The sequence below is a fragment of the Leptidea sinapis genome, chromosome 33 (assembly GCF_905404315.1).
Source record: "Leptidea sinapis chromosome 33, ilLepSina1.1, whole genome shotgun sequence".
NCBI classification, from domain to species: domain Eukaryota; kingdom Metazoa; phylum Arthropoda; class Insecta; order Lepidoptera; family Pieridae; genus Leptidea; species Leptidea sinapis.
The window spans coordinates 7,545,783-7,781,543 of NC_066297.1; the positions used below are offsets into that span (position 1 = coordinate 7,545,783).

Below are 235,761 nucleotides of genomic sequence, written 5' to 3' on the forward strand. Positions count from 1 at the left end.
CGTAAGTAAAGTCTGTGCTAAGTCTAAGTACACTATATAGATCTCAGTATAAGTGTAAGTATAAGTGTAAGTGTTTGTCCAAAGTACTTGTGATATTATTGTAAGTGGCACAGTGTATAGATGTTCTTCTGAATATAATTGTTAATAACAATGTCGGTTTTTCATTTATTTCGAAGTTTTTATTTCTGTTAATAATATTTTTAATTAGCAGAGTACAACACACTATGCAATAGCTGTACTAAGGTGTGGAATCATCAAGCCCCTATTTTACCAATGACACTTCAAACTAAGTTTAATATTGACACACTTATAATATTGACACACTTTTCACACAAATTGTCTTGCCCCAAGTTAAGCATATATAGCCTGTGTTATGGGTTACAAGACAATGATATATTTAATACAATATAGTTACTTAAACATACATAAGTTCATATAAACATACATAAATACATTTAAACATCCATGACTCGGAAACAAACATTGATTCACACGAACAGGGATTCGAAACGATTCTCTTGCTTAGTAGGTAAGATCGCTAACCAATTCGGCTATACAGGTCATCTATAAAGTTTAATAGAACTTAGTTTTGCTTTAAACTAGTTCAAATGCCCAGTCATGATCTCAAACGATTTCACCAATACATTTTAATCGCAACAAGTGTCGATCCTATCCAAGTTTTCCTCTAGATTAGTTATCTTTAAATTTTTAATTATTATTTTTAGTGAATTTGATTGTATACTAACTAAAAATTTGTCTGAATATGTGTAAATATACAAAATTTTTCAATGCAGCGACGAACGAAAGTACTTTACAATTTGATTACAGACAGTGTTCCGATACTTTGTCATGGATTTCGTAATCAGAACCTAACCAAACTCTCACCAAATTATCTTTGAAGTATATGCTTTCCAATAAAAAAAGAATAACCGATATCGGTTGGCGCGATATTAAGTTATTCGTAAATTTATCATCCACTTTGCTATACGTATATATAGAAAATTTAAGACTTTTATGTTTTTCTCATGTATGCCACTGTCAGATCTGGACCAAATTACAATAGAACCACATGGGGTGCACCAGCTTTTAAATAAAAAAATAAATATCGAATTCGGTTCACCCAGTCGAAACTTTTGAGGTAACAAACATAAAAAAAAACATACCGACGAATTGAGAACCTCCACCTTTTTTGAAGTCGATTAAAAAGCGTTAACTATGCTTTATTAGACAATGTTTGAAGGTGTTCACTCAACCAAATGTCAACATTTTGCAAAATATGCGTCTCCCAAGATGGGACAACTATTGACGTTCCAGCTTGTTACGAGAATACGCATCGTGAAACTTCCCTAAATTGGAACGTAACTTCATCACAATCGGAATTGAACAGTTAATAGCCATGAGCATGTCAGTGACGCGAACCTATTAGATTTTTCCCTATCAAAAAGAGCCCAGCACGGCTAAAGAAGTTTTCACTTTAACAAAATAACTAATTGATAAATAATTCTGTTGACACAAGTAAATTCCAGATATATCCAGTGCCATAGGTCAGTGTCCTGTTTACATAATAAGTCGACGATCATTCAATTGTTCCTTCCTGTCGTTATATAGTTCACATCAGGCAGGAGGTGTCGTGACGAAGGAATTACGTAGAAACGGTCAAGTATTAATGTTGTAACCGACAATATTTTTTTATGAAAATAAGGGACGAGACGAGCAGAACGTTCAGCTGACGGTAATTGATACGCCTTGCCCATAACAATACAGTGGCACTCAGGATTCTTGAAAAACCTTAAAACTCTGAGCGGCACTACAATTGCGCTCGTCAATGTGACACATAAGATGTTAAGTCTCATTTGCCCAGTAATTTCACTAGCTACGGCGCCCTTCAGACCGAAACACAGTAACGTTTACACATTACTGCTTCACAGTAGAAATAGGCGCATCTGTGGTACTCACTATCTAGCTGGCATCTTGTGCAAAGGAGCCTCCCACCGGTAATAATCTTCAGATAATTTGTCAAACATACTAAATCTAATTAAATTATTATTATTATTTATTTAACAACTGTAAGTTGTCCATATATATAAGAATTAATATTTTATAAAGCACAAAGCGTTTTACAAGTTCTTACAAAAAAACCTACATTTACTTAATATAAATTAAAAGTTTTTATTTACTTGCCTTGTGTGGTATTTATTGTCTTTGACAGATCAATGTCGTATTCATTATAAAGTTTGCATGCTCCAAAAAGAAAACTGTTCTGTCTATAATTACATTTTGCTGCTTGTATTTAGATTATGTTGCCTCGCCTTTAAGAGCTCACAGTGTTTAGTAAACCAAGTTGCCCCAGCAGCTCTGCACAGCTCACTCTTGATACATTTATGACATAAGTAATGATTGCTTTTCTTTATATTTTTACATTACATTAAATTAAAACTATCAATACGGGGAAGTTTACTAAGAATTAGTAACTTGGACATGAGAAGGAGCCGTGCCTGAGCCACCAGGTTTATTCCATCAGGGCGCTTGCCATCGCGGCGGGTAAGAGGTACCAATAATTGGATATTGGTACGGGTTAAACCAGCTGTATTACGTCGTGTCGTCGTACACCAGAGTCGTTCTGATGGAATGACTCTGGTGGCTTGGGCACTGAAGGGTGCTAGTTTGGGACGCGACTTGCGTCGGCACTCTGGCTCCTTCTCATGTCCAAGTTACGTCAGTTGGTGCTGGGGCTGCTGCTTTGACTGCCGAAGACAGCAAGCGTCGCAAATATGTTGGTGTCGAGACACTTAGCCTTTACAACTTACTGCAAACCCAAGTTCTGGCAGGTATTTCGGATCATCAGAACAACCTAGCTATCCAACGCGGAAATGCTGCCAGTATTCTTGGTACGCTTCCCCGTAATGATAGTTTTAATTTTAAAATTAAATTAAATTAAAATATAGTTAATTTAATTTTTTTTTTTTTTATTTTTTTTTTTTCTAGAGTAATCGTTATATTCGATTGCCATATTGCAACTCTATTGCGTGTCTGTGGATGGATTAGAATAATATTAAAATCGCGATACAAAAATAAGTGTTGATCGTTAAATTAAAAAAAATATGTATAAAAAAAAAATTAGGGTTGGGACTACCCTTATGATTTAGGGGATGAAAAATAGATTTCGTTTGATCCTCAGACCTACCCAATATGCACACAAAATTTCATGAGATTCGGTCAAGCCGTTTCGGAGGAGTTTAACTAAAAACACCGCGACACGAGAATTTCATACATTATATATTGTATTAGTGTTTTACATTTAATTATCAAATAAGTGAATCTGTGTGTTTTTTGAAGTAAAAGTTCTTTTCACACGCTTGACTTAGGAAATAAGCTGGTGAATTCGCGACGAGAGCGTTACGCGAACGGTGATATCTTGATTTGGGGAGTAAGTTGGTGAATACGTAATCAGATCGTTATGCGAACGAAAAAAAAAGAAGAACAAAAGGGAAATAATGACTAAGTTTTCCCTTTTTTTATTACGGAGTGAACAAAAGTATACATTCCACAAACACATGCGCAAGCCACTCAATCAATTTTGAAACATTTTTTCTGACATGCCCAGATGACGTCTGCTGTTTGATCTCCAACAAATTTAAAACAAACTAATTTGAATAGTTTATCTCTGAGAACCAAGGTTTGTCTTATCTATGTATAGTTTTATCTCGTTTACCAAAACATTGTCACAAATGATAATGCTATCAGAACTTCCGAAACTTCAGAAACTTAGGGGCGATGGGATAGTGTAACTGGTCCCTTACCCGTAGAATATCGGGAACTTTTAGGTACGTGCTATTACTAACACTCTGCTCTGCGTTCGTCATTCTGTCTGTTATCGGACTGTAATTCATAAGCCACTTTCTACCCGAATACATTATCTTCACAGACGTCTACTTTAAACCACTGGACTGGTGGCTGTCAAAGTGCTTTTGTGCCTGTTTGATAGTCGCCATTTTGGCGCTTTTGGCCAAGTAGCGAGACTCTGCGGTACTAAAACTATTTAAGACAACCTCAGCAAACATCGATAGATGGTGGGAAACTATTAACAATAAAAATGTGTACTTTATTGCGAATTGATTTTTGAAGTATAAATAACACGGAAAACGAACGAAATCAATTCAAAATGCAAAAATACTTCAGAGTGGAATACGTTCCTTTGCAGCCATTTGTATTATACGTCAAAATTAGTTCTCTGGACACGCGCGAGTGGCGCTTCAAATAGGCACAAAAAATTTGCTGTTAAACATATGGAACAGCCTGTCCAGTGGAATACCACTGAATAAATATATTCATTTCAGTTATCAAAATAGTCAGCCAAGTTTATACATAGGTACTATGTGCGAAAAAGTTTATATATACTTAGTTAAATTATTCCGACCATATTGAGGTACTTATTTGATTGAAATTACGCAGAATCTTTTACAGTACACATAGTGTACCGATAAGTAAATTATTCCAATCAAAAATAAAAAACAACGAACTCTTTAAGTATTGCCCAATTGAATGTACTTATTGAAGACAAGTTAACACGTAAATGTACAAAAGGCCGCATTGACCATATTAATTATTACGAATGCAAAATTGTAGATAACTTATTAAGATAACTATTAGATAACTTATTAAGTATTTTTAAGGTTTTTTTTTTATGAAAATAAGGGACGAGACAAGCAGTACGTTCAGCTGATGGTAACTGATGACAATGTAGTGCTGCGCAGGATTCTTGAAAAATCCAAACATTTAGAGCGGCAATACAATAATTACGCTCGTCACCTTGAGGCATATAATGTTAAGTCTCGTTTGCCCAGTAATTTCACTTTTGAGGTTTATACTGTCCTTAATAAAAAAAAATGATGGCGCTGTCTTACTTTATTTCTTTTTGCGCAGATATTATCCTTTTTAAAATATCCATTGGAATATCAGATCATATTACATCGTAGGGATCTTCTTTCTTATCCTCGCGCACACAGCCGGTCTGAGGTTCAAGTCTCCTTAAGAGACGCCCCGCGACTGCGATTCACCTCCTCCATTATAAAACCAGACACTGATGAAGATGTTTTATTTATAAATCAATCATAAGCCACCTCACATCCAAAATATTGACTACCACTGTAAACATTAAAACAAATAACTCGGTCAATTATGTTCTTTTTTTTTAATTTTTTTCATGTCAAATTAAACGGTACTATCATCGGTAGCATTATGCATAAACTTAGACAAATTCTTCAAGGCTTTTTATTTTTAGTTAATTTTAATAGTTAAGTACTCGTATCACCGCCCCACGGCACACACGGAATCACAGGTCAGCAGTAGCTGTACGCACTCAAAGAAGTAAAATTGAATAACCCATGTTGTACCGTCTTGGAAACACTGTGGGTGGAAGATTATTCCATAGATTGCTGGACATTGAACTTTGGAGGACTGCGAATCGACATCAACAGGATGATTTCTTTATCACTGAACGTTATTTCCTTCCATCTCTCGACTGTTTACGCGAATTATAAAATATAAAAGGTTCAATGGCCACAAAATACCCAGCCGCATTGCAAGTGTTAACACGCAACAGTGGCACAACACACATTCATGTCTTGATAACCTATTAGCCCTGATAACACAGATTTGACCCCAGTGGCCAGTTCGTGTCGAGCAACCGTCGCGATCGGTCGTGTGTCCACGATGGATCACGGTATCGTAGATAGAACAACGTCGGAAACGCTGATGTTGCCAAAAGACGAAAAAGTCGTCGTCATCTCCCCGAATAATGGGAGGATTTTGATTCGCGAGGACACTGTCATGACAAATCTTCAGGGATGCCAGTTTACGTGTTCTGGGATCAAACACCAGTTTTCTGTGCTGTGCTGGGGGCAACAAACGGATAAAAAATATTATATATGTAAGTATTGATATATTTCCTGAAACATTTTATTAAGAGTGGTAGATAAGGGATAACAAATTAATTTTGAAAACTTTCACATCATTACATTGTATACATCATGGCAAATACTGTTGATATTGATTCTATTTTTGTGCTGCAGAAAAGAGGTGTTCCAAATAATAATAGTATAGTACGAGACCAAGAGTGTTACTTAAATTTAACAATTTTTAAATTATTGCATGATATCAATAAAAATTAAGGAAACTTAAACTTAAATACTTGAATCAAAAAAATAATCTAGATAAAATTCATATATCATAATATGACAGTAATGGGACAACTCTGGTGGCTTGGGCACATGGAAGTGCGCTGGTGTGGGACGCGACTTGCGTCGACACTCTCCTTCTCATGTCCAAGTTACGTCAGTTGGTGCTGGGGCTGCTGCTTTGATTGCCGAAGACAGCAAGCGTCGCAAATATGTCGATCTCAGTGAGTCATACATCTTTGTGCCGCTTGGTGTCGAGACGCTTGGCATAAGAGGCATAAAAAGGCATTTATTTTTTCAAAATTGATTCCTTTAGAATTCTTTTTGATGTCTTTTCTAATAACTACTAGATACTACAACCGCTTCGGAAACAAATGGCGCTCCAGGGGGAGAAAAGGCGGCGCAAGAAACTCTCCCAGCATTCTTTTTTTGCGCTCTTTTCAATAAAAATTTACAATATTGTACAGTGATTTCTATCGCTATAAAATAATCACAATATAGTCCCAGGCTGTCCGATTATTTAGATATTCAGCAGTGGAGTAATAGGATTTACGACAGAGCCATTTTTTTTGTAAAACATTTAAATTTATTTATAGATAATGTCTGAACAGTGGCTGGGACTTTATTATAGAAGTGTATACATTTACCCGTTCTTAGCTGACCTCTACTCGGCGAAAGGAATATTCCTACCAAATTTCAAGTCTCTACGGCTTATGGTTCCAGAGACATCGTGATGAGTGACTATATATGTGGAAATCTCTTATATATAATATATAGATTATATGTCTTTAGTTGTCAACTCAACCAAACAGGCAAAATTTTGCAGATTACTAGGCATCTCCAAACAATTTACATTCGATCTTGTTACTAGAACACGCATCACACGATTTCCCTAAATCGGAACGTAACTTCATGACAATCGGATCTGAACTGTCAATTGGTGTTTACAAGAATAAGAAATTTTAGTTTTTAATAAACATGCATATGTTATAAAAATACTAGCTGACCCGACAGGCGCTGTTCTGTTCATAGAAAAAAAATGATTTAAGTAAGTATATGGGAATAATATATATATTTTCTTTTTTATTTATTTTTTTATACAAAGGTAAATTTCGCCACTATACACAAGACTGTAATAGCTCAGATGAGACATCCTCGGGTGATCCGGAAAGTAGAAGACCCCGGTTCGAATCCAGTTGTCCTATTAGTTATTTTTGACCGACTTCAAAAAAGGAGGAGGTTCTCAATTCGTCAGTATGTTTTTTTTGTCCAACTTTTGTACATTCTTCAAAATCTGAACAAGCCTCGGTCGTCCGGATATTTCTAAAATATAATGTTGTACAATTTTGTAAGGTATTAAAATGGATTTAGTATGTTACCCTAAAGAAATTCATAATTCCACCATACATTATTTTGTTGTATCTCAAAGGGCTTCGACAGCGTTTTTACTTAAAAGCTCCCAGATGGGTAATCTTTTTCCGATAACTCCAACAAATATCGTTAATACAGACGTAAATATATACAGAAACTTAACTATATACTAAAACCTTCCTCGAGAACCACGCTATCTATTGGTGAAAACAGCATGAAAATCATTGCAGTAGTTTTTAAGTTTATCGCGAACAGACAGACCGATTAAATTTCTCAAATAAGACCTAAAAGTGGTAATGTATGGAGCGCTGATAGCACTGAGCGGGGGTTAGACGCGGGCGGGGAGTTATTTTGGACACAATGCGCTGCGTACAAATGATATTAAACACTTATTATGTATTGTGTTGTATTCTGAGGTCTAAAGTTATAAAGTGGTCACTTTAACTGACATATAGTCAAAGTCAAAGTCAAATAAACTTTATTCAATTACGCTTAAACTAAGCGCTTTTGAATCGTCACTACAAATATTTATTTTAAATTACTGAATTTATCATAAATTCGTAAAAATGTCATAAAAGGCATTTATTTTCTCAAAATTGATTCCTTTAGAATTATTTTTGGTGTCATTTCTAATAACTACTAGATACTACTACCGCTTCGGAAACAAATGGCGCTCCGAGAGAGAAGAAGCGGCGCAAGAAACTCTCCCAGCATTCTTTTTTTGCGCTCTTTTCAATAAAAATATTGTAGAGTTATTTCTATCGCTATAAAATAATCACAATCTAGTCCCAGGCTGTCCGATCTTTTAGATATTCAGCAGTGGAGTAATAGGATTTACGACAGAGCAATTTTTTTTATAAAACATTTTAGTTTATTGTGAGAAGAACATCAACTGCCACTCTTTTAAATCAAATAGAGTATTTTACAATGACTGTAACAAATTAATTTGTAAGGTGCTGCATCCAATATATGAGTCGCGTTTAAATAATACAAATTATTTCATAAAAAGTAATAAAAAAGTTACTGCATAAATATAAATTATCGTATATTGGATGCATCAACCTTTAGAGCTTGAACTCATTGTATGTGTAAGGATGCTTCGTGAACATGATGGTCGTGATTACTGTCATAATTATTAGTAATGGCATTCCTTAAATACTATACTAGGAATATACATCTTAATATATATAAATTACGTGACACGTTGTTTGTCCGCGATGGACTCCTAAACTAATGAACGGATTTAAATGAGGATTATTTCATGGAGTGCAGTTTGGTCCAACTTGAGAGATAGGATAGTTTTTATTTCGATTTGGGACCCATGGTTATTATTATTTTCAATATTTGTTTTGTATTGACATATTTACTATCAGAGAATTTAGTGACGCACGGTTTGACAGTTCCGCTGTAAAACAATTTCATTGTAACAACAGGGAGCATTTTTACGAAATAATTCTTGATGTTTTGAAATATTATTGACAATCTATATATATAAAAGAGAATGTATGTTTATATGTTCCCTAATAACTCCTAAACTATTCAACCGATCTCAATGAAATCTTTTGTAATAGATTCGTTGAAGCTCAAGGAAGGCTTACATTTATAATTTATATGGCAAAACAACGTTTGCCAGGTCAGCTAGTACATATATATACTATAGTAAAGTTAACGAAAAAAACAATATAATAACAAAAAATTCGTTTAAAAAAACCCACTTCAAAAACTGAAAAGTATAAATGAACTTAATAAAAATTTAATTTAATACACATCTTACACACCTTAACCTTTAATATTAATAAAATACTATTATTTATATATATATGCTACCTATTGATAGGTTTTAAGTCGGTGCCAAGCCAAATGTAGTAGAATCGAACTAAAAAAGAATTTGGTAGGCGCCCAGTGCCCTGGTCTTGAATGATAGGGATCTTAGCGTCCAATTAAAAAGTAGACTGTAATTAATAAGTTTAATTCGTGAAGTTCAATTGACAAAGGTAATATTACGTTAATACGACAGTCCGTTCGTATCAAAAGTGACGGTCGCGAGGCTCTCTGTAGGTCTACTCGCAAAATCGACAACGATATATTCGGAACGATACGATAATAACACGAATATATCGCACCTACCCTACTCTAACAAATGTTCGTATTCCATATCGTTTATCGTAACAACATCGTAACCATAGACTAATATTTTGATTTTTTACGATGTTAAAGTGAATGAAATATGCGCAAACTATGTATAATCTGTGCTATGTCGCTGCTAAGTGTCAAAAGTCAAAATATCGCTTAGGCGCTTAGAACCATGCCAGACTCTGCTCCACCAATTTGTATCATTTACACAAAATGTAAATATTCAAAAATTTTGTAATGAATATAATATGACCATTTAAAATTGAAAAAATATTACAAAACTTGTGGATAATAAAATAAAAAAAAAAGCAACTCAACCCTTCTCGTCGACTTCCTATTTCTCAGGCGGCCATTTGCATTACTTTCTACGTATAAACGATCAACAATATGACTTAAATTACTTGGTAGTAAATAAATCCTGTTGAATAGTAAATCACATATAATTATATTAATTTTATTTATTAAGTATGTATATCGTATAGCAAATGTATCTATTTTTTTTTATGGAATAGGAGGACAAACGAGCGTACGGGTCACCTGGTGTTAAGTGATCACCGCCGCCCACATTCTCTTGCAACACCAGAGGAATCACAAGAGCGTTGCCGGCCTTTAAGGAAGGTGTACGCGCTTTTTTTGAAGGTACCCATGTCGTATTGTCCCGGAAACACCGCACAAGGAAGCTCATTCCATAGCTTTGTAGTACGAGGGAGAAACCATATTAAAATAGTAGAAAAAGAGAAGAAAATTGAGATTTAATTAGAGTTTTAAAAGATTTTTTTTATTTTATTGAAAAGAACATATTTTGAGTAAGTTTTTTTTTTATTTTTATACCTGCTTAATATAACCAGATCTACCAAAAAATTTTTTTAAAATAACAACCGACTTCAAAAACACTATTCCAAAACAACATATATAATATGCCACATGCCACAGATCGCACCCAAAAGTCGTTAAGGAGGTTGATCATCATAATTGCCTACGACAATTACTTGACCATAACGACGTTACTCAAACATCCGGATAGTATCAAAAAGATTCGGCCGAGTATCGTTAATTTGCTCCAAAGGATTGCAGAGTTCCGATACTTTGTCATGGATCCCATAATCAGAGCCTAACAAAACTCTCACCGAACTATCTCTGCAGAATATCTTTTCAAATAAAAAAAAAACATCGAAATCGGCTGGCGCGATATTGAGCTATTCGTAAATTTGTCGCGCACATATTTATTGCAAATTTTAGACTTTTATGGTTTTCTCATGGATGCCATTATCAGATCTGGACCAAATTGGACCACACGGGAAGCACCAGCTTTCAAATAAAAAAAGAATTATCAAAAATAGGTTCACGCATTCGAATGTTCTGAGGTAACAAACATAAAAAAAATACTGACGAGTTGAGATCCTCCTCCATTTTTAAAGTCGGTTAAAACGCAAACAAATCATATTACAATATGGCTGCAATTTAAATGGATGATAAAAACATCGCGTGTAAAATGCTACCTACTGCTAAATTACATACGAGTTCCACGAATAAAAGTTAATAGAAGCCTTCTTGGACGTAATTATAAGGCATATATAAAATGATATGCGAATATCTGTTGGTTAAAAATCATGTATGTGTAAGACATTCAAAGTCAAAGTCAAATAAACTTTATTGAATTAAGCGCTTTTGAATTGTAACTATAAATTATTTCTTTTAAATTAGGTACTAAATTTACCACAATATGTTCGGAAAAAGAATAGGTTCGTGAGTACATAGAAGAAATTCAACGGCCACTATTTTCAATCAAATAGAGTATTTTATGTACAAAACAAATTTGTTTATATATATGAATATAACATATGAATCGTGTAAAAAATATTTTTTTAAAAAATAACCAAGAATGAACTATATAAATATAAATTATCGTATATTGGATGCATCATAACACAGGCTATATATGCGTAACTTGGGGCAAGATAATTTGTGTAAAAAGTGTGTCAATATTATTATTATTATCAACCTTTAGAGCTTCAATTGATTATTTGTGTAAGGGTTTTTCGTTAACATGATGGTCGTGATTAGTGTCATAATTAGTAATCGCATCCAACAAATACATTAAAAACATTATTCTATAGAGCTCTCACAATACATATATATACATGTCTTGATGTATTATTCATTATACAAAGTGTAACATATTCGATAAAATTATTTGAAGAACTTTAGGCCCATATCACTTCTGAGCCATGTAATATAGCTGTTTTCTAGGGTAATCACTAATCATCTCGTTCACAGGCTTGACGACTTCCAGCCTCCCGAACAAGCTTAATTCCGAAAAGGCTTTAGCACCATAAACCACTTACCTACGTACGCTGGGGCAGGTTATACAGAAGACAGAGGAGTACAACCAGCCACTATGCTTGGCGTTCGTGAACTATGCGAAAGCCTTTGATTCGATCGAGACCTGGGCGGTGCTACAGACTCTCCAGAGGTGCCACATTGATTACCGATACATCGAAGCCAAGTGTTTGTATGGAAACGCCACCATGTCGGTCCGTCTCCAGGATCAGATCTCGAAGCTTAAACGACTGCAGCGGAGAGTCAGACAAGGCGATGTCATATCGCAAAAGCTGTTCACCGCTGCGTTCGGAGATGTCTTTAAGCTTCTGCACTGCAACGGACTGGGCATCAATATCAACGGCGAATATATCACTCACCTTCGATTCGCAGACGATATCGTAATCATGGCTGAGACCATGGAAGACTTAAGCCATATGCTCGATGGCCTCAATACATCTTACCAAGAAGTAGGTCTCAAAATGAAAATGGACAAAACGAAGATCATGTCAAATGTCCATGTTGCACCTACTCCCGTAACAATTGGGAACTGTACTCTCGAAATTGTTGACGAGTATGTCTACCTTGGACAAACATTCCAGTTAGGCAGGTCCAATTTCGCGGAAGAGGTCACTCGTCGAATCCAACTCGGATGGGAATCGGGAAGCTCCGTAAAATCTTCTCGCTCCAGTGTTTGAAGACGAAGGTTTTCAACCAATGTGTGTTGCCAGTGATGACTTACGGTACGCAGACGTGGTCGCTAACTATGTGCCCTATGAGAAAGCTCATGGTTGCTCAAATTGCAATGGAAGAGGGCTTTGTCCAGCAGTGGACGTCTTCCCGCTGATGATGATAATGATGTTGGTGATTACTAATTTCGAACCTATATTTTTTTACTTAGAATACTTACCTATATTTTCGCAATACAAATAAATCAGTAAATGACATTACATAATATGGCATTTCATACAATGAGCGGGATTTAATTTATATGGCAAAGGCCGGCACAGAACTGTTTTAAGAGATTATGTCTTTTACCTGTTCTGTGTTTGCCGGATCAGCACTTGTACATTATAGCCTGAAATTTTTTAGAGTTCCCGAGGGTTGCAATAGAACCAAAATCCTCGCGTACAAAACCTTAAATACTTACATTAAAAATATTCGCTAGAAACTCGTGCGCAAATAAATTATGTTTGATTGGTCAGGCAAACACGTCTTCGTTATCGTATCAATAGATTTTGTCCAATATTTACTCCTTGCCTCCTAGCCAAACATATTCAAGGACAATATAATAATGAGTTGTAGACTACATAAGTAATATCAATACATAATTCATAATCTGGTGTACTTAAAGACTCAGACAATATATTAGTGTATAAACGAACATCTCTAATGGAGATACAGCATGATAGAGAAGAAATGCGAATCTATTATCTCTAATCTCTTGTCTCTAATCTCTATCCCGCGTCCCCACCGAAAACGGGCACGAAAGTAAATCAAATGTTGTGCTAGCTCCATGTATGCCAGTTACAGGCATGCCACTTAGCGTATACACTAGCTATAATATGCAAGAAGCTGGTATGCAAATGTCCAAGCTACGGGCATGTGTGTCCCCAGCTTTATATCAGTTAGGAGCATCTTAACCGGCGGTTCTTTTTTTTTATGGAATGGGAGGACAAACGAGCGTACGGGTCACCTGTTGTTAAGTGATCACCGTCGCCCACATTCTCTTGCAACACCAGAGGAATCACAGGAGCGTTGCCGGCCTTTAAGGAAGGTGTACGCCCTTTTTTTGAAGGTACCCATGTCGTATCGTCCCGGAAACACCGCACAAGGAAGCTCATTCCACAGCTTTGTAGTACGAGGAAGAAAGCTCCTTGAAAACCGCACTGTGGAGGACCGCCACACATCCAGTCTTTTAATCAGTAATATGGTTCCAAGTTAATAGTGGTGGGTAATGACACTGTATCTTCACTTGTAGGTATATTAACTGTTTAAATACTGTGCGGCTGTCAAAGTGGTTTTGTGCCTGTTTGATATTCGCCATTTTGGCGCTGTTGGCCATGTAGTGAGAGTCTGCGGTACTAAAACTAGTGATGACAACCTCAGCAAACATCGATAGATGGTGGGAAACTATTTACAAAAAAAAAATGTGTACTTTACTAATTTGATTCTTGAAGTAAAAAATATTCTTACCCCCTTATTCATAATGGTCCGCTAACTTTAAACAGCCACTTAGGAGTGTTTTTTCTCATTCTTAGTTTTTTATCCCCAGTTATATAAAAAACGTGTGATATAAACTTGGTATACAGTTGTACCTTCGAATAAACCAAGAATATGCAAAATTTTGACTATATCATAAATATTTGTGTAACCACTTTGAATATTGTTACTACACTAGTGTGTACAAAGGTACTCTATCGTTACAACGGAGACTATACACTCCATAATAGTGTATACTCTCCATAATAGTTACTAAGATAATAAGAAATATTAACCGCCTTACAAATAAACTTGGTAGAATATAAAGTTACAAAATGTTTACAAATAGACATGTTGATTGAGATTGGTTTATTCGTACTTATAACGTTTCCCGCGTTTATTTGAACGGCAGCTTGACATTCGGAAAACTGCAGAACTGTCATTATATTGACAGTGTTGTCAGCGATATAGTCAACATATTGCATATGCTTGGTTTATTCTAAGGAACTTATACAAAGTTTATTTCTAAGACTGTTAGAAACCACCTAAAGACTGTTTTAGATGTCGGTGTACTTAAAAATTTCACCCTCATAATTTTTCTCATACCCGCCAAAAGAAATTTAGCCTCAAAAATGTAAAAGAAAAATTTAATAATTATAAACAACTAGCTGACCCGGCAAACGTTGTTTTGCCATATAAAGTATAATTCACGCGATAGTTTTATAAGTAATAAAATATTGCCTATATTATAGCCTGTACATCATTTTGTTCTATTATCAATAGTTTTTGCAGCGCATGCAAAAATAGGTTTTCGATTTTACACCTTTTGTTACAAAATAGCAATTTTATTACGGATCCCTAATTTTGAATGAAAACATAGCCTATAGCCTTCCTCGATAAATGGACTACCCAACACTGAAAGAATCATTCAAATCAGAACAGTAGTACCAGAGATTAGCGCGTTCAAACAAACAAACAAATAAACAAACAAACAAACACTGCAGCTTTATATATTAGTATAGATATGTAATGTTTTTAAAGTGATAACCCTCACTTCTAGGATTAATACACAAATAAAATTTGAAAAACAAAATTTAATGAACGATTTGTTGAACTTCATCTATCTAAGCCACAACCTGAGAGTTGAACAAAGCAAACAGAATTTTATAACGAGGCGGTACTCGGACGGTTAGCTCAGTTGGTTAGAGCACCGGTACGGACGCCGGAGGTCGTGGGTTCGAATCCCGCATCGTTCATAAAATTTTGTTTTTCAAATTTTATTTCTGTAAAATAATTATGACCCTCCTCATGTTCTGAACACGGTTAAAACATTAATCAGCCTAGCGAAACTCTCTAAGAAAAAAGCGATTCACTCTATTGTGTGAAACGTGCAGTCATAGCAAATCCAATAATCTTATAAACAAAGGAGATAGCCGAAATCCACTACGTTTTAAACAACTGTTCGCTTTCAAACTTAGCCGTATATCGTGGTCAGTCGCGATACTGTAATTACTACTATTTCAAACTTATGTCAAATAACTTCACGTTTCATCTATAATATATAAAACTCTCATGTCGCGGTGTTTGTAGTTAAACTCCTTCGGCTTGGCCGATTCTCATGAAATTTTGAGTGCATATTGGGTAGGTCTGAGAATCGGACAACATCTATTTTTCATCCCCCTAAATGTTAAGGGTGGTCCACACGATTTTTTTTTTAATTTAGTTGACATTTTTTTTTTAAATTTGTTTGACTCTGAGTCAACATTAAAAAATACATACAACTTCAAATTTTCACCCATCTACGATCAACAGTTACTTTTGTATCGCGATTTAATATCGGCAATACAACGTTTGCTGGGTCAGCTAGTATTAAACTAAATTTCAATTTTTACTCAGGCATTCCCGCCTCTTATTACGTATAACTCACTTCCTCTTTGCATTAATGATCAGTGTAAGAGTGTGATAATTATAAATATGAAAATATGTTTGGAATCCAATGTACCTACTCTCAAAAATTCAGAGAAGGTTTTTGCGGCATCTAGTGCACACACTGGTCAATGCTATGACTCCTCTGATTTTATTATTCTTTGCAAAAGGCACCATCAGCTTCCACTAGAAAAATCGCTGATTTAATAATCCCCATGAAGATTGCCTCTGGTTAACTCAGAACCCCGTCTAGGCCGCTTAGGTTCAACCAACGTTTATATCTTCCAACTATCGACAAAATACAAAGCGACATTGGCGAACAAGTAATAATTTTAATAATTTATCTAGGGGTAATTCTATCTTTTTCAGACTAACTTTATGTCAGCTAGGAGCTTGTTCAGCCGACTTTTCTTTAATCAATGTTAAAAGTGGTAATGTAATGACACTGAAACTTTTCTTGTGTATGAATTGTTTCAATTCTGTAATTATTTTAAATTGTGCATTGTATTTTAGTTTTATAGTATAGTGTTTACTATAAAATAATTTACTATAAATATAGTATAGTATTGTCACTACGGGTAATGATTTCGCTAACAGCTGTTGGTCTTCCTAATAAATAAATAAAAAATATACTTCTAAACAGTATTATAATATTTGTGTTTTTCTTTTACTCTATGGCACAAAAACTGTGGCATAGACAAGATGTCGGCCATAGAGCATGCCGCTTATCTGCGATCAAGGGTCATTTACGAGCAGGAAACAAGACTAAATAAAGATAAACGTTCATTTAATAGTGCATTATAAGTTTTACAAGAAATCGGAAATAAGATTTATAATTGTGATTTCCACTAATAATAATATATCGAGACCTGTATTGTGTTGTCAAGTTTGATTTAAGCAATTTTTTATGTTTTAATGTGATAACCCTCACTTCTGGGATTAATTAAACAAATAAAACTGAAAACAAAATTTTATTAAAGATGCGGGACTGGAACGCGTGACTTCTCGCGTACCGTGCGAGCGCTCTTTACAACTGAGCCAACCGTTCGAGTGTCGTATCGTCATAAAATGTTGTATGCTTTGTTCAACTCTCAGGTTGTGGCTTCATCTCCAGGATCTACTTTACAGTTGATAACATGCTCAAGCCCAATATTTGCTTATAAGGAAATTGACATGAAATGTCGCTCCTGCAAATCTAAACAATTTGTTATGTTTTAAAGTGATAACCCTCGCTTCTGAGATTAATTACACATATACAACCGAAAACAAAATTTTATGAACGATGCGGGACTCGAACCTCCGTAGATGTAGATGAAGCCACTAACGATAACGTCACTTGAACGGTTGGCACAGTTAGAAAAAGCGCTCGAACGAAACGCGAGTTTGAATTGTCAATGTGTGCGTTAGTACTGTTAGCTTGTTGGTTAGCTATTTTAATGTTCAAAATACGTAATACGTAATAGTTTACGACTTGACAATCAAATCAAAATCTTGCAACGCAGAGCTGCTCGAATTGTCCAGGCTAGCGACATTCTCTTAAAAAAAGCGATTCACAAACATGCAGTCATTGACAGACTGACAGCTATAGTCTTATGAAAAAAAGGATACAGCTGAAATCCCTACTTTATAAGTAACTGTTCGCTTTCAAACTTAGCCGGATTATACTTCGTCGCCAATTGCGATACTGTCATTACCACTATTTCAAACTTATATCAAATGACTGCATGATTCATAGTAAATTAAATTTCAGTTCTTACTGTGGCAGTCCTGCCTCAAATTACGTAGTATTTACATCCTTTTTGGAATTGTCAGCGATCTGTGAACGACTAGACTTAGATCACATGACTTTGGGTAGAGATGTCGCTTCATAATTCCTGCCCAAAATTTCACATTCGGACGACACGACATAAATAAAGGCATCATCTCCACCAACTCAATGTGTGGCGTTCATCAACAGAGCGGTTTTCATGGAACTTTCTTCCACAAACAAAAGGTCTTTGGAAATGAGTTGATGAGCCCAATAATAGTGAACCATATCTATGATTAGAGACAACGTAACCATGATATGCTAAAAGAGCTACCTCCAGATGCAGTTTGGTGTAATCTTGAAGGAACGTAACGAAATTTTGTAAGTTTATTGCAATTATTTTCTAAATGGTACATGTGTAATACGTTATTAATTATTATCATCATACCGCCACGTGTCACAGCGCAAGTTACCTGACGTGTTAAAGTTATTATTACGACAGCGTGTGATTACGGCCTATTTACTTGTGTCCAATTTAAAGTTTTATTCTAATTATTAACTACATAATAATTCGTTTAGTGTATTGAGGCTTAAAATCAGTGTCTGTAAATATGGAGTGCAGTGGTGGTTGTGGACATCCTTTGACAGAAAAATTGCTTATGAAGTGCTATTACTGTAAATTAGGCTATCACTCTGAGTGTCTGAATATTAACCCACAACAATACAAGACACTTAGTAAGGACTATCTGGCCTCCTGGAAATGTCCCTCCTGCTGCAATGTAACTCGGCGACGTAAAGGAAACCGTGAAAACACTCCGGTACGTAATTCATTAATTCCGTCCGCTGAGGAAACGAACACGTCACCTAAACTCTCCGAACACCAGGCGACACATCTAGAATTTGAATTGCGTAGCTTTACAAATGATCTACAGAATATGCTACAAACATGGCGTAAAGAAATCGACGACAGCCTAAATAGAATTAGTGGCGATATCAAAAGTGCTTTATCTGAAGTACAGCTTGAAATGCAATCACTGCGGACTGAGCAAGCTAACTTGAAAAGTGGATTGGCCAGTGTAACCAAGGATATCACCGAACTGCAATCATCGGCCCAATTTCAATCAGAGGAGCACGCTCACATTGAAAAAAAGATACGTGAACTTGAGGAATTTGAGAAGGGTGTGCTTGGAACAGCTAATCTCGTTTCTACCCTGGAACATAAAATCGACTCCCTGGAGCAGCAGGCGAGGCAGTGCAATATTGAGATATGTAACGTACCTGACAAACGGAATGAAAATCTACTTTCAATACTAGATGCCATAGGCTTGGCTATTAACTACACAATCTCGAACAAAGATGTAATTTCGATTCATCGAGTCCCACATGCAAATCAACAAAACAATCGCCAGCCTAAAAACATAATTGTCAAATTCACCACTAGGATTCTGCGTGACAACATTCTAAGTGCTTTCCGTAAGGCTCGTGGAGTACGGAATGAACAGATAGGTATTCAAGGTCAGTCGCATATTATCTATATGAATGAGCATCTTACTCTTAAGAATAAACGACTTTTTCGCGAGTGCCGTGAGGAGGCGAAGAGGCTCAAATATAAATACGTGTGGGTCAAAAATGCAACTATCCTCGTCCGAGAAAATGACACATCCCCATCATTTGCTTTCCAATCCACTGGAGATTTTACTAAATTCAAAAATCGAGGCGCTGACAGAATGGAAAACTAGTCGATATCAAAAAAATTCAGATACATTTTTTGTGCACTCTGTCTCGCTCATCATGCGATCACAGGCCTTAATTACTACATAATAAGGATTACCTATTATTGGTCTTGTATGCATTATAAACGTAAATACCTATTTTATATACCTACTATACTATATTATATACCTGACTTGCTGCAGTTATTACCGATTGTCACCAGTAAATATATTTATTACCCTATGTTTCTATTTTACTGCTGGTATTGCGTTTTTTGTATAATAATGTTACTAAAAACATGTTTATTTTCTTATTTTTTGGCTAATATAATGTATTCTCGTGTCATTCTTCGTAAATTAAACCATATTACTTGTACATGTTACATTTATCTCACTGTGTTTCTGTTTTTTATTGCCTTTTTTGTACTAAAAACATGTTTATTTTCTTATTTTTCGGCTAATATAATGTATTCTCATCTCATTCTCTGTAAAATAAACCATATTACTTGTACATGTTACATTTATCTCACTGTGTTTATATTTTACTGCTGGTATTGCGTTTTTTGTATGATAATGTTAGTAAAAACATGTTTATTTTCTTATTTTTCAGCTTACAATATAATGTATTCTCATGTCACTTTCCGGAATATAAACCATATTATTTTTAGTTACAATTATGTTACTTATAAAAGATTAACTATTAATCAACAATTACGTCATTGTAGTTCTCATGAAATCATAATTAATATGCGTGTCACTCTGTTTCTAAAAATAATAAAATTACCTAGTATGATAATGCGATTTAAAACTCTAATTATTTTTAATTTATTAGTATACAGTAGATAATTTTTATGGACAAAGTTCTTTCAGTGTATTATCAGAACTGTCGTGGATTACGGACTAAGCTCCATACGCTTTATATGAATATACTTATGCATGACTACGATCTAATACTCCTGACTGAAACATGGTTAACTGATGAGATATTTGACAATGAACTCATTGACTCGAGATATAACGTATACCGGTGTGATAGGAACCGAACCGCGACCGGGCGGCGTGATGGCGGTGGAGTTATGATTGCGGTGCGTCGCTCGCTGGCTGCCACGCTTCTTACGCTGCCAATGTCACAGCCAGCCACTATGCTTGCCATGCCACCAATTATTGATTACGTACTAGCTGAGTTACGCACTACAGCTGGCCGTCACATATTTGGTGTAACATATATTCCACCAAATCAGACCCATGATATATACCTATCTTATTTTAATTACCTACAAGAAATCTTGTTACTTAGCGATAATATATACCTTGTTGGCGACTATAACATACCGACAATAAATTGGTTGCGACACGGTGCGCATATGGAACCACAATTAAGTAATAGTTATTGTTTAACGAGTCAATATTTTTGTCAATTTATGTATACCTTGAATCTATCACAATATAATTGTTTTGAAAATTATAATAATCATATTTTAGATCTATTCCTATCCAGTAACAATGATTGTATTTTATTAAATGCACTTACTGCCTTGGTGCCACCTGATGGTCATTATCGACCTTTCTATGCACTATTGCCCTTTGCTAATAGACCACATATCCCTTTAACTACACAGACACACTACTGTTTTAAACAAGCTGAGTATTCAGTTATTAATGAAGAGATACTTAACACCAACTGGGAAAGATATTTTCAAGGCAAATCTGCTGATCAAGCTGTCGGTTTAGTCTATGAAATAATCCATGGATTCATACGTAAGTATATCCCATCTAAAACTATAAAGGCAAAGAGCTTCCCAGTTTGGTTTAATTCATCCTTAATACATATATTTAAAGATAAAAAAAGGGCAGACGTCGTTTTAAAAAGGAATCGAAACGTCGTTACAGTGAATATATGAACATAGTAGAAGATAGTATTAAAGTCAATGCACAATATTTTTGGACATACTTCTCTAATATAAAAAACAATTCCCGCATTCCTTATAATGTATTTTACAAAAATAATAACTCCGATCGATGCATGTAATTTGTTTTCGGACTTTTTTTACTCGGTTTTACCAATGACTTTGACATAGATCATATTGAATGCACTGGTAAGGATGAAATAGTGTGTGACATTATCAGTCAAACTGTTATCTCGACTGAAAATGTAATTAAGGCTCTAAACAAGTTGGATGTAATGAAGGGTTCTGGTTTGGATGATATACCTCCAATATTTTTCAAAGCCACTTCTACTACCATTTACAAACCACTGCATATTTTATTCAGTCTTAAACAAGGCATATTTCCAGAGAAATGGAAAATGGCTTGCATAGTGCCTGTACATAAAGGAGGATCCAAAAAGAACGTAGAAAATTACCGACCAATCTCTATCTTGCCTGTACTTTCCAAGCTCTGAGCGGCTTGTACACGATTCCATTTATCCACTGATACATAGGATTATAATTCCACAACAACATGGATTCGTGCAGAAACGCTCAACAGTAACTAATCTTCTTGTTTTTGCTTCACACTTATTTGAAGATTTAGATAACAATAGACAAACAGACTGCATTTATACAGACTTTCAGAAAGCTTTTGATAGGGTAGACCATAGACGCTTATTAGAAAAATTATCATATAACGGCATACGTGGTGATCTTTGGCGATGGTTTAAATCATACATCTCAAATCGTACTCAAAGAGTTATCATCAGTGGCCATGAATTGAAAATGGTAATGATTACTTCTGGAGTTCCACATGGGTCAATTCTTGGACCTCTTTTATTTATTATATTCATCAATGATATTCATACATGCTTTCAACATAGTAATTTTCTACTATATGCAGATGATCTTAAAATATTTAAAACAATTGAATTACAAGATAATCATTACCATCTTCAGGATGATTTAAATAGATTTACTAAATATTCTACAGAAAATAAACTTAATCTAAGCTTAAGTAAATGTAAGCATATCACTTTTACTAAAAAGAGATCCGCTAGCAACTGTACATATTCACTTTATGGAGAGAGTCTAGACAAGGTTACTAATATTAAAGATCTAGGAATAACATTGGATAGTAAGTTACATTTAGACACGCATACACAAAACATTGTAAATAAAGCTTTTAAAATGTATGGATTTATAATGCGGACCGGTATTAATTTCAATAGAGTTGCTACATATCTAAATTTGTATAAATCGCTGGTTCGCTCACAACTCGAATATGCTGTTTGTATCTGGAATCCCTATTATAATAAATATGTTAAGAGAATAGAAACTGTACAGAAAAATTTTTTACGGACAATGCACTATAAATGTACGGGAAGCTACCTTCCTTATGACCAGCTTCTTGAAAAATATAGTATACTTGACTTGCAGTCAAGGCGCAAACAACTTGAAGCTATGCTCTTATTTGATCTGAGTCATAATAAATACGACTGTATTCCTTTAACTCGTAAACTCTGTTACAAAATACCATTTAGAAGTCATGTACGCAATAATCAAACGCATAAACTTTTTGCTACTATAAAATGTCGTACAAATTCTGGCGAGCGCTCACCACTATGGAGAATGACACACTCATATAATGCGTGCTTTGGCAATATTGATATTTTTTCCACTCGTGTGGGCTCTTTAAAAAAGCTGGTCATGGATTATCTTAAGAAGAATATTACTATATTAGACTAAACCTGTAGAATAATAACAATAAAACTAAACGAATATATTTTTTATATCTACACTTATATTATATAGTTTTTGCAGCGCACGCAAAAATAGGTTTTCGATTTTACACCTTGTGTTACAAAATAGCAATTTTATTTCGGATCCCTAATTTTGAAAAAAAAAACATAGCCTATAGCCTTCCTCGATAAATGGACTACCTAACACTGAAAGAATCATTCAAATCGGACCAGTAGTACCAGAGATTAGCGCGTTCAAACAAACAAACAAACAAACACTGCAGCTTTATAATATTAAGTATAGATTCAAATATTTTTATTCAAAATTGGATTCAAAATCACTTATTGAACGTCAAAAACTACCACCCATTCAAAATAGACTACCTCACATCTGAGAAGAACGGGTGTAAGAAACTCAGAGGCCTTTTTTATAAAAATATGGATTACAATGTTATATCGTACAATAAACAATTATAATTAAAGAGCCTGAGACTGTTCTCTTCATTCCCAGTCAGTGGTATAATTAAGAAAATCAATTACGTTATAATAACCTTTCCCACATAAACGTTTTTTAACAATTATTTTAAATTTCGTAACACTTTTGTTTTGTAAATTTTCTGAGATCATATTGTAGAAGCATATACATCGCCCAATAGAAGACTAACTAACTCGACTTAACCGAGTAGTAGGCATTACAAGTTTAAGTTTGTTGCACGTGTTAACATTATGATTGTCACAGTTTCTAGCAAATTCCTCAATGTGCTTATGAACATATAGAACATTATCAAGATTAAATCGAGAAGCAACAGTCAAAATGTTCTCTTAATGATTATTTAGGACCTAGGTTAAAAATAGCGCAAATAGCTCTTTTCTGCAGCACATAGATGGTATTAATATCGGCCGCACTGCCCCATAGCACAATATAAGCAAATTATCACACAGTAGAGCCATGCCGAAGCGGTTTCAATTTTTGTGAAGGTCATATAGCCCTCCAGAGTTCAGCGTGATCTGACACTTGACGCGGTGTCCTATTTCATTGTGTCAGTATGGCGCGCGGTTTACTGTTTTTGGTTGTGTTTACGATAGCATTTCGTGTACAAATAACATAATAATAATAATAAAGCCTTTAGACTAATACACACAATATAATTCATTTTAATTAATTAACTTAACTTACATAGCTATATTATTAACTTAATTATTAATTATGTGCAGTAACTTTTAAACTCTTTCTGTTAACTGTTTGTCCTTCGACAAAGGCCTCCTCCAAGGTCTTCCATTCTTTCCGATTCATTGTCATTCTAGTCCATAGTGGCCCTCCTATCTGTATCTCCCATCGTATGAACTGTCTTCCTCCATTCCTCTTATCTCCTCTGTAGTACCATTTAGTTATTGCTCTAGTCCATTTTGGTGTTTCATCCCTCATAAAGTGGCCTACCCATCTCCATTACAATGTGCGCATTGTTTTTGGTTGTTTTACGATAGCATTTCGTGTACAAATAACATATCTATGTTATAATATTATTGGTCGACAAAAATGCTCTGATTTTAATAACAATTGTCGTGCGATGAGAAGGTTATCTGTTCAAGTATAAACAACCGACAACTTAAAGTAACAATTATTGATAAATATTGTTTATATTTATCATAATAATATACATGTATGTGTACCAGCTGACCCAGCAAACGTTGTATAGCCATAGTATAAAGTAATAAAAAAATTCAATAATTACAATTTTTGGGGTATATTTATCAATAAAGGATGACGACCGATTCTCAGACCTACCAGTAAATAAAAATACATAAAATACTAAATACATCGTACATAAAATTTATCGACCTACAATAACTATAATATTTGATTGCCATCTTGCAACTCTATTGCATATGTGGATGGAACAGATTAATATAAAAATTGCGATGCAAAAGTAGGTGTTGTACGTAGACGGGTGAAAATTTGAAGTTGTATGTATTTTTTAATGCTGAATCTGAATGAAGAGTTTAGCAGTAAAAAAACTGCCTTACTTACTAGGCAGAGTTTTCGTTCAGTTGTATTTCGACCGCGCTTAAAATGCAACGCCACGCAACGACAAAGTGTTCAGTGAAAAACCATCAAAATAACAGGACATCCAAACTTAAAAAGGATGGAGTGTCGTTTAAAATTAAAAGTGCCCCTTAAAATTAACGAATTTATGTAACTTGTTCTTGCCTGGTGTTCGCGTCAGTCTTGCGCGTGACGATTTTTGACGACCATTTATGTTTGTGTATTGTACGGTAATGGGAAGGTTCTAATAAAATAAAATATGGGCGTTGGCTCATTCCATTCGGAATGAAGTCAAGAAAAATGTTATCGGTACCCATAACATGTTTCTAATTTCTATGTTACCTTTATATCAAACTAGCCGTAGTTGCAATTATTCGCAAAGGGCATAAGCAACAAATTCACCATTTTAGATAATATTAGCAACAAAAAGTAACAAAACGACTTCAAACTATCTAATGCAAAACAATAGATATAATTTGCACTAAAAAGTAAAAAAAATGCGTATTTTAAACAATCCAATTTATCTAAATAATTAATCTAATTCTAGTAGTATTATTATTATAGTAGTGGTCCATAATTGTAATTGTTATTTTTGGAATGGGTATTCTCCCGCCACGGCCCCACCCTCGCTTCTCACCCCGTGACGCGCGTGCGACTTAAGCACATCTCACCTACAACTATATACATATACAAACCTACCTTGGCTGACACCGACTCCTAACTCCTTAGTTTATTTCAGATTCACACAAAATCAAAATATAAAAAAAACTTCGTGGTTGGTTTCTTCTTTTTAATAGACATTATTTTGACAGTTGGGAAAGAGAACTTACGAGTTCAGAAAAGGTAAAGAAAAAGCTCGAGTATGTAATATGCCCACATCCCGAACGCTATACGTCCCTGCAATACGCCAAATTTGAGCAACTGTATTAAAAAGATGTTTTATTATGACTTTATCACGTAAAATTATCATCCGTAAACCGATTGTACTGACAACCAATTCTTTATTATTATAGTAATAATTACTTACGTTTATAATATTATGTTTGTTTGTTTCAGTGCTAGTGTTACTGTCAGCCACGTTTGTGTTAAGTCTCATCGGAACAGTATTCTTCTGTTTTACGAATTCACTTAACGATGCGATACTATCGGTAAGTTTAAGGAATAATAAACTAGGATGCCGCAGTCGCTCGTCGTATCGCTTCGCTGCGGGGTATATTTGAGCGAAGCGAGGTAAACTAAGTCTGTAATAAAACAATAAAAAGAATCTTTTGGAATATGGCGCCATTTTTAAACTGTAATTTAGAATAATTTGTAAATCATGTTTATTTTTAATTATAATAATTGAATCAAGTCGAAATTCAAAATTCTGTCTCGATAATAACCTAGCAAATTTTGAAAGCTTTCTATGCGTTTAAAAATTTTTAATATCGGTCCAGAAATGGGCGAGAAACAATTTAACACAGAAATCAATTGGAGTCACCCGGTGGGGGCTCCGCTCAGCCTCGCTTCGCTTCGCTCAATAAAATACACCGTCTCAGATAGTGCATAGATCTGACAACTGCAAAAACTATGCGTTTTGAAGGAATCTATAAAAAATCTTTTTTTAGCATGTTTTACATTTGTGTTTTGTTTGGCTATTGAATTTTTAAAGATATATTTCCTTTGCTGCGTTAGGGAAAAGTTATTAGAGTGAGTTTTTACGATGCGCGTTAACACCGTAACCCAAATTCGACACCTTGCGTTAGCTGGTCACATAGACCAAGAAGAATATCATCGAATTTGATTGTTGTCACATTTTTTAAATTTGGACTGACTCATAGAGAACAGAGCATTGACACCGCGGAGGGTCGGCGGTCTCTTTCTTTTGTCGTTAAAATCGACTTTGAGGCAAAGAGTACCCACAAAATCGACCTTCCCCATTACCGTATGGGCCAGGGAGCTATTTTTCATGAGAAGTGGTGGCAATAACTGTCAGCTACTAAGAGCAGTTTTGGAAAACATGCGAGTTTCCGGATCTTTTCTGCAAGCTTCTCAGCTTTCTCAGAGTACGAGCGGTAATAATGACTTACCTAAGTCATACACTTATTTATCGTCCTCTTCTCCTATTTCATAAAAAAATATTAAATTTTTCACTCACTTGCCAACAGAACATGGTGATCAGAAACAACTCTCTGGCATTCTCTATGTGGCGTCGTCCAACCGTGAAACCCCTGATGAAGGTTCACCTCTTCAACTATACCAACTGGGACAGAGTAAAACGTGGATTGGACAAGAAACTTAAAGTTGAAGACGTTGGACCTTTTACGTATTCGTAAGTATAAGAAATTCGATCTTATTCGATTTTAAAGCAACCTGAAAAAAGTCGTTCTAATTTTTCACGAGTAATTACAATTTTATCAGTGATTGATCTGTTATCAATAGTTTTCACACAAAAACAATGTATTAAATAAAAGTTAATTATTTGTAATTCAAGATTTATGTTTTTTTTTTATTCTTTCAACCGACGAAAATTGTATGGCAAGTAGCTAAGCAATACGACCTGGACTAACAATGCCTTGAAATTTTTGGATCATTGTTGGAAACTTATAGAAGTATTCGTTTCAAGATCCACATAGTTAATATCTTAAGTATAGTTAAATCAAAATGTAGTCGGACATATGTTGTATAAAATACTGTTTTTTTAAATATATTAGTATCAGGTGATTATATGATAAAAAACGTCAGACACTCCCATTTACAATTACTATTATACTGGGCTACTACGACCTCGGCATTGTGTAGCCCAAAATATAGCCGATTATTGCTGCCCCTTACGCCCAACAGCTTTAGGTTATGATGAGGTTCGTTTTAGTACCAGTATTACATTGAAATGAAATTATTTTATGCAAGAAACATTGTACTTAAGATGTTAACAAAATATTATTTATAATATGTTTCGTTAATTAACATGCAAAATATATTGTCGAGTTGTCTTAGATGATCGTTATTGACCCATTAAGAATACCTACTTCCCTTTTTTGTAAAATTTAGCTAATTAAGTACATTGAATTATGCTCAAAGTACCAACACACTACTGGCATACTGATTATAAACAAGATGCGATTAGACAATACAAATCCAAATAATTCCAACTTTATACGATAATCATCCAGAAATACGCGCTGAGGACAATTTTTTGACAAATTCATAAACAAAATTACTTGTTCGCGCTAATAAGGTGCTTATAACCACTCACCACGTTTACTCGCATGGCCTATCGTTGGGCTCGTTTTTTTGGAAGGCAATTTTACTAAGGAAATGTATGCGCCCAATCAATTCTTTAAAAAGTAATGTGTGTATGGCAACATTGTATAATAAACAATGCATAATTAATTCATTATTTTGTCATAGGTTATCACTCCAATCCAATAACCTTGGCGTATTAATCTTGAGGTGACACTAGCTAGAGTTTTACTTTAAATCTGTAATAATAGACCCCGTGTTTTTATTGAACTGATATTTAATGGTTGCTTTGCGAGATAACTAACACTGTTGTCATTATTATTTTATCTTAACATATTCTAATCAAAAGACTCTAAAAATATATTGATAAATAATATATAAAACATTACAATCAAGTTTTTATAATCCATAATAATCTTCCATCTCTTTCCCTCGCCTTGCTACAGATACTTTACCTTTAGCCCGATTTGAAGACACACTGGACATGCTGGGAGACTTAAAGTGGTTTCAACGGTCGATTTGAACAATGTCTATTGGCAAGTAGAAGTTCAGCCACAGGATAGAGAAAAAAACTGCATTTAGAACTGGGACTGGAAATGGTCTGTAGCAGCTATACATTATGCTATTAGCTCTGTAGAACACACCAGCAACCTTCCACTCATGTAACGAGAAATATTGGGTCTGTGAGGAGACGCCTGCTCATTGTATTTAGATGACGTGATAATCATTGGTTGCAACATCATGGAACCTTGAATACAAAGAATTACGGCGAATGCTAACCAAAGATCTTCCTCCCTCCGAAGGAAAGCTCTCGCCTTGCTACAGAAACTTTTTCGCTTTTGGTACATAACTTTATATTACCGTCTGACGCGAGAGATAAGGTGGGTGGACCATCGTGCCTGTTTATTACCATGTAAGCATTTATTCCTTCTACTCACACTCACGTCGACAGAATAATAATAATTATGTATTATTTTTTATTATAAAAACATTACAATTCTTCTTCCATACAATAGGATTATTTTTCTTCCCCTTCATTTACATAAATAATAAAAGTCTTTCTTGTCCGTGCGGCCTTCGCTGATTTCTCAATAAGCTGCTTCCACGTGATTCTGTTCTCGGCTTGTCGCTGGCGATTCAGAATATTGAGTCCCACCATGGTCTCTTTTTGGACGGACCAGTGAATAGGTGATCAACCCCATGGTGTTTTCCCCTTCTCTTTCTTAATGTAATCTTAAAACATCTTTCTAAGTATAAAAACTTTCTCCACATTACCTGGTTGCTTCCGGGTAATGTGAGTTTAGGATTCAATGGTTACATATGGTAGGAGGATAGTCAGTCCTTCAGTTGATCGGGAAAAGATTTCTTGTTTTTTTGCAGTCCACGGTATGCGCAACTTTCTCTTCCAACACCATATTTTGAAAGCCTCTGTTTTCTTTCGATCAGATGCACGAACTGACCATGATTCGGAACCAAAATATTGAAAATAATATAGATCATACGAGTCTGGTAAAATCATTTAAGTATACAAATCAAGGCCCTCAAATATATCTGTGCGATAATTCTGTTCCAAATATATCCGTGTTGGACGTGGTACTGTCATTGGCGACCTCTCGAATACAAACTCACAGCCACCAGGACAAACGTATTGACCGTATGTATGATTTTAAAAATATACATACGGTCTAAATAACTAGCCTTCACAGCGATGCGGTTTCCATTCATCGGCCAAAGGAACCAGGGTTACTTGCAAACCCAGGTAACTCTTCCATTACATACGATTGTTGACGTTCCTTGATGGTTGAAGAACGAAACTAATTCAAATAACTTGAAAAAATAAAAAGAAAACAGAGACAGACACAGAAGGAGAGAAATTTCATGGCGAAATATCTTAGAAATAAAAACTGACAGATTTGATAATTTCTGCAGTTTTTCTTAAGTCTGATTGAATTGCTGCATTCAGTTTATTTTTTATTTATAATATTTTGCGCACACGCCCAGATTGCAGAGCTTACTAAAGTGTCATTGTTGGGGCTGTAATCCAACAGTATGCCACAGACCGCTCTTTCAGTGACGTCACAGTGTCGTCAGACATCCAGATACTAAAAATAATCACCAATAATTAGAAATACCGTTTGCAATTAGTCGTCCATAACTGTTAAAAGGCATAAAAGGCATTTATTTTCTCAAAATTGATTCCTTTAGAATTCTTTTTGATGTCATTTGTTATACTACTAGATACTACTACCGCTTCGGAAACAAATGGCGCTCTGAGAGAGAAGAAGCGGCGCAAGAAACTCTCCCAGCATTTTTTTTTGCGCTCTTTTCAATAAAAATATACAATATTGTACAGTCATTTCTATCGCTATAAAATAATCACAATCTAGTCCCAGGCTGTCCGGTCATTTAGATAGTCAGCAGTGGAGTAATAGGATTTACGACAGAGCCATTTTTTTATAAAAGATTTAAATTTATTTATAGATAATGCCTGAACAGTGGCTGGGACTTAATTGTAGAAGTGTATACATTTACCCTCAAAGCTATTATGTATCTTATGAAGCCTACTAGAATTAGTTACAAGCAATCCCTTATTTCTAGTGTTATAATAATGAAAATCACTATTAAGAGCAAAAAGGTGACGATTTTTGTGAACATATATTAAATTTTCATAAATGTACTGACAATGAACAGTCATAATATTTATTTCTTTAAATTTTTCTTTGAGAGACTGTCTATAACCAAGCTGATATATAGCACGAACAGCTCTCTTTTGCAGTGCAAACACTATATCAATGTCAGCAGCATGACCCCACAGTAATATACCGTACGTCATGATGCTGTGAAAATAACTAAAGTACACTAATCTAGCGGTCGCAACATTCGTGTACTCTCTAATCTTTCTAACTGCATATGCTGCAGAGCTGAGTCTATCTGCTAGATGGGTAATATGTGGACCCCACTGAAGCTTTTTATCTAACGTGATACCCAAGAAGACCGTAGTGTCCACAAGTTCCAATCTCTGGTCATTTATAAGTACGTTGGTTTGTACCTCCGCTGTGTTTGGTGTAATGAACCGTAAACACTTTGTTTTTTTACTGTTTAAGTGCAGATTATTCGTCTCAATCCAAAGCATTACCTTTGAGAGTGCATTGCTTACCTCGTCATCAATATCCGCACGTCACTTCACGTTACGTTGTTGACGTTGATTTAAACTGTTTACTTCACAAACCACCTCAGTGCTAAAACTAAATTTCAAACACTAACATAAGTTAAAATTACGTTTATCTTGTTTAAGTAAATACCTAGAAATACATTAAAGTATTCAATTAGTTTTTGTTTTTAAAGATTATAATTTTAACCAACTTCCAAAAAATTTCTCAATTTGTCGGTATGTTTTTTTTTATGTTTGTTACTTCAAAACTTTGGACTGGGTGAACCGATTTTGATAATTGTTTTTTTATTTGAAAGCTAGTGCTTCCCTGCTAGTAGTAATTTGGTCCAGATCTGACAATGGCAACCATTAGAAAACAAGAAAAACGTCTTTAATTTGCTATAAGTATGCGTGCGACAAATTTAAGAATATCTCAATATGATGATTAATGGAACTTCTTAACGACTTACAGTAAAGGTGCGATCTGTAGCAGAATTTCTGTCTGTAATAAAATTGCAATGCGCTTACGTTCATTGCTGCATTGCAAAATTTAGTAAATCTACACATATTTAGACATATTATTAGTTAGTGTAGTTCAGATTCACTAAAAATCTAAAAATAAATAAAATAACCAAACAACATTAATCAGTACGGGTTTCAAAGACAAAAATCAACGCTACACGCTTGTTTTGATTTAGTAAAAAATATTATGCTTGGTCGTAATGAAAATAAATATACTTCAGCTTTATTTTTTGAAATGTCAAAAGCCTTTGACTTCGTTTCTCATGAACAATCGTTGTCTAAGCTAGAATATAATGGAATCAGAGGTTCGGCACAGAGTTGGATAAGATCCTACTTATCTAACAGAGCTCAATGTGTTGAGGTAACTAAAGTTAATGAGAATCAAGCACCGGAAACAGAATCTAAATTTAATAAATTTGAAGTACCACAGGGCAGTGTGCTTGGCCCTCTTCTTTTTTTAATTTACATTAATGACTTACCAGAAGTAACATCCCACGAAGCGGTCCTATTTGCGGATGATATACCTGTTATTGTTACCACGGATAAACGAGATGGAATAAGTTTCCACGAACCAGAACTTAAAAACGCAATATTAAAAATAATATTATGGCTTAATCAAAATAATCTACAGATAAATTTTAATAAGACGACATATATACATTTCAATAAAAGAAATAATGTTATTGACAATTCCGATTGGATGAATATACATTTTGACCAAAATATGATAACGCATGTAGAAAGTACAAATTTTCTTGGTGTGACTATCGAAAGAGATCTAAGTTGGAAACATCAAGTAAGCAAAGTTTGTTGCAAAATAAACAGTTTCTCCTTTGCACTTTATAAGTTGACGAAAGTTAGTTCGAGACAAACGGCCTTAATTACTTACCATGCGTACGTTGAGTCCATACTTAGATATGGTCTCATACTGTGGGGCAACTCTTCAATAATAAACAAATCATTTATTGCACAGAAAAAGTGTGATCAGATCAATGTGGTATTAAGCCTGACGTTTCATGCAAGCCCTTTTTCAAGTCACTGAAATTATTGACACTGCCTGATCTATACATTTACGAGATGGCAAAATTTGTAAAGGAAAATCACAGTGTGCTATACTTACAGCAAATGCATATGACCCACAGTACTAGAATACTTAGGAAAGCTGATAGGTTAGTGACTAGAGTCGTTCCGCATAGCACTTTATTTCAGAAAAATTGCTTCTGGATGGGCATGAAAATTTTCAATAAGATCCCTGATTCATTTAAGTTGTTACCTTTTTCAAGATTTAAAGTATCCTTACACAGTTGGCTTCTTCAAAACACATTTTATTCCATGGAAGAGTTTTTTGACCACAAAGAGTAAAGGATTTTGACATTGCATTGTAAGTGGATTATTCTTATATTGACTTCAATATTGTTTTTGTATTGTGTAAAATTATAATTTTGTGTTATATAAAATAAATTAATTTATATTATAATAAAATTTTTGCCCAAGACCAAGTTTGCATGCTATTGGTAATGGCTAAATAGGAGATACTTTAAGCTATTGTAAGACCAAATTTGTACCACCCTATTTAATAGCAAATATATGAATATGAAAATGAACAAACGACTTCAAAACAATAGACATAATATGCACTAAAATGTATGAAAATAATTACGTATTTTTATATAATCTAATTAATGAATCTAATCCTAGTAACGATTATTGCTATTTTTGGAATCGGTGTCAGCAAGGTAGGTAGGTATTTGTAACTACATACATAGTTAGAGGTGAGATGTGCTTGAGTCGCACGCGCTACGCAAGGCGAGAGGCGAGATCGGAGGCCGCGGCGTACAATAATCGTTACTAGAATTAGATTGTATAAAAATACGCAATTATTTTCTTACTTTTTAGTTTTTAAGGAATTATTATTTTTCTATTTTAAATGTAGATAATATTAACATAGTAATTAATATTAATAATAAATAATAATTCTTGTAAATAGAAGAATATTCTATGAATGAGTTATCGATGTTACATTAACCCAAGACCTATGCTTATCTCCATTTATCATGCAATGGTCATTAAGGAAAATTGAGTTTAATGAAATGAAAACTACATAGGCGCACTCAGCATTTTCTTATTTGGATGTTCAAAGAAACTGAGTAGTTACGCTCGGCTAACACTAGTCAGTCAGATCCATCATCTAAACAATCAAATACCACCTAATGTAATGCAATGTTACGACCTATATAGCCCAGTCGTTAGTCACCTGCCTAGAGGTCCCGGGTTCGAATTCCGGTATGTACAAACATGTATGTGATGAATATAGATGTTTGTTTCCGAGTTAGAAAAATTTGTGTCAAAGTGTGTCAATATTATATTATTAATAGAAATCACCCCCCCCCCTTTTCTCCAAAGCTATGAAGTCGATCAGTTACTGCCAATTCTTGGGATCCCTGGAAAAGCACCAGCTGTTTAGCAATTGCTAGTACAGTTTCCGTCAGGGTTGCGGAGCTCAGTTGTTGATCTTTTTGTATATTTAACTCATAGAAGGACAGAAACACAGGAGTTGAGCAAGGAGGCGTTAGTAGTTACTTCAGACAAGCTTTACCAGTGGGAGGCTCCTTTGCACAGGATGCCGGCTAGATTATGGGTACCACAACTGCGCCTTTTTCTGTCGTGAAGCAGTAATGTGTAAACATTACTGTGTCTCGGTCTGAAGGACGCCGTAGCTAGTAAAATTACTAGGCAAATGAGACTTAACATCTTATGTCTCAAGGTGACGAGCGTAATTGTAGTGCCACTCAGAATTTTTTATATTACAAATACCGATTCTTCAGGAAATCTTTGCATCAAAGAGACGAATACAGAATTGGTAGTTATTTTGCCAAGTCCATTGCTATTAAAAATGTTACTTAAGAAATTACGATAAGTAATTAATTCCAGTAAATTTCACAAAATTACTTCGACACGACGTGTTTCGCCATTTGTTTCCGAAACGGTAGTAGTATCTAGTATATATTACAAATGATATCAGAAAGAATTCTAAAGGAAACATTTTTGACAAAATAAATCCTTTTTTTTTACGCCTCTACAAGAGGCTTCGATTGACTCTTCAAACGCTGGAACACGAGTTTTCGTTTTGAAGATTTCGAATTAACACTAGGAATAATTTTAAATAACAACAATAGACTCGATTGTGGAATACATAGGTACACCTTATTTAATTTAGAACCCTAAAATGAGCATTGAGTGCTTTTCTTATGGACTTCCTTACTTCCAAACATATTGTGTGACGCAAAGTTAGGCGAAGAGTAAGCAGAACACACGCAAACATGATGCTTTAAGACAAGTTTGTGGTGAAAGTATAGCATATCGAGCTATGAACACTATTTAATCCTGTTACACATATCCTTAAGTCTTATTTATAGGTTGCTAATGTTTGCTGTTGGTTATAGCTAACACTGCCGAGCCTTTTTGAACTACCACTTTTCTTTGAAGTTAAACAAGTTTTTTGGCATGGCGTGACGCATTTTCTTTCAAAAAAGTTATTCTTACAGCTTGTACTTTTTTGTGTAGGTTCAGATTAGTAGTGAATAACGAGGATTGTAAGCATTTAAACTGTTTTCCACGCAAGATTTTTGAAAATATTGGCTTTGTTACATAGATGTCGGGCCGGCAGCCGTGAACTCATATCGCTCAAGGTCGCTGGCATTTACTGTCGCCTTAACATGCAAACATTAAAGAAGCGTAAAATTTTTCACCTCTCTCTCTCGCCATTTGATTGGTAAAACAATGGTGCAGACATCACGGCTATTGTTGGTACCGACAGTGCTTAGGTTTCTAAAAGGTTGCTACAAGTCTCCTGACAGTTTTCCACATTAAAGCTGAACTATTCCGAAGCGGTGGCAAATGTTTAGATAAGTACCTATATAATTGTCATTCATAAGTGTCACAGAATTAAGTTGTATGAAATTAAGTATGAGTTTTCGTTCATAATTCTTAAATACATAAAACGCAATAGTGAACAGAATCATTTATACAATAACAAACTTGTAGGCACGGTTAAGATATGAATATATTATTATTAAAATTGTGAAATCAGTTATGGCTAAATTATATGCCGACATACCTGAGATTCCTGGACGCAATGGTCTGCCGCTGGGGGCCCCCGCTAGTCCTCTAGGAACTCCTGGTGCTAAAGTGCGTGCTACTACCTCTCGGCGTGTGTAGAAAAAAAGGGTTTTGCGTTGCGTTACACCGACAACTTCTTGCAATTTGATCGTTTATCTACACCCATGCTTTAAATCCTCTATTAAAGATTCTGAAACAGTTAGCTAATTGCCAACATTAAAACACCCAATGTTCTAATAACCATTACATCATCCAATCGAGTGTTTTAATGTTGTACTGAATTTCATAACAACACTCATATGTTTTTTTTTTCGATCCCTTCTTGCGCAAAGAGTTTCAACAGACAGCCAAATTCTTATTGCTCGATGCGTGGTATCTGTATGAATTTCAAAAAAAGAACATTTTCGTTTACGCGCGTTCCACACTACCAGAACGTCGCGCACCGTATAAAAAAGTAGGTTATTCGAATCCCCGCCATTTTTCTTCAATATTTTTATTGTTTTGTTTACAAAAATGAGCGATTCATTTTAAACGCTGAATATTCGAGTGAATATTAATTGCATGCACAATACAAAATATAAATTACAACTAAAATCAATAATTGTTTAATTAATACTTAGTTTATTTGTTATATACAAATCAGTAATGAATGATATTAGGTTACTACTAGGACCGGTGTTTTAATGTTAGCAGTAAGCTTACTGTTCCAGAATCTTTTTGAGGATTCATATTCTGGGTGTAGATAAAGTCTTGTATGTGTGTTAATAGTATCACATGAGTGTTTTAATACCCCTTATTACACAACAGTTGCATAAATAACTATTACCACTGATTTTTAGTAACAATTTACTATTATATAAAAATATGCGTAGTGGGTTTTTTTTTTTTTTTTATTGGCGTGAGATGTATATTGGTGACAATTTGGTTATATTATTATGCGGCGCAATAGACAACTGTCATTATGTTAACTTCACAAATGAAAATGCGTCTGTTGTCTATGGTATTTCTCTGTCTACAGGAAATAGTCGTCTATAAATTGGCCTCAACCAAACAACAATAAAAATAATAATAGCGGCGCGTCCAAAACTGTTAATAATTATGATGTGATCTCCAGGCAGCAGCTCGAACGAGTGAATATAAAGTTTGAGGAAGACCGACTGACTTATCAAGAGAGGAACCACTTCCGCTTCCTGCCCGAACAGAGCTCTGGAGCACACTTCGACCAAGTCTTCGTTCCCAACCTGCCATTATTGGTAAGTGACTGGATTATTACTTAATAGATACGTGACTGGATTTCGAAAGAAGGGGGAAATGGATGATATATTTGAGCAAATAATGGCGACCGAAGATCAAATTTTTTTTGTGACAATAAAAGACGAGACGAGCAGGACGTTCAGCTGATGGTAATTGATACTCCCTGCCCATCACAATGCAGTGCCGCTCAGGATTCTTGAAAAACCCCAAAAATTCTGAGCGGCACTACAATTGCGCTCGTCACCTTGAGACATATAATATGTTAAGTCTCATTTGTCCAATTTCACTAGCTACGGCGCCCTTCAGACCGCAACACAATAATGCTAACACATTAGTGCTTCACGGCAGAAAAGGGAGCCGTTGTGGTACTTATAATCTAGCCGGCATCATGTGCAAAGGAGCCTCCCACTATTATATACATTATGATCAATTTAAAATACTTACTACCTACACTTAAATTACTTTCGAGACGTCTTTGCATTTGTAGGTATTTACAGGATTCTAAGCTTGTTTTTTTATAAAAAGAGTTTCGTTACTGAACAAGAAAACAGATTGACAATCAAAAGTTAATGGTGAATGCAAAAATTTTTTATTTATATAAAACAAGTACAATAAATGATAAATTGTAAGTGTTGGCATAATTAAAGGTTAAACACATTTCAAAAACATTGGCGTTCTTCTACAGTGCGGTTTTCAACGAGCTTTCCTTTCGTTTACAACCATGCTGTGGAATGATACGACATGGGTAACTTCAAAAAAGCGCCTATACCTTTCTAAAACGTCGGCGAAGCTCTTGTAATTCATGTTGTGTAACAAGAGAACATGGGCGGTGGTGATCATTTAACACCAGGCGATCTCGTTTGTCCCCTCTTGCATAAAACAAAACAAAAAATTAACCACAATTTGAGTAGTTTTTGTTTGGATCAATAGCTTTCTGAGCATAATATCATACCACCACATACAGTAATAGATAATTATTAACATGCATAGAGTTATCTAATGTTTGCGAAATGATAAAAGTGTAATTATTATCGTCAATTTCGACCCCATTTTCATTGAAAGATAACTGGAATATACATCGTTACAATATATTTTGTCAGAGTAAGGTACCCATACTTATTGCTTAATCGTTCCTTTATTAGCTTAAGTAAAGAGAACTCTGGAACCGATACGACTTAGCGTCAGCGCAGACCGAACTGCAAAATGCTCGCGCATGGTCGACCAAAATTTTTACTGCTCGACCATGCAGGCGTTATGCTCGACAATGCGCGAGCCATCTCTGTTAAATATGGTCTGGGTTGCCCGGCGGCGGGTGTGCTTGATCAGTTTGATGCCAAACGTTGATGAAGGCAGACGTATTCAATATGGTTGAGTGGGACTTAGTAATCATCGCCCTTAACAACACTGACTGACTGACGCTCGTGCTCGCGCATGTAGAATGCATACTCGAACACGCAGTCAGCTTCCTTGAGTATGGTCGAGCATCAAATTTGGGCGTGTATTCAATTTTGCGAAGTATGATAATAATCATAAGATATTTTTTTCAATAATCTCAGTAAATGCTCTGCTCTGCTCTGCTCTTGGTGTGCGCTGACCCTTAGGGACTTTGGAGCATTCTCCTAACCTAAAGGCAGGCAACCCACCTCTTAGCCCATGGTGTAAAGTTACTTATTTAAGTTTATATAGGATACTTTATAAGATGAATGGCAAAGTATACTGGCTACCCGTAGAATCGAGCAGTTCTATTATATATTATTTGCATTCAGTATTTTTGATGACAATAAGGGACGAGACGAGCAGGACGCTGAGGTGATGGTCATACGCCCTACCTATTTAAATGCAGTGCCGCTCAGGGTTTCTGAAAAACCAAAAATTCTGAGTGATACTACAATTGCGCTCGTCACCATGAGATATAAGATGTTAAGTTTCATTTTCCCAGTAATTTTGCTAGCTAAGACGTCCTTCTGACCGAAACACAATAATGCTTACACATTACTGCTTACCCATAATCTACCCGGCATCCTGTGCAACCTGAGTCTCCCACTGGTGCCCTAAGTCGCCTCTTACGACACCATGGGTCATGGGATTTCACTATTCTTGGTGGATTGGACGTGGGAAGCACAGGGCAGATTGCAGGGCAATACTATCAAAATAAGATAATAATCAAAAGTTGAAGATCCCCTTAAAATCAAGCAGATTTACTTAGCATTCATGTGCATACATTCAGTATAGTGTATAATACAGGCCACCGCCAATTAAGTATTTTAAATATTAATGATCCTTTTTTATGTAGAAGGGTAGGACATCCAACGTAAGGATCACCTGGTGTTAAGTGATCAACGCCACATTTCCTTGCATCACTAGAGGAATTACAGTCCACATCGTCATCACCAGAGTCCCAGAAACACCGCAGAAGGGAGCTCATGCGACAGGTTTGGTGTATGTGAGAGTACCTTGAAAACCGCACTGTGGAGGATGCCGCACGCCACAGATCCAGATAGTGGGGATGATATCCAAATTTGTGGAGTGTCGTGCGAAGATGGAATTCGATAGCAGAAAGCAGGTGAAACAGCTCTTCGGAACTCTCCCCGTGATAAATGCCATAGAAGACACAATGAAGCAACGCGGACGTCTCTACGCAACGCCAGGTGTTCGAGCCTTTTCAATTCCAGCAGCTCTGCGTTGCACGCGGTCAAATGGTTCAAGCTGATACTTTAAAGAGCTCTAATTATAACATGAGTAACAATAGTATTAATGGTGGGTATTTTGCAGGGTGTGGTCTCAAAGGCAATCAATATGCCTTACTTCGCGCAAGTGACCTTGATAACAACGCTGAACTCGTGGGCGAACCATCACGAAGCCTTTCTGAAGCTGCCAGTTCAAAGGTACCTACATCTACACATTACATCAAATGAAAACTACAAAAGCTAGTGAACGTAACTACAAATACATAACATTATCAAGTATATATTGAGAAGTAACAGTTAATATGTTTATTTTTTAAGTTTGCTCTCAATTATTATTTAGGAACTAGGTTATAAATAGCGCGATAGGCCCTCTTCTGCAGCTCAAAGATGGGATTAACATCGGCAGCACTGCCCCATAGCAATATACAATAGGACATAATACTATGAAAATAACTAAAGTAGATTAGTCGCGCCGAAATTTGTCTAATCTTTTTAACTGCTTACTTCACTGACCTCTACTATATACCACTGGACTGGCGGCTGTTAAAGTGCTTTTGTGCCTGTTTGATATTCGCCATTTTGGCGCTGTTGGTAATGTAGCGAGAGTCTGCGGTACTAAAACTAGTGATGACAACCTTAACAATCATCGATAGATGGTGGGAAACTATTTACAACAAAAAATTGTGTACTTTATTACGTGGATTTGAAGTACCTATAAATAACACGGAAAACAAACGAAATTTATTCAAAATGCAAAAATACTTCAGAGTATTGTACGTTCTTTTGCAGCCATTTGTTTTATACGTCAAAATTAGTTCTATAGCTGCTCGCGGCTGGCGCTCCAAATAGGCACAAAAAATTTGCTGTCAAACATATGGAACAGCCTGTCCAGTGGTAATTATAGAGGTCAGTGGCTTACTTGCATTATGTACATAATATAAGAATTTGTAAAGTGTCAGAATTTGTAATTTGTTGGTTTATTTCGTGCCAATAAAGAAACGATTCTAAAATGGGGGCGAAACAGGTGTGACTGACAGCAAAACAAGGATGGTAGATAGATGGTATCACATGTGCGAGTGAGAGCGAATCATTTGTGGTCGCCATTTTGGAATCGTTTATTTATGAGCACGATTTATATTTGTTTGTATTAAATAGATTCCTATGGGGCTATGACGACGGAATCATCGACCTAGCAAAGCCAATACTAAGTTTGAAAGGACAATTAAACTTTGATAAGTTTGGGTTGCTTGTTACTGTAAGTATTCTATTTACCTTTTTACTATATAACCAACAATACTTGTTTATTTATATATTAATTTAATTAAGGTACAAAAACGATTACAAAGTAAACATATGAAATATATAATTTATAAATAAAGATCTTATCACTGTAAAATTGTAAATCTGACTATTCACATTCACATTGAAAATATGTAAGTACAACTAATATTTAAATTCTATGTTACAGTACTTCTTAATTGTTATTTTAAAATTCTACAAACTTTGACTAAATATGTCGATTTAACAATTTTTATTACTACTTAACTCGTTATATAATTGGCACATAAGATGAAGTTGATTATTACATGCAACATTGTTGTAACAGTGCGGTATTGCAAAAATTGTAGGCATGCGAGTGGCTAGCTTGCGAGTTATAAAGTGAACATCTGTTAATAAATCATTTCTGAAAGTCCCATGCACAATCCTGTGTAGGATAGCCGTGTCAGCAATTTCTCGCCTGCATTGACGCCACGGTTGTAAATATACAGGATGTAACATTGTCTTCCGAATACGTAAGGGTTCCATAGAGCTATAGCCCAATCATAGCTATTGGCATTATACCGAGATTGATATTCTGTAGTTGCCGAAAAATTATAAATATTTCATAAGTAACCATCTTATTAAACACTCACACTGCACTTATTGCTATACAATTTTTTTTTTCGTGCAAATATAAACCTAACTGTTTTTATGATTTTATATGTATTTAGATAATTAATACGTGTAGATAGATTCTCTTGCTGTTAGACAACCGATAAAAACAGGCCAGGAATATTAGTTTGGTGTGCGTGTCAAGCTACGTCTTACACTCGCGATTTGTATGAGACTGTGTTAGTGTGAGTGAATTGCTCAAATTGAGGTTAGTTCTTAAGTCTATTTTTTTCGATGTTTTCACAGCTGTCTATCTAGACGTATAAATGATCTAATTTTTTATAAGTATTATCAGCAAAGTGGGTCTTGAATCAATTTTGTCGATGGTACATAACTAGGTAACACTGAAAATGTTCAGAAAATGAAAAACGGCTTAATGTAGAAAGTTGCCAATACATTTGTTTTTCGAAGTAGTCTCTGTTCTTCTCTATACATCGTCGCATTCGATGGAACCACTGAGAAAAGCAGTGGGCCCTTTCTTCCTTAGGGGTCTCTTCTATGGCATTTTCGTACGCTTTCACGGCATCTTCAGGGCTCGTAAAGCATATAGCCTCGAATTGTATCATTAGTTCATGGGAATAAATAAAAGTCGCAGGGTACCAGGTCTGTATGGCGGATAACTCATTATCTCGACACCTGCCATAGTCAAATGTTTAACAGTCCGTTTTGCGGAGTGCGCTAAAGCATTGTCGTAGTGAAGGAGGATCTTGCTTCAAGGGCGCTGCTGTCGAATTTTTTCCAAGACAACAGGCAATCAGCGATTGACATACCAGTCTGCAGAAACTGTCCTTCCATCTTCTAGCATAAATGTCGTGAAATGACCTTTCCGACCAAAGTATGAGGCAATCATCTTTTTTCCTTGACTTCTTCCTTTCTTTACCTTAATTGGCCGATCCTCGAAAGGAAACACCCACTGAGCTGATTTCTTTTGGTTTAGGGTTCGTAGCAATATATCCAGCTTTCATCACCTGTTACGATGTCAAATACAGCATTTGAGTCACCGCCGTTGTACTTACCTAACATTTGGCGACACCAGTCCATCCGAAGGTGTTTCTGGTCATCGGTTAAAGTATGGGGAATCCATCTGGTACAAAGCTTCCTGACGCCTAAATGTTCGTGTAATATTTTTTGAACTTGACTCATACCAATGCCTAGGCTTGCCCGTATCTGCTGATAGGTCACTCTCTTATCTACCTCTATCATGCGTCGCACAGCACTGATGTTATCTTCAGTAGTCGCTGTTAAAGGACGTGCCTCACGCGGATCATCATTGAGATTGCTACGTCCACGCTTAAACTCGTTAAATCAATTGTAAATAGTGGCACGAGATGGGGCTTCATTAAGAAATGTTCATCGCAGCCTATAATAACTTAAGCCCACATCGAAAGTCAATGCTTCTCAATTTGCTTCGAAATATGCTGTATATGATCTTCGGATATTACCCATATTTATATCCTTCCTTATTTGTGTATGGGATGGTAGAGCTTGAGAGGCTTTCGTTCAGGAGAAAGATGCTGTTAGTGGTGCATTATCTCTCCATAATACGAAATAAATTAGAGTGTCCGCAAATCCTTGCTCAAGTTGGTTTATTGGTACCAAATCGTATTTCCCGTGATACGGGGGGGGCGATGGCTCCACGTCTACTGGAGCGGCCCGTCACGCGCACCCGACATGCGGAGAACGCTCCTACTTTTCGAGCATTACGTCTGATCGGCGACTTGCTCACTCAGTGTGACATTTATTTATTTGCGGACAAATTTGAAACGATTGTTAATGACATGCATATTATCTTAGAAAGTACTTGAATTATATATTAATAACTTTTTTATTTAATTTAATTATTGACATAAAACTTTGGACTAATTTTATTTGATTATTTGGCGCTATGGACATTATTTGATTTTATATAACTTGACATTTTTTGTAATAATTTATCATTATTTATTTTATCTTTAATTAAAAATCTAATTTAATTATATTAATTGTATTTTGGGACTAGCTTGTAAACGCTTTGGGTAAATCTTTAAGTTTACAGTTTTCTTTAAACGAGCGTACGGGTCACTTGTTGTTAAGTGATCACCGCCGCCCACAATCTCTTGCAATACCAGAGGAACTGGCCAGTTAGAAACATTGCAAATGAAAACTTTTTTGAATTTCAATTTTAGAACTCTTTGGTAACCTAATGTAGTATTAGTAATAATGCATTCATTTGTCATTTGTTTTTGTGAATTGGCGGCAAATCTAAAACTCTTGTTACACGTGAAAATGAACTAAACGCGAGAAAATTTTCGGTCAATGATTTTTTTTTTTAATTTATTTATTATATAAAATGTAAATTAATAATTTGTAAATTCCACCTTCGCACGACACGCCACAATTTAGGATATCATCCTCACCATCTGGATGTGTGGCGGTCCTCCACAGTGCGGTTTACAAGGAGCTTTCTTCCACGTACTACGAAGCTGTGGAATGAACTTCCTTGTGCGGTGTTTCCGGGACGATACGACATGGGTACTTTCAAAAAAAGCGCGTACACCTTCCTTAAAGGCCGGCAACGCTTCTGTGATTCCTCTGGTATTGCAAGAGATTGTGGGCGGCGGTGATCACTTAACAACAAGTGACCCGTACGCTCGTTTAAAGAAAACTGTAAACTTAAAGATTTACCCAAAGCGTTTACAAGCTAGTCCCAAAATACAATTAATATAATTAAATTAGATTTTTAATTAAAGATAAAATAAATAATGATAAATTATTACAAAAAATGTCAAGTTATATAAAATCAAATAATGTCCATAGCGCCAAATAATCAAATAAAATTAGTCCAAAGTTTTATGTCAATAATTAAATTAAATAAAAAAGTTATTAATATATAATTCAAGTACTTTCTAAGATAATATGCATGTCATTAACAATCGTTTCAAATTTGTCCGCAAATAAATAAATGTCACACTGAGTGAGCAAGTCGCCGATCAGACGTAATGCTCGAAAAGTAGGAGCGTTCTCCGCATGTCGGGTGCGCGTGACGGGCCGCTCCAGTAGACGTGGAGCCATCGCCCCCCCCGTATCACGGGAAATACGATTTGGTACCAATAAACCAACTTGAGCAAGGATTTGCGGACACTCTAATTTATTTCGTATTATGGAGAGATAATGCACCACTAACAGCATCTTTCTCCTGAACGAAAGCCTCTCAAGCTCTACCATCCCATACACAAATAAGGAAGGATATAAATATGGGTAATATCCGAAGATCATATACAGCATATTTCGAAGCAAATTGAGAAGCATTGACTTTCGATGTGGGCTTAAGTTATTATAGGCTGCGATGAACATTTCTTAATGAAGCCCCATCTCGTGCCACTATTTACAATTGATTTAACGAGTTTAAGCGTGGACGTAGCAATCTCAATGATGATCCGCGTGAGGCACGTCCTTTAACAGCGACTACTGAAGATAACATCAGTGCTGTGCGACGCATGATAGAGGTAGATAAGAGAGTGACCTATCAGCAGATACGGGCAAGCCTAGGCATTGGTATGAGTCAAGTTCAAAAAATATTACACGAACATTTAGGCGTCAGGAAGCTTTGTACCAGATGGATTCCCCATACTTTAACCGATGACCAGAAACACCTTCGGATGGACTGGTGTCGCCAAATGTTAGGTAAGTACAACGGCGGTGACTCAAATGCTGTATTTGACATCGTAACAGGTGATGAAAGCTGGATATATTGCTACGAACCCTAAACCAAAAGAAATCAGCTCAGTGGGTGTTTCCTTTCGAGGATCGGCCAATTAAGGTAAAGAAAGGAAGAAGTCAAGGAAAAAAGATGATTGCCTCATACTTTGGTCGGAAAGGTCATTTCACGACATTTATGCTAGAAGATGGAAGGACAGTTTCTGCAGACTGGTATGTCAATCGCTGATTGCCTGTTGTCTTGGAAAAAATTCGACAGCAGCGCCCTTGAAGCAAGATCCTCCTTCACTACGACAATGCTTTAGCGCACTCCGCAAAACGGACTGTTAAACATTTGACTATGGCAGGTGTCGAGATAATGAGTTATCCGCCATACAGACCTGGTACCCTGCGACTTTTATTTATTCCCATGAACTAATGATACAATTCGAGGCTATATGCTTTACTTGGATTTGCCGCCAATTCACAAAAACAAATGACAAATGAATGCATTATTACTAATACTACATTAGGTTACCAAAGAGTTCTAAAATTGAAATTCAAAAAAGTTTTCATTTGCAATGTTTCTAACTGGCCAGTTCTAAACATTTTCAGTGTTACCCACGTAGAAAAATATTGGGTATAAATGAATTATTCTTGTTTCAGAAAAATGGCACGGTATCGGATAGACTGACCATAAACACGGGAGAACGCAATAAGAAGAGAATGAATATTCTGGAAAAGTTGAATGGCGACAGTTTCTTGCCGTACTGGGGAACCCCCGAATGTAACAGGTTATCTTTATTATTACTATCATCACTGACCTCTAACTTCTAACGGCCGTTCCCAATATAATATCTACAGATAGAGATAAATTACTACCTGCTACTGTCAATAATCTGAAACTGTCCCAATATACCCGATAAGTCATTCTTATCGCTTTATATTGGGACACGTGAATTGCAATTTCCATACAAACTTCTATCGCTGGTAAGCTATACGTCGTCCCGTTGACAGACAGCGTGTACGGATAAGGTGAGTTACCGTCGATAAGTTTATTGGGACAGAAAAGTCAACGATATTTGCGATTTTTATCTCAAGTAAGAGATAGACTGAATATTGGGAACGGCCGTTAGGCACCATATATTATCTCCGCTTTAGGTACATACGTGTGGTGGCCTTGCTTGTGTTTAATTATATTCTATACGGGATTTATTCAGATTTCTTAGGTTTCTTAGACTTATGTTACAAAATCCAAATGAACTCGTGTGAAAAGAACCACGTCCGAGTCCACTCGAATTACGTGTTTACACTATTCGTCCAAGTAGTCCGAGCGCAACCGAATCCGAGTGTAACCGATCGGTGCTCAATTTGATCTTAATATCAATGTACTCCTCAATCATAATATTATCTAAGTTCGCAGTTTATCTGCTGTCCTTACGACCTAGCATTACGTTATAGACATTGAGGCACTATGTACCTTTTGGAACGAAGTTCCTTACGGCAGGCTTGGAGGTGATAGGTATTTTCCTTCATGACTAAATTGAAAAAAATGTGGGACTAAAACCGTAAGAATGAAGCATGCTTGTAGATGATTTCATAAGTATATACTATGCACTGGCGAGGCGGAGTGGGATTAGAAAGAGAATGGATGAGAGAAAACAAAACATTACTTTTAGAAAAGTTTAAGTTACTGACACGAGAGTGGGTCAGGGATTGGAAATAATACTCCGCTTATAGGAACGAGTCTTTATTTGGGTAGTTGCTTTTTCTGAACTTGCACTTCGCCGGTCTGCCGCTGTTCCTCTTGAGGGTGGCGGTACCTTCAACGAGTCACACCGCACCAAACAATAAGTCTCTTCTATCTTTTTCTTCTTCTTCACCTGGATCACTTTCTACTTTTCACTACATCTTCTTTTCTTCTTCTTCTTCCTTAACACTTTCGAGTCAGAACTAGAACTGCCGTAGGCCACGCTTAGTACGGCTTATATACCCCCAGATCTGTTCTATTTTCAATATAATTCTCCCATTCCACCTTTAAATTTAAATTGTACTAGCAATTTCTTTTAGCCATTGTTATTCTGCTTACACATTTTCCATCCTCTTTACTCTGTTCGATTTGATGTTGAACTTACTAGAAATTTCCATTAACTTTACAAAACCCAAAAAACTCCAGTAGGTGTATCGAACCCGGGGCTGCAGCGTCTAAAGTAAACACTTTTCCGCTGTATTGCTGACGGAGCTGTTGAAATTAACAATGTCTTGAAGTTTGACAACTCTCGTCATTTACGTTGCTGCACGATATGAAGTTTGACAACTCTTGTCATATACGTCGAAGCGTTGCTACACGACATTACGTAACAATTCAAAAGAATCGACAACGAGATATGGTACCTACTATTGATGCTGTTTTTTCAAGACATAATAGAACCACAAAAATACGACAATAGAATTTAATGATGATAATCTATATATATAAAAATGAATTGCTGTTCGTTAGTCTCGCTAAAACACGGGAACGGCTGGACCGATTTGGCTAATTTTGGTCTTGAATTATTTGTGGAAGTCTAGAGAAGGTTTAAAAGTTAAGAAATATGAAAATACTTAGAATTAATTAAAAACAACAACTGCTGTGATACTGGAACGAGCTGCATTCCACTATGATCCGGCAATAGATTATTGTACCGAAAAATCGGTAACAATTGGGGAAATGACAATAATTTATAAATATTGCAAGGCGTTACAATACAGAGATGAATCTACTGTATATGTTGTGCTGGAGGCAAAGTAAAATTGCCACAATTGGTCCCAACAACAAGATCCTTTTACGCTCTTTAGTTTCTGAGATTGGAAATGATTCTAATTCTATTCTAATTTCAGTACATCAACAGGATGTCATATTTACGAAATAATTCTTGATGTTATGATATTGTTATTGACAAATTCATAAAAAAAAAAAAACATTATTTCATTTACTATAATTATACAGAACAACGTCTGTCGGGTCAGCTAGTTGATTAATAAAAATAACCTATATTAATAATTAACTTTTTTTTTTAATTATCTATGTAATTTTTTACTGTCGAAAAAAAAATAAGTGACATGTTAATTTATTTTTTTCGAATAATTTGAATTAGTTATTACTATTTTTTTTGTTTGATTTATTACATTATAATTTAATTGTTATATTCTAAAATACTAAATTTTCTAAGTACCATTATGTACTTAAATAAAACCCAATCAGCAAAATAAAAAAAAGTCAAGAAAATATGTGTGAAATTGTTTACTGTCAATTCGTAAGTAAGCAACGCGAGTTCATTGATACAGGTCAACTGCACTACAGTGATTTTTTTAAATTTAATTAAATCAATTCGTGCGAAATTATTCCCTAACTATTCTAAAATATTCAACAATGCAATAATATTTGTAAACAAAATTTTATGAACGCATTTTTTAAAAATTAAATTTTTTTTTTGTTTTCAAATTGTATTTGTGTATTAATCCCAGAAGTGAGGGCTATCACTTTAAAAACATAACAAATTGTTTAGATTAGCAAGAGCGACATCTCTAGTTAATTTGCTAATTTGCAAATATGGGGGTTGAGCAGGTTATCAACAGTTAAGTAGATCCTGTAGATGAAGCCACAACCTGAGAGTTGAACAAAGCATACAAGATTTTATGACGATACGCTCAGTTGGGAGAACACTGGCACAGTACGGTGCGGGATTCGAACCCACGACGAGTTCGAGTCCCGCGTCGTTCATAAAATTTTGTTTTCAAATTTTATTAGTGTATTAATTCCAAAAGTGAGAGTTATAACTTTAAAAACATAACAAATTATTCAAAAACGCACAACGTTAATGTTCAATTTTTCACTTTTGCTGGCACTCCGTGGAGTCCGGAGTGCAACCCGTATTTTTTCGGAATTACTTCGAAATTGCGAGTTCGACCAATTGAAACTTAAAGATTCTTTGTGAGGCTCTGCGTCTGCGTCAAATGCGTGAAAATCAGTTCATTAAAAAAAAAGCCCAAACAAATGTTCACGGACCTGAGGAATTGCTACTTGCACATACGGCTTCGCCTCACGGTACATCATCGTGACAGCCGGAAGATGTCAACTGCAGGACAAAGGCCTCCCCCAAATATCATCATGACGATCGGTCCTGCGCTACCTTCATCCAATCTATTCCGATCTTAACCAGCCTTATCGTTCTATCTTGAGGAGGGAAAACTAAATAACTTGTAAATTTTTGTTCACCCAAAAAGTCCTCAAAGCGATTCAAGAAGTTTTCTCTACAAAAATAAAAACAATTGAAAATATAAACATGATAATTCGTTTACATAAATAATAGTTCGACCACAATCCCGCAATATTAATTACCTTAAAGATCACCACATTATATACAATACAATTTTCTTAATCTTATGTTACAATTAGTGGCAGTTCTAAAGTATTGGACAATTATGGTGAACATACAAATTACAAAAAATACTCCCTAATTACTACTGATAAATAGATCTAATACTATCGCTACACTAAAAACAAAAAGTAAGTACAAATTATAAATTTAACTTAATAATTGAAAGAATGGAAACGAAAAAAAAAAGAAAAACTAGTTATTTGACTAATGCAGATTGAGTACAGCTAAGTGTTCAACAACATTTTTTTATATAACATATATACATACACTATATTTATAACACTAGAAATAAGGGATTGCTTGTAACTAATTGTAGTAGGCTTCATAAGATACATAATAGCTTTAAGGGTAACTGTATACACTTTTATAATAAAGTCCCAGCCACTGTTCAGGCATTATCTAGAAATAAATTTTAATTTTTTATAAAAAAATGGCTCTGTCGTAAATTATTATTACTAATATTATTACTATTACTATTATTAGTCTATTACTCCACTGCTGAATATCTAATTGATCGGACAGCCTGGGACTAGATTATGATTATTTTATAGCGATAGAAATGACTGTACAATATTGTGTATTTTTATTGAAACGAGCGCAAACAAAAAAATGCTGGGAGAGTTTCTTTTGCCGCCGATTTGTTTCCGAAGCGGTAGTAGTATCTAGTATATTAGAAATGACACCAAAAAGAACTCTAAAGGAATCAATTTTGAGAAAATAAATGCCTTTTAACACTTTCTTTGAATCTGACCAGCTCACTTTGCTGACACCAATTTGCTCATGGAAGTATTTGTTACAGTATAGAAGCATCAGACGGCACTATCTTCCCCCCTGCAATGCTGGACAGAAACACCACACTTCACATATTCTACGCTAATCTCTGCAGGCGACTTCCGTTCCAGTACAAAAAAGATGTCGAGGTAATAAGGCTTGTTTTTAACTGCTATGTTATGGATGATTAATCTAAAATGATTTATTGGAATATTCATATATTTTAATTCAATATAAGATTTAAAATTACTTATTGAACGTCAAAAACTACCACCCATGCAAAATAGTGCACGAGTATAAGACCTGAGAAGAACGGCGCAAGAAACTCAGCGGGCTTTTTTTTATAAAACTATCGATTACATTATAATGTCGTACAATAAAAATTTATAATTAAACAGCCTGAGGGTGTCCGATTCATTCCCAGTCTGTGGTATCAAGATGATGATAATTTAAGAAAATCATTTGTGTTATAATAACCTTTACCACACAAACGTTTTTTAACAATTCATTTAAATTTCGTAATATATTTGTATTGTACTATTTCTGGGATCATGTTTCAAAACCATAGGACCTACTAACTCGACTTAGGTAGGCATAACAAGTTTATGTTTGTAACTTGTTTCTAAAAATGTGCTTATGAACTTATAGAACATTATCAAGAATATATTGAGATTTTTTTATTTTTATTTTTATTTATAGCTTTATTTCCTTACATCTATACATTAAGATATTTACTTATAAATTGTATTTGTTAGTATGTGTTAGTATTTCACTATTTTAAATAAAAATACCAATTTTGTTAGTATAATTAGTTATTAATTTCGACATAAGGAACGCCTTTAGCGGTAAAAGCCTCCTCCATTGATTTCCAATTGTTCCTGTCTCTTGCAATTCTTGTCCACATCTTTCCTGCTGTTTCTACTATGTCATCGCTCCATCTCTTATTAGGCCTGCCTCGATTTCGTTTCCTATTTATAGGGTACCAATTCGTTACCATCTTTCGTCTTTTGTTCTTTGTATATGTCCAGCCCATTTCCATTTTAAACGTAGAACAGATAAGGCTACATCTTTTGATTTTGTTTTATTTCTTATTGTGATATTTTTAATTTTGTCTCTTATTCTTAGCCCCATATAACTTCTCTCAATTCCTCTCTGACAAACTTTAATTTTTTCTAAGTTTCTATAGGTTAGAGGCCATGTCTGACAAGCGTAAGTGAGGCATGGCATTAAACAGGTCTCCATAGCTTTTGTTTTAAGCTTCGTTGGCAAATTTGATTTGAAAATTTCCTTCATTGACCAGTATTTATTCCAAGTGCTTTTAGTTCTACGTTCTATTTCTTTCTCATTGCAGGATATGAAGGATATTACATGTCCTAGGTAAATGTAATCGTCAACATATTCAATAAATTTTGCATTAAGACTCATAGGTACCTGTTCTCTGTTAGTCATTATTTTTGTCTTGTCTTGATTTATTTCCCACTTTTTCTTACTTTCTTGGCAGAGTGAGTCTATCATTAATTGCATTTCTATTGCATCTTCTGAGAATAATACAATATCATCTGCAAACCTGAGGTGTGAGAGAACTTTGCCGTGAAGTTGGAGCCCTTTATCTTCCCAGTTTAGTGCTCTGAAGACTTCCTCTAAAACAGACGTAAAAAGGTTCGGTGATAGCGGGTCTCCTTGTTTTACTCCTCTTCCTATTTTGAATGATGGTCCTGGAGTATCTAATTTAATTTTCGAAGTACTTTTTTCATATATCTCTTTGACTATGTCAATGTAATTTGTATTTATGCCTTGCATATATTGAGATGCAACAGTCAAAATGTTTATTACTTTAATTTTTTCTCTTAATGATAGTGAATAGCCCTCTCCTGCAGCACAAAGATGGAATCAATATCGGCTGCACTGTCCCATAACAAAATAGCATAGGACATAATACTATGAAAATAATTAAAATAAACTAGACGTGCCGTATCGATGTCAGTTAATTGTCTAATCTTTTAACACCTCTCCGTTCAATAAAATATTCGCATACACATTTTCGATATTTGGCGGAGTAGATCTAGCATTGTTTACTTCGTCATATAAAACTTGGTTTCTTTTCACTTTTAATATGAGTGAAGTGTGAATGTATCATCCGCAAAGAATAGTACCTTGTGTTTTTTATTTACAAGGATATGTAGATTATTTATGTTAATAGGGAAGAGAAACGGTCTAATAATAGACCCTTGTGGTACCCCCTTACCGAGAGGAGTCCCGGGAGATCTACTGCCATTCACATCGACCTTCTGACTTCTATTGTTTAAATATGAGATCAGAAGATCGAGCGCAGATCCTTTTATACCATAGTGACATATCTTCCTGTCCAGCGTTGAATGTTGAACACAATCGAAAGCCTTACATAAATCACAGAAGATACCAAGTGCATTATGTGATTCCTCCCAGGCCTGAACATATACTTGATGAGTTCAACACCTGCATCCGTAGTCGAGCGTCCCTAAAGCCAATATGTTTTATGTGAAATAAATTATAAATATTAAAGAAAGTAAGCATTTGGCTTAAAAAATATTTTTCAAAAATTTTACTAAGGGTCGACAACACCGATACAGAATAATAATTATTCCCGATTTAAATATTGGTGTAATTTTACTATATTTCAGAAGATCAGGAAACGCACCGTGTTCAATACAAGTATTAAAAATTATTACTAGATAAGTTGACGTCAATTTATTATGAACTTATTATGAACTTAATATTTTTACAGATATGTCACCAGTTTTTATATTTGTAGAGATGTATTATAACTTGAATAATCATGGTCTACTTTACAGATGGGAGACGGTGTACAGCTTCTCAGGTATGGAATGCCTGAAGATGTGTTCGACGATCCAGCACGGAACCCGGCGAACCAGTGCTACTGTGAAATCGATTCTGGGACTTGCCCACCACGAGGGATCATCAACGTAACATCGTGTGCGATGGGTATGATATAAAATGACATCTTGTCTCTTTCTCGTTCTGTGGTTCTTTTACACGGCTTACAGTAGAGTTAACTGATAGATAACTTCACGTAATAAAACAGCGTTCGAGATGTTCTGTTCTGATCGGCGTAGTTCGGATATTATGGTCAAGAGTTTACACGTATTTATTTCAACAAATGAATTAAATTTAAAAGAGATATAATATTTTTTTACCATTTGGAGTGACAATTACAAAAAACATTGCAACAACACTTAGTGAATCTCATGCAGCTATATCAGTTCGTAAAGGGGCACCGTCATAGGTATTTGTATTAAATTGTTCAGTAAAACACAGACAATAAGACAGTATACTAGGACTCACTGAGCACAAAGTCAAGAAATATATCAATGTTCTTATGACAAAGAAGGTTTACTATAGTTTACCATATTATATAGAGAGTATGATGCATGGATCTTGTCTAGCTCTGCACAGGCCCCCTAAAAAAGTATACATTATATGAAGTAGGCTAACTGCTGAGTTGTTATATGATTTAAGAGATGGGCAGGGAGCTATTTCTCTACAAATATTAAAATATACAGCCATGTAAGCTTGAATAGTCCAACACACTGATAAATCATGGCAACACCCATCATAACCATATACATCGATTCACCGAAAGTATCCAAATAGACAGCGTCATCAAAGTATTCAAATATATCGGGGACACCGTGAACTTCATAAACATAGCTACAATTAAAGCACCAAATATAACACCCAAAGTGTTCAAAAATATGGATACATTTGTAGAAAATGAACTCACAGTTTAAAAAAATTGGATTCAAATTTCTATTAACTACTAACTTCACTTTGTAGCTAAAGAAAAACGGTCTTACAAATAAACATGGTACAAAGCCTGAGAATACACCAAGAATTATGCGGACGTATAACGTTTCCCGCGATTATTTGCAAGGCTGCCCGACATTCGGATAACTTCAGAATGATCATTGTGTTATGTGTTCTCAGCGATATAGTCAAAATTTGCTTAAATATTCTTAAATCTTAAATATTCTTGGCTTATTCTCAGGTATGGCTTTATACCAAGTTTACGTAAGCCGTACTAATTTTAACTGTTCTTAAGGAGCACCAGCGTTGGCATCGTTCCCGCACTTTCACAATGGAGACCCAAAACTACGAGAACCCTTCATTGGTTTGGACCCCAGGCCAGACCTTCACGAGTCCTACCTGGACATCCATCCAACTTTGGGAATCTCCTTAAATGGTAAATCGAGGTATGTATACGTATGAACCTCGATGAAATATGCTCTAGATATTTTATTTATTCAGAGCTTTATTACCTTACGTCTATACATTTAGGTATTATATCTTATCATCATCATCACATCAGCCGAATGACGCCTAGAGCTGGATAAAGGACTCCCCCCCAAAGATCGCCATGACGATCGGTCCTGCGCTGCCCTCATTCAATCTATTCTGGCGATCTTGACCAGATCGTCGATACATCTTGTGCGGGGCCTACCGACACTACATCTCCAGTACCTAGTCACCATTCGATGACTTTACTGCCCCACCGGCCATCTGTCCGTCGAGCTATGTGCCCTGCCCGCTGCCACTTCAGTTTCGCAACCATCTGAACTATGTCGGTAACTTTGGTTCTCTTACGCATTACTCCTCATTTTTGATTCAATCTCGCAGGTAAACTCCGAGCAGAACCCACTTCATTGCCCGCTGAGCAACAATGAGCTTCTTACTTACTTATTTACTTATAAATTGTAATTATTAGTATGTGTTTATGTTTGACTGTTTTACGTATAAGTTGTTTAGTCATTATTTTCGATATAAGGACGGTCTTTAGCAGTAAGAGCCTCCTCCATTAATGTCTACTCGTTCCTATTGCAATTATTCTTCTTCATATCTTTCCTGCTGTTTCTACTATGTCATCGCTCTATCTTTTACTAGACCTGCCTCGATTTCGTTTCCTATTTATAGGGTACTAGTTCATAACCACTTTAGACCATCTTTCCTCTTTTGTTCTTTATATATTATGTCCAGCCTATTTCCATTTTAAACGTAGAACAGAGTAGGCTACATCATTTGCTTCGGTTTTCTTTCTTAGTGTATTGTTACTAAATTTGTCTCTTAGTCTTCGCCCCATAACTTCTTTCCATACCTCTCTGTCAAAGTTAAATTTTTTCTGCTTTAGATTTTTCTCTAAGAATGTAACCTTAAAAACAGCGAGAGAAAGAAAAAGAGTCGATGGTTCAATAATAGAACAACTAATTCGGTTCGTAAATGCGGCAGGGTTTGACTACGAGCTATTTATTTATTTATTCTAAAAGATACATCAACAGTACACACATATAACAATTACATATAACACTATCTAGAAAATTACATTACTGATACCAATAATAGATGTACACAACATTCACAGTTGCTGCTGTGACTATTATTAATTATTACATACTTATTATTACTAACTATTAACTAATTTCCAATATAATATATTGGTGTAAGCTATAAGTATGAGTGGCGAACACAATAAAAAGGTGTGATAGTATACAATTTTCAAATATTATCTTCATTATTTGAGAATGTCTTACACTAAATCGTTAATATAATATTATATTTATTTTTATTTCAGCTTACAACTGAACATTCAGGTACGAAAGAACAGTATTTTCAACGCGCTCGATTTCCTGGACAATGGACTCATCCTGCCCGTCGCTTGGATTGAAATGGTGAGCTTCTCATATTTCTGGGTCGACCGGGAACCCAAAAACAAATCTTATTTTATTAAAAGGCATAAAAGGCATTTATTTTCTCAAAATTGATTCCTTTAGAATTATTTTTAATTTCATTTAATAACTACTAGATACCTACTACTACCGCTTCGGAAACACTAGCTCTCTGAGAGAGAAGAGACGGCGCAAGAAACTCTCCCAGCATTCTTTTTTTGCGCTCTTTTCAATAAAAATATACAATATTGTACAGTCATTTCTATCGCTATACAATAATCACTTAGATATTCAGCAGTGGAGTAATAGGATTTACGACAGAGCCATTTTTTTATAAAACATTTCAATTTATTTATAGATAATGCCTGAACAGTGGCTGGGACTTTATTATAGAAGTTTATACATTTACCCTCAAAGGTATTATGTATCTTATGAAGCCTACTAGAATTAGTTACAAGTAATCCCTTATTTCTAGTGTTATAATAATGAAAATCACATATATTTTAACGGTAGTCGTAATAGAGCCTGTAAAAATTTTGACAACTTAAGAATTGCTGTTAGAAAAAATAATAATAATCATATCGGCCGCAAATAAGAATAGATTAGAAGCCTAGTTTGTAAATCCAACAACAATAAACATACGGTTTTGGAGGATTCAATATTCACGAACTAAACCAATATTTTTGTATTTTTTATATAAATACTCGTTATATTATAATATAAACGATATGTTATGTTTTTAAAGTGATAACCCTCACTTCTAGGATTAAAACACAAGTAAAATTTGAAAAACAAAATTTTATGAACGATGCGGGAAGCCACAACCTGAGAGTTGAACAAATCAAACAGAATTTTATAACGAGGCGGTACTTGAACGGTTAGCTCAGTTGGTTAGAGCACCCGCACGGAACGCCGGAGATCGTGGGTTCGAATCCCGCATCGCTCATAAAATTTTGTTTTTCAAATTTTTTTTGTATATTGTAATATACCTGTTACACATTAATTTATTATTTCCTTTTTTTGATATATAAAATTAAATGCAATTTCGTTCTTTCATAAATATTGTTGGCGGCACATTTAAATTTTTTTGTTCAAGTAATGCTACATGATCTAGAAAATTATATTTCCTATCCGTAAATTTTATTCCAAAATAATTATTCAATATGAAACTAGCTCGACGAAATAAAGTAAAATAGAGTTTAATCACAAGATTGTCACAAAAAATAATTCCATATTCCAATCATTGGGGTTGAGTTCAGGATATCCTGTTTATACCTGCTAAGTAGATCCTGTAGATGGAGCAACCGAATGGTCACTCGAATGGTTGGCTCAGTTGGTAAGGTTGGACGGAACCCGAGAGGTCGCGGGTTCGAGTCCCGCATCATTCTGAAATTTTAGCTAGGAATTTTATTTATATAATATATCCCAGAAATGAGCGATGTCACTTTAAAAATAGTAAATTGTTTTTTTTTTTTTTAATTTTTCCCAAATAATGTTCTTTAAAGAACTACATTTTTGTTTAATGTCAGAATCCTATAAAATTATTATTTTTGTTACAGACCGTAGACGAGCTTCCAGAAAGTCTGAGGTCTCTCGTGTACCACGGCACTTTTTCAACGGCAGCAGCTCAACTAGGACTAACGGTTCTCTGTGTACTCTCTCTGTTTGTCTCTGGAATTTGTCTATTTATTATGCTTATGACAAGGAGAAAGAAGCCGTGCGCAACTGTGATCATTCCTGTTGATTTAGAAATGAAATCTAAAAATTTATCATGATAAATTAATAAATGGAGGCGCATTAATGGTGTTACAAGCTAGGTATTGTAGGAGTCCATGGAGAAAATTATCTATGATCGCTTCGATTATCATTTTTTCTCACACACGTCCTATTATATTTAGCTATACTCTTTTTAAATGGAAGAGAAAGTATACTCCATTATCTGCTGCAACAGCAGAGGAATCTGGGGAGCAATTTCAAGCTTCCAGTTAGGTTGCAACAAAATCAGTACTAAATAGTGACACCAAAGAGACTGTCGGTGGCATAAAGCCTAGAAGCGTTTGCCTGTCATCTGAGAGACGCCGCGTACCAGTATGATTTGATTTTCGAATTCTTGTTCGTTTTTTGTTTTGCGCTCTTACTGTAAAGGAAAACATTGTAAGGAGGCCTTATACACACACCTGGTTTTCCTTTTTTTTTTGCATGCACAAGCATGAATTTTACCTATAAATGGCACTGGACTTAAGATAGTTTGAACCCAACGCGTTTTCACGCAAAATAGGCGTTAGTTTTTTTTATTACAATAAGGACGAGACGAGGAGGACGTTCAGCTGATGGTCATTCACGCCCTGTCCATAGCAATGCAGTGCCGCTCATAATTCTTGAAAATCCCAAACATTCTGAGCGGTACTACAATTCCGCTCATCACCTTGAGGCATAAGTCATGTTGTCTCATTTGCCCAGTAATTTCACTAGCTTCGGCGCCCTTCATTAAATGCGCTGTTGTAGCACCCATAGGGCAAAGAAAGACACTTAGCTGCCTCTTAAGACACCCTGGGACCTGGAACTTCCCTATTCTTTTTATGCCCCGGGGAAGCACAGCACTCATAAAAGTTGCAAAAAATGCTCCCGTGACTACCTAATCAAATCAAAAATCACTTTATTCATGCAGGTCACGGAAATGACACTTATAAATGACAAAAAAATATTTTTCTTATTGAATCTACCGCTACTTCGTAAAAGGTTGTGCCAATGAGAAGAAGTGGCAAGAAACTCATTGCCACTCTTTTATATCAAGATTTACATTTCATCGATTTATAATTCATTTCAATTACAATATAATATGTAAAATGATGCAACAAACATACTCAAACGTCAAATAGTCAATGTCTTACACGAGTAAGTCAAAAAAATAAATGTAAATGAATACAAAAGTTATTGAGTACAGTAGCTGCATCATCCACATACACCGTAAATAAATAAAGGTATTCTGTGAGCATTTTATAAGCGATTATAAATAATAAATTTATGTATATATATATAACTTTTAAGAATCTGAAACCGAGTCTCCTTACTTACAATTTGACAACTCTGCTTAAACTTGTAATTAATATTATAAATTAATATTATATTTTTACTAACAGTAATCAAAAGCTCAATCCTTTAGTGTAATCAAATCAAAATCACCTTATTCGTGCAGGTCAAAGAAATGACTTTTCTTTTTATATTCCCACAGCTTTAATAAGAAGAAGTGGCAAGAAACTCATTGTGACAATCAATATATGTAAAGTGATGCAGCAATAATACTTAAACTACAAATACTCAAAAAAAAAGTAAATTAATAGTACGTAAAAACAAGAGTTATTGAGTACAGTCATGGCGGACTACTACTGTATCAACAATAATAGTAGGCCATGGTACAGTAGATGCATCAATCCACACACACCGTAAATAAATAAAGGTATTTAGCGACAATTTTATTAGCAATTATAAAATTTTTTTTTTTTTTTATTTTAAACCATGAAGCAAGAGTTTCCGGCTACAGGATCACCCTGCCACCGCAAGTAGCGCCCGTTCACGAGCATGACGCATGGGCCAGCCAACGCCTCCCTCGACCATATTTTAGGGAAGGGAACGACCCGTCCCACGTCGCCGCCACAAGCAGTGACATTTAAGCGAGCATGATGAAAACTGTCAGAAAAACTCCACTAATGATAACAAATCTGTAGGTCAGTGGACTCACTTGCTTACTGTTGCTGCTTTAGTTACAAGTACAAGTCGCTATCTTAAACTATTTTCTCCATTGACTAATCTAATATCAGGGATCATCTACGGGTCCCAAATGGCAACCATTTCTAGCATCAAACTTTATAACCATTACATTTGAAAGGCTGAAAAAATATTTACTGTGTGTTTGTAATGACCGCAAGTTGATAGACAGGCTGCCTGTTTATTTTTATAATATGTAGTAATAACTGTTGTTCCACGTTTTAATTCCCATATCCTCCCGTACACTGTCTGCTGTCACCCATAGCTGTCACGCATCTAAAAATTCGTTCCGTTTATACTAAATAAGTTTAACATGTCTCCATTTCTCATAAACTATTCATCGATTTCCACTTATTTCAAATTAGTTTTGGATACTGTCATAATTTTGTATACTTTCTAATGTAAACGTTTGTTTAAAAAAATCAGCAAAGTTCTGTGTATAGTGAAACCCGCACTTGCCTTTTCTACTGGCCTGTCTCAGCATAATCGCAGCTGTCAAATGAGTATAAATAAGACTGAAAGATTGGGCTAAGCTTGAACACAGCTGAGTTTTACGTAAGTAAAGTCTGAGTATGCTCTGTAGATCTCAGCTTAGTGACATTAGATCGAGACAGATTAAAGATTAGCTTTTGCAAACTGCGCGAAGACTGCCTACCGACGCTATGCAGACTAAAGCCGGGTTCACCTATAACGAACTAAGGCGATACGAAGTTGACGTGCGACAGAGAAATAATTTCTATGGCTTCCTTTCTCTGCCGTCTTCGTCCCTGATCCAACATCCTTCAACATCATTAACAAGAATGTTTAAGCAATACCAGCCTCAGTTTGACTCATTTCACCAAGACAAACTAAACCCAGATAAAGCCTAAACGCGTTTAAATGATGACTGAAGAATTTTGGTCGTTCAACATATTTGATCGCGTTCAAATGCTGCCTGTCACTGTCGTTATCGTAATGGAGACATTGACATTTTACATTTTTTATTTTGGTCAGATTTGTCGATGACAGACATTTGATACATTCTATTGTTTATGACTTGTAAACTCAGATTACGTCAACACGCACATAAGTTATTGGTAACATCGCTTTGTGTTTAATCGAGATAAATACTGGCATTTGAACTCGTTTACGTAAAACTGGGTTTTGAAGTGTCATTGGTGAAAACGGGGTTTAACTGTTTACGGGGCTTAAGTGAGTAGGCACATAGTGTACATACATGGACAGAAGAAACCGTGCTTAAGAAAAGGTCTCGGCAATGCCATGAAGTGAAAAAATTTTCAATATTATTATTCTAACTACTTTATTGTATGTATATTATATGTTATATCGATATAAGAGTCTCAGTTTGTACATCCTAGACGTATCACCTGAATGGCTCTTATCTAAAGTTAAATTTGGCTGTCTTTTCCATTTTTTTTAAATTCGATAAAGGGCGTGTGTGCATAATTCTTAACCATGAAAGATCATTTTATGTTACAATTAAGTAGGTACTCATAAGTTTAAAAGATATTTAGATATTAATTTTGTTTTATATTAATGATAGGCTTGTAAATAATAAAAAGAATTTGTTACTTTTCCAATGCATTGTTTGATTTTACTCTCCATCCAATTGTAATGTGAATACAAGAAAGTAGGAGACATTAATTCATTTATTGCTCCAACAGGGTGAGCACCAATTGGTACAATTCCTTAATAGCTAACACAGATTTATCTATCTTCTAATATTTAAAATTCTCGTGTCATGGTGTTAAATATTGAACTCCTCCGAAACGGCTTGACCGATTCTCATGAAATTTTGAGTGCATATTGGGTAGGTCTGAGAATCGGACAACATCTATTTTTCATCCCCCTAAATATTAAGGGTGGTCCACACTAATTTTTATTTTTATTTTTTTTAAATTTGTTTGATTATGAGTCAGCATTAAAAAATACATACAACTTAAAATTTTCACCCATCTACGATCAACAGTTACTTTTGTGTCGCGATTTTAATATCGGAAATACAACGTTTGCTGGGTCAGATAGTATAAGTGACACCCCAATTATAGGTGCAAATCGAGATCAAGTAACAAAACAGACACAAACAGAGCATTACAAAACGTTTTAGCAAATAATATTGAAAGAGACATGAGAAAAATTGAAGGACATCAACAACAAATTTCTTCGACAATCTATATTATATATAAAAATGAATTGCTGTTCGTTAGTCTCGCTAAAACACGAGAACCGCTGGACTGATTTGGCTAATTTTGGTCTTGAATTATTTGTGGAAGTCCAGAGAAGGTTTAAAAGGTGAATAAATATGAAAATGTTCGGAATAAAAAAAAAACAATAATTTTGTTTTTCCTTTGTTGTGTCCCCGCGTCGCGTCGTTCAGAAATCAAATTGAAAGAATAGTTTAAAATGAATAACTAATTAGAATCTTTGTATCTGTCTAACTTTCTCAGGAGCTAATTTTAGCTACCTATAGCTGTTGATAGATTAACTATATTTGATGATTGCTGGGTCTGCTAGTAAGCAATATTAATGTAAGAAAAATATATGTAATTTTTTTTTAATTACTTAAAACTAAGAAATCAATGATATTCGACCCAGGATAAAAAGAGCATAGTAAAAATAAGAAGTGATAAGATGAGTTCGTGTGGTTATTAGTTGTCTCTTTCTATAGGTCGAATTTGACCGCTTACTCATCTTCTGTTTTTTAATATAATTTAATTTTTATTTTAAAACAAGAAAATTTACATACTTTTTTTTACACAATTTTCTGCATTCGGCACAAGTAATATTGGGAACTTAGATAAAGGACTGGTCTCTTCTGCGCTCCAACTGATACCGCAGGCGTAGTCGTAAAGTGCGGCAACTAATATTACGCCCAAGTGGGCGTACTCGAGCCAGTCTCGCAAAATGTGTGACGTTGACGTGCCACATGTTCTGTTAAACGTTGCTAATAATTGACAGAAATTCCGGGTTGCGTTAATTTAAAATAACACAAAGCGTATGTTACAAAATTTGAAAGATGCCATTGAGTGTCAAGATGCCACGCACACACGCATCTAATAGTTATCATAATAGAAAAGCTATTTTTCTTACGCAGTTCGGTATCTAGTTGGAGCGCAGCGGAGACCAATCCCTATATAGGAGATGGTTGTAATAATGAAAGGTTTAAAATGAAATCTTTCTATGTGCCGCCTTTAAGATCTGGGAGATCTAAGAGAGGTGCTAAGGTGCTGTTACGCATTTTAACTAAGTTGAAATTTTCATTCCAAAATGTAAAAAATGCCTTTATTCGCATAGAAAATAAACATTAGCGACTTCTGCCATATAGTTTTAGCGTTATATAAAAAGGATCACGGGTGGGTCGTTCGCCCTCTTACAAAGGAATTCGGGATTTCCGTTGGCGGGGCCGTGGGGTCACACCACGTCTCACCCCACGCGATTGTGAGGTCAATAAGTGAGGATAATTTGTTACCTACACTCGTTCCGCAAAAATGCCTAATATCGAAGATTGTGAGTTTACACAAGAGCAATTAGAGCAGTTAGGAAATATCGAAAAAGATCTTCTAATCCGAAGTTTGAAATTATATTCAGATGAAGACATTCAGCCAACGAAAAGATGATACCACCGAATCATATTGTCAGAAAGTGACGATGAAACGTGGCTGATTGGTAAATTACATTATTTTTAAAACGCCTTTATTATAGTATTTTATGCAAAAGTTGTACTGGATCTGTCAAAAAACGCGGATGTCGTGAAAGAGTTTTTTGACTTAACAAATATATTATGTACTATACAACGGGTCGCATACATTTGTATTAAACAAACAAATACCACTAGTTTTCGAGTTGCCATTAATGGGAGAGAAATCTACTACACACATAGGTAGGTACCTGTCTCTGGTGAGTGGTTTTATTTCTACTTCAAGGAATGGCAAAGAGATAACACCTATACAGCCCACGCGGGAATTATGTGGATAAAGCACCTCGCAGTATCTTGGAAAATTATATTAACAAGTTTTTTTTCTTTAGTTGACATTGAAATGTTTAGTCTAATGACTTAAACATGGTTATAATAAGTATGTTATATATTATGTATAGATGTACTATGTATTAACTAACATTTCCATGAACCTACCATACCTAAAATAGATTTAGTTGTCTGTGGCACCACAACAATAATGACGCTTTTTTGACGAAATTTGAGTACGGTAAACAACGATTTTTGGGTCATAGAGTATAGACTTTTTCAAAGACTCAATAAAGATGTATGTTCACTCATCGTGGCTGTTTAAATGACAAATAAAAGTAGAGTAGTAGAAAAAATACGTATTATTTGACCTTTATTTATTATTACTTTAACTTGTAACTAAAAGTATAATGAAAATCGTCTTGCAAATTATCTTTCTTCGAATAGTTGTATGCTTAGGTTGTATCTATATAAAACGAGTTCGATTAATGCAGATGATAATACAATAACAATTCTCTACCATCGAGCTGATTTTATGATTGAACCTTGACATGGATGGTAAAACTTTTCATTTGAATACACATTTAGTAAAGTAGTTATAATTGCCATGAGAACAGTCCTCAATTATTTTCACTTGTTTACTAAACTTTAACGTAAAGTCATCTGTTTATACAGAATTTTATAATGCGGTCGTAGTAAGATAAAGAAATGAGGTTTTATTGATATTTTAGTTTCATGGATGATGAGTAAAAAGATAAGAGACAAACATACATAGCTACTTTCTTATTTATTACATTAAGAAGTATTTATTTATGAGTACTATGTAGTGACATTTTATTTTCCAGGTAAAAGACCGCCACCGGGAACCTGGTCAAAGCCCACATGTAATACCTTTTACTGAACATCCTGGCTTGTCCACTAACCTTTGCTTAAGGTAGCGAAACGCATCTCCAGCCGATTTCTTCCAACTAATGGTTCCTGACAGTCTTTTTCAAGAAATTGCTGACTGCACTAACACATTTGCTACTAACAAAATTGCCAGGTCTGAAGAAACTTCGCCTTTTGCAAGACTTCGCAAGCGGTTTCCCATATATCTTGGGAAAATAAAAAAGTTTTTTGGCTTAATCCTGCTCATGGGCTTCATGAAGCTTCCTAGGTTGGAGGTTTATTGGTCCTCGAATAATATTGTAGGTCATCCTTTTCCAAGCACAATAATGCCACGGAATCGCTTCGAGTTAATATTGCAGATGCTTCATTTTTCGGAAAACAATGAGACAAACAAAGGTGACCACCTCCATCGTATTCGCTATCTTTTGCAAGAATTAAATAAACAATTCCAGATGCATTACACTCCCAGCGAAGACATATGTATCAACGAAAGCATTGTCCAATTTGGTGGCAGGATTCCATTTCGCCAATACAACAAACAAAAATGCCACAAGTTATGGCATCAAAGTATTTAAGTTATGCTGCGTTTCTGGGTATACTTATAAATTATATGTATATACAGATAAAAATGACGAGAACACAAATACAGTTGTATTATATATAATATTGTTATGGATTTGCTACGTGGTCTTTTAAATAAAGGTCACACCCTTTACACCGATAACTGCTATACGAGCATAGAATTAGCCAAGACTCTGCTTTGCTGGGGACAATTCAAAAGAACAGTAAGCACCTGCCCAAAAAAGTCGTAAGTACTAAGCTAAGGAAAGGAGAATTTATTGCAAGAGAAAATCGAGATGGTATCACTGCTATGAAATGGAGAGACAAAAGAGAAGTGTTGGTTTTGTCAACCAAACAAGCAGATGGATTTGTGAAAATAAAAATTCGTCAGGGTAATGTGGTCATGAAGCCACAGATCATAATCGAGTACAACAAAGTGCAATCTACTTATCAGATCAGATGACAGCATACTCGTCCCCACTGAGCAAATTTTAAGATGGTACAGGAAGCTGGCTATTGATATAATACTTAATATTGCTATGGTAAATGCTCTGACTTTATTCAAGTCTGTGAATGAAAACAATATACAAATGGTAGATTTCCGAAGGGGTGTATTGATGAAACTTTGCGAAGCCCCACAGACTGATGCGCCTGTAGAAAGACCGAAAAGAGTGAAACACACGCTGGTAAAAAGCAGGGTTTGGCCAGATAAGTCAGAAGAACATGTCGTCAAAACGTACCAGTCATCGGCAGCAAACAGGCTAAGAGAAAAACAAAAAAATATCCACTTATTGTGAGAGCTGCCCAACTAAACCTTATCTTTGTTTGCCTTGTTTTAATTATTGTTATTATCTATACTAATATAGTAATAATATTATAAAGCTGTAGTGTTTGTTTGTTTGTTTGAACGCGCTAATCTCTGGTACTACTGGTCCGATCTGAATGATTCTTTCAGTGTTGGGTAGTCCATTTATCGAGGAAGGCTATAGGCTATGTTTTTTTTTTTCAAAATTAGGGATCCGTAATAAAATTGCTATTTTGTAACACAAGGTGTAAAATCGAAAACCTATTTTTGCGTGCGCTGCAAAAACTATTGACAATAGAACAAAATGATGTACAGGCTATAATATAGGCAATATTTTATTACTTATAAAACTATCGCGTGAATTATACTTTATATGGCAAAACAACGTTTGCCGGGTCAGCTAGTTGCTTAATAAATGGGATATAGTAACATATGCCTTACTAAGATTGTAATATTGTAGTATTCATAAGGTATCCTTCCATAAAGTGTTTCGAAATTTTTAAAGCGATTTTTTTATTTGGTGATGTAGAAAAATATGTTATGTTGTAGTATTATAACAGATATTTCATTGTTATATTTTATTTGAGTAGCAAAATATAAGCCAACTAAAAATGTCTTCTGAAATTGTTCAGAATAAAGCTTTCATTGGACTTGAAAACTACTTTCAAATTTCAAACCAGAACGGCTTCCATGTGCGTTTTGTTTGATTGCCGCAATATGTGGCTTGTGAGAATGTTTTTCGACGAACCTCACTCACAGCCAGTGGCGGCCTTAGGGGGTGGCAAACAGGCCAATCGCCCGGGGTCTCGCTCTTGCAGGGCCCTCGCGCAAACCCAATCCAAAAAAAAAACAATAATTTTTAAAGTAAATTCAAAAAACTATAGGTTCTATAACAATTTTCAATTTTTATTGAACACTATTGATTTTGATCCTTAAATACTTATTAAGGTTATAACGTAACGATAAAGAGCGATAACTCCACAATAATAATATTAATTATCGATATTTATATCAAAAACTCCAATACAAATCAACACTTTTTTCACTTTATGTTCAAAATTTAAAGGTACGCAGAATAAATTGCGCACTTAGAATTAATACTACTATTTTGTGCCCCATTATTTTGCGTAGACGCATAGTGTTAGACGGACCCGTAGTGTACTGTCGCATGAGCAGACGCTGGAAAGCAATAAGCATTGCGAGACGGCAACTTCAAACGGAGTGGAGGAAGTTCTTGACTTTGTTTCTCCCTACGAGCTGTGGCTAAGTTACAATAATTGCACCCTAGACACATGAGCATGATATAATACTCTTCATTCGAGTGCACGATGCACAAAAACTAAGAAAGTATAACTAACTAACACTATAACCTCAAAAATCACGCATCATTGCCAATTGCAAGCGCAAAATTTGCACATCCGATCCAGTTGCGAGCTGAGGGTAACTGAGTGAGTGTGACGGCATCGGTCAAAGCATAAAGGCCACGCCTTTTCGTTTGACACGCCGCTCAGCTGATTTTAGCTCTACGCCATTGGCCCGAGTTCAGGGCGATGACCTTAGTTTACTGGTGGAATATATAACTCATGTGTAATCAAGATTTTTTAAACCATTTAAATAAAATGTTCTTTATACTGTAGCATTTAATATAAGGGGTTTTAATTTTTTTTTAGTAGTATCTCCGCATTCTACTTCATATCCGTGTCAATTATCGTACAGTTTTTTTTAACACAGTGTATAGCTGGTTTTGTGGAGAGATCTCTATGTCACTATTTAAAATGCATGGGTTGCATCGACTTCTTAACAGTAAATAGTTATTTTGAGTATCACAAACTAGTAAACTGGCGAGATAGAGGTGGATTAATATATACCTCAAGCGACGAATATGAGATTTGTAAAGCTACAGAATTTGTAATATTTGTAATATGATTATACATTAAAATATTAAATAATTTTTATGCTCGCCGAAAATTATTAAACCTTATATTTATCCTGATACTCTTTATCAATCTCAATCTCTCGTAGCCTACCCCTGATTATTAATGCTCAGTGAAAGGTATTGAAAATCATGAAATTTGAATAATTGTTTTCAATAATCCTAATACTTTTTTTATGCATCTATAAATATACAGTTTATATGAAGCGTCTGTTTACTTTTTCAATACTTTTCAATGAGTATTTTAATCAGGAGCTTTTCAGAAATTGCACTTCTATCGTGTGTGACTTGCACACACACACACATATTATTTTCTTACCTTACATGAAAATCGATTCCTAAGGAGTAGACTCCAAAAACTTGTAACTGTTGAATGTAGGGTTGTGCGCATAGATGTATTATACCAAAAATTAGCATTGCGAAAGGGTCAGCATTATATAATCTAAGAGTATGTTAAAGATCATTTCCGTACACGCTATCGGCCTGTAACAGCCTGATGTTTTTTGTTAGCGAAACAAATCTCGCTTTTGTGGAAATTTACCGTAATAGTAGTAAATTAAGAAGAAATGGTTGGTAATGGTTACTTGTACTATACCTAGATATAACTCATCCAAGAAAGAAAGGTCTTCAGAATTACACATTTCACACATAAGTAAGACTTAAAATATTTAGCTGTAAATTCACTATTTTAGTATTTTACACTAATAGGTAGGAGAAATCATCAAGATTTATCACATCAATACTCTGGATACATAGAAATTCGAATAAAAATATAAACAAATGCGGAATTTTGTGCTACAATTAAACTTATTCTTGTTGACATTAGCAGAGAAAAGGCAACACGTGGCGGCTCTCTTATACTTATAAGTAAATCATTTAAATTCAAAGACCGTAAAGATATTGTGGGCCTCTCTGTTGAACGTACCATTGAAATAGCCTGTGCAGAGCTTGAGTGTGCCATTGTTGTAAGTATATACAGACCCCCCGATGCATTATATGAGTTATTTGAGAGTGTATTGGAGGAGGTTCTATCAAAATTATCAGAATCTAAGAAATATATTATGATTTGTGGTGACTTTAATATTAACTTATTAGAAAAATCCACCACAAGTATTAGATTCAAATCTTTGTTTAAATCATATAATTTATCAAATATTTTCTTAGAACCTACTAGAGTAACCAGCACCTCTAAAAGCTGTATTGATAATATTTTTACTAATTATAAACCTATTTCTCAATCAATAATTAGTAAACTGAGCTCAGACCACTTTGGTCAATTAGCCTCTTTTAATATTGCAGGGAACAAATGTACTTCAACTAAAAAGTTTATGTTTGTTCCGGTAAACAATAGGCGAATGGAGAAATATAGAGGCAATGTTTCAGAAAAACTCTTAAACTTGTATTTGAATTATAACAGTACTCCAAATGAGATGTATGGTAAGTTATTTAAAATAATTAAAACAGAGTTTGCTTCTATATTTACTTCAAAGACAATCAACTCGGGTGGTCTCTTGTCATTTAACAACTGGGCAACAGCTGGTATTCATAGGAGCAGACAACGGTTATATGAGCTATATAGTGAGAGATCATCATGTAATCATGATGCATCTTTCCTTGTATATGTGTAAAATTATTCAAAATTATTTAAGAAAGTATGTTCTATTGCTAAGTCAATGCATATTAGAGAAATAATTAAAAATGCTTCAAATAAAATAAAAATGACTTGGAAAGTTATTAACCGGGAATCTGGAAGAGCGAAAGACTGCAAGTTTGAATATAATCTAATGATAAACAATACAAAAATCCACTCTGAGCAGGAAGTAGCTTCTGCTTTTGAGAATTTTTTTTCTGACATTCCAGTTTCCATCTCAAGCACCCTTGTCTCCTCCACCAGTGTGGCCGAGTCACTTCTTTTGGAAAATGTTAACGAATGTAAACAAAATTTCAAATTCAGTGTTGTTAGCCCAGCAGAAATAATTAAAACTTTCAGATCCTTAGAAATGAAAAAAACTGCTGATAGATGGGGCATATCTGTAAAAATTATAAGTTCTGTTATTGACGTCATAGCACCATATCTAGCACTAGTTTTTAATAGCTGTATTGAACATGGCGTGTTTCCTGACCTTCTGAAGTATAGTAAAATTACACCAATATTTAAATCGGGACTCACTTCTGACCCGAATAACTATCGCCCTGTTTCGGTGTTGCCGACCCTTAGTAAAATTTTTGAAAAAATTATTTTAAGCCAAATGCTTACTCACTTTAACACTTATAAGTTACTTCATATAAAACAATTTGGCTTTACTAGGGGACGCTCGACTACGGATGCAGGTGTTGAACTCATCAGGAATATTTTTGAGGCCTGGGAGGAATCACAGAATGCACTTGGTATCTTCTGTGATTTATCTAAGGCTTTTGATTGTGTTCAACATTCAACGCTGGTCAGGAAGCTATGCCACTATGGTATAAGAGGATCTGCACTCGATCTTCTGATCTCATATTTAAATAATAGGATTCAGAGGGTCGATGTGAATGGCAGGAGATCTCCTGGGACTCCTCTCGGTTGGGGGGTACTACAAGGGTCTATTCTTGGACCCTTCCTCTTTCTAATTTATATAAATGATCTACCTAACCTTGTAGAAAAAAAACACAAGGTGGTATTGTTTGCGGATGACACTTCACTTATATTCAAAGTGAAACGAAGCCAAGTTTTATATGACGAAGTAAACAATGCTCTATCTGACATCGTGTACTGGTTTAGCGCCAATAACTTATTGTTAAATAATCATAAAACCAAATATATTAAATTCACCGCGCCAAATGTCAAAAATGTAGATACGAATATTTTATTAAATGGAGAGGTGGTAAAACCAGTGGAATCTGCTATATTTCTTGGCATTACTCTTGATTCCAAATTGCAGTGGGGCCCCCATATTGAAGGATTGGCGAATAGGCTTAGTTCTGCAGCATATGCGGTTAAGAAAATCAGACGGTTAACTGACATAGATACGGCGAGATTAGTATACTTTAGTTATTTTCATAGTATTATGTCCTATGGTATATTGTTATGGGGCAGTGCGGCCGATATTAATACTATCTTTGTGCTGCAGAAGAGGGCTATTCGCGCGATTTATAACCTAGGTCCTAAAGAATCATTAAGAGAAAAATTTAAAGAAATAAACATTTTGACTGTTGCTTCTCAATACATTTTTGATAATGTTTTGTATGTTCATAAGCACATTGAGGAATTTTCTAGAAACTGTGACATTCATAATGTTAACACGAGGAACAAACATAAACTTGTTATGCCTACTACTCGGTTGGGTCGAGTTTGTAAGTCTTTTGTTGGGCGATGTATACAATATGATCCCAGAAAATGTACAAAACAAATGTGTTACGAAATTTAAAAGAATTGTTAAAAAACGTTTGTGTGGGAAAGGTTATTATAGCATAAACGATTTTCTTAATGACACCACGGACTGGGATTAAAGCGAACACCCTCAGGCTCTTTAATTATTAATGTTTATTGTACGATATTACATTGTAATCCATATTTTATATTAAAAAAAAAGCCCGCTGAGTTTCTTGCGCCCATTCTTCTCAGGTCTGAGGCAGTCTCTTTTGAATGGGTGGTAGATTTTGACGTTCAATAAGTGATTATAAATCCTATTTTGAATAAAAATATTTGAATTTGAATTTGACACTATCGATAAAATTTTATCGATATTTCCAATTCCCAAGTAAGTATATTATAGTTTAAACCTTAACATACTCGTATAAGCATGCTTATACGAGTATGTTAAGGGAAAAAAATATGTTATTCAACAATACACTTTATATTTTTTGGAACAATGTATTATGGATATTTTTTATATTTTTCCACATTTTTTCCGTACAGATCGTATACATACTTTAATTTGTAACGAAAACTCCTACTTCCGGGTTCCAAGCTTTTTTTACTACATTATTAACGCCTGGCATGCTTATAGTATATCTAGGTATTATTATAAGTGCAGCATTAAAAAACAACAATGCATTGTGATCAACAGTCTAAATTTGTTTGTTACTAGTGAAGAAGGTTATGGCTGCTGCCATTCCGCTCGTCTCGTCCGTTACGATTGACAGTCTAAAATTATTATTGCAAATCGCTAATGAACAAGGGCTGGTTCTAGTATTATCTTCTATTATTATATAGAATAAAATCTAGAGTATGGCGCCCTTATTCCAATCTATACAAATATAGTTTGGATGCATTTTAGCACTGTATATTACGGAACAAGCTAGTTAGGTAAGACACTACAAAGTATACATGACTATTTTTTTTATATAAGAGGGGGCAAACAGTGAAGTGGCTTACCTGATGGAAAGTAATAAAAACGAGCCACCCATGGACATCCGCAATACCAGAGGTTAAGAGATGTATTTTTGAGATGGGAGAATGCTCGAGACTTATCATATCGATTTGGAGCAAAGCAGCCGGCAGATGAGTCCACAAAGTGGCTGTTCATGGTTAAAAGTTAGTAGTGTGTAGTTTGTGTTAGTGGAATGCCAGATACCAACGTGACGCGGGGGAAATTTGGCATTATGACGTGATGTCCGTTGGTGAAATTTGTTATTAACCTGAGTAACTTCTTGGAACACTCCCCATGATTTAAGCTGTAGAAGATGCAGAGATACTCGATATTCTACGCAAAGCCAAATAATCAAGCCAATCGGCGATGACTTGATCGTCGATTATTCAGTCATTCCTAATCTTTAAAGCATTAATTTCACAGCCTTCCATTATGGCCTTGAACATAATAGAAATGTGCATTGGTGTTTTTCATTTTTGGACTCTTCCGATTAAATTTTTGCTGGTCTGGATCAGTAGTATATTAAATGAATATTTATTATAATATCTTCACGTCACTAAGTGAACAAACTTATCATGAAGATATTTATCATATTATGTGTCGTTATTTTGATTGGTATCGATACATTTCCAGCATTAGTTACCGAACACTCACATTGCTTAAAATATACATTTCACACTGACACACACACAAGCAATCAGTTTTTGGTCTCGCTCGATGATTTGCATTGAAAAAAACGTCAGTGGGATAAAACATCTATGGTTGTGCGAGTCTAAAACTATAAAAAGGATTGGGAGAAAAAAATAATAAATGACATTGACATGACAGCGGGCATTCTCACGTAACCATAAACAAATTTTAGTCTTTCTTACTTTGAGTTTGAACATGGCGGTTGGTAAAAATAAAGGCCTCTCGAAAGGCGGTAAAAAGGGTGTTAAAAAGAAGATGTAAGTTTAAAATACTATCAAATTTGAGTAGCCTAATAAATGCAGTGTCTTCCATATCAATTATTATTATGCCGGCCAAACTGATGTTCGAAATAATTGTGGATGTAGTCAGTGTCTCGTGTCAAATTAAATTTATCTCTTATAAACGTAATTGTTTATTTGTTGTATTTCTACTAATGTAGTTTAATTTAAGAATGCTGCTGAATATTCCTGAAATCTTAAGATGATTATGATTGATGTCAGCATGTTTTTGAGGTTATCAACTTAACAATATTAATGTGGTTAACCTCGTTGCAGTGTCGATCCCTTCACCCGTAAGGACTGGTATGATGTTAAGGCACCGGTTATGTTCACCAAGAGGCAAGTGGGAACCACACTTGTCAACCGCACTCAGGTATTTAGTAGGTCTTTTTTTTTGTATTGTCGTTCAAATTATTTCCATTAATAAAATTAATGATGATCAACCTAGCTCGCAATGATACAAAGTGATGAAAACTTTGTTCCCTTTTGATTTATATCTGATGATGAAGAAATGCTTCTTTATTTGTCTAGTTTATTCCAGCAATAACATGATTATTTTTGTTTTAGGGTACCAAAATTGCATCTGAAGGTCTGAAAGGGCGTGTATTTGAAGTGTCATTGGCTGATTTACAAGCCGATACAGATGCTGAAAGGTAGGCTATTATATTATACAGTTATTCTCTGCAGAAAATAATTCCTTGTCCAATGGATGTCTAACTCAGAGTTGCCTGTTTTCCCAGGACAAGTCCTAGTTTATGAAATGTCCTGAATAGTTTTTATGCAGCATCCTGTGTGTGAATTTAAATCATTGCTATTATTTATTCAGAGAGTACAAGTAGAAAGATACTTGTAAATGTAAGAAAAATATTTAAATGTCAATGAAAGTGTGCTATTTTGCGGAAATCCATAAACATCCAAACCAATTCACAAAACTGTGGCATGTGACTCAAAAAGAGTTGTGCCAGAGTTTGGTGAGTCAAACATCTCCTGAGGACGCCTCATTTACAGGCGAATCACATTTGAAATTGAAGACAAATATTGGTGGAATTAACCCTCTAGAAAACTCTGTAAATAAATAATTAATTTATGTCTTTGCTATTTACTGGAAATTATTTTCTTTTATATTTTAATTACTATTTTTCCATTTGTATAACCAACAATATATGTTTTTCAAATACTTATCAATTTAACAAGCTATTTTTTCAACTTCAATTCCTAGCTTTTAAAATTTGGGGTTGGCAACCTTACTCTTAACTAAATCTAATAAAATAATTCTTGAATAGAGATGGGTGTTGTTGCTATTTGATAACAATATGATTACACTTGCAACTAAGTTGCCTAGGGAACTGAAAAATCTTACATATGAACAAAGACTTACACAGCTTGGATCCAGCACCCTCAAAAGCAAGCGAGAAAGAGGCGATCTAATTGAAACATACAAAATACTAAATAATTATTATAATGTCCCAAATTTTGAGAGCATGTTTCCAAGAGCAATCCTAGACTAAGGGGACATGATATGAAGCTAGAATATAAATAGGCATCATCAAATCTATTGAAACACTTTCTGACCAACAGAGTTGTTCACATATGGAATAGATTGCCCAAGGATGTGGTTAAATCAAAATCTGTTAATCAGTTTAAGAATAGACTGGACAAACATTTGGATTGATATGGCATATGATATAGACACATCAGTGAAAGCTGCTTAGTCTATTATAAAAAATAATAATAATAATAACTCTTAATTCTATAAAATTATATCACACCAAGCCTATTAGGCTACTACTAAACTTTTATGTACAAGTAAATAAATAACTACAAAAGTAGTAGAAAAGATGTCAGATGTACAATTCAGTCAGTCAGATTGCATATTATATGTGTATTGCTTACGTCTTGCACTTAAAAGTTTGTCAATTAGTAATCATTGTGAGCAAATACAAAAATGACATCAGTTTTTTTTCATCCATTCTTAGAACAAAAATAGCATGCATTCTAGTTAAAAGCTGGCACCTCATACTTCATATGTTGTGGCAATAGACTAGTAGGTGATCACCTATCAGGTGACCCCTCCAATCTACAGTGGAGGCTTTGCACAGGATGCCGGCTAGATTGTGGATACCACAACAGCACCTTTTTCTGCTGTGAAGCAGTAATTTGTAAGCATTATTGTTTTGGTCTGCAGGGTGCTGTAGCTAGTGAAATTAAATATCTTATTGTAGTGCCGTACAGAATTTTTGGATTTTTCAAGAATCCTGAGCAGGGCACTTTAATGGGCAGGGTATATCACTTATCATCAGCTAAACATCCTTCTCATCACATCCCTTATTGTTATAAAAAAATCTTTTGTCCTCTTCTTATGAAAGCCTCCTCTCATGTCTCTGCGTAATATGTAACTATTTTTCTTCTCTTATAATATCAAATTTCCAAATTTGAATAATATCTGTACATTTTATGATCAATTAATTTCAGATCTTTCCGTAAATTCCGCCTCATAGCCGAAGATGTCCAGGGTCGTAATGTGCTCTGCAATTTCCATGGAATGGATCTCACCACTGACAAACTCAGGTAAGTTCCATAGATATGTTATTGTATTGCTAAAAGCAGGAAATGAATTTTAATAGATCTTGGTTTACCAACATTTAGGTTAGGTAGTTAGACTCCTCAAAATACTGTTTGTAACTAAATAAAATTTATAAAACTCGGTTTATTTATTTTATGTAGTTTAATGAATTTGCACATAATCACTACATGACCTCATCATTGTTGTAACATTATGGAGATAATTATAAATAAATAAATAAACATTTAATTCAGATGTTTATATCCATAAATTGTGAGTGTGTTAGGAACCGTGTCAATTTAATTTCTAAATTGGTAAGGTATACAATTATTATTATAAGTAGGTAAGCGTAAATTATTGAAATCGCCCAAAAGCTACGGCCATACTGGTTTAGTATTGGACAGTTGAGCCTGGCAGCAATGAACTTTAGGATGCTGTTGTTGCTGATACGGTAGTGCTGCAGGAGAATTTTAGTAAAAAAGTCATTTGTGTTTTCGTTTGAGAACATTTTAGAGGTGCTTTCATGACCTCTGCAGCTTCAACAGCATCTTGAAGGAAAACAACATTATAATAATATTATGTATTCTCATTTTGATATATCTCTCAGATAGGTTATGATGGAACAACATTTACTATCAAAGGATTTGGTTGCATCACTTAGCATAAAATGTATCAGTATGATAAATATTTGTTAAAATATGCTGAATCTGTGCCTACATATTACTTTAAAAAGATTGGCAACAACTTTCTTGGCAATTATTTTCATTGAGAAGCTCATCACTTCTAAAGGTATTGTGTAACCTAAATGATTTGATTTGTGAAACCTAATTAAAATCAGACCACACCTTGCAATATGCAAATATGAGTGTTAAACTATCAGAAAATTAGTGTAGCTTTCTATTATTTAAGTATTAAGATTTTCAAACATAAAAATTTTTTTTTTTGTTGAGAAATTTTAAATTGATGTCTTATATAACTTGCAGTCCAGCTATATGAAAGTTTAAAATGACTTTTATATCGTTTCAAACTGCATAAATCATTGAACGGGCATGATTTAATATTTGTTACACTTTAACTTATAAATTCATGCTTTTTCAACATGTGTAATTGTAAATCCACATGGCAATTTAATAGTGATTCAATTTTGTATAATTTTATTCAAAATAAGTATGATAACATTTCCTAATATTTACTAAGCGCAATTCAACATATCGTAAAGTATCCAATAATACTAAGTTAATTGGTACTATAATTATCTGTATATATAAAAGAGAATGTATGTTCCCTGATAACTCCTAAACCACTGATCGTATTGACATGAAACTACCACCATTTGATGCTGAATTTATTCTAGATGGTTTATGGCTTCTTATTTTTTTTTATTGTTTAATTTATTTCCTTTCAAAATTCGCTCAGCTAAGCGGGCGGGATCGGCTAGTCTGTAATAATTTATTTTCTGTGCATAATGTTGTAGGCGAGAGGTCGCTGGTTCTAGTCCCGTATGATTCATAAATTTTGTTTTCAAATTTAATTTGTATAGTTAATCCCAGAAGTGAGGGCTTATCACTTTAAAAATATAATAAAATATTTTTAACACAATGTTTCAACATCTACTCAACCTTTTCCGAAGTGGTGGTAAATGTAAAAAGAAAACATAAAAATTTGACCAACATGTGATTATGATTTGAATTGAATATATATATATAACTGAATTGTTGTTCGTTAGTCTCGCTAAAACTTGAGAACGGCTGGACCGATTTGGCTAATTTTGGTCTTGAATTATTTGTGGAAGTCCAGGGAAGGTTTAAAAGGTGAATAAATATGAAAGTGTTCGGAATTAAATAAAAACAACAATTTTATTTTTACTTTGATTTGTCCCCCGTCATCCGATATTTGTTTTGTATGGACAATTAATTGACACACGGTTTGACAGTTCTGCTGTGAAACAATTTCATTACAACAACAGGGAGCATATTTTACGAAATAATTCTTGATGTTATGAAATATTATTGACAAATTAATGAAAAACATTATTTTATTTATTATATACAGAACAATGTCTGTCGGGTCAACTAGTTATTAATAAATTGATCGTGATTGAATAAGTTTTGCTCTTTTACTCACCTTAAATGTTTTTGTAGTGGGAGGCTCCTTTGCACAGGATGTTGGCTAGATTACGGGGACTGCAACATCATCATGAAACAACAATATGTAATCATAATTGTGTTTTGGTCTGAAGGGTGCTGTAGCTAGTGATTACTGGGCAAATGAGACTTATGTCTCAAGCTGACGCGAGCAATTTGTAGTACCTCTAGGAAATTCTATGTTTTTCAAGAATCCTGAGTAGCAGCACTACAGTAGTGTCGAGGGTGTATCAATTACCATCAGCTGAACATCTTGCTCATCTCTTCTCTCATTGTCATTAAAAGAAAATCAATTTGGAAACTTCATTATTGTCTTGTCACCTGCAAATGTCCCATATTTATTAATAACTAAATTTGCTTTTAGATGGATGGTCAAGAAATGGCAAACTCTGATTGAAGCCAACATTGACGTGAAGACAACAGATGGCTACCTCCTCCGAGTCTTTTGCATTGGTTTTACCAACAAGGATTCCCTTAGTCAGAGGAAGACCTGTTATGCACAACACACTCAGGTATATAAGTACATTGTCTATGCAAGTACCTTTATTATATATATGGATCTGGACATGTCCTGAAGCCTTCTTAAGGCTTAAATGAAAAAAATAATCAACTTAAACATATTTTATTTCATAGGTAAATCACATTACATTGATGTATGTCAATTATTTTATACAGCTCATTTAGAAGGCAGATTTCCTTGGAGAGAACTGGCAAGAAACTCTAAAGTTGCTCTTTCTTCAAAACAGATTATTACAAGTCCTTATTTTCAATTAAATTTAGAAATCATTTCAATTACAATATAATATGTAGTGATGCACTAAAAATACTCAAAAATCAAATAGTAAATGCCTTACAAGACTGAGTCAAAAATAAAAAATTAATTAAAAGTACAAACACATGAGTTATTTAGTATAGTCGACATATCCACATATACCGTAAATAAATAAAGGCAAGGCCTCTTATTAAAATATTATATAAAAATATATTTTTTATGATAAACTTTATTTTGAAAAAAAAAATATAAAAGAATAAAAAAAACCATGATGCAGGCCTCCGGGTAACAGGACTATCCAGGCACCAACTGTAGCAACTGTTCCTGAGCATGACACATGGACCAGTCATCACCAGTCTACCATATTTTAGTTTCTTTAGGTTTATGATTCATTTGCATGCATAGTTAAACTTGGTGAAACATGTGAAACTGTAATATTGTAACATCCTAACATATATACATACACAATAACATAATTATATATGTATATGCAAATAAAGAATTTGGTTGATTGATGAATGTTAAATGTCTGGGTTAATATATTTTTTTAAACTTTTCAATAACACAATTCTCAAATCTGTGACATAAATAAGACAGTTTTTAATGTGCCGCCACATTAAATATAATATATTAGATGCTGCGTAACTCAGCTCCATACAGTCTTCAGTACTAATGTTGAAAAAACTTACATGATAAAGACATGCTCTATTTGCACACTCTATCAAACCTTTTTACAAATGGAAAGGGAACAGTAATTAATCATATTGTGGACAATGAATTTATTATTATTAGATGTTATATTTATTTATTTAAGGCATTAATAGGTCCATATATAAATGTTAGTGAAATGGTCTTATCCTATGTTAGTAAATACAATAATGAATTTATTATGCAAATAAATCACGGGGAGTGTTCCGAAGAGCTGTTTAACCTGATTCCTGCCGCCGAATTCCACCTTCGCACGCCACAAGTTAGGATATCATCACCACAATCTGGATGTGTGGTGATCCTGCACAGTGCGGTTTTCAAGGAGCTTTCTCCGTTGTACTACAAAGCTGTGGAATGAGCTTCCTTGTGCGGTGTTTCCGGGATGATACGACATGGGTTCCTTTGAAAAAAGTGCGTACACCTTCTTTAAAGGCCAGCAACGCTCTTGTGATTCCTCTGGTGTTGCAAGAGAATGTGGGCGGCGGTGATCACTTAACACCAGGTGACCCGTACGCTCGTTTGTCCTCCTATTCCATAAAAAAAATCTTAATAACAAACTATAATTCCTGTACTAACACAATGCAGTCCAGCTATATAATGATTCTTTTATAATCTTTATATCGTTTCAAACTGCATATATTATTGCTTCCACATGATCTAGTGCCTATGTCTTTGAAGTTATGGGCCTTTCATGCCGTTGCTACATTGATCAATAAATCTCAAACTCAACAGAGTTAACACAAAACAGGCGGCCAATATTGATGTTTATGTTTATTTCAGGTTCGAGCTATTAGGAAAAAGATGTGTGAAATTATCACCCGAGATGTCGCCAGCTCAGAACTACGTGAAGTTGTCAACAAACTGATTCCTGACTCCATTGCGAAGGACATTGAGAAAGTGTGCCACAGCACATACCCACTAAGGGATGTGTGTATTAGAAAGGCAAGTGACAGATTTAAATACTATCATCATCCATGTGTTGATTTCAATGCCGAATTTTATAAGAACTTCCTCATAACGAGAGTGTTTCTAGATTGATATGCTACAGCTATATTTGAAAATGTGTTTCGAAATTAAATACAACTTGCTTTCTCATTTTATTCTAAAAATAAAATATTTCTCTTATTGAACATTAAACTGGTACATACTGGAGTTGGGCACATTTTATTGTTGATAAAGAAGGCTTACTATAGAATAGTAGATTATATAGAGTATAATGATGCATGGTACTTGTATGGTTCTGTGCAGGCTATCTAAAATTGTCCATAATAATCTAATACAAAATACTTACTGATATGTGATCCCAGTGTCTTTCTTATTTATTGTAGTATTATTTTTACAAAGTTTTGCAACGCAACCCGGCATTTTAGTTTCAATTATTAGCAAAGTTTAACAACATGTGGCATGTCAAGAGTCACACATTGTTGGAGACTTTTTTCTTTTATGAAAATAAGCGACAGGACGAGCAGGACGTTCAGCTGATAGTAATTGATACACCCTGCCCTTTATAATGCAGTGCCACTCAGGATTCTTAAAAACCCCAAAAAATTCTGAATGCCACTACAACTGCATTCTTGAGACGTATGATGTTAAGTCTCATTTGCCAAGTAATTTCAATAGCTACGGCGCCCTCACACCGAAACACAGCAATGCTTACACATTACTACTTCACGGCATAAATAGGCGCCATTGTGGTACCCATAAACTAGCCGGCATCCTGTGCAAAGGAACCTCCCACTGATTGGACTCAGACTGGCTTGAGGTACAACCACCACTTGGGTATTGTATTCGTTGCCGCACTTTTTGACTACATCTGCGGTATCTATTTGGAGCGCAGCGGAGACCAATCCTTAATCTAAAGTTGAAATACCTAGATATAAAATATTCTATTTAAAAAAAAACCATGTCAAATCTTGGTACCTCTCCCCGCCCCTTGGCACACTTCGTAGACCGCTTAACATGTGATGCTATTTATGGACGGCCCCATATTGAATTATCCATCACATCAGTGAAATACAATAGGCTTTGTTTATATGATGATCCACTCAGCTCGCAATGAGTCAACCATATGATGAGAACTTTGTTCCCTTTTGATTTACTACTGATATTGTCTATATCAATATTAACATTCAATGCTTGACTGCGAGTATCTCATGAATAAATAATTGTTTACAGGTTAAAGTACTGAAGAGGCCGCGTTTCGAGATTGCCAAGCTGATGGAGTTGCATGGTGAAGGTATGTCTCAAGTTTTTATTCATCAACTCATCTGGCAGTATTGTAGAAAAATAGTATTAAATGAAATTTGTAACCTAAATTTATAAACAGTATGTGGAACTCAAACATCTTGGGTTCCGTCCGAGCGTTCTTCCACTGAGACAATCTTTCAAGTGATGTTTGGTTTGAAAATGTCGGTTTCGAGTCCTGGATTGTTCATGAATTTTTGTTACAAATTTAATTAATTTAATCCTAGAAGTGAGGGGTATCACTTTAAATATAACAAATTGTATAAAATAGTATTGCTTTAATTAATAAATGGTCACTTATTACCAATTTAGTGCAAAATGAACTATAGTGTGTTTTCATAATAATAATGTAGTCAATTAGAATGACCACTACTTATAGTGGACACATAATAATATTTAGTTCTAAAACTATATGAAAATTGATAAAAATTAAAATCGAAAAATATGCAGTCTAGCTATCACAGAATTAATTAGTGTAGAATTTATGTCTAGGTTTGTTCTTCTTATTTATAATATATTTCTTAATTGTTTCTTCTGCCTCTACCATTTGTTATGTTAAATTGTGTAAATTAAAAATTGTGATACAGGATAATATACTGCCAGTTGAGTGTTGATATTGTTTTTTACTCACCATTCAAGAAATAAAAATAGAAGGTAATAGAAATGCTTGTACAGTTCTTTGTGGGATGATTATCAACAATATATTATATATACATTGGAATATTGAGAGCACTATGTATAATGAATTAAGAATCTCAGTGAGAAAAGTGATGACCATAATTGGAAGTAGTTTCTGAAAAACGTTCCAAGCCACAAACATCACATTTTAAGGAATTCGTGTTTAAAGTTTAATGAAGATTAGTGTATTCCATACATGTGGGTTGGGCTAACTCATGATGTCATATGAGGAGTGACATTAGAGCTGCCATTTTTTGTCACGCCGGTAATATGAACTTGACCAGTGTTCTTAACTCAATTTCGACATGATTGTGGTTGGGAATGTTTTTCTGGAATTACATCCAATTAATAATAATTTTACTTACTGGCCAGTCTGATATTAGTGACAAGATAATAAGGGATGGCACGAGCAGGACGTTCAGCTAATGGTGATAGCACAACGGCGCCTTTTTCTGTCGTGCAACAATAATTATTGTGTTTCAGTCGGAAGGGTGCTGTAGCTAGTGAAATTACTGGGCAAATGAGACAAGGCAAGACTGACATTCAGCTGATGGTAATTGAAACACCCTGCCCATAACAATGCAATGCCACTCTGTGTGCCAATGCTCTCATCACCTTGAGACAAGATGTTAAGTCTCATTTGCCTAGTAATTTCACTAGCTACGGCGCCCTTCAGACGGAAACTCAATAATGCTTACATATTACTGCTTCTGGGCAGAAATAGGGGCTGTCGTGATATCATAATGTAGCTGCCATCCTGTGCAAAGAAGCTCTTAAATAATAATGTGTATTTGTCATTTCTAGTACCTTCTCATTTAGATTTCTGTGGCACAGTCTACATTATTTAATTCATGATGATCCACCTAGCTCGCAATGATTAACACAACTGATGAAAAATGTGTTCCCTTTTGATTTTGATCTGATGTTTTCAGTTTTTCTCTGAGAGTGCATAACAAATCATCATCATTTATTTTTACTTAATTCTTTCATTCCTTTAATTAGTTCAATCAATAGTCAAATCATTCAAAGCATTATCATCAACACCCAGTTGACAGAGCCATTTAATAAAAAATAATTTTTATTTTATTTTTTTTATTTTATTTTATTTTATTAAGAAAACCAACAGCATATTACAGATTAGATAAATAACTAATAATATTTTACAATAATAATGCCAATAACAGGTTTCCCTTATATTATATTAAATTACGGTTTCCGAAAAATTTCAAGATGGTGCGATACCTACTAAACAAAAATGAGATTTATCTTGAGATTATATAGGTCGTTTCATTACATAAAAAAAAACTGTTACTAAATATATACATAAAAGGTAATACATAAATATGTATACTATATGTGGTAAAATAAATAAACATATTAATATATTATGTTAGTGCATCAGTTACTTAGATGTATCATTGAAAGTAGCTATGAGTTCTGATTTGAATATAATTTGAAAATAATCAATCAATACTTATGTTATCATGATTTCCCAATTGTTACGGCGATTTATGGCACAATATTTGAAAAAAAACTTCAGTTACTGTTATAGGTACAATAAAATATTATAATGTTGAAATTATTTTATTTTTACACAATTTTTTTATAAATAGTATTTTAAAAAAATGTACCACAGTTTATGGATGATGTTTGGATGTGAACTGGAGATGTTGCCTATATCTCCACTTAGAATAACAGAGGGCTAAGATTGAAAAGATTGACATTTTCAAGTTAATTTCATCTATCATCGATAAAGTAGATCCTGTAAATATAGCCAAAACTGTGAAGTTGAACATACTATTCCAAGATTATATACAACTTAGTAATGTGCCGGATGATTAAAACTGTAGATCCGCAGATATGGGTACAGATCAAAAACAGCAAACCAATTTTTGTTACAAAAGAACATTACCAGAGTAAGTTTAGAAGAGAGACTATGTATAATATGTTAGATAGTGATGATGACGATGTAATAATAGTAGAATAAATCCTTTAATTACAAATTCAAATATTACAATTATTTAAGTTTTGTTAACCGACTTCAAAAAGGAGGAGGTTCTCAATTCGATCGGTGTTTTTTTATGTATGTACATCGATTACACTAAGATTTATAATCCGATTTACGTAATTCTTCTTTAGTTCGATGCGGAATAGGTTCCATTTGGTCCCATAAAAAAATTACATGTTTGGTTTTCATTTTATGAAAATTTTTGTCTACCTGGATGTATATATATACCTGGATATAATGTTTTTTGTGTACAGCTTTTTTAGGTGTTTTCATTCAGGTTTATTATATATTATTATTATTATTACCTAACACTGAAAAGTAAAAAATAAAAAAAAAACTACGTTTAAAAACCGACTTCAAAAAGTGAAAAGTATCAAATTGCTAAAAATTTGTCTTAATTACACCTCTTATGCTAACCTTTACCTTTAATATTAATAAACTACTATTATTTGTATGTGCTTCAAGTACTTGTGCTTCAGGTAGCACATATAAATAATAGTACTATACTAATATTAACAGTAAAGGTTTGCATAAGAGGAGTATTAAGTTAAATATTTAGTTATTTTAAAATTGATTTCTATAATTATTATGTGACAACCATTTAAACTATTAATTTTCTATGTCCAGGATATCTGTATCCACTGATAGGAATATTCCGAACATCACTCATACTCCTATGCCTATTTGGTTAAGTGTACCATAGGGGGCCGATGCCATCCATAAATTATACCATTAATATTTGGGTCAAAACAAAACCCTATAACAGTGTTGAAGGAATCACTTTAAATTAACTAATTAATAAACAGAATGACAAAAATTATACTGTTAAATTGTATATGCACTCTCTCAGATTTACTCTAAAACTAAACTAGATAAAACTGATGTGACTTTCAAGAGCTGTTAATAATATTACATAATTTTCAGGTGGTGGTGGCAAGCGTGGTGAAGTAGGTGAATCGTCTGAAAGACCAGAGGGTTATGAACCGCCCGTACAAGAAAGTGTATAAAAATATACAGTTAATGTGATGCTTTTGTTTCATTTTATGTCAACCGTGATTATCAAGCACTTTATAGTTTTACCCCCTTATTCATAATAGTCTGCTAACTTAAAGCATTGCTAATTCTCACTCTGTCTTCTTCTATTGACCTAAGTCAGAATGAGAAAAAACACTCCTTAGCGGCTGTTTTAAGTTAGCGAACCATTATGAATAAGGGGGTAAATGTATTATGTATAGGGCTTAATTATACATATATCCAAACGAATAACATATAAATAAGTGTAAAAATAAGTTCTTATAATTTAAATCAAGTATTAATAATCGAAATTATATTTATTGCATTATTTATAGTTGTAAAAGCAATTAAAGACTTTTTCTCTATAATCCATACAATCTTATTTATTTATTTATTTTATTTAAGGAAAACCAACAGCTAATACAATTTCTTTAGATACTTAAACAGTAACAGACAGCCAATAACAGGTTTTCACTAATAGAAGTAATATAAAATATGGTAATGTACGTGAACACAATTTTTCGGCTCAAATTCATGACATTAAAGATATTTTAAAATAGATAACAAAAAACTAAAGGTGTTTTTAAGTTAGGATACAATTGCTTATGTATGACCCTCTCAAAGACTTTAGCAATGATGAAAAGTTTTGAAATTGGTCTATAATTCGTAATTTCAGACCGAGACTCTTATGTACTGGTGTAATAAATGGCGATTTCCATAACTTAGGGACAGAGCTAGTAGAGAGTGATTTACTGAAAAGCATGGAGATAGGAAGAACAAAAGTGGAAGAGCATTTTCTAAGAAAAAATGACGAAATGTTATCGGGGCTGGAGATTTAGTTATATCTAGCCTATGAAGTAATAATTTTATTTCATGCACATTAGTATCAATATTGTGAATATCAGAATTAATGTTTAAATTAGAACTAAGAGTCAAGTCACCGTTATCTGAAGAATAAGAGGATATGCTTCTATTGTTTTGTGTCGTGGTGTTAAAGTGAAAGTATGTTGAGAACGCACTACAGATAGTTTCTCCACTTGTTAAGCTATTATTATTGAGTGTCATTAGACTAGGCACACAATGATTGTGACCTACTTTTCACAAACTTCCAAAAATGTTTTGGATTTTGTATAATTGAATCCTCAGTTAATTTCATATACTGTTCATAGCAAATAGATTCTAATTGGTTAACTTTATTACGTAATAAGTTATATGTAAGATAATCCGATTTGTTACCGTAGTTCTTAATTTTTTTATGGTAAGTATTTACTTTTCTCCCTGTCTATTCGCGTCCTTCCTTAAAAGCGATAGAGATCGCTTTTAACAGAGCTGAGTTATACCAAACTGGATACGAGTAGTTCCGTAGACGTTTACTATATACTGATTTTAAAGGGCATATACCGTTTCATTTAAGAAGCTAACACACTCGTCAATGGGGCGAGATAAAAACTCGCCTTCCCAGTCAATAACTCTGATTCTATTCTTAATATTTTAAAAATCACCTTTATCCTAAATAAAGCAGAGCCGCGGTGCGTGATCTAATAACGTAGTTTCAAATGGTTTTGCATCTATCAACAAAGCAGGGTGGTAAGTATCAATGGGTGTAAGAGGATCGGTGCACTCAGATACATAGATTAATTGGTTCGAAGAAATTAGATCTAATAGTCTGTTCTGTTTGTTAAGTATGCCATTAAACTGATGCAAGCATAATGCGCTCATTTCGTACATTAGCGAATACTCATCCGAAGAACTCTTGCAAGTACTATAAAAACTGTTAGTATCTGTAGGTTGCCAAACAATACCGCTTAAATTAAAATCACCAATAACCAAAAAAGCATCGGAAGGGTTGATTGATGATGCATAATTTAATTTTGTGAGGAAGTTTGCCAATTGGTTAATAAATGACAAGCCGTTATTCTGCTTGCACAAATAAATAACACAGAGATACAAATCAATCCACTTAAGTGTATTTGATTGTTTAATGCATACACTTATCCAACGGTCTGCTGTTGAGTTAAATTGCGGCAGCAAATTGCAAATGTTTACTACCGCCCTTTGTTTGACCAATTAAACTATAATCGCGGTCACATCGGCAAACTAGGTACCAATCATCCACGAACTCGGAGTCAGATATGCTGTCTTCTAAGCACGTCTCAGTAAATATAATTACGTCATAAGAAGTCATACAGACTTTACGATAAACCTCATTAGTTTTTGTTCTTAGGCCACGGACGTTCTGATAATAAACACTGAAATTATAGATATTATAAGACATTATCAATACTATTACTTAAAAACATAATACTCAAAAACATAATAATAATTTTAAAGGTATACGGTGTTGTTTTACAGGTGCATTTATTAAATAAATACGTAATTTTAAGAAAGAGCGGGTTGATTCTAAAAACTGTGTCTAAGTAAGATTAGTGAGGCATGCGATGAAGATGGCAATAATAGGCAAAACTTATAAGGGTAGGCGAGACAATAAAGGTTGCACTTAGGTAATGGGGATGTCCACATTTTAAACAATCTTGTTTAAATGGTTTTCTTGGCGTATCACAAACACTCTCGATGTGCTCTCACGGCGCACATGAATTTTACTATGTTTAACCCACACAAATTTATGCGTTTTTAGCGGATGTTAGAATCGTCTTAAGATCCATATTGAGGTGGTCATTAATATATATTTTCTTTATTGATCATGAAGGCAGATTACCGTATCCTGTAATTTTTCAACACTACTAACTCTGGATTCAACGCTCTTTATTCTACCACTCAGGTCGTCTACTTGTTGGCTCGTGTACACACACGTGTCATTAAGATCGGACAGTTCCTTTTTGATTGTTCGTACATCTTCTCTCAACGCAAGCACGCTGGACAGCTAGACCGCTTCATATCACGGAGCTCCTTCATGATAGATTCAAGAGAAGCTGGTTCTGTGGCCACCGGCGTGGTGGATGATAGCCCGCAACACGTTGCACATTTCCATTGCGATCTTTTTTCTGATCCATAGCGCCTACATGTGGTTTCCGATATGTTAGCACACCCAAAGCACAGAATCAGTCTCGTGCCAGATTAAGCAAGACAACACGTCCTGAGGATGCCTCGTGTAGAGGCGAAACACGTTTCGAATTGTTTTAAAAACAAATATTGGCGGAATTAACACTAAAGAAAACTTAAATCATTTGTACGATATAATAGTGGCAAGCATTACCGTAATGGAATAAAAGTGTGTGTGTGTGTGTGTGTGTGTACTTATGTATGCACGCAAGAAGTTATACTTCTTTGGCGTAGCAAAGCAACAATCCTTAACCTTTCCGCATCGGCCGTGCCCGCGGGCACTGGTAATTCAAAAAACAATGAGAGCGGCTGTGCCGCGGGGCACTCTTTTACCTCATCCAGTTTTCACCCTTATTAGGTGTACAAGATGGTTTATTTGCCTACGCAGTTATGAACGAGTGAATTCCCAAACACATTTCGATCCGTTACGATTCAAGGCCACCAATATTCGACGTCATAGCTTTACGGACAAAGCACTTATGTGTCCACTTGTTCCCGGCCGGCGCAGCGAGCGGTCGTTATCAAGACTTTACACGAAGATCGTTCTTTGTGGAGATTTAAGCTTTATTTTATAATTAACATATACTATTCATTACAAAAACATAAAAGGAAATAAATAAAACAAGTAATTAACAATAATAACAATATTTATTTTAAAATATACCTATTTTTACACTTTTTTTCGAATGAAAAGTCTGTGTGAAATAAAAAAGAAAGACAATATGAATAATTTATAGATGGTCTTATAGCTTGTTTCAATAGCTTTCAGTGACAGTCACTCAAATCACCCTAGTTATAAGCATTTTATAACTACACGTAAAATAATACACACGGGGAAAATGCCGCGAAAATGCCGGAAGCTTGCCGATCTACAGTGTACAGCGAGATCCGGAGCGCGCCGATCCGGAAAGGTTAAAATTATTTATTCCTCCTGCTATTCTACGTTTGTAGAAGGAACAATATTGAAAAATCTTGAAAATATGGCTTTGACAATTAATTATTAAATAAAGAATACGGCTGTATGGGCTTAAACCCTTTGCCTGTCCATTATTAGAAAGTAAAGGACGAAGAAACCAAATGAAAAAGTAATGCATGTCGCAAATGTCAGAAAATTTTAGGTTTGAACTGAAGTTAATCGCCGCATGTCATCTCTTTCTATCTCACTCAAGGTGTATTTGGAGGAAGAGTGAAACTACTAAGAAAATGTTTAATTAATTGCGCACTCATCAGGCTTTATTATTATTGCTCCGAGTTCCGAAGTATAAACTTGTTTAAAAAGTCAAGAGTCACAACTTCAGGTGACAGACCGTCATACTTTGAAGTTCGCCATTCATATTCGTATTTCGTACTCGTAGTCGTACCGGGTAGGTACCCACAGAGAAGTGAATATAAACGGAATCACCATTCACCAGGCAGATTTTGAATTCACCATCTAAGCAAGTTTATAAAGGAATTCCGGATTAAGAAAGCTGCCGATTACCACATTTGAAATTGGTCACTGTGCTTACTGTTTTGTGACATTATAGTTAATAAGATACAAGGTCATTGAGACAGTTGAGCTAATTTATAAACTGGACGCGATCGTGACAGCGACTACGGACACCTAATTTATTTACGTTAACCGGGTGTGTTTCTTGAGGTTTAATTCGGTACCGATATTTATTGTGGACTCAAGTATAGTGCTTTGAAGCTGTAATGGGTGCCCATGTTTCAAGAGACGACTTTGAGTGGGTTCTAACGGAAGAACCGCACGCTAGCCGAAGAAAAATAATTTTGGGTGAGTACTGACGTCATTTCTAATATATCTAATTAGCCGGTTGGTCAGAAATATTTTAGATATCACATTTCACACTATGTATTTAATTATGCACTAAAACAATAAATCTAATTTATTTTATTTATTAATTTTGATTCAAACGGTATTACAAACCAATTACATCATTCAATTATATACAATAATGCTAGTGACCAACACCTCAAGTCTGTTATTAAATAGATCACTATATTGTCTAAACAGAATCATAGTATTTGTTTTATAATATAAATATTTAATATACAATCTTTTAGCTGATATAATCCTTCTGTATTTGTACACCTATCATAGTTACCAACTGAACATAAACTTAAATGAGTATGCCATTATGAAGTTACATACAAATATTTGATTCACAATTTGAGGACATTATTAATGTGAGCCAACCGATAGCATGTAATATATTGTGACTTCAATGAGGAGTTATTTAGGATTTTAGAAGAAGCAGAATTATTTTGTAAATCAGTTTGATGTATCTCAAAAGACTAAGCCAATATAAGCCTATAACTAAATTTATTTTCCTGCAACTTGTAATAAAATATTGATTATTTTGTTGTATTATTCACACCTATATCTTAATATATATAAATTACGTGACACGTTGTTTGTCCCCGACGGACTCCTAAACTAATGAACAGATTTTACTGGGGATTACTTCATGCAGTGCTACTTGAGAGATAGGATAGTTTTTATTTCTATTTGGGACCCATAGTTATTTTTATTTTCAATATTTGTTTTGTATGTACTTATTTTATATGTGAGAATTTATTGACACACTGTTTGACAGTTCTGTTGTGGAACAAAATAATTATGACAACAGGGAGCATATTTTATAAAATAATTCTTGATGTGATGAAATATTATTGACAAATTCATAAAAACAGTATTTTATTCATTATGTAGATAGTGATGTACCAATCATATTCATCAGTCACATTATGTGATGTGATGACTTGCAGTGCAAAGCGCCTTTGTTTTATACTATGTAAAAATGTTTTCTTTCACCGATCAAATTTATTTGGTTGAAAACTTCAGCCCTCCTTTCCTCACTCATAACCAAATGTTGAGATTATAATTAATACTAGTATACCATCTGGCGGTTATAAATAAAAACATATTTATATTTTTATGACAATATTGTATTCTAAACTTCCTACTATGGCTTCAATTTCGGGTTGAGGTTCATAATAAAGTTTGCCTTTTGAAGTTTTGGATATTTGCCACATGATGGACCAACTCTTAAACATCTTAGGTTTCAAGGTAGTGCACAAGTCATGAGAGAATATTTGAGGAATATTCTCAAATTGGGAAGTAGGGAACCTGTATGAGTAGCTGACCTGCAACAAGCAGCTGCATTTTCACTACCAGGGATGCCCATATGGCCTGGTATCCATGCTAGAACTATGTTGACGTTGAGATTATAGAGCTCCTTCAAATTTTTCCTTATCTTGTGTATAATTGGAATCCTACTTTCTGAACTGAATGGATTTGAGAGGATTGATTGAAATCAGCTTTTGGAGTCTGAAAGTATAATAGAATTGTTCAGGCTATGGGACTTAATAATTGAAATAGCTTCAAGTAAGGTGATAGACTCCTCTGTAGTTATAGTTGTCCATGTGTCCCTATTGGAAGTGACAGATGGACAGCTATAACTCTATACTATTCTTGTAGAAGGGATTCATACTGTAACACCAATCCAGAATATTGACTGTCAGCCAATCTTAGGTATTTCACACCTAGTGATCAGGTGCAGTCTTGCTGTAAAGTCCTTAGGTACATTTTTAATACACTTTGGCTGAAATCTTCTCCTTTTTAACAAAAATGAAGTTTGGGACTCCTTGATCTAGATAATCTAAACCCCGTTGTACTTTTTTAAACTGAAAAGGAGGACAAACAAGTGTATGGGTCTCCTGGTGTTAAGTGATCACCTCCACCCACATTCACACACAACACCTGAATCAAAGGAGTGTTGCCATCCTTTAAGGAAGTTATACTTTTCCAACCACTTGTGAACCTTTATGGTTCTAGAAGTGTACACTTTGCTTGCAGGATAAAAAAGTATGGTAAAGTAAAATATATTTCTGTACCAATCACCTGCATTTTGGCAGCACATGTATATTGATTATATTATAAGAGAGTGGCTCTTTAACTGCAGAAAAATTTAGGGGATGTCCTGTAAATTGACGATAACCACCAATTTTTCATGTCTTATTTGACGTTATCTGAACAGAGTCCTACGAGAATCATTATTCTCTCTATAATTTTTTTATTTTTCTTTGACAGTGGTTGATTTTGGTATCTCTATTGTCTATTGATTGTATGGAAGTTTGACAGATACCTAGCTTTTTAATTGTCTTGATAACCAAAGGCTACACCACACACTCTGTGCAAGAAAATCTTACCAATTCTTCATCCCATTTAACACCCCACTATTGTGAATTAATATTATACTCGAAAAATATGTGTAATTGCGGGTAATTATATTTTTTAACATAAACTAAAAAATTATAATATATAGGTAGTATAAACGCATTCCAAATTTGAAATCAAAAAACTAATAGTTCTTAAGTTGTAAAAATATTTGTACCCAGACTATTATAATTTACAGATTCACGCATAACTAGTTTGTTGTAGCTACTAATGTTAAAAGAAATAGGTAGGTAATCGTTCTTGGTTTTTGTTGGTTTGATCACTCATGACAAAGGTCGAATCGTTCACGGTTGACGAAACAATTGAGAAGCGCGCGCGCTTAATACTCTGTAAACGTTATATGAGACGAAAGCAAGCAGAAACAGCATAAAAAAAGGCATAAAAAGGCATTTATTTTCTCAAAATTGATTCCTTTAGAATTCTTTTTGATGTCATTTCTTATGCTACTAGATTCTACTACCGCTTCGGAAACAAATGGCGCTCTGAGAGAGAAGAAGCGGCGCAAGAAACTCTCCCAGTTTTCTTTTATTTTGCGCTCTTTTCATACCGTGGACATAAGATAAAGATAAAGATAGCCTTTATTTCTAGATATTAGTTATGTAGTAACATGTTTATTTTTTTTTATTTCCTCTATTTTTTAACAATGTGTCTAGCTTGTCCACTGACATGGGCCTCCTCTAGGACCTTCCAGTGCTCTCTCTCCCGCGCTTCTCTACTCCAAACTGGTCCAGCAACCTTCTTTATGTCATCTTCCCACATTAGTATCTGTCTGCCTCTCTTTCTTTTAGCATCTCTCGTGTACCAATGGGTGAGTTTCTGTGACCACTTGTTTGGGCCTCTGATCATATGACCCGTCCATTTCCATTTAAGTTTTTTCACAGTTTTTGTTATGGGGAGCACCTTTGTTTTTTATCTTATACCATGGACATACAACATGCCAAAACTTATCTTAACTTGGCATTTTCGCATTACGTATATACAGATATGATAGGATTCCGCTTAACGGCCGTTTTCAATAACCTATCTACCTTTAGTTTAACTTACAGATACATTGCTGTCACCGTTTCATGACAAGATCTTATCTATCCATAGTTATAGTCCAATGCTATCTGTCAATAGGTTATTGAAATGTAAGTAGGCGTAAAAGGATAGATTTTTCTACGTCTGGTATGTTAAACGAAGGATAGATAGGTTAATGAAATAGGCCGCATGTGAAGTTCACCTTCAAACTCTTACGGGCTTTTCCCATCCTTTCCTTTTTCCATCTCCATGCCCATGCCCAAATAGAAGAAACTCTTCTATTTGGGCAGTTTCATGGGACTACGTTTTGTATTAGTTCGCACAAACTACTCGGTGTTAAGCGTGATTCATTTCGTATAGTGCTAGAGCCAGTGATAACTCATCTTTTCCTTTTTTCTTCTTTATCGTTCACCACAAAAAACATTTCGACAACACTTCCCCTAACGTTTCGCCTAGTATCGGAATACTGGCTCTCTAAATCTCGAGCGATTGCCAATTCCGCGGTCGACTGGAAGGCAAAGCCAAATTATTGACTTCTAAGATGCTGGGCGTCAAATATACAGCACGATAATACTTCAAGCCGGCCCACATTCTAGCGCTCTACAAAGCGCAAGTCCGGTCACATATGAAAATATTGCGGTCATCTCCAGTCTGACGCAGAGCAGCTCAATCACTTGGCGTTGCTTCAAGACGTCGCTTCATTATGTTCCTTTTACCGCATTTATGCTTCCGGATATATGTTTGACCTGTTTCCTATTCCACCTTGGTAGATCTCGCCACAAATTAGGGTGTTATCCCCACCATCTGGATGTGTGGCGTTCCTCCACATTGCGGGTTTCAAGAAACTTTCTTCCACATGCAATAAAGATGTAGAATGAGCTTTCTTGGAACTTACCTTCAAAAAAGCGCGTAAACTTTAGTAAACGGCTGGTACTCCTGTGATTCCTCTGGTTTTGCAAGACAATGTAGGGAGGGTGATCACTTAACATCAGATGACCCATACACTTATCTGTCCTCCTGTACCATAAAAAAAAACATGCAAAGAGGGGAAAAACCGTCCCTCTCTGGAATGTTGCACTGACAGGTCATCTATATGCTGAGCTCGATGCACCCCATATAGTCCCCCTTAAAGAATTAATTACCTTTAAAAAATGTTCTTAAATCTAATAAAATTATTGTCATAAAAAGTGAAAGTATTTAAAAAAAATCTCAAAATCTATAACGAATAGAATAAACAATTGCATTATATGCCTTATCTTTTAAACTGTACAGTTTATACTTTGTTTGACAATTTCTGAATCTTATCTCGTAGAGATTTTTATTGCTGCTAGGAATTGTGTGCTGCTATTTGTTACCTACATAGGTAATATAACATAACATGATATGAATGATTTGGTCTGATTTTATTAAGAGCTGAATTGAAGCTTTGTATAACATTTTGTAATATAGGTAGATATATAAATATATAGTACTACTATTTAATACTACTACTAATACTAATATATATAAATTAAGTGACATGTTGTTTGTCCGCGATGGACTTCTAAAGTAATGAACGGATTTTAATGGGGATTACTTCATCGAGTGCAGTTTAATCCAACCTGAGAGATAGTATAGTTTTTATTTCGTTTTGAGACCCATAATTATTTTTAATTCCATTATTTGTTTTGTATGGACATATTTTCTATGAGAGAATTTATTGACGCACGGTTTGACAGTTCTGCTTTGAAACAATTTTGATTATAGTTAACAATAGGGAGCAATGACGTTCTATACATAATGTAGAACGTCATTGACAGGGAGCATAATTTACAAAATAATTCTTGGTGTTATTGACAAATTCATAAAAAACAGTATTTTATTTATTATGCACAGAACAACGTCTGTCCGGTCAGCTAGTTTAATATATAATATATATACCCCGACAAGATCCCAGGAAATGTTTTGACAGTTGGTACGGTTAATTTTACATATTTCGTTTTCTTGCCATTTAACGTACATCAGATTATTAGCGCTAACCAGTAAACGATTTCAGATAGTATATCGTTAACTTCACAAAAATATTCTTGATTAGCTCAACATCCATATTTGAATGACCCCTAGTAAAGCCAAATTGTTTCATATTATAAATTCAATTTTAATTTTACTAAGGGACAGCAAAACAGACACAGTCAGAAGTGCATCCCGACTTAAATATTGGTGTAATTTTACTATATTTCAAAAGGAAACACGCCATGTTTAACACAAGTAATGTAATAAGTATACCTAGTTGAATCAAAAAAGTAGTATTTTGATTGGTATAGTTGCAAGTTGTCTGCAGTTAGATGTACTGAAATACCATATTTACCCTTTGTTTCATGTCCACCGTGCCCATTGATACTAAATCACTACTTACTCGCTGCTGATCTATAAGTCACATTTGAAGCGACATGCTTAGCGCGGCTATATCACCGAACAAAAGACTTACTAACCTACTGGGTTAAGTCGAGGTAGGCATATGAAGTTTATGGCTGTACCTGATGCTGACATTGTGATTAACGCAGTTTCTAGAAAATTCAGTAATGGGCCTATGCATATATTATATAATCATCACCTACTTGCAAGCGGGTTATACACCATACCATACTTTTCCATTGATCATGTACTGTATAGGTAAGTTACCTATTTAACTATTTAATTTACACATCAAGCATGAAGGTTGTGTACGGATTGTTGGGCAGACCTCTTAAGAGAAAAACACATAATGTAAAAAAATTACAATATTTGATATAACATTTGCTCTGATTGATCACGCTAATTAAATCGCCTCTAACCGACTTCACCCGAATAAGCGTTACATGGCTGAGTGTGACGATTAAGTCTCATTCGATGCCCATAAAATAAGACGTGCGCGTCTTTTTACTTTCAAAATATTGTACGTCGACAAGTCCGCAGTATAATGTTCGTGTTTTCTCGAATTCTGTCATCATCTAGCCATCTGCCACATGGCCCGCAATTCAGAATTGGGGGCGTAACGCAACGCCCCTTTGTAACTAGATCCGAAGAGCACAGATCCAGAAACTGTTCATATTGATCATATCGTCGATCAAAGCTGGACGATGTCCAAGAAAGTGGTAGGGTTTTTAGTTTTGCTAACAAATTTGGTTCATTTAGACTGTGAGCTGTATAAAAATAGAGCCAAAATAAAAACAAATGACGGCCACCTTATATTGGAGCCTGCACATGATAGGGACGTGTACATCGTGCCAAATGGACCGAATTCCAAAATATTTGTTGGTAATATAAATATCCTGAACATTAACGCGAGTAGAAGTGGCGGCGGTACAGTGGTTAACCCCAGCAACGTTCAGAAAAATGAAGATTTTGAAAATTTGTTGAGAAGAGTGGAGAGACTGGAACCACTCGCTGCTTCATATAACGTAATCGAAAATATAACATATTTGTCCAGAAGGGTCAGAACTTTGGGAATTCGACTACGAAGCTTGCAGACTCTTGTAAGTAGCAGAGAAGTTGACGAATGTCTGTCGTTTCCTTGTCAAAATGGCGGTACATGTCTAAATCTGGCAAAAGGGTATCACTGTCTGTGCCCATCTAATTGGAAAGGTCATAATTGCGATGCAGATGTGAACGAATGCAGAAATTTTGCCGGCACTGAATTGGGATGTCAAAATGACGCTACGTGTATTAACAGACCTGGTTCGTATGAGTGTGTGTGCAAGCCCGGCTGGTATGGACTTCATTGCACGCGAAAAGAAAGAAACTGTTCTGGCAATGATTTCGAAATTTGTGGCCACGGTACATGCCTGCAAACTACTACAGGAATTGGAATAAAATGCCTTTGTGACCAGGGTTGGACTACAAATACGACTGAAGTGGCTTGTCTTACCGATGTTAATGAGTGTGTATTAGGTCCAAGATGTTCTATAAACCCAACAGTGGAGTGCATTAATCTGCCTGGTTCATTCAAATGCGGGCCGTGCCCGCTCGGTTACGAAGGAGACGGTTTTGTGTGCCGGGATATAGATGAATGTTTAGCTATCCCAAATGGAGGTTGTAGTCTCAATCCTAAAGTTTCTTGCCTGAACACTATTGGATCTAGAATTTGTGGTGCTTGCCCAGCAGGCTACCAGGGCGATGGTGTACGATGCAATTGGAGTGGTTCATGTCGTATAAATAACGGTGGATGCCATCCTTCAGCACTGTGTATTGAAAAGCGCATATTCGAAGAGAATCGATGTTTTTGTCCCAGGGGTATGCAAGGAGATGGAATCGGAATTCATGGTTGCTATTTTGCTAGAGGAACCAATAGCACTGATGCCTGTGAGGACAATCCATGCGGCGCACATGGGAGATGTCATCAAATTCGCTCAGGCTATACCTGTATATGCGCACAAGGATATGGCGGTTCTCGCTGTGAACATACCAGAGGTGATTGTACTACTAACCTTTGCTTAAATGGAGGATCTTGTATAGTTGATTCTATACACCCTAGAGGCTTTCGCTGCCAGTGTACAGCTTTATATACTGGTGATTTTTGCCAGTCGCAATCAGAACCCTGCGGTGGAGTATTGGATGCAGCATCAGGTAGTATAGTATATCCTATCACGAACTCTACATACAAACATAATTCTCGTTGTGCTTGGGTAATTCATACCTCGCCAGATAAAGTTATCAATGTCACTTTTAGTAAGTTTAATTTAGAACATGATCCGGAGTGTCTTTACGATTTTGTTCAAATTCACGACGGCAGGAGCTCTGCAAGTCAGTTAATTGGAAGGTTTTGTGGAAATAATTTTCCGAAAGGCGGTAATATAATATCAAGTCATAATAATCTCTACTTTTGGTTCCGCTCCGATCAAACTGTTAATAAAGAAGGATTTGCTTTGTATTGGAACAGCATAGACCCTGTTTGTGGAGGAAATGTAGATGCTAAAACTCACGGACATATAAATTCACCCGGTTCTCCGGGTCCTTACCCCCCTAATCGTGATTGTTATTGGCGCTTAACCACAAATTTTGGCAAAAGAATTCAGCTCCATTTCTTCCAATTAGATATACAAGCACAAGCGAACTGCAGTTTTGACTATTTAGCTATTTATGATGGTTTACATGATACTGATCCGTTACTAAATAAGCTTTGTAATACCACCCAACCGGCCCCAATAGAGTCCGCAGGAAATGAAATGCTCATACATTTCCATTCCGATGAGCACACTTCTGGTAAAGGATTTCAAATAGCTTATGCTCCTGCTGTAGGTGTGCCTGGCTGTGGTGGCTTTTTCACTGCAGATAGAGGCGAAATCTCTTCACCTTCGTACGAAGGCAAATACATCACTAACGTAATTTGTGATTACAAAATTCAGACTAGTGCCGAAACTAAGATTCGTATTAAATTTTCAGTTTTTAATTTAGAAACATCATTTAGATGTAGGTATGATAATTTAAAAGTGTACGATGGACCAAATTCTGATTCACGCTTAGTGGGCACTTTCTGCGGCAAAACCGTCCCAAAGACTTTTGTATCCACCTCAAACAGTTTATTCTTAAGATTCGAGTCCGATCACAGTATATCCTTGCAAGGCTTTAAAATTACTTATGAAGCCCTTTGTCACAAAACAATATTTGGAGATAGTGGTATTGTAAAATCACCGGGCTATCCATTTGGCTACCCTAAAAATACTTTATGCGAATACGTCATCGGAACATCGCCCGGGAAAGTCATTCAACTATCGTTTCAAGATTTCGATATAGAAGATAATGTTCACTATAATTGTCTGTATGACTATGTTGAAATTCGTGATGGTCCATCTAATAATTCGACCTTACTTGGTAAATATTGTGGAGGTTCTTTTCATATTCCACCGGCACAAACGTCGTCTTTTAACTACATGTACATCGGATTCCATTCCGATATGAGTATAAGTGGCACTGGCTTTTACGCCAATTTCACTACCGTTGACACTGAATGTGGCGGCATCCATAGAGATACCACGGGTCTTATAAATCATCCTCCCAGTGGGACAAAGCGGTATCGCAACGACCAATCGTGTGTCTGGCTACTGCTAGCACCTGAAGGAATGCACATAAAGGTTACTTGGAACAGATTTGATCTCGAAAGACATAGTGAATGTATGAATGATTATGTGGAACTTATAGAAATTGATGAAAATAATATAAATAGTACTTTGGGTAGGTACTGCGGAAGCTCGGTACCAACAGCGTTAACTTCATCTTCGAATAGGATGTATATAAAATTTGTATCGGATAGCACTCTTAAAGGCGCAGGCTTTTCCTTGTCATATACCTTTTTAGACGAGAAAAGTCACTGTGGTGCCACGTTTACTAAGACTCATGGCTACATATATTCTCCAGGCTGGCCAGATAATTACGAAGCAAACAGAGATTGCGTTTGGACAATTACAGTTCCAGTAGGTCAACAAATATCCCTAAATATATCTGAGTTTGATTTAGAAAGACCAATCAGAGACACATGTTACATGGGGGACTATCTAGAAATAAGAAATGGAGCCTCGAAAACCTCGCCTGTACTTGGGAAGTTTTGTGGTAAATTTAAGAATAAACGTCTCATTTCTACATCAAATTCTTTGTATCTTAATTTCCATTCAGACTTCTATCTATCTGGTAAAGGATTTAAGATTGAATGGGATGGTTCTATTAGGGGATGTGGGGGTACGTTAACGGGAGTTTCTGGAACAATATCATCACCAAATTATCCCAATGAATATCACGAGAATGCTGAATGTTTCTACAAAATAGTCACAAGCAGTGGTTCGCAAATACGTTTGACTTTTCATGAATTGGACTTAGAGGATACCTTTGGCTGTAAAGACGACTATGTAGAGATATATGATGGTCGAGATCCATCTTGGCCTAGTGTTGGTAAATATTGCTTAATGAATACGAAGCTAAAACCTCTGCTCTTATCAGGCAACTTTGCGTTTATTAAATTTAGATCAGACTTTTTTATCGGCGGTAGAGGATTCTTAATAAACTTTGAAGCAATGTGTAATACAAGCATAACGGGTAGTCACGGAGTGATTGAAAGTCCCGGTTATCCCGGCAAATATCCCCAATTTTCTAATTGTCTTTGGACAGTAAGTGTCGCAAAAGGTAACCGGATTAACGTGACTTTTACGTCATTTGACGTTTTTTCATTCGCTTATCCAAGATTGAGATATCAGTTTAGCAGCTCTCACATAGTGCTTGTACACCGTCCTCGTCCAATCTTTGAATCTATAGGAAGTTGCCCGGATTATGTGCAGTACAAAGAAACAACCGCTCAGTCTTTCTCCCAGAAACTGTGTGGAGCGTCATTGCCATCTCAAATTACAACAGCAAGTAATTCATTGCAAATTAAATTCGTGAGTACCAACTTCGGAACTCGAAATGGATTCCGTTTAGAATGGGTAAGAGTTGGATGTGGTGGTCATATACAAAGACAGTCTGGAGTCATACAATTTGAGCAAACGTTTCAACATTCAAATGATGAAATTGAATGCGAGTGGTTAATAGAAACTTCACTCGGTAAGAATATTAATATCAGATTTGACACAGATGTTGTAATGGAAGAAACGAAAAATTGTTCCACCGATGCTATTGAGATATACAATGGCAAAAATCTACATTCTCCGTTTATCACAAAAATTTGCCACAGAGGCTTAAGCAGAATAGAATCAAGTGGAAACTTAATGTTGGTTAGAATAGTTAAAAAGTCTTCTCTAAAACACATTTTCGTGTCGGCAGTTTTCCAAACAACGAACTCGGGATGTGGCGGTACGATCCATGCATCAACCGGTGTTATTTATTCTAAAAATTATCCAAAGAACTATGAAAATAATATGGAATGTATGTGGTTGATATCCGTGCCCCAATACCATCGTATTGAAATCAACATTTTGGATTTTGATTTATATAAACTTGACGATTCCGATGAAAGCTGTGGTGATGCTCTTAGTATATACGATGGTGCAAACATAATAACTAACTCTAATTACTCTCAAAGACTTTGTCCCGGTTCAAATGTTACCCAAATAATTACAAATCATTCTACAATATTTGTACAATTTACAACAGATAATCATGGAACCGCTAAAGGCTTCAAAGCGAACTTTACGGTTACTTGTGGAGCAGAAATAATGGTTTTATATGATGGGGTTATAACTAATGAAAGATTTATTAATAACCATCGCTACAATTGCTCGTGGACGATTATTTCACCCAGACCAGATCGGAAAATTAAACTAACCATACAATATATGTCACTGCCGCGTGATCTTGATGTCGTATCGAACAAGGTATGCCCGACTACTTTCTTAAAAGTGTTTGATGGCAATGATAAAGATGCTCCGTTAATTGGAGAGTATTGTGGTATAAAAGTTCCACCATTAATCGTCAGCCACGGGAGTGCTTTAACACTCCTGCACGGTACTTACACTGGGGCTCTTAAAGGAAAATTTATAGCTCACTATTCAACATTAGACACTGCTTGTGGAGGCAATTTAAACTCGGAGCAGGGCTCTATAGCATCTCCGAATTTCCCACTTTCATATCCATCTGGAGCAGACTGCGAATGGACCTTGAATTCTTCACCAGGAAATGCATTGTACATTACCTTTGAAAGTTTCAATTTATTTTATTCTGATCGTTGTAATGAAGATTATCTGGAAGTCCGCGAAAATCACAGCGGGGGGCGGTTATTAGGTGTTTACTGTGGAGATGTCCTTCCCTCAAATTACACCAAAGGTTCCAAATTGTATTTGAAATTCCACAGCACCTACAAAAATACGGGCTTAGGTTTTCTTTTGCATTATGAATATTTGCATAGTCATGAAATTTATGCAAATTCTGGTGAACTCACTTCACCACTTCATCCAGAACACTATGAAGGAAAAGGTGAATTTTCATGGCGGATATTTACAGAGGGAAGTGACGGCATAACAATCACAATAAATGATTTGATTATACAAGAACGAAGTGAAATATGCTATGATAAATTAATTGTGTACGACGGTTACGATGACGAAGCTCCTGTTCTCGAAGCTTTATGTGGAGTTTTAGGAAACAGTATAAAAACAATTCAAACTACTTCAACAACGGCGTACATTAAGTTAATCTTGCTAGACAGTGACAGCAGTGCTCTATTTCATTTAGTATGGTCTAAAGCTGACGAAAACACAGATAATATGTCTCCTAAAATAAATTGCGGAAATAATAGAACAGAAACCGTTGACGCTGGCCAAATAATTTCCTTTAATTCACCTAATTATCCAAATGACTACTCAGATGACTTATCCTGTGAATGGATTTTTCAATCTTTACCGACTCGCCATTTGAGCATCACATTTGATGAAATAGTGCTCGAAGAAACAAATAATTGCTTTGCTGATAGTATATCCCTTTACAAGGCAAACACCTGGGATGTCTGGTCACCAATAAAAGAAAATATATGTTTATCTAAAGATGCCAAAAATAAATTTGTCGCTGACAGATTTCTAAAAGTCGTTTTTACTACTGATTCAACAGAAATTCGCAAAGGCTTTAGAGCTAAAGTTAGGTCAATTTGCGGAGGTACGGTTCAAAGCCAATCCGGAATCATTGAGGCTACATGGGAAGACCGTGGACACATATTTGATATTAATATGCGTTGCAATTGGACTGTGAAAGTCAGACCAGGAAGAACTATCAAAGTTTATTTTGAACATTTTAATATAACTAGCGAAAATGAATGCTACACTTATGTTATGCTACGTAATGGTGAAAGCATTGATTCACCATTGTTAGGCATTGGGAAGTATTGTGGTTATTCTCATGAAATAAGAGACGAATTAGAATCATCAAGTAACTCTATACATATTAGTTATGTTACTAAAAGAAACCTTCAAATATTTCAAAATTTTAAATTACGGTATGAAGAAAAAAATGTAGTATGTGGTGTTACATCAATATTAGATACTGATCATAGTTGGGAAACAATTCATTCACCAAACTATCCCAGTGTCCCAATGCCATATTCGGAATGTATCTGGTCATTTACTGGCCCTCCCGGTGATATTCTACGTATTGACTTTATAGACAGATTTGATGTAGATAAATCAACGGATTGTCAAGATGAATCTATAGAGATTCGTGATGGTGTCTCCCAATTGTCTCCTTTAATAGGAGTATATTGTGGACGAAAACCAAGTACCGTGAAAACTACTAGCAATACAGTTTCTGTAAAATACACAACACGTCTAGCTGAACCTAGAGATGGTTTTAAGGCCAACGTTTCAGTTGATGTTTGTGGTGGAACTATTATAGCTGATTCTGGAGAATTGCTATCTCCTGGATACCCTAATATGCTTATCTTACCAAGCGGTACTGTTTGTTCTTGGCACATTATTGCTACCAATAGACGCACGATAACTATTGACATGAAAGAATTTGACCTTCCCGAACCTCATAGTACTTGTGAAACAAATTTAACCATTCAGGAAGTTGCTGTCGGTAAAGATGTACCTATAACTTTAAAAGAATTTTGCTCTGATAACTTTGACGAAAAGGATACTGTGGTTGAATCATTTACAAACGAGGTGATTGTTAAGTTGTTCATTGGGAACCCATCTGATTTTACATCAATTTCTGTAAAGAAGGGTTTTAAATTAGCTTTCAATTCAACCAGGCCAACTTGTGGGGCACACATATCAGCTTCTGAAGGCTTCATAACTTCGCCAGGCTATCCAAGGGAAACTAGTTTGAGATATTGCCAGTGGATTATCACAGCGCCTGATATCACGCGAAGAATTAAGTTGGAAATATTGGATTACAATGAAAATCATAGAATAGGAGTTTATAATGACCCTTCGTTCCAGACACTTATAGAATTATTTGATGGTGCAAACAGAACGCATGAAACATTAGTTGCTGAATCGACGAGAAATTCAGTAGCCATATATTTATGGGTAAAATCACCATTGAGCCTAAATCGAGTACATCGCTTTAAAGCAAAATTTAGTTCTTCTGAACCGGCACTATGTGGAGGAGCCATAGATATAAATAGTAACGCACTTGTTGCACCTGACCTCCAGCGACCTTATGTATGTGAATGGAATCTGCAAGGCATCAAGAATGAAAATGATACAATTTATAAAACAATTTACGTAACGGTTAAAGTTTCGTCTCGTGCGTCAAGTTCATTATGTCGTATAATAAATTCAAGATTTATGATAACTGCAGATATTTCAGGTACAGGTCAAAGCTTAAGACGAACGACCTGCGGTAATAATTCGGAAGCTTCTTATAGTATACCTGCTACGTCAGTCACATTCAAAGCTGTACAAATAAAACGAAATCCTATGACATTCGATGTTAGTTGGAAGTTACACCCATGCGGTGGAATAGTCCATGTAACTCAAAATTCCACTAATATTTTAAACGTGCCACCATCTCATGACCAGCCAATAGACTGTGCATGGGTACTAAACGTCCCTTTAGGGCTTATAATAGAATTGAAGGTAGAAGGGTCATTTAAGTTGGATTGTTCAGACGAATTTCTAAAAATAAGTCAAGGACTAATGCAGCAGTCTAATACAGTAGGGGATTATTGTAAAGATAAAATGCCAGATAAAACTATTGTCACAAATTTTATGAACACTTATGTCCAATATCACTATAAGTCAAATGAAGCATCAGGTATTAGACTAATGACAAAAGTTGTGAGCTCACAGTGTGGAGGTTACATGAGCAAATACAATCGCATAATTTCATCTCCTAACTATCCGAAAAGTTATCCTGACAATGTAGAGTGCGTATGGCTTATACAAGCTGATGTAGGATACTCCATTTCCCTTTCTTTCGTTAATAGATTTGCTATCGAGGATACAGCAAATTGTACAAAAGATGTACTTATTTTGTTCGATTGGAGAAATGATGATTACGAAGAAATTGCCAGGTTATGCGGACGTGTACAACCTCACGTGTACAATTCAACTTCAAATAGGATGAAAGTTGTTTTCCGTACTGATGCGAGTGTAAATTTAGATGGCTTTTCTGCTGTATGGGCTCCGCATTGTGGTGGCACCTATGTAGCAACTGACAAAAAGCAATTCTTATATAGCCCTGGCTATTCTTACACGTATAGTCCCTCCCTGTTTTGTAAATACGAAATATTAGCACCTAATAAAAAGTTGATGGTGAAGTTTTTAGATTTTGATGTTGAAGGCAATTATCCTTTTTGCTCTTATGACAACGTTACAATATCAGCTGAAAATGATTACAATATGTTCTACCATACATATTGTGGAAAAGAAATTCCTGAAGAGTTAAATAATTATGATCGTGTTACAATACATTTTAGAACAGATACAGTCGCACAAAGAAAAGGATTTAGACTTTCTTACTCCATTTACTCTTGCGGAGGACTTGTAAGAGATCCTACAGTTATTACATCAGGCACACAGGAAACTTATTACGATCTTTTGAATTGCACCTGGATAATGGAAGCACCACCAAATAAAGAAGTTGTTGTAAAATTTATGTATATTGATTTGGAAAGTCATAGTTACTGTTTTAATGACTATGTGGCTGTATTTAACGGTTCTAAGATAGATAAAGATAAACAGTTAGCCCTTCTTTGCGGTCATATAAATACTACAACTGTTATAAAAGCTAATAGTAATAAAGCTATATTACAATTTGTTACGGACGCATATCTAAGTTATAGAGGGTTCCGTGCTGAAATTTCATTCACGTATACAGAGGCTGTCGGATGTGGTGGTAGTATATATCTAAAACCAGGCGCTACACGCATGCTCAAGTCCCCGCTCATTGGAAGCTCTGTAATTTACGAAAATTTCTTAGATTGCCATTGGACCGTAAGAGCTCCGATTGATTATGTGATTAAAGTCGAGTTTACATCTTTTCATATTTCACCGTGTGCTAATGTAGCCAATCAAACAGCGATTGGTATCCATAAATGTGATTGTGATTTTGTTGAAATCAAAGATGGAATTAATCCAGATAGTCTTACGATTGACAGATTCTGCGGACATACACTACCCGTTGCAGTGGTTTCATCTGGTAATCTTATGCTAATTAGATTGTCTACTGATGGAGAAATTGCTAGTTCTGGTTTCGAGCTCCAATTGAGCCCTCAAAGGTCTATTTGTGGTCGAACATCGCTCCAGGTAACCGAAAACCGTCAAACATTCAGGTCACCTGGATTTGAGTCTGGCATTGTTCCACCTGGTTTGCATTGTTTCTACTTCTTGGATACTTCATCTGAACCCTACAACACAGTTCATCTCAGAGTTGATACACTGGATCTAGATCCTGGTGAAACAGGTGCTGTATGCAATTCAGACAAACTTATCATAAGAAGTACACCTGAGATACGAAATATCTCAATAGGGAAGGATTATATTCTCAACCAATATGTCGACAGCTTTTTCAGTCATACTTACTTCTATGATTCCTATTTAAATTTCCCCAAGGATATCATTCTATGCGGGGCGAAGAGTTCGATAGATTTATATTTAACAGGCAGCATAACTATCAATTTAATGACTTCTTCGGAGAGTATGAATCCTCACAAAGGGTTTCAGATAGAAGTAGCCTTTGTTGGACACTGCGGAAGAAACTACACTGAACCGTATGGTCGAATTCAGACTGCATATATCTCAAGAGATAATGATGAACATCTAGACTGCTACACGCTCATAACAGCACCAGAAAATTGTACTATATCTGTATATTTCATTACAATGTACCCCGATTCGTATTCGAGTGAGACGTTTTTAGAATTATTGGATGGAAATATGACTAGCTCGCCGATTTTATATAAAGTAGTTAACGAGTATTTGATCGAGAAATCAATTTTCTCAACTGGTCGGTATATGCTTCTCCATAACTCCATCTCTGGCAATTCGCAGAATACTTACGATCTGAACTATGTAATAACTGATAAAGGTCAGGGCTGTGGAGGTAAGTTGGTCAACGAAGTCGGTAGGGTAACGAGTCCTTTGTACCCTGAGGTTTATAGAAAGAAGTCAACTTGTGAGTGGGATCTAGAGACTCCGCCGGGAACCCGTCTCTTGTTGCGGTTCAGTGTTTTTGATCTTGGCAAAGCTTGCGATCGGAATTACGTAAGCATTGTCGATCGGAGTGGAAATACAGTCTCCACGTACTGCTCTGAAGTTCCTGCGGATTACACGAGCGATGATAACTTTGTTCGTATTGTGTTCACGACTACGATGAATAATGCTGGCACTGGTTGGGTGGCGGACTTTGTTGGTATTTTGTAATACCTATTTAATTTATAATATAAGAGTTGAATTTTTTTGGGCTTGCACGACGCATTGGTAGGCTGCAATCATGTACTCTTTGCAGTGCCGGATAAAGCAAGCGCGGGGCCCGTGGCAAATTATTTCAAAGAGCCCTTGATCTGTATTACAAATATGTAGTCGGATACAAAGTGCATCGTGCATTGTCCTAGTAGGAAAACTTTTAGCGTTTCACGATTTTGTTAAGTTTCGCTGACAAAATTACGCTCAGGCAGAGATGAGTGGGTATTACGCGGGGCTCGTTTCGCGCGGGGCCCGTAGCCATCGCTACTCTTGCTACTTTGTGGCCAATCCGGCACTGACTCTTTGTTATCTGTAAGTCCTTCAAATCAAAAAGGATCCATTTATAATTTTTATACTGTTTGATGTTTTTATATTTTCCCTACTATTAATATTAATTGTATACATAACTGACATAAATAGAATTCTATTCAAATCTATGTAACATACTGCGTTTATATTTTGTATTATTAGATGTATAGAATAAATCATTTATATTATGAACAGCCTTTTATTTGTTTCGTTCTTATTTTTTACTTTTACTCAAGGAAAGTTTTTAACTATATTAGGTTCTTTGCAAGAACTTGATGTGGTTAGTTTGAATGCAAGATTTAGGTAATGTTACCTGAAGCAGGCCTGCCTGTCTCACTCCGCGTGTAGGTATCGAAATCGTGAGTACGCGCGGTGGCCTCTTCAGAGAGGCTATACAGCAGGGACTCACGAGCGGGCAGTAACACACGCACGAAATTTATTGGTCATCTACTTCACCGGTCCGACCGCCCTTTTAAAAGTTGAGAACCATAAATAAAGCAAAGCATATTAGAGGTCACTGTGATCGAAATTTAATTTTTTTAAGCTTCCTAAAGACGCTGAAACAATCAAGTGATTATTATTATAATTAAATTACCATTCATGGTAGCAAACTAATCACTTCCTATAGGTACTAAAACTGGTGTGAGACTGATTGATAGAATTATACTATGTAGGTACAGTTTTAGGTAAAGAAGACAACCCTAACGTCGTCAGAAGACTTAAGAGTCACGCGATAGAAAGAGACTCAGCTTCTAGGTAGGTGAGTAAAATGTAGGCTAATAGCCCTGTGGGATCTGAATTGCACCAATTGATCGCAAGAGAAGAAGAACAAAGGATGTTCTTTAATTGATTTTGCCGAGTGAGTCTACGTACTTTGTAATCTATAAATAAATAAAATTGGAGTGTGTGTTTGTAATATTGAAATAACCGTTGTTTACTACATGAATATGAATATATATATACGGTACATACACTAAAATAACATTTTTTACAATTTTTGTCTGTCTGTTGCTTCCGGCTAATCTCAGAAAAGGCTGGACCAATTTTCACGGGATTTTTATCGGCAGGTAGCTGATGTAATAATGATCAACTTAGGCTACGTTTATTTTAGAAAAATAAAGTAATGTTACAATGTCTAAGAAACCTTCTAACTCTAAAAATAATTTATATGGCAAAACAACGTTTGCCGGGTCAGCTAGTATTATAAATATATTCTTTGCCATCGGACGCGGTCTGGTAGCGGACCATATTTGATGGTATGTCGCAAGAGTGTATATTAACTATTTGTTTAATTGATAACTGTTAATTTGTACTATATTTTTTTCCTGATAGTTCAAAAGTAAAGGGGTCTATTTGATCAACATTAACTCTTAAATTATTACACCGAGAGCAGTTATTTGTATATCTACTTGTTAAGCAACTCAAATACTATTATGAAATTAAAAAAAAAATGGGTTAGTAATATAATTTTCGGATAATTTTAAATTAAAAATCCCAGATGTGCTTGGATACTGTAAAAAATATACTTTCTCACTTCTGCAATCGCAAAAAAACAGTTATTTGTCAGCTTTTTTTTATACTATTATTTACTCTACACCTTTGCCTTTAAAATAAGACCAACATCGAGCCCCTACAAGACGTAGAACTTAAACCGCCGTTGTTTTACAAATTAAGGTGAATTGAAAAATTGCTAAGACAATATAAGGCCGTCAGGGAAAATTAAAACAGAATTCCAACAACACTTTAACACTACAGAATAATTATTTTTATTCATTTTCCTATTTATATTCCGAGCAAGACATGATTTACCCTTCGCCACCCCTCTCCTCCCCTCTCGTCACCACTCACGACTCGCCTCACACTTCACACCGCTACACTAGCGCCAACTCTCAGGCACCCGCTGCTCACTTCATTTGACTCGTTACAATCAAAAAAAAGTAGCTGCATACTGGTATGTATTTGGAGTTGACCCCCCATATGGGGTATTTTCATCGATGAAATAGATTTCCACGTATATATGCCCTGTGCTGCCCCGGGGAGTAAAAAGAATAGGGTAGTCCCACGTCCAAGGGTGTCGTAAGAGGCGACTACGGGCTTTTTGAAAGTGGGAGAGTCACGTTGCCGTCTTATGACGTTACGTTACGTGTGTACGTTAGGGAGGATATCTGCTGTCGCCGTCTCGGCAATTTTGAGGGTAGGGACCTGTCTACTCAGGGCGACGGGCGACTCTACGCAGGGCGATCTGTGCATAATTTTGCATTGGCATATGGTCTGTCCCAATTAGTTGAGTCGCCAACGCGGCTCCCGGATGTGGATAGCCACATGCCGTCCTTATTAGATCTTCTGCTGATTACACATCCCGATGGTTACCAGTTCTCTGTCGACGCCCCTCTAAGAACGTCCGACCATTGCCTGGTCAGGAGTGTAGTGCCTATCCGACGCCAACGTCGCAGACCACCAGCGACCCGCCGCGTTTGGCACTACAAGTTGGGATAGGATACGTTCCTTTTTTGCATCCTACCCTTGGGGCAAGGTTTATTTCCCTTTGGATGATCCTAGTGCCTGCGCCGTTGCAGTAGCCGATGTGATACTGCAGGGCATGGATATTTTTATACCAAGCTCTGTAGTACCGATCGGTGGCAGATCACAGCCCTGGTTCGATGCGTCAGTTAAAGCAGCATCTGACTGCAAAAAACAGGTGTATCGAACTTGGGTTGCGGCGCTGGGCTCAAAGGATCCGAACTGCAAAGTTCTGAAGAGGAAATATTACCGTGCCTCCAGATTTTTTAAGCGGCAAATCGCCCGTGCGAAATCGAAGCCCGTCGTCAAAATTGGCGAGCAGCTTTCCAGTTACCCGACCGGAACACGCAAGTTCTGGTCGTTGTCGAAAGCTGCTCTTGGTAACTTCAACCAGCCGTCCATGCCGCCGTTACACATGAGGAATGACACCCTGGCCCATACGGCAAAAGAGAAAGCCGATCTCCTGTGCACTCTTTTTGCCTCCAACTCGACTCTTGACGACAACGGAAAAACACCGCCGACCATCCCGCGGTGTCGCGGGGAGTGTTCCGAAGAGCTTTTTGACCTGATTCCTGCCGCCGAATTCCACCTTCGCACGACACGCCACAAGTTACGATATCATCCCCACCATCTGGATGTGTGGCAGTCCTCCACAGTGCGGTTTTCAATGAGCTTTCTTCCTCGTACTACGAAGCTGTGGAATGAGCTTCCTTGTGCGGTGTTTCCGGGACGACACGACATGGGTACCTTTAAAAAAAGCGCTTACACCTTTCTTAAAGGCCGGCAATGCTCTTGTGATTCCTCTGGTGTTGCAAGAAAATGTGGGCGGCGGTGATCACTTAACACCAGGTGACCCGTACGCTCGTTTGTCCTCCTATTCCATAAAAAAAATATATAGTCACTCATCACGATATCTCTGGAACCATAAGGCGTAGAGACTTGAAATTTGGTAGGAATACTCCTTTCGTCGAGTAGAGGTCAGCTAAGAAAGGATTTTACGATAATCCACCCACAAGTTTTTTTTTTATTATGATCAGAACAACGTCTGTCGGGTCAGCTAGTATTGTATATAGGAACAAAAAGAAATCATAATAACATATCTGAAATACAAGAGCCTGCAACCGAAGTACGCCCAATTCTACGCTCAAACAATGGTAATGGTAAGAACACGATTAATTAACTTAATTAACACGGAATTCGTTATCAGCTTTCATTATCAAATACATCTGCCTGATTGCACTGTATTCAGTCATCGCATCGCTCCTACGACAAGAAGTACAACACCACCACGTGTGGCATTTGATGATAAAGTCGTTATTTCGTACTAAAAATCCAATTGACTACTAAGAATGTGAAGCTATAAACTTAAGATTGAGGATTGGTGCGCTCCAACTAGTTACCGCAGGCGTAGTCGCAAAACTAATACTAGTGCGGCAACTAATACTGCGCCCAAATGGGCGTGCCAGTCTCGCACGTGGGATGTTGACGTGCCGGGAAAAGTACAGGGCATTAGCAAAGTTTAACAGTTTGCTAATGCCCTGTACTTTTCCCGGGGCGTAAAAAGAATAGGGGAGTCCCAGGCCCATGGGTGTCGTAAGAGGCGACTAAGGGCTTTTTAGAAGTGGGAGAGTCACGCTGCCGTCTTTTGACGTCAGCTCAATCGGGCCAGACTCGTCCGGGTTAATTACCACACTCGCACAGAATACCGGCGTGAAGTAGCGGCCTAGTGCCGCTATGTTTCGCATAGGTTAGTGTCGAGGACCGGTGGCCATCCCCCCCACCAGAATATGACAGCAGTACTAAAAAAGATTTTACCCCAGGAGGGTACCGGCTCTACCAGAGTTGGAGAATCCCTCCCCGGGCACTCTAGCTCGGGCTGCCCTACGTATTCTGGGGAGGGCACAGAACCGCGCATGACCAAGGTCAAACGAGGCAGTATCACCACTGCACCCCGCTCCACACTCAACGTGGACTTTTGCAATATCAGGGGAATTCACTCCAATTTAAACGCCGTCTACCACCACCTTGAGACGGCGCAGCCGGCGTTGTGTTTCCTTACTGAGACGCAGATATTATACCTAGCGATACGTCATATTTAACGTACCCCGGGTACAAAATTGAGCACAATTTTTTGCCTCATGCCGGGGTATGTGTGTACGTTAGGGAGGATATCTGCTGTCGCCGTCTCGGCAATTTTGAGGGTCCCAGGTCCCATAGTGGTAACGCAGAAACCGATCATCTCATGGGCTGCGTTCAAGCGGCGATTGACGACGTACTTGCACAGATCCCCTCCGCTGAAATCGTAGTCTTGGGTGATTTCAACGGGCACAATGCCGAATGTCGTGGATCACGTACCACAGACTACCCAGGGCGATCTGTGCATAATTTTGCATTGGTGTATGGTCTGTCCCAATTGGTTGAGTCGCCAACGCGGCTCCCGGATGTGGATAGCCACATGCCGTCCTTATTGGATCTTCTGCTGACTACACATCCCGATGGTTACCAGGTCTTTGTCGACGCCCCTCTCGGAACGTCCGACCATTGCCTGGTCAGGAGTGTAGTGCCTATCCGACGCCAACGTCGCAGACCACCAGCGACCCGCCGCGTTTGGCACTACAAGTCAGCAGATTGGGATAAGATGCGTTCCTTTTTTGCATCCTACCCTTGGAGCAGGGTTTGTTACCCTTCGGATGATCCTAGTGACTGCGCCGTTGCAGTAGCCGATGTGATACTACAGGGTATGGATATTTTTATACCAAACTCTGTAGTACCCATCGGTGGCAGATCACAGCCCTGGTTCGATGCGCCAGTTAAAGCAGCATCTGACTGCAAAAAACAGGCGTATCGAGCTTGGGTTGCGGCGCTGGGCACAAAGGAACCGAACTGCATAGTTCTTAAGAGGAAATACAACCGTGCCTCCAGATTTTTTAAGCGGCAAATCGCCCGTGCAAAATCAAAACACGTCCAGCTTTCCAGTTACCCGACCGGAACACGCAAGTTCTGGTCGTTGTCGAAAGCTGCTCTTGGTAACTTCAACCAGCCGTCCATGCCGCCGTTGCACATGAGGAATGACACCCTGGCCCATACGGCAAAAGAGAAAGCCGATCTCTTGTGCACTCTTTTCGCCTCCAACTCGACTCTTGACGACAACGGAAGAACACCGCCGACCATCCCGCGGTGTCAGAGCTCTATGCCTGAAGTACAGTTCAGACAGAAAACTGTTAGGCGAGCTCTGTTTTCGTTGGACGTCAGGAAGTCCAGCTAGCCGGATGGCATTTCTCCAATCATGCTTAGAACGTGTGCCCCTGAGTTGACGCCGGTGCTAACGCGTTTATTCCGGCACTCTTATTCTAAAGGCGTAGTCCCTGACTCATGGAAGTCAGCCCTTGTCCATCCGATCCAAAAAAAAGGAGACAGTTCGGATCTGGCAAACTACAAAATGATCGGCCACGCTAGCTTACCTAACGATTTTTCCGCAGAAAAACTATAGTGAAAATTTGTTGCTCCTCACAGTGCAGCTTGTTTTAGCAGGGAGAGTCAGCAACAAAATAAAAACTGGTAGAGGCGGGGAGGGTCGACTTTTATTTTGGTTTTTCTTGAAAACTGTGTGGACTTTATAGTTATCACTACATCAAATACGGCTAGAATATAGATTACTTGGTGTTGCGTAAAGACGTCGCTTCATTGTGTGTCTTCGTCGTGTGGCGGAAGAGCTGTTTCACGTGATTCCTGCCGCTGGAATCCACCTTCGCACGACACGCCACAAATTCCTCCACTGTGCGGTTTTCATTGAACTTTATTCCGCGTACAACCAATTTCTGCAATAAGTGTCCTTATGCGGTGTTTCCAGGATGATACCACTTGGGTACCTTAAAAAAAGCCATCTCGTGTAATTCCTCTGTGTGGCAGAGACGGCGGTGATCACTTAACATTAGTTGATCTCGTTTGTCCTCATATTCAATAAACACGCAAGGACTTATCAAGATTTCAATGTGATATAGACAGTTCTATGGTTTGCGTTATTCTGCTTATAACAGGTTAAAACAAAACTGACAAATCTTATATCTTTAAGCGAGCAATTCTTGTATATATAATATATAATCTGAATCTCGGAAACGGCTCCAACGATTTTAATGAAATTTAGTATGCAGGTAGTTTCGGGAGCGAGAAATCGATCTAACTACGTTTCAATTAAAAAAATGTAGTTTTATCCGTGTTTTAATGAGAAACAGGTACAATAACATTAGAATACAAAGGTAAATTTCGCCACTTTACATATAAAAGACTATAATAGCTCAGTTGGGACATTGGGTGGTGCGGAAAGCAGAAGACCCCGGTTCGAGTTCAGATGTCCTATTAGTCTTTTTTTATTCAAGTTTTGTACATTCTTAAAAATCCGAGCAAGGCTCGGTCGTCCAGATATTCAATTAATAATATTAATTGACATAATAACGCTTAGAACACTATCTTTATCTTATCAAGTCTATTTCAAATGTATTTCAAACGATAATAGCAAACCTGTTTTATCACTTATGATTCATTAGTTTTCAGAGAATTAAAATCGACAAGTGTTTAACGTTCATCAAAGTGAAGGTTGAATTCATATAGATATCTTGAATGGAAATTTACGACTAGCAGTTGCCCGCTACGTCGTCCGCGTGGTCGCTTTAAAGCAGCGAAATACGTACGGTCTTATTCATTTTTTTTAATGAAAATAAGGGACGAGACGAGCAGGACGTTCAGCTGATGGTAATTGATACGCCCTGCCCATTACAATGCAGTGCCGCTCAGGATTCTTGAAAAACCCCAAAAATTCTGAGCGGCAACTCAACTGCGCTCGTCACCTAGAGACATAAGATGTTAAGTCTCATTTGCCCAGTAATTTCACTAGCTACAGCGCACATCAGACCGAAACATAGTCATGCTTACATATTACTGCTTCACGGTGGAAATAGGCGCCGTTGTGTTATGCCTCCCACTTTGATAATATGTAGTGATGACTTATCTGAGATTTGAAACATCGCTAATAGACGTTTGTTAAAAAATTGTATTCATAATCGCATTTTAGAGTTAAAGCGCTCTAAGTAGAGTTGTTCGATAGCGTTTTAGCTTCGTTTTCGTTGCTTGTCACGCAGATTCTTTAGTGTATTATTGCCTTTAATGTATATAGGCTCTATCTAGATGTTCTCCTGAAACCTCATAATATCTGAAATATTTTAGATAATATTCATTCAAAATTTAAATAACGATTCTGTATTTTTCCTAATTCGAATTAAAAAACCACATTATTGTTACTATAACTTATTTATTGTATCAACTTTTATCGATATAAGTACTCATGTAGTTGTAAAATACAATGCAGGACTGAAGCGGTAAATCATATGAATGACCAATAATACTTGGAATATGTTGTGTACTGATAACATTATTTACGACTAGCGGTTGCGCGCTAAGTCGGTCTTTCGCTGTACCTAAGCTGTTATAATACTATGTTTGCATCTAGCGTGATAATATGTAGATTCATACCTCTAGTTGAATTAAATCTATTCATTAGTTCTTGCGTTTAGTCCGGACTAGAGGTGTGCGGCAAGACTCGACGGCGCTGGGAGCCTTCTCCTAAAATCGATATACGATATATCGTGGCATTAGTCGTGTCGAATTCTACTCTTAGTTATATCGTATTCAATGTCGAAACGATGATTGAACTAACGAAACATTATTCGATATTATCGGTCCTAACCCTACTCTTAGTTGAAAATGTCAGAGACTAATATTCGAATTTGACAAATAATCAAACGTCACTTTTAAAATAATCTCAACGACACCTTCTAGGCTGTCGTTGCTATTATCGTTTCAAGCTGTATAGATATATTTGCCATACAATATACATACTTAATAAATATTATTGAAATAATAATATGTGATTTACTAATTACCAGGATTTTCTTACTACCAAGTAATGTAAGTCATTTTGTTGATCGCTTATGCGTGGAAAGTAATGCAAATGGCCGCCTGAGAACTAGGAAGTTGACGAGAAGGGTTGAGTTACTTTTTTTACATTTTATTATCCGCAAGTTTTGTATTGTTTATTCAATTTTAAATGGTCATATTATATTCATTACACAATTATTTAATATTTACATTTTGTGTAAATGATACTAAATTGGTGGTGCAGAGTCTGGTATGGTCCTTAAGCGCCTAACCTGTGTATTGACTTTTGACACTTAACAGCGATATAGCACAGATAATATTTAGTTTTTATAGGTTTGCGCATAATTCATGCACTCTAACATCTTGAAAAAATCAAAATATTAGTCTATGGTTGCGATGTTGTTACGATAATCGATATGGAATACGAACATTTGTTAGAGTAGGGTAAGTGCGATATATTCGGAGTATTATCATATCGTTCTGAATATATCGTTGTCGATTTTGCGAGTAGACCTCCAGACCCGCTAGAAAAATCGGCGTAAGGCCCGGTTTCCACCAAAGCGGAGAGGACATGTCTCAATTTTCTTTTGAGCAAGCGGCGCGGCAGAGCGAAGATGTGAGATGTCTGTACTCTGTAGTCGGGCGGCCGCGCATCGCCCGTTTCCCCGCACCTTCCTACTACTCGTCTACTTCCTACTACAGTTAATGCCTACTACTCGGCTAAGTCCAGTTCGTAAGTCATTTATGAGGTGATGTATATGCCTTTATAACAAGATCCCAGAAAATATTTTAAACAAATGTAACTATTATGAAATTCAAATTAATTGTTGAAATACGTTTGTGTGATAAAGTTTACTATGAAATAAATGGCTTTCTTAAACCACAGATTGGAAATGCAGCGACCGCCCTCAGGTTAATAATAAGTTTACTTGCAATATTACCTACGTTTGTATGAAAAAAAAGAAGCCCGCTGAGTTTTTCACGCCCGTTCTTCTCAGGTCTGAGGCATACTTTTTAATGGATGGTAGTTTTTGACTTTCAATAAGTGGTATCAGATCCTATTTTGAATAAAACGATATCAAATATAAACCTCAATATATTTTGATATTTAGTGACAAATGTTTATTTTTCGCGCTGAAAATCGACTGGCACATCTGTATTCCATAAAAAAAACTTTAAAATCAAATTTTTATGATATTTTTTTTTGTTCCAGAGAAATACCCAGAAATCAAGAAGCTGTACGGCTACGATCCGAACTTCAAATGGGTGGTTACGGCGATGGTGCTGACCCAGTTCTTCATGTTGAAGATAGTTCCCCAAATGAGCTGGTCGGTTCTCACCCTAGTTGCCTACTGCTTCGGCGGCGTCATCAACCATTCTCTCATGCTTGGTGAGTACACAAAATCAGACATTATTCATACATATATTATTAAGAAACGCGGCTTGCGTCAGGGTCGTGTGCCGAGTCCTTCCGCTCCGCTAGTAAATGCTGTATACGCGCAGAACTCTGTTTTTATTGGTTCTAATTTATTACATGGTAGGTATATATATATTTCTTAAAAATCATTTCACATGACAAAATGTTTGCTGACTTCCCTAACTTCTGGGGTTAAATATAAATTCATAGTGTACTAAAATTATGGACGATTCGGATCTCGAACCCAGGCCTCTATCGTTCCGTCCGAGAGCTCTGACCAACTGAGCCAACCGTCCGAGTGACCCATCGATCGTAAATCGTGGTATGTCTTGTACAAGGTAAATTGTGGCTTCAACAAACTGTTTAGATTTGAAGGAGCTATATCTCAAGTCAATTTCCTAATATGCAATAATTGGGGTTGAGCAAGTTATCAACTGTAAAGTAGATCTACAGAGCGCTTGCGATTGGACGGAACCCGAGAGGTATTTTTTCTGGTCCCCCATATTGATACAAATTAAGTTAGTTTCAGTGTTTTTATTGCGCGATCTTACATAGATTCATCATTCATTCATCATCAGCCGGAAGACGTCCACTGCTAGACAAAGGCTTCCCCCAAAGATCTCCATGACGATCCGTCCTGCGATGCTCTCATCCAACGTATTCCGGCGATCTTGACCAGATCGTCGGTTAATTTTTGGGGAGCCTACCAACACTGCGTCTTCCGGTACGTGGTAGCCCATTCTAGGACTTCTCTGCCCACCGGTCATGCGTCCCTCGAACAATGTGCCCTGCTCACTGCCGCAATCATTTGGGCTATGCCGGTGACTTTAGTTCTCCTACAGATCTCCTCACTTCTGATTCGATCTCGCAGGGAAACTCCGAGCATAGATAGTTCTCTCAGCGACCATGAGCTTGATACGAGCAGATTTTAGGAGCTTCCCGAACACTGCTCATCTGAGTTGGATTCGAATTGCATAGATTGTAAAAATATAAAAACGAAGGAAATAAACAACGAGGACAGGAAACATCATGTGCAAAGAGTGTGGTAAACTCTGGAGCAACACTCCGGGTTTTACCCTTTCCGAAACCATTATTAGTAGGTCTATTTAGGGAGAACTTTGGCATCCTAACCAGGACACTATCGGGGCACTGCAGATTAAACAAACACCTCTCAATCTTAGGCTTCGCATATTGCAGAGCGTGTAGATTCTGTAATAGTGCACACTAAACCCCGTTACACATTCTCTCTGAATGCGGTTCTTTAATGCGTAAACGTAGTAACTCTTTGCAAGACCATTTCTTCAAACAGTGGAGATACGTCAGCTCACAGCAAAAGATATAATAAGATTCATGAGAAGAATCAATCTTATCCTATCTATCGCCTAAACATTCATTAAAATTAAACCTTATTTCGTGGTAGTAATGTTCAAAGTCTATTGTATACGTTCAATAGAAGTAGTAACGCTACGTCACGCGCGAGACGGACGCGAACACGAGGCAAGAACATTTTCTTTTAGCAAAATGATTAAAAACGTCAAGATACACAATTTTGTTAATTTAACGGGGCACTTACCTGAAACACGAAATTCCGTTTTTAAGTTGGGATATTATGCTGTTATTTGGACAGTTTTTCACTGAACAGTTTGTCATTGCGTGGCGTTGTATTCAAAGCGCGGTCAAAACACAACAACAACTCTGCCTAAAAGACGCAACACAGAGTTTGCTTCAGATGATTTATGAGCGTCATTGTGAATCGAGTTGTTTATTGCACTCCCAATTTCAAAATCTAATATAATATTCTTGTTTCTTTCAGCTATCCACGAAATAGCTCACAGCCTAGCATTTGGACACAACAGGCCCCTACACAACAAGCTGTTCGGTTTTTTCGCGAACCTGCCCATCGGTATACCGATATCAATCAGCTTCAAGAAGTACCACTTGGAACATCACAGGGTGAGACTTTATCTTGCTATTCCTCTCCCGCGTCAATTTCATAAAGTTGAGAGACTTGGCCTATAAAAACTACCCTAAGAAGAAATGTATTGCTTGCCTTTTGTCATCTAGTCCCTTGTTTACGTGATGACATTAAGATTTTTAGATATATTTAGATGCTAACGTCGAGCTAACTAGCTATGTTTTTTTATGACAATAAGGGACGAGACGAGCAGGACGTTCAGCCGATGGTAATGGATACGCCCTGCCCATTACAATGCAGTCCCCGCTCAGGATTCTTGAGACATAAGATGTTATATGTCGTTTTCCCAGTAATATTACTAGCTACGGCGCGCTTCTGACCGAAACTTGGTATTTACCAAGATATGCCTTGATAATCTGATATTGCCAACTTTTCCTATCATTGTGTGTAGGAATCAAATTAATGAACCACATCAATGCTTGAGTGGAGTGCAGATAGATTCTTAAGACATCGCACTCTATTCCGTCTTACGCCGGCTAAGAGCCATTTAAGTCGAGTCCTGTTGGTAAGATGCCAGTGTCTGGGCCATGTAGATGTTACGGCTAGTAGCCCAATAATTTCACCAGCTACGCCCTCTTCAAACCGATAAAAACACATTAAGGCTTGCAAACTAGGTACTTCCTCATGGAAGGACAAGGCGCACCTGTGGCATCCACATCACTTTCATCGTTTGTAAGAAGAGAGTTTTAGAGGGAGGATGCCTCTAAAACTAAGCAGCTGCATGTTTTTTTTGATAGTACCCATGTCGGATAGCCCTCAAAAAATCGCGCTAAAGTTAATTCTATAGTTTTATTGTGCGTGGAAGAAAGTTTCTTGAACACCGTACTGTAGATGATGAGTAAAGGAAAAGTTAAGTGTTTAATTTAAATTCAAATATTTTTATTCAAAATAGGATTCAAAATCACTTATTGAACGTCAAAAACTACCACCCATTCAAAATAGACTGCCTCAGACCTGAGAAGAGCGGGCGCAAGAAACTCAGCGGGCTTTTTTTTATAAAAATATGGATACAATTAAATTACGTACAATAAACATTTATAATCAAAGAGCCTGAGGGTGTCCGCTTTATTCCCAGTCCGTGGTATCATTAAGAAAATCGTTTATGTTATAGTAACCTTTCCCACACAAACGTTTTTTTAACAATTCTTTTAAATTTCGTAACATATATGTTTTCTAGGATCATACTGTAATAGTTATTTATGCAACTATTGTGTGATAAGGGGCATTAAAACACGAATGTGATAATAGTATCACATGAGTGTTTTAATACCTAATTATCAACTGTTGCATACAAGACTTTATCTACACCCCGAATATGAATCCTCTAAAAGATTCTAAAACAGTTAGTTTACTGCTAACACTAAAACACCAGTCCTAGTAGTAAGCTAATATCATTCATTACTGATTATATATACATATAAACTAAGTATTAAAACAATTATTTATTTTAGTAGTAATTTACATTTTGTATAGTGCAATAATTAAAATTCACTCGAATATAATGTCCTTTTGCAGCGTTTAAAATGAATCGCTCATTTTTTGTAAACAAAACAATAAAAATATCGAAGCAAAATGGCGGGGATTCGAATAACCTATTTTTTTTTTGGCGCGCGACGTTCTGGTAGTGTGGAACGCGCGTAAACGAAAATGTTCTTTTTTTGACATTCATACAGATACCACGCATCGAGCAATAAGAATGTGGCTGTCTGTTGAAACTCTTTGCGCATGAAGGGATCGAAAAAAAAACATAGGAGTGTTGTTATGAAATTCAGTACAACATTAAAACACTCGTTTGGATGATGTAATGGTTATTTGAACATTGGGTGTTTTAATGTTGGCAATAAGCTAACTGTTTCAGAATCTTTAATAGAGGACTTAAAGCATGGGTGTAGATAAAAGTATATACATTACCCAATAAAAGACTTACTAACGAAGTGAATCATATCATATCACTTTTCAGTACCAAGGTGACGAGAAGATTGATGTCGACCTACCAACACTGTTAGAGGCCAAGTTGTTCTGCACAACCGGCGGCAAGTTGGTCTGGCTCTTCTTCCAGCCGTTCTTCTACTCGCTGAGACCGCTTGTGGTCCGACCCAAGCCAATGACTCCTATGGAGGCGACAAACCTTATCATACAGCTGACGTTCGACGCTATAGTCTTGAAACTCTTTGGTGAGTTAATTTTATTAATTGTTATTATTATGTTATGGATAGGGGCCATACGTCACACGAATTCACAGCTGGTCACATTTGAGAGAGAAGATTTGATGATGATAAAAAGTTCCCAATAAAGGGTTTCTTTAAATTTTCCATACGTCTTATGGAAACCCAAATAAGTAAAAAGCTGCGCAAAAAACAATCAAAGGAGCCTGACAGAATGCAGTAATGGACGAGACGAACAGGACGTTCAGCTGATGGTAATTGATACACTCTGCCTGATTCATGTGAAATCCAAAAATTCTGAGCGGCACTACAATTGCGCTCGTCCCCTTAAGACATAAGATGTAAAGTCTCATTTGCCCAGAAATTTCACTAGCTACGGCGCGCTTCAGACCGAAATACAATAATGCTAACACAATACTACTGCAAAAAGGCGCCGTTTATATGATATGATTTAGCCTGGCTGACTGGTTGACAGAAGACAACCTCTCATTCCATAAAACTAAAAGTTAATGATGTTGGAAAGGGGTAGAAATACTTTAAATGTCTTTTATTTTATATTTCCAGGATGGAAGGCTCTAGCTTATCTTCTGATAGGCTCGGTTCTCTCAATGGGCATCCATCCAGTCGCTGGTAAGTTATATCATTGTCTTGATGCGTATCGAAAACTTATTTGACGAAAATTATAATCGAAACTAAAAGCTGCACCATAGTAGCAATGAAGTTCTAATATAATTCGATGAATTATTATTATTACAGTGAAAAATCCTGATTAAATTAAATGTGTAAGCAAAAATTATCAACGAAGCGTATCATTCGTAAGTCCTGAAGCCACAACCGGAGAGTTGAACAAAACATTGCATAGATTTACTAACGATAAGTCACTCGAACAAATGGCTCAGTGGAAGAGCGCTCGGACGGAACCCGAGTTCATAAATTTTAGTTACAAATTTTGAAGAATCCCCAGAAATGAGGAATATCGCTTTAAAAATAACAAAATATAATAATAAAAACCCTTATGATTCCAGGTCATTTCATATCGGAACACTATATGTTCCGCAAAGGCTTCGAGACGTATTCGTACTACGGGCCCCTCAACTGGATCACCTTCAACGTGGGTTACCACAACGAGCACCATGATTTCCCAGCGGTGCCTGGCAGTAGGCTACCCGAGGTGAGAATGTCCTTGCAAATGCACCCCAGGGGTGCTCAAGCTTGAACTGCTGGCGATCTACCTCGAAATTGTTAGACTACGATCGATCGACTCTGAGAGGTTTCAAGTATGTGTGATGAAGGATTGTCGCCGTAGAGTGTCACCATGACATGGATAGTAGTTTAGCGCACAATAAAACGCATTTTTTAGCCAAGGTAAGTGTAGGTTTCCTTTAAATGTCAATGAAAAAAATCATAATTATTATACAAAATTGCGAGTTTATTGGTTCTTACAAAACAAAAGCGTTCTAGTCTCTAAAGTTCTAAACTTAACTAAAGAATTACTTTGGATTTTGAATCTGCACGGCACTGCATGTCCTGAGCATGAAATCTGTGAATAGTTCTATATCGGATTTTTTTCTCGAGATCGACTCAAAAAGCACTCGCGATCGAATGTTTGAGCACCCCTGTACCACGCGGATACATTATCTATGGTTGTATTTAGTGCTCGAGCGTAGCGCGTTCCATACACGCTGATCATGTCGCGTTTAGTGCTCAGCTCACAGCAAACTTGATGTGTACAATTGCGAAAAAAAAGGAATCCATTGTAAACCTCTTTAATATGTGGATATTACTTACGCAAACAATTACGGAACAAAAGACGGAGAAGATATCATGTACGGTCAAATTGTTTCGGATTCAATTCAAATCAAATTTCAGTATTTTTAAAAATCATGCATATACCCTATTACGTCTCGTCCCTCACTTTTATAAAAAAAAGACTTACCCCATCCAATTTTATCGTCTATTACGGAAGTCGGTTAACGTTTTCTCTTTCGTCGTTCCAGGTGAAGAGGATAGCGTCAGAGTTCTACGACGACTTACCACAGCACAATAGCTGGTCCAGCGTTCTGTGGGACTTCGTTATGGACCCAGAAATAGGCCCTTACGCCCGCATCAAGCGTAAACATATGGGCCTAAGCAGCTAGGCATTGTATAAACGTTTAATATTTTAAACGGTAATTAAGCCGGTGAATAATTTATTTAAGCAACCGCCTTCTCTTAGGTCGTATAAATTGTTATTCTCTTTAACGCAAGCGATAATAGGTGGTAGTCATTTTAAAACCATCATATTATATGCGCAAAGTCATTTAAAGAGAATATACCTACAATAACTCGCTAAACTATCTCCTTGAACCGCAAAGCGGTCAAGTGACCTCTACTAACACAGTTACGTTTGATGCGTGTTCAGTCGGACATAGAACGTGCAACGCGAGACAAAAATGCTGAATTGTTCCGATTAGTGTTGAAAAATCAAACAGTAGTTCAAAACAAAGCTCAGTGAAGCGTTATGGTCTATCACCGGTGAGTTGAATTGACTAAATTTACTAAAGAAATATTAATATTAAACCAGTCTTTTGCGTAATGCGACCAAATCATGAGAGTTGCTGCTTCTGGGCATTTACACAACACAACATAGAACTTAGTTGTATAATAAACAATTCTTATTATACGGCTTTTGGCGGGAAGTGATGTGATTGGTTAATTTTGGTCGCGTCATGAACGCCACGCACATACCCCTCAAAATTTGGTTAACGCGAACTTCATAGAAATAGATTGTATTGTTGGTCTATTCTCTTTAAATGTTTTTTGTATATTCAAGATAATATAAACTCAAGATGATAAAACAACCAGACTCCCAAACGCCTATTAAAAAGTCCTTAAAATTTTTCGAGTGGTGTTGTTATACAAATACATAAACTAATACAGATAGCATTAAAACATTCACTCAAATTAACACCTTATTTCGTGGCAGTAATGTTCAAAGTCAAGATTATGGTGCGACGGCGATGTTTTTTTTTATTAAGCAAACTGTTTTAGAAATTGAAATGTAATTATTTAGCAAAATGATTAAAAACGTCGAATTAGTTACATAATATTGTTTTTAAAGGGGCACTTACCTAAAATACGACACTCAATCCTTTTTAAGTTTGGAATATGCTGTTATTTGGACAGTTTTTCACTGAACACTTTGTCATTGTGTGACGTTGTATTCAAAGCGTGGTCGAAATACAACTGAACGAAAACTCTGCCTAATAGACGCGTAGGCAGAGTTTCGCTTGAGACAAATTGTGAGTCTAGTTGTTTATTGTACGTCAATGCGTTGAGCACTTTATTTTGTGAATACTGGACGAGACTGTGCTGTTACGCTTGGCTATTTAACTCTCGTCTGGAGAAATTCTCGAGTTGAGATAGATAATTTTAATTAAGTAATTTATACACAATTATAAGTATATATATTGTAAACTGTTTGATTACATGTAATAAAAAAAGTTTCTTATTATTATATCCTTGATTAAGTTTTCACTTCATTGGTGTGGTAGATATTCACATGCCATTTATTTTCGGGAAGTTATAAGGTTATTAAAAGAAATTAACTGTTTAAAAAAGTTCTAATATAAATCCGTGTCTTTCTGTTGTTTAGCGTCAATCTTTAGACGCCGCTTGAATTGTTAGACACTGTTTAACAAAACGCGTGTCTAAGCCCTGTTTAAATTATTTTCTTTTGTAATAACACCGCTATTTAATTTCATGGGAATAGGCTTATTAGAATAAAAAAATAGACAATCTTATACACGTCTCATTATTATAATTGAGTTTTAATTTTTTTTACCTTATATTATTTATATATGAAATGTATTGTTTTCTTATTTATAGAATATAATTTTAATACATGTTTTTTTAAATGTAATTGTACTTGTACGGGTAAGTTTTTCTGATTATTCATGTTTATAAAAAATATTAATGGAGTCAAGCGATGGCCGTTGCCTTTGATGTTAAAAAAAAATATAAAAAGTCACCGTCATTGTCTTCTGTCAATTAAATTGACGTTTGTGACAGTCCAGGCATTTATAGGCGTAGATTGTGTTGCATATGATGCAGAGGTGATATTTAAGATATTAATAGCTTAATAAAGATCATTTTCGAGTACAAATATTTATAAATTGTATTCTTTTAATTCATATTAAACTACGTGGAAGCGCTCTGTACAATGAACATGATGATAGCTTTAAAAAAATATACGTTGAAGTGTTAAAAATTATCCAGTTTTTTTTATTTATATTGAGATTAAAAAGATATTTAATAAAAAAAAACTTACTACACGGCCCCTTTAGCTCATAAATTTTCGAGACATGACCTCATAATCGGTCACTATGACACTCGTTTTTGCGTTTAATGCAAAGTGGATTGATAAAATCACAGTAATTTAAATCTAGATTATTTTTTGTTAAAAGTAGACCTGTATCGTGGATTTAGATATTAGAAGAGAAATCTGTCATTGTGACTATTATTGAAGAGAAAAATTTTTGTTAAAAGCATTTGCATTACTTCATGTAGGTATGTAATTATTACTAACTTAACTAGAAAACGTACATATTAATTCGTGTATTGAATTTGTAACTAGATTTGAACAGTTTCCGCGATGTGGCTTAAACTACAAATTTAGCAAAAAATAAATTAATGACCAATATAATTAACAAAGAGATTTAAAGAGAATTAGCCAACAATATCTCGGTCGTGTGCTCCCGTGTGCAAGTATGCACGGCAAACCTTTTGTTATGGTCCTATGCTACCGTGTCCCCACGGACACGGCAAGACAGTCGCCAATATCTACGTATCCCTAGACACAGAGAATTTTACACGGGGTGTTTTGATTAATTGCTCTTGGTTCTAAGAGCCATAAAACAAAGTGGAACGCTTTTGAAGAAAAAATATATTAGTATTCATTTGGCTGTAGCTGGTAGCGGCCATTTTTGTTTAGTATACAACGGGAACATTATTTTGTGAAATTTTTTTTAGAAAAAAAACCTTTTTTTTATAGGTATCCTAAGTTCATATAACGTGTCCACTATAGAAAAAATAATACAAAGAATTCAATAACAATATTTTTATTTTCTCATACAATTCTAAAAGAGCGGACATAGACCATAGACCGAATCTATCATAAATCACGTTTTTTGTTTACAATAACCAAGTTTGTTTATCTAGCAACCCGTAGCATAAACGAAATAATGATACCTCGACTATTGTAAATACAAGTGGCGCCAAAACAGCTCAGCAGGTGGCTTCTGCGGTAGAGTGGGACGTGTTGGCATACTGGAGGATAACTGTCCCCTTGAACCGCGCAACTGTCAAGAGACTACTAACAAAATGACGTTTGATGCGCGTTCAATCGGCGTTCAGACAGAACGTGCAACGCGAGACGAAAGCGACTAAACTGCTGAATTTTTCCGTTTTATGTTGGAAAAGCCAATAGTCTTTCAAACCAAAGTTCGGTGTAACATTACCTATCACCGGTGTGTACAATTGACTTAGTGTACCAAATAACTTATATAAATATTAAAACGTATGTGTTGATGTTACATAATGCTAAAAAATCATGAGAGTTGCTGCTTCTGGGCATTTTTACCACACAATCATAATAGAACTTAGTCATACAATAATACCGCTTTTGGCGGGAAGTGATGTGATTGGTTTATTTTGATCGCGTCATGGACGCCACGCCCATATCCCCCGCAAAAATTGGTTGATCGCGGCCTTCATAGTAATATTGTCGGTGTATTCTCATTTAATTATATGCGAACGTGTTTTTTTTATAACTATACACCGCACCGAATGCACAGCGCTATTAGAATCGTATCTGAAGATGTAGGTCATCCATGCGCGCTGGTGGCACCCGTATACCATATACAATATTTTACAGAACTGCGGATCGTGCGGTGCTGATAAGTGCATTCAAAGATTTATGAAATTTGACGACTGCAGCGCGTTCATCATAAAACCTGCTATTCTAACACCAATTACTGCTTATACCTGGACACCTGTCAGTTGTCCTTACAGAGGGTATTCCAAGAGGATAGATACTATGAAGCTAATATTAAGACCTTATAATATCATTTATACGTCTAGATAGTGGCTGTTGTGAAAACGTCGAAAAAAATTTAGATTGACTGTTGTTGACCTCTAAATTTTGAGCAATGCACGCACACTAACACTAAGTGATATGCAAATCGCGAGTGCATGACGTAGCTTGTCACGCACACTAAAGTAATAAACCTGCCTGTTTTCATTGGTTGTCTAGCAGCAAGAGATCTAGACATATATTTTTTTTAAGATTTCTAGAACAATTTTTACAACGATACGGGTCACTTATTGATGCATTTTAGATTTGTCTCTTTATAAATGTGTGGTATCGTTCAGTCCATACGTTATTTTGGACAAGTTCAATAGAATATTCACAAATATATTAGTGTTAATGTACAAAGATCGATGTTAATTGTTACATGTATATTTTCTGTATAATGTTTTGAATAAAATTTATTGGAAATACATTTTGTTTCATTTTAAGACAACTGTACAGCTGTATAAGTGTCATAAGAAATAAAGATTTTTTTAAATTCATTTATTCAAGTAGCCATTACAAGTCGGGAGAAGCTCTTGTGCAACAATAATGCTACTTAAAAATACATGGATATGGAAAAAGGCCTCCCCCTAGAGATTTCCACGACGATCGGTCCTGTGCTGCCCTCATCTAACGTTTTCCGGCTATCTTGACCAGATCGTCGGTCCATCTTGTCTGGTCTACCAACACTGTCTTCCGGTACGAGGTCGCCATTCGAAAATTTAACTCACCCAACGACCATCAGTCGGTCAAACTATGTGCCCTGCCACTTCAGTTTCGCAATCATCAGTGCTATGCAGGTGACTTCGGTTCTCCTACGGATCTCCTCATTTCTGATTCGATCTCGCAGAGAATCTCCGAACATAGCCCTCTCCATTGTCATTTGAGCGACCATGAACTTTGATGCTTATTAAGTTATAAATGAAACACAGAAATATAAGTATAAAATTTATTTTAGTGTATACTAATATTTATAACATAAGACAATTTTTTGGACGGATATACGCAACAAAAATACATAGTTTCAAAATAGCTGCTCGAAATATATTAACCAATAGAAAGTGTCTAACTTGTTAGAGGTTTCCTCGTGAACATTGCACATTTTTCTACGCCTGTGTTATTAAGTATATTCAAGAGTTGTTAGGACATTTAATTAATTATAGGCACATAAGTGAATTTGCTAGAAATTGTCCATAACCATAATGTTTACACCAGGAACAAACATAAACTTATAATGCCTACTACTCGGCTAAGTCGGGTTAGTAGGTCTTTTGTGGGGCGATGTATATGCAATTACAAAAAGCTACCAGAAAATGTTCAAAACAAATGTATTACGAAATTCAAAGAACTGTCAAAAAAAAACGATTTTGTGATAAAGGTTACGATAACATAACTTTCTTTATTACACCACAGTTTGGGAATGGAGCAACCGCCCTCAGGCTATTAAATAATAAGTTTATTTGTACGTTGTTACTTTGTAACCATATTTTTATGAAACAATAATGTTTACACATTTTTGCTTCACTGCAGAAAAAAGCGCCGTTGTTAAAGATAAGTCAAGTCTTACAATAAACTTAAATATTTCATTATAAAACGTTAAAAATTACATTTAGTGGAAATAATACAAAAATAAAGTATAAAAATTTATTAGCATCACTATGCTACACTTAAATGCACTATAATATCTACAATATTTATAAAATTGAACGACGGACGGTATATAGTAACAAATAAGGGCATAGAAAACTAAAACTAATTAAAAATAATATTTAATTTAATAATATATTTAATGTGTATATAATCAAATATAAGTAATTGTAAAAAAAATGTTGTTTTAAAGTGTTATCCCTTACTTCTGAGATTAATTAAATTAAATTTGTAACCAAAATTTATGAACGATTCGGGACTCGAACCCGCGACCTTTCAGGGTCCGGAGTGGAAGAGCTCTCGGACGGACCCCGAGAGGTCGCGGGTTCGACTCCTTAAATGTCCTTAAGGGTCGTTGTTCATAAATTTTGGTTACAAATTTAATTTAATAAGTAATTGTGTATTGTCATTTCTGGTGTTCTCCTGGGGAGAACGTTAGCTATTTCAGCGAGAGTGTAATTTGTATGCACGAGACGAAGCCGAGGGTTTCAACACACCCGAGTATTGAAATCACACTTTCTCGCCAAACATACATGCTTTAAGCATAGTATTGTATCGATTCTTTCACGTGTTTGTTTTTTTATATTTTATCTGGACTTTAATTTATATTAAAACTGGAAAATTCTCCATTGTAAATTGATGTAAGTAATTAAAGTTTAATATATTGTAATTAATTGATGTAATACTGTGATTTTCATTTCCATATTTGAAAATAATTTTTGTCGAGACAAATAATTTATTTTTAAATATGAATACGAAATTAATAACTTTCCGAGAAGGTGTAGATTATATAAATTAAAAAAAGTAGGATCAAAGGCATTATTTTTATTGACTGATTGACTTGTCAATATGGCTTTAGTGTATAAAATATTAGTTAAGTGGAAACCGTTTATATCATAACCGTTGACAACAGATCAGGGTGAGGGTAGCTTCTTATTCGGACCTCTACTTATATCTATCGGCCTTACAAATAAACTTGATATAAATTTATAACTGAGAATAAACTAAGAATATGGTAAATGTTGACTATATCGCTGACAACACTATCAATACAATGATAGTTCTGAAATTTTCCGATATAAACCAATCATAAGCAAATTGTGTATTTGTAAACATTTTGCTTATTCTTACTTTATTCTCACGTATAACTTTATACCAAGTTTATTTGTAAGGCCGTATGTGTATACGTGTAATATGTATACAAATAACCAGATGTAGCTTTATCTGCCCGAACGTTGCATTAATAATAGAACAAAAATGACAAAAACATGGCTATAATGCAAAAAATCTATTAAAAAAATCACATTTCAATTTCTATGCGTGTTAATTTAAACCGTAAAACTTAGTAATTAAGACTTAAATTATAATACATCACGTAATATTACTAACTCTAATTGGACGGAATTAATTTCAGTTTATAAAATTAAGGCACTGACACACCGAGTTTCTAACCCATCCTTCACACCAAGGTATTATACATGTATTTATATCAGGGTGAGTATATAAGTACATAAGTATCTTTTTAGAGAGGGAAATATTTACCCCCTCTCTAATGCAAAAAATCGCTTAGGGGTCGAGTTACATTGCTCGACGGTTTATAAAAACAAACATAGCTCAAAGTATGGTATGATGTACACATCCTTTCGCGACGAACGCGCTCTGGCGGCAGGCTGACACGAAACGCAATCAGTAATCGGTCGTCAGCGGCTGACTGACGATTAAAAAAATCGATGTAACTCATTGATGTACAATAAATAACTAGACTCACAATCACGCTCTAAAATTGTCTGAAGCAAAACTTTGCCTACACGTCTATGAGGCAGAGTTTGCGTTCAGTTATGTTTCTACCGCGCTTTAAATACAACACCACGCAATCACAGTGTTCAGTGAAAAACTGCCAAATAGTCCAGCATATAAAAACTAAAAAGGATGTAGTGTCGTATTTCAGGTAAGTTTAAAGGGGTTATACGAAATTATGTAACTAGTTTGACGTTTTTAAATATTTTGCTAAATTATTATGTTTCAACTGCTAAAACAAAATACATCGCCGACGAAACACCATTCTTATGAGCGTATACAGTAGACTTTGAACATTACTGCATAAAAAAGGTATTGATTCGAATGAATGTTTTAATGTTATTTGTATAAGACGTATGTATAAGTATACTTATATACAACGCCGCTCGAACATTTTTGACGACCTTTTAATAGGCGACTGGGAGTCTAGCTATCTAGATAGGTCTCATATCTTAGAAAATATATTGGATACGAACGCCTCCGTACAGCTGCGTACGCAAACGAACCTCCATATGCGGGCGATCGGCATAATCCGTACTAGAGTGCTACTTTTCAATCGGGGAAAGTACGGAACCCAAGAGGTCGCGGGTTTGAGTCCCGAATCGTTCATAAATTTTGGTTACAACTTTCATTTGTATAATTAATCATTTCAAAGCCGTATAGTGTTACTCAAAATCTGTACAAAATGTATGTAACATTTAAACAAAAGTTTTAGTACTACCTTCTATTTCGCTGGAAAACCAATTTTCGGTGGAAGTTTGAATGGTAATGTACATCATATATTTTCTTAGTTTTATCATTCTCTTATTTTAGGAAGTTACGGGGGGGGGGGGGGGGACGCATTTTACCACTTTGGAAGTGTCTCTCGCGCAAACTATTTATGAGAATATAACTCAGTAACGGTCCGTTTGTTTACATTCTTTATCTTGTCTCGTTGGCCTTAGTATAGTTTGTGTTTTATGTTTAAAATAACTGGACACAGGAGTTTTACGGCTACCGTCAATTACACGGGCGTTTCAAGACTACCTTCATTTTCGCATGGCATGTTCAGCGGTGTGATCTCAGATGCGTCCTGGAAGGCAGTCTTGGACTCGCATCAGATCTGGGAGGCCGGCATCGTGGAGACAGTCGAGTGGGGGGTGGTGGGGCGGGAGCCAGCTAGCGACGCGTTCAACGAAGCCATGGTTCCCATCTGTGGAGAACAGTAACAAAAATTGTGATTGCGCAATCAATTTATTATTTATTACGTTTTATTAAATATTTATTATATTCACGCTATGGACTTCGTCCATGTATGGGTAGGTATGTCTCAATACGAGCGCAATTGTAGTGCCGCTCAGAATTTTTGGGTTTTTCAATAATCCTGCGTCACTCCATTGTAAATGAGCAGGGCCTATCAATTACCATCGTTTGAACGTCCTGCTCGTCTCGCCCTCTATTTTTATTAAAAAAAAATAAGGATAAATTGACATACCCTCAAATGTGCCAGATCCTCAAGTTTGGTCAAATCCGCCAGTTCCAAGTACAGGCTGTAGACCAACAGCCACCCGTAGGCTCCCACCACAGTGAACACGATCCACACCAGGCTCATGAGGATGTTGTACGCGAATATCATGTCGTTGACAATCGAAGCGAAGATGAACGCGATTGCTCTGAAGCTAAGGAACACACTGAACGTGTAGAGCCACGGAACTATTTTCTTCTCGTACTCCTACAAGTATATAAAACAAATATAGTTAGAGAATTAACAGAGGATCAAACATAAACTTGTAATGCCTACTACTCGGTTAAGTCGAGTTAGTAAGTCTTCTATTTGACGATGTATATGCTTCTACAATTTGATTCTAGAAAATGTCCAAAACAAATGTGTTATGAGATTTAAAAGAATTGTTAAAAAGCTTTTGTGTGGAAAAGGTTATTATAGCATAAACGATCTTCTTTATAATACCACAGAGTGGGAATGAAGCGAACACCCTCAGGCTCTTTAATAATAAATGTTTATTGTACGATATTACATTGTAATCCAAATATTAAAAAAATAAAAGCCTGCTGAGTTTCTTGCGCACGTTCTTCTCAGGTCTGAGGCAGTCTATTTTGAATGGGTGGTAGTTATCGACATTCAAGTGATTTTGGATCCTATTTTAAATAAAAATATTTGAATTTTAATTATTGCGTGCTTGGTTATCTATCTACGGAGGCTAACTAATTTAACAATAGGCTTTCCTTCAATTTTATAAAATACTAGCTGACCCGGCAAACGTTGTTTTGCCATATTAGAGTTAGATCGTTTCTTGGACATTGCTTTATATTTATAAAATAAACGTAGCCTAAGTTACTCCTTATTACATCAGCTACCTGCCAATAAAAGTCGCCGGATTAGCCGGAACAAACAGACAGACAAAAATTGTAAAAAATGTTATTTTGGTGTATATGTATTCATAACAAAAAAACGGTTATTTCAATATTACAAACAGACACTCAAATTTTATTTAAATGTATAGATAATTCACACAATATTTTTATAAATTATAGCCTATATGTTATTCTGGTGTGTAAGCTATATTATTGCAAAGTTTCATCAAAATCCATTCAGTAGTCTTTGCGTTAAAGAAGTTCAAACATACATCCAGACATACAAACTTTCACATTTATAATATTAGTAGGATATTCGGAGATGATCGAAAAAGATTCGATAACCAACCGGAATTTTAATTTCCTCAAAATAATTCCAATAAAAATTGTTATAACGTTATACGATAAAAAGTCGCGCCAAATAAGGGGACTCCATATTGATTGTGACGTCTTATTAACAGTGCAGTGCAATTTTAGGTTTTTCAATAAATGGATTTCAGGAGAATGTTCTCAATTTGACTCATTTTTTTTTTGTTTGTTACGTCAACTTTGGTGAAAAAGCTGGTCTTAAAAGCTTCTCGTGGGGCCACCATTTCGATTTGGTCCAGTTCTGACAATGGTATCCATGAGAAACCATGTAAGTTTTTAATATGCATTTATGTGCGCGACAAATGGGCGAATAACTTAATAATATCACGAGAACCGATTTCAATGATTATCTTTTTATTGGAAAGGATAATTTGATGAGTCGGTGCCAGCCAAGGAAGGTTTGTAACTACATACATAGTTATAGGTGAGATGTGCTTGTGTCGCACGCGCGACGTGATGAGGCGAGAGCGGGGCCGCGGCGGGAGGACACCGATTCCAAATAATAACAATAATTGTTAAATTGTTGCTATAATTTGATTGACTTTTAAGTAGTCTAATATTTTTAATTTCATAATATATAAAACTTTAAAAATAAGTTGATTATTAAGTTGTAGAAAAATGCAATATTTTTACTTTTCAGTGCATAATAGATATAATTTTGTGTTTGAATAGTTTTTTTGAAGTCGGTTATATTGTTTTTTTTATTTATTTACCTAAAGATAAAGATAATCTCAAAGGTGTCAATTTTGGAAAATTAAGTGCCTTACTCGTGCCAATAAAGAAACGATTTTATAGTGGCGAGACAGTTGGGACTTACAGCGAAACAGGGATGGCAAATAGACTATATTCGAGCGACTATATAGCGATTCATTAGTGGTCGATATTTTAGAATCGTTTCTTTATTGGAACAATTTATACCATTTTATACTATTTATTAATCTAAGCTTACGTTCATCATTTTTACGTCTAGATAGAATGTGACAGCTGTGAAAACGTCAAAAAAAAATTGAGGATGACACTTTACCTCCATTGTAAGCAACACTGACACAAGTGACATACAAATCGCGAGTGTAAGTCTCGTCCCGAAGCAGTGGCGTAGTATGCCTTGGCGGGGCCCCATATAAAAATTTGCTTGGGGGCCCTTATGAAGGGTAAAGATTCCTCACAAAAGAAAAAAAAGTTTGCATAAAATTAAAAGAAATATTGCCTTTTTTTCGGCAGGCCGCAATTTTTTTTATTAATTTTTGCCTACGTGCGTCGAGACTCCCGTAGCCCGGGGACACCGCGCTACCTACGCCCCTGACAAGGAAAGTAAAGTAATAATCCAAGCCTGTTTTCATCAGTTGTCTAGCAGCAAGAGGCTCTATCGAGACGTAAAAATTAACAAATAATGTAATCTTATATATTTGAAAAATTCATATTTTGACATATTGCGTGTTTGATGAATGTAAGATTGTTTATATGTATGAAGTATGTATTTACCTTATTCTTACCACTCTTCACTAACTACAGGATGCGGCATGAATTAATGATATGATGTTAATGATAATGAAAAACATAATATGACAACTTATGTCAAGGATTGGTCTAATACGACGCCCAAGTGGGCGTACTCGAGCCAGTCTCGAACAATGGGTGACGTTGACGTGCCACATGTTCTGTTAAACTTTGCTATTATTGAAACTAAATGCCGGGTTGCGTAGTAAAACTTTGTAAAAATAATACTACAAGAAATAAGAAAGACACTGGGATCACATATTATCAGTAAGTATTTTGTATTTTATTAATTTCAATTTAAAACAACACGAACCTATTTATATAGGTTACAAAATTTGAAAGATGCCATTGAGTGCCAAGATGCCACGCACACAAGCATCTAATAGTTGCCGCAATAAAAAAGCTATTGTTCTTAGGTAGTGCGGTACCTAGTTGGAGCCTAGCCGAGATCAATCCTTAGTCTAAGTATCACAATAAACTACCACAATCAGCATGCATAATGCTGCGTACAGATTGGTGTAACGGAACACGAAATGTATCATTCATTGAAAGAATTCGCCGTACACATTGCTGCAATGTAACATGAAAGGAAACATACTTTGTAACAATTTCTCATAGTTGTCGTCTTGTGCGTGCGAAATGTGCATTTCAAGCGCACGTTACGAGCATATCAAGCCGCGCGCGGAGCGATCCGTGGTTTGTCGGTATTTCGGACGAACACAAAGGGCGCGTTCGCGGCTGAATGGTGGAAACAGACACGCGCGGGAGGATCGTAGTGAATGCACATTGCGCGGTATAGGCCGCGCTTTATTTATTTATTTAGAGACTTAAAAAAGTGAACACAATTTACATCATAATTTATAGACTTAAAGCTGGTGATTGCAACTGGCAGTCGAATTAGACCGAAGCTAGGGCTGTCCAAATATCCTCGGCCAAATTGAAAATAAAAGTATTAGTTTAGATCTAAAATTTTAATTACATGAATTATGTACCTAACTAAATTTGAAATGCAATGCAATCAAGATAGAATAATTATACATTCATGTTCGTTTCACCAGTCTGTACGCACCTTCAGACTGCGGTTCACCCGTTTTCACACGGAAACCCAAAATCAAAGTAATGCATACCTTCCTCAGGGCTATAATCAACAGAATACTGGTGACCAGCACAGCCACGGAACCAACCCAGGAGAACAGGGAGAATATGATAAGTACATTGCGCACTGGAACAGATAATCAAATAAAATCATTTTTGACACGTAGGTCAAGAACTTAGATCATTTATACATCTAGATAGAATGTGACAGCTGTGAAAATAACCGAAAAAAATTGAGGCTAACGGTTCACTTCTATTTTGAGCAATACACGCACACTAACACAAAGTGACAAACAAATCGCGAGTGTTAGACGTAGCTTGTCACACACAATAAAGTAATAAACCTGGCCTGTTTTCATCGATTGTCTAGCAGCAAGAGGCTGTATCTATATGTATACATTATCTAAGGTCAAGAATAACACTACTAAATGTCAAAGTTATACCAATGACCACAGCTTGGCAAAAGTTGAGCATTAATGAGAGGTGGCAAGAAACTCATTGCCACTCTTTTAAATACTCAATAATTTTAACTAAATGAAGTAATTGAAAGAAGAAAAATATCTATTTAGTTGTGAAATTACTGGGCGAGGTGACTAGCGCAATTGTAGTGCCGCTCAGAATTTTTGGGTTTCTCAAGAATCCTGCATTGTAATGGGCAGGGCGTATCAATTACGATCAGCCGAACGTCCTGCTCGTCTCGGCTTTAATGACCTTTAATATGCTTTGCTTTATTTGTGTTTTTGTTGCTCCATTTTTAAAATATCAGTCGGACCGGTGAAGTAGATGACCTAAAAGGCTCGCGCGTGCGTCATTGCTCGCTCGTGAGTCCCTACTGTATAGCCTCTCTGCAGAGGCCGCCGCGCGTTCTTACGACCGATACCTACACGGGGCGTGTGACAGGCCTGGTACTTTAGGCTGAAAGTGCTCACATCTTCAATAAACGAAAACTTACCCGATGCACTGCCAACGTAGACAAATTGAAAATTTATGACGTAATAGCCGTAGTGTACAGACCCCGGCGCTGCCATGCCGAGACAGTATAGGTCGAAGATACTCTGGCCGAAAGTGAACAAGGCTATGAACTGAAAAAAAAAAAAACAAACTATTACACTTACAAATAAAAAAAAAACATGAAAAGTGAAACCTTCAATAATTTAAGCTTCAAGATAATGGACGAATGAAAAATTTCGGGAAGAGGATAGGAGGAGAATTATTGGTAGGTTTTAGTAGTGGTCATAGTGATACAAAGTTTGACAATTATTTTACATTTCTTTTCGTATCTATTACGAGTACATAGACTAAATCAGACTCAGAGCTTACATTTTCAATAAATGATACAAGCGGCTTATGGTAACTAAAGTACGAAATAAATACTTTGGTCTTAATATGCTTTATATATCTTTAAAATACTGTTTTTGATACAGTGCGACTGCTGCACATTTTCATATTAAATTTTGATGTCCAAAAACTCAATCAACGGAATCAAGACCGATGCAAAATTTACATTAAACCTCTAAACTGCATATGAAGTCCTGGTACATGTTGTTAGGTTGACACATGATTTCAAACCGCTATGAAAGACGTTACTATCACCGCTACCATACTTATGTTCTCCTGGTGTCTATGTAGTAATACGTCGTGCGCATGACGTCAGAATATATTAAGGTATACTCGCGTCATACATAAGACCATCTCTTCTTCAACTATGATCGCCTGGTACCAAACAACGTATAATGCTTCCTATCTCATTTTCTCCCACGAAATCTTATGAATTTATGTGTCTGTCTCTTTATACTGTCTCGCTTTTTCGTTTCATCTACTTTCAAATCACAACGATGCTAAATTAGTTCTCACTTCAAGAAGAACAGGATGGATCCACAGATTAACAATATAATAGTATAGACAAATAGAGAAAACATTTAAACAAAATTATGAAGAAAAAAAAAAGGAAAGTCCGCTGAGTTTCTTGCGCTCATTCTCCTCAGTTCTTAGGCATACCATTTCGAGTGGGTAGTTGTTTTTTTTTATGTTCAGTAAGTGATTTTAAATCGTATTTTGTATAAAAATATTTGAATTATAATTGTTACTGTAGTCCACGTCTCGTGTCTTATATAAAGCTAGAATTTTCTCACTCTTAAGGCTCCCCCACACGCGATATCTGTTTTCAGTACATTTTGTTTTAGGATGGCCATGGAGTTATACACTACTGCGATAATGACGCCGCAATGGAAGTAGGACGTTGCGTTTCTCCGTCCTGCGATATTACGATATGAGTTCTAGAATGTTTTGTATAAGGCCGTACCCGCGATACTAACATCAGTACTTGTAGGACGTTTGGTTTAATCGACATTTTGAGAACCACTCTCAACGATGTTATGGACCCGTTTAACAACAGATAGGAATACGTGGAAATCTTTAGAGGCCATTGTCGACAGACAAGCTGTCCTACACAAACATCCAGTTGCCGATAGTTCAAATAATAGAATAGATTAAATCAATTAAGTGTTTAGTATGTACGCATGTATATACTAATTGTAGGTAAGGAAAAGCAGCAATAAAGGCTATTTTTTTTTTTACATGACTGTATAAGTGTCCTAAAACCTTTTCTATAATATGGATAGTAACATATTATCAGACGGAGAATACTTACTACTAACAGTAGCAATGGAAACGGGACACATTATCGCAATAACGCATGCGATATTATCGACCTGTATAATATATAATATTATATTAACGTGCATGTGTGGGGGAGCCTTTATAAAGACTGTTCGGTGGGTGAGTGGTGTGGTCGCCCGCATTTATCTTCTTATTCACCAAACGTAATAAATAATACTCACAACAGATATGAAGCCAGTCAACAAAGAGCCCCTCTGTAAGTCCAGGACGAAAGCATCATGGAGTATCGGCTTCTGGTACCAGGGCACCCGAAGAGATTTTATTGACTTTGAAGATCTCAAGTTCGTTGATGACCTGAAGGTAAAAATACAACGGACGGTATTAATATTAGCTTGTGGCAGAGAGTTTTGTGGAGATAAAAATGTAGAAAATCTTTCGAAAGGAAGGAATTATATTGCAACGAATGGGAAAAATCTTTGTCACTCCGTTTTCCAGACAGGGAAGTCATTGCAGTGCGGTATTTCGTATTTGTCTTACCGGTAGTGCGGTACACATGCCTAGCGCGTAATGCCTAAGTAAAAATTGAAATTTAGTTTAGTATGAAACATACATTCATTTGATATAAGTTTGAAATAGTAGTAATTACAGTATGGCGATTGGCCACGAAGTATAATCCGACTAAGTTTGAAAGCGAACAGTTGCTTATACCGTAGAGGATTTCGGCTATCTCGGTTATTTACAAGATTATTGCCGTCATCTGTCAATCTATCAATGACTGCACGTTTCATACAATTGAGTGAATCGCTTTTTTCTTAAGAGAGCTTCGCTAGGCTAGCCCAGACAAACTAAAATGTAAACGACACTTGGAGTGTTCCTTTTTCAAACACTGTGATTTTTAAATGGCCAACAAGCAACACAATAGTGTTAACACTAACAGCTACACCCATTTCGGTCTTTTTTCTATACATTATCTCTACGGATTTGCAAGCAAGCCCTTTAGGGCATTCGTTTTGCTTTAATTGCCCTTCAATATTCATTATGTCTGCGCCATTTATGCTCTGGTCACAGAGTAATTAGTTTGCATGACTGGGTGGAAAAAAAAACAATAATTTCATTTCAGTCTTTTATTTACAAAAAAATAAAACAATACTGCTATTTAAAAATAATCCAATGGCCTTATTAAATAACACAACATTCAAGAGTTGCATTAATTTAATTTGTACCAACATTTGTGGACACTTACGGCCTTACAAATAAACTTGATATAAAGTTGTATCAAATGTTGACATACAAAATGTTGAATATATCGCTGACAATACTGTCAATGCAATGATAATTCTGAAGTTTTGTGAATCTCAAGCAGCCTTGCAAATAAACGCGGGTAACATATATGCATAGGCTTGGAATTGAGAGCCCTCGCGGGATTCCTATCCGGCCATTGCAAGCTGAATGGGCACTTAGCCAGAATGGGTCTCAGTGAATCAAACGTGTGCAGATTCTGCTGAGAAGCTACTGAAGACCCCATACACATTCTTCTGGAATGCGAAGCCATTGCCAGAATCAGGCTGGGGTGTCTTAAAACACCTTCGCTCAAAGCAGACAACATGCCCTGCCTGGACCTTCTGAGGATCCTACGATTTCTAAAAGTAATAGGTCTCGAGGATATAATTTAAATTTCAGCACAGTAACACGCATTCTATAAAATATAATTATATAATATAATTATAAAATATATACAACCTATTTAGTGACGCAACCAGTATGGATGCGTGCATAGAATGTTACTGGTCATGCCACCGCTAATTACTAGAGCTGTATGGTGTCACACTTATTCCGCCGCCAGTGACACTACCACCTCATTGTGAGCAACCCTTTGTGTTTTGCTTTTTAATTGCATATCATATATAATTTTGATACAGAAAAGTTTAGTATGAAATTTCAAACTAGACAATCAATTTAGGATAATTCCTGATCAGATAATTCCAATAGAGATTTAAAAATGAAATGCTGAGGTTAAATAAGGATGAACCAACCTCGGTTTCTTTTTTCTCCTTAACTTTCTTTTCTTACTTACATACAGCACTAGCTATCTCTTTGAGGTCTATTTTGATGCTGTCTCAATGTGGTATCATGACTCTGGCGACTAGTTTGGTAGCTTCCCTTGGGTTTGGTGAAATGTGGCCCTAATATTTAAGCTGATCCAAGTTAAAGTCAGTACTTAGGTATCCTAATTAATATTTTTTGTAAAATAACCCAGTTATACTTTAGAACAAAAATATCAAGCCTACCTGAGTCAAATAGGTCTTGTAAATGTCGTATTCAATACGACTGAGTACCTATAGATATTAGTATGCACATCACAACAACAGAACAATTCAAGCGACGCACAGGACCATAATTATCGTTCTTTTAAAAAATGTAACAGCAAAATGCAACTTGTTTTTTGTTTGGCAGGAATAATTTAACAGCTCACAGTTATTTCTCATAATCTTATATCAAAAAATATGTACTTACTTTCCTGTATAATGTGAATATACGGAGGGTGTAGAACGATATGTTGACGGTGTTTTTCTTCCGTACATTATCAACAATTCTGTTTCTGATATTTAAATTTCTAAGCACTGCGGTTGACGCCCAGTTTTCTCAAGCAATTTTCGATGAAAGGTAACTTAGCAAAGATTATAATTTGTGTATATACGATTGCGGTATGTAAATTGTACACTTGAATGATGTTTTTATCACATGAAACCTTTTATTTTTAAGGCCACGCCTGGTTTATTGCATTAATTCTAGTTTCGTATGTCATTTCACGTTTGTGATACAAACAATATACGAGCACCAATAGCACTAGAGAAGTTAGTAGTTATATTTATTGGACAATGTCAATTGTCAAGTTCTGTAGTCTGTACCTGCCACTTCAGGATGGACATGGAGTATATGTATTATATTATTTTTACAATATGCATTTGTAAGAATCGCTTAGCTTAGCTAATAGTGTGTTCTTGAGTTCACTACTTCAGTTCGTAAGTTTTCATGCACGTTCTAGATTGAAGATACGTAAGTATTCATCCCTACTGCCGAAGTCCTCGAATGGCAATCACGTACCGGAAGACGCAGTGATGGTAGGCTCCCAAGATGGACCGACGATCTGGTCAAGATCGCCGGAATACGTTGAATGAGGGCAGCGCAGGACCAATCGTCGTGACAATCTTTGGGGGGAGGCCTTTGTCCAGCAGTAGACGTCCTCCGGCTGATGATAATGCGCCGTTTACGATGCAGTGATCGCTGATGAAAAACGGCTTCAGAAAGATACCCCTGTTATAGTCTCATTAATCCAAGGTTGTTTCGTAGCAGTCAGATTACGTTTTAGCCACTCTGTATTATAATAGATTCCAACTAATAATTAATTCATTCCAATTCTCCTAATTATTAAGTAAAACAAAAAGAAGAAGACATTCCATTTATTTCATCATCACAAACAATTTCTCTCAACTTCAAATAATCACTGTTCACATAAATAGGACCACACTGCCACAAACATTTAGGACAATCGGATTTACTCGTCACTGCTGGCGACTGCAAATCCCTCCAGCAACTCAGAGAATCCACCGAAACATTGTCGAAATCATAAATTTTCCACTTCTTGTCTGCACAGTTTGATTCGACGTTTTGCTCATGTAGATATTTTGTAAGCTTTTCGATTTTTTCACCAACAGTTTTTTTATACTTTGCCGATTCATCCACATCGCACGACTCCAAGTTGTCACATTCATCACGACTCTCGAAGGACAGGTCCCCCGTGTCTTCGTTCGATAAGGCGGGCGTCGCGGCTGTGAAATTTTCTCTCAATGAACTAAGCACCTACGAAAGAGATGATATTAACGATAATGGAAAATATGAAAAAGCCATGCATGGCCACAGACTGCTTTGATAAAATAAGGCGAAGTACTTTCTGCAGAAATAATTTAAAACCAGTACAATAGGCTACTTGCAAAACGTCCACAGAATTATGTAGATTCGATCGCGTAACATGTAAAACCAAGCCAGAGATCCGGTGCCCCGACAACAGAATGGCCCCTTGTACACTCTCCCTCTCTCGAGGACCCTTCACCTACTCTTCGTAGAACATTCTTTAAAAAATTCTCGGGATTGTGAAGAGTAACTTCAGGTGGGAATGAAAATTCCCAAAAATATGTCGCCTTAATAATTTATTACAATTATAATTAAATGGCATACGACAAGTACACTTACACTTTTTGGGTTCACTTCTGCTTGCTTCATCAAACCAATCCTGAAGTCCGGTACCGTATCGACAAAAGGGCTGTTGGCCCTGCATCATGAATATAAACGGTGACGCGTCCCGACTCCCTGCCATAAAATCGCGCATGTTCTCCGTGAACTGGGGACTACTTTGCCATTGCTCGAAGCACGACCGGAAGAACTCGCTGGGGTTGTCTTGGTGTCTACTCATCACGTGGCGATGGAAGCAGTCCTCGCAAAATACTTGACCGTAGTAGATCTTCAAATTGTTTTTGGGCACGCAGTGGCAGAAATCTATAAATTTGATTCATTGTATTGTAAAAGATGTCACTATCTATATAGCAAATATAATGGATGGTTCTCTAGTTGTACTTCCAGGAAGATAAAACGTTTCTAATTTAATGCGTATTGGAACCATCGACAAAACTGATTCATGACCCCCATTTTACCGATTTTCTTTGCTTAAAATCATAAAAACTGTTATATCCTACTAATATCTTCCTTTTCTTGGCGTTCGTCCGCGCAGAATGGGATGTGGCTATGCCAACTTAATAGCTGACAGGCTTGCCTTGTATGTTTCTGTATGACAACTCTCTCTGTTAATGGTTATTCTCATATTAAACATTTTATTGAGATAAAACCTTAAGTTGCGAATACAATGGGCAACTACTAGTATGATAAATATAGGTTAATATTCGCAAGAAATAGATTGTATGACTATTGGTGGACTGTCAGTGTCTAATAAAATGATGAATGATGAAAGTTCCAAGCTAATTTCGACCTACATGTTTATTCATAACTTAACATAAAATGACCAAGGTGGGTCACGATTAAAAGTTGTCGACCCAATTCGGTTACAAGATCTTCAGTTTGTAACTTATTCCTGTTCAAGATATGTATGTTTATTCTCTTTCGTAAGTGTAATCGATTTTTTTTTTAATTGCACATTGTTGACGGCAAAAGGCAACATTGTCGCATGTTAAATAAATAAAGAAGATGTTAGAAGATAAGATTCTTTAACCGTGTCATGTCGATAAATAACTTGTCAAATCAGCAAAAATATTGTACGCAAAAACTTTAGTTTCCCCTAAGAATAGTTCTGGAATGAGAGGCTGACTATCCAGAGTTCGGCGAATCAACATCTCTCCTGAGAATGCCTCGTGTAAAGGCGAAAAAGTGTCGAGTTTGTTGAAGCAGAGTTGTACGTTGCCAATTAACAGTGTTTAACCCCTAACACAGGCACCGTTCGGTTGGGCTTAAGGTGCATACTGCATATAGACTAACAAATCTTATCAGAATGATACTTAAGATAACGCAAAACAATTAACATGTAGAAAATTCAGAAAGGTTGATTACTTAGTCTTCTCTACATATTTTATGAATTATGGTCAAATTAGGAACTCATTCAAACTGCATTAAACTGCGTAGATTTGATTAACTTACAGCATTTAGCACATTGTGCGTGGAAGCTCTGACCACCAATGTCCACCTGGTCAGTATCTACGGGCTGCAAGCACCTCGAACAAATACAACGCTTTGGCGCTTCTTCCGTCGAAGATGTAGATGTTTTCGAATCTTCTGTAAAATTACCAAAACATATTGCTACCTTAGATATTAACTTAGATTTATACGTCTCGATAGATACTCAACAGTTCAACAGCAAGCCAGGTTTATTACTTAAGTGTGCATGGCAAGCTATATACGCCATAAACGCACAATATGTCAATTTGTTTTAGTGTGTGTGCGTTACTGAAAATAGAGGTTACAGTTCACCGCTTTTTTGACTCCTTGTAAGTTTTATGATGGCCAAAAACATTACAATTGCGTAAAGGGTGCGGGAGAGAAGAACATCTGTAATGGAGATATAGCTAGAGGAAATGAAATGAAATTATTGTTAATGTAATTTCGATTGACAAGTCGTAAACAGCCAGCCACGCTTAATATAACCTTATGGCCACGCATTGTCGGGATGTTAGTCATTGTCGTCTAAACTCGTCTATGGTATAAGCTTTGTAATTACTTATTATTATTGTTACTTTCCGACCAAATCTTAAGAAGCCAGAGGACTGCAGGTTTCCTGAATATGAGTGTGGCTGCTAAATATTGAGCGGGAAGGGATTTTATGAGTAGTTGCTTCTAATGAATTGCTATGCCAGAGTTGTCGGTAGATTAGAATGTGTTCGCAGCAATGCGCAATTGAACGCAAAAAGATTTTCTGGTTAAATGAAAGGGCAAAAAATGTACAAACTATATATTATAAGATGTTTCACGTTGCTCTGCATGCACCTACATACATTGGAATAATTTATACAGCTAGTTTTTCAGTAGTTAGATTTTAGCTTTTTTTAACCCAATAAGTTACTGACCTTCACTCATTTTCTCCTGGGGCTTAGACCCAGGTGCCCAATGCATCCACCAGCTGTTGGAGTGGACTCGTGGCTCTCCTTGGAACCTTGACATCACGTGAGTCTTAAAGCAGTGGTTGCAGAAAACGTGGCCATAGAACATCTTCAGGTTGGTTGGTATTGTTCGACATATACCTATAATGTATTTGTAGTTTACGTGGAGAAATTGTCGGCATATCTGAATTTCACGCAAATACGGGTTTCCCTAACTACACATCCTGAAGAAAATTTGCCTCACATACTTAATAGAATAATTTGCCGGCTGCATATTACCGAACCGATATGAGTTAGATAAAACCTGCACTTTTGCGAAGAAGTTATCAAAAAAGGGCAGGTAGTACCTAATATTAAAAGGGTTTTAAAGGGCTTGAACCAAAATACGTTAGCGTTTTAATTATATCTATAAAATCTAAATAGCTCTTGGGATCAAAATTATTGTATGCAGAAATTGCCAATGACTTAATACATTTCAATATCTTTGAATTACTTAAACATAAGAGGATTCAAACTTTGCCGTATTTCAGGGATTATGACCGAGTAAGTAGTTTTATTAACCGAAAACCGGCTACCATGCTGAGTAGCAAAACGTAATGACAAGAATCAACTCTTCAGAACTCAAGTCATAATATGCTGAAGAAGGCGAACAATTATGTAGTTTAGCTATAATATGCAGATTGAACATTCGACACCTTATTTATCTAAGATCTTGTTTCTCGGAAGTTGATAACATATTGTTTAAGTGTGATTTGTTTACAATTAAATAAGCACAGCAAAAAACGAGTTAACTTACAACACATGCAGCAAAGTCGATGAAAATTCTGCCCCTCTATTTCAACTTTGTCGTCTCCATCTACAGGCAAAAAACATCTTGCGCAAAAGCACTTCTTGGATTCCTGTGAACTATCCATTATATTAAATTTAATGTGGTAAATTGAAAGAAAATTTTGAGAATCAGCAAAATTATTCCATAATATGTTGTTGAGCTGCGAAAAAATTTAGAATGATATAAAACAAAAGATTTGATTGATGTAAGAAGATGTTTGAATTGATTTTCCTCTTTTTATTACGGCCAGCAATTTATCCTTCAAGAAGAATATAAAGGCGCGAATCTACTAATGAACTCGCCTGGCGTAATCAAAGAGAATTTAAGCACGACGTTCGGTGTAATTGCACTCAATACGTCGTGCACGTAGTCATCGATCTTCTGAGATAGCAGTGAATAGACTCCTATTTATGTAGGTACTCATATATTCAAAATGAAATAAATTCAGTCAGGTAACGATCAATACATATCTCAAATAATTTGGTAACTGAAATCTTTTGCCCTTCATTAGACGTCTATTTTATGCATGATTATTATGTCCGCCTTTTTATTTTATTATATCCTTTTTATAAATTTTTATCCTATGCCCTATAATTTTATTATATATATAAAATAATATTATGAATATCAATATAAGAAATAGAGTCGGTGGTAGGGGAGGAGGAAGTTCCACACGATGCGTCCATTCCCAAAACTTCTTTCAACCTTCTGTATCTGATCCGTAATACAGTTATTAAGCGAGTGCCATTTGAGATTATTGTCGCGGCTCTTTTCTATAAGACCTTTTACGGAAACGACTATCGAGAAAATTATTGTTGAATCCACATCCCAAACGTGAGTAACCTCGTGTGCTAGGTCAAGGTACTTCGACAATATGTCAATCTCAGGTTTCACGAGGTTGTTATCAAAAGGAACGGCGATTTTAACAATAAATTCCCGACGCTCTAACCGATCTACCAACACAATATATCAGCCTTAATATGGATTATAATATCATTAAAGATTAGCGTAGATGGTGCATACGTTGTCAGTTGTATACGGACCTTTCTATCTAGGGCATCCAGTGTATATTAAATAAGGACACTACCCAGCTGTTGAAAGCACGTACCTAGTTTCCACCACATAGGAGCCTTTCTTCATTTTAACCGACTTCAAAAAGTAGAAAGTTATCAATTCAATCGGTATTTTTTTTGACTGGGTGAACCGATTTTGATAATTATTATTTTTTTGAAAGCTGGTGCTTCCCGTGTGGTCCAATTGTAATTTGGTCCAGATCTGAAAATGGCATCCATGAGAAAACCATAAAAGTCTTTAATTTGCTATACGTACGTGGATTGAAATTTACAAATAACTCAATATCGCGCCAACTGATTTCGATGATTCTTTTTTTATTGGAAAGGATATACTTCAAAGATAGTTTGGTAAGAGTTTGGTTAGGTTGTGATTACGGAATCCATTGCAAAGTAACGGAACTCTTCAATTCTTAGGAGCAAATTAATGATACTCGGCCGAATCTTATGCTATCCGGATATTTAAGTCATCTACCATAACATAGTTATGGTCAAGTAGTTGTCGTAGCCGAATATGATCAATGAATCAATTGTGTCATCCAAGATAGGTTTGTAACTACATACATAGTTATAGGTGAGATGTGCTTGAGTCGTGAGGAGGCGAGAGGCGAGAGCGGGTCGCGGCGCAAGGACTTCGATTCCAAAAAATAACAATAATCGTAACTAGAACTAGATTAATTAATTAGATTGTATAAAAATACGCATTATTTTTATACTTTTTAATGCATATTAAAATCTATTGTTTTGGAATAGTGTTTTTGAAGTCGGTTGTTTTTTTGTTAAATTTTTTTTAAACTTTAGTTAATCGGCTAAATAAACGTACCGTCACTAGCCCTTTAATGTTCCTATCTAAAAAGCCGTGATATTCTGACATACCAAGGTATTTGTAGGTTTTAGTCTCATTAAGGACATATGGAGACAAAGAACCGCCTCATACATGAGCCAAGAAAGGCACATAGAACATTATTAACTTTGTCCAATTACAGTACTGATTTCAGCCATGTATGAGGCACTGAATAATAGGCCTCCATATAATCAATCCAAGTGGCAGAGAGTTTATTTATATTTCGGCATACCGTACGTGTTGGTTAACAGCCATGTCAGCGAAAAGGAGCTTCTTTGTACCGCGGGACCCAATCATACATCAATTTTGAGCGGGGTCTAAAATTTTATTCTCATAAAAAAAATTATAAATTTTTATATCAATATGGATGTTGGGAGCTTATGCATTGTGGGTTAGCATTTAATGGGTTGAAATTGTCTACGTTCCATGGTACTTTTCGATTTATGGACTACAGAAGTTGTCTGTGTGTTTGACGCCAGAATTAAAAAACTAAGTCATATAAGATGGGATAGATTCCAATTAAATGGCTTCCTCTCATATAGCCCTTTATAGCTAAATACCCGTAACCATTTTAGCCAAAATTCTGTATTCCATTTGACCCTGGGTTTTTCCAGTTGTGGCCCAAACGAATTGACTTTGTAAAATCAAGAGGGCTAATAACAACAGGTCCCATAGGTTGTACATGTTCGCACGAGTACTCAACGCCATCCATTCATTCACTGTCAGTGTGGATGATGGGCACCAATCAAATATTTTTCCAAAAAGAGTACATACCTACACACCATCCATATTTGCCTTGTGGACATCAGTTGTACCAGGAGCCTCGTCCTCTTAACTTTTATATACCTTCTTTGGTTACGTTGGACGGTGCGATTCTGATATTTGTCAGCACGTTTTTTATAGGGACCGATCCGATTTATTTGCCCGTTACCCGATCACAAGCAGATAAATATGCCAATAAAGGCATTAATTTTTCTCAAAATTGATTCCTTTAGAATTCTTTTTGATGTCATTTCTTATACTACTAGATACTACTACCGCTTCGGAAACAAATGGCGCTCTGAGAGAGAAGAAGCGGCGCAAGAAACTCTCCCAGCATTCTTTTTTTTGCGCTCTTTTCAATAAAAATATACAATATTGTACAGTCATTTCTATCGCTATAAAATAACCACAATGTAGTCCCAGGCTGTCCGATCATTTAGATATTCAGCAGTGGAGTAATAGGATTTACGACAGAGCCATTTTTTTTATAAAACATTTAAATTTATTTATAGATAATGCCTGAACAGTGGCTGGGACTTTATTATAGAAGTGTATACATTTACCCTTAAAGCTATTATGTATTAAGATACAGAAACCTACTAGAATTAGTTACAAGCAATCCCTTATTTCTAGTGTTATAATAATGATAATCACTATTAAGAGCAAAAAAGTGACGATTTTTGTGAACATATATTAAATTTTCATAAATGTACTGACAATGAACAGTCATAATATTTATTTCATTAAATTTTTCTTTGAGAGACTGTCTATAACCAAGTTGATATATAGCACGAACAGCTCTCTTTTGCAGTGCAAACACTATATCAATGTCAGCAGCATGACCCCATAGTAATATACCGTACGTCATGATGCTGTGAAAATAACTAAAGTACACTAATCTAGCGGTCGCAACATTCGTGTACTCTCTAATCTTTCTAACTGCATATGCCGCAGAGCTGAGTCTATCTGCTAGATGGGTAATATGTGGACCCCACTGAAGCTTTTTATCTAACGTGATACCCAAGAAGACCGTAGTGTCCACAAGTTCCAATCTCTGGTCATTTATAAGTACGTTGGTTTGTACCTCCGCTGTGTTTGGTGCAATGAACCGTAAACACTTTGTTTTTTTACTGTTTAAGTGCAGATTATTCGTCTCAAACCAACGCACTATCTTTGAGAGTGCATTGCTTACCTCGTCATCAATATCCGCACGTCGCTTCACTTTAAAAATAAGTGAAGTATCATCAGCAAACAATACAATCACATGGTAGATCGTTAATATATATAAGAAACAAAAAAGGACCGAGAATGGACCCTGTGGAACACCTATTCCCACAGGTTTACCCGAAGACCGTTTGCCATTTACATTGACTATCTGAACTCTTTCGCTTAAATATGATTTTAACAGATTTAGGGCTCTATTTTTCACTCCATAATGTTTTAGTTTTAGGAGTAAAGTTTCATGGTGGACGCAGTCAAATGCTTTTGACAAATCACAAAAAATGCCCAATGCATCCTGTGACTCTTCCCAGGCGTCAAAGATATGCTCAATGAGTCTAGTACCCGCATTAATTGTTGATAACCCCTAGTGAAACCAAACTGATTTTTGTACATTAATTTACAAAAATGCATTTGTAGCTGTTGAAGCAAAAGTTTTTCAAAAATTTTACTAAAAACAGGCAGCACTGAAATAGGTCTGAAATTAGCAGGGTCAAAAGAACTGCCCGATTTAAACAAAGGTATATGAAACATGTAACATGAAATACTTTGCTGTATTTCATGAGGTCAGGGAACACACCCTCATCTATGCATTCATTAAATATTTTTGCTAATTCAGGTGCTATAATGTCAAGTATGTATTTTACAATATTAGTCGAATGCCCCATAGGTCTTTTGTATTTTTTAGGTTAATTAATTTGAAGATTTTTATTATATCGCTACCTGTAACATACTTAAATTTCAAATCAGTGGAAGATACCGGTACGTGTAATTTAATATTAATTAAATTAATTAAAAATCATATGCTGCTTATGGCGAAGAGTTAAGGTCTTTGGTCGTGACAATCGGGATTTCGGAGAAGTATTTATGAAATTCATTTGCAATTTCTATTTCCGAATTTATAACGCGATTATTAATATTTAAACAGATAGAGGTGTTACGGCAATTCGATCTACCAGTTTCATTGTTAATTACAGTCCAAGTCGCTTTTACTTCATTATTACTGTTCTTAATTTTATCTGCAATGAAACGTGTTTTCGCTTCATGACAAACTACTTTAAAGAGCTTGGAATATTTTTTTACATATATTTTAAATTCTTCACTATTATTGTAATGTTTCTCATAATAAAGGTCATATAAGCGTTTACGACTTTTGTGGATACCCATTGTTGCCCAATCATTAAAACAATGTTTGTTGTTTACTGTCACCGTTACTGGAGTAAAAATCCTGTCAAATTCCTCACAGAAGGAATTGAAGACTAAGTTATAGTGAAAATTAGCAGTTTCACCACAGTGTAAAAATGGTATCTTATTTACCAAATTATTTCTAAACCTCTCAAGACGGCTACCCGTAACTGGTATAATCGTCTCCTTTTTTGGTCTGACATTGTCCAATCTTGTATTTACTTTTATAAGTTGCCCACTTTGGTCGGACTGAAGATTATTAATTATGAGTTTACTAGTAAAAGTAACATGTGTAAAAATATTATCTAAACAGGTTGCTGTTGTACAAGTGATTCTAGTAGGTTCCCAAAATACATTGAACAAATTAAAACTTCGAAATAAATTTTTAAGGCTAGTACAATTGGCCGAAGGTTCAAGCAAGTTTATATTGAAATCTCCACACACTATAATTGACTTGCTGGTTTTGCTAAATTTTGATAGTACCTCCTCCATTCTATGTTGGGATTGTTCATATGATGCAGTGGGGGGCGGTATACACTTACAATAATAAATTGCTCTAGTTCTATACAAGCTATCTCAATTAGTTGTTCTATAGAGAGATTAACAATATCTCTTCTATTTTTACATTTTAATCTATTATTAATAATAATTAGGGAACCTCCATGTATTGCCCTACTTCTACAAAACGAACTGACTAATTTATGTTCTCTAAAAGTAAACTGGAGCTGATGACTCTTACGCCAATGTTCTGTAATACATAATATATCTATATTACAGCAGCTCAAAAACAGTTCAATTTCTAATTCCTTACTTGAGATACCTAGTATATTCTGGTGAACAATATTTATGAGCTTTATATTATGATTATCTATAGCAGTAGCATTTATATTTGGTGAATGTTACCTATTTTGTATGATATTGCAAGAGTTGTCCTCCCTTGTCAAATAACTTAAATTAAATTAATTGAAAAAAATCTTCATTGTCAATTACGGCTGATTTGCCAATTAGCAACACTGATACGTTGTTCGATACTTTTTTTGCCATGAGGTCTTTCACCAACGACCCGTGCTCCTCTATAAGGATCAAAGAACATGAGCAAACTGGCATGCTGCAATAGCTACACGTCATGTACCACTGTGTTTTTGGTTTTTGAATTCATAATTATATACGTTGGCAACGCTTTTATGATTTATCTGGTGTTGCGAGTGAGATTGGACTGCGGTGATCACATTCACATACTATCAGGTGACCCGTATGTATGCTCTTTGTCTTTCTCTTTGTTAAATAGACCTGACGCTTAAGATAAGTGGACTAATAATTTGTATCCATAGCCTGCCATGTGATGTCGCCGATCATCGTATATAATGCCATAGTGATCGCGGCGATCGGTGACCTGTCGGTTTTTCGGGGACGCTTCAAAGAGAATTTGCGTGTAGCTGGAAGACTCTGGACTGTGAGCGTACTTCGTTTCGTCGCGCCGTTATTTTTTTTCCTTTTATTTACTTACATAGCGTGAGTATGATATAATGACTACCATCTTGAAGAACTGCCGCTCAATAAATGATCACGGCAAAGAGGATGTAAATACTACGTAATAAGAGGAGGGACTGCCTACGTATAAAATTGAAATTTAGATTAATATGAAACGTGCAGCTATTTGACGTATTTGAAATAAGTAGTAGTAGGTAATTACAGTATCGCGATTGGCCACGAAGTATAATCCGGCTAAGTTTGAAAGCAAAAAGTTGCTTATAACGTAGTGGATTTCGCCTATCTCCTTTTTTACAAGATTATAGCCGTCATCTGTCAATCTGTCAATGACTGCACGTTTCATATAATCAAGTGAGTCGCTTTTTTCTTAGAGAGTGTGGATGCTTAACTTCCCGAGGACAGACAATTATTTAAGGAACGATCATCGCCGATAATGGAGAGGAGGCTTAAGTCTCAGGGCTGCCAGGCGAACGATTATGGTCACGACTGAACGCCAGAACATTAAAAGAAATTATTGATATTTCAAAGTATAACATGATAATAATCACAGTTGAGCTTACATCACTTGCTTACTATGACATTAAAAACAGTTCAAGAGTGAGTCAAATATGTGCACGGTGAGTTCCGTGAGAGACATGGTTTTCGATTTCGTAAGATCTTGTAGTTACTTCGCGTATGGTCTTCGTTTTTTTGTAATTTAAATTAATATTTACTGTTTTTGCATTTTTGCCTTTACTTTACTGTAAAATATTTATGTTAAATCGCATTATTTGATTGACTTTACACATTTGTCTATCTCTTACAGACCGCTAACCACGAAATTGATATCAACTACACGTGTCCACGTATTCCTGAGGAAAGAATGTTCACAAACAGACTGAAAACTAAGTGACCCCTAAGGATTATTTTTTCTTTTAAAATCTTGGATGTAGATATCAATTTACTACACTTGTGGCAAATTAATCGACTAACTTCATGGTATCCCAAAATCGTGTCCAAAATAACGATGGAAAAACTATTACTTAAAACAATCTCTAAAGACATTATTTTTATACAAGAACAATATAATCTGAGGAACCATATTATTGAAGTGAAAACTTCTTTAGCGACGTTGGGTGGAATATTTATTGAGATGGGTATAAAATGTTAAACTCGCGTCAGGAGATGTGACCTGATCAAAAATTTTTAAGACAATCATTGAAATTATTGATGATAGTTGTTTTTTCTGAGAGATAAACTTTTCAATGTAAAATAATTTAAATAGTTCTGAAATGTTAAATTTTTCATGTAAGTAATATAAATTGCCATTTTTGTGTACGATAGCGCAAAATATGAATATTGTATTTAACTACATAATTAATGTACTTTTATACTGATAAATAAAGCAATTCGTGTGAAATTATTCCCTAACAATTTAAAAATATTCCAAAATGCACAACGTTCAAGTTTTTACTCCTTCCGGCACTCCCGGAGTGCAACCTGTTATATTTTTTTATTTTTTTATATGCTATTTACTGATTCTATATTATACTCTTTCTTACTCTCATGTAAATTATATTTGTATTAAGTACATAAGATAAGTACGTACTAAGCTGATATTTATTATAACATTTATCCGCTAAAGTTAATAGGAAAACAAAGTTGATGTTATTTTAAACGTGAGCCAATAGTACAATTTTTTAGTAAGCTTACGAAAACCCGACAAATTCTATATCACCTGGCAAGTATTTAGTCATTTGTGTACTTTTTATGTATATATTTATGTATTACGTGTGTCGATTGTCGTTAAGTTGTGTGTAACTGTTATGTTGTTGTGTTATCATGTTTTTATCAAAAACTTTGTTTTATGAAATTGTGAGCGCTTGAAAGTGACTATTAACTAGTGGTAAAGTACAAATCTTATCTTATCGTTATCTATGACTTTGATAAGTTGGTTTCTTCTTCAAACATTAGGTTATGTTGGTCATTGCCAATTCAAACTTGCAATGAAGTCATGTTTTTTACAATTTTATCTGAAAATTCAGTCTTTTGGATAATACAATGATACATACACAATAAAACTGATTTTGTTGAACGTTTTTATACGTCAGTAAAGTAATTGATAGCCATAGGCGTTATTGCTACTGTTTTTGTTGACGACCTACATATTTGGACTTTCTGGCTAGGAATTCGCCTTTATCAGTAAATTAAATGGAAAAAACCAATTAAAGAAGGGTTTATTGCTTGGGCTCTGAAGCTTGGCTTGTACTCTATTATAATTTTTTGAGTATTTTGATAAACTAATGACCATTTGAATTTCCTAGAATTATCATAAAATGACAGACTCAATTAGTATTTCATATTTTTAAGCATTAATTTTATAATTCATCTTTAAGGTAACACCATTCTTATATTATTTTTACTTGGGGTCATATGATTTACATTAATTTTTTGTGTATTAAAAGTCAAATAAAGCACTAGGCATGAAAGTGAATGAGTATGACACACATTGTTTAGTCATATAACATTACTTTGTTAAACTTGTTTGGTCCTATGGCATTTAGCTATCAAGGACCTGTTTCCTACTCTTAGATTCATTTAAAAGTCATCTGGGGTTTTTTTTTAAACATTACAATTCTCAGAATTATTATCACTAATACCATGTGGTCGTTAGAAAACGAGCCTATACTCCCAATCATACATACTTGCCAAACACTGACCCCCTTATTCATAATAGTCTGCTAACTTAAAGCATTGCTAAGTCTCAATCTATCTTCTATTGACCTAAGTCAGAATGAGAAAAAACACTCCTTAGCGGCTGTTTTAATTTAGCGGACCATTATGAATAAGGGGGTTAATGTTTAAAAATTCTATAGATTAGAACAAGTTGTACCTAAGTATCTAATAGGGAGGTATCAAAAAAACAAGGCATGTGGCAAGGCAATTATATTTTCAACCATTTGAAATAAGATGAAATAATTTATTTGTATGAATCGTGGTAACATAGTTGTTAACAATTAATTGGTGTACAGCACAATTCGCCTATATATCGGCATACAAATATTTGATTGTCAATATTGGAATTTTTATATTTATACATCATTAATACACATTACATAGCTTTAATGCAATAATATAATATAAAATAAACATTAGTTTGTTTGTCTCAAAAAATTACATTTAAATACTATTATTTTTGGCTAAAGAATTCTTTTAAACAATCACATATGTCATAATTTTAATTTTTTTGGTGACCTTATATTTTATAAATACTTATAACAAAGAGAGAGACAAGACTTACGCGCCATTTTAGACGTTAAGAAAAACTTCAAATAACTTTGAAGCTTTTTATAATATAGTACTAGCTGACCGAACATTGTTCTGTACATCTATATATATAAATAAAATTGGAGTGTCTGTTTGTAATATTGAAATAACCATTTTTTACTATGGTATGATTACTTATGGTATATACACCAAAATAACATTTTTTACAATTTTTGTCTGACTGTCTGTCTGTTCTAATCTCTGAAATGGCTGGACCAATTTTGACGGGACTTTTATTGGCAGGTAGCTGATCTAATAAGGAGTAACTTAGGCTACATTTAGCTTAGAAATATTCTTTTAATTTAGAAAAATAAAGTAGTGTTGCAATGTCTAAGAATTGGCTTAACTCTAAAAATAATTTTCTGGGTCAGCTAGTAAAGTACTGTTTTTTATGAATTTGTCAATAATATTTCATTACATCAAGATTTATTTCATGAAATAAGTTACTTGTTGTTATAATGTAATTGTTTCACAGCAGAACAGCCGCACCATGCATCAATAAATTATGAAAAGAAAATATGTCCATTCAAAACAAATATTGGAAATCAAAATAATTATGTCTCATCGAAATAAAAACTATCCTATCTCTCAAGTTGGACTAAACTGCATTCCATGAAGTAAACCCCATTAAAATCGGTTCATTAGCTTAGGAGTTCACTGGAAACAAACATCAGGACATTGGATTTATATATATGACAAGCTGACTCGGCAAATACAAATGTACTGAAATATGAAATTGTGCTGTTCCAAAATATGTGTTAACTCACAGACAACCTGTTTGTTTGTGTGGTTTTTACCTAGAAGCTCTAAATCCATGCAAAATATCTAAATATAAATTTTCATGATATATTTGTTTTACTTTCTAGAATGTTGCATCTGGATGAGCAAGAAAGAAAAATGTCCCGCCATGAGAAAGCTAAGAGTGGCTTTGTAAGTATTTTGCGATTATTACTCAGTTATCGTCATATGGAAATTGTATATTATATGACTCCTTATGGTCTTCCAAATGGCAGGACCAATTTTTATAAAATTATCAGGCAAAATGCTATACGTATTTGAATGAGATACAGATAAGCGTGATCGGGTTCGTAGTTTGTTGAGTTCTTAATAATATTATCTTATGCACATATATATTACTTATATTTCATCTACTTGGCTGAAAAACCCTTTTGGCTGACATGCTATAATAATTTTACAATATTAGAGCAGTATTACCGATACCTTGCTCTCGCTCGCACTTATGGACCTTATTGGAGCTCGCAGGATAGTGATGCGCTTACCGTCGACAAGAAAGTCTCGTATGCCAGAATTATTAGCGGCTAGCTTGAATGATTGATACCATGTTAGAACCTAGTATTGTATTAATAGTTTAATGCTTAAATCGTGACAGTAGATACACAGCGTAAATTAATACCAACACAAGTACGGTCGGCACATAAATATGGCGTAAATATGCCAAGAGATAGTTTCTTGCGCAGCGCCGTTATTTAAGTTTGTTGTCAAAAAGAGTTACGATTCCATTGTTCTGAATAAACGGCCGACAACTTGGTTCCTTTGTTGGTTAATCATTATCTGTTGCTTCATCAGTGATGCGTCTCCGATCATATCTATATCATATATATATATATGAACTTATTTACTATGAACTTTTATTTTGGGCACATTGATCGCGATAAATTTGAGACCCTTAGCTCTTTTATCAAAAAATATATTGAACATATCATAACAAAAATATATTCAAAATATGAATTGTGTGGTTTTATGAACTCATGATGCAAGTGAAACTTTGTTTTACAAAATAATATATAAATATCAGCATTATATAACTTCTTTATAAAAAAAAATATTATGTGATTAAAAACCTTGGTCAGGGGTGTGGGGTTTGAACCTACACTCACTCTCGGGATACAAAGCCTAAATCTGGCGCCTTAGACCGCGCGGCCAAACTGACTTGAAAGCAGTAGTTGAAATTAGTGATACAACTTCTCCCCTGCTACAATGCTGCGGTACTGAACAACATATGAACATATGTTCCAACTAGAATACAGTTGACTATTTGAAGCACGTACCAACATGAAAAATACTTTTTATACTTGGAATTGGTCTTCGCTGCGCTCCAGCTAGATACCGCACTACCTAGGAACAATAACTTTTTTATTACGGCAACTATTCGATGCTTTGTATGCGTGGTATTTTGACACTCAATGGCATCTTTAAAATTTTGTAACTAATATACGTTTCGTGTTATTTTACATTGAAATTAATTAAATACAAAATACTTACTGATGATATGTGATCCCAGTGTCTTTCTTATTTCTTGTAAGTAGTATTATTTTTACAAAGTTTTACTACGCACCCTGGTATTTTGGTTTTAATTATTAGCAAAGTTTAACAGAACATGTGGCACGTCAACGTCACACATTGTTCGAGACTGGCTCGAGTATGCCCACTTGAGCGTAGTAGTATCTAGTTAGAGCGCAGCGTAGACCAATCCTTAATTTAAGCCTATTACCTTTTTAATGTCATTACAAGTAAATACTCATCTACTATATCCGTAGCTGATAACTGTGATTTTGGAAAATTTTGCAAGAAAAAGATTGATGGTATTTTTATTTTTTTAAAGTGTAAAAATTTAGCTGCAATCACAAAAACCGTTACATTAAATTACACCCATGCGTAGCCGGGGCGGGCTGATCGTAAATGTTATAAACATGAGAATTATAACCACGATGTCTATGCTGACCTTACCTCGACTTACACCTATGTCGTACAACGATAGCTTATCTTACAGTTTTCAGTCAGTATTCCGTTGGTAGCCGAACGGAAAACATAACGCGTTTTTATTGCGCAATTTTCGACCCTAATGTGTTAGTTTAAAGTTCAAAATTTAGTTTTTAGTTAGTGTTTAGCGCGGATTTAACGTGTTGCAATTTGTGTTTGTGTGTGTCGCGGATAATGTTTGTATTTTTTAATTTCTTGCAATTATATACCTTAACTTCTTTGCTTTAAAGCTCAGAGTTCAGATTAGAGAGTACCTATAGTGTTTAAAGGTTTTATTGTGTGTGGAATGCCTGATGATTTTCGAGATTTGTCATTGTTTGCTTTGTTGATAAGAATGCACTTCAATTACGGAATCTTTGGAGGATCTTGTCATATAAAACGGGCAATAAATGTAAACATAAAGATGTATAAAACGATATTTTCTCAAATTGAATCCTAGCTGGATAGATTTGTCGCCCCGAAACCCCCTACATACAAAATTACATGAAAATCGTTGGAGCTCTTTCCGAGAATCAGATTGCGTATATATATACAAGAATTGCTCCTTTATAGGTATTAGTATAGTATATAGAATATATATATATACCTATCGCGAAAACGGCTACAACCATTTTATCAAATGTTGGATTAAGATTCGAATTATGCTTCGTAAAATGTTTAAAGATGTTTAAATAATTTTTTTTTATGGAATAGGAGGAAAAAAATAATAGTTTAAAAAAACTAAAAAACACGTTTTTTATAGAAAACCGAACTTTCTATAAAAAGCGTTTTTTTTAGTTTTTTTAAACTATTTTTTTTTTTATCAAATTAGTGTAATGTCATCGGTCCTCGATAAATCTACAAAGTTTGAACGAAATCTAGCCGTTTAAAGTGGGTCAAAATCGCGCCCAAAGAAGTCGGTTACAAACATACAGGTGAAGCTAATAAAAAGCATTTAAAAAAGAGCTTAGGCGTCACATATGTATATACTACTCTCAATCTCACATCCAGATCATCACAACTCCCAAGAATATGTTGTGTTGCCAGTGCTGACATATGGAACGCAAACGTAGTCGCTAACTATGGGCCTTTATGACAAAGTTGATCGTCGCTCAGAGGGCAACGGAGAGTGCTATGCTCGGAGAATCCCTGCGAGATCGAATTAGAAATGACGAGATCTGTAGGAGAACCAAAGTCACCGTCATAGCCCGGTGACTGTGAAACTGAAGTGGCAGTGGGTAGGGCACATAGCTCGACGGACAGATAAACAGGACGTGAATTGAGGCAGTAAGCGACCACATGCTGGAAGACAGAGTGTTGGTAGGCCCCCCCACAAGTAAACCGATGATCTGGTCAAGATGGATGAGGGTAGCGTAGGACCGATCATCGTGTAGATCTTTGGGGGAGGCCTTTGTCCAGCAGTGGACGTCTTCCGGCTGAAATGATGAAGCATATCTAAAAAGCTAATGTTTGTAAATATTCACTCGTATTCTGTTGCACTACAAAGTAAATAAAATTGCTAAATGTTTGTCATATTACTGAAGTATCTAAAGGTTGTTGACACTTGCAATGATAAAGAAAAACCAAGGTGATATCTGTGCGATACAATGAAATAGCCTAGATGTGTCAATGAAAGATATGATTCACGAGTCTTATACCTGTATGTCTGAGATCTATATAGCGGAGGTTCTCAGACTTTACTTACGTGAAACTTAGCTCGGCATAATGTGTGATTTTGTTTTTTAAGTTATTTGACGGCTGAAATTATAGTGAGCTAAATCTAAGACATCCCAATCACTACTAACACCATGTTATAAATTACCCTTCATATCTAATATATAAAATTCTCATGTCGCGGTGTTTGTAGTTAAACTCCTTCGAAACGGCTTGACCCATTCTCATCAAATTTTGAGTGCATATTGCGTAGGTCTGAGAATCGGACAACATCTGTTTTTCATCCCTCTAAATGTTAAGGGTGGTCCACGCCAAATTTTTTTTTAAGTGTTTTGACTTTTTTTTTTAAATTTGTTTGATTATGAGTGAGCATTAAAAAATACATAAAACTTCAAATTTTCACCCATCGTCACAGAAGCCGGTGTTTAATGCCTTTTTGGAAGACTAACGGCCGTTTCAAATATTCAGTCTATCTCCGGTTGTAGCCTACTTGAGATAAAAATCATAACTATCGTTGACTTTTCTGCCCCAATAAACTTATCGACGGTAACACACCTTATCCGTATACGCTGTCTGTATGGGAGGACGTATAGCTTACCAGCGATAGAAGTTTGTATGGAAATTGCAATTCACGCGTCCCAATCTAAGGCGATAAGAATGACTTATCGGGTATATTGGGACAGCTTCAGATTATTGACAGCTAATTAATGACAGTAGTAGGCACGGACGAGTAAAAAAAGTAGGACTCCGCGCCGTGATGTTAGCAAATGAAGCACCTTTATGCTAGTGTGTGTGCGGTTACGGGGGATACCATTTATTCACACAATTTTTTCTCCCTTAAATAATCATATAGGGCCACATATACTTTTATAGTACAGTTTTTACACTTTTTCACAACGCACGTCAGCATTTTTAAAATATTTAATTGCGACGCATACTGATCTCTCAGACGATGGCAAATCTCATAATGGCGGCCGATCGGCTTGTATTAGTGTAAGTGTGTGCGTGGGGCTATGTATTTACTCGTTTACCGGCTTGTTTTGGTGCGTCACGGTTATGTAAGGTGACACGGGGTCCTTGTTTTTTTACTCGTCCGTGAGTAGAAGGTAGTAATTTATCTCTATCTGTAGATCGTCTTGGAAACACTGCACAAAGAAGCTCTAATATAAAAAGGTTCTCGTGCAAAAACAAGATAATTGCAACATGGCCTATTTCTGTCCAAAAATGATATATCAGTGATAAGCATCAGATAAGATTTGATATCGTATACCTGACGAGCCCATTGAATCGTCAGTTCTGATGTGAAAACGTAGTAAAATGTTAGTTAATTTATACTTCTAGATAGACTGTAACAGCTGCCTAAACGTCGAAAAAATTGACGTTGATAGTTAAGCTCTATTTTGAGTAATGCCCGCATATTGAGACAAAGTGACATAAAAATCGGGAGTGGTAAGATTTGTTACACTCACTTGATCCCCTCCCCCCTAGAAAACCTTATGTAACAAATCGACGCCCCGTTTGTTAGTTAGTTTAGCTGGGCCTTAGCCTTTTGATTGGGCTATTGTGCGTTTTTGAAATTGTCTTACTCAAACCAGCCCAGATCATTCCAGAAGTCTAGCAGTCTATTTAAGTTTCTGCAGGCATCCCGAAGCGATGCTGATGATTGGAGTATTTGTGCCCGTTGTTCGGCCACACTGCTGCACTCTATAAGCACGTGTTCTGTCGTTTCCTCTGGCTCCATACATCCTCTGCACAAGGGGCTGTCTGTAACACCTATGATATACAGATGCTTGTTCAAGGGACAGTGATCGGTGACTACACCTACAATTGTGCGTATATTGTCCCTGTGTAGTCTCATCAGGTTGCGGGCGAACCTCTTTGGGGGCACCGGAACCGCATTCTTTGTTTGCCTGCAACCTTTGCTGTTTTCTCCATTCTGTTAGGTGGGATTGTTCCGTTTTTTCTCGTAGCCATTTTTTAATTTGGGCTTGAGGTATGGGGAGTTGTGGCTCCGGTCCATATGCTACGGCTTCGGATCCCCTTTATGGACGCCCCGTAACCTGTTTGCAAGAAATCGTGATGATTGGTTAGTAGTTAAAAACGCGTCATAATCGATGTACATATCTCAGTCCAGACATTTAGATCATTACCACCTATCATTTCGCTCCGATTCGGAAGCAACAGCTAGTAGATTATAATAATAATAATAATAATCGTAACACTCCAGTTTAGTAAACAGCGAATCGAAACCTTGAAGTATTATGTCATTAAATGAGGGTATTTGTAAATATTTATCGTCAGCAAGTGAATGTCACTACATCGTTTGTGCTTGCACATGATATTATTTGGGATACATAATATTATGGCTAAATACAAATCGAATAATTCACGAGCCGACTTGACAGTCGTACTAATAATTTTTTAAAAATTTTTTGTGAACATAACCTTATAATTTAATATGTCCATGTCGAGGGTGACGACTCCTATACGCTCGCGCTTTGGAAGACGTGAATTAGAGGGTACAGTGCTCTGTGAACGGCTGGATCACTTGGCGTTGCGTAGAGACGTCGCTTCATTGTGTGTCTTCTACCGCATTTATCACGGAGTTCTTACGAAGAGCTCTTTGGCCTGATTCCCGCCGCCGTTTTTCCACTTTCGCACGAACCGCCACAAAAATGAATATCAGCCCCACCATCGGCATGTGTGTCGTTCCTCTACAGTGCGGTTTTCAAGGAACTTTCTTCCACGTACGACAAAGCTGTGGAATGTGCTTCCTTGTGCGGTATTTTCAGGACGGTACGACATGGCTAACCCCCAAATAACCCCCAAACAACCACCCAAGGACATTCGCAACACCAGGGGTGAAGAGATGCGTTGCCGGACTTTTTGGAGTATGGCCTAGTCTTGAAAGTCCCTAAGTCGTATCGCTTTGGGAAAACTGCAGACGGCAATTGATTCCACAAAGTGGCTGTATGAGGCAAGAAATTTCTTGCAAAACGCTCCCTGGGTGGGTGGAATTTCGCATTTTGACGTCTTGTCTTATTCCATAAATACCATCAGATGGGGTCACCATGCTTGTGCTGCATAATATAAATAGCTGGTTATTTCAGTTTTGTTTTCTGGAATGACTAACTCAAATCTATTTTCAAACGAAGACGAACAGGCACAGTACAGTAACAGAACAATATTGTAACTTCATACTAGAGCGCCTGAATCGACGCACGCACACAAACACACGATTTACACGGCCTCTGAGCAATCTTGGGAAGACAAAACGGTTGAGTGCCACGCCGTACGCCGCCGAGACTGGTCGCTGTCCGAGCTTTAGCTGGTCCGCGTCGTCAATCTTTTGTAGGTACCATCCCTAGCGCTCCGCCCAGGCGTAGATATAAACTTCAAGGATATCGCTGTGTAACGCTACTGTTCTATCTGTTCTATCACTTTGTATTGTGGTACAGGCATATTTCATTCGGATTAATTTACTGTATTGACCCAACTGTTATTAGTTTCACGCCGCTGTTTGTTCCATTACGAACAAGTCATTGTAATCTTGAATAAATATTAATTACTTTCAACATTAGCCCATTTATAGTTCGTTAAAGTTATATTACAGTTTTGATGTAATTAATAATCAAGCTAATGGGGTCACTTTTATTAATTACGAAAAACTGTAACATTAAGGGACTACGCGCACTTATTCAGCTCCATTCGCGTTTCGCTGAACGATTTTGGTCACACTTATACAGCTCTGCTTCTATCAGCCGCGTACGGCGTCGGAAGAATGAGAATAATAACTTTAAATCACGTCTGCACTCTTTAATCTTTGCGTGCATAATGATTACGTCAAATCAATGCAGGAACAATACAGGTCGCAACTTGTCGACAAGGAGTCGCGAACCATCCCGGTAAAGAGCGAACAGCGCCGAACGCTCTCTATAGCATTTGCATAATAAAAACACATTTATCCTCATTTTATGCTGGTTTGCCGCGAAAGCAGAATGGACGCGGAAAGCTGAATCGACGCGTACACGTCTCCATACAAAATTGTTGTTTTCTATGGACAAAAGCTGAAAATAGCTGAATAAGTGCGCGTAGTCTCTAAGGATGAGGACCGAGCCGATGGCCTTGAGGAATCGAACGGAGCTAGGTAACTTCTCTCGCACAAGATCGCTATAGTTATAATTCAGAATTAGAACTATTTTTAATTTATTACAAACAATACAATTTTCTTTATAAAACTAACAAAACTGTTAATAAATTTACGTACAATTTTTATCTAGATTGAAGAATTAGCATGGCTCCTGTCTGTAAAAGTTAGGGGTATATCTCAGGATTCTTGAAAAACCTAATAATTTTAAGGGGCACTACAATTGCGCTCGTCACCTTGAGACATAAAGATGTTAAGTCTCATTTGCCCAGTAATTTCACTAGCTACGACGCCCTTCAGACTGAAACACAATAATGCTTTTTTTTATGGAATAGGAGGACAAACGAGCGTACGGGTCACCTGTTGTTAAGTGATCACCGCCGCCCACAATCTCTTGCAACACCAGAGGAATCACAGGAGCGTTGACGGCCTTTAAGGAAGGTGTACGCGCTTTTTTTGAAGGTACCCATGTCGTATCGTCCCGGAAACACCGCACAAGGAAGTTCATTCCACAGCTTTGTAGTACGTGGAAGAAAGCTCCTTGAAAACCGCACTGTGGAGGACCGCCACACATCCAGATGGTGGGAATGATATCCTAACTTGTGGCGTGTCGTGCGAAGGTGGAATTCGGCGGCAGGAATCAGGTTAAACAGCTCTTCGGAACAGTCCCCGTGATAAATGCGGTAGAAGACACACAATGAAGCGACGTCTCTACGCAACGCCACGTGATCCAGCCGTTCACAGAACACTGGGTCTCCGACAATTCGAGCTGCTCATGCTTACACATTATTGCTTCACGGCAGAAATAGGCGCCGTTGTGGTACCCAAAATCTAGCTGGCATCCCACTGGATAGTGCTCCCTTTTTCCTCCTCCCGTGCAATATCAGTTGGCAGCTCTTGTATGGCCAGCGGAAGCTAGTGGTCCACTTGCATAAACTCAAAAAGGTTTTACTGTGTACTACAGTATTGAGTAGGGTAAAGAACCCATAGATGTTATTATAGCCTCTTTAATGTACATGTACATAATAAATAAAATAATGTTTTTTATGAATTAACTTAAGATTTATCAACCTACATAAAAATAATCTGATAGATAGTTAACAACTGTAGTTAATCTACTAAATATAGTTAGCTAAAATTAAGTTTATTTTTTTTTGTGTTTTACCTCCTGAGAAAGTTAGAAAGATTTAAAAATTCTAATTAGTTACTCATTTTAAACTATTTTAATTTGATTTCTGAACAACAGGGAACACATCAAAGGAAAAACAAATTGTTGTTTTTATTTAATTCCTAGCATTTTCATATTTATTCACCTTTTAAACCTTCTCTGGAATTACACGAATAATTCAAGACCAAAATTAGCCAAATCGATCTAGCCGTTTTCGAGTTTTAGCGAGACTAACGAACAGCAATTCATTTTTATATATATATATATATATGTATATATGTATATATAGATTTTTGCTATTTATTATTACGTCTTATTGAATTTGGGGTCTTTATCACGAATTAATACAGATAAATATTAACGATATTTTCTTAAAAATATTCTAATTACACTATAGTGTTATTACTAAAAAAAAGTATTTATTATGAAATTAAACTGGATGTGAAAGTAACTGAACTGTGAAGTGATATCGTGTCGTTGTGACAATGAGTGAGAAGAAGTATAACAGTATGCCGAGAATCAGGCGAAGGGACACATGGAGAAAGTCGGGGGTAAGTTTATATATTAGTTAAATGTTGAGAATAAAAGTTTGGAACTTGTGACAAATTTATGTACACATATAAGGACATATCATTCGCAGTCTGTTAGCGGAACGGCAATAGTGTGCTTAAAGTCTACTTAGAAAAAATACATAATTCAGTTGTTTGATGTCACAAGGACTGCATTGTCAATAATCATAATGTAAATGCCAGAACCTTGCCGGTTTTATTGAAGAGATTTCTTCTTTTTTCTGTATAACTCCATCTACTAGGCTCCGTAAAATTGCTAAATCTTTTAAAGTGGATTGTGTTATATCTTATAATAAACTCCCAAATGAAATTTAAATATTACCTATTAAAAAATTTAAATGTATCGTGAAAAATAAATTAACATCTAAGGCCTATTATAATGTGAAAGATTATTTGAATGATAAAGATAGTTGGAATTAATGTTCTAAATTTTGTTAATGAATATTGTTATACTCATTTGAATGCTGTTGTAACTTTTATACTTCATCCTGACTTGCACTAAATAACTTATAAAGTTTTACAGTGAATAAAAATATTTTTGACTTTGACTTTGACTAACTCGCGAGCGTCACCTTGAAGATTGTTAAAGCGATTTAATCTTACAAAATATGAAGGTAGTTTAAAATTATATTAACTGAATATTTGGAAGATAGTATAAAAGTTTCATAAAAATCGTTTTTGGGTTAGTACTTATAAATCCATGAAGTGAAAACTTTAATTTCTTTCGGGCTTTGGCTTTTAGACAAACAAATGATTTGAGTTTTCTTTAGTGTTAATTCCGCCAATATTTGTCTTTAAACAATTCGACACGTGTTTCGCCTCTACACGAGGCATCCTCATGACGTGTTGTCTCGCCAAAATCTGGCACGAGACTGAATCAAGTAAAAAAAAAAATCAAATTCCAAATTTTTATATTTGATCTTAAAGTATATATACATAATTACTTAAATCTACTTATTAAAGCAATTTACAACTAAGCCTTATATATGTAGGTATCAGAAAACTTATTTCTACAACCCTATCTACGTATTGAGGGATAAAACTTTATTATGCTTAAAAACTAATACATGAGGTTTATGGGGGGGGGGGGGGGGGGTGATCCAGGAAACTGGGAAAACCTGGCTATTTGCTATCGACTGAATCAAGTGAGCCGGAAGCCGCTCTTTTATACCCTCGTCCCATGAAATGACGTTTGATTTTTCTTTAGTGTTAATTCCACAAATATTTGTCTTTAAACAATTCGACACGTGTTTCGCCTCTACACGAGGCATCCTCAGGACGTGTTGTGTCGCCAAAATCTGGCACGAGACTGAATCAAGTCACTTGATTTGTGTAGAGGCGAAACACGTGTCGAATTGTTTAAAGACAAATATTGGCGGAATTAACACTAAAGAAAACTTAAATCATTTGTATCATTATGGATTTCCGCAAAGTAACGCCTAATTCAATAAATTTTTAGACAAACTGTTGACAGAAACCTGACAGAGTTTTGTAGTAAGTACAAAGCTGCAGTTTCTGTATGTTTAAAAGGCATTTATAAAAGGCATTTATTTTCTCAAAATTGATTCCTTTAGAATTCTTTTTGATGTAATTTCTTATACTACTAGATACTACTACCGCTTCGGAAACAAATGGCGCTCTGAGAGAGAAGAAGCGGCGCAAGAAACTCTCCCAGTATTATTTTTTTTTGCGCTCTTTTCAATAAAAATATACAATATTGTACAGTCGCTATAAAATAATCACAATCTAGTCCCAGGCTGTCCGATCATTTAGATATTCAGCAGTGGAGTAATAGGATTTACGACAGACCCATTTTTTTATAAAACATTTAAATTTATTTATAGATAATGCCTGAACAGTGGCTGGGACTTTATTGTAGAAGTGTATACATTTACCCTTAAAGCTATTATGTATCTTATGAAGTCTACTAGAATTAGTTACAAGCAATCCCTTATTTCTAGTGTTATAATAATGAAAATTTTGTTTCTGATGCCCAAAATTTGTTGGATAAAAAATAAACGGAGTATTTATAAATCATTAATGTTTAATGTGCGGTAAGAATAAATCTGTATAATATTTAATAATTTTTTAAATATCTTATCAACATATTGATTAGATATTTCCCTTACATTAATTACGACCAAAAGACTGATATAATAAAAGATCACCTTTTTTTACATGAAAATAAGGGACGAGACGAGCGGGACGTATAGCTGATGGTAATTGATACCTGCCTATAACAATGCAGTGCCGCTCAGGATTCTTGAAAAACCCAAAAATTCTGAGTGGCACTACAATCGCGCTCGTCACCTTGAGACATAAGATGTTGAGTCTCAATTGCCCAGTAATTTCACTAGCTACAGCGCCCTTTAGACCGAAACAGAATAAAACTTACACATTACTGCTTTGCGGTAGAAATAAGCGCCGTTGTGGTACCCATAAACTAGCCGGCATCCCGTGCAAAGGAGCCTCCTACTGATTCATCCTAACGTTTGCCGACATGTATGTACATAAAACTATTTTAAATTACTGATGTAAGGAATGAGTACCTTCATTTTTCAAAAATTTCTAAGTTGTCGTTTTATACCAGTGAGAATGAGCCCAAATTTAAATATAATAATTATTATAATAAAATAATACGTCAAGATGCCAGAAGCGCCCTTATTTAACGCTTGATGCTTAGTGTAATGTGCTCCTCTTAAATAATACCTTGATTGCTATATGCAGTAAGACTGTACTAGGGGACGACCTCGCCCGACTAGCGACTGCGAAGAAGTGAGTCGCCGCTTTTTTTTTTTTTTTGCGCCCAAGCAAGGGAATGGTCTACCCTCCGGGATAACGACGGGAGGGAGGTGGTGAATGCTCATGCATACCAACGCAGCCTAAGTCTGCGTTGGTTATGTGGGACTCACGTGAAAACCTAGGTGCCTACCCACTAAACACCACCTGCAGTTGGCTTTGGGCAGGTGCCCTCTAAGCCTACATCGAAGGCGACCTTCTCATGGGGAGAGAGAGGCGCAAGCGGCACTCCCTATGGAGTTTCCGCTGGGATATTGCACAGAGGGTGCTATCTAATTGGGACTAGTCACATCAGAAGGATGATCACAAAATAGAGGTGAATCTAGATGCGTCTGATTGTCCCCGGATGCCAAGAGGCGTTCCAGGTCAGACGAGAGTTTGTTAGGGGGATCGGAGAGGGCGTGTCTGGGCCTCCTGACTTGATAACGTGAAGGAGGGGAGGCGGTATAATCCGCTGCCTCCTCAATCAGGAGATTTGGGTGATTGTCTGAGGACTTAAAGAAAGTTTCAGACAAGCACTTAAGGTGTTGTTGGATGGTGGGGAGCTCTAAGTCACGGTGAAGGTCTGCGTTTCTAACACACCAGTGGGCATTGACAGCCTTACGGCAGAAGATGGATTGAACTGTTTGTAGTTTGTCTATAATATTGGGTTTGTGCATCCCTTATATAGCCTCAAGGTCTTATATAGATGTCGTGACATTGACAATGATTATTAACACATATCCAATTCAGACCAGTTGTCAAGACACATTTATATAATTATAATAAGTAATATTAATTAGATATGTATACTCTACCCTCAGGATGAAGTGTTTACCTGGATGTGATAAACAAGTAATTATACCGTGCATGAACGAGATCACAACATACAAGATTTGTTTGATAGGAAAAAAAATACGATCAAAATAATGCTTTCTATATTATTTCTCAAAAATTCTGTTTCGTTTGTTGATCGCAATCGTCACTCAAAATCAAATATTTTTAGGATTATTAATAGGATTCACCACATTCACATTAATAGGACCACCCAGTCAAAATAGACTGCCTCAGACCTGAGAAGAACGGGCGCAAGAAACTTACCGGGCTTTGTTTTAAACCTAAAAATATGGATTCAAATTCAAATATTTTTATTCAAAATAGGATGTGAAATCACTTATTGAAAGTCAAAAAAACTACCACCCATTCCAAAATGAATGCCTCAGGCCTGAGAAGAATTACAGTTACAGTTTTACAATTGAAGTAACATTTACAAAGTAACATTGTACAATTAAACTTATTATTTAATAGCCTGAGGGCGGTCGCTCCATTCCCAATCTGTGGCATCATTAAGAAAGTCATTTATGTTATAGTAACCTTTACCACACAAACGTTTTTTAACAATTCTTTTTAATAACGTAATACTTTTGTTTTGAACATTTTCTGGGATCTTGTTGTAAAAGCATATACATCGCCCCACAAAAGACTTGTTAACTCGACCTAGTGGAGTAGTAGGCATTATAAGCTTATGTCTGTTCCTGGTGTTAACATTATGGTTATGACAGTTTCTGGCAAATTCACTTATGTGCCTATGAACATAGATTACATTCTCAATGATATATTGAGAAGCAACAGTCAAGATGGTAATTTCTTTGAATTATGCTCTCAATGATTCCTTAGGACCTAGGTTATAAATAGCGCGAATAGCCCTCTTCTGCAGCACAAATATTGTATTAATATCGGCAGCGTTGCCCCATAGCAATATACCATAGGACATAATACTATGGAAATAAATAAAGTATACTAGTTGCGCTGTATCTATGTCAGTTAATTGTCTAATCTTTTTAACCGCGTATGCTGCAGAACTAAGTCTGTTCGCCAATCCTTCAATATGGGGGCCCCATTGTAATTTGGAATCTAGAGTTATGCCAAGAAATATAGCAGATTCCACCGGTTCTATCACCTCTCCGTTTAACAAAACATTTGCATTTACATTTTTAACATTTGGTACGGTAAATTTAATGAATTTAGTTTTCTTGCTATTTAACAATAGGTTATTAGCGCTAAACCAGTACACGATGTCAGATAAAATATCGTTCACTTCGTCATACATAGCTTGGTTTCTTTTCACTTTGAAAATCAGTGAAGTGTCGTCCGCAAACAATACTACCTTATGTTTTTTCTCTATAAGATTAGGAAGATCATTTATATAGATAAGGAAGAGGAACGGTCCAAGAATAGACCCTTGTGGTACCCCCATACTGAGAGGAGTCCCAGGAGATCTCCTGCCATTCACGTCGACCCTCTGAATTCTATTGTTTAGATATGAAGTCAGAAGATCGAGCGCAGTTCCTTTTATGCCATAGTGGTATAGCTTCTTGACCAGCGTTGAATGTTGAACACAAACAAAAGCCTTAGATAAATCACAGAAGATGCCAAGTGCATTCTGCGATTCCTCCCAGGCATCAAAAATATTCTTGATCAGCTCAACACCTGCATCCGTTGTTGAACGTCCCCTAGTAAAGCCAAATTGTTTCAAATGAAGTAACTTATGAGAGTTAAAGTAAGTAAGCATTTGGCTTAAAATTATTTTTTCAAAAATTTTACTAAGGGTCGGCAAAACCGACACAGGACGATAGTTGTTCGGGTCAGAAGAGCATCCCGACTTAAATATTGGTGTAATTTTACTATGTTTCAGAAGGTCAGGAAACACGCCACGATTAATACAATTATTAAATACTATTGCAAGATATGGTGCTATGACATCAATTATTGAACTTATTATTTTAAAAATAATATATCAGCAGTTTTTTTCATGTCTAGAGATTTAAAAGTATTAATTATTTCTCCAGGGCTAACAAAACTAAATTTGAAACTTTGTTGACATCCTATAACATTTTCCAGAAGAAGTGACTCAGCAACACTGGTGGAGGAGACAAGAGTGTTTATGATAGAAACTGGAATCTCAGAAAAAAAATCTCAAAAGCAGTAGCAACTTCCTGCTGAGATTGAATTATTGTATTGTTTATTGATAGATTATATTCAATGTTGCGGTCTTTCAATCTTCCAGATTCCCAGTTAATAACATTCCAAGTCATCTTTATTGTATTTGGTGCATTTTGATTATTTGTCTGATATGCATAGACTTTGCAATAGAACAAACACTTTTAAATAGTTTAGAGTATTTATTAACATACTCTAGAAAAGATGCATCATGATTATACAATGATCTCTCACTATACAGTTCATATAGCCTTTGTCTGCTCATATGAATGCCAGCTGTTGCCCAATCACTAAATGACAGGAGACCACCTGATTCGACTGTCTTAGAAGTAAATATAGAAGCAAACTCTGTTTTAATTATTTTAAATAACATATCATACATTTTATTTGGATTAATATTATATTTGAATAAATAAATAAATCGCTTATAATGTGCTCTTGTAAATCTAAACAATTTGTTATGTTTTTAAAGTGAAAACCCTGACTTCTAGGATTAATGCACAAATAAAATTTGAAAACAAAATTTTGTATTAGATATAATAATATCAACCTAAAAGACCTCGTAGGTGATAGTGCAAATTGCGTCGTCGGATCACAGGTCGACAATGACCCAACGGTGACAACCTCGTGATGTCACCTTGCATAAATATATTATAGTATCTACGACGGCGCGTGGGCGCATGTGTATTGGACAATCGTGACATCATTGATGTAAGTTCTACAATCAATATTATAGAAGATGACTGACACACGTACATTTCTTGCTTCTTTTATAGTACGACGAGAAAGACGTTTCGCTGATGTCAAAAGTTATAATTTGATCACTAAGCATCACTTCGGAAACGGTTGAGATTAAAAAAATAAATTAAACAAATAAACAACCGACTTCAAAAACACTATTCCAAAACAATAGATGTAATACGCGCGGCGAAAGTTGACCATTTTGAATAACTATATTGAGTTGCTCGTAAATTTGTCGCGCATATACTTGTAGCAAATTTAAGACTTATATGGTTTTCTCATAGATTCCGTTGTTAGATCAATTTGACCAAAATGCAATGGGAAGCACCAGCTTCCAAATAAAAAAAGAATTATCATAATCGGTTCACCCAGTCGAAAGTTCTGAGAAAGTTCTAAGAAACATTAAAAAAAATTTTGAAGTCGGTTAAAAAGTTCGAATATTTTGCCACTCTTTTAAATCAATATTTACAAGGTCGTATATGCAAAGTGATACAATAAAATTACTACAACGACTTGTATAACTTAAAAACAATAGAAGTAAATTATCTTTCTCTGTTTCTCTTTCTTTAGCTTTCTTCCGACGTCGTTCGTAATAGGCCGGATTCAGATGTAACGAATTCGGCGAGAAAAGCTATAGAGTGAAAGACAGAGAGTATGTGAGGAAAGTACAGGAAGAACTTTCCAATTCCACTGTTCATTGCATGTGTTGCATTGCCATGCAGATCATATTCCGGTCCAACGTGAAGACCGTATGTGTGTGAGACGTGGAAGGCCATCAAGCCTATCTCTTACCAAATTCAGGCTTATCTTAACCGATATCTTCCCAATATCCATAGTATTCACTGGCCCGACAAAAATTTCCAACGATCATCTTTGACAACGCTGTCATGAAGTCCCAATCGATGGAGCTGTATAGGCCAAACACTCAAGAAAAACGCATACACTGTGGACTGTCATTGACGAAGCGAAAGTCATCGGAAAGACCTGATATGAAATTAAGAGAGATCCTCAGGAACGATCGCGATGAAGATGCACTGTGGATGCCCTCTGCCCCAGCTAGGGGTTACAAGCACTTAAGAACAAGAAGATCATGCATATCATATTATATCTGGATTTGAATGGAAACAGGAAAAAAATCATACAATGCAGTCTTTTGTAAACGAAACAGAGACACGCCTATTTTAACTAACTAACAATTCCATATTGGTCCACATACTGTCGTTCCAAGTTTCGCGTGTGTTATCATTCTTTCCGAAGTATAAAGGCTCCTACAGACTAGCAGCCATTTGCCGCACGTCTACAACAAGATAAGCGGCAGGTGTGTCTTACTGTTTAAAATTAATTCAGCAGAAGTGATGCTAAATAGCGTTTTCTTTGGTTTTATTTTATCAAATCGACTAATAAATTAGTTACTTTTTTGAATTTAGAAAGAAGTAGTATACTTTAGTTTAGTTTAGGTTTTAGTGTAAAGGCAGTGCTAACTATTATATGAGCGTTTTGTGGGTCATACTGACAGTGTCTGGACTGGTCATTTGTAAAACAAATTATTTAAAAGAATTAAGAAATTAGTTTGTTGCGCCCGTTCTTGTCCGGTCTGAGCCATACCTTATCCTATTTTGAATTTCAATATTGATTGATATTTTGTTTTTACGTTGTGGCATCGTGTTGAAACTTATGTGGCGATTGTCCAATGGATTTAACTCGAGAAAATATCTGCGCCATGATTTATTTGTGTCTTTTGCTGCTTGACTTGATCAACAAGAAAGTTGGCAGAGAATTGGTTTAACATTTGATGATGAAGCACATCTCGTTGTTCTGTGTAGTCTTGGTTCAAATAATTTAGACGCGAACATAAACACCTCTGTGACAACTTTCGTGAAGGCTGTCCGAAGGCTGTTGTTCATATTGGCACCGTACGAAAACTGATTCAAACTAATAGACATCAAATTCATACAGTATTAGGTATTGGTATGGCACAAGTGCAAAAGATTTTGCATGTATACCTGAAGTTTCTCAAGTTTTGTTCCTAGACGTTTGCGTCGACCGTTCCCAACACCTTGATGTGAATAGTGTTAGTTTATTTGATTGACGCGAGTGTTACACATTTGTTTAATTTCGAAATGACTAAAACACGTTTTAAGTCCTTCTCCTTGTGTCGTTTTCCTCATTGCTTTCCTTTTTTTACTAATTCTTTGGCAATGTGGACGTTTTTATTGGCGGCGTCACGGAACTGGTCGCTCCAACGCTTCGGACTCCTGCCGCTCGGTCGCTAGCCTTGTATTTTACCTGGGCTTTAAGTAAAAGTTACATTTTAATTAGGATTTTTTTATACCCGAGATTTTGTGACCTTTGCAGAATCACGTTTTCAGGGGGCAGCGGTTGGCAGGATAGTGTGTCATGGTTATTTCATTTTAAAATACAGTTACATTTACTCGCGTGTTTTAATCCTTTTATAATTATTTTATTTCATTAAACTTCCATGGTGGTCAATTATAGCTGCTGTTCATGCTATAAGCGCAAAACGCAGTCGAAGCGTGCCGCAAGTGCGGTCCGCGTGTGTGTAGGGCCTCTTATGTATAACCGATGACATAATCGGCGTGATATTCGATTTACTCACGCGCTTAGTGAGTCAAGGTGATCGGTAAGTTATAGCTGTTGTAATGAACTTGAGAAGTGACACAGGTTCTTATATTTAGAAATATTACTCGCTTGCTCTGCGGGGATTATGAAATGAGTGTAAACAATTTGTTATGTTTTTGAAGTGATAACTCTCACTTCTGGGATTAATTACACAAATAGAACTGAAAAAGCACGGAACGCGAGAGGTCGCGGGTTCAAGTCCCGCATCGTTCATAAAATTTTGACTCAAGAAAAACACATTTTGTATGGAAATGGCAGGTAATGTATTTCTATCTACATGATTTATATTTGGTATTGCTTTTTCTGACGTTGTAAAAACAGTAGACACCATCAATTATGACGACGTAAATGTAAATGATGGACCATATAGCTCAGTGGATAGTGGCCATGCCCACTAAGCTAGGTCCCGGGTTCGAATCCCTGTAGGTGCAATTATAGACAGTTTTGAATGGAACTTAAGTGGGGACCCGGGTCAAGCGTAATTGAAAAATAGGTATTTGAAGAAACTATTGCTGTCGCGCCGCGCCCGAAACACGACGATCTATGTGTTAGTGAATAGCCCGTGTTTTGTGTGAGTAATGCGTATTATGGGGTGCGCGCACGCCACAAATCCCGTTTCATTTATCAACTTACTCTGTGCTCGCTCATAATTAGTTTTTGTGCCTGGCTTTATAACGTTGCTATACTTTGACTAATTATTTTCACTACCTACTGAAAAATTTATGTTACAATAATATATATTTTAAATCTTTAATATCTTCAAAAATATTTATTGAAATTAAATGCTGTAAATTGCCATTTTGATCTATATTAAATGCACAATGTATATTACTGTTTACTGCTGTATTGCTTAAATTCGCATCGTAAATAAGCCATTATTTCTCGTATATAGTAATGGATAAAAAATGGTTATTATGGGTGATATACTCGTATAGCTACCATCGCGCACTTTTACGTCGAACAACAATGTGTTCGTTTACGACATCACATTAGAAAACTCAAAAATGATTAGTGTTTCTTTACTATCATCATCATTATGATTCAGTTGGAAGACGTCCAGTACTGTTACAAACAAATGTTGACAAATTACCTCCCCCAAAGATCGCCATGACGATCGGTCCAGCGATGCCCTCATCCAACCTGTTCCGGACCATGTCGGGGACCTATATCTTCTATCTATTAAAGACCGCATCAATATCCGTTACGTAGTAAAGATCTATGCATACATAGGGACAGACAGCGGGAACGACTTTGTCGTGATGATGATACGAGAACATTTTACATTCAATCACGGAAATATATATATAAATATTGAAATAGTGTATAATGAAAACCTAAATTTGTTACAAAGTATAAACAAAACGTTTGTGGAAGGAATCTGGGTTAGGTTTCTGTTCAGGAAATGGATTTTCACAGCTGAGTAGTTGCAGATGGTTCTTGGGCAAAACGTTCATATAAAAGTGTATGAAGCTCAGCGCCCGCTGCTGCTTTGTTGGTTAAAAAATTAAAAAGTTACTGATACTGGTGATGTTAAGAATGTAAGTCGGCTAGAATTAGAGCCTGATAAGTGAAACGTAGGCTGCACTAAAAGTATCTGGAATGAAATATTTCTACTGTTCCTGTCATATTAAAACCTTTTTAATTGAAAACTCCTTGGTTTTAAAAATCGAATACCATTTATTTATTTAAAAAAAGATTCTCGGTCTTGTCACAAGGTCTTGTCAAACTTGTTTAGTCGTAGAGAAAATGGAATTGACTCGAGAAAATTCTAGATTGATGATTTATTATGAATTTCGAAGTGGTTTAACACAAAAACAGTGTGTTGATCGGATGATTTCTGCATTTGGTAATGAAGCCCCATCCAAAACCACAATTTATCGCTGGTTTGCTGAATTTCAACGTGGACGTGTCAAGCTCAGTGATGATCCCCGTCAAGGTCGTCCAAAATCTGCAGTCACCAAAGAAAACGTTGATGCTGTGCGTAAGCTGATTGAGGATGATCGACATGTGACATACCGCGAAATTAAGGCAACTTTAGACATTATTTATTTATTTATTACACTTTTTTGACACCACATTAACAAAATATAACTTAACTACTAACATACACACTTACATGATATGGTGCAAATGGCATGAGTCAAATACAAATAATCTTGAACTGCAACCGCCGCATCATCCTCCATCACGACAATGCGAGTTCTCACACCGCGCACAGAACAAAAGAGTTTTAGAGCAAGAAAACATAGAATTATTAGACCATACGCCGTACAGCCCCGACCTAAGCCTTAATGATTTCTATACTTTCCGTAAAATAAAGAATAAATTGCGTGGTCAGAGATTTTCATCACCTGAAGAAGCTGTGGACGCCTACAAAACGGCCATTTTGATGACCCCAACTTCCGAATGGAATGGTTGCTTCAATGATTGGTTCCATCGTATGGAAAAATGTGTCAAATTTCGCGGAGAATACTTGGAAAAGCAATAAATACATTTTTAAATAGTAATGTTGTGTCACTTCCTTGATTCCCGAAATTTTCAGTGCCGCCCTCGTATATCTCCTCTGTATAAGTTAAATTTATACATAAAAAGCTGAAGAGCTTCAACACCCTACAATTGATCAGAGATGATGAATTGTAGGCTTTAGAGAAGCGCACGCGTATTATTGCGTAAAATTTTGGAAAAGTTTTGTTAGATACGAAAAAAAACCTCAATTATCGCGGAATTATTAAAGTCATTGTTATACTCCCAAATCTGTACTACTGTATGTTCGTAGTAAACTGGACTGGACAATGTCAAAAGCGGGATATTCGGGGATAACCATAAATGTTGTTTATCAATATTACTCCTGATTGCCTTACGATATATGATTGCTTTTTGCTTAAACGCTTCAAACATATCTGTTGGCTAGGAATTAGATCGGCTCCTTGCCAGTACCGACTTACGTAGTAGCTACGGACCCTCCTAGTAGCTACGGACCCTCCATAGTAGCTACGGACCCTCCACTTATAAATGATGATTCCATTGTGGAAGTAAAATCCAATATAATATTGATGAAATTAATACGAAAGATGGAATAGAAAATGAAATTACCGATTTTTGTACACTTCACAAAACATGTTAAAATTGAAAAGAATACACAATTATTCTTTATCATGTTTCATTATCGTCATCATCATTTCAGTTATCATGTTTACACGGTTAAAATTAACTAACTGAAATAACTTTATGAAACAATTGAAAAAGATGACGGATCTATGCGAAACGTGGAAGCATATCTAGAAAAATATTCTGCGAATGCTACTTCCCGAATTGATTGACAGTCGTATTCCAAAAAATTTACCTGTATGAGGAAGAGTAGAAATAACGATATAGTAAATTACTTAATTATTTGACAAATAACTATATTATTTTTTGTGTATATAAGCACCCCTTTTTATATATGTATTTTATTTTATTATGTTTACAGTACCTATGTATCAAAATAAATATATAAATTATCGGTTCATGAGTTGAACAATAACAGTCTACCTACTCAAAATGTTTACTCCATGTCGCTGATGGAAGCAGCTGTGATTGATCAATTTCAAGTTCAATTTCGCCCAGCTCCGTGTCAGTGGAAACGCGCCCTTATACTTGAGGTTGCGTGTATAATTTATACATGCTTGTCTATCCGTACCTACGGAAGTTACTTACTTGCATTGATTTATTATATATAGATTAATATAATCCATCAGTCACACACTACATAGTCGCATTCAAATTATCCAGAACCTATTATATACTTTTGACCTACCATTAACAAAAAATGTACTTGTGGGCACCTTCGCTGATGATACAGCAGTGTTATCTACCCATGAAGATCCGGAAATTGCATCCAATATGCTACAACGAAGTCTTGATGAGATATCCGTGTGGCTGCGCGACTGGCGCATCAAAGCGAATGAGTCCAAATCTGCTCATATGACCTTCACACTTAGACATGGCTCATGCCAGGATGCGAGGAAGTGCGATATTTGGGTATACTCATGGACAGAAGACTGACATGGAAAAAACATATTTTCAATAAAAGAAAAGCACTTGGCATACAACTCAGAAAGATGTACTGGCTAATGTCACGGCACTCAAAATTGTCTCTCTGCCTATGTGGTCCTACGGAATTGAGTTGTGGGGAACTGCATCAAATTCAAACCTGGAAATACTCCAACGCTTTCAGTCTAAAATGCTGCGGATCATAACAAATTCACCTTGGTATATCACCAACATCCAACTTCACCGCGACCTGAAAGTACCAATGGTCAAACAGGAGATTCTTAATAAACTCAAGTCTTATGCAAAACGTATTCAAGCCCACCCAAACGCACTCGCCTGCAATTTGATGAGTAAAAGTTGTTTCAACAGACTAAAGAGAAAAGCCCCTCAAGACCTCAATATTGTATAAGATATTGGCATTGAAAAAAAATGGATTGGTCACTGGACTAATACCATTCCAAGACTATTTTGAACTATGTAACCTCTAGCCAAATGCCAAGTGATTAGGCAGATTGCAAGATAGTCAATATTAAAAAAAAAAAAAATTAAAAATTATCCAGAAATAAATAATACTTAATCGACAAGCAAACCCATAGTATCTGGGCGATACACTATATATTATGTGCATAACTCATAAGTTATACTCCGGACTGGCCAACCAACGCCCCTCACCTCCAGCCTTCCCCCGAAGAGTGCGACAGGAACAAATGCAGCTAAGACCGATTTTACCTACAAACTTTTGACTAAATAGAGGTTTCGTATTCCCCTGTTTTCCTCTAGAATATTGAACCTACCAAAATTTTTTTTGATACAATATTTTCAGGAAGATCGAGTCTCTGTCGGTACGTTTTCCTTTTTTCTTAAAAACCTTTTAAAATTGTTACGTATTCGTCTGAACAGGGCGGTATTAAAATGGCATTTTTTACGATGTTTGAAGAGTCATATTTTCTTTTGTCGTTAGTTGATTGAAAAAAACAAAACGTACCGACATAGCCTTAGCATGTCTTGATTTTGTGACAAAAATCTCCTCTTTAGAAAAAAGGGGAATACGTTTGTATAGAAAAACGCTGCTAGCGACCCCTCTTAAGTTACCGTAAATAATCTCTACGTAACTGAATTCGGTACGGAACGCTTACAATGGTGTTCGTATCGTAATGTTACAGCCGTCCGTTTTGTTGTCAAAATAGGTCGTTTAACTGAACAGAGATACAGCAAGGCTTAACAGAGATATAGATATTGATACGCTCTTACACAAATTATCTTGCCCCAAACTAGGCATATCCAGTATATATAGTATATACAAGACAACGATATATTTAATACAATATACCTACTTAAACATACATAAATACTTATAAACATCCATGACTAGGAAACAAACATTCATATTCATTATATAAACGGGACCTCTCGCTCAGTAGGCAGGGTCACTAACCACTGGGCTTTAGGTAGAAAAGGAATGCGAATCTATTGTCACACAGCGACGGGGAAAAAACAATTATAATACATATTAATACAGAAATTTTTAATCGTATATTAATTGTAAAATAAATAAATGACCTTTATTGCTGTTCTAATTTTACATAATACTAATGAAATAAAGTTAAAATTGCCTTTAAATAAATATCGGCAGTTACTTTGGTTCATCTTGTCTTCCGACATAAGCCTCCTCCAAAGATTTTCATTCTGTCCTATCTTTTGCTGTACGAGTCCATAGTTATTAATGCCGCTATTTTCTTACCCCCTTATTCATAATAGTCTGCTAACTTAAAGCATTGCTAATTCTCACTCTGTCTTCTTCTATTGATCTAAGTCAGAATGAGAAAAAGCACTCCTTAGCGGCTGTTTTAAGTTAGCGGACCATTATGAATTAGGGGGTTAATGTCGTCTTCTCGTCTCATAGGCTGTCTACCTCTATTTCTTTAGCTGTCTAGTGGTTGCCATTCAGTCATTAGTCCTGCCCATTTCTCTCTTTTCTCTTGTCATATCGCCTGTCCATTTCCACTTTAATTATTAATTATTAATAATACGTATAATCGTTTATTTGTAATAATTATTAATAGACACTTAAATAAAGAAGTACTAAAATCACTCGTGTCATCGTTTATAATAATATTTACACGTAAGCTTCTTGGCCGCGTCTTAATATTAAATGAGGACTAAGGGCGTAATCACACGGCCGATGCGATACTATAAAATTTTATTATTATATTTCAGTTTGGGCTGAGTTTATCTTTTAATGTAAATTATGTAAATAGAAAATAACTTTTTTTGCCGTGCACTGATTTTGTAAAAACAACCCTAATGCTTCTACAGACTACGCTGAAAGCATTCGTGAAAGTTGTAGTCTTATCCAGTCTCTCCAGTAGTGTTCTAGAGATTGGCGTGTACAAAAATAAACAGAAAGACAGTTTTTTGGTGTAGGTTTTCTCACGTTGTTTTCCGTCACACGTCAAATACCAGTGTGAGGCTCAAATACCACAACGACGCCTATTTCTGCCGTGAAGCAATAATGTTTAAGTATTACTGTGTTTCGGTCTGCTGGTAGCAAGTGAAATTACTGTGCAAATCAAACTTGACAACTTATGTCTCAAGGTGACTAGCGCAATTGTAGTGCCGCTCAGAATATTTGGGTTTTTCAATAATCCTGAGCGGCACTCATTTTATAGGGTAGGGCGTATATATATAATATATTATATTAGATTATATTAGTATATATATGTAGTATAATTATTATCAGCTGAACGTCCTACTCGTCTCGTCCCTTATTGTCATAAAAAAATACGTATATATGAATCTTAACTCTATCCTTTGCGCCACCTCAGCTTTTTATTCGCTCTATTTCCAATATTGTTTATTTATTAGTTTATTGAATTAGGCGTAATTTTTTTTATTTCGGCGAAATCCATCATTATCCAAATGTTGTGTGTCTTGTTGAGTGTAAATGTTTCGCCTCTACTCGAGGCATCCTCAGGAGATGTCGACTCGCCAAATTCTGGCACGAGACTGAGACTTTGAGTACATATAGACTATAGTAGCGTATAGACGACCTGAAAGCCCAATAATGCGTAACTAACTATATTTTTCAATGTGTGCTTTACCACTTACTACTAAACCACTCGATTTAATGTTCAAAATACTAAGGAGGTAATGTCAAGCTTGGCTGATTGCTTACGACTAGTCAATCAAAATCGGTTACGTCACACGAATTTCATGAGTTTTGGATGTTGATTTTAAAATTATTTTTAAGCTAAAAATCACAAATAGCAGAACTAAGAAAACAGCGTTGTTTCAAGGTGCCAACAAAACAAACCTTATAGTCATGCAAACAGAGTTGCAACTATTTTTATGTTATTATTTAGTAGGTATGTAGTTAAAATTTTGTGTTGTATTACTTACGTGTAAAATATTATATTCCTCCCACCCCTTGTCACATAATGTCACACTTCGTCGACCCCCTCCTGACCCAGAACGTGTGACGTAATTTATGGATTATGCCCATTAGGGCAAAATGTCACTTATGATGTGAAAGATTTTAGCACCTCTTCGGATAGATAGAGCTTTAATGAGAAGAAGTGACAAGAATCTCATTGCCACTCTTTTATATCGATATTTAGAGTTTCAGCATTTTATATTATATTTTATATAATGTGTGTAGAGTGATGCACCAAAATTACTCCTGTAAGTTAAAAAAGAAGTGATGAATCATAAAAAAAAACTCAAAAGAGTTAAGAGTGCAGTATCAAAAGACAGTGTATGTATCCGCAAACCACAGTAAACAAGGAAAGGTATTACACGAGCAATTGTATATAAAAACTTAATTAAAATGGTATATTGTCAATATCTAATTAAAAATGTCCGAAGACAGGACCGACCACGCACTGCTCGTTTACGAGCATGGCGATAGTTAAAATTCAAATATTTTTATTCAAAATAGAATATGAAATCACTTATTGACAGTCAAAAACTGCCAACCATAACCCAGATTCCCTCCCACGCATATATCCTCCGAATATCTTCGCTATTCATGTAGCGCATTCCTTACCCGTGAGAAATGACAAGCATCAGCGCCAAAATTAGTAGATGATGCGATTTTATAGAGAGCGCACGTCTTTGATGTGTGCAGCAGTGCTATCCGCGAAGTGAACATGGATACGATCAAAGTTGTCGGCGATTTTGTCCGAGAGAGGTCGCCGTTTTCGGTGAGTAGAGGTCATGAGTGCAGCAATACTCTGTACAGGAAAAACACTAGAGACAGCAATGTATCATTGGTAGGAGTGTTCCGATCCTGTGAGAGGTCAGCCCGTCTGTCAACACTCCCGTGGAGGTGTTAAGTTAGAATCATAAAACACTCTCCACATTACGGCGAGACAAAATTTAAAATGTTCATATGTGCTAGTTTTGCAGATGTGTTAGTGAGCTAGTGAAGTGTGTAGTATTTTGCTTTTGGTCCATTCCTATGACAAATATTGATAAACGGCATCATATTCACGTATACAATATTTTATTATCGAACACAATATTTGCTGCGTAACTAAAATGTAATATTTAGTATTTTGGTGCATATGTTCCACGAAAATAAATATCACGAAAGTTGTATCGAAGAATCAGTGTTTACCTGTAAAATGTTTCTTTAGTTCGCTTGTTGTTATATGTAACAACACAATCTAATACAAAACACGAAACCATTGTATTTTTTAATTAATATCCGTTAAAACACAGAACAACAACGATGAAAACAGTAAAATGAAAATGCAGTATAATTTGACAGGAGACTAATCGACACTAAATTGTTTCAAAACGGTTTCATGGTCTTCATCTATTCCGTCTCTTTCTCACACCTCAGTTTTAATGTAAGAATAGTTATCTCACTTTCACACTGGGTTCGTCTATTACGGTAGTATAATAAGTTTATGGTTATAATTGACGTCATGTGCGTTACTCATGTAAAGCTATATATAATCAATGTATTTTGTGGATTTTTGTTGCATCATTTTAAATAATATATTGGAGTTGAAATAATTTTTTCAAAACGTTGAAGCCGTAAATGTTGATTTAAAAGGGTGGGAATAAGTTTCTTGCCACTTCTTCTCATTAAAGCTCAACCTTTGTTGAAGTGGCTCCAAATGTAAAAAGACAAGAAAACTTGACATTTGTTATGTGTATTACAGCCATTGTAAAATACTGTATTGATTGAAAAGAGTGGCCGTTGAGTTTCTTGTATGTTCTTCTCACGAGCACTACTTACTCAATTATTCCAAATTAATAACATGATATAATGATGTTTTGTTTGTGAACAGCTGGACACATGGTTTGGGCGACCGAAGAAGGCGGGGGGTGGTATGGAGCGAGGGTACGACACGGTGCCGCGGGCTGAGCCGAGGGTGGAAGACGAGGAGCCGGCTGCCGAGTACACCAGTAAGATTGACGCGCTGGATGACGAGCAGCTGGAGCGAAGGTTCGAGGAGATGCTGGTGGGTCAAGGCAATAAATAGCTCCTCTATCGTAATTTAAAAAAAAAACATTAAGGTTATTTTTTTTACTATAATTACATAGGTAAATATTCAAAAGTTTTAGTGCAAATAAATGAAGGAGACTGGATTTAAATATTAATGAAAAAAGTGATTTTAATTTCTTTAGAATCGTTGTGAATTGAAAGTCGATGAAACGAAAAAGCGCGACAGTAAAAAGAGACATATACATAAATTCATACGATTGAACGTGGGAGAAAATGAGAAAGGAAGCATTATACGGTGTTTTGGTACCAGACGATCATAGTTGAAGAAGATATTGTCTTATGTATCATGCGAGTATACCTTAATATAATCTGACGTCATCCGCCCGATCAACTACATAGACACCAGGAGAACATAAATATGGTAGCGGTGATAGTAATGTCTTTCATAGCGGTTGAAATCATGTGTCATCCTAGCAACATGTACCAGGACTTCATATGCAGTTTATAGGTTCGTGCACAATGCACGTTTCACTTCTGACAAGTGTAATTTGTACGCACGCAAATTTTTAGCTTTTTTATTTTAAAATTTTCGTATTTCCCATTTTTAAGAGTGCAATATTAATGGTTTCAGACGGATATGAATATAGGCGAAAAGAAGAAAGAGCCGCTACGGAAGTACTCGAGGGATCAGAAGAAGAAGATGCTCGTTGCGTATAAGTTCGTTAATGCACAGGTACTGTCTCAAATAAAATACTTACATATATGAACGTACTACCAGAGGGGTAGGCACAATACAGTAATAAAACAGTATTCTAACTTCATATTAGAGCGTCCGAATCGACTCACACACACATACACAACATTTACACGGCCGCTAAGCAATCTTGGCGGGACTAATCTATTGAGTGCCAAGCCGTACGCCGCGGAGAATGGTCGCTGTCCGAATTAAATTAGCTGCGCAGAGGATAGAAAGAATTCTCAATCGTCAATCTTTTTGTATGTACCAACCCTTACGCTCCGCCCGGACGTAGGTATAAATTATCTTAATATATATAAACTAGCTGACCCGGCAAACGTTGTTTTGCAATATAAATTGTTTTGATCTTTTGCTTGCTAGTTGATAAGAGATGGCGCTAGTTGTATTCATTAGTAACAATCACACTTCTTTTATATTTAGTATAATTCACACTATAGTTTTATAAATAATAGCCTATTTGTTATTCTGGTGTGTAAGCTATATTATTGTAAAGTTTCATCAAAATCTATTCAGTAGATTTTGCGTTAAAGAAGTTCAAACATACATCCAGACATACAAAACTTTCACATTTATCATATTAGTAGGATTACGTGACACGTTGTTTGTCTGACTTCTAAACTAATGAACGATTTTTTATGGGGATTACTTCATGGAGTGCAGTTTAGTCCAACTTTAGAGATAGGATAGTTTTCATTTCGATTTGGGACCCAACATTATTTTTATTTTCAATATTTGTTTTGTATGAACATATTTTCTATGAGAAAATTTATTGACGCACGGTTTGATAGTTCTGCCGTGAAACAATTTCATTATAATAACAGGGAGCATATTTTACGAAATAATTCTTGATGTTATGACAATTCATAAAAAAACAGTATTTTATTTATTATATACAGAACAACGTCTGTCGAGCCAGCTAGCATTATTATATAATCAAAGAAAAGGCTGAGTTACGCGAGTTCTATTACTTGTATTGTGACTGAGACATATAATACACTATCATAGGTTTATGTATATCACCTGACCGGTCTATTTAGGGTGAAAAACGATAGCACGGAACACTACCATCTTGGAAACACCAGAAGAATCATTGGTGCAGAGTTTATTTCTTTCTTGGTTCCTTTGTGTGTTTTGGAACACTCTTTTAACTCTGTAAATTGAAATTATATATCAAAATTCTCATTCATTGGTTGTGGTTCAGTAGACATATGAGTTACAAGGGGCTTGGTAGCTGAAGTATGATACAAATGGTCTAGTTGACCAGCTAAAGTCAGGGTGTCGAATTTGCGTGACAGTATAGCTTCAATAATTATATTCCAGGAAGGTCGCTCAAAGTTTGAGAAGCCGTCCGACTACGTGTCGTACCTCAACCAGCCCGAGCTGTCTGTGGGTAAGCTGCACGGTTGCCTGGAGAACCTGAGGATATCTCTCACCAACAACCCGCTGTCTTGGATCGAGGAGTTCGGCGCGAAGGGCATCGAGAGCTTGCTGACTACTCTCAACGTCTGTTATACCAAGTGAGTACGATTGATGAACGATGCTACTGATCGGAGGAATCCATTAAACATTTTTTTATTTGTGTAAAGTGAGTTTTTATATTATTTCTAATGGTAAACTGTACAGTGTCATTTATACAGTCACAATGATTGATATAAGTACATACTTCATTGAATCTTTGTAAAAGTCTATACCAGTTGTTGTGGAGCCACACATAATTAAATTTAGGTAAGGTATTGAAGGTTCATAGAAATATTAGGTACCTAATACGTTATGACGACATTACGTGTAAAGTACCATCCGCATCACGTAGACGTCTGGCATTCCACAACCGCGCGTTTTGTTCGAAATTTCTTGCCTCGCACAGCCACTTTGTGGAATCAACTACCGGCAGCGGTCTTCCCGAACAGATACGACTTAGGTACCTTCAAGAAAAAAGCATCCCACCTTAAAGGCCGGCAACGCATTTCTTGACACACCTGTTGTTGCGGATGTCCATGGGCGGTTGCCTCACCTCTCCCCATCCCGTGAGCCTCTTGCCCGTTTGCCCCCTCTCATATAAAAAAAAAACGTATTAAAAACTATATTGAAAAAGTATTAATATTCTATTATAAGTGTAATTAGGATCTTAACTAACCTCTAATGGCCCTACAAATAACCTTGGTATAAAGTTATACGTCAGTATAAACTAGGAATATGCAAAATGTTTATAAATAGACATTTTTCTTATGATTGGTTTATTCAGACGTATAACGTTTCCCGCTTTGTATTGACAGTGTTTTCAGCGATAAAGTCAACATTTTGCATATTCTTGGTTTATTCTCAGGCATAAATAACTTTATACAATGTTTATTTGTGAGGCCGCTAATGTATAATGTATAAAAATTCTAAAATTACCCTTTCAGTATTTTTAGGTTTTGTAAAAAAGTTTTTCTTTTCCATGCTGCTAGCGGAAGTGGTTTTTATCGGTAAGATTTAATTCAAGATATTTTGTCTATGACAGAAGTCAGCAACTCTGAATAAGACAAAAAGTATGCATACCCAGCTCTATTATATTATTAACTAGCTGACCCAGTACACTTTGATAGTACCTCCTCCATTCTATGTTGGAATTGTTCATATGATGCAGCGGGGGGCGGTATACCCTTACAATAATAAATTGCTCTAGTTCTATACAAGCTATCTGAATTAGTTGTTCTATAGAGAGATTAACAATATCTCTTCTATTTTTACATTTTAATCTATTATTAATAATAATTAGGGAACCTCCATGTATTGCCCTACTTCTACCAAACGAACTACTGACTACTTTATGTTCTCTAAAACTAAACTGGAGCTGATGACTCTTACGCCAATGTTCTGTAATACATAATATATCTATATTACAGCAGCTCAAAAACAGTTCAATTTCTAATTCCTTACTTGAGATACCTTGTATATTCTGGTGAACAATATTTATGAGCTTTATATTATGAATATCTATAGCAGTAACATTTATATTTGGTGAATGTTACCTATTTTGTATGATATTGCAAGAGTTGTCCTCCCTTGTCGAATAACTTAATTTAAATTAATTGAAGAAAAATCTTCATTGTTATATTTTTGTACATTAGTACTAATACATTCCCCAATAGGGGCTTGTATGTCGATTATTTTACAATTTTGCCCAATAGAGGCATGTTTATTAAATAATACTACAGAGGAAGTAGTTTGTTGACTAAGACTATAAGCTACTAAAGTAGCCAGCTGTCGCTTAACTCTAAATGATAGGTATAGGTTACCATTGGTTATTTTCAGTTTATAATTAATGAATTTATTTATGTCAAATAAAATTAAATTTTCATTGTTGTGGAATGTCGCATTATACAAAGTTGTATTTAATTTAAATATTTTTCTATTTTGCTCCTGTGTCAAATCCGATTTGTATAGCCATCATAGTTAACAATTGTAGTAAATCAGTTAAGTAACAAATGTAAATAACTATTGGTAGCTAAAATTAAGTTTATTTTTTACCTTCTGAGAAAGTTAGAAAGATACAAAGATTCTAATTAGTTATTCATTTTAAACTATTCTTTCAATTTTATTACTGAATGACGACATTAAATAAAAAATAAAATTGTTGTTTTTGTTTAATTCAAAATATTTTCATATTTATTCACCTTTTAAACCTTCTCTGTACTTCCACAAATAATTCAAGACCAAAATTAGCGAAATCGGTCCAGCCGTTATCGAGTTTCAGCGAGACTAACGAACAGCAATTCATTTTTATATATATATATAGATAAATGCGAAGTTATTCAAAATTTAAACCTTTTGGCGTGAAAACTTCTTAAGCATCCTTGAGATATGAAAGTCGATGAAACAGAAAAGCGACAGTAAAAAGAGATGGACAATTAATAGTTATTTATGCAACTGTTGTGTAATAAGGGGTATTAAAACACGTATGTGATAATAGTATCACATGAGTATTTTAATACCTAATCATCAACAGTTGCATACAAGACTTTATCTACACCCAGAATCTGAATCCTCTAAAAGATTCTGGAAAAGTTAGCTTACTGCTAACATTAAAACACCAGTCCTAGTAGTAACCTAATATCATTCATTACTGATTATATACAAATAAAGTAAGTATTAATGAAACAATTATTTATTTTAGTAGTAATTTACATTTTGTATAGTGCAATAATTAAAATTCACTCGAATATAATGTTCTTTTGCAGCGTTTAAAATGAATCGCTAATTTTTTGTTAACAAAACAATAAAAATATCGAAGAAAAATGGCGGGGATTCGAATAACCTACTTTTTTTTACAGCGCGCGTCGTTCTGGTAGTGTGGAATGCGCGTAAACGAAAATGTTCTTTTTTTGAAATTCATACAGATACCACGCATCGAGCAATAAGAATGTGGCTATCTGTTGAAATTCTTTGCGCATGAACGGAAAAAAAACATAGGAGTGTTGTTATGAAATTCAGTACAACATTACAACACTCGTTTGGATGATGTAATGGTTATTAGAACATTGGGTGTTTTAATGTTGGCAAATAAAGTAAATATTATAAAATAACAAATTCTATCTCTGAACTTTTTATTGTGTTTGGCTGTATGGCTCATTTTCTTTGCCTACATACATTTATGAGTAGATACGTTAATGCACTTGTGCACAAAAATCGATTTTGTGCAGCCTATATCGTGCACAAATAAGCAATTACAGAGCATGAGAAGTGAAAAATAAATTCTTTCCATAGGAAAAAAAACACCAAAGCAGACCATAGAGCGACGTTTTTCCTTTTAATTGCTAAACAACGCAACATTTGTAGTTAAAAACTTGGATGATTTATACGTCTAGATAGACTGTGACAGCCTCTCTTTTCAGCAATTCACGCACACTAAAAACTAAGTGACTTCAGTATCTCGAGTGTAAGACGTAGCTTGTCACGCACACTTAAGTAATAAACCTGGCCTGTTTTCATGCGTTGCCTAACAGCAAGAGATTCTCTAGACGTATAAGTTACTAAAATTAAAAAGTTTGTATTTTTACTTGTAACAGTCGTGTTCAATAAGTGATTTTAAAATCCTATGTAGAAAATATTTTAGTTTTCAATTTTACTTATACCTGATGATGTAATGACCTGCAGTGATTCTCTACTACCAAAGAACCCCCTACCCTTGTCCGTTGATAAAAGGTATAAAAAAGGTAAAGGGTATTTATTTTCTCAAAATTGATTCCTTTAGAGTTCTTTTTAATGTCATTTCTAATAACTACTAGATACTACTACCGCTTCGGAAACAAATGGCGCTCAGAGAAGAAGCGGCGCGAGAAACTCTCTAAACATTCCTTTTTTGCGCTCTTTTACAATATTGTACAGTCATTTCTATCGCTATAAAATAATCACAATCTAGTCCCAGGCTGTCCGGTCATTTAGACATTCAGCAGTGGAGTAATAGGATTTACGACATAGCCATTTTTTTTATAAAACATTTAAATTTATTTATAGATAATGCCTAGTGGCTGGGACTTTATTATAGAAGTGTATACATTCAATGACTGACATAAAAAATTGTATCGTTCCAGTGACTCGCGCTACGACCGCGTGCAGTACGAGTGCATACGATGTCTGTCCGCCATCTTGAATAATACAGTGGGCATTCGCGCCGTGTTCGAGTGTCGGGAGGCGTTGCCTGTGCTCGCGAGGAGTTTGGACGCCAGGAAACCTCACTGCGCCTTGGAAGCTGCGAAGGTATGGATACTTGGTAGTGGGATGCCGTGCCTCGTTATACAGGATGCTGGCTATATATGGGTATCATAACGACGCCATTTTATTATACTGTATAGCACCGTTGATATGGCCGCCGCGCGTACTTACGCTTTCTATATCTGGAGTGAGACAGGCCTGTTAAAACCTAGGTTACTTATATTTATAATATGTCTCTTAGCTCCATGAGCCTTGCTACATAGGCCTCCTCCAACATTTTCTACTGGTTTCTATCTGCCGCTACTCTTAGCCTGAGTTCATTTACAGCTCGTCTTCCCATTTTCTCACAACTAAGGTCTTTCCATCTTCTCACATTTTGACCTCGTCTCCCATGCCCATACCAGACAGACACCAGGCAGACAGACAGGTACCAGACAGTCAACTGTTTCCTCCATTTTTCTTGCTGATAACGGAGCAAAATGTCAAGTCAATCTCCATTTTAATTGTTCAATACGTAATAGGATGTCTGTAAGTTTTATTTTATGCCTGATTATTTTTTATTTCTGACTGTCTTTTAGCTTTAGCTCTAGAATACACCTTTCCCATAGTTCTCTAACATTTTCCCAGTTTGTCTCTGATTTTTTGTCAAAGCCCAGGTTTCACAGCCATTTGTGATACAGGGAAGAAAACATGAATGGAATGTCTTTTTTAATCTTAATGCCTAGTTCCGTCCGTGCTTTTCATAATTTCATTCAAAACACAATATTTCTTTAGGCAATTTTTGTTCATCTAGGCGATACAGGACACTAATTCGAGCTATCTGTCCGTCTGTTAGCTTTCACAATAAATACTATATTATAACTTGTATTATAAAGTTGTATCTTTTGTTTCTAGGTGCTAGCCGCAATATGCCTCATACCAAACGGCCACGAGAAGGTTCTAGAAGCAATCACAATGGCGGGAGAGTCGAGTAGGAAACCAAGACTGTTGCCGATAGTTGAGGGACTGCATCCGAAAGCACCAGAGAGTCTTAAGGTTTTTTTATTTATATTTATTTACTAGCTGAATTGGCAAACATCTTGCCATATAAATTATTTTTACAGTAAGACTGTTTCTTGGACATTGCAACATTACTTTATTTTTCTTAATTAAAAGAATTTTTCTAAAACAAAAGCCTAAGTTACTCCTTATTACATCAGCTACCTGCCAATAAAAGTACCGTCAAACTCGGTCCAGCTATTTCAGAGATTAGCCGGAACAAACAGACAGACAGACAAAAATTGTAAAAAATGTTATTTTGTTGTAAGTACCGTATCTATATTCATATACATGTAGTGAAAATTGGTTATTTCAATATTACAAACAGACACTCCAATTTTATTTATATGCATGTGAACAATTATGACGACAGTAGGAGAACTTTGGTTCTCCTACTCTGTGACTTTGGTCGATGACATAGCCGGATGAAGTGAAGTAGCAGTGGGCAGGGCACATAGCTCGATAGACAGATGGCCATTAGGGTAGTAAAGTCCTCGAATGGCGAACACGTACCGGAAGTCATACTGTGCATTATTGCAAATAGATTTTTCGTTTGATTAATACATTATTGGAAATAAGTTGTAAAAATAAATTGTAATGAATAATTTCGTTGTTTTTAAACTTTATGAAACTTCAAATTTTAATGCTAAAAGTTCTAAGTTTCAACTTCTATCGGCATTCTCTACAACTGTAAGTGATTTAGTTACAATTATTATATTTACATTACAGAACGGCTGCATGCAACTCATCAACGCCATAATAACCGAACCAGAAGAGCTAGAGTTTCGGATGCACTTACGTAGCGAGTTTATGAGAACTGGACTCTATGACCTTATAGGTAAGATTCATTATCTTATGTTATATTCTTAGATCATTAATACGTCTAGATAGACTGTGACGGCTGTGAAAACGTGGAAAAAAAATAGAGGTGAACAGTTAACCTCTATTTGAGCATTGCACGCACACTAACACTAAGTGACATACAAATTGCAAGTGTAAGACGTAGCTTGTTACGCACACTAAAGTATTAAACCTAGCCTGTTTTTATCGGTTGACGAGCAATAAGAGACTCTAGACGTATAAATTTTCTAATGCTATATTATTGTTTTGTATTAGATTATGTGTTATCATTCTGGACATACACTTAAGGCATAAAAAGGCAAGAATTATTTTTGATGTCACTTGAAACACTACCTTCGTACCTACCTTCCTACCATGTTACTTCGGAAACAATTGGTGCTCTGAGAGAGACGAAACAGCGCAAGAAACTCTCTCAGCATAATTTTTTGCACCCTTTTTAATAAAATGTACAATTATTACAAAAGTTATTGCTATAAAATAATAACAATCTAGTCCCAGGCTGTCTGATCACTTAGATATTCAGATGTGGAGTAGAACGATTAACGACGGAGCCATTTTTTAACAAAACATTTAAATTTATTTGAAAATAGTGCCTGAAAAGTGACTGGGGCTTTATTATAAACGTGTATAAACATAATCCTTAAAAAAATTATGTATCTCTAATCTCTCTAGCTCAGTAGTTTGGGTCTGGACTAAACCACTGGGCTAAGATCTGTATTGTTGTCTCTTTCTTACACACTCTCACCACCCTTTATTTTGCCTTTTAGAGGTCCCGGGCTTTGAGTCCCAGTGGTCTCTAACCAATAAACTAAGATGTGGATATATAATAATACTAAATACGTGGTAAATCTTCGATAGATGACCTGCGCGCCGGCGCGGCAGACGGCGGTCGGCAGATACAGATGAACGTGTTCGACACCCACGCAGCTGCAGATCAGGACGAGTTTCTGGCGAAATTTGATGACGTCAGGTGTGTGTTAGGTATCATTTACTTAGAGAATATGCGCGCATTGATAAGGGGACCGACCGACGTCTTAGTGACGCAACAACGACTTCAGAGACAGACGGATACTTCAAAAGTATGGCAGTTGTAATTGTAGAGCCTGCAGATAGAAGTGAAAACCCTTTTTTATGAAAATAAGGTACGAGACGAACAGGACGTTCAACTGATGGTAATTGATACGCCCTGCCCATTACAATGCAATGCCGCAAGATTATTGAAAAACCCAAAAATTCTGACACTACAATTGCGCTCGTCACCTTGAGACATAAGATGTTAAGTTTCATTTGCCCAGTAATTTCACTAGCTACGGCGCCCTTAGACCGAAACACAGTAATGCCCATTACTGCTTCAGGGCAGAAATAGGCACCGTTGTAGTATCCATAATCTAGCCGGCATCCTGTGCAAAGAAGCCCCCACATGTGAACTCCCTCCCACTCCTTGATAAGACACTCCCACTAAACCATGACTTTATGATTGGTGTTACATTTTTCCGACCTCTTCGAAGCTTTTTTTGTGTAGTGCAAAGGATTAGTCTTTACTTTTCACCCACATATCGGGGCAGCAAACATTTTTGATTGAGCCACTGCATAAAATCAAAATAGAAAAGAAGAACGATTCTATAGTTACTGTAACCGATTTTAATTAACAAGTCGTAAACAGTCAGCCACGCTTGGCATTAGCTTCTTATTTTGAATATTATTAGCTATTGACATTGTCTAATCAATATTGGTCACGCTGTTGCTGTTGTCGGACTGTCAGATCGTTTATGGTTTATACGCTTGTAGCTTTCATTGATTATATTTTTATAGGATAATAATATGATTATATTAAGTTATATAAATTATCATACATTTATTTCTAGAGTGGACTTCCAAGATGTTAACGAATGCTTTGAGCTGGTGAAGAACTTGGTGATCGACACTCCCGCGGAGCCGTTCCTACTGTCCATTCTACAACATCTGCTGTTCATCAGAGATGATGAACAAATCAGGTGAGTTCATCTGTACTTTTAATAGTAATTTTATGTTTTACTTTATAACTTAGATCATTCATTTATTTAAAACGTCGAAAAAAAATCGAGGCTGTCAGTTAACCTCTATTTTGAGCAATGCACGCACTCTAATACGAAGTGACATACAAATCGCGATTGTAAGACGTAGCATTTCACACACACTAAAGCAATAAATTATAACAAGAAGAGGATAGCTATAAAGATCAATAACAATTATATGACCTTTATATCTATCCACCTAAATATTGTGTCAAAATGTTCGATGAGTGAGTTACTTGAGTATCCCGGTATGTACCAACTTTATTCCGATGAATATGTCAAATCAAGTCAAAATCAATGTATCCAAATTTTGTGAGTTATCTTGAGTGAAAATTCCGCTTATAATTGTCTTCAATCAATTGGATACGTGTTTCGCCTCTACACGAAGCATCCTCAGGAGATATTAACTCGCCAAATTCTTGCACGAGACTGAATTGAATGAGCCGGTAACTTTAAAGCCTTGTCCCATGATTTGGTGTGTTGTGATTGGTCGGCTGTTGTGACGTAATACTCCCGGATGGAATACGTAACAATGGTGAAGAGACCAAATTTCTTTGTTCATTCAACAATGTAAACATGTTATTTTTGTGTTTTATTCGAATTGATTGAAGACAAATCTAAGCGGAATTTACATTCAAGAAGGCTCACAACATTTATACAAAATAATATATTAAACAACTTGAAGCAGAGTATGAATGTTTGTTTTCAAGTCAGGCAGGATGTTTAAGTATGTATAATCTCTTAAGTATATCGTTGTCCGAAACCCATATAACAGGCACATAATTTGTGAGGAGGTTTTTTTTTATGAAAATAAGGGACGAGACGAATAGGAAGTTCAGCTGATTGTAATTGATACGCCCTGCCCATTAAAATGCAGTGCCAATCAGCATTTTCGAAAGACCCAAAAATTCTCAGCGGCACTACAATTGCGCTCGTCACCTTGAGACATAAGATTTTAAGTCTCAATTGCCCAGTAATTTCACTAGCTACGGTGCCCTTCAGACCCAAACACAGTAATGCTTACACATTACTGCTTCACGGCAGAAATAGGCGCCGTTGTGGTACCCATAAACTAGCCGGCAATCCTGTGCAAAGGAGCCTCCCACTGATAGGTGCGTCGATTGTTAATAATTATTATAACTAATAGTAGTGGATGCATGTTTTCAGGCCCGCATATTACAAGTTAATAGAAGAATGTATTACTCAAATAGTGCTTCACAAAAACGGCTATGACCCGGACTTCAGACTGACGCAGAGGTTCAACATTGATGTACAGCCTCTGATAGATGGTCTCATTGGTAACAATTCATATTTTTTTTTAATTAATCCTACATTTACTATATAGTTCCTCGTTTAGTTACATACCAGAAATAGTTAATACGATAATGTTTAATTAGGGGCCATCCTTAAATTACGTCACACTGTAAGGGGAAAAGGGGGAGGGGTTGTGACGAAGTGTGACGTTGTGTGACAATGGGCGGGGAGGGGTACCGAATTTTGTGACATGACATTTTTTCATAATGTAATATTTTTTATCTAAGTATTATAACACTAAATTTAAACTAAATAACTTTTAAACTTGTAAATATATTATCATAATCTAATTGTTTTATGTTTGATCAATTGAAAATGTTGATTTTATTGAAAAATTATTTAAATACAAATAATAATAATTTTGGAACATTGCTGTTTTAATAATTTCATAATATTTCTTAATGTAAAATTGCGAAAGCTGTGACTAGGACGGTGGTTGGGTCATAAAATCATGAAATATGTGTGACGTAAACTATGGATGACCTCTCATTTATTTATTTATTATAGACACACCAACAAGCTATTCTAAACTAAACAAAAATAAGAAATATATAATACGAACATTATGAACAGAATAGCTTTCTTACAGGTATGTACAGCTGTGTAAGGAGTCATGTATATATTTAAAAAAAAAACTATTGAATATAATCCACAATCTGACACAGTTTTCTTATTCACGTAAGGAGGTGATTGGGGTGAACTATTTTTGAGTTATCATGTTTTAGAGCTTTTTTCAAAATAAGTCAAAATTGTAATATCAAAAATATAATAACTCTAAAATGGTTAACTTTTGCATGCAAGGGGGTTGAAATTATAACAAATATTCACCCCTCTCACCAACGCCTAAAATAAGTTTGCATTTAAAGATGAAATAAATAAAATGGCGCCTTTTGCCATTTTGAAATATTTTTCGATATTTAGAAAATATTAAATTAATCTAGGTATATTTATAACAATCAATTTTTTTCCCAGAAAAATCACGTGCAGAAGAGGAAAGGAAGTTGGAAGAGTTAAAATCTAAGTTGGAAGCTGCGATCGCTGCGAGACAGGAGGCTGAAGCGAGAGTCACGCACTTGGAGGATAAACTGCAGAACGCGTCCACACCTAGCGGGCCGGGGGGCGTGACGCACGGGAATATAGCCGCCATTGCTAAGGTAAAAAAATAAATACATATATATTGACACACTTTTACACAAATTATTTTGCCCCAAACTAGACATAGGCTGTACTGTGGGTAAAAGACAACAATGATATATTTAATACAATATACATACTTAAACATACATAAATACTTATAAACATCCATGACTCGGAAATAAACATTCATATTCATCATATAAATGATTGCACCTACTGGTATTCGAACCCGGGACCTCTAGCTCAGTAGGCAGGGTCACTAACCACTGGGCTACTCTGATTAGTTATTAATGATTAATCAGTCTTAAAATACCTTCACTTAAAGCAGAGGACGTGCCCTGCCTGAACCCTCTGAGGATCCTACGCCTTTTAAAAATAATAGGTCTCGAGAATATAATTTAAATCTCGGCACAGTAACACATTTCCTAGTTAGGAGCCTCGATTCTCTTCCTTAACTTTTGAGTTGAGGGTAGGCGCGCTAGCGCAAGAAGGGGGCACAATAGATCCTAGGATTTAAGTGCATTTTAATCCCCAAATCATAATAAAAGAAACCACTGGGGTCGGTCGAAAGGTAAAACTACTCAATTGTATTTCCATTGATTTAATAATGTGAATCTTACAAGTTGATCAAAAAAATATACATATATTAAATTCAAACAATAATAGAAAATATTTGACGTTGGAGTTTTTGTATTCAGGTTATCGGCAGTCCAGGTGGGCCTCCACCACCCCCTCCTCCTCCAATGCCCGGAGGTAAGAACACTTTTTTTTTAGCAAAATACTAACATATATTTTCGTAAACTAAATAATGTTATGCTTCAGTCGGTGCGTGGAGGAATTTTTTTTTGGACAAAAGTTTTTAACGCTACTTTTTTGATGGAAAAGGAAGACAAACGAGCTTATGCGTCACCCGGTGTTAAGTGATCACCGCCGCCCACAATCTAGCAACATCAGAGGAATCACGGGATCGTTGCCGACCTTTAAGTATTGTGTAGGCGCTTTTTTTGAAGGTGTGTGACCCGTCTAGAGTATGAGCGGTATCATCACTTTACTTCAGGTCTTCTCGCTTGTCCTCGTATTTTATGTAAGCAATTTATGGTTAATATTACGCCGAGGCGGTATAATATTATGATTTCGTTAATTTTTCTTTACTAATAATCACTAATATTGCATGAAAGGGCAAAATAGCACAATCTGTTTTCACAAGCACCACGTATGTTCTGAGGTTGTTTGGTGAATCTTATATCATTAATACGCCTAGATAGACTATGACAGCTGCGAAAAACGTTGAAAATCGTTTACCTCTAACACAAAGTGTTAAACAAATCGCGAGTGTTAGACGTAGCTCGTCTCGCACACAAAAGTATTAAACCTGGCCTGTTTTTGTCGGTTGTCTCAAACACAGGAAGAGACTCTATCTAGACGTATACATTATCTAAGTGGTGATGGATGAAGTTAAAGATATAAGCAATGTTTCCATGCAAGCTGGATCTTATTCAGCACTTGCGGATTAGAGTGAAATAAGCTATAGTAAGGCCAACGAGACGAGATAAAGAATGTAAACAAAGTTTCAGAGGTTCAAAACATTTTATTGATATCTTTGAATATTTAAAAGTATTGCTATCTTTCAAAGGTTGTCTACAGCTGCTAGACTGTGATTCAACTAAATCAACAACTACTTACAATAACAACAAAAATCAATAAGAAAAGTAACAGTAGCGGATTATTAATAACAAAAATTTAAGTAAATACGGAAATAAAATAATACGTAAGACTTCAAACGCAATCCAAACAGAAATGAACTTGTCCACAAAATGTTGAAAATTGCGGTACTGACTGTTTTCCTGTACGAATTTTTTTTTTTTTGAGAGGAGGATATACTGTTACGTATTTACGCCCCGGAACGGGGCGTAATATGTCGGACTCGAGTGTCACCCCATACCGACTAAAACCTCCTCTGTGCTGTTAGCAGCCCTGGCTTTCACAGCGAAGTAGGACGTGGGCCGTGGAGGCCGCAAAGACTACGCAACAACAGTCGCGGGGCGTCTCCTAAGGAGACTCGAACCTCAGACCGGCTGTGTGCTTATGGGAAGTGTACCACGAAACACGCAACGACAGCTTTCGTCGATTAACTGGCGCCATTACTGCGTGCGAGTGATAAGGACAGAGATAATAATCGCTTGCTATCGCAATGTAACTCAGTAACCGTCCCTTTGTTTACATTATTTATCTCGTCTCGTTGGCTTTAGTATAAACTTGATGTAGAAACCAACATTCAGATACAATTCAAAAGTTTGTTAATAAACGTTTATGTCGTTATTGTTAACCTCTCCCTCTAACTCACTAAAAGAATGGAGCCATTTCTCCACCCTATTTATTGAATAATTTTATTTTAAAACAATGTCGTTATCAAAATTGACACGCAGAGTTTCCTGCTTCCGCTCTTCTCGGGTCTCAAGCACATAGTTTCATTGGGTGGTAGAAATCACTAAGCCCACTTAATTTAATACTATACAATTTTCCGTGGCAATCAGCAGAATCAGTCAAGAACCATGCGTTATTTTCTTCTATATAATTTGCTATACTATAGAAAGCGTTCGTTGTCACAGAAGTTGTAACATCATTGTCAAAGTGCTCATTGAGTCCTACTTTAAGAACCCATTTTATGTTTTGTTGTAGGCCTTATCCATTACATGAAAATACGGCAATTTAAGCCGTCTCTTTTCTTTGACCTGCGTGGCCCCACAAAGTCGTTCCCTTTCGTTCGCCTTCGTGCGTTACATGTGTACGTAGCATTATATATCGGTGGTTGAATGTATATATTTGTGTTATCTATCTCTGTCGCACACAAGCATGCATATATATACGTGTCTCTTTCTCTTTAGGAGGCGCTCCTCCACCACCGCCGCCTCCTCTGCCCTCAGGTTTGTTTTATTTATTTATTTTGCACTTACAACTTATAATAACAGTACTATTAGAATGGGGCTTTAATAATGTTGTAACTAATTTATATATTTTAAGTATTATACGTAAAATACAGCGTGGCGCTATTATGGCGATATTAAATGAACACACGGGTTAATCGTAATAAAATAATTCTAAATTATTTAGTAAATAATTGAAATATTAAAATTTTCAAACAAACAAATTATATATTTAGGATACAAAATTTTAATCACCCTTACGTGTTAGCATAAACAGTCCGTCCGCTGCACCTGTTTTTGTTTAATTTCATAAATGAGTTCCGACGAAGTGCATCCAGCTTTTTGTATTTATTTTTATGATCTACAAATGTAACATCCCAATGAACCGGTCTATCTGTTATCAGTTGTATAAAAAACAAATTAAGTATTTTCCTTATTCCAGTCCATCACAAACAAACCAAAATAGAATTATCGCTAGCTACGAATGATACGTCATCATTCAGTGAACGCTTATAAATTATGCTTTAATTTCCTTTCCCGCTGGTCAACGCGGGAGATCTATTCATTACTCGCGGTAAACATGTTAAAATGTTTTATTTGACAAAACTGTAAAGCCACGCCCCTAATATACACAATGTTTTTCTGTTATCAAACACGAAAACTGCCCAGCCGACGCGGCTTAAGACGGCACGAAGTAGATGTCAGTGGCTACGCTAGCACGCGGTTACTAGATTTCTTACAGTTCTTGTACCAAACTGATATTATGATAAATTTATTTATTGAGGTGAATTATGTATTTTATTTTTGATTATTTTTTTATGATTAAAGTTAAGTAGTAGAACTAACCGTGTGTTTATTTAATGTCGCTATTGTAGCGTGACGCTTTATATTGTAAAATTAACAAAAGATGGTTTGGTTTTAACATAAAATGCGAATGACATAGTTCCAAAACTGCAAGTAACTTCTTGCGTTAACTGTCACCAATGCGGTATTCCCGAACCGATACGACTTATCATGGATATTCAAGCTTGGGCTGTAATATACAGGGCGTTATTAGACTTTGCTCAGACTTTACTTAAGTAAAACTTAGCTGAGTGTGATAAAACGCGAACTTGACTTTCGCATTGGGCTTAGCTTAATATATATAAATCACGGTCAAAATTGTGATACTATAATAAACCTACATGAGTGTTTTAATACCTAATTATCAACAGTTTCATACAAGACTTTATCTACACCCATAATATGAATCCTCTATAAAAGATTCTGAAACAGCTTACCGCTAACATTAAAAAAGTCAGTCTAAGTATTTTTTTTTTTTATGGAATAGGAGGACAAACGAGCGTACGGGTCACCTGGTGTTAAGTGATCACCGCCGCCCACACTCTCCTGCAACACCAGAGGAATCACAAGAGCGTTGCCGGCCTTTAAGGAAGGTGTACGCGCTTTTCTTGAAGGTACCCATGTCGTATCGTCCCGGAAACACCGCACAAGGAAGCTCATTCCTCAGTCCAAGTATATACCATATTATCATCCAAAGGAGTGTTATTATGAAAACCGATAATATAATGTTGTACTAAATTTCATTACAACACTCGTTTGGATGATGTTATGGTTATTAGAACATTGGGTGTTTTAATGTTGGCAATAAGCTAACTGTTTTAGAATCTTTAATAGAGGATTTAAAGCATAGGTGGAGATAAACTAATGAACGGATTTTAATGGGGATTACTTCATGGAGTGCAGTTTAGTCCAACTTGAGAGATAGGATAGTTTTTATTTCGATTTGGGACCCATAATTATTTTTATTTCCATTATTTGTTTTGTATGGACATCTTTTCTACGAGAGAATTTATTGACGCACAGTTTGACAGTTCTGCTGTGAAACAATTTCATTATAACAACAGGGAGGATATTTTACGAAATAATTCTTGATGTTATGAAATATTACAAAACAACGTCGGTCGGATCAGCTAGTATGACCATAAAAACTAAGTTATTTAAGCATAAAAACGAAGTTTTCGAAACTCAGCTATGTTTTACGTAAGTAAAGTCTGAGCAAAGTCTATGTACTCTTTATAGATTAGCCTTTAAGTATACTCTGACATCAAATGTCGGCAACACATCTGTTGACTTGGTATTGCAACTGACGCCCATCATGGACATCTATGGAGGACAGTGTTACTATGCCATCAGGTCACTCGCTTGCTGTCACTTATATATATATATAAAATTGCATGTATATTACTATCACTCGCATGCATGCACACTATATCTATCCTATTTTGGTGTGTGCTTCTAGGTGGGCCAATGCCTCCGCCGCCACCACCAATGCCAGGTTTGTATGCATTTTTATTATTAACATATTACAGTACTTTATTTTTCGTACGTAAATCAATTATGAGCACTACTTATGTATATTAATTACGTAATTGCAACTATAAGAGCTCCAAAATGGTCGCGGCTATTTTGCAAGACTCGTTAGGAATCATCAATTCAAACTGTTCTTCATCAACTAACAAATTAAGACATATCTTTTTCCAGACTATGTTAAGTAGGACTGTAAAGCGTTAATTATTTAGAAAGGACTAGGTATTGACGTAACAATTGACATTAGATTTAACATCATCTGTTTACGACAGCTTGGACTATTCTATTTACTAGAACGAAACATAAAACAGGTTTATGTATCGCCAGTACACTTTATACTGGACTATGATCGTTATAAAACTTTGGTCGGGATTATCTACGAACACAACACTACACCGGACTATGATCATATGTATCGCCAGTACACTAGGCAGGATTATCTATCATCTCTACTCTATAGTAGACTATGATCGTCATGAAACTTGAGCCAAGACTATCTACGAACATAACATCTTACACCGGACTATGATCATATGTATCGTCAGTACACTTTAGGCAGGATTATCTATCATCTCAACACTTTATAGTGGACTATGATCATAATGAAACTATGGTCAAGATTACTCATGAACTCAACACTTTACACCGGACTATCATCATCATGACACCTTGGGTAGGAGTATTTAACTACTTATAGCTTTGGTCAGAGCTATTTTTATACGACGTTATGAGACTTGATGCAGGATGCAACCCCACATATTGTGTGGGATTAGTATAACCGCTATGTCACTTTGGGCAGTATACTTTTTAACCCTACACTTTCGATAATTGCCGTGTAATTTTTTTTTTACAATTATTATTGAACCAACAGCACACAAAAATTAAACTAATAACAAAAATTTTATGCGATGGCCGACTGCCTTTTGGCTTTGGCTTTGGCTTGATTATATTTAATCCATAATCGAATGTATTCGAAAAAATATACTGTCAAACTTGTAGAAAATAACTTTAATAATAGCTTCAATATTGTATTTATCAGGTTCGGGTCCACCGCCGCCTCCACCTCCCCCCGGGATGATGGGTGCTCCGCCCCCACCACCGATGCCCGGCATGGGGCCCCCACCTCCCCCGCCCCCACCAGGCATGGGGCCCAGACCACCGCCGCCTCCCGGCGGTTTCATGATGCCAAAAATGGTAAGATTTAAGCTAATCTTTACTTTTACTTGCTTTAATATGCTTAGATGAAATTTCGATTTGAATGTGTTATCCTTAGCCGATTGAGGTGAAATTTTGCATTTGGGGTCAGTTGTGTTACATATTAGATATACATTTTTATGATAATTATAACTCTTTTACCTTTTTTTTATGACAATGAGGGACGAGGCAGGACGTTCAGATGATGGTAATTGATACGTCCTGCCCATTACAATGCTGTTCCGTTCAGGATTCTTGAAAAACCCATAAATTCTGAGCGGCTCTACAATTGCGCTCGTCACCTTGAGACATAAGATGTCAAGTCTCACTTGCCGAGTAATTTCACTAGCTACGGCGCCCTTCAGACCGAAACACAGTAATGCTTACACATTACTGCTTTACGGCAGAAAAAGGCGCCGTCGAGGTACCCATTTACTAGCCGACATCCGTGCAAAGACACCTCCCACTGTTTTGGTCATACGCATAAATTATGAAAGCTAGTTTTATTTATCGCCTTTATATGGAAACTGCGCTCAATTACTTCCGTCCGATTAAAATGCGTGTAATTGTAACTGTGTTTTTACATTACAAATGCAGTCAATTCTGTCAGTAAATTATACCAAAAACTATCTGTCTACAGCAAATACCACCTCCGTGGCAACAAATGATGCAAAACTTCAAATGACAAATACTATCCCGACTGTCAACTGTCACGGATTTACTCAAATAATAATAAAGATGTATTTTATACGCAAAACCTAATGTATAAAAACAGTAACGATTACACGCGTTTTAATTCTTTAAAATGGTATTGTATGCAACAGTTGTATGAAGAGGATCTCGCTCGTGGCGTCGCAACCCGCGCCACTCGCGTTTTTTGAGATATTTATACAACGTGTCGCATACAATATTTTTTCTACGACTTGGTAATTTAATTTATTATTAAAAAAACAAAGGCTAGAAGTTTTCTAGTTGCCGCTTAATTGGGCGGGAAATGTATTTTATACGTACTTATCTCTGGTGAGTGGTTTCATCTTTTGTGCAAGAAATGGCAAAGGTACACACATACAGCCAAATCGGAAAATTTTTAAATTACAAAATATATTATATTAACAAGTTGTTTCTTAAGTCGACATTAAAATGTTTAGTTTAATGAGGTAAACATGAAAATATTGAGTAAGTAATATAGTATATACTACCTAATATTTCTATGAACCTACCATTTTTAGATCTAGATTAAGTTGTCTGTGGCACCAAAACAACTGTGCTTTGTTGGCGACATTGTTGTACTGTAAACAATGTTTTTTGGGCCATAGAGTTATACTTCTTCAAAGCCTTTAATAAAGTATGTAGTTATATTACAGATCGTGAGTATACAAATGACAAATAAAGTAGAGAAGTTAATTTAAATTATTGTCTCGTGGTTACATTAGTCTTATTGTCAATACATTTTGTACAACAGCCACAGCCGGATGTTCTTCCTCACGGACTGAAGCCGAAAAAGAAGTGGGAAGTGGGAGGTCCGCTGAAGAGAGCCAACTGGAAGACTATCATACCGCAGAAGATGTCGGAGAAGGCGTTCTGGGTTAAGGTGAGTTACTTCAGGGAGATATCAAAATAAACGCTTTATATAAAATACTAGCCGTTCCCGCCCACTTTGCTGGGCGAATTTTAAAAGGAAGTAATGTTGAAATTCGTAAAATAAGTAGCTATAAACCATTCATGTCGATACAATCAGTGGTTTAGGCTTGAAAGAGCCTTAAACAAAGACCAGTTTCATTATATATATATATATAGACTGGTCGTTCCCGCCCGTTCGCTGGGCGAATTTTAAAAGGAAGGAACTTCGGAATTCGAAAAATAAGTAGCCATAAACCATCAAGGATAAATTTCGCGTCGAATGGTGGTAGATTCAGGTCGATACGATCATTGGTTTAGGCTTGAAAAAGACTCAAACAAAGACCATTTTCATTATCTTATATCTTTAAACGAGCAATTCTTGTATATATATAATCTGAATCTCGGAAACGGCTCCAACGATTTTCATAAAATTAAGTATGCAGGGGATTTCGGGGGTGATAAATCGATCTAGCTAGGTTTCAATAAAAAAAAATGGTTTTATCCATGTTTGAATGAGAAACAGCTACAATAAGATTAGAATACAAAGGTAAATTTCGCCACTATATACAAGACTATTATAGCTCAGATGGGACATTGGGTTATCCGGAAAGCTGAAGACCCCGGTTCGAATCCAGATGTCCTATTAGTTTTTTTTTGTTCAAGTTTTGTACATTCTTAAAAATCCGAGCAAGGCTCGGTCGTCCGGATATTATATATATAATTATGACGCCATTCACCAACGTATATAGGTAAGTAAGATTGAGGGGCTGTCTACGATTCGAGAGTGACAGAAGCTTGAAGTAATTAAATTTATCCTAGTAACTCCTAAGAGTTTTATATAAATTTAAATTTATTTAATTCTCGTCCATTGGTTGTGGTACAGTAGACATATGAGTTACAAGAGGCTTGGTAGCTGAAGTATGATACAAATGGTCTAGTTCACCAGCTCGTGTCAGGGTGTCGAATTTGATTATAATTCACTCTGATATTTTCCCTACCGCGCCAAAAGAAGTTACTTCAATAATAATTTTTCATCAAAATCTGATAAAGAACTCGGGGAATATATTTAGAGATGAGATCTATATGTGTATCTTAAAGAACAGCAACTTAAATTATTATTTTTTATTAAAGATTTAATTATCACCACTTATTATAAAACAAATTCCTCCGCCGAGCCTGTTCGGGATAAACTCAAAAACTGCTGCACCGATTTTCATGCTGTCTTCAGCAATGGATAGCTTGGTTGTCGAGAAAGGTTCTAGTATCTAATTTGTTTACTTTGGAGATGTTGGAAAAAAATAGCCAACTGGGAGCTTTCAACGGAAACGCTGTCTAAAGGTCTCTGCCCACTTCACCGTATCATACCATGACCGTGATAGGAGCGTATCAGGCAAATAAATATTATTTTTATTGAAAAGTATGACACTGTTCCCACTAGACCGTTCCATCACCGACCAACACCGTCGCGTGCCAATCCGTTCAGTGGGCATAGTAGAGCGTATCGTGTTACTTTTCGTGCCTGATACGCTCCTAGCACGGTCATGGTATGATATGTAGTGGGCAGAGACCTTAAAACCCCTAAATATAATATCCATTTTAACGTCTCATATTATATAAGTATTAAAATTTCATTTTATAAATATTATTGATATCATTGTGAAATCCGACATGTTTCGGTATAACAGTACGAGTAGTGTTTCGACAATTTTGTAACATATTTTGCATGTCAATTGACGAAACATATTGGATTATCCATTATATTGTTAACATCTTAAGTACAATGTTTCCTGCAAATAAAATTTCATTTCATTTCAAAAAATTCCATTACTTTAAAAAATTGGCAATTATCTAAAAGCTGTTTACACAAATACGACATTATAATCATTCAGAAATACATTTTTGTTTCATTCTTAACTCATTAACTTTAAATTTTTATTCCCGAATTCTTACATCATTTTTGACCAGACTAGCTAGTCTTCAATATATTGTTTGTTGCAATCTTTCTTTCTGCACTTCTTCAAAGCATATAGCACTAACTTGATATATATTTACTTACAGGTACAAGAGGATAAACTGGCTTCACCTGATATATTGAACGGTTTGGCGCTGAAGTTCTCCAGCAAACCGGTCGCGAAAAGAAACGAAGATTCTGTGGACAAGTATGGAAATTTAAACCTGATTTCATATTAAATTATTAAAGCTGTCGTGAGACATTATTAAGTTATTTAGTAATACGGCTTTACTCACCTCTTACCAGTGGGGGTACCGACTAGTTTGGGACCATTCGGAGGGCCTTCATCAGGGTGAGTGTAGTGGGTTCGCGATAACGTCCCACCTCTTACTGGTTATGGCTTCCACACCGATAAAACGTGAGTAAAGCCGCATCAATAAGTAAATGATTGAATATACATTAATGTCTTTTTGGGGGATAATCATGTAACGTGCTTTCGCGAGCCCGTGAGCATCTATGTAGAATCGGTAACGCAGTTAGCTTTGATGGTCGTGATATCAAAATGCCGACCAAGGGAGGCTTCTTTGCAAAGGATGCCGGCTAGATTATGGGTACCACAACGGCGGGTATTTTTGCCGCGAAGCAGTAATGTGTTCGGTCTGAAGGGCGCCGTAGCTCACTAGCTATTACTGGGCAAATGAGACTTAACATATAATGTCTCAAGGTGACGAACGCAGTTGTAGTGCCGCTCAGTGTTTTTGGGTTTTTCAATAATCTTGAGCGGCACTGCATTGTAACAGGCAGGGCGTATCAATTACCGTCAGCTGAACGTCTCGCCCCTTATTTTCATAAAAAAACATTTACTTTTTCGACTTCAAGTGTAAGGCATTGAATATTTGACGTTTGAATATTTTTGTTGCATCACTTTACATATATTGTAATTGAAATGATATGTAAAACGATGAAAATGTAAATGTTCATTTAAAAGAGTGGCAATGAGTTTCTTGCCACTTCTTCTCATTAGTTCAACCTTTTACGAACGGTAAATTCAATAATGCAAAAATATTTTTTGACATTCATAAGTGTAATTTGCGAAGAAATTGAAAAGGAAAGTACTCTATTTTCAATTAATTTTAATTAAATATTGAATTCATTAAATAAGCACTGAAAAGCGTTAATGAGTGGAGCGGTGGAAGAGCTCAGCGTCAATAGATTTGTATTATGGATAAAACATTTTTATACAGATATCGATAAACTATTTTTTTTTTTCACTATAAATATCTCGTCACGTTATATACTGAAAGTAAAGCAGATATGCTTACCCCAGGGTGCACACGCTGAAGAAGGTGAAAGATCTGAAGGTGCTCGACGGGAAGGCGGCCCAGAACCTCTCGATCCTGCTGGGTGGCTCCCTGAAGCATATGTCCTACGAACACATCAGGGAGTGCATACTGCGCTGTGACACCAAGGTGTTGTCAGGGAACGTGTTGGATTTGTTAATACAGGTTGGTAATCGTTTAGCCTTAACATTATGGAATTTGGACAAGCGACCGTACTGGTGACCTGATTTATTTTTATGATATTAAGGGACCGAGACGAGCAGGACGTTCAGCTGATGGTAAGTGATACGACCTGCCGATTACAATGCTTACGCTCAGGGTTCTTGAAAAATCCAAAAATTCTGAGTAGCTCTACAATTGCGCTAGTCACCTTGAGACATAAGATGTTAAGTCTCATTTGATTTGTCTTATAGACCGAAACGAAGTAATGCTAACACATTACTGCTTCACGGCAGAAAAAGGCGCCGTTGTGGTACCCATAATCGTGGTCATGAAATATGAAAATAGTTTCTCCAACGTAACCTTGGTCTGCATGGAAGTATAAAAATAGTTTTATACCAGGTCGATATGACATGCGTGCCATAAAAAAATCGCGGACCCCTTCCTAAAAGGCGGGCTCCTGTGATTCCTCTGGTGTTGTAGAAGAATGTGGGCGTTGGTGATTTATTTATTTATTCATTTATTGGAAGACCAACAATAGTATATAAGATATAAGACCAATAATATAATAATAATATTGACACACTTTTTACACAAATTATCTTGCCCCAAGTTAAGCATTTATAGCCTGTGTTATGGGTTACAGGACAATGATATATTTAATACAATATACTTACTTAAACATACATAAATTCATATAAACATACATAAATACATATAAACATCCATGACTCGGAAATAAACATCCATATTCATCATATAAATGCTTGCTCTAGCTTTGTAGGTAGGATCGCTAACCACTCGGCTATACAGGTCGTCATATATATATATATACATGGCATTTGCTTACACATTATTAAGATTCTATACAGTCTAGTATATCTATTAATTAAAGGTGTTCTCAGCAGTTCATAATAGATATTTACAAAAGGCAAAAACAAGACTTAAACATTAAAACAAAATACTAGTAAATTAAATTAAACTTTTTACAAAATATGATAGAAATTAAGTAATTTTTGAATATATACAAGAAAATCTTATATAAGGCACCCATGTCATATCGACCTGGTATAAAACTATTCTTAGTGATCACTTGGGTATATATGATAAGAGTCAAATTGTACTCGCACGTTTGTTCATAGAAGGCCATTTCTTCCGTCACCTAACCCATATGAAAAAGAATAGTAGATTGTTAACCAAGGCTCGAAAGAATCAATTCCCGAGTTATTCAGACTATATATATTTTTTGTCTATAGTCCGAGTAGGAATTGATTCTTTGGACCCGTGTTAAACAGGCTTTTTTTCATTTCAAATATGAGGAAAATAAAACTAGTTGTTAATATAAATTATTTATTTATTATATATAATAATATTAGTAGTAGTAATGAATTGTCAAATTAGGATAATTTACGTCGACTTTTTAAATTTTAAATATGTAACTCGTCGCGTATTTGTTGCGGCTTATCGCTCAAAGAAGTTTGCGCTAAGTTCACACTGGCTGTTTGGAAAGTCACATGGCCGCAGATAATTTTTAAATTAGTTTTTTTTTTACAAAAAACTCTTCACAGCTGACAGCAGTTCTATTTTCAAAGTTCATTCCGGCCCTTAGGTGGGAAGTAATTTGTATGAGTTTTTCCCTCTCTATGGAGGGAAGCAGCATTTTACACCCAATAATCAGATCAAAACAACATTACTTTCCGAGTATGAGAAATGAAAATTATTTTTACCATTTCAGTATCTACCACCAGCGGACCAGCTGAAGAAACTTGCAGAACTAAAGTGCAAGAGTGAAGAGCTGACAGAGGCTGAACAATTCGCAGCAACGGTGGCTGATATAAAGCGGCTCGTGCCAAGGTTAAGGAGTCTCGCCTTCCGGGAACATTATGCCGAGATCATATCCGAGGTCAAACCGGTGAGTACTGGTTTAGCGTATTTCAGTTATTTTAACAGCATCATGACGTACGGTATTTTACTGTGGGGTCGTGCTGCTGACATTGATATAGTGTTTGCTCTGCAAAAGACAGCTGTTCGTGCTATATATCACCCGGTTTATAGACAGCCTCTTAACGAAAAATTTAAGGAATTAAATATTATGACTGATCATTGTCAGTACATTTATGAAAATTTAATATACGTTCACAAAAATCGTCACCTTTTAATTCTAGTAGGCTTCATAAGACACAATAGCTTTAAGGGTAAATGTATACACTTTTATAATAAAACCCCAGCCACTGTTCAGACATTATCTATAAATAAATCTAAATATTCTATTAAAAAATGGCTATGTCGTAAATCCTACTTCGCCACAGCTGAATATTTAAGTGATCGGACAGCGTGGGACTAGATTATGATTATTTTATAGCAATAGCGATGGCAATACAAAATTGTATATTTGATTAAAAAAAGCGCAAAAAACAATGCTGGCACAGTTTCTTCCGCCGCTTCTTCCCTCTCAGTGCGCCATTTGTTTCCGAAGCGGTAGTAGTATCTAGTATATTAGAAATGACATCAAAAGAAATCTAAAGAAATCAATTTGGAGAAAATAAATGCCTTATGCCTCTTAGCGTGACGCGCCCGCTATGAAATGTGCGGGTGGGGAGGTTATAGTTCCACACAATCCAACGTTCCATCAGAGATGACCCTGCTTGATGCCATCCATGTAGAATACAGTTGTAATCCGACAGTAGACGATGTAGTTAATATTTAACTTCATCGTCCTTGGATTTTGTAATTTTTTTTTTATGGAATAGGGAGGACAAACGAGCGTACGGGTCACCTGGTATTAAGTGATCACCGCCGCCCACATTCTCTTGCAGCACCAGAGGAATCACAGGAGCGTTTCCGGCTTTTATGGAAGGTGTACGCCCTTTTTTTTGAAGGTACCCATGTCTTATCGTCCCGGAAACACCGCACAAGTAAGCTTTGTAGTAAATTTCTACAAATAATTATTAATAGAAAATCCGGTATTGCTCTTTGGCGTCACGCAGATTTAAAAATGACCAAGCTCCGTCCCTGTATCAATCTGCGGGTATTTTAGTATATGTATTTGGTGTTTTATTCTTTCAGGATATTGTATCCGGGACAGCGGCGTGTGAAGAAGTCAAGTCGAGTGCAAAGTTCGCCAAAATTCTAGAACTGCTGTTGCTATTAGGAAACTATATGAACACGGGGTCAAATAACGCTGGTGCTTATGGTTTCGAGATTAGTTTTCTTACGAAGGTTGGTTTATCATGTACTCATAAAGAGTATCAATTTTTTTTTTCTATTAAATTTCAACAAAAGGATTGGCGATCGCAGTAAATTATGGTGCTTCTCGGAAGGTTGTGCTGCCCATCCTCTGTAGTTTGTATCCTTGAGTCGCCTCTTTCGACACCTACGGGAGGTGATACGACACCACACGCATAGAAGCACGGAAGTGGCAGTGGGCAGGGCACATAGCTCTACGAACAGATGGCCGTTGGGGCAGTTAAGTCCTCGAATGGTGACAACGTACCGGAAGACGTAGTGTTGGTTGGCCCCCCACAAAATGCATATACGATCTGGTCAAGATCGCCGGAATACGTTGTATGAGAGCAGCGCAGAACCGATTGTCGTGGAGATCTTTGGGGGCGATCTTTGTCTAGCAGTGGACGTCTTCCGCCTGAAACGATAAAAGTTCAACGGAAATAATTGCAAATACATAATTTCTTCTACAAGACAATAATTAATTGGAACAAATCATTGCACCCTATTTTTAATGAGGAACAACGATATATAGTTACTTTTTTTTTTTGATAAACAAAAATTATGAATAATTACATTAAAAAACACATCTTTCTAAAAAGCCGGCCACGCTCCTGCGTTTCATCTAATGTTGCAAGAGAATGCGGGCGGCGGTGATCACTTAATACCAGATGACCCGTACGCTCGTTTGACCTCCTTAAAAAAAGCGGCTTATGAGAAAGAAGAAAGAAACGTGATTGATTTGTTATGTATACACATGTTACATAATAGAAATGTATCATCAACCGGAAGACGTCCACTGCTGGACAAAGGCCTCCCCCAAAGATCGGTCCTGCGCTGCCCTTATTCAACGTGTTCCGGCGATCTTGACCAGATCGTCGGTCCATCTTGTGGGGGGCCTACCAACACTATGTCTTTCCTTACGTGGTCTCTATTCGAGGACTTTAATGCCCCAACCTCCATCTGTTCCTCGAGCTATGTGCCCTGTCCACTGGTATGAAAAATATAAAATGTGGATCATGTTGGATAAGTCAATAAGTGGCCCCAACTCAGCACGTATGCTGTCTTGAAAAAAAGTGCACCACTTCTTTGGGTCACCTAGGAGATATATGGGTTGCACTTTTATTCTAAACCATTCTGTACATTTTTCAGTTGACCGCAACGAAAGACTTAGAAAACAAGCAAACTCTACTGCATTACCTGGTGGACACCATCGAGTCGAAGTTTCCCGACATTCTGGCCTTCGCCGAGGAGATGCCCCACATCGACAGGTGAGCCCTCCGAACTCGACTCATAGATTTGTAAAATCTTTTTAGAATACAATATGTGAAGACCACTGTCTGCTGAGCAATACATCTGCAGTTCAGTGGACTTCTTGCGGAGTTGACTGTGTGTAGGACTAGGAAAGTAACCTGATCAAACTGCACCGCTGGCAAGACTAAATCCGGTCCTTGTTTGTAGTCTAACTGGTTCAAGCGGTTTTTTTTTTGGGAATTAAGGGAACCCCTCATTTACCCAGTAATTACACTAGCTACCGCGCCCTTCGGACCGAAATATAGTAATAAATAGGCTGTTGTTGTAGCCATAATTTAGCCGGCACCCTTTGCAAAGTAGTCTCCCACTGGCAGATTGACTGGTAGGTTGCTCTTTTCACTTTACTTGTTATAATATAGAAGATTACTATCTTGTGCCCATGGTGTTAACAGAATTACTGTGATATTGGCAGGGCCGCGCGAGTATCCATGGAGAACCTTCAGAAGGCCCTGAAGAAGATGGAGAACGACATCAGAGCGCTGGAGACAGACCTGAACAACTCCAGGGTGCAGCAGAGTCCTGATGACCTGTTCAACGAGACATTAAGCGTATCCTTTCATAGTGCATCCGTCATAGTTATAATTTTATTACCATGTATTGGCAGTAGAGTTAATTTGCCTAGTGATTGTTTGGCGCTTAGATCATGTTTTCGTCTAGATAGACTGCGGCAGTTGTGAAAATGTCGAAAATAATTGAAGTTGACAGTTAGCCTCTATTTTGAGCAATGCACGCAAACTAACACAAATTGAAATACAAATCGCGAATGCAAGACGCACACTAAAGTAGCAAGAGGCTCTAGATCTATAAATGATCTAGATGTATAAATTACCTAAGTAAATAAGTTTGTACATCTTTAAGTCACGTGGTGACAGACGATGTGGTCGGCTAGGGGCACTAACCTGTATAAGCGCCACTCGCGAGTGTCCAGAGAACTAATTTTGACGTATAATACAAATGGCTGCGAAGGAACGTACACTACTCTGACGTATTTTTGCATTTTCAATTAATTTCGTTCGTTTTCCATGTTATTTATACTTCAAGAATCAACGTAATAAAATACACATTTTTTTTGCAAATAGTTTCCAACCATCTATCGATGTTTGCTGAGGTTGTCATCACTAGTTTTAGTACCTGTACCATCGCTGTATGGCATACAGCGTCAGAATGGCGAATATCAAACAGGCACGAAAGCACTTTGACAGCCACACATAATATATATATATATATCTAACACATATAAATTACTTGACACGTTGTTTAACCGCGATGTACTTCTAAACTAATGAACGGATTTTAATGGGTATTACTTCATGGAGTGCATTTTGGTCAAACTTGAGAGATAGGATAGTTTTTATTTCGATTTGGGATCCAAAATTATTTTTATTTTCAATATTTGTTTTGTATGGACATATGTATTTTCTATGAGAGAATTCAGTGACGCACGGTTTGACAGTTCCGCTGTGAAACAATTCCATTATAAAAACAGGGAGCATTTTTAACGAAATAATTCTTGATATTTTTTTAAATATTATTGGCAAATTCCTATAAAACAGTAATTTTTTTATTATCTACAGAACAACGTCTGACGGGTCAGCTAGTATATATATAGTATAGGTCAGTGGCTAGGGTAAATAGACGTATGTATACATGAGTGCTGCGTAATCGATACAAGTCTTAAATCGGTTTAGGGGTTTCATAAGTTGCAATAGACAAATAGTTAGAATTCGGGTGTGTACATTGCCTGTGTACCGTTATATATTTGTTGGAAAACCCGGTAGGAAACTAGCGAACGCGATCCGACGTCTCCCGAGTTGAGCTCAGACATAGCCGTAGGATCGGGCGGTTAGTCTAATACTGCAGTACGCACCGAGCAGACGTGTTTCTTAGATTGACAAAAATAATTTGAAAAATTAAATTTGAAATTTAAAAATAATAAAAATAAATTCATTATAATTTGATTTGTAACCTATTCATAATAGATAATTTGTTTGTGCAAAAGTCCTATCATCCAGCCTGAGCCGACATATTAAAAAACAATATGGCGAATTTCAATATGGCCGCGATGCAAAATAAAATTAAAAGTTTCTTTAGAAAAGCAGTTCAGAAGTACACAGTGTTATATCTTATATTGAAACATCCTTCACGCACTTGACCCGTTTTTCTATTGCCAAATTATGTATTTATCATATTATCATATTTTTATACTAGTAGCCTACATGCCAGCCAGTGGGGGGCTCCTTTGCACAGGCCGCTTAGATTATTGGTACTCAACGGCGTCTTTTTCTGTCGTGAAGCAGTAATGTGTAAGCATTTTAGTGTTTCGGTCAGAAGGACACCGTAAATAGTGAAAATTACTGGGCAAATGACACTTAACATTTCATGTCTCAAGGTGACGAGCGCAATCGTAATAGGCATCAGCAGCACTGCATTGTAATAGGCAGGGCGTATCAATTACCATCACCTGAATGTCCTGCTCGTCTCGTCCCTTATTGTCATAAAAAAAAACTTATAGCCAAATTACCTTCTAAGTCAAAAATATAACTCTAAGCGCAGGTCTGGCCACATATGGAGTATCTCTGTCATGTAATGATCAGCTGAACGTCCTGCTCGTCTCGTCCCTTATTGTCATAAACAATTAGAATCCTGAACGAGTGCACAGAGTTTCGCGAAGGAGGCCCGCGAGCAATGCGACCTGCTTCACTCGATGTTCCGCAAGATGGAGGCACTGTACAACGAGCTCGCAGAGTACTTCGTATTCGACCCGCACAAGTACACGCTGGAGGAGTTCTTCAGCGATATCAAAACATTCAAGGACTCGTTTGCTGTGAGGATCACCTTATTAGCGGCTATAGAAAACACCGTCGCCTCCCCCAAAGATTTCCACGCCGGTCGGTCCTGCGCTGCCCTCATCCAACGTATTCTGTCGGTCTTTACCAGATCGTCGGTCCATCTTGTGGGGGGCCTACCAACACTACGTCTTCCGGTACGTGATCATCTGTCCGTCGAGCTATGTGCCCATTGCAACTTCAGTTTCGCAATCATTTGGGCTATGTCGGTGACTTTGGTTCTCCTATGGGTCTCCTCATTTCTGATTCGATCTCGGAGGAAAACTCTGAGCAAAAAAAAAATGTTATTAAAAACGTTACAGAATTTTTTTTATCTTTAAAGTGATATAATAATAAGTCACTTCTGAGATTAATTAAAAAAATTAAATTTGTTTAAACATTTATGAACGATGCGGTACCCCAAGCTCTAGTCACTCTCGGGATCCTCCCGAGCACTATTACGTGAGGTTGTTGAGAAAGTTGAACAAGACATACTCAGCTTTACGATCGATGCGTCACTCGAACGGTTCTCTATGAAAATGTCTCTTTTTAAAAAGAAATGTTTATCACACACAAATACAATTATCAATGAAACAGTGGAAAATATACAGTGAATATAGGTATCTGACATATTGAGTACTTTAAATAACATGTTTATTAGGATAGAAAACCGGCGATTGACTGACTAAGTACTGCCCTTGCTCCCGTTAAGTCGTGGTGTGTTTTTTTTTTATGGAATAGGAGGATAAACGAGCGTACGGGTCACCTGTTGTTAAGTGATCACCGCCGCCCACATTCTCTTGCAACACCAGAGGAATCACAAGAGCGTTGCCGGCCTTTAAGGAAGGTGTACGCGCTTTTTTTGAAGGTACCCATGTTGTATCGTCCCGGAAACACCGCACAAGGAAGCTCATTCCACAGCTTTGTAGTACATGGAAGAAAGCTCCTTGAAAACCGCACTGTGGAGGACCGCCACACATCCAGATGGTGGGGATGATATCCTTACTTGTGGCGTGTCGTGCGAAGGTGGAATGTAATAGGTGGAAGGATGTAATAGTGGAAGGTGGAATGAATAGTAATCAAAATATTGACTCATCAATATTAAATGCCTTATGCCTCACATTCTAAGGGTATAACAGCTCGGGTGGAACCCCAGAGGTGAGGGTGCGACTGCTGCATCGTCCATTAATTTTGGTAATTTTGTCTAGGCGGCGTATCAGGAGAATCTCGTAGTCCGGGAGACAGAAGAGAGGGCGCGGAGAGCGCGGGAGGCTCGAGCGGCCGCCGAGAGAGACCGCAGGGACCGCCAGCACAGATACAAGCAGTTCGTGGACATGGACCACGCACAAGAGGGCGTCATGGACAGGTGGGGAACATACAGTTACCGTGTGGTACCCCGGGGCATGAAAAGAAAAGGGAAGACCCCGGCGCAAGTTTTAAGATTACTAATTATGACAGTAATCACGACCTAAGGCATCCTTACACAAACAATGAATTCAACCTCTAAAGGTTGATGCATCCGATATACGATCATTTAGTATTTTGACGACCCATATAGCCCAGTGGTTAGTGACACTGCCTACTGAGCTAGAGGTCCCGGGTTCGAATCCCGGTAGGTGCTAACATTTATATGATGAATATCGATGTTTGTTTCCGAGTCATATATATTTATCTATGTTTAAGTATGTATATTGTATTAAATATATCATTGTCTTGTAACCCATAACACAGGTTATATATGTTTAACTTGGGGCAAGATTATTTGTGTAAATGTGTGTCAATATTTATTTATTTATATAATTAATTGTTCTTTGTTATTTTTTTATGAAATATTTAATATTTAAAATGCTTCTAACTTTGTACACGATTAATTTATTGGATGCAGCACCTTTCAAACTAATTTATTAAGTATATTACAGCCATTGTAAAATACTCTATTGATTGAAAAGAGTGGCCGATGAGTTTCTTGTATGTTCTTCTCACGACCTCTACTTTGTCCGAATTGCGTTTTTGTGAACCCGCTAAGAATGTACTGGTGAAATGTCTTTATTCGAAGTCAAGACTGGCATTTGAACCATTTTAAGAATTACTGTATTTTATTAAACTCAGTTTAAAGTGTCGTTGTTGAAATCGGGGCCGAGTATTTTGAAATTAATCTAGCACACTGACAAATCAAAAATAGACAAGCATTATCGGGCTGTCGGGTAGTTTTTACGCTAGTGTATGTAGTTGTATGTAGTGTATATTATTTCATTTACCGTAACTTTCATATTTATAAACAGAACCTATACTTAAACAAACTTTAAATGGTACGAGGAGTTTTTTTATGAAAGAAGAGGACAAACGAGTGTACGTGTCACATTATGTTAAGTGATCACCGCCGCCGGCATTCTCTTGCAACACCAGAGGAATCACGGGGGCGTTGCCGGCCTTTAAGGTAGGCGTATGCACTTTTTTTAAGGTACCCATGTCGTATCGACCCGGAAAGAGAAGTAAGCTTATTCCACACTGTGGAGGAACGTCACATATCCAGATGGTGGAGATGATATCGTAATTTGTAGTGTGTCGTGCGAAGGTGGAATTCGGCGGCAGGAATCAGGTGAAACAGCTCTTCGGAACACGCCCCGTGATAAATAGAAGACGCACAATGAAGCGATGTCTCTACTCAAGACCAAGAGATCTATCCGTTTACAGACCACTGGATCCCCGACATTTCGAGCAGTTCTACTTTATTTATTCTTTATTCTGCTTATCAGCTTCGCTCAGCTTGCCCTAATGCCAATAATAATATTAAACAATGTAATTAGTAATTAATTGATATACAATTTTCAGTCTTATGGAGGCACTGCAGAGCGGTTCGGCGTTTAGCAGAGAGAGGCCGAGGAAAAAAGCCAACCCAAGAGTGGCTGGAGGTAACAAAATCACTTTTATAATAATAATACTAGCTAATGAAATTACTGGGCAATTGAGACTTAACATCTTCTCGTTCGTCTCAAGGTGACGAGAGCAATTGTAGTGCCACTCAGAATTTTTGGGTTTCTCAAGAATCCTGAGTGGCACTGCATTGTAATTGGCAGTATCAATTACCATCAGCTGAACGTCCTGCTCGTCTCGTCCCTTGTTTTAATAAAGAAAATACTCCACTGCCTAGATGTACTAATTTAGTACAGTCTGCACCATAATTATACACCTGAGCCACACAAAAATAATAGCATTTTTCCAAGATTAAATTTATAAAAAAAAAATGCGAACTCTGACCAGCCCCACGTTAATGCTTGGCACTCCACAACTGTGCGATTTTCATCGCCCTGTTTCACACAATCACCTTGTTAAATGAGCTGCAACTGTTGAAGCTACAACCTGTGAGTTGATCAAGGCATTCAAGATTTATCAACGTGACATCAAAAGAACGGCTGGCTCGGTGGAAGACCGCTCGCACGGAACGCGAGATACTGTAGAAATAGTACAGTCAGCGTCATATATTTGTGTGCAATATGCCTTAGATCATGGATTAGTCTCCGCTGCGCTCCAACTAGATACCGCAGACGTAGTCACAAAGTGAGGCAAGTAATACTACGCCCAAATGGGCGTACTTAAGCCACTCTCGAACAATGTGGTACATTGACGTGCCACGTGTTCTGTTAAACTTTGCTAAAATTGAAATTAAAATGCCGGGTTGCGTACTAAAACTGTGTAAAAATAATACTACAAGAAATAAGAAAGACACTGGGATCATAAAGCATCAGGTATCTAGTTGGACCGCAGCGGAGACCAATCCTCTAAATCTCAATCTAAGGCAATATGCATTTAAAATTTATTTTCATATAACCTATCGGTTGTGAATCTTAATAGTTCTAAAGGAAATCTCGTAATATTACAAGATGTTAACCTACCTTTTTTTTGTTTACCTTTAAAAATATATTATGTACTTCGTATTCTATCGGCTTAATTATATAAGAAAAGATATTTCTCTTAAAAACATTTAAACTTTAAATGCAATAAGTTTGAATTTTGCACATGCACTCAGTAGAGGATGTAAGCGACGAGGATGGTTTGGTGCAAGTGATATTGCACCGTATTGCAGGTATAATATACAACATTAAAGGGATAAAAATGAACTTTTAACGTAATTGTATACTCAGTCAAGGCTGAAAATCATATCATTCTTATTAAGATTATATGATTTTATTATATTATTTTAATTTAAAACTTAGTGTCTGTAAAGTCATCTATCTTTTTTCTCCCTTTAATGTCAAAATAATTTAAATAATGATAATTTAATAATGCTTTCTTTTGTTCAACACATTGTGTTACCACACGCTTAACTTCTATGGTCACTTTTACTATTTGTTGAATAAGCAGTAAACAATAACTGAAGCTGCCAGAAGGCCATTAATATTGTTATAACTTACAAATAACAATTTTATTTTGAACGGGTTTATCATGTTAGAAACTTCAATTTTTACCTTACAATAAAAATGTTTTATTTTAAGTAGAAAACGAGAATTTCGTACTTTTTAACCGACTTCAAAAAAGGAGGAGTATCTCAATTCGTCGGTATGTTTTTTTTATATTTTGTTTTACTCAAAACCTTCGACTGGGTGTGGTCCCATTGTGATTGAGAGAACCATAAAAGTCTTAAATTTTATATACGTATTACATCGACAGATGACAAATTTACGAATATCGCGCAAACCGATTTCGATGATTTTTTTTATATTGGAAAGGACTTCAAAGGTAGTAAAAGACAAAGTAACGGAACTCTTCAATTCTTAGGAGCAAATTAACGATCCTCGGCCGAATCTTGTTTATGCTATCCGGATATTTAAGACATCTACCGTAACGTAGTTATGGTCAAGTAATTGTCGTAGTCGAATATGATGATCAATGATATCAATGGAACCTCTTAACAGTACGGGTTACTTATAGGTATGGGCGCGATCTGTAGCAGAATTTCTGTAGAAAAATTTAGTATATCTACACATATTTAGACTAATTGTTAGTTAGTGTACTTCAAAATCACTAAAACTAAAAAAATAAAATAAATTTAACAAAAAACCAACCGACTTCAAATCACTATTCCAAAACAATAGATATAATATGCACTAAAAAGTTAATACTTTAATAATTGGGTATTTTTATACAATCTAATTAATTAATCTAACTCTAGTTACGATTGTTGTAATTTTTGGAGTCGGTGTGAGCTAAGATAGGTTTGTTACTACAAACATAGTTATAGGTGAGATGTGCTTGAGTCGTGAGGAGGCGAGAGCGGGTTGCGGCAGTAGGACACCGATTCCAAAAATAACAATAATCGTAACTAGAATTAGATTAATTAATTAGATTGTATAAAGATACGCAATTATTTTAATACTTTTTAGTGCACATTATATCTATTGTTTTGGAACAGTGTTTTTGAAGTCGATTGTTTTTTTGTTATTTTTTTTTTATTTTGTCCATAATATTGTTAAAGTTACAGTAGTTTTGTTAAGATGAATTACATAGAGTGTAAAAAAGATGTTTCATTTTTAGTAGAAAACGACATATTCTTGCTTTTGCCCATAATATAGTAGAGGTAACAGTAGTTATGTTTAGGTGAATTATATAGGGTGTACATATTGTGTAATTTTAATAATTGTTGTGATGTAGAGTTGGCTGCGACTCCGTTACGTTGCGGACGTGCACGCAACAGACGCACGTCTTCGCCGCGGCTCAAGAAATATAGACAAGTTGTATTTTACTGTGGCAATAACAACTTGCTTTTTATGTTGTCCGTACTTGCAATATACCCTGTCTATTATTACAATATTACTGCGCTTCAAAATTAATACACAGTATCTGTCTTCTAACCCCGTAACAATAGATATACTGTATCGATATAGATCTCAATTTAATTCAAAGTCAATGCCAATACTTTTATTCAAATACTTCTCAGGCAATGAAAATGGCTTTTTATGTTGTCTGTACTTATTACTAAGCCCATCATCTCTTAGCATTAGACAAGCTCTTTGAGACATCATGCGTCCCAATATAAATCTTCCATAAATATTTCTATTTTACACTTGACTCCTGTTTTTTTTTTTAAATTGGTACGCTTTAATGAACATAAACTTAGTTGCCATTATGGCATTATCAATTATTGGTAACAATTACTAAATAAATCAAAATAAAAATTCTTTAGAATTCTTCTTTATTTCATCCAATAAAGGTTAAAAAATTAGTGACAAAGTAAACTAAAACTTAGTGTTACTACAATATATCTTAAAATCTTATTTTTCCTAACCTATGACAGGACCAACTTGTCAGCACATGTATCATACAGCAGTGATTCAAGTACTGACAATCGAACCTACACTGACATTTAATCCCGACGTATAAATAATCTAAGCACAATAATATAATATATACAATTTTTTAATTTCTTTAAATCGTTATTTTGATATTAATATGTTATCTTGTGAAAAATAGTCTCACTTGCATCGTGGTTTTATTAAACCACACAATTACTTTTATTATTTACAATATATAATGTAGTAATCTTTAATGTATGTGACAGCTGAACGAAGAGCGCAGTTGAACAGATCCCGTTCGAGATCCGGTCTGACGGGACCGCTCACCACGAGGGAGTTAACGAAGTGAGTATACGGGGTGGTCCTTAGCACAGGCTACATTTTTCTGCCTCCAATCAGAACCCTTGCATAGAGTTGAACAAGACATACCAAGATTTACGGTCGATGCGTCACTTAGACGATTGGTTGGTAAAAGCGCTCGGACGGAACTCGAGAGGCAAGGGTTCCAGTCTCGCATCATCCAAAAATGTTCCATTCCATGATATCGCTTAAAAATAACAAACTTTGACTCGTCGGACCATTATAAGTCTTCCACCGCATCTATATCGTGAAGTGTTTCAAAGAGCTTGTAGAATATGATCACCTTACACTGACGTCTAAATTCCACCATGGGACATTACCTGAAGTCTCGGAAGCTCACCAGCACCAGGTTGATGTCAGAAGTTCACAAGTGTGATTTATCAGGAACTTCTTCCCAGCCACGACCGCCACCATCTGGATGTGTGGCGGTCCTCCACTGTGCGCTTTTCAAGGAGCTTTCTTCCACGTACTACAAAACTGTGGAATGAGCTTCCTTGTGCGGTGTTTCTGGGTTTTCTATACGACATTGGTACCTTCAAAAAAAGCGCGTACATCTTTCTTAAAGGCCGGAAACGCTCCTGTGATTCCTCTGGTGTTGCAAGAGAATGTGGGCGGCGGTCATCACTTAACTCCAGGTGACCCGTACGCTCGTTTATCCTCCTTTTTCCATAAAAAAAAAACGACCACTATGTAAGCGACTGCCGGTTACAGCATACACTTACCTCAAAGATGCCTAAGCATATATAAAAAGACCTCCAGACGTCTTGGGAGTCAGAGCCTAATACTGGTATTGGGCTCCTGTTTTCATTGAATTTTTTTACGGGTGTATGAACCATACAGTGCCATATTCTATACCATAAAAAATAAGAAGTTTTACAGTATACCTCTGATCATTAACAATTTGTTATTTTTAAAGTGATTACCCTCACTTCTAGGATTAATTATTACACAAATTATATTTGATTTTTAATTTTAATCGATGGGACAATATGAGTTGAACAAGACCCATGTGTACTCGAACGGTTGGCTCAGTTGGAAAGCGCGCTCTGACGGCACCCGAGAGGTTGTGGGTTCGAGTCCCGCATCGTACATAAATTTTGGTTACATTTTAATCTATAATCATTACTTTTATTTGTTTTCCGTAACCTTTCAAATAAAGATTAATACAATATATTTTTTTTCCAGTGAATTGTTGAGCAACGCGTGATAACAGCAACAGTGATATTAGTATATTTATTATATTTTAGCTGTAAGAGTATCAAAACGGCCTAACTTTACTCTGTGAATAACATATCTCACACGAACAGTTAATATAGTAATCGCCAAAGATCACGCGCTCTTAATTAGAGTAGTACTGCCGATAAATCTCTCTCGCTCGCACAGATTTTAGTAAGCCAATGTGATGTGTTATAATTGTTTGTATAAAGCCATTTCATTTCTGTCGAGCGTTTGTGATTTGGCGATTACTATAATAGAGGACGGGCTAAATTATAGACAAATCAAAATGGCGCTTCGGTTGATTTTAAAGGTTATATAATATGAAGAATGAAGAATAATTAAGTTTTGTATGAATTTAATTTTTTTTATTTGTACGAAATGGCCTACTTTGAAGTTAATCTGAAAATATATTGTAATGATATAATATCCACTCAAACTCCATCTTAATTAAAAAATGTCATCTACCATACTTGTAGAGATTTATTTTGTTTGTTTGTACATATTCCGTCAAATATAGAATTGGCGGCAACGTATTCTCTATTTGGCATTCCAAGATGGCTGTTTGACACAATTCAACATGGCACATGTCTCGCAGTTCACTGTAACATGTGTAATTTTATGAAATTAATGTATTTATTTCTGAGCAAATATTATTACGGCCGGCATTGCGTAGTCGAGCAAACAACCAGTGAAATTTATGCGAAGTGAGTCTAACATTTTACAAAGACATCCCACATGACAATAGAAAACTTCAAATGTCAAACCGAAAGGCAAATCAACATGGCGCCAATATACTCTGATGTAACATCGGAGTATTAAATAACACATAATATTAAGTATTTCTGTTTGTATAGTTTTAAACATTGTTTTTATATAAGTATCGAAAGAAAGACACACTGTTTATTTTGTTTTAATACGTTAACATTAATGTGACATTTTCATTGAGCAAATGTCACATGTCATCCTTGTGAAGTGATTGGCGCTATCTAAATATTCATATGTCACCAGTTATCGATTATTGACTGCTAATAACTGAGAATATTTTTTTCATTAAGTATCCAGTATATTCAGTCTATCTATGATTACACATTCTTGTTACTTTTAGCTTTTTGTTTGCATATTTGTAATAAGTACAAATAGTTGGTCAACTCGTTTGCTAAGCTGCTAAATATAGGATGTTTCGATTAAATATGCTTAGATAATTTATACGTTTAGACAGAGCCTCTTGCTGCTAGACAGCAGATGGAAACAGGCCAGGTTTATTACTTTAGTGTGCGTGACAAGCTACGTTTGACACTTGCGGCTTGTATGTCCCTTTGTGTTAGTGTGGGTGCATTGCTAAAAATAGAGGTTAACTGTCAAATTTTTTTCGACGTTTTCACAGCTGCCAGTCTATCTAGACTTATAAATGTTCTAAGAAAATATGAAAGGGCTGCCTGAAGAACATTCTATAGAATATTCACGCACAGCTTTTTACAGCACAGGTGCTAAGTATATTTCTAGTTATTTATGCAACTGTTGTGTAATAAGGTTCGTCGAGTGTGATAATAGTATCACATGAGTTTGTTTAATACCTAATTATCAACAGTTGCATATAAGAATTTATCGACACCCATAATATGAATCCTCTGTAAAAGATTCTGAAACAGTTAGCTTGCTGTTAATATTAAAAAAGCCAGTCCTAGTAGCCATTACATCATCCAAACGAGTGTTGTAATGAAAACGGATGATGTAATGTTGTACTGAATTTCATTACAACACTCGATGTTATGGTTATTGGGACATTGAGTGTTTTAATGTTGGCAATAAGCTAACTGTTTTAGAATCTTTAATAGAGGATTTAAAGGCTAGGTGTATTTTAAAGTAAAAATAGTAAATTGGGCATAAACTTCACTAAGAAAGTAGCAAAGTCGTACTGTAGCATGAGAAAAAAACGCGTGCAACTGATTACAAGTACCTATTCGCATTGGAACGAATCGGTATGAACGCAGCGGTACTTTCAGTAGCGTCCGAGTTGCTTTCATTATTTGTATTTATCATACAAACAGACATTTTATATAAAATGGAATTCGAAATTAAGATTATTATATTGAAATGCAGATTCATAATCAATTGACGGATGCCATATAATCTGGATTCCAAGCAATCTTAAACTAGAGATCGGATATTGAAATCCGTTCTAGTGTTTTAGTATTTTTTTTAAAGTAAATAATGGTGTATTTATTTTAAAAAACCCGTTTTAATATAATTATAATAGTAATAGAACACATTGTATACAAATTAAGAATTAAATTGTTAAAAAACTTCTGCCGATATATTTATAGCGTAAATTTTTAGAATTTTTATATCATCCGCCCTTTTGGCTATTAAAATATTATATAATGCTTCTAAAAGTAATTATTATTCGTAAATTATTAATCCTAGCTATATATATGAATATATACAGGATGTCCAAGCTTTTTACCAATAAAATTCCGTGTCGTAAATTTGAATAAAGTTAGAGTTACTGTTGATTACATAAAGAAATCATTCAATTGTTTTCTGTTATAATATTTCTTATGTGAATTGCTGCCGTCGAGTTATAAACACAAAATTTGTATGTATTTAAAGAAAAAGTATTATTTAAAATATTTATATACAAATCGCAATGACGTACTATACACATATATGGACATATCATTCGCTGTCTTATAGCGGAACGACAAAAGTGTGCTTGAAGTCGCTATCCCGAGAAATCGACCAAATAGAGCATAATTGAAACCATTTTCTAATTTAATGTCTACAGAATATGAGAAGAAAATTCAGTTTTTCTTTATATTTCTATCTTTAATAGGCATTGTGAAAAAGAATCACCAAAATACCCCCTAACTCTTGCAGTTGAAGCCATGCTAATCATTCAATCTAGATAAAAATTATTAACTGTTTACCAATACTATTTAACATGACATAGTTTTGTTATTTTCTGTAAAAAAAATCTAATTCTGAATTAAATCAAAGGCGATCTTGTGCGAGAGGGGTAACCTAGCTCCCTCGATTCCTCAAGGTCATTGGCTCGGTCCCCAGCCTTAAAGACAATTTAAGCACACTTTTCTCTTTAGTCGTGTGTCAACTGTCACTATCCTATTTAAGGGTATGTTCCGATATGCACTGCGACCACTGTACAGTGTGACGTCAATTTAGTATACTGTGAAGCCGTTCCTTTATAGCCAGGTTACTAATTAAAACGGAACGCAATCCCGTATACTGTCAGCCCTCATTTTTTAACGCACCAGTCAAATGAGTGTATTAAAGATTTCTAGTTCATTAAAAAAAACTGTTGTTGGAGTACTGTCAAATTAAAAATATTTGGGATTAGACTGTAGGTATTGTTTATAAAACGTTAGGCACTCGAGTAGTTTTGACTGATCACGTGATCAAAGTACTGCGAGTAGCTTACCTCGAAAACGCCAGTGCTCACGACGTCATATATTTCCATAGGCAGTACACTGTCAGTCCATAACGGAACGAATTCTTCTACAGTGATAGCACTGTGCAGTGCTCGCAGTGCATATCGGAACATACCCTAAACCTGAACTGAAAAAATACTTTACATTGCTGCTTATTGACCAAGAATATTTTAAACAACTGAAGTAAATGCGGTAATGTATAGATTTGTTTGTGTTTGTGGCATGTTCCATATTTCGATATTTTTTTATACGACGTGATTTGTCCATATGTATAAAACGTCATTGACAAATATAATATATATATAAAATTGTTGCGCAAAAGCTGAAGCGAATTATTTTTTTTTTTAATTTCATTATTAACATAAACACATTTTTTCAATATGGAGAAGATGATACGATACTAATTTTGAATTAAACTAAATTTTCTATTTTTGCCGAAAATTGTTTCAATACATTACAAGAGAAACAATAACAAAATTATCAGTTGTAGATTGCCAATAGAAGTGATCACTTAGACTACTTTTAGTATTAAAATTTGAAATTTCATAATGTTTAAAAACAACGAAATTATTAATTTCAATTTATTTTTAAAAATATTAGAATTTGAACTTTTCACGAAATCCATTTAATCTCACTAATAAGATGTACATAGCACTAATGTTGCACAATACGTCAGCTGTATAGCTACAGATATACTGATATAAGCATTTCGGTGACGCGAACTCACGAGATTTCACCCATCCAATAAGTGTCCAACTATATATATATTTATTTTTTGAAGTGAAACTTCTTTTGAATCGTTGTGATTTCAAACCGGATGCAACGGAAAAAACGACAGGCTTACCTGTCGTTACCTGTCTCTTAAGACACAAATACAAAAATGTGTAGGATGAAGCCGGCAAAGAATGTGACAGAAATATGCATACTATTGAAGTGAAAACTTATTTATCATCGTTGTGATTTTAAAGTCGATGAAACGAAAAAGCGACAGTAAAAAGAGCAGTCACATCAATTCATAATATTTATCATGGGAGATAATGAGATAGGAAGCATAATACAATGTTTTGGTACCAGGCGATCATAGTTAAAGAAGAGATTGTCTTAAGTATGGCGCGAGTATACCTTAATATATTCTGACTCCAAGCGCACGACGTATTACTACCAGGAGTACATAGACACCAGGAGAACATATTATTATATATATTAGTGGTGGTAGGAATGTCTTTCATAGCGGTTGAAATCATGTGTCATCCTAGCAACTCGTACCAGGAATTCATATGCAGTTTAGAGGTTCATGCACCATGCAGGTTTCACTTCTGACATGTGCACTTTGTACGCACGCAATGTTTTTTTAATTATTTCTCTATCGCGTGCGTCAGGCATGTCGCATGTCGGTGACGCGAACTAATAAGATTTTCCGCTACCAAAAAGTGCCCAACGCGACTAATGAAGTGATCACTTGAAAAAGTCAGTAAATTATATTATTTATTTTATGATAAAACACATTGGTTGCCCGATTTTGATCACGTTGTATTTCGCGAAATTTATAGAAAATATAATAACCTATAGAAACTTATAATTCTCGCAAACGTTCAACATTCGACGCGAACTTCGTAACAATATTATAATTAATATTATAGGTATGTTTATATTTGTCTTTTTTAGCTAAAGTTACTGTCGTATTTTCGTCTCCGCATGTTCTGTACTTGTTTTAAAATCTGCGTACCTCTGCCTAATTCAAATATACACTTTTACAAAATAGTATTTATTCGTACGCACATTCCAATTATAGCTCAAAATGTACTAGAATTATTTTTTTATTCTATTTATTCTGCTAAATGTTGTATCGTTCCCTTATTTGCCAATAGAATTTTTTATAGGTTGCTATTAAAGACTTAACTAAAAGCCGACGACATACAGATTTTATTTTAGGTTATTTTTGGTATATGAAAGCGGCTTAACTGATCTAAGCAGACATTTTCTTTTCACTTATAAACAACATTATTTAATAATGTTATTATAAAATGTAATATTTTTTATTTGTATAATTCGTCCAATAATCTCATAAATTGTGTATAATTGTGAATTTTTAATATAGGATTCTTAGTTTTAACTTATGTACTAGACAATTCTCTGTATGGATTTACTCAATTTGAAACAATTGGTCATTAAGTCGAAACTGACTGACTTAGTTTATTACCCGCCAATTACCGGCCGTAAGCTACTAATAAAAAACGTTTTATTAATGGTCACCGTTCTTGTTACCGGCTATAAGCTGCTAATAAACTACAATTCATAAATGGCTACTGAATATTTCAGTCTATCTGTTAAAATATTTTTTTAAGAATATTTTTTAAAAATACTTTAACAAAAGTGTCTGCACCCAATGCAATGTTTATTGTACGGGTTGTCCTATTACTCAGACCCTCCTGGCCGTTCGTTTTCAGTCTATCAATGGGCTGTAACATCATAAATCGCAATATTTACCAGTGGGAGGCTCCTTTGCGCAGGATGCCGGCTAGATTATGGGTACCACAACATAGCCTATTTCTGCCATAAAGCAGTCTGAAGGGCGCCGTAGCTGTTGAAATTAGTGGGCAAATGAGACTTAACACCTTATATCTCAAGGTGACGAGCGCAATTGTAGTGACGCTCAGAATTTTTGTGTTTATTAAGATCCTGAGCGGCATTGCATTGTAATGGGCAGGACGTATCAATTACCATCAGCTGAACGTCGTTATTATTTTTGTCATAATAAAAACTTTAATTTTGGTGTTGTGTCATTTATGTTACTATTACGGCAAATAATAAAAACAAATTGTAAAAGAAAATAGTTTCTTGTAAAAAAATTGTTATAATATATTATACGATACGCAATGCTTCTTGTACTAGTCCGACTTTACCAGTTTTTTACACAAATTCCACATAGTGCCCCTATTTATATATAGGGCTGAGATATTAAGAGTGAAGACTTATCTGGCGAGTTGAGTCGAAGTCCGTATTTATAAACATCGCTTTGAGCTCGCACTAAGTCCACCATAACGTCGACTTAGGAAAAACTGAGACTATAATCCAAACAAAAAGGAAATCAACAATTCCTTGCGTCATTACAACAGCTGTTGTTAGACGATTTAAGATTCTTGTAAACTGCTGTCGCGCATCTAAAAATGTTCCATTTCTCATACCAAATAACTTAGATAAGGGATTGGTCTCCGTTGCGTTCCAACTAGATACCGCAGGCGTAGTCGGAAAGTACAGCAACTAGTACTGCGCCCAAGTGGGCGTACCCGAGCCAGTCTCGAAAAATGTGTGACGTTGACGTGCCACATGTTCTGTTAAACTTTGCTAATAATTGAAACTCAAACGCCGGGTTGCGTAGTAAAACTTGACACTCATCAGCATTTTGTATTTTACTAATTTCAATGTAAAATAACACGAAGCGTGTGTTACACAATTTGAAAGATGCCATTGAGTGTCAAGATGCCACGCACGCACGTAAAAAAGCTATTGTTCTTAGGTAGTGCGGTATATAGTTGGAGCGCGGCGGAGACCAATCCTTAATCTAAGCCAAATAAGTTAATAAGTCTGCATTTCGCATAAATCATTCATCGATTTTCACTTATTTCAATAAAACTAATAATCAAATAACTTTTGAATACTGATATACTTTAGTATACATTCTATTGTAAAAGATTTTTTACTTATCGACAATGTAGGTACTGCGTAATGAAATCTTATCTAGACGGAACCTTAAATGTTTGAGTATATCCATCTGAGACGAGCCTAAGTGATTAAAATTATTAATAAATTCGTTTGTTAATTTGCAATTGTTTCCTCTCACACGAATGTATATTGTTTTATTTTTAAATAGTTTTATTTAAGATGTAAGTTACTTTCGATAATATGTTGACTGTATAGTCTACTTGTAAATATATTTTTGTAACATGTTACATTTTGAATACAATGTTTTTAAAACAATTTGGTTTTTTTTTTGTCTTTGGTCTATTCGTATACGTGTGTATTTTAAACAGCGAGTGATGGATTCGATCCCTGTTGGGTAGGTTATATTGCACATTATGACTTCATTAATACCTACAGCCTTAAATCATTTATACTTCTGGATAGACTATGACAGCTGTGAAAACGTTGAAAAGATAGAATTTAGAACTAACCTCTATTTTGAGCAATTCACATACACTAACAGTGTTATACAAATCGCGAGTGTAAGACGTAGCTTGTCACACACGCTAAAATAATATACCTGGCCTGTTTTTATCGGTTGTCTAACAGCAAGAGACTATCTAGATGTATAAATTATCTAAGCCTACAACTTTATTCACAATTTTATGAAGGTTATCTTATCGTTCTAAAGACATCGCGCAAAAATTTTCATTCCAGTTTTGATGTACTTGGAAAAAATTTCCTTGGTAATTGCTTTCTCCAAACATCCAGGAATTGGGGATGATATCTTAATTTGTGGCGTGTAGAAATCGGTGGCAGGAATCAGGTCAATCGGCTCTTTGGAACTTCCTTAGATAAATGCGGTAGAAGAAGTCTAACAGGCGCCCAATGATTGCTGAAGTATTAATTCGTTCGTAATAACACATTGAATATACCTGTAGTTTTTTTTTACAATTACAATAATAAGTCAAATGGAGTTGTAGTATAATATCTATTTCAAACCTTAGATAATTTATGTCTAGATAGAGCCTCTTGCTGCTAGACAACCAATGAAACAGGCCAGGAATATTAGTTTAGTGTATGTGATAAGCTACGTCTTACACTCGCAATTTGTATGTCACTTCGTGTTAGTGTAAGGGCAAAGCCAAATTGGCTTCGAAGAAACTGGGCGTCATAAATAGAACACGGCAATACTTCAAGCCGGCCCACATTCTAGTGCTCAACAAAGCGCAGGTCCGGCCACACATTGAGTATTGCTGTCATCTCTGGACGCACCCCAGTATCAGCTCGATTCATTTGACCGCGTGCAACGCAGAGCAGCTCGAATTGTCGTGGACCCAGTGCTCTGTAAACGGCTGCATCATTGGCGTTGCGTAGAAACATCGCTTCATTGTGTGTCCTCTACCACATTTGTCACGGGCATTGTTCCCAAGAGCTGTTTCACCTGACTCCTGCCGCTGAATTCCACACACTTCGCACGCCACAAGTTAGGATATCATCCCCACCATCTGGATGTGTGGCGGTCCTCCACAGTGCGGTTTTCAAGGAGCTTTGATGACTTAATGAGCTTCCTTGTGCCTTCAAAAATAGCGAGTTCAAAAATGACACCTTCCTTAAAGGCCGGCAACGCTTCTGTGATTCCTCTGGTGAAGAGAGAATGTGGGCGGCGGTGATCAATTAACACCAGGTTGTTTGTACGCTCGTTTGTCCTCCTTTTCCATAAAAAATAATGTTCACTAAATTAAAAAATAACGTGCACTGCACATAATAGAGGTTAACAGTAAACCTCAATTTTATTCGACGTTTTCACAGCAGTGACAGTCTATCCAGACATATGAATGATCTAAGCTTTAAACATTGTTTTTTCTGATCGTTATGCAACCTGGTTCTATATTATAAAGGATATTTTTGCGAAAATAATATAACTCGCCACAAGTTTCTTAAAATTTATTGGACGTCTTGCACATGAACTGACTAAACCGTATTTTCTACACAAAATACTACGGACATATTGTATGCTAATTTTATAGGTGTGACAGAGCGATATCTTAGT

General features: G+C 36.0%; 6 protein-coding genes and 1 non-coding gene across 11 annotated transcripts; 5 read left to right on the plus strand and 2 right to left on the minus strand.

Moving 5' to 3' along the window:
• The first annotated feature begins 5,685 nt into the window (after positions 1-5,685).
• Positions 5,686-62,116, plus strand: LOC126974716 (scavenger receptor class B member 1-like). 2 transcript variants are annotated; one of them, XM_050822307.1, is made up of 12 exons: positions 5,686-5,929; positions 26,357-26,448; positions 27,448-27,611; positions 37,429-37,567; positions 40,341-40,453; positions 41,411-41,510; positions 46,529-46,656; positions 51,083-51,203; positions 53,886-54,036; positions 55,154-55,304; positions 56,678-56,774; positions 58,331-62,116. In XM_050822307.1, exons 1-12 carry the CDS (start codon positions 5,713-5,715, stop codon positions 58,544-58,546), a joined length of 1,689 nt encoding a protein of 562 aa, XP_050678264.1. In that variant the 5' UTR covers positions 5,686-5,712; the 3' UTR covers positions 58,547-62,116. The 2 variants fall into 2 exon arrangements, with proteins under 2 accessions (XP_050678264.1, XP_050678265.1); XM_050822308.1 differs by lacking the exons at positions 55,154-55,304; positions 56,678-56,774; positions 58,331-62,116 and having other exon boundaries at positions 51,088-51,203; positions 53,886-54,032.
• On the plus strand, positions 15,385-15,457 carry Trnar-acg (transfer RNA arginine (anticodon ACG)). The gene has a single exon. It is a non-coding gene; the product is annotated as a tRNA-Arg (tRNA).
• An 11,703-nt stretch (positions 62,117-73,819) lies between the features above and the next one.
• Positions 73,820-86,150, plus strand: LOC126974739 (40S ribosomal protein S3a). Its single transcript, XM_050822351.1, has 8 exons — positions 73,820-73,986; positions 74,284-74,380; positions 74,575-74,660; positions 76,480-76,575; positions 79,079-79,226; positions 80,975-81,136; positions 82,370-82,430; positions 86,049-86,150. Exons 1-8 carry the CDS (start codon positions 73,925-73,927, stop codon positions 86,129-86,131), a joined length of 795 nt encoding a protein of 264 aa, XP_050678308.1. The 5' UTR covers positions 73,820-73,924; the 3' UTR covers positions 86,132-86,150.
• Positions 86,151-90,533: 4,383 nt separating this feature from the next.
• Positions 90,534-129,660, plus strand: LOC126974734 (sphingolipid delta(4)-desaturase DES1). 2 transcript variants are annotated; one of them, XM_050822345.1, is made up of 8 exons: positions 90,534-90,975; positions 118,777-118,953; positions 120,794-120,933; positions 122,916-123,129; positions 123,685-123,750; positions 124,146-124,291; positions 125,118-125,288; positions 129,035-129,660. In XM_050822345.1, the coding sequence occupies exons 1-7, from the start codon at positions 90,894-90,896 to the stop codon at positions 125,256-125,258; spliced, it is 966 nt and encodes a 321-aa protein (XP_050678302.1). In that variant the 5' UTR covers positions 90,534-90,893; the 3' UTR covers positions 125,259-125,288; positions 129,035-129,660. The 2 variants fall into 2 exon arrangements, with proteins under 2 accessions (XP_050678302.1, XP_050678301.1); XM_050822344.1 differs by having other exon boundaries at positions 90,535-90,975; positions 125,118-129,660.
• A 507-nt stretch (positions 129,661-130,167) lies between these two features.
• Positions 130,168-143,448, minus strand: LOC126974740 (uncharacterized). The gene is made up of 6 exons (XM_050822352.1): positions 143,123-143,448; positions 140,830-140,962; positions 138,942-139,071; positions 138,022-138,116; positions 134,151-134,387; positions 130,168-133,868 (listed from the first exon to the last, which is right to left on the minus strand). Exons 1-6 carry the CDS (start codon positions 143,188-143,190, stop codon positions 133,773-133,775), a joined length of 759 nt encoding a protein of 252 aa, XP_050678309.1. The 5' UTR covers positions 143,191-143,448; the 3' UTR covers positions 130,168-133,772.
• Positions 143,449-144,289: 841 nt separating this feature from the next.
• LOC126974741 (cysteine and glycine-rich protein 2-like) lies at positions 144,290-148,281 on the minus strand. The gene is made up of 5 exons (XM_050822353.1): positions 148,064-148,281; positions 147,235-147,408; positions 146,312-146,446; positions 144,860-145,162; positions 144,290-144,469 (listed from the first exon to the last, which is right to left on the minus strand). Exons 1-5 carry the CDS (start codon positions 148,179-148,181, stop codon positions 144,462-144,464), a joined length of 738 nt encoding a protein of 245 aa, XP_050678310.1. The 5' UTR covers positions 148,182-148,281; the 3' UTR covers positions 144,290-144,461.
• Positions 148,282-156,440: 8,159 nt separating this feature from the next.
• Positions 156,441-228,732, plus strand: LOC126974703 (protein diaphanous). 3 transcript variants are annotated; one of them, XM_050822284.1, is made up of 28 exons: positions 156,441-156,551; positions 158,839-158,902; positions 186,782-186,955; positions 187,571-187,672; positions 189,017-189,213; positions 193,270-193,435; positions 194,285-194,425; positions 195,158-195,266; positions 196,148-196,259; positions 197,155-197,283; positions 198,511-198,641; positions 199,630-199,811; positions 200,493-200,547; positions 202,680-202,718; positions 205,021-205,056; positions 206,128-206,282; positions 207,745-207,873; positions 209,961-210,061; positions 211,181-211,358; positions 213,088-213,264; positions 214,419-214,571; positions 215,727-215,845; positions 216,301-216,436; positions 218,548-218,712; positions 219,922-220,079; positions 221,546-221,625; positions 225,270-225,348; positions 226,549-228,732. In XM_050822284.1, exons 2-28 carry the CDS (start codon positions 158,840-158,842, stop codon positions 226,568-226,570), a joined length of 3,288 nt encoding a protein of 1,095 aa, XP_050678241.1. In that variant the 5' UTR covers positions 156,441-156,551; position 158,839; the 3' UTR covers positions 226,571-228,732. The 3 variants fall into 3 exon arrangements, with proteins under 3 accessions (XP_050678241.1, XP_050678240.1, XP_050678242.1); XM_050822283.1 differs by lacking the exons at positions 156,441-156,551; positions 158,839-158,902 and adding exons at positions 160,795-160,929; positions 168,119-168,272; XM_050822285.1 differs by lacking the exons at positions 156,441-156,551; positions 158,839-158,902 and adding an exon at positions 185,551-185,683.
• Positions 228,733-235,761: the final 7,029 nt, after the last annotated feature.

What these genes read in the sequence shown, in the direction of transcription:
- LOC126974716 (XM_050822307.1), top strand. Translation starts at nt 5,713, where the DNA reads ATGGATCACGGTATCGTAGATAGAACAACGTCGGAAACGCTGATGTTG. An exon ending in GGAACCCCCGAATGTAACAG is followed by an intron (nt 46,657 to 51,082) that starts GTTATCTTTATT and finishes TATTTGTTACAG; the next exon opens with TATAGAAGCATCAGACGGCA. An exon ending in AGTACAAAAAAGATGTCGAG is followed by an intron (nt 51,204 to 53,885) that starts GTAATAAGGCTT and finishes TCTACTTTACAG; the next exon opens with ATGGGAGACGGTGTACAGCT.
- LOC126974739 (XM_050822351.1), top strand. Translation starts at nt 73,925, where the DNA reads ATGGCGGTTGGTAAAAATAAAGGCCTCTCGAAAGGCGGTAAAAAGGGT. An exon ending in GGGATGTGTGTATTAGAAAG is followed by an intron (nt 81,137 to 82,369) that starts GCAAGTGACAGA and finishes AATTGTTTACAG; the next exon opens with GTTAAAGTACTGAAGAGGCC. An exon ending in GATGGAGTTGCATGGTGAAG is followed by an intron (nt 82,431 to 86,048) that starts GTATGTCTCAAG and finishes CATAATTTTCAG; the next exon opens with GTGGTGGTGGCAAGCGTGGT.
- LOC126974734 (XM_050822345.1), top strand. Translation starts at nt 90,894, where the DNA reads ATGGGTGCCCATGTTTCAAGAGACGACTTTGAGTGGGTTCTAACGGAA. An exon ending in CAACCATTCTCTCATGCTTG is followed by an intron (nt 118,954 to 120,793) that starts GTGAGTACACAA and finishes TGTTTCTTTCAG; the next exon opens with CTATCCACGAAATAGCTCAC. An exon ending in GGGCATCCATCCAGTCGCTG is followed by an intron (nt 123,751 to 124,145) that starts GTAAGTTATATC and finishes TTATGATTCCAG; the next exon opens with GTCATTTCATATCGGAACAC.
- LOC126974740 (XM_050822352.1), bottom strand. Translation starts at nt 143,190, where the DNA reads ATGTACGGAAGAAAAACACCGTCAACATATCGTTCTACACCCTCCGTA. An exon ending in TATTCACATTATACAGGAAA is followed by an intron (nt 140,963 to 143,122) that starts GTAAGTACATAT and finishes TTTTACCTTCAG; the next exon opens with GTCATCAACGAACTTGAGAT. An exon ending in TGATTATAGCCCTGAGGAAG is followed by an intron (nt 134,388 to 138,021) that starts GTATGCATTACT and finishes ATATACTTGTAG; the next exon opens with GAGTACGAGAAGAAAATAGT.
- LOC126974741 (XM_050822353.1), bottom strand. Translation starts at nt 148,181, where the DNA reads ATGGATAGTTCACAGGAATCCAAGAAGTGCTTTTGCGCAAGATGTTTT. An exon ending in TCGACTTTGCTGCATGTGTT is followed by an intron (nt 147,409 to 148,063) that starts GTAAGTTAACTC and finishes AATACATTATAG; the next exon opens with GTATATGTCGAACAATACCA. An exon ending in CCAGGAGAAAATGAGTGAAG is followed by an intron (nt 146,447 to 147,234) that starts GTCAGTAACTTA and finishes GTAATTTTACAG; the next exon opens with AAGATTCGAAAACATCTACA.
- LOC126974703 (XM_050822283.1), top strand. Translation starts at nt 168,207, where the DNA reads ATGAGTGAGAAGAAGTATAACAGTATGCCGAGAATCAGGCGAAGGGAC. An exon ending in GCGAAATTTGATGACGTCAG is followed by an intron (nt 196,260 to 197,154) that starts GTGTGTGTTAGG and finishes ATTTATTTCTAG; the next exon opens with AGTGGACTTCCAAGATGTTA. An exon ending in TGTTCAACGAGACATTAAGC is followed by an intron (nt 216,437 to 218,547) that starts GTATCCTTTCAT and finishes ACGAGTGCACAG; the next exon opens with AGTTTCGCGAAGGAGGCCCG.